At 42.1% G+C, this 201,879-nt stretch overlaps 2 protein-coding genes and 1 pseudogene across 8 annotated transcripts; 2 read left to right on the top strand and 1 right to left on the bottom strand.

Moving 5' to 3' along the window:
* Positions 1 to 3,459: 3,459 nt before the first annotated feature.
* RAVER2 (ribonucleoprotein, PTB binding 2) lies at positions 3,460 to 63,695 on the top strand. 5 transcript variants are annotated; one of them, XM_077825219.1, is made up of 15 exons: positions 3,460 to 3,663; positions 25,443 to 25,509; positions 29,899 to 30,368; positions 36,933 to 37,124; positions 39,021 to 39,147; positions 43,179 to 43,264; positions 47,354 to 47,458; positions 47,660 to 47,771; positions 52,409 to 52,582; positions 54,109 to 54,374; positions 58,009 to 58,120; positions 58,651 to 58,796; positions 59,444 to 59,533; positions 60,214 to 60,339; positions 61,347 to 63,695. In XM_077825219.1, exons 1-15 carry the CDS (start codon positions 3,460 to 3,462, stop codon positions 61,476 to 61,478), a joined length of 2,409 nt encoding a protein of 802 aa, XP_077681345.1. In that variant the 3' UTR covers positions 61,479 to 63,695. The 5 variants fall into 5 exon arrangements, with proteins under 5 accessions (XP_077681345.1, XP_077681348.1, XP_077681347.1 ...); XM_077825220.1 differs by having other exon boundaries at positions 3,469 to 3,663; positions 43,182 to 43,264; XM_077825223.1 differs by lacking the exon at positions 3,460 to 3,663 and adding an exon at positions 12,100 to 12,229.
* A 164-nt stretch (positions 63,696 to 63,859) lies between these two features.
* Positions 63,860 to 169,020, bottom strand: JAK1 (Janus kinase 1). Of its 3 annotated transcripts, none has more exons than XM_077825216.1 (25): positions 168,770 to 169,020; positions 110,709 to 110,788; positions 106,197 to 106,395; positions 104,007 to 104,130; positions 96,231 to 96,453; positions 94,148 to 94,311; positions 92,360 to 92,702; positions 89,483 to 89,671; positions 88,384 to 88,541; positions 86,898 to 87,021; positions 83,464 to 83,653; positions 80,652 to 80,758; positions 78,201 to 78,347; positions 77,339 to 77,426; positions 76,622 to 76,749; positions 75,917 to 76,052; positions 75,340 to 75,491; positions 71,360 to 71,510; positions 70,362 to 70,456; positions 69,623 to 69,815; positions 68,820 to 68,944; positions 67,738 to 67,910; positions 66,965 to 67,082; positions 66,340 to 66,450; positions 63,860 to 65,460 (listed from the first exon to the last, which is right to left on the bottom strand). In XM_077825216.1, exons 2-25 carry the CDS (start codon positions 110,712 to 110,714, stop codon positions 65,359 to 65,361), a joined length of 3,546 nt encoding a protein of 1,181 aa, XP_077681342.1. In that variant the 5' UTR covers positions 110,715 to 110,788; positions 168,770 to 169,020; the 3' UTR covers positions 63,860 to 65,358. The 3 variants fall into 3 exon arrangements, with proteins under 3 accessions (XP_077681342.1, XP_077681343.1, XP_077681344.1); XM_077825217.1 differs by having other exon boundaries at positions 110,709 to 110,784; XM_077825218.1 differs by lacking the exons at positions 110,709 to 110,788; positions 168,770 to 169,020 and having other exon boundaries at positions 106,197 to 106,401.
* LOC144268947 (large ribosomal subunit protein eL34 pseudogene) lies at positions 142,272 to 142,680 on the top strand (annotated as a pseudogene).
* Positions 169,021 to 201,879: the final 32,859 nt, after the last annotated feature.

Genomic DNA, 201,879 nt, shown 5'->3' with positions numbered 1-201,879 from the left:
TAATAAATGCCTGGTATAGGGACACCACTGATCCTTTGATAAACGTTTTGGCCTACTGTACTTTATTTACACAGTTCAGCATGTGGCTTTCAGTAAAGTCCTGCTTTTTTTATGTAGTTTTTCATCTGAGATAAGTAAGGCTATGTCTACACTACAGCCTAAGTTGGTATAACTTGTGTCGCTGAGGAGTGTGAATAAACCATCCCCCCCGAGTGCTATAAGTTACACCATTTAAGTGCTCGTGTTCTGCCATTTGCAGAGGTGGGTTTTTTACGCCAACGGGAGAGCTTTCCCGTCGGCATAGAGCGCCTTCACCAGACACGCTGCAGCAGCACAGCGACATTGGTACAACTGCGCTGCTGCAGCGCTGTACATGTGGACATGGCTTAAGAGAGAGAGAGAGGTTAAGTGTTTTAACTGACATCATAGGGGATTTAATAGGGAAATAAAAGCCCCAAGATCCCTCTAGTTTCTATTCCTTTCTTCACACGAGCAGAGCAAGGAGGTTGCTCCTTGAAAGAGAGACCAGTAAATGGGATATGAGATTTCAACTTCGCCAGGCAGATGGACCAAACCATGCAATTATGAGACTTCTTAGGCCTGATAAACAAAGCATTTTGGGGGCATAAATTATTGGGGCTAATCAGTCAGTTGACACACTGATAACTTGTTCATATCTGATCCTTATTCTTACCAGAGTTGTACTGGAATTTGGCTCCTTCTGTCTTTCAAAGAGACTTTTCTTTGCTTCATAATATAAATTCCATAATAAAAGTCATTGTTAGAGACTAGAAGTCATTAGAAGTTTAGAGTGTAGTGTTGCGGAGGATTTGTCAGTTCAGCAAAATGGGCAAGGATAACAGAGAAAGCAATTAAAATGTTTCTATTAGAGTTGGTTAAAAAATTACAGGTTTCAGAGTAACAGCCGTGTTAGTCTGTATTCGCAAAAAGAAAAGGAGGACTTGTGGCACCTTAGAGACTAACCAATTTATTTGAGCATAAGCTTTCGTGAGCTACAGCTCACTTCATCGGATGCATACTGTGGAAAGTGTAGAAGATCTTTTTATACCCATAAAGCATGAAAAAATACCTCCTCCCACCCCACTCTCCTGCTGGTAATAGCTTATCTAAAGTGATAATTACCAGCAGGAGAGTGGGGTGGGAGGAGGTATTTTTTCATGCTTTATGGGTATAAAAAGATCTACACTTTCCACAGTATGCATCCGATGAAGTGAGCTGTAGCTCACAAAAGCTTATGCTCAAATAAATTGGTTAGTCTCTAAGGTGCCACAAGTACTCCTTTTCTTTTTTTAAAAAATTACAAAAATTCTTAACGAAATTTTTATAAAAAATGTGTCCTATTTTTCAACTAGCTCAAGCTTCACTAAGAGTGAGGTGATAAGTAACTTAGAAAATATACAGACTGATGTACCATAAAAACTAGAATGACGTGACACTTCCTGTTGGGGGTGGAATCTATTAAATGAGACATAGCACCAAAAGTTCTGACCATCTGTATTTACCATATTTCCGTAAGACTTCACACAAGAATGGGAATGTTAAGAACAGTGTCTTAGCCAAACGCCCATCTTGGGTAATTATATTTTGCCTACCTAAAATCCTCCCTGCATTTTTAATAAGATACAGTATCCTTGCTAACTTTCTGTCCTAAATTGTTGTATTATTCATGTGCTGTGAAGCAGCTGTCGCCCCACAAGTGATTCTATTTCAGCTGGTCCTGAGGGCATGTACATAGCGAAATGTGTATTATGGGGGAAAGTGGAAGACATGGCAAGGTGGGATCTTGAGCTACAGGATGCAGAATTTGAAAGGATATAGGGTGAAGCAGAATGAAATGGTGTCCCAGAGGAGTGTGGGGATCAAAGGGAGCGTGCATAGGGCGGAACAAGTTTATCTGCTGCTGGATCTTGGTGGAGCCAAGCACAAGGTGTAGATTTTATGGATGTAATAGCACTGGCTATGTTTATGTAAAAAATTCAGCTACAGCTGGCTTTTTACCCTTTCCTGTGGAAGACCTAGGGAGAGAGAACAATTTATAAGAGGAAAGGTCAATGGATTCCTGCTGTGAGGGAGTGTATTGTGTATGGAGGTTTGGAATACAGAAAAGGTGCAGTGATGTGCCAGCTGCATTGAATAGTTGGGGATAAAATTGGGGTGGCAGGCTGTGTGCATAGTGGGAGTCTTAGGAGTGCAGTAGGTACTGGGATGTAGTACACTCCCAGGGAGAAGAGGTTGGGATGTAGTAGGCTCTCAGGGAGAAGGTTGCAAGTGGGAGTCCTGGTAGCAGTGGCATTCAGTGAGACCGGGGTAGCAATGTAGAGATCCTGGGACCATGGGCTGGTGGACAACAGTGGAGCCCCAGGGTCAGTGGGTGTAGGGGGAGGAGGTGCACTGTGCAGGGGGGTACAATACAATCCCAGGCTCAGTAGGTGAATGAAGGAGTGTAGGGGGGGCAGGGTACAGTGAAGTCACAATCACTGTGGGGGGAGAGAGGGTGCACTGAGGGGCAGGGTAGGGTACAGTGGAGTCCCAGGCTCAGTGGGAGGAAGGTGGAAATTGGGGTCCTAGGCTCTGTGGGTGGGTGTGGGGGGTCTACTGCGAGCAGAGAGGGTGCAGGGGCATACTAGGCTTGGCGTTTGGGAGGAGCAGGGTCTACTGGGGTCAGTTGGCTGGGGTGCCACAGTGGGATCCCAGGCTCAGTGGGGGGAAAAGTGAAGGGGGTGGGGGGAGCAGTGGGTTCCCAGGGTGAGGGGATGGGTTTGAGGGGTACACAGGGAGCACTGGGGTCCCAGGCTGGGGGTGGGGAACAGTGGGGAATGGGTGGCCGAGGGATGGGGGTGCACAGGGTACTAGGCTCAGAGGGGCTGGGTGTACAGGTGCAGGGGTGCACGGGGGTGAGGTGGAGGAGGGTGGCCCAGGCGGCGCTGAGCGGGCTGAGGGTGCCTGGGCAGGAGCTCCAGTGTGGGAGGACGGGAGGCGGGCTGAGAGGTGTGCGGGGCAGGGAGTTATGGGGGTCGTAGTGCACGGGGGCGGGGGAATAGTGGTGCCTCAGACGGGGGCGGGGGGTGAGGTCGGGTTCAAGGATGCGGGGGGGGGGGGGGGGCAGAGTTCATGGGCGGCTGGGTGTGGGCGGGCTGAGGGATGCGAGGGCGTTGGAGAGCAGGAGGGCTCGGCGTGCACGGTGGTCGCGGAGCAGTGGGGAGCGAGTGGACGGGGGCGAGAGTGGGGGGGCTCGGAGCAGTGGTGCGCCAGGCTCGGGGGCCACGGGGGCGGGGTGCGAGGGGGGAGAAATCGTGTCCCAGGCTCGGGGAGGCGCATCATGGTGCCTGGCTCTGGTCCCGGCTCTGAGTCCCGCGGACTTTCCTAGCCGCTGCAGCGGGCTGCCCCGCCCCGCCGGCTCGCCCGCCGCCTGCCCGGCTCCCTCCCCCTGCGGGCTCGATGGCTCTCTCTGGCTGTAAGATGGCGGCAGCAGCAGAGCCGGGCACGGAGCTGTCCGGGGCTCCGCGGGAGCCGGGGCGCGGCGGGAAGGCGGCGCCCCTCAGCCCGCCCGCGATCGCCAGGCGGCTGGAGAGCGCCCGCCGGGAGCTGAGCAACAGGCGCAAGGTCTTGCTGAGAAACCTGCCCGAGGAGAGCAGCAACCAGGTACCGCGGCGCCCCCGCTCCGGGAGAGGAGCCAGCCGGGCCGGGGGGACCCCAGAGCCGACACAGGGCAGGCAGGAGGCGGCCGCCATTCTCGTGCCCTCCCAAGGGGAGTCCTGGAGAGCGGATCCTCGACATCGTCCGGCCCTTCGGGGTCCCGCTCCTAGCCCGCACACAGCGCCCTCCGGGTCCCGCTCCGAGCCGCCTTCCCTCCTCCCCCGCACACAGCGCCCCCCGGGTCCCGCACCGAGCCGCCTTCCTCCTCCCCCGCACACAGCGCCCCCCGGGTCCCGCACCGAGCCGCCTTCCCTCCTCCCCCGCACACAGCGCCCCCCGGGTCCCGCACCGAGCCGCCTTCCTCCTCCCCTGCACACAGCGCCCCCCGGGTCCCGCACCGAGCCGCCTTCCTCCTCCCCTGCACACAGCGCCCCCCGGGTCCCGCACCGAGCCGCCTTCCCTCCTCCTCCGCACACAGCGCCCCCTGAGTCCCGTTCAGAGCCCCCTTCCTCCCCCCCCCCGCACACAGCACCACCCCTCCGGGTCCCGTTCCGAGTCCCCTTCCTCCTCCCCCCGCACACAGCACCCCCCCTCCGGGTCCCGTTCCTCCTCCCCTTCCTCCTCCCCCCGCACACAGCACCCCCCCTCCGGGTCCCGTTCCGAGTCCCCTTTCTCCTCCCCCCGCACACAGCGCCCCCCTCCGGGTCCCGTTCCTCCTCCCCTTCCTCCTCCCCCCGCACACAGCACCCCCCCTCCGGGTCCCGTTCCGAGTCCCCTTCCTCCTCCCCCCGCACACAGCACCCCCCCTCCGGGTCCCGTTCCGAGTCCCCTTCCTCCTCCCCCCGCACACAGCACCACCCCTCCGGGTCCCGTTCCGAGTCCCCTTCCTCTCCCTCCCCCACACAGCGCCCCCCCGGGTCCTGCTCCGAGCCCCCTTCCCCCCCGGCACACACACACAGCACCCCCCGGGTCCCGCTCCAAGCCCCCTTCCCTCTGCGCACAGGGTCCCCCGGGGGTCCCGCGCCCGAGCCCCCTCTCCCCCCGCCGCACACGGGCCCCCCCGGGGTCCCGCTCCGAGCTTTCTCCCCCCTCCCCACTCAGCGCCCAGCACCCCATGAGTGCCTAATTATATTTTCTCACTTGACTTGTGAGAATTTACGTTCCTTTCTGTTTTCCTCGGTAGGATTTGACATCCAATTGTTAAAGGATGTCTTTTTTTATCTAACTGCCTCTTTTACACTGTTTAACTATGACGGCACTCTTTGGTCCTCTTATTGTTTTTATTTTATTTGGGGTAAGCAAATAGTTTGAGCCTCGATTATAGTGTTTTTTAAAAGTTTCCATGCATCTTCCAGGCAGTTCACTGTTTGTGACTGTTTCTTTTAATTTTAATTTAAGTACCTTCCTCATTTTTGTGTAGTTCCCTTTTTTGTAGTTAAATCTACTGTGCTGGGTTTCTTGGGTATTTTCCCCCCTGAAAGGATGTTAAATTTAATTACATTGTGGTCATCATCATTACCCAGTGCTTCAGCTAGATTCACCTCTTGGAGCAGATCCTGTGTCCTGCTAAATCAAGGACTAAATCAAGAATTGCCTCTCCCTTTGTGGGTTCCAGGACAAGCTACTCCAAGAAGCAGTCATTTTTGGTGTCTAGAAATTTCATCTCTGCATCCCATCTTGAGGCGACAGGTTCCCAGCGAATATGGGGATAGTTGAAATCCCCCATTATTATTGGGGGTTTTGTTTTTGTAGCCTCTCTAATCTCCCTGAGCATTTTACAGTCACTGTCGTCATCCTGGTCAGATGACTGGTAGTATATTCCTACTGCTATATTCTTATTATTCAAGCATGGAATTTCTATCCATACTAATATTATGCTTCAGTCTGATTCATTAAAGATTTTTATTATATTTGACTTTATGCTTTCTTTCACATATAGTGGCACTCCCCAACCGGCATGGTCTATCGTTTCTGTATATTTTGTACCCTGGTATTACCGTGTCCCATTGCTTATCATCATTCCACCAACTTTCTGTGATGCATACTATATCAATATCCTCATTTAATACCAGGCACTCAAATTCGTGCATCTTAGTATTTAAGGTTCTTGCATTTGTAAATAAGCACTTATAACTTTTGTCAATATGACAGGTTTCAGAGTAACAGCCGTGTTAGTCTGTATTCGCAAAAAGAAAAGGAGTACTTGTGGCACCTTAGAGACTAACGAATTTATTTGAGCATGAGCTTTCGTGAGCTACAGCTCACTTCATCTGATGAAGTGAGCTGTAGCTCACGAAAGCTCATGCTCAAATAAATTCGTTAGTCTCTAAGGTGCCACAAGTACTCCTTTTCTTTTTGTCAATATATAGTTGTCTGCCTCCATGTGATGTCGCTGAATGGGACTCTCTTTCGTTTGACTGTTTCTCTTGAGTTCTTATCTGTACTTTATTAACTTCTGTCCTTTCCTGTTTACTAGGATATAAACTAGCACCTTTAATAAATCATCCCCTAAGGGATGTGTCTGTCTGAACTGCATGCACCTCAACACCTGTCAGCTTTCCCCCAGCCCTTAGTTTAAAAACTCCTCTACAACATTTTCAATTTTATATGCCAACAGTCTGGTTTTGGTTCCTGCTCAGAGCCCCCCTCACTAACCCCTCACACACAACACCCATCGAATCCTGCTTAGCCCCCCTCACTATCTCCAGGGGGATCCTGTTCAGAGCCCCCCCACCCAACCTTTGCACACTGTCCCCCACAGGATCCTGCCCAACCGCCACCCCTTACTGTCCCCATTGGATCCCATTTGGAACCCCCTCCATGGGGTCCTGCCTAGGCCCCCTCACCACGGGATCCTGCTCAGAGCCCCCTATCCCAGCCCCTTGCGCATAGCACTCCTGCAGGATCCTTCTGGGGCCCCTAACCCCCCCCCCACACACACACTGTTCCCCATGGGATCGTGCTCAGTAAATGCCCTCACCTGCACCATTGCACATGGTGAACCCCCTTGATATCCCCGCTTCGTGGCTTTTCTCCCTTGCACCCTTACATGCAGGGCCCCACAGGATCCTGCTCAATCCTGGCCCACCCTCTTGTGCACACCACCCCTGGGGATTCTGCTCTGTGACCCCCTCACTCACCCTCTCTCATGCAGCACTCCAAAGGATCTCACTCGTTAATCCCCTCAAGCACAGCGCCCCTTGGGATGTTGCTCACTTCCAGCACACTGTGCCCTTTTGGATTCAGAATAACAGATCTACCTAGGTTTCAGAGTGGTAGCCGTATTAGTCTGTATCAGCAAAAACAACGAGGAGTCCTTGTGGCACCTTAGAGACTAGCAAATTTATTTGGGCATAAGCTTTTGTGGGCTAGAACCCACTTCATCAGATGTATAGAGTGGAAAATACAGGAGCAGGTATAAATACATGAAAGGATGGGAGTTGCCTTACCAAGTGTGAGGTCAGTCTAACGAGACAATTCACTTAACAGCAGGATACCAAGGGAGGAAAAATAACTTTTGAAGTGGTAATGAGAGTGGCCCATTTCAGACAGTTGACAAGAAGGTGTGAGTAACAGTAGGGGGAAAATTAGTATTGGGGAAATTAGGTTTAGGTTTTGTAATGACCCAACCACTTCCAGTCTTTATTCAGGCCTAATCTGATGGTGTCCAATTTGCAATTAATTCCAGTTCTGCAGTTTCACGTTGGAGTCTGTTTTTGAAGTTTTTTTGTTGAAGAATTGCCACCTTTAGGTCTGTTACTGAGTGACCAGAGAGATTGAACTGTTCTCCTACTGGTTTTTGAATGTTATGATTCCTGTCAGATTTGTGTCCATTTATTCTTTTCCGTAGACTCTGTCCGGTTTGGCCAGTGTACATGGCAGAGGGGCATTGCTGGCACATGATGGCATATATCACATTGGTACCTAGGGATAACTAAATTTGTGGTAGGGTTTGGCAAAGGCTCATCAGTGACATGACATTGTTTTACTCTGGGCATCCCTTTTCAGGAACTGTTTTCCATACAAAAGTATAACGTGGCCCTGAATAGTTCACTCTTCTGGAAAGTTTTAGGAATGCTAGCCATTCGCTGAGACCTCTGCCCCAAAACTCCACTTGTTCTCTCCTTGATCATATATGTGGGCAGTAAGGCAGCCCTAGTCCTGTTCACTTGGCGGGTCAGAGCACTATGTGTCAAAGGAAACACTCCTGCGGTTAATATCATGGTTGGTGAACATGTTTAGGAGAGGAGGGAACTGCATGATTAACTACTTCTGTCACATTCAGTTGAGGGCCCAGCTCTCTTCTTCCATCCTTAGGATGATGGTACCACAGTGGAAGAGACCCCTTCCCGTGCAAAAGGCACATGTTTCCTTATGGTTCTTTTTCTGTCTAAGTAGTAAATCCAGATTTAGAACAGCCCTCTACTCTGCATGCTCCTCCTGCAGTATCTTGCGTTTTGAGCAGTGACAGTCTGGTCAGAGAAATGGTAGAACAAGCAATGGAGACTGTACGTCTGGCCTGAGGTAGAGGAACCCACAATGAGAAGTTTCATTTTGTTTTAAAATAATGTCCTGCCCGTTTATTGACCAAACAGAATAGGTTAGCTGAGTCTCCCAAATAAAATTTAAGACAGAGCTTGTTTCATGCTTTGCTAGAGGAAACCCCCTTGTTCTCCTTTAGTCTGCAGCCCTCTTTCCCCCCCTCCCCCCCCCCAGTACATTTTCAACTCTTCTGTCCTCACCCTTCATAGAATCAGGTACCTGTAGTCAACAGAGGTGATAAGCAGTCTTGCAAGAAGCTCTTGTTAACCTATCCTTGCTTGATAAGTCTGCATAGGTAGTTCATTGTGGAAAGGGATTTTTAAACTCCTCCTTGCCTTAGCCTGTATGCTGTCCCTTCATTCTTACCCCGTTGATCTTTGTAGGAACCAGGGAACAGAAAGTAGAAGAAGATATTACTTCACACAGAATGAGAGAATTGCCTCTGAATGCTAAATTTGGTGGCTACTCTGAACTGTTTCTCACTGTCATTCATTTAAAATGCTGTTAATGTAGTTAAAGTTTATTTTTAAAAGATCCTCAAAATAAGGTTTTTTATTTTTGAGTTTGCAATAGCAAGAAATACTATTTGTGTCTTTGAGCATTTCCTTTGCCCATTTCATTGTGGCTTTATTACTGCTTTTGGGAGTCCAAGGATTTGCATGTTATATTGTAAGCAGTGTACCATTATGTGGATGTTTAACAGTACAGTATCATGGATACAATTTGGCTATACGATATATAAGAAGTTTCTGACTATACCAGAGAGCCTTTTTTTTTTATCAAGGTTGCCATATTTGTTTCTGAAGACTGAGAAATTTAGTCCACTCACAAGTTAACAATTAAGCCGTGAAACCCGAAGGAAAACTACAGAAGTCATTGGAAGTTAATCATGCTGTACACTTCTGCTTCCTGAGGCAAAACTTGAAAATTAGCATAGTCAGTATGCCCGCAATTGAATTATATGATACTGTGAACACTGACTGTTGAAAACCAATGTATTTGAAAATACGGGCTTCAAAACAAACATCACTTACAGCATCGGATGAGGGCCTTTGGAGATAATGCAAATGCACCTAACTGAAAATGTATTTTAAAAGCAAAGCATCCATATTTTTTAAACCAATTATCAGTATGAGGTACCACTGACTAGGATCAATACCTGGTGGCTTCTGCTCATTTAGGATATTCAAACAACCCTCAATAATTAAGATTTTTCAGAATGAAAACTTCCTTTAAAAATTATTCTAACCCTTATGGTAGTGAAGAAAACCTTTCAAATGTGAGCAGAGCATAATCTATGAGGAATTGATTTCATGAGTCTGCAGAGGGCCTGAAATGAGTTCTGAGATTAAATTACTCCACTTCATGTAAATAGTGCATTGACTCTCGAACCTAATAATGATAATGCAATAAACATATATTTAAATAATTTAGTTGCAAAATTGTGCACCTAATTTACACAGTTACCACAGTTGCTTGCAGTACATAAATCAGACCCCTGCATGTATGAATAGACAAAAGGCAGAAATAGTAATTGTTCTATGTTCTCTGTATTTTCTCTCACATTGAATGTAGAAATAACATTACTAACTACAAGTACGTTCACTGTATAAGGATCGATATTGTCTGTTTTTGCAGAACCTTCCATTTTTATTAGTAAAGATCTGCTGTAGATCAAAGCTAGTATGTTTCTGACTTATTACACCACAAACAGTTACGCAGTGTAAATAGGGGAGAACTTTACTGGTTTGTTACCAGTTCCTTGCTTCAGTCAGCCACAACATGCATTGTATTGCTAACCTCCATTTCTGTGTGGTTATCTCAAAAAAATGAGTGCTGTATGAACGGGTGTGTCATCCAATAAAATATAGCCTGTGGGTGTACGGAAGGTTGTGGTTAAATTAGCTCAATCTGATATTGTTTGATTAGGCAACCAGTGCCACAAGGAGATAATGATATTGAAGGTTTTATTGACAAATATAACACACTGGGAACTTTTTGTAACATTTTTATGGTGCCTACGTGTGCCTCAGTTTCCCTCTGTATTTTGCATTGCAACGCAGTGGAGGCAAAACACTGTTCCAACAGTGCAGGAGACAAGGTGGGTGTGTCGCCTCACTGTCTGGGTGGAATGACTGGGTTGTTAAAGAACTGGTTGAAACCGACCTAAATCAACAGAGGATCCAGAAAGACAATGAGAACCCTCAACGACTGAACAGTCAACATCGAACAGCAGGAAATCCTGGCAGGCAGAACATGTGCACTGAGCTGGAGGACAAAGGAGAAAAAGTTATCTGGTGGTGGGAATAAGAGCCGCCCTTTGGAGGGATTCAGCAGCTCTCACTTGAGTCTAAGGGCAAAGGGAAGAGATCCAAAAATGCAACCCGTCATTGCATGGCTTGGCCAGGATGGACTGTGGGTTAACCTTTGTCTCTCTTTGCTATCCCAAAGTCTTTCAGATTCTGTATGGCAGGTGGCTAGTAAATTGTTACCTTGTTTTGAAAAGGCTGCCTGGAATAGTTGCACTACTCACTGAGAGCATTGTTATCTGAAGTGGTACCGTGCATGCCTCCCACAGGAGTCTGGTTCAGCTAGATTTGCTGTAGGAGCCACAAAGAGAAACAGGGATTGCTGGTGCCTGAAGGCCGAGTCTTGGAGGCCCTGGACCTGCCCCTGTGTAACTGTGTATACCCTTGGGATTTGGCGCACTAAAGCAGTCACTCCAAAGGGACTGATTGCAGGCTGGGGCATAGACCAGACCCTGTGCATTTATGACACAACCAAGGGACAATAACTTGTAATATGAAAGTCTGTCCATTTTATTATGATTATCTGGTATGAGTAATGGCATAAAGACATATGTCTGCCCCCTCCCTCCGTCCTCAAGGACCTTGTACTTTTCACCTATTCCACCAGCAAGCCTGGCAGTAATGACCAAGGTGTCCAAGCAAGTTGGTGATCCTGGAGAATAATTGGAAAATGTATTGTTTTAACCTTTTAATATGATTGAGCTAGCAGCATTAGTATGTAAAGCGAGAGTTGGAGTTTTGTGGAGGAGGAACTTCTTGTCCTGATATGGTTTTGAAGTGGGCATTGAATGTTCATGATAGCTCATGTAAGTACAACTATATAACAGATTGGCATGTTCTTTTAAAAGTTACTGTGAAATTCACTGATTATCAAATTATTTCCCTTGGTAAACTCTGTGTGGGTGTCTTCTTTACTGTTGTTCTGTTGAAAACATCTGCTGGAGCCATCACTGTCCCTACCACTAAATTGTAGGGAAAGGAAAAGGTAAAAACAGCTGAAAATGCAGCAGAGTATTATGCTTCCAACCACTGTTTCTGAACCTAATTATCCCCTTGTATTAGTTATTTGGTGTCATTGTCTATTGTTGTTGCAGCTAGAACTGGTTAAAAATGTTCATTTTTTTATGAAATATGGCTTTTTTATCAGAACAAAAATTTCTCCTAGAAATGGCCAACTTTGAATATTTTTATACAAATATTTGTACAAAATACAAAATATTTTTACATTCATCAAAACAAGAAGGCCACATTTTTTTTTTAATTTTGGGGTGTTTATTAAAAAAATTTTGAAGAAAAATTTCAATGAAAATTTTTTTGTTGAAATTTTTCACAGAAGCAAAAATCATTTCATCTCTAGTAATGCCATGAATAACCGTAATTTAGGATAGACATTTACTAACATGTAATTGCTGCGTTCCCTTTGGTTGGAAACTCCCCAACCTTATTCCAGACTCCACTAAGTTTCATATTCAGCATTAATAAAGTGAATAAACTTATTCCAGTATATATATAAAGGTAGTGGCTCAGTCAGTATTAATCAATGTAATCCATATGTTAGTAAACCCATCAATGTTGACAAGCTGGTAGTGTTCAGATATTTAAAAGAGATATGACTTTCTGTAATTTGTAGGTTCTTCAGTCCGGTGCTCTTGTGTCTGCATCAAGTTAAAGGGAGGGTCTCTCTTTCCTGTGGTCCTGTGGCAATTAACCACCGTACAGAAGTAAGCAGCAGTGATAAGCAGTATAAAAAGCTCCAGAGTGAACATACTGCTCAATGTTGTAAGGTGCTGAAAGACCTAAACTTCCACTGACCCCAATGAATCAATATATCAGTTTGAATTTCTTAACCTCATTTTGAGAAACTCATTCCATCCAAGCCCCTCAGGTGGAGCTGCAACTGGAAATCAGAGGCATGGTAAATAGCCAGTATTTTTATACCAGTGTTTCCAGTGGTTTATTTGTTGAGTTGCAGTGAGGGCTTTGTCACAGAATACTTACTACAGGCAAACCAATGGAACCCTGTAAACAGGGGAAAGCGGGCATTGATGGTGTATAGCACTTTGCAGAATCAGGTCCTTATTGAGGTGGAATCAGGCTTGACCATACATACATACATTATTGGTTACAAAGATGAATATGTGTAAGGGAGACATTTGCAAGTGGATGTTTTCCCCTGTTAATGAGGCTATATATTGACTGTGTACTATGCTCCTAATCTCCAGTTGCACCTTGAAGTTCTGTCTGAAGTTCTTTGGTGGAATGACTCTCAAATTGAGGTTAAGAAACTTTACGTGCTTCCCAAGGCCATAGAGCAAAATGTATCTTGGTCATGAAGTTTTTGAAACTTTAATCACAGCTGTGTAGACTATTACAGATTGCGATTAAATATAACTTGTTTGTTTGGGTTTGTTTTTTTTTGCTACCTCCTGGCCACAGATGTGGAGATGTCCAGATAGTGTGGTGATGAGTATCGTATATGAACCTCAATAGATGTTAGAAAGTTTCCCTGTCCATGCATCATCTAGTAACATCTGTTTTTCTAAGAAAATATAGAGCCTTTGCCTCTACAGGAAGAAGATTCTGAAGAAGCCGTCCAGTGCAGTCTGCAGCACCTGATGAAAAAGACTAATGAGACAATGCCGGCCTACTTGGGGCATAAAGTAAAAGTGTGGAAAGAGAACAGGAAAAAATCAAAAATGTGTACTAAAGAGTCTGCCTGCTCAGGGGCATGTTGCTTAACCTGCATACCTTTTCTTGCACAACTAATTCTTATTTCTACAAGCAATTCCACTTGCTATTGATGTGAATAAGGGATTTTTAGATTGGGCCCTTGATGAACGCTTAACCACTACCTTCATTGTCATCCTTGAAAGTCTCCACTTCCACCACTCCTCAGTTCACAGCTTCAGCTGCCGTGCTCTCCAATCCTTTGCCCACTTAAATCCAGTATGTCCCAGTTAAATACATTTTTTGTTCTGCTCTTGTTACCAAGTTCCCAGTATGCACCTTCATTTGATTCCTTCAGCACATTATTTTATCTCATTGTTCTTGATATGACAGACCCTGGTACACACTGTTCTAAATTTTCCATTTCAGCACAGTGTTCCTGTTTACTAATAGACAAATGCATGTTGTAAAAAATTTGGTTCATTAAACTCACATGTACTACGGCTGTCACCTGTCTGAAACTCTGGTCCAAAGAGTGTACGTGCTTTAACTTTTGGTTAGTTTTCTATTGTCAAAATTGTAAAATCGGTTGGAAATTATTTGATACCAGGCCTGGTGTTACGTTTGTTTGTCAGCAGGAGTAAGACTGTTAATCAGTTCCGCTGTTGCTTACAACAATGTACTTTTTTTCAAAATCCTTTTCTACCATATCACCTGTATGAAAGCTGTATTAAAAAATAGCTGTTCAGGTGTTCCTCTAACAGATGGTCAAGGTTCCCCAGTTTCACTCAGACTGTCCTTTCTACTCACACGCTAGGCGGGAGAGGTATTCTGGTGACAACAGGCCTCGTTCTCGAGAACGTAAGATGCCCAGATATGACTCCGATGATACTTCAGACTTCCAAGTTATAATATATCAGTGACTTTTGCTAAATCAGGAGCTCAGTCTGTAGACTATTTCTTTACCATTATCCTCGCTATTGGGAAAATATAGTCAGAGTGCACCAGAGTCCCAATCACTTCCCTAGTTTTCCATGGAGCTTAGCTGGCCATGTCGAGAATGTTGAGCCACTTGTGAGCAGCAGCATCCTTTTACAAAGCTTGGTCTCTAAAGAAATGCTCCTTCAGTCTTTGTAAAGCACACTCCTCCGCATTTAGTTGTCCTTACAAAATTGGAGTGGTGTCATCTGTTCTTATTAGTCAGTTTATTGCTTCATTACTACCCAAGGTAAAAAGGCAGGAGACAAGATGCCAAAGAATCACAGGAGGACAAGGATGTAATTATATTCTCCAGGGTGAGGCAAGAAATATATCTGTCCCCCTCCTCCAATATTCAATATTTTTACCAAACTATCATATGGTGCATCTTTCCTGGCCAGAAAAACGTATATCAGAGTGTCACTATCATAGATAGATTGCCACTGTAATGTCAAGCCTTATCACATAGAGACTTACAGGCAACCTTGATCATTTAATGGTTGCTTATTTATTGTGTGTTGGTGTTTGGTGATCTAGCAGCTACCTCATTGCAAGCAGTCTCCTGCTATTAATCTGTCTTCTGGGGTGTCTCTGTGCTGTCAGTTGTGAGGAATTAATATATTTGCATTGTTGGAGAATACAGCTGCATGAACTGCTATGCTAGCCACCATGTTGGGAATGTCCATGATGCCCTCAAACATACATCATTAATTGAATGATTTTGGAACTTGTATAAAACCTCCAAGAGTGTTCTTAGACACAGGCAGGCACACTGGAAAGTGCCCATAATTCTCTGCCCTGAGAACTGTGGAATAGCTGTGCAGAACTTCCATTATACAAATAGAGTTGTAAACTGCTATATAGACAAGATTTGATTTTACTAGGCTGCGTTCTTGATAAATGGTAAATTAGGCTTCTGTTTTAGTTTTGTGCTTATCCTTTGTGGATTATGAGATTTGTTTCTGATTTAGTTGTCTCAGGGTTCTTAATTATCTCATTAGTTAGTCCTCATCAGTACCTCATTAATTTCAGTATAAGTAGTTGTATATGAATTTGGTATAAATGAGCAGTTCAAAGACATTGATGTCATGCCAGTTAGAATCCTTTATAGTTAATATCAGAATTGAGGGCTTGGTTTTCCTTGTTGCTGAAATTTGCAGCAAGATCTCATGACTTTAGTTTAGGATTAGGAGTCTGAGTAGAGCTGTTTGGTTTTAATGCCCCCTGTCTGCTTTTCTAAGCTAAAGTATCAAATGATTCACTTGCTCTGAAAGAGAAAGGTGTTTTGCACTAAATGGATTATTTTTAAAAGCTGTTACATTGTTCTATCGTCATGCATATTTCTGCTTTTATCCTGTGGTAATTTCTGCAACTAAAGGCAATATCTATAATCTTATGGAAGGGGATTCTCTCCTATAGCAAAAGACACACGGGGGAGAGGAGTTGCAGGAGGACTGAAATCAATTTTTCATTTCAGTTCAGTGATTTAAAATTTTTTTTGACAACCTTCCTATAGCTTGTCAAGCCAAAAAAGAGACAGCTCATTTAGGAATCTGTCAGAGGCAGGCGCAGTCCATCTGGGATGGGGATTTACACTGTGTTTGCGGCTTGATGCCATGTGTCCACTTATTGTTAGTGTCCATCTTTGATCCAATGGCAGGTTGCTACTTAGTGCTATGCCATTTTCATCATTTTTCTCCTTTCTCTCAGGGTTATGCACAATGTTTCCTCATTGCTTTTTGACTGGAAATTTTTAATGAACCCAAATAATTTGAAGGAATATCGTTCTTCCACTCCTTTGTGTCCTTGTGAAGTAGCAAGTCCCTTTGTTTCTCGGTCTCTCCGCGGTCATATTGCTTGTATGTGAAAGGTTTACTGTACTGGATAACTAGTACCTTTCTTGCCCTAGGCTGTCTATGCTCTTTTGTTTGCTGCTTTTCTTTGGTGTATTGTTTTTCTCTTTTTTACTCCCTCCAGTGCGCTCCCCTATTTTTTATCTTCTATTTAGTTTACATGCTCCCCTGTACACCTACTATGGTGATCTAAAACTATAATTCCCTACAACTGTGCTTATCAATACTCTAATCTGGCTCGGCAGATAAGGAAGTGTTTGTTTTTCATTCCTTATGCAGGACAGTCCTTGGGAAGCTAGTGTTGTCATATCTTAATCAATATGCTAGCTCTGTTTTGATAGTTCTGTGTGTTATGGCAAAAATAAGTGGGTGTGAGAGAGTCCATAGGATGGTTGCTTCTTAGGTTTGTAATTGGTGTTGCAAACATGACTTTGAATATCCAGAGAAGGACCAGTCAGTGTTCATTAAATTTTTGCACTTCCAAAGAATAGGTTGTGGCCCAGAATTGCAGACTTGCCTTTCTTTCTAGCTGCATAGATTATCCTGCGAGTGAGGGGGGAATGGTGTGGGTAAAATCTTTAGAGCCCTCCTCAGAGTGGCCACTGCCCATATACCGTAAGCAGGTGAAGGGGATCTCCCTGATCTTGCAGCCCTTACTTATGTGAGTAGTTCAACTGAAGCATGGAGTGAAAAATTGCAAATTCCTTAAAGTGGGGAATATGTCTTTGTATGTGCTAGTACAGGGCATAGCACAATGAAGCCCAATCTTGATTAGGGCTTTTGGGGTGTTAAAGCCCTTCCTGTTGTTTAATATTTATGACTGTGTCTGGCAACTGATGTGTGGTTAGAGGAACTGAGCATCCTTAACCTAGCCAGTCATTAGTTTACAGGAAATAAAAAAATAGTACAATTCATTTTGTTTTTTTATCTATACCTCTATTAATACAATCTAGTGCTGCATGTTGCATTTTTTATACTGTAGCAGATGGTCTCTGATTTTTCCACAATAACTAGCATATATTTTTCCTGTTTAGCAAATTTTCATATTCTCTTGCTTGGTTCCTTTTCCAAAATTGGTTTATTTTATACCTACACTGAATTGCACTTATCTGTTGACCCGTTCATTTAAATTATCCAAAACCTTTTGAATCTTGATGCCTAACTCATTATTTTCTGTGTACTGTCTTGAAACTTGAATGTCTTTTTTCAGGCAATTTTCCACCTTTCTGCTTTGACTGCCTGCACCAATGAAAACAAAGCCTTTTCTAGTTAGGAAAAGATTTAAAAAAAAATTGACTAGCCAAAATATGTTGTTTTGCCCAACTAATTTAAAAACAAAATTTGTTCCCATGTCAAGAATATGTATGTGAAGTTTCACCATGCAGCCATTTATTAAGGACCAAGTTATGAACCATTAAAGTAAGGTTTATATGGGCACCTTCACTAGACTCATTACTATAGGAACCCTGACAGGCACCATTATAATTGTTTTTAATTTTTGTTGCTAAAATAACATCCTGTGCAATGTTTAAACATAGCAACAGAACTTATGTTTAGCATGCCCTGAGGTTCACAACAGAAAAATTGTCTTTTATAAATGGTGGTTGGATATTATTGCATACATTTGTTTGGATTAGTAGTTCCTTGGCGTGAAATAAGCTGTTTATTTTTAAAATAATAGTATGAATTGTGCTGGGACAATAGTAAGTTGGGTGTGTCTATTCTTGGTATGTTTACCATTATACTTTTTTTAAAAATTCAGACAATAGGGCATACAGACACTTCTCTGGAGCAGACATCATTCCCTTTAAGAGATCCAGATCTCAGAATGACAATATACGATGAAAAATAAAATCATAAAGAGAAAGTTAATATTTCATCCAAGATCAGGCAGGACAATTAGTCGTGTGTGCAGGAGTTGAAGTATTTTAAGCGCCGTAGAGAAAATAACAAATTTTCCACCACATAAAGTTTATCTAACTGTTTATAGTGTTTTTAATCTTTTTTTTTTTTCATAGCCCACGTCATAGAATTTGTTTTGGCTTTTAAAGGCTATTTTATTTTATTTTATTTTATTTATTTATTCTAAAGGTTATTTTCTTATTTGAGCTTTAATTATACTAATGCTGTGTAGATTAACTAGTGAATGTTTGTTCAGGGCTCTGAAGATTTAAGGAACTGTGTAAACTGGGAGGAGTGGTAGACACGCTGGAGGGGAGGGATAGGATACAGAAGGACCTAGACAAATTGGAGGATTGGGCCAAAAGAAATCTGATGAGGTTCAATAAGGATAAGTGCAGGGTCCTACACTTAGGATGGAAGAACCCAATGCACAGCTACAGACTAGGGACCGAATGGCTAGGCAGCAGTTCTGCGGAAAAGGACCTAGGGGTGACAGTGGACGAGAAGCTGGATATGAGTCAGCAGTGTGCCCTTGTTGCCAAGAAGGCCAATGGCATTTTGGGATGTGTAAGTAGGGGCATAGCGAGCAGATCGAGGGACGTGATCGTTCCCCTCTATTCGACATTGGTGAGGCCTCATCTGGAGTACTGTGTCCAGTTTTGGGCCCCACGCTACAAGAAGGATGTGGATAAATTGGAGAGAGTCCAGCGAAGGGCAACAAAGATGATTAGGGGTCTAGAACACATGACTTATGAGGAGAGGCTGAGGGAGCTGGGATTGTTTAGCCTGCAGAAGAGAAGAATGAGGGGGGATTTGATAGCTGCTTTCAACTACCTGAAAGGGGGTTCCAAAGAGGATGGCTCTAGACTGTTCTCAATGGTAGCAGATGACAGAACGAGGAGTAATGGTCTCAAGTTGCAGTGGGGGAGGTTTAGATTGGATATTAGGAAAAACTTTTTCACTAAGAGGGTGGTGAAACACTGGAATGCGTTACCTAGGGAGGTGGTAGAATCTCCTTCCTTAGAGGTTTTTAAGGTCAGGCTTGACAAAGCCCTGGCTGGGATGATTTAACTGGGAATTGGTCCTGCTTCGAGCAGGGGGTTGGACTAGATGACCTTCAGGGGTCCCTTCCAACCCTGATATTCTATGATTCTATGATTCTAAGAGCTAAATATTATTAGTTTCCCGATTTTTGCTTCTGTCCCAAGATGTTTAGCTCACAGTTCCTGACATAATCCACATGTTTATGTGTATATCCATCATACTAAAGGAGGCAAAGCCCCACTCTGAACAAGAACAGAATGCACAAGGGAGTTGTGTCAGCCTGGTCTTGTCCAGGATACAAGCACACATTAACACTGCTTTCGCAACAATAGAGATTGGAGGAACACCTGTGTCTGTTTCTAAGTGCCAGCTATAAGTTACTCACAGGAGTATAATTATGCCATGCCTGCTCTGCCTCCTGTACAGAAGTGCATATTGCCATTAATTACAGCTTTGTCTTAGGTTGTTGATATGATACACTAAAATACTATGGTAGTTGTCAGCTATGTCTAGAGGAGTCTTTTCATTTGTAAATAAGAGAAAATTCCTTTAGTAGAGGCAGTTTTAATTTTATTGTTCTGATTGCCATTAACCTGGTTAGATAAACACCATTCATTTGGGTTAAATGAGGGAGCAGTTAAGGACTTTGTATATCATGATAGCTGGAAACAATAGAATCCATAGCCCAAGGCTCTGGGCCATAAGGCCAGGCCTGAGCAAGAACTAACCCAGGAAAAATAAGAGTATTCTCTGGGAGTGGTTGAAAATGCAGGGCTTAAGGGGTAGTTGTTGTTTAACATGCTTAATGCAATAGTGCCTGTGAGCCAACCAAGAGTGGGGACCCCATTGTGGCGAGGCACTGTACAAACATTCAGTGTTTTCCACCGAGTGCATCCGATGAAGTGAGCTGTAGCTCACAAAAGCTTATGCTCAAATAAATTGGTTAGTCTTTAAGGTGCCACAAGTCCTCCTTTTCTTTTTGCGAATACAGACTAACACGGCTGCTACTCTGAAACCTGTACAAACAGAGTAATAGATGTTCCCTGCCTCAAAGAGCAGGTTGTTGGTGCGTCTGTTTGAGAGAGAGAACACCCAGACAGCAGCAGTAGCAGTGGTGAGCATGGCCCTGAGTGGGAGCAGAGACGGAGCCCTGTGGGCATAGAACTGACTGGAGGAAATTGCGAGCACGCAAACTACCTGCTTTGTTTTCACTGTGTCCAGAGAAACAGGACTTCGTATACATTCTTTGTACATAAACAGGATTGCACCAAAACATATAGTGTGACGGGGTCAGGACAGACAGCTATAGGAAAGTGCTCATACTGGGTGCTGGGAAATGGGCCCCAGGATAAGCAGGTCCCTTTTCCCCTGGTAATTGAACAGGGGTTACTCCAGGTTAATTAGGACACCTGGGGCCAATCAAGGGCCTGCCAGAACCTTTTAAAAGCTTCCCCTCCAGTCAGGTAGGCACGCACAATGGCAGCTGTGGGGAGCAGGCATGCTACTGGAGGACCAGACAGCCTGCCCAACAGGGCATATAGCCCTTCTGGGCACCAGAGGTTTGGGGGAAGAGACCCCGCCAGAGGGGAGAGACTGAACTAGGTGTCTGGCCTGTCGCCGTCAGGCACAGAGGAGCTACCAGAGACTAAGAGGCTCCTCTCCCCCTCCCCTGTCAGGGAGGCTGGGAGGAACCCCTGCTCAGATAAGGTGGGGACAATAAACCCAGGGGCGTGGGGAAAATTCCCAGGGAGAGAGGAATCCCCCAGCCTGCCGCTAAGAGGAAGCACAGAACCCACCGAGGCGGAGAAGGAGCTCTGCCACAATAGTTAGGTGTGGAAGGATTTGATTTTAATTGACAGATGTCGGTAAACATTAATTTCATCTGATGCACTGACAATGACAAAAACAAAAATTTATTGGTAAGAGAGAGTGCCACTTCCCCTCTCGTTCCTGCCAGGATCATGTGTCACCAGCCCTGTGGCAACAGAGAAAGCCCTCTGCAGCCTCATTCTGTCACAGTGCAAGGTGCGGGGAAGGCTGCTGTTTTGGCACCTTGCGCCTGCCTGGACTTGGTGTCACCAGCCCTGCAGGTGTGCAGGGAACCCACTGCAGCCCCTGTAGTTTTAATTCAAGCAGAAAGACAGGGTACATTTTTGAAAATGTTACATGCTCCCAAATCACGTAAGTGTGTTTAAAAATTTTACCCAGACTTAAAATAGTTTTATATATAGACAGATATTTACATAAACACTTAAACTAAAGACGTAATCCAGACTTTTAAATGTATTTATTTAAAAAGTCAGTGTGATGTGTTTAATTTTATTTGTTAAAAAGTTTGTTTATGTAAATGATGCTGCCACTGAAATACTACATGCAATCAAATGCACAGATAAAAACCTCAATCCTGCAACTGGCTCCATGTGGACCTCTGAAGCCAAAGGGAGTTTCTATAGGCTCAGGGATCTGCCTGCACAGAACCCATTAGCTCAGTGGATTGCTTTTCTTCTGAACAACTGTTTCTATTGTTAGTTTTCCATCTGTTACATATTACTGTGCTAACTTTTCAAAGAGGTGCTTTCAAGGTTGAAAGGCTACACCTTTCCTTTTTTTTTCTTGCTTTTGATTGTAAAGTCCAAGTAATATTTGGTGCCTTTCCCCCAAAGAAATACTTCAGTTCTTACGTTTTGTCACTAAAATAAATCCATGCTATTAGCCCCTCGCTTGTGAGCAGCTGTACAATAATGTACCTGTGTCTGAGTGACATAGAACACATCATTTTGGTGAGATTTTAGCCTCAAGCTTTCATAGGATTGTTGCAAATGATTTTTTTTAAATTATGAACAAAATCTTGTGATTGTTCTTTAAAATTGCTTTACTTTTTAAAAAATACTTTTTTTGCTTTTAAAATCCATTCATGTGCTCATCTCAATTTAATCATCACCAAGATGATGCTTTTATCACATTCTGTTTTCACGCTCAATTAAATTTCCAGCAAGATTACAGATTATTATTGCTGAATGAAGATTTGGTTCAGAAATGGTTTTCAGGAAACGCCATCATTATGCATTTGGACTAATATTTTGCTGTTACTACATCACATAGTAAACTGTTCATAAATCTGATTACATTATTTTTGTTAAAGATGAAACAGATAAGAACAGTAGACCTTGCCCACCTTGTGTAAGTGGAACAGCTAACAACTTCCTTGGATTCTGCAACATTACTCTCTAGCTAGTCCCTAGGAAGAACAAAAGTGCAAAGAAAACTGCATCCTCCACCAATCTGCTTCTCATAGATGAGAGTCTAGCATCACAACTCTCTTGAAGAGAGTGTACTCTTCTGAGCTACATACAAATAACCTACAAGTTCTAAATCTTTGGACTACTCCTTGTGTATTTTGTTATTTAGAAGCCACATTCACATCACATCTGAGTATGGGATGGCTGAACATCAGAGGAACAGGTTTCAGAGTAACAGCCGTGTTAGTCTGTATTCGCAAAAAGAAAAGGAGTACTTGTGGCACCTTAGAGATTAACCAATTTATTTGAGCATGAGCTTTCGTGAGCTACAGCTCACTTCATCGGATGCATACCGTGGAAACTGCAGCAGACTTTATATATACACAGAGAATATGAAACAATACCTCCTCCCACCCCACTGTCCTGCTGGTAATAGCTTATCTAAAGTGATCATCAGGTTAGGCCATTTCCAGCACAAATCCAGGTTTTCTCACCCTCCACCCCCCCACACAAATTCACTCTCCTGCTGGTGATAGCCCATCCAAAGTGACAACTCTTTACACAATGTGCATGATAATCAAGTTAGGCCATTTCCTGCACAAATCCAGGTTCTCTCACTCCCTCACCCCCCTCCAAAAACCCACCCCCATACACACACAAACTCACTCTCCTGCTGGTAATAGCTCATCCAAACTGACCACTCTCCAAGTTTAAATCCAAGTTAAACCAGAACATCTGGGGGGGGGGTAGGAAAAAACAAGAGGAAATAGGCTACCTTGCATAAAGTCATTATGCAAGGTAGCCTATTTCCTCTTGTTTTTTCCTACCCCCCCCCCCAGATGTTCTGGTTTAACTTGGATTTAAACTTGGAGAGTGGTCAGTTTGGATGAGCTATTACCAGCAGGAGAGTGAGTTTGTGTGTGTATGGGGGTGGGTTTTTGGAGGGGGGTGAGGGAGTGAGAGAACCTGGATTTGTGCAGGAAATGGCCTAACTTGATTATCATGCACATTGTGTAAAGAGTTGTCACTTTGGATGGGCTATCACCAGCAGGAGAGTGAATTTGTGTGGGGGGGTGGAGGGTGAGAAAACCTGGATTTGTGCTGGAAATGGCCTAACCTGATGATCACTTTAGATAAGCTATTACCAGCAGGACAGTGGGGTGGGAGGAGGTATTGTTTCATATTCTCTGTGTATATATAAAGTCTGCTGCAGTTTCCACGTTATGCATCCGATGAAGTGAGCTGTAGCTCACGAAAGCTCATGCTCAAATAAATTGGTTAGTCTCTAAGGTGCCACAAGTACTCCTTTTCTATCAGAGGAACAGTGTCATATTTTATTAATACAGCATTTGACAGCTGTTAACCAGTGAAATGCGAGCCTGGTATTCAGTTTGACAAAAAGGATACACTTGATCCTTTTGAGATGAAACCCATTAACCTGTAAGCGATGTATATTGAATTAGCAGACTGGCAAAATGAGAGTATGCTGTGTTACTGGAAGTCATGTAGAGTGGAACCCTCTTATAATCATGTGTGTTGATTATTTTGCTCAGTTCATTATAACACTAGAGCATTTACCTGACAAAAAGATTCAGTATGTTCATGTCACTTCTTTCACCTTCAGACTGGTAGACTAGTCCTTTCTTTGCCCACTGCAGTGGAAGGGACACTGGTTAGTGTTTTGTGTGGCGCACACATTTGTGGAATACCACATCTTAACTTATAGTGGGGAACAGATGTTCAAGTTTGGGAATCAGGGATTCACTCTTACTACTGCTTCCTCCCCCATGGGAGGATAATGGCTACTTCCTTCCCCATCTCCTCTACTTGGGCAGAGTACAGGAGGAAAGGGACATGATAATCCGCTTGGAATGTAGCATCGAACACCTGTGTAGCAGTCGATACTGGCTGTATTCCAAGGAGGATTTTCAGAGTAGAAGTCAATTATGGTGGAGTGAATATTCACCACAAGAGGAGTAAAAGTCCACTGAATTCCACTCGAGCAATTTGGGGCTTCCACTGCATTTTATAATGACTTTGTCTAGACTGAGAAATTACACTGTGTTAGAACAGGAAATTGAGGAGCTGTAGGAAATAATGTGATGCAAAAAACTCAGCATAGTCAGTGACTCTCATAATTAATCCTACAGTTCACCACAGCTTGCTGATGTGGTGTTATCTTTACTGTGTCTCTGTGTATATCTTTTATATCAGGTTACTTATGATTCCTAGAGGTGGTGCTCTAATATAATGTAATTTTCTAATGTAAACAAGACCAGTAAGGAGGGTTTCAGAGTAAGAGAGTTCACTGAGAGAGTGAATGGGTTCTTCCATTATGTATTCCTAATTCTATAAGAAAAGATTTTCATGTTAGTTTTCTTCAACTGTTATCAGAGGGTTAGCCGTGTTAGTCTGTATCAGCAAAAACAACGAGGCATAAGCTATCATGGGTTATAACCCACTTCATCAGATGCATGGAGTGGAAAATACAGTAGGCAGGTATAAATACACAGCACATGAAAAGATGGGAGTTGCCTTACCAAGTAGGGGGGTCAGTGCTAACGAGGCCATTTCAGTCGTGATAGATGTGGCCCATTCTCAACAGTTGACAAGAAGGTGTGAGTATTAACAGAGGGAAAATTATTTTTTGTAGTGACCCAGCCACTCCCAGTCTTTATTCAGGCCTAATTTGATGGTGTCAAGTTTGCAAATTATTCCAGTTCTGTAGTTCCCTCTGTTGATATTCACCCCTTCTTGTCAACTGTTGGAAATGGGCCACATCCACCCTAACTGAATTGGCCTTGTTATCACTGACCCCCACTGGGTAAGGCAACTCCCATCTTTTCATGTGCTGTGTATTTATACCTGCCTACTGTATTTTCTACTCCATGTATCTGATGAAGTGGGTTGTAGTCCACAAAAGCTTATGCCCAAATAAATTTGTTAGTCTCTAAGATGCCACAAGGACTCCTCATTGTTTTAACTGTTATGTCCTTTTTCTCTATAAAAATAGTCCTCATGTCACACCTTTGCTGTGCCGACTCTCACATACTGAAACGTGGAGAATTGCTTTATTGAACTTGATTCTCTCATATGGGAGAAGATATTGTGACTCTTAACTCCTTTATGAACAAATCTTTGATATGTCTCAGGTGTAGCTACTTATTTGTTGGGAATGTTTCAATATAACAACTGGAAAATTGAGCCTAATTTCATTTTTGTTTTGTTTTTTTGATGTTTGTATTTTCTAGGAAATCCATGAACTATTCAAAGATTATGAATTAAAGTACTGTTATGTGGACAAAAATAAAAGAACAGGTAAGAATTTAGAATATTCCAGTATTTAAGACTATGTTTAATCGTAACATTAACATTTGCATTCTCTGATAGGACTAGTAGTCAACTTCTTCTGCCACATATGAAATCATCAGATTGTCTGCCCATTACTTTAACTGTTCCTAGACTTGTTCTTTAGCTGCAAAAATTGTGCCCGTTTCCAGCTCCCATTAATGTCAGTTAATGGGAAATGGAAAGCCTCATATTGACTTTAGTGGGAGGTAGTTTGAGCCCATTATCTGTGAATCTATATTTATGACCCCTTAAGTAATGCACCCTTTGGATCGGGTCTAGCCAAACTGCTTAATCCACTTGTGAAAGACTGATCCATTAGACTCTGCTAGGACAAGCCCCTCACACCAGGATAACTCTGTAACAGAAGGGCTATTCCAGGTCTAGATTTAGGGATTCCAGGTAATATACGACGGAGAGCAGATATACTCTATTTACTTTATCAGTTCTGAAGGCTGTGGATGTTTTTGCCTTATTTTGGAACTGAAGGGAATTATCAAGCTTTTAAGGATGATCTTCATCTTGAAAACTCTGTCAGTTTTCGCCTTGCTATATGTCTCCCAGGCATCTTTGCCAAGGTAATGGTGTTTCTGGCTGCTGCTTTTAGCAAGTATGGTGTGTTTGTGCAGCAGTCTCCTAATGATCTGCTTATTTGCAAAACCTCAAAATTTCCAAGTTTGGGAACAAGTGCTGCAAGCTTCTATGTATCAGTAGTCCTGTCTATTTCAGTGTTTTATTTTCTAGGTATTGTTTTGAAATTTTACTTGTTGAAGCTGCCATCGGAGGAGGGCATTACTCTTAACGTTTACTCTGGTTCCTCCAGAATTACCAATCAGAAGAATATTTTTCCTCTGGACTTCTGCAGTTGGGCATTCTCGTTCAGAGGTTCTCACAATAAATTTTTTGGTGGCCTCAGAGTGCGGCCACCAACTCTTGCTGGTGGCTGCGATGACAATTTTTCTTAAAATACTTAATTAACTTTAGGAAAAACAAATAAATATGCACATATCCATGTTAAAATCATTAATTTATTTATGTAGGGTTTTTTTTGCAGACCCAATAATAAAAATCATATACAGTTCTCTATTCTTTACTGGACCTAAACAGAATAGAAGCACACATAGGGCGCTTTGTACATTCTTGACTTTTGTTGTTGTTGTTTCTTTTGTTTATGATTGCCTTTTTTTAAAAAGACTTGCTAGCTAGTAAGTCTGCTGTGGCGAAAAGTAATATTTGTATGTTTGTTAATATTACTTTTCATAGCAGACTTCATAGCTAGCTGGGAGGCTGTGAAAAGTGATATTAACTACCGTACAAATATCAACTTTCACATCAGACTTACTCAGCTCTGGCAAGCCAGGGGACAAATTAATCCCTGGATGGGGAGGTGGTTAGGGAGACAGTGGGGGCCAGGGGCAATGGGGGAGAGTGGTGAGCCCAGGGGTCAGGGCTGGAGCCTGGGGCTGCAGGAGACTGCAGGGGCCAGGGACAATGGTGGGGTTGAGGCCAGAGCTGGCACCTGCTGCTGTGTGGCTGGGGTCCAGGACCAGAGCCTAAAGTCCCATGACTGGAGCCTGCCACCTGCCGCCCCAGGCTGAAGCCCAAAGCCCGAGCCTCGCCACTCCCGGGAAGGTGGGAAGCTCATTGGCTGCATGCTCATCTGGCGTTTGTGGCTCCAGATGGGGGGAGGGCCTGTCAAGGTTCCTCCCCCACTCTGAACTCTAGGGTACAGATGTGGGGACCTGCATGAAAAACCTCCTAAGCTTATCTTTACCAGCTTAGGTCAAAACTTCCCCAAGGTACAAAATATTCCACCCGTTGTCCTTGGACTGGCCGCTACCACCACCAAACTAATACTGGTTACTGGGGAAGAGCTGTTTGGACGCGTCCTTCCCCCCAAAATACTTCCCAAAACCTTGCACCCCACTTCCTGGATAAGGTTTGGTAAAAAGCCTCACCAATTTGCCCAGGTGACTACAGACCCAGACCCTTGGATCTTAAGAACAATGAACAATCCTCCCAATACTTGCACCCCCCCTTTCCTGGGAAATGTTGGATAAAAAGCCTCACCAATTTGCATAGGTGACCAGAGACCCAAACCCTTGGATCTGAGAACAATGAAAAAACATTCAGTTTTTTACAAGAAGACTTTTAATAAAAAATAGAAGTAAATAGAAATAAAGAAATCCCCCCTGTAAAATCAGGATGGTAGATATCTTACAGGGTAATTAGATTCAAAAACATAGAGAACCCCTCTAGGCAAAACCTTAAGTTACAAAAAAGATACACAGACAGAAATAGTTATTCTATTCAGCACAATTCTTTTCTCAGCCATTTAAAGAAATCATAATCTAACACATACCTAGCTAGATTACTTACTAAAAGTTCTAAGACTCCATTCCTGGTCTATCCCCGGCAAAGACCCAGCATACAGACAGACACAGACCCTTTGTTTCTCTCCCTCCTCCCAGCTTTTGAAAGTATCTTGTCTCCTCATTGGTCATTTTGGTCAGGTGCCAGCGAGGTTACCTTTAGCTTCTTAACCCTTTACAGGTGAGAGGAGCTTTCCCCTGGCCAGGAGGGATTTCAAAGGGGTTTACCCTTCCCTTTATATTTATGACAGCCCAACTCCTTCTGGTGGCTCTGGGGGGAGAGGTACTGCTCTGCGCCTCTGTCCTAGTCACTGCCCAGGAGGCTGTGGCCACAACAAAAGCCCCTGGTGGCTGCATGCAGCCATGGTGGTTGCATTTGAGAAACGCTGTTCTAGTTAGTTTTAGTTGCTGATTTTCTTTTTTCTTTGATTGCAATTCTTACTAAAGTTTAAGTGGAGGAGTGGCAGCCAGCTCCTTATTGGGGGCTGGCGTCACAACTCTTGTTCCTTTCTCTGTCTACTGGAAGGGAAGACCTTACCCACTTGTGTGTGCAGGGAAACGAGCACTCATATTGTTTCGTACCATTTAATTGTTTTTCTTTCTTGCACAAAGAAAAGAGACGAACTCTTGTTTTCAGCGCGGGCATATGCACAATATGTATATTCACCTTTGACACTTCTGTAATGAGGAGCATCCTACTGAAGTTGAGACTGGATGGGGACTGGGTGACATTGATTTCTCCCCTTTCATTGAGGGGAGATCCTGGCCTCCATCTCTTCTAGAGATAGCTATTACATCTTCTCTTATAGTCTCACCACAGACCACTCGAAGATAAAGCATTTCACTCCACATCTACCTAGATAATATCTGAGAGGTGAATATACATGTTATCCAAAATGCCCATTACATCTGAAATCAAGATCTGATCATGCTTTTGAGTGATCAGTCTGACTGTGTCCATGAATATATTCTGTTCTCCATAAACAATAGCTTTGTGGGCCTGGAAAGCATCTACGCTTGAGCAATTCAGCTGTATCTGCAGCAGGACTTCGATGTGCCTTGCTGTGTGGGTTTGTTTTGATTAAGATCATTATGGAAAATTCACATTCTGCAGTGCTACAGGCCATAAAAACAGTATTTACACCAAGAACAATATATGCCAAAAGATTGGTGGCTAAAAGTTTGGATAAACAGGCATGTGTAGTGTCATATGTTGTGCACTGAAGAGTAATTTTCGAGACAACACTGATATATGGCACTCTCCTTTTCCTACTAACTCAAAAAGTGGCCTAGAACAGTGGCTCTCAACTTTTCCAGACTACTGTACCCCTTTCAGGAGTTTGATTTGTGTTGCGTACCCCCAAGTTACACCTCACTTAAAAACTACTTGCTTACAAAATCAGACAAAAAAATACAGAAGTGTCACAACACGCTATTACTGAAAAATTGCTTGCTTTCTCATTTTTTTCATAGAATTATAAAATAAATCAATTGGAATGTAAATATTGTACTTACATTTCAGTGTATAGTAGAGAGAGCAGTATAAACAAGTCATTGTCTGTATGAAATTTTACTTTGTACTGACTTCCCTAGTGCTTTTTAAATAGCCTGTTATAAAACTAGGCAAATATCTAGCTGAGTTGATGTTCCCCACAGAAGACCTCTGTGTGCCCCTGGTTGAAAACCACTGGCCTAGAAATATGGTGCTTTATACACTGTCATAGTGGACCAAGTCATTTTAATAACTGCCACTTTGAATTCACTTGTCAGTATTAATAATGGTAGTTACTGTAGTCTAGTGAATCTAGCATCTGTATTTTAAATGGCAATTTAACATGCAGATCTGAATTGTCTGTACCTGTGCCTCTGTCTCTAAAGACTCAGAAATGTGCAGCTTCAAGTCTGTCATCCCTGTCAGACCTGAAGAAGAGTGTTGTGTAAGCACGAGAACTTGTTTCCTCCACCAACTTTCTTTGTTCTCTTACAGCGTTTGTTACTCTGCAGAATGGAGAGCAGGCTCAAAATGCAATTCGGATGTTTCACCAGTATTCTCTTCGTGGAAAAGAAATATCCGTGCAGCTCCAACCAACAGATGCTTTGCTATGCGTTACCAATTTGCCCACTTCATTTTCATTACAAGGGTTTGAGGAACTAGTGTGTGCATATGGCAGTATTGAGAGATGTTTTCTGGTCTATAATGAAGTTACTGGCCATTCCAAGGGCTACGGATTTGTGGAATACATGAAGAAGGACTCTGCTGCAAAGGCTAGAATGGAACTCCTGGGGAAGCAATTAGGTGAAAACACCCTCTTTGCACAGTGGATGGATATTAATCAGTTGACTACCGATCTTGTTCATTCTAAGTGCCTTTGTGTAGATAAACTCCCCAATGACGACACTGATTCAGAGGAACTGATGCAAATGTTCTCATTTAAATATAAACCTGTGTTTTGCCAGGTAGGTCTCCTATGAATTTGTGTCTTTTGGAAGCTGAATATAGAGATGTATATAGCTTTGTGTTTACATATTTTATTGCTTGCCTACCCATTGCTTTGCTTTTTATGTAACTAGAGAGTGGCTTAATTTGTGAAACTGAGTGAGTGATTATGTGTATACTGTGGCGGGCTGAACCCCCTGGGGTGCCACTTGGGGTGCCGGGACGCCATTGAGTCAGACTGTTCTGCCAGCCTGGGTCCCCTTTACCTGGCCTTGCTGCGTTAGGCTCTCCAGCCTTTTCCAGGCAAGCACGCAGGCAGGGCCACACCCAGCTGCACAGAGAGACAGAGATCCATTCTGGGAAGACTCAGCTTTAAGGAGCTTGCCACAGCACCCAGATGTCCACCCCTCCCTTCGAGTACAAACCCAAAATTATATGAAATTCACCTCTTCCCTCAATGTGGAGGAGGGTATACACAACTTCTCCCCCCCCCAGTTAGAAATCAGATAAACTGGGTTATACTGTAAACCATAAATAAATATGTTAACTATAACAGGTGTATTTTAAGTAGTTAAGAAGGTAGCAAACAGAACAAGGCAGATTACTAAGAAAATAAAACAGAGCACGCAAACTAATCTTAATACACTAAAGAAACTGGTTACATGCAAGTTGTCACCCTACATGTGGTTCTAATAATCTTCCTCACAGGCCAGACACCCTTCCAGCCTGGGTCCAGTTCTTTCCCCCAGTTCAGTCTTAATTGTTTCCAGCAGTTATCTTGGTTGGGGTAGCAGGGGAGAACTGATGACCTGGATTATCTCACTTCCCACCCTTAAATAGGATTTGTGTAAGGCGGGAGTCCTTTGTTTCCTAGCTTGACCCCCCACCCCCAACCCCAAACTTCTTGTGGAAAAGTACAGAATTCAAGATGGGTTCCAGTATCAGGTGACATGGTCAAATGCATCTGTAGGACCCCTGTAGCCATTCTTCACAGGCTGACCCACAGGTTCACAGGAAGACCAAGCTCTTTTACAGTCCACTGTCCTTGTTGATGGACCATCCGACCTGTTGGGCTTTTACATTGTTGTTTCTTAAGTGTTAGTAGGGGATGTCACCCAAAGTAACATAGTTGAAATATAGATATAAATTTAGTAATCCTAAATTCTGATACAGAAATGATACATGCATACAAATAGGATAATCATATTCAGTAAATCATAACCTTTCCAGTGATATCTCACATGAGCCATCTTGCATAAAGTATATCTCAGTTATGTCATATTACTATCATAAGCGTATTTTCATAAATAATGTGGAATGACATGTCACATATACATCATAATATATGATGTGGTATAAATGCTTTATTGCCATGAGTTTGGAATGACCAGGATAAGTCCCTGGTGAGTTATGCAGGAGGTCATCCCAGATGAGTGCCAATAAAACATTCATTATACATTCATTCTCCATGTATTTTATGGAAGCATTATTTCAGAAATGTTTTAGAGAACTTTGTAAATAACTATTATTGGTAATATTTTTTGTATTCTTCAGTGATAAATCCAGTTTGTATTAATATCTTGAGTCTAACAGTAGAGCACTTAGAGAGATAAAAATACATTAACTACATCTTAGAAACCTCTAAAAATATCTAAAATAGTTTTTCCGTAAGTCATAAAGTTACATCTTCAGGACCTAATAATTTCTGATGTGCCAGCACAGGAAATAAGTGATATATCTGTTGGAAAAATGAGTTTTACAGCTCTCCAGTTGTATAAAGGCTTTCTTCCTACCAGTGATGATTGCCAAGATATTGGACCCTAAACTGGTCACTGGTCCAGGACCTAACATTGTTTATTAAGCACCTCAGACCAGTGGTAACTAGGAGGGGAAACAGAATGAAACCTTCTATTGAAGTCATGGGTGATTGTGGGTGTTTGTTTATTTTTAACTATCTTTTGGAAAGCTGTTCAAATATTTGGATTGTTAGTATTCTTGGTGGTGACGGATTAGTGGGCAGAATGATTCCTAGAGTATAAAGCCAGAAGGGACCATTAGAGCATCTAGTCTCACCGCCTATATATCAAAGGCCATTAAATTTCACCCAGTTCCTCTGTTTTGAGCCCAGTAACTTGTGTTTGGCTAAAGGCATCCAGTCTTGATTTGAAGACATCAAGAGATGGAGAATCCACCGCTTTCTTTGGTAGTTTGTTTCAGTGGTTCATCACTATCATTGTTTTAAAAAATTGTGCCTAACTTCTAATTTGAATTTGTTTGGTTTCAGTTTCCAGCAATTGGTTCTTGTTTTGCTTTTCTCTTGTAGATTAAAGAGCCCTTTAGTACCTGCTGTTTTTCTCCATGTGAAGGTTCTGGTATGCTGTAATCAATTCACTTCTCACTCTTCTTTTTGATAAGCTAAAAAGATTGAGTTATGAAGTCTCCCGCTCCAGGGCATTTTCTCCAGCCCTCAGATAATTTTTGTGGTTCTTTTTTGCACCCTCTCCAGTTTTTCAACATCTGTTTTAAAATGGGGACCAAACTATATGCAGTGTTCCAGTACTGGTCTCACCAATGCCATATACAGAGGTAAAATCACCTCCCTACTCGTACTCACTGCTCCCCTGTTTATACCTTCAAGGATCACATTAGCTCTTTTTGCCATGTCATCACAATGGGAGCTCATGGTCAATTACTTGTCCACTACTATACCTGAATCCTTCTCGGAGTCACTGCTTTCCAGGATATGGTCCTTCATTCTATAGATATGGCCTGCATTCCTTGTTCCTAGTTCTGTAACTTTACATTTGGTTGTATTTTGTTTGAATGACATCTGGTTGCTGAGCAATCCAGATAGCTCTGCATGACTGCCTTATCTTCATTTACCATTCCACCAGTCTTTGTGTCATCTGCAACGTTTCTCATCAGTGATTATCTATTTACTTCCTGGTCATTGTTGGAAGTGATCAACACCATTGAACCTAGGACCAATCCCTGCAGAAAGCCAATAGAAACATCCGATGAAGTGAGCTGTAGCTCACAAAAGCTTATGCTCAAATAAATTGGTTAGTCTCTAAGGTGCCACAAGTACTCCTTTTCTTTTTGCGAATACAGATTAACACGGCTGCTTCTCTGAAACCTGTCAGTAGAAACATCACCAATCAATGATGATTCCCCATGGACACCTACTTTTTTGAGATCTGTTAGTTAACCAGTTCTTAATCCATTTAATTTGTGCTCTGTTTATATTATGTAATGCTAATTTTTTAATCAGAATGTCATGCAGTACTAAGTCAAACGTCTTACAAAAGTGAAGTAAGTTACATCTGCGCAGTTGCCTTTATCAATCGAACTTGTAATCTCATGAAAGAATGAAATCGGGTTTGTTTGACAAGACCTATTTTCCATAAAACCATGTTGACTATGCAGTTTGAGGTAGTTAAAAAGTGCATTTTTCTTGCACCTTTAATCACAATGATAAATGGATTTCACCACAGCATCTGGTGTGTGTTTGTTGTGTGTGTTGGTGATTCCATGAGCCTAATGGCAGAACCATGTGATATTTTTCTGTAAATTGTGACCTAAACAAAACATTATGGTAAAGCATGTAATGCAGCCATTCCAAACTCATGCCAGGAGAATCTTTATAACACATTTTATAACAAATATTTGCGATGACTATTTATATTACCATACTGCCTAGTCATGGACCCGGATCCCATTGTACTAGGCACTGTACAAACACAGAACCAAAAGACAATCCGTACATCAAGAGTCTTAGAGTTAAATTTTAAAGATATTTAGGTATCTAACTCTCATGTAAATCAGGAGAAGTTACATGTTGACATACTTTTAAAAATCTGGCCTTTGCAATCTAAGTATGAGATAATAGACAACAAATGGACACAGGCAGAAAGACGAGTACAAGGAAACATTGAGACAGTATTGGTCAGTATGATCATCAGTGGTCTCAGCACACCAGCAGCCTAGCTGTTGTCAAGTTTTTTGTACGCATCACTAAAAAGGAGAGTTTTTAAGGAGAAAAATGTGCTAGTTTTGCAGATGTTTACTAGGAGCACCTCCCAAGTGTGGAGAGAAAGCACGTTTGAAAGTTTAACAAGTGGGTGATGGAGCCTGGCATCATGGGCTGATTAGAGGAGGGAATCTACATCTCGATAGTGAAAAAGAGGCTGATTCTACACTGCACAGACTTTAGAGTGTGAACTGCTGTACCCATCAAAGTATGACGCTCTAACTGCCCTGTGTGGACACTGCTGGCATGAACTAAAAGGTCATAGCTTGAATTAATGTAGTCTTCTTTCAAACAGGACTATGTTAATGCAAACCACATACCTTCTAGTTCACTCCAGCCTCATCCGCACAGGGCAGATAGAGGAAATGCTTTGATGCCCTCTACAGTTCACACTCCCATAGTCCATAGACAAGCCCAGAGATGATAGCCAGGGTGGGGATAGGCCATGAAGGGCCTTGAAAGTGAAGACAGGTAGCTTATGTTTGATACAATAGAGAAGGAGGACCCCAAAGGAAAAAAGCAAAAAGAGAACACAGTGAAAGTGACGAGCTAGGAAAATGAGCTTTGCAGTAGCATTTGGAATAGATATTAGAGGGGTAAGGTTGCAAATGTCAAGGTCAGAGAGAAGGATGTTGCAGTAACAGATACGATGAGAACCTGGATAAGAATTTTAGTGGTGTGGATGGACAGGTCAGGCCATAGCTTAGAGATTTGATGTGGAAAGAAATGGCAAGTTTTAGACAGCCTGGATGTGAGGTCCTAGAGAAAGGTCCATGTGGCAGATGATGCCCAGATTGCAGTCGGGAGTGACAGGCAAGATGGCGGTGTTGTCCGCAGTGATTAAGAAAGGAGGTAACAGGAATTGGGGGAGAAGGTTATAAGCTCTGTTCTAGCCATGTTGAGCTTGAGCTGATGACTCGCTGACATCTACTTGTGGATGTCTAGAGAGTAAGATATTAGTTTGAACAGAAGGAGACGGGTCTGGAATAAAGAGGTAGATCTGTGAGTTGTCAGCATAGAGATGGTAATTGAATTTGTGTTTGCAGATGAGATTACCCATATATAAGGGGTGTGGGTGGGGGGGAACTAAGCATGGAGCCCTGTGAAACCCTCACAGAAAGTTAGATGGGGGTTGAGGAAGATCATCTCAAAGGATGAGCTGAAGGAGCAATTAAAGAGGTGCTCAGAGAACCAGGAGAGGACGAAATCAGCAAAGCCAAACGAGGAGAAAATTTCAAGAGGAGCATGGTTGATAGTGTAAAAGGCAGTTGACAGGCAAAAGAGAATAAGGGTGGAGTACTAGTTCTGAATTTTGGCTAAGAGGTCATCTGAGGAAAAATCATGATTCTTTTTACTATGGCTTCTTTTGCATAGCTGTGTGTTAACCCTCTTCAGGAATATATTAGTTAGTTCTGCTACTAACTGACAGATTTCATCATGTAAATCTAACGTATCTTGAAGTCAGTGGAGAATTCTGCTTGGGAACTCTTTTCTTTTTCTGTATTTCTTTCCTTTTATCCTTATCTTTACTCTTCTTTAAGCCTTTCTTTCTCCATTGGCTCCTTATGTGTTGGAAATACAGATTGTTCTTTCAGTAAGAGTTGAATCCGGATTTTTAGACACAGTTCCTAAAAATACCTACGTTCCCTCTGTGTGTGTGTGTGACCTATGAAAAGGTTATTGTCTAACCGCCTTTTTGCTTGCTTTAGAGAGAACAAGGCAACTGCCCTATCTTTTTCTACTTCACCTTTCAGTTTCCCCTAGAAAGTATTCACTGGTGTTTAGTTTTGAGGGATTTTTTTCCTAGCACATTCTTCTTTGGGAAGTTTAATTTCCTTATATATTTACACAGATACTGGCCGCTGCATCTTTGCAGGTTGAAGCAGTTTTCTTTGCCCAGGTTTGAAGCCAAAGTAAGCTGCATTGCTGCAAGCCACTTTCCACATATCTACACTAATGATTTTTACCAGTGCAGCTATGTTGGTGTAAAATCGAACCCATCATAGAGGAGTCCTTGAATTTTCCCAGCTCTCTTTTCTTATAAGAGTTCTTGAAGGTTAATTCTAAGCTGTTGAATAGATGCTGTTTGTACTAACCTATCTTCCTCTACTTCAGAATCATTAAGAGGCTGTAAACAAATTCCTGTTATAGGCCTGATTACTTCCAGGACTAAATAGCTGAGAATTAGATGATGTTTTTCTAATCAGATTTAAAAGTGCGGGGGGGGGGGGGGGGTCCCTTTGCCACATCAGGACTCTAAGTAACTTTATATCAATTTCATTGTTGTACAGAGTGTAGTTGTAGCCGTGTCAGTCCCAGGATATTAGAGAGAAAAGGTGAGTGAGATAATACCTTTTATTGGACCAACTTCTGGACACTGGATTTATGGCTTATTACAACTATTTGTAACCCACCTCTTTTTGTCTTATGACTGCAGATGTGTTAATGATTTTGCACAGGTAATTCATGCTCAATGCAGGGGGAGGAGAAAATACTTTAAAATACTTGCTGAATGTTTGTAATGTGTTCATTGTATTGTGAAATGCCATTTCAGTTTGCTGAGGACGAAGGCAGTTATATTGGTGGCTTTGCAGTGATTGAGTATGAGACTGCAGAGCAGGCTGAGGAAGTGCAAGAAGTCACAGATGGTATGACTATCAGAGGAAAGAGAGTCCAGGTATCGTACTGTGCTCCTGGAGCACCAGGACGAAGCACGCTAGCTGCATTTATAGCAGCACAACGTATGGTAAGAGACCTTCCCTTTTCAAAGAGAAAACACTTTAAATGTTTATATTATATGTTGTACATATATAAGAATTTATAAAATCCATTGGAAGAGAAGTCCATAAGTGCTTTTATAATCAGCTTAGTATTTTAATAAGATTATTACTCAGCCAAGTGAAAATTCTTTTTGAACCGGAGAAAGCTATTTGGCTCAGTGAAATATTAATACTTAAATTGTAGTTCTGTTCTGACAAGTGACTCTGTAAAGTGACATTGTGGAGTTCCATGTTTATTTTCTCACAGTGACTACAATTGATCTGTTTACAAATGAAAAGGTGGTTTCTCTAACCTTCCTCTCACCAAGATCTTAGGTTATAACTCAGTCTGTTCAAAGTGTTACTCTGTATCTACACTAGAAAAGTGGTTGAGTTTAGGTTGGAGTTGGCTAGCTCGTGTTAGCTAGCTGGCAAACTCAACTTCTTCCTAGTTAAAACAAGGACATGAACCGCAGGGATTAGGGGTAAGAGATGGTTTCAGTTCAAAACTAAACTAAGAGAGAGTGCTTTTTAACAACTATAGGTTGGCTTAAAATGAGACAAGTAAATGTAATTTAAAAATAAATGTCAGGGTAGTGGGAATGACTTAATTTCATGCTTGGTGTAGAATGAAGCTTTTATGCCCTGCATGTCATATCAAATTATTTCTTAGAAAATTGGATGGGAAGGTAAGTGGTACATGAAGCTGTCTTGAAGGTTGTAGCAGAATATTCTCATTACTTTGGATAGCTCTGAGTAAACTCAGCTGCTTTTCTATAGAGTTATTCACCTCAACTCTGTAGAAGAGGAGCTGAGTTTAGTGTTATTAAAGATGGCATATTTTATTGGTCGTAACGGGAGACTACATTTCCTTCTTTACTTTCCAGAGTTGTGGGGAAAATGTGTTTTTTCCAGGAAAAAACCTGCCCTGTGGGTTTTATGTGTGTGTATGTTTTGTGTTGTGAGGGGGTAGGGTGACAGGTTGGGGGCGGGATTGCTGTGGGGAACATTTTTTGAGCTTCTTTTCATACTGGAATATTTACATAAAGAGAACGTGTATTTGAAATCTTTTTGATCCTACAAACATTACATTATAATTTCAGTCCATGAATGAATGGTTTAAAACAGCGGTTCTCAAACTGTGAGTCAGGACCCCAAAGTGGGTCACAAACCCATTTTAATAGGGTCACCAGGTCTGACTCAGATTTGTTGGCCAAAGTCCCAGTCCCACCACCTAGGACTGAAGCCAAAGCCCGAGGGCTTCAGTCCTGGGTGGCGGGGCTCAGGTTACAGATCCCCTTCCTGGGGCTGAAGCCCTTGGGTTTTGGTTCCCCGGCCTGGGACAGTGGGACTCGGGCTTTGGCCCTGCCACCTGAGCAGCTGGGGTCAGGCTTCGGTCCCCCCCTCCTTGGGTCATGTAATAATTTTTGTTGTCAGAAGGGAGTTGCGGTGCAATGAAGTTTAAGAACCACTGGTTTGAAAGGTTGAGAGAGAAGTAATGAGAATACTGAGGTGCTGTTATGCCTGTTAGTTTTATACTTTTCTTATTGTTTCCTATCTAGAAACCTAAAGGGGAAGGAGAAAAATGCAGCAACCATGCTAATTTCAGTGTAAAGGAAATCCTGGAATATGTTACTAACGAGCTTTACAGTGAAACGGTTAATTACATATATTTGGTGAATGGAAATTGCAGGAACACTGATCTTTGAACTCTGGTGTGTGACACATAGAGATCAAGGAAATAATATCCAAATATAGATCTAAACCTGTTTGTTTTATAAATAAAGGGTTTGCTTCAGCAAATTTGTTTGAGGTAGTCATGGCAACAGAATATGCTTAGTTTACCCTTGAGTCTAATGTTTCCGTATTTCTGTTAATTCCAGATGAGAAACAATAGAAAGGGATTGCTTCCAGAGCCAAATCCAGTGCAGATTATGAAGAGTTTAAATAACCCAGCCATGTTACAAATGTTACTGCAGCCCCAGTTGTGTAGACGTGCTCGTAAACGTGGTAAGCCTTTTAAAACATAGATAAATAAGAAAATAATTCCGTGTGCTTAGTGATATAACAAACTTTAGCTAAAAAAAAAAAAAAACAGGAGCAACCTTTTAGAATACATATGTTTATAATTGCCTCGAGAGAGTCCTCTTCACAAAAGTGACAGAAAACATATGTACAACAAACTCTCATGACAGTTAATTTAAGTGAGAGACAAGATGGGTGAGATAATATCTTTTATTAGACCAACTTCTGTTGGTCAAAGAGACAAGTTTTCAAGCTACACGGGGCTCTTCTTCAGGAAAAGGTAATCAGAGTGTCACAGCTAAATACAAGGTAGAAAAGATTGTGAAGCATTAGGATTTAACACATGTTGCAAGAGACCATTCCTGATGAAGTGGGCAATTAATACCTCTGCAGAGGTGTAGCTCGAAAGCTTCTCTTTCTCAGCAACAGAAGTTGCTCCAATAAAAGATATTACCTCACCTGTCTTGTGTCTCTCATACCTTGGGACCAATATGGCTATAACACTGCAAACAGTGAATTTAAGTATCATTGCTCCTTGTAAACACCCTCGTGCTAACTCTGCAGTCTATTGATATTTATATTAGAAATTGGTCTAAAACAAAACCTCTGATCCAAACACACTCAAACTTTGGGGATCTGGTTCCAGATCTGAACTTGCAACTCAAGTCCCTCTCCAGTTCATACCGTTTTAAAATTATTTCTTTCTTGTATGTTTCCATATATATGTGTGTTTCCATAAAATATATATAACATTTTACAAGCATGCTGTTAGACACTGTCCTACTTCCAAAGGAACTTTCTTTCTAATTTGAATGGACAATACATTAAAAGTAATGTATCATGTTTCAAAGAATTGAATTGTGAGGCATAAGAATGGGAGCGGTCAGTCTGAAGAGATCAGTGAGGCAAGTCTACACTACAGCGCTGCATCGGCACAGCTGCAGCACATCTTCACCAGCGAGAGAGTGCTCTCCCGTCGGCATAATCATTCCACCTGGGCGAGAAGCGGACGCGTGTCTCCCGCCGACATAGCGCTGATGTGGACAGTGTAAAACTTGTGTCACTTTGTGGAGGGGAGGGGGGGTTCGCATCCCTGAGCAACGTAAGTTATATCAGCTTAGGCTGTAGCATAGACCTGCCTTAAGAATGAATGGCTGTGCTATAAATATTATGGGTGTGGGTGAGAATCTATACAGTGCCTCTAAGACCATTTGGAGGGATGAGGTGGCTTTAAGCCACTTTAGCACCCTTCCAATCCTGGGTTGCTTTGGGGGATGGAGAGGCCCCTAGTTTAACTCAGAGAGGTCCTGAGGGCTGTCTGGGGATGTCTATATTGCGCCCCCCCTCCAAAAAAAATAAGAGTGCTCTTAACTGAGGTTAGCTAACCTGTGTTCACTAACTTGGGTTAAAATGCACCTTTTCTTGCAGTGTAAATGTACCTCAAGTTACAGCAGCTTCCCTGGGCTGCTCTGTGGGCCACACTCCTGTGTGCTGTGGGCCTGCCCCCAGCATAACTCTCCTGCTCCCAGGACAGCTCCATAGTGCATACCTCCTATGTCCGGACTTATGAGTGGGTCTTTGGGAGGCAGCCTGTGGCTTTCTTCATCAGTGCCAGCTTGGGGACAGTCCTCTTGCTGCTGGATAAAGGACTTTTAGGGTCCCTTTACATTGCTTCAGCCCTTATACCTGTCAGAACATGGCCAGAATGGAGATGAATATCTTGCCCTATGTACAGGTGAACCCGAATTTTTCAATGGTACCTGGAAATTCAGAAAACAGATTTTTGGGAAAAAACAAAATTCCACTCTTCGGGCATTTCTGAATTTTGCATAATTGAGTTTGGAGAATCAGAATTTTACCTGTATTTCAAGGAACAGGTGTGTGGGATTCTGTAGTTGTGAATAAGTGTATATGTGGCTTTTTATGAGAGAGCAGTAATGCATTAAGAGGTATCTGTGAAGGTGGGGAAGGTGCAAGACAGCTTTGAGTGTGGTTGTTTTCAGAAGGTTAGCTGTACAAATGTCACTGTATGGTTTTATATTTGCCTCACACTGGCTTCTGTATTAAATTTGCTCAAGATACATTTAAAAGGATGGCTTTTCAAATTGTGACAGCCTTGCAGACTCACTATGGGAAGCTGGATTCTGTCTGATGTGTACATCATGACCCATACTAAAGATTTTAGAGTAACAGCCGTGTTAGTCTGTATTCGCAAAAAGAAAAGGAGTACTTGTGGCACCTTAGAGACTAACCAATTTATTTGAGCATGAGCTTTCGTGAGCTACAGCTCACTTCATCAGCAAAAAAGAAAGCTCATGCTCAAATAAATTGGTTAGTCTCTAAGGTGCCACAAGTACTCCTTTTCTTTTTACTAAAGATTTTGTAATCAGAATTTTCTTAATAATTCTTTTGGTAGGGCTAAAAAGAATCCTGCTCGCTCTTTCTTAGCTGCATTGTCTTTGCAGTCCTAAAAGGGGTGATAAAGTATTTTGCTTAGTAAAGGAAGCATATGTGACCCTGAATACACAGAGGAACAAATCTATATAGTCAGGAGACGCCCTTTTTTGTGAAGTCACTTTTATTTCCATAGCTTCACCTGAAAGAAGTCTGTACAGAGGGGATGTGTAAGAACAACTGAGTGTGTGGAAGTGCACTGTGGGTCTCTGCAGAAAGGGCATGATCTCATTCGGGGGGACCACTCCAGGGAGAACAGCAGCAAAGTGAGACTCTTTAAGGGAGCACAGAAGCACAATTTAAAGGGAAGGAACGGCATAGGTTGATGGTATAAGCTGCTATTTATGTAATACTTTGATAATAATTCTTTGCACTTCATAACTTTACCAAAGCACTCTCAGGACATGCCTATGGCTATTACTGTATTACTCATTGTAAAAATGGGCAGACTGAGTCATGGGAAGGTAAGCAACTCACCCAGAGTCCAACAGGGAGTCAGTTGCAGAGCCAGGAATAGAGCCTACATGTAATATTCTTATGCTCTCCACATCTAAGTGCCGCTTAACGGCTTGTTTCTCCCATGCTGCTTCCAGAGTGAATAGAGTTTACTTGTGTGTAACTTTCCTAATGCTGTTTCCCTTCCTTTAACGTGTCTCTCTGCTTGTCTGTCTGTCTTCAGATTGTGAGATCCTTGGAGCAGGGATTGTCTCTTCTTGAATATTTGGAAAGCTCCTAGCAGGTTATGGGTGCTACCATAAATATATGAAATAAGAACAATAACCCAGTCCCTTCACTAACCATGAAACTACAAGCTTCACCGTATTTTTAACACTGTCTCCTGAATTCTTTTAAAAAGCTCACAGTTTTGTGTGTAACTTTGAATATTTCATCTTTTAATTTCCAAAAATTCCCCATGTTTTTATTGCTTATACTCGTTTGTTCCCTCAGACTGCTGATGCTCTCCCTGTTAGTGCTAGCACTCTGTAGTATTGTAAAATGGTGAACAGCATGGCTGGGGAATCTGTATTTAGTCTTTATTTTAACTCAGTTTCTGTCTAGTGTGACTGTCTCTAATAGAAAGCCTGATCATGCACCCACTGAAATCAAGGGGACTTTTGCCATTAACTTCTAAGGACCCATTGATGACATGTTAAGTTATTACCTATTTACAGTTGACTACACAGAAATTGTATATCCAATGACTATGTATCTACCAAAGCACTTGAACTAAGGCCCCAGTCCTGGAGTTTAAAGTGAATGAGAAGACCTGAGCACCTTTGAGGAACCCTGTTGACGTCAGTGGGGCTCCAGGCAGACATAGCAGTTCTCCTATGTGCTATTAATTGCAGGATAAGAGTCTCTGCATAATAAGCTTCAGCCACATGTGTATTAAAAGGGTTCACTGTCCTGATTTTTAGTCAGTTAATTAAATGTTAAATCCTATAGAAATACTTAGAAAAAGGCAAATATATAAAGTGTATATAACTGTTAAAAATCATTCTTTGCCTAACTTTTAAAAATTCTATAAATTTGTCAAGGATGGTATCTTGTGTTTTCTCAAGCAGTTCTTGGAGTATCTGCTGGTTTACCTCATCTTATAAATACAGCAGTCAGTCCAGGATTTTTGCATTTGAATAAAGTACACCAGGTATGTTTATCAGTGTGAAAAAATTTATATCAAATTATGTATTTGTGCAGTATTTTGCATTAAAACATGTAACAGATCTCAAGAATTTACAACTAAAATCAAATGTTCTTGTTAAAATGACTTTGTATTTAACATATACTATATAAAGTGATTTCAAGAGGCTTTTTAAATAAGATATAATCAGATCTGACTAATTAAAATTGAGGAGTGCTCACTGTCTGTATGCAAATTGCCATTTTATTTTTTCTGAATTTTTGATTCACTGTTACCTGGTTGTGTTGTGGTAGAGAGAACTTATAGTTTCTAGAAAGAATATCCGTTTCCAAGTAACAGGTTGAGTGACAAGGACCATGGATTCATTTTGTAAGCAGCTCATTCAAGAACAAAGACTTTTTGGAAAATAAGTCTGATTCAAGGCTGGAAGTGTGTTATCATTGTCTTTATTTGTAAAGTGTACTACATAAATATTAACAACAGCAACAATAATTTTGAGATTTTCGTTTTTAGCTAAAAATAAACCAAAACTGTGTATTACTGAAGTATTCTCAGAGTTCTTGTGGTGTATTATAAGGCTCCTATGACTTCCAAACCACTTTGAGCCCAACAGTAGTAAAAGGAGATATTCTGGAAGCTCATATAAAGAATCCAAAGTTCATAGGGGTATCTTGTAAGGAGATTTGGGATGAATCTACCCCCTAACTCAGGGACAAGGGCTTGGCTGGAGTAGCAGCTTTTGTCCACAGTCAGTACTCCCTTTGCACCAATCTATTGGGTCACCAAGCCACCCAGTTTCCACTTCGGCTTACCACATCAGGACTACTGTGGGGGCGTCCACGGTGTGGACTCTGCCAAGAAGTGAATTTTACCCTTAGGAAATATGGGTGGGGTTTTCAAAAGTACCTAGAGAAGTTAGGAAGCTCTAATACCATTGATTTTTAAATGAGACTTTTGCTCCTTACTCTATTCAGTACTTTAGAAATTCCTACTCGAAATTAAAAAAAAAGTATTTATTCGTTACTATTTCTACTATACTTTTAAGATCATAGAATATCAGCGTTGGAAGGGATCTCAGGAGGTCATCTAGTATAACCCCCTGCTTAAAGCAGGACCAATCCCCAATTTTTGCCCCAGATCCCTAAATGGCCCCCTCAAGGATTGAACTCAGAACCCTGGGTTTAGCAGGCCAAAGCTCAAACCACTGAGCTATCCTTTCACACTTTCCCTGCCCCCCAAGATCTATAGCTCCATGTCTGTTAAGAGAGATCGAACTAAAATAGGACAGATTTTCTTCACAGTAAAGGCACCTTGCTTTCTCTCATTTTTCTATTATGAGTTATCTAGAGGCGTGTATTCCTTTCAGATGTTAGGTATGTTGTTTAGATCTGCAGTGCACCATAGAATGAAACACATTAGCTGCATGTTGTAAAGTTTATTGAACACAAAGAGTGTTATTTGCTTACATTTTTAAAATATATATATGACATTTTCCTCGGATATATTTAGTTACTGCAGCTCTTTCTATGGTCTTGTAGATTTTGGGCTTCTTTGGAAGGCAACATGAATGCTTTTTAATCACAATTGGAAGGAAGCATATTGTACACAGTTGCAGTGTGACTGATGATGATCCACTGCTTTTTGGCTTAAGTATACTACAGCTAAACAAGTGAGTGCTATCGCATTGGATAGACTCATGCATTTAATATTCTTTTATGGAAGCTCCTGCTTTTAATTAGTCACTAAACCTGACCCAGTAAGCTGAATTTACTGACAGTAATTTAATTATCTAGGTTCCTTTCATTGGCACTTGTGTACCCTTATTCTGTAATGTATCTTTTTGGGGTACTCTTCAATGCCAGAGAATCTGGTCACTATTTCTTTCTTGGAATTCAGTGTTATCATGTACAGGAAAAGAAGCTGTGTTACTTTCTAGTTTTTTGTTAGTTTGACAAAAGAACAGTGGTTCAGCTTATTTCTATATTCCTTCCTGCATATGTTGTTTTTGCTGCATGGAATTGACAGTTTAAGATTTTGTTAAATGATACATTGAGAGGAATTGCTTTTTAAAAATATGATGCCAAAACATTGCTCTTAGAATAATTAAATTATAGATAATTGGGAGGACATGACAGATGAGAATTTGAACAGTTGTTTGGATGAATCACTGAATAATTTTTTTTAACTTAGCTACTCTTGGTATTTCTTAATGATAGACATTCTGTGCCACCATAACACATTTTGAACATTTAGAGTTATGTGTTAACTGAATGGTCTGACGGATCTCCCTGTGATTAATCCAGAGAGTCTGTTTTGAAGATTCAGCCAAACAATTTTTTCTACTTTGAATTCCTAAAAGTTTGTCGTTTAATCAATACTTTTTCTTTCTTGATGTAACTCAGAAAACACAATAAAACTATAAAAAATAAAGATGTACTGGCAACATCAGACACAGGTCATTTCTACTTGAGATGCTTAGGGCAGCTGTGTGGACTCAATACACAAACGTATTGATGCAGTTAATCCAGATTTGGCCCCATATTTGGTGGAACTCTGTTTTGGAATCTAAAATCTAATTTGCAGGTTTTAAGAGATCCCTTGTTTTGTGTGTTGATATTATAGAAAATAATTTCCAAAACACAAAGGACTGTTCTGTAACATGAATGTCTGTGTCCTACGTGTTTAGTTCCTAAGGAATCTGCAACCCTGCCACACTGGGACACAAACTGTGCTGGCTACAAATGTCTGGAAACATTTGTGAGGCAGAGTTCTGGCAGAGCCATAAAGCATGCAAATCCTTACTTGCTGTGCTCAGCTGCTTCTTCAGTTTTCAGTCATTAATGGTGATCTGTCCGGCGTAGGGAATTTCAAAAAGTGAGCAAGACTGTACTCACACAGTGAAGAATTTTGATTCCATATTTCTAGTCTTGCCTTATAGAATGTGTTCTTTAAGTACCAGAGTGCTACAGAAAAAGATTTATTGAGACCTGGAGCAAACATATGTTTTGGCTGGCAAATCATGTTCAAGAACCTCTGCCAGTGCAATCTTGCTCTACAAGAATGATGTTTGACTAAATGTTTTCAAGCATTCATGTAGTTAGTACAAATTATAGCAGGGGTTCTCAAACTTTTGTACTGGTGACCCCTTTCACATAGCAAGCCTCTGAGTGTGACCTCCCCCCCTTATAAATTAAAAACACTTTTTTATATATTTAACACCATTATAAATGCTGGAAGCAAAGTGGGGTTTGGGGTGGAGACTGACAGTTCACGACCTCCCTGTGACCTCACAACTCCCTGAGGGGTCCCGACTCCCAGTTTGAGAACCCCTGAATTATAGCATGGTTTGATGCTCCAGTGTGGACAGACATTTCTTTTAAACCATCATAGGATCCAAAAACCATACTGTAGAATATCTCCAAGGCAAAGTTCTAGTATGGCATCTCAACATGGTTTAAGTGTCTTGATTGTGGGTGCAAACCGTGTTACAGCAATGTTTTAGTGTAACTGTGCATGAAAACCATTTAAAAAAACATTACGAGCCACAGTGTGAACATAGCCTGAATAACTAGCCACGTTATGAATGTTCTGGGAATAGTGCTCTCTGTAGGATACTTACCAATGAGTAAGGGAAGAATCGTATGTGTGTAGGTATCCTTTCCTGAAGGTAGCATTAATGTTTAGAGACTGTAAAGCAGTATATAATAGCCCCTAACTATCCCAACATAACCTAATAAAGCAGTGAGATGTTTGGAGCAGACATTATGTAAGAAATAAAAACATTGTAAAGCACAATACAATAAACTACACTTATCCTCTAAAAAGCACCCAGAAAATCAAACTGGAGGAAAGGAAAGATAAAAGGAATTCAGAATCTTCTGGAAGCTTTGATTGCAAATGAAGCAAGGATTTGGTTTTGTGGAGGAGAAGTCACTGACTTCGGATAAACATAGATATGGAAAGTCATTCCCCTTTGTCATGTTTATTCATAAGCTAGTTGTAAAGTATCTGGCCTATAGCACATCAATTGGAAATCTTGCAACAAGTGTTGTAATTTTTTGTATTTTTTAACTAATTCTTGTGTCAATTTGGCAGAATTCTGTTCTGGGGAATACATCTAATTTACTGCTGCAGAACCTCTCACACCTACAACTGGCACAGAAGCAACTAATTAAAATTGAGAATATTCAAACTAACAGTGTAAGTTCATCATTTTAACTTCAGTTATCAACCTGTATACCTTTTATTCACTATTTTCTAAAACAAATAGGACTTTTTTAGAGTCTTAAAACTTTAAGCATCTAGCATATGTGGAAGAGATTAACTGTATGTGAAAGCCTGTGGAATAGCTAAGGAAAGATAACTGTAGTCATTTACAATACTACTTGTTCTTCTTTATAGAAACCTGGTTTACTTGGAGCGCCTCCACCAATGTTACTTCAGACAGTATTGGGAACAGGGCCAATACCATCAGTGAGTGCAGACCTGGGAAACCATGGAGAAGCGCATACATGTAAATGACATTTTGCTTCATACTGTACCAGCAGAAATGTCCAGTTTGAAAATATGCAGCTGACTCACTCCTACTTTTTTAACAAAAGTGATAATCAATAGCTTTAACCTTATCGCCACAGAATAAGGAAGCCACCAAGCCTAACGACAATGTGAAATACAGGAGCATTTAACAAAAGAATTATGTTGATTATTGCTGTGTTGATTGGTTTGCACTGGCTGATTTCGCTACCTGGCACAAATTCAGAGGCTTCCCAGTTGCACAAACTTAAATATTTTATGAAAAAAGCAGCAATGCAAACAATGGGCATATGTTCATTTAGCTTCTAAAGCATACATAGATGAGGATTCTGGCACAGACATCTTGGTTTCATTGCCTTCTCTTCCAGAAGATTCCCATATTTTTGTTTTCTGTGGTCTGTATTTGCCAGGCATGTACTTGAGTATCTAAATCTCCAGCAGACCACTGTCTGCTCATGTTAGTTTTTCAGACTTAAACATCAAAATCCAAACAAATTCAGAATAGTTATCATGGTATCATATATCCCACACACACTTGCTTACATCTTGGTGTCTGTTCAGGCTGACCATGAAGTTTATCACTTAAGTCAAACAGGTATATAACTGAAAGAAGCCAAGAGTAAGCAGAATAGAAAAATGTAAACAGAAATGGGCCACATATTCCAAGGAGAGGCTAAACATGAACAGACTTGCTGATTGACCCCTTTGTGCTAGGAATGAGCTTTTCCTGATGTGAGCCAAATTTTTAACAGCAGCCTCTAAAATCATGGACACATTTTCTCATGACCACATTATTTTAATTATCCCAAATAGAGTAGTTAGGTGTCTACTCTATTCGTGTGAAATGACTCTAAGAGCTAATGCTAGGTGCTTTAACATTTAATATAAGACAGTCTCATCTTCCTGTGTTGAGTGAAATTAGCACACTATCAACACTCTCCTATTGCAACTCTTAAGTATTAGATAAACCCACAGCAATATATTTGGCTAGGGTTCTGAATTTGCTTTAATTGCTTAAGGTTATTTGATATGCTGTTTCTTTCCTGAAGTTCTCAGTTTCTGAAAGGAGCCCTGTTTTCATTTTAGTGTTTTATTTTCTTACTGGTGTTCTTGGATATGTGAATGGGATTAGATTTTATCCGCTTTTCTTTGCTTATGCCCATATACCCTATCTGATGCAATGTACTAGATGTGTTAAAAAGGGCATTTGCTTTACTTTATATTACTTTGGTTTTCAATACTTGTAACCTCTCTTAGTCCGTGCCTTTTAGTCCTATAGTTAACTTTATTCCATTTTAAGGGTGTCTACTTTTAATACGCTTGTAGACCTGGACATTTTGATTTTGGAGAAATCAAATAACTTGATTTTACTGATATTCCTTGTTTTTAATTAATTTTCCTAATGTCTTGTCTCTTCACATGAGGACAGAAGTAGGTTTTTAGTATTCATTCCTGTAGGTTCCCACCTGATACGTCTCAACATCACAAAGCTTCTCTTACAAGTAGCTGTTCTGCTGAAATCAGCTGTGAATCCAGCCCAACAGAATCCTATTAGGTTTTAACTGGAGTTGAGTAAAAGTCTATCACATGGAATTTTATAAACTTCTAAAGAGTCTAAAGTTGTGGACATTACATCTTGATGCAAAAGGAGTTAGCGCTTAAATTGGGAGAGGTAGTTCAATGGCATCAAGGAGTTTAAAGGCTTTGTGAAGACTAATGCTGTTCATTACATATAAATCTATGTATTAGGATAAGTCTAGAGTTACTACTTGGCATTCTGGAGATGTGCATTTGATTTCACTTCCCAGACTGTGAATACTGTAAAGCGAGGGTACTCTGTCCCTTGTCAGGAAGGAGGGTGGGGAGTGTGCTTTGATAAATCATTAGAGATTCCTGCAGCCAGCAAAGTGCTAGTGGATGTGGGAAGGTTGTTCCATGTAGTTCTCAGCCTCAAGGAGGATGGTTCTGATGTGGAGCCTTGAAATGTAAACTGAGGAAAAATGGAATGGGATGATATAGGTGTTAAGATTCTATAAATCCCCAGTCCCCTGCTGCCCTAGTAGAGTGAAAGAAGAGAAGGAAAACTTGTAACCTACACACCTCATTTGGAACTGGAAATACACAATCAGGCAAAAGCAGAGACAAAAAAAAATTTTAAAAAAAGGCAAATACATTACAGTACTGTGCTAAATGGAAACTACTAAAAAATTAAAGGGAAAGCTTAAGAAAAGATTTGAGAAGGCAAGGAAACTGTTTCTGTGCTGGTTTCATTTAAATTAAGATGGTTAAAAGCAGCATTTTTCTTCTGCATGTTAACATTTGAAATCTGCATAAGTCTGTGTTCAGTTGTAAACTTTAGAAAAAACAACCATATTGTTTTGTTCAGAGTTACGAACAACTTACGTTCCCGAGGTGTTCGTAACGCTGAGGTTCTACTGTATATACAGGTTAATTATGACTATAAACATAATTAGCAGCTTTGCCTTTTAATGGAATTTTATTTCTCTACCTTTTTTAAGGAAGGCATCAAGAAGATGAGTTGTTAGCATTAGTGATTCTTTTCTTCATAGTGGTATAATAAATTTTTCTTGCTTCTGAAATTTTTTTGTAACCAGAAAACTGTCAAAATAATTCTCTTGAGACAGATAATTTCAAAAACTACACATCTGCATTTTATGGGTCTATTATAGATAGATCCTGCTCTTGCAGAATATAGTGGGGTTAGTGGAGGATAGCCCAGCCCCTGATCTAGTACAGCTTGGCTTTAGAGATTATTGTCTCTTGGACACTTTCTGTTCCATTCCCAGTTGCACAGACCACCTCTGTTCCCATTTGTAATTGCATATAATGTGGATACAATCAAAATGAATGACAACTTACATTGCACAAACATTTTAACAACTCGGTTGCCATATGTTGCATGTTAATATTTGAAAGTATACTGCACTGCACTCGGTGACCTGATTCTATCTCCCATGTCATTACCAACCACAATGCAGAATTATTTTCTGCCCTTTATGTTCCGGGATGAGCCATCTTCAGAGGAGTCTTAGTTGCATTTTTATCTCTAGTGAGGTGCAGCCAATGGCCATTCCATACAAAATATTGGTAAAGACTATTGTTGTTATACTTGATTGATGCTGTCCTCTGCAACTCTGATTTGTTGCTCAGCTGATCAGCAAGTTGGAAGTTTCAGTAGCAGAACTGGTGTTTTGTGTTTTTACTTAAATGCTAGGAAGGAAGAATGAAGTCAAAGCTATATCTGTAATACTCACATTGTCTAACACACAGAGCCCTTTACAGGCTGATTTACAGGCTTTGAAGGGACGCTGTCAATTTGAAATCCACTGAATTAATTTAAAAGAATGAATTAAAAATAGTATCATGTACTATGCCTGCCCCTGAGACCCTCTGCCAATTTTTGTGTATTTTTTACTTTGTTTTCCTGTGTTTTACACATTACTGTGTGAAAGACCAACCAAATAACTGGGGACAGTGACTGACTATATAGGAGAGACTGTACAAAAATGGATGTTGTGAATGCACAAACTAAACAAAATAGAAATACTTTCTTCTCTAATTTCTGTTATCTGGGGTATTGTAACTCAGAGGTAAATTGTTCTGAGAAAAGTAAAGGAGTACTTGTGGCACCTTAGAGACTAACCAATTTATTTGAGCATAAGCTTTTGTGAGCTACAGCTCACTTCATCGGATGCACTAAGCAATTCATTTGAGCATAAGCTTTCGTGAGCTACAGCTCACTTCATCGGATGCATAAATTCATTATGCATCCGATGAAGTGAGCTGTAGCTCACGAAAGCTTATGCTCAAATAAATTGGTTAGTCTCTAAGGTGCCACAAGTACTCCTTTTCTTTTTGCGAATACAGCCTGACACGGCTGCTACTCTGAAATCTGAGAAAAGTGTTGTTGTTTGTTAAATTCACTGTATCCCTTTAGCAACAGAGATACAAATTTGACATAGAGGTCACTTTATTTAGTCTGAAGTATGACCACCTCAGGGTGGAACTTGATACACGTTTTACAACACTATGCAACAGTTTATAACAGGAAATGAAAACGAATGCTCAATCCAAGTGGAACTGTAGGGGAAAATTAGATATGCAGAACGTAAGTATTTGAGTTTGAATTTGGCCAGGACAATGGGGTTCACACCCTTGTCTCCTGTGAGAAGTGCCAGCTGTTGCTCACTTTATTTTTTGTAAGAGGGTGCTTCCAGCAATCCAGTGCTTTGTGATACTATGTTGCAGTTTGCTTCAGTCCTAGCTCAGAAGGCAAAGTGCCAGCTACTAAATTACTAACTCCACTTCCTGAGGCATGTATGTGTTTATTGGCAGAATCTCTCACACAGATATGTATGGACCTGGCCTACCTCTGCTTCACTTGAGAACTCATGGGATTGCAGTGCAAAGTTGGTATATCAGTAGGTTTTTTCAAAAAAGGTTTCAGATGGAGCATATGCTGAGGAATCCTGCAGGACTGGCTATTGGATTTGTTCTGTATTGCTTGTGCATAATGTTTCTTATGTGTAACTGCACCTTCAGGCCTTGGTAGCAGTCTGATTTTGTAATCCTTGTGCACAATGTGCTGTACAACAGGTGTTCCCCCTGAAGTGTTCAGTGTGCACACCATGGCTTCTCAGCAGCTAGCCAATAGAAGCAGAAGGTTAACCAAACATCTTCCCTATTCCTGGATGATGAAAAAATTGAGCGGGGATTATCCATTGGGATCAGATGGGCAAGGTCTACACAATCAGTTTCATAGAATTGTAGGTGAGTGGCCATTGGGGAATCTTGGTCCTGCCTGTCTTCTTCATTGTTTCTGTCCTGAATGTGATAAAACATGGCTTGTGTTTACCTGCCTGAGATGCCCCTTTCATAATACTTGAGCAAATAGCACAGGCCTCTTAAGGAAACCCTTGTAAATTGCTGTTTGCCGCTACGATCAGCCTTGTGGTAGCATTTTACCACTTTTGCTCCCTCTTGATTCCAACATTTGACCACTGAATTACATGCAGTGCCTTGAGAATCCAGATAGCAGCTCTTAAATGTTTGAGCTCTGAGTGGACTATTTGGTAGGACTTCTTTCATGGATTATTTCTATATATTTAAAATAAACTGTCTGTGGCCCCCTAGAGCCTTAATCTGGTGCATTCAGGGTTCTGACTCTTGTGCATCTGTCCTCCATCTTTCTTTGGGTTTTGGCACAAAGGGTTTCTCATTTCATAGATTTACATGTGCCAGGTGAGTGGGTGCTATCCTCTTGGTATTTCATCATATTGATGATTTGCAAAAGTTTCTGTAGAATTTCCTGCTTAAACTAGTGTCTTCTTTCCTCTGTCTCATGGCTCACTTCTCTTCTGCTGTTCACATGGAGCAGAATACATTGTGGCATTTTTTTGAATATTTTCAGAATGCTAATACTTGCACAGATATTACCAGTTTTTAGGAAGATTGGAACCACTTTTTTTATTCAGGATCTGGCTTTTTAGATTTGTTATTCCAAGGTGTATAGACTCCTCTAGTTGAGGAGCTCTGCAAACAGTTTGTTTGTGCTCACTTCATTAAGCATTAGAGGTTTACTGTCCAAGCGTTGATGGATGTGACTTTTGGTTGCAAATTCCTTGGCACAGTGATGCCTTAAGACGTCTGTGGAAAGATTAGAGATGACTCTGGTTAGTACAACTTTTTATGTTCCACCCAGTTTGATTTTGGGACTACTAACAGCCCCATGCTCTGCATTGATGGCACCCGAGTCTTCTTAAATAAGTGATTTCAGACACTTTACCTCATTTTACAGTATTCCTAGACAAGGCTTGAATAATGCACTCATCAGTGGTAAGTAGAAGAGTTTTCCTGGGGAGCAGTGACACCTAGGCCACCAATTTCTGCAGCATTTAAGCCTTCATTTAATAAAAAAAGAGTTTCTAGCCCTTCAGGTTGTGAAGAAAACCTTCCTAGTGTGAACTGATGCTGTGCTGTTTTCCTGAGCCCCCAGACAGGTCACTCAGGGGCCACTGCTGCTGCTGTTCATAGCTTTCTTGAATAGCAGAAAACAAATGAACCAGACCTTGGTCAGTTTCACTTATTAGCCTAGCAGATATTTAGAATAAAAATAGCATTAAATACAGTTTCAGTTTTCTGTTCTAGCTTTGGTTTTAAATTAAGCTCTAGGTTTTTATTACTGCAGCATTCCTGATTTCTCAATGTTTTTGTCGCCACTTAATAAAAATCACAAGCAAAATGTTCAGATAAATTTTGTCTAACAGAAAGGTTTCTCCATTTATGGTTGACTGCAGCATCTAATGTGACTCCAAATCAAACAACGGCAGCAACAGGAATGGGCATCTTGCCATTCTTTCCAAATCAGCCTGTTGTTGGACAAGCTGTGCCAGGGCAAAATAATACTCAGGATAAACAATCAACTACAGTGGGACTGTCAGAAGGAGCTGGCTCAGGGTCACAGGCTTATCTTCAGAGCTTAACAAATTTTACTGCTGGAGGCTTGCGCACAGAACATCCCCAACAGCAAAGCCAGCCAAAAAGCACTGATACAAGTTCAGGGGTAAGAAAAACTGGACATAGATTTTGCATTCCCGTACTTATGCCCCCTTTTTTGTTGTTGTTCTTCCAATTACAAGTTATTTCAAAAAGCAAATGCAGTTATTTCCATTATAATATTTACTGAATCATAGAATGATTTATAAAGCACTTTAAGGTCATTTGGATTTTGAATTAGAGGAAGGAAGAATTAATGTCTTTTGATTGTCAAAATGAATTAACAAAGAGGAATCTTTTATCCTATTGTACTATTCTCATGTATATGCCTCTTTATATGTAATGATGAAATTATTTTAGCTGCAGGAAATGCCCTTTTTGGACTGTAAAAATTGAACTCATGTTGGAATTCAGTGACTGTAAACTAGAACAGCACCTCTGGGTCAGGATGCCAAAGTGTGTGTGTGTGTGTGTGTTTCTAATCTGCATCCTCTTAAAACACGATTGGCATTTCCTTAACATCAGGTCAGGTTTAGTATTTATTCTTTCAAAGCGTGTGGATGCAGAAGAAAAAATTAAAGCTGAATTGAAATGCTTTATTAAAAACTGTTTGAGATTCCCAGCCATTAACTGGATTCTATACATGTATTTACTTAAAAACATTTGGCATTTTTTTCAGAAAACTTGAAATCTCTTAGATTATTATGTTTTGATTTAAATTTTCTTGGTTTCCTGAAGCAGTTGAGATTATTAGCACCTAAGCAGTGTCTGCGGCTGCATTCTGTTTTCAGCATTTATTTAATATGTAATTATTTTAATTTTTAAATCTATGTTAGTGTAATGATTTGGGATTTTAAACAGATTTTTTTTTATATTTTAATCAGCATTTCCATTCACCTTTTCATACAGATAACAAAGGAAAATAAACTTTTAAAACTCCAGAGAATCTAGTATTCTAAAAATGAATCTGCAGGTTATCTTTGGAGGTTTTGAATCCCATACTTTTGGACAGCCTTTCTGGCAGAGATCTTAATAAAGTTACTTCCTTTTCTGCATCAGTTGATACAGGGGCAAGTTTTCTAAGGCAAATGCATTAGTAGCACATTCCAGATCTGTACATTTTTAACAGAATGGATTTAGAATAAAATTATATATAAAACTCACACTGGGCTACATATTTCAAGCAATTTGTGTGTTCTCCCGTTTGAAATCAGTGCGTCCATACTCTGGAATGGCTGCTCAGTGGTCTCTGTGAAATTGAGATAGTGTTGTATTCAGTCCAGTTCCCAGTGGACAGGTATCACAAAACTCCTAATAGTATGGTACTAACTCAGGGGTGGGCAAACTTTTTGGCCTGAGGGCCACATCAGGTTTCCAAAATTGTATGGAGGGCCAGTTAGGGGAAGCCAGGTGTGGACTGGCCCCTGACCCTCATCCAACCCCCCCGTTCCCTAATAGGCCCCCTGCCCCATCCACCACTCCCTGTGCCCTGACTGCCCCCTGCCGCCCCATCCAACCCTTGCTCTCATTCCTGGCTGCCCCCGCAGGACCCCTGCCCCCATTCAACCCCACTGTTCCCAGCCGTTTGACTGACCTGACCCCTATCCACACCCCTGACCACCCCCACCGAACTCCCCTGCCCTCTATCCAACCGCCCCCGCCCCCTTACCGCGCTGCCTGGAGCACCGGTGGCTGGCAATGCTAGTCGAGCCGCCCAGCTGGAGCCAACCATGCTGCCGGGCTCTGCAGCTGCGCTGCTCCAGGAGCTCGCAGCCCCACTGCCCAGAGCATTGTACCAGTAGCGCAGTGAGCTGAGGCTGCTGGGGAGGGGGAACAGCAGGGGAGGGGCCTGGGACTAGCCTCCCGGGCCAGGAGCTCAGGGGCAGGAGGGTCCCGCGGGTCACAGTTCGCCCACCTCTGCACTAACTGGTTCCCCTCGTAGTCAGTGTCAACTGAACCCAAGGTTTGAATGGGCCTGGAGACTGAACCACCTCCTGATTCACGGAGGTAGAAACCCTTCTCGGAATAGGGCTCAGCTACAGTGGTAGTGTGAGGTGGGACTCATGCCTTACCGTGTTTTGACTAAAGAGAGAATTTCAGTTTCCCAGGCTGACATTCTGGCACGTCTCATGAGCATTACATTCCTTTTCAGAAATATGCAAATCCATTTGCATTTTTAATTATGATTTTAAATATCAAGGGCAACAAGTTGCCCTTATTTGAATAAACTCACTCCTTGGTATTAGTACTAGAAAAAGCCAACTTCCAACCCAAATGGCTGTACCAACTGTGATTACTAGGGGAATTAGGAACCTGAATTGTACATTAACAGTGAAGAGATTACACCCAGTGCTGAAAAGAAGGTAAAAATCCTCTGAAATTTATGGCCCAAATGATCTGTTGGTGTGATGCCATTGAGATCTTATGCGCACAGAAAATTTGATTTGCCCTCTACGTCGGATACTTGGTACATCTCTGTGGAATCTCACTCAGCATTCTGATGGGCCTGTAAAAGAGATGATTTTCAGTTCCTCTCTGTTACAGTTTGAGGGGTGACATATGTCTCAGCATAGACCAGTTCCTATGTGTTTAATAATATTAATAGTAAGTGCTTTTGCATCACTGTTATGACTTACAAGGAGACCCATCTCTCAAAAGTAGGGAGAAAAATGTTTTTTGGCAGATGTTGGGGGTGGTGTATTTTGACATGCGTTTTAAATGTTGCTAGAATCTATGTGGGATTAGCTAACTAACTTGCCACCTGCACACATCACTCTATTTTGGGTATATTTTTATGCTGTAAATCAACAAATTAAATGAGGGTTGGGCTAGTGGAGTGTTCACTAGCGTGCTAAGAATAGCTGTGTAGATGTTGTCCTCCCTCCCTAACCTCCCACCAGACTTGAGCCGCAGTGTCTACACAGCACACTAGTGAGAGCCCTGCTAGCCCGAGTCTGCGGAGCCAGGCTAGGAGCTCACTCCGGAATGCAGCGTGGACATACCCTTAGGGGTGGCCCTTGGGCAGGCAGGCTGCCTCTGGAGCTCCTGCTCTCCTCCATAAACAACTTGTCCCAGTTACAGACTTAGCACCACAGAGAGGCAAAAACTATTAGAATAGACTCAGTCCATCACAGTTCCAGGAGCCCACGCACCTCTGCTGGTTTGGGGGAGTGAGTGAGTCCTGGGGTCTCAGACCCACTCCCAATTATTTTCCGCTTTAACGTAAGTACGGCTAGTGCTGATAAGCAGCTTGCTCAAAAGGCATTTTACATTAGTACATCACAGAAAATTCTACCTCCCTAAGCCAGAGTTCATCAGTCCTTGGTTTGCCAGAGGCTTGAGTTGAAGCTAATCTTCCGTCGCATACTTACTGTGAGCTTTATTAATCTGATGGCTTTTAGTGAGGTTTTAAATATACTCAGGAAAACTAAGTTTGCAATTCCTCCCCCCACCCCCTTCCCTGCTGGTCTAAAGAGACACTTGGCTGACAAACTCCTTGGCAAGAAAAAATATCTGTAATCTGAGCTGTCTGTTCAGATGATTCGGTTCAGGATTGATTTGGAGATACTCTGCTGTAAAACCTATGAAATCTGCAAGTTTTTAAAGTCATGTAGAGACAAGCACCTGTCATTGCTTTGGTTTTACTTATGACTTGAGTGATAGCTGAAAAGTGGAATGAATGATATCTAACATTTTTACAGATTCCCTCAAAAAAACAGACCTCACTCCTGGGAGAACCACCCAAAGAAATCCGTCTTAGTACCAATCCCTACTTGAATTTGGCAAGCGTGTTGCGGGGTGTGTGTCTTTCAGGTAAGCAGCCATTCAGCACATGCTTGTCTAACAGCTTGTGATTTGATTTAAAGCTTTCTAGAGCAAAGTGTGGTAAGTTGTTTCTCTGCTTACTAAATGATCTCAACAACGACAGCATTTGTCATTAATAAAACCTAGGATTCTCTCTTTCAAAGAACTTGCACTGAGAAGAAAAGTAAATTGATATAAGCGATCCTCATCACTAATTTTCTAGTTGAAAAAAATACAGTTTATATGAGTACTTATCTGTAAAGAGATATTATATCCTGCAGTATTTCTAATGCAAATGTACAGAGTTAGCATATTTGTTCAGAGTTCATGTACATTCTAGAAACTATTTTCTATCAAACATAAGACCTTTTATATTTTGGGCTAGATTTTGATTGCAGTTAAATGTGTAAATCTGGAGTAATAAATTTCAGGTCTGTGACAATGTTCTGGGTTTACACAAGTGTATCCAAGATCAAAGTGTGCCCCTTAATGGTTGGACAGCTTGTATAAACTGAATGTATTCATTTTGTTTTGAGCAGCAGTTGCCAGCAAAGCAACTAGTACACAGCAGCAGACTGGACTTTCAAGCAACATAGTGGATGCTGCAGTCTCTCAGGGAACTACATCACAACATGCAATGGAAAACTACTTTAATTACTCTCAACAGTATGGGGATTATACACAGGTATGTTAGCTGACAATACTTTCCTTCCTGTAATGGGGTGCTTGTTATATTTGTATTGACTTTATTACTTCTAGGTAGCTGAAGTTACGCCATAGTTGCATGTGGTTGTTTTGTGTTCTACTTGGAGTAAGGCCTGTTGTAAAGACATCCCATAGCTCTGGTGGAGTTACTTGGCTCAATGGTACTGTAAATTATAGAGCATTTTGATCACTTTTTATGTCGTTAATAAACAGGATATTCTCACTCGGGTCCTGGTGTCAATTTAGAGGACAAGTGCAGAATGAAGTCTTTTTCACGAACTATAAGATAAACAAATTCCAAACCAATGAATCAAGTTATTTAATGTGTAATTGGGCATCACAAACATATACCATACTAGATGAGGTTCAGTCATATAATTGTTCTATATCTTCTGGGTGAGTGGAAGACTTTGGTGTGGTCAATCGGACACCTATCACATAATCACTTAAAACATATATTTAACTGTTTTGTTGGATTTTTATGATTGGTTTTAAATCTGTTTTTGTGTCTTGGAGAGCTTTTGTCTTTAATTAAATCTAGTGCCCTGTGAAGGTCATGAGAAGTTGCTATAAAGTAAAATCACCATAGCAGGCAGATGAAGTGAAGAAGTTTTTTCTCATTTATAGGAGGCTGTCCAGCAGTGGTATCAGCATTATGCTCAGGCATACAACACTACTCAAGCAAGAGTAGGTGAATTTGAAAATGAAGCTTCGGAGGTAAAAGTAAAATGATTTTCCTTCACATCTCCGTTGACTTCTTCTCTCCTTTAGCATGAGGATGCTACTATGTGCTTCAGCACTACTGTAAACAGAAAGGACCAGATCATGTGGGCAAAATAGTGCTGCAGAGTCACCGTGTGGATCCCAAACACACAATCGTTGGTATTCCCTAAGTTTTCCTGTAGCTAGGCTCCTACAGCCTAAAGTTTTCACCATGTGCTATAAAATAGACCAGGAGTGCATTAAAAACTACCCTACATTGTAGCTTTCAAACAGTATAAATGAACAAGAGATTATCATGTTTTTTCCCGCTAAGGTATTATCCGAGAGCGATTTAGCGCTCAGATTGTTATAGATCCCCAGTGGGTGCTGCAATGCAAATGGGAGGCAAAACCTAAAAAATACAAAACCAAATTTCCCCTTTTTTTTTTTTTAAAGGATTATGTGCCTCAAGATTTTTTTAATGTTCATACATCAGACTCAATGAGAGAGGAAAATTGCTATAGGCCTGAGCTGTTTCTGAATTGAAAATTCTTTCCTTTAGAAACTTGGCTTGACTCCGGTATTTCCGTATCTGTCCACTGATCGTCACTGTAGTCAAATAAGAGTAATTACTTAAAAATAAAGAGTTTTTTGTTTTGACCTTTGGTTTATCATGGATCCTCTTCTCCATTTAGGAACCTGCTAGATCTTATGGAGACTACAATACATATTTGCAGGTTATGCCTTCATATTACACTGGAGCCCAGGGATCATACCAGCCAGGCAGCTTTCAGCTTACTCCACAGAATCCATTAAATAAGGTGAGAGGAGAAGCTAAGAGTGATTTCAGACACGGCCAAATCTAGATGCAGGTGGTAGCATGCCTTGTTGGTCTCTTGCTGCCACCAAGTGGCTAAAAGATCATTAGGACTTTTGAAGGTATAAATGAGTATTGTGCCAACTGCAAAATTGTTTGGTAAACTAGGGCAAACATGAACCTTGTGGCATCTACCAAGCCAATTTTCTATTTATAGCTTGATTAGGAAAGTCCCGGGGTAGCCCTGGCTTTGTGCAGAATCAAATCAAGATGCTGGTGGTAGCACTTGTTTGGCAAGAACTGGCTGAGATGTACCTTGTAACAAAGATGGCCAAGGGCTACGCATGTTGCTGTGTGTTGTGCACATAATAACGAATTTCACTTTCAAGTTCCCAGACACAGGGCTGGAAACTCTCTCATTAGGTTCCATCCAGATAGAGTTATCAGAGCCCAGAGAGGAAAGAAATCGTTCAGGTGTTTGAGATAACAGCTGCTTTTCAATCTCCTTTTTTCTAGTTATAGGAGAAAAACTCCTAGGTGCAGCTGATGTTAGACAGCTTGCTCCAAAGCTTGTATTAATGGCACATTCCACAGAAGGCAGTCAGAGACCATTCCTTGGGCATGGACTAAAGAAATACAGTGTACCTGAGCACCCAGAGACCTGTCTGAAACCTGGCATCAGATGATTGAGTAACCTGTTGCCCGAAATATTATTTCCACACCCAAGCCCTGCACTGCATTTTTTTCAGCATCTGTAAAGCACATTTCAGAGCTGAATTTCAAAGAGACCACATCCTGAGAGAGGTGCATACAAATAAAATAATGAAAGAAATCAGGATAGACTGGGATATTAGCACTTAGTAACAATGATTAGAACTTCTAGACTAAATAGCTAATGTCGTTCGTGCGTACTATAAAACACCTCAACTTGGAACACTTTATAAACATAAATGATACTGTTTTCTCTGATCGCTCAGTTTGGATTGTCACTCACTTTCTTCTTTTGCACAGGTGGCACCAGTAAGAAGTGAAAAGCGAAGTTCTTCACGCCTCATTTCTTCCCCAGAAGCTGGCCCAGTTGAATATAATGGCCAGCACACTCAGGGTGCAGAATGCTATCTTAAAAAAAAACGTGTTTACTGAGATCCAATCAACCAATCCTGCCTTAAAGCCAACAGATGACCTTTTTGTACCTCTGTATTTATTACTGCCTTAACTTCATACCAATCCATCTTTATATAGGGTGATAAATTCCTAAAAGGAACAATTCAGGCAAAATTTCCAAATAAATTATATGTAGCAATAAAGACAACTAGTTGGACATTTTTCACTCATTATTTGCCTTGTTAAATAATACAATGGTGTCTCCCTTAATACATGATCTTACAGTAAATTGTCAGAATTGACAATGATTGTCTTAAACCTACAAAGAAGTTTCCTTTGGTGATTGTCGATCATGTGTCAGTCAAAAGCAATGAAAATAGTGGCAAGGGAGACTTTTCCCTTAGATGAGGAAGGTGAGATTGTCTTAATCATAATTTTTTTATAAACTCTTAAAAGTGTGCTTTTCAGTTTTATGTTTTCCAGAGTTGAGCCTTCTGCACTTACAGCCTTTACATTTTAAAAAACTTACTCTAAAACATTGGAGAGACACCAGATATATTAACATAGAGCCCCTGAGCTTTACAGTAAATGTTTTGTTAAAAATAAAGTTACTTATATTGTGAGCCTACCAGCATCAATCTAGAGTACAGAGGCACCAGTTAGAACAAAGGTATCCTTAGCTATTAATATTCTTTCCCAAGAGGTGGTTATCATTTTTATGTGCAATTTTACTCTTTGTGAATGAATTTGTTTCTGCTCTACTCTGCTTCTGAAATCTGTAAAATACTAGATCTTGCTAAGTATTGGATTTGAACTGGTGTGAGAGTGTCTCCCAAAAACTAAAATGCAAAAGCCACCCTCCACTAGGTGATGAAAATTCAATGTGCAGGAACAGTAAAACCAACTAAAATAATTTCAACCACTTTTAAGCAGATCAGTATAAAAGTTGCTCAAAAAGAAGCTAAAAATTTAACTGCCAATTTTGTTTTCACTAATTTCTGGGTTGTTCAGACAGTAGAGGAGGAAATGCTGTCCAACCCCACTACACCTGTCCTAGTTTAGTTTTGTTAATCCCACTTTCCTATTTTTAACCTTCACTCTACTCTGGCTCCAGGTGTCAAACTTACTTTTACAGTTTGCTTCAGCTATCCCAACTGGTCATTTGGGGCCCAAAGGTCTGAATGCCCTTGATTCCCATTGACTGCAGGAGTAGGCCTTTATTATGTATTCTTTTGCATCAAATAGTCCTCTTTAGACCGGACTAATCTCTACTCACTCAGCTCTCATTGGCATTTATGAGTATGGTGTATATGATATAACACAGAGGCACCTGGGTTTATTATTTACACCTAGTGTGTGTGTGTGTGTGTGTGTATATATAGATACACACACACACACATCCCTTTTGAACCCCTCCTTTCAAAAGTTTTTCATTGTAGACTCCTTCTGTCACCATGAACATTTCCCACTTTCTCGTTCCTGCTACCCCGCCCTTTCTTTTTTTTATAGAGGGTCATTTTCTCCAAGGAATTACCTCTCTTGCAGTACAGTAACTAATCTTTTGCCTTTGCCTAGTGCTTTTCTTTCTCCCTGACTTGTGCACTGGGCTGAGAGGTCCATTCAGAAACTTCCAAAGCTTTTTTTTCTCTGACTGTTCCTTTATCTTAAATTTGATTTACCAGCTCCAAGTCCTATCACCAAATCGCCTTAACATTTTTGTATCTGCAGTGGTAAAAATCCATGTTTTCATTACTAATATTTATATAAGTTAAATTATGAATAAGACACTTGCAACTGACCATGTGAATTAACTTTCTTGTAATCCCTTTGCAACTCAATGTTTCCATCTTTGACTAAACTGCAATAATCGTGTAATTGATGTATGTAGTGCTCCAGCCATGTAATGGCTGTAAATTTAATTTAGTCTCTTTATAGAATTCTCAGGTTATCTTTTAAGCCATGTTTAAAGTTTACTGATTTTTTTTTAAACGTCTTGAATAAACTCAAAGTTTTTCACAGTAGGTCAGTCAGGACTGTTTTAGAAAACACAGTTGCTTTGTTACGTAGATGCTCTGCACGTCCGCCTTAAGACAGCAGAATAGCAATGTATTTGATATGTATAATCTAACAAAACCAATCGTTCTCATATGTATTGATTGGTGTCAAATTCACCTGTAGTATTTTGTTTAAACTATTGTATCTGCAACTTTTCAAAACTGTTACCCTTTTCAACAAAATAAATTACTGCTCCATTTACAGTGGAATTTGTGTGAAAGGACAAAATCTCCAGCCTACTCTCACTCAGTGGAAGCCATTGTAATGTATCATTTTACACAAGTGTGCGATAGCAAAGTTTCAAATTTATCTTCCCTAAAAAAGTAAAGCTTTACACAGTGTAATTTATAATTAACACACACAAGTGAAGAAAAAAAATCTTTATTAATTTGTATAAAGAGTAACAAAGTGCATATAGATTCTACTCAGGTTCATAAGTAAAGTACAGAAATAAAAGATAATACTGTAAAAATGAATCCTACCTGTTTGGGGTTCAGTAATACTTTAATGTGTAAAGACATTTTTCAGTTATTGCTGACACTAAATAAATGTGCCCTCTAAGCATTTTAATAATCCAGGTTTGGGGGAGACAATATTGCCTAAATTCCAGGGAGAGGATCAGCAAAAGGATGCTAGTTTGAATAATCTACCATCAATAAAAGCTTGCCCAATTCACATGTTATGACTTCAGTACCCTTGATTCAACTTCAAAATCTGTTTATGGTCATAGAACTCAAGCAGACCCAGTCTGGTTAATTGTATATATGATAATTGCATAATTTGGCAGTCTGCATACCAAATTGGGATCCAAAATCTGTTTCTAATGCAATAAGAATACTCATTTAATTTTTGTTCCTCATGTTTTTTTAAACAGGTGTTAATAAATGCAATGGAGTGCAGGACAGAAAAATATCTGGCCCAAAAAAAATAGCTTCCAGGAAAATCCTCATTGTGATGGCACAATCAATCCGCAAAAATATTACTCTAACTTTAAACTTTACAGTCCTTCATTCTTGTACGTCAAAGATAACCTACACATCAATGGAGAATGCAGTTGAGAGAGTGCTTCCCGTGGCTCATTACAGTAATGGCCTGACCTACACATTTTGGGGTGTTTGTTAAGAAAATAAGATTTTTAATTTCCCTTCCTTGTGTCCCCATGCTGCAGCTCTCCTACATATCATAGAATAACTGTAATTGTAACTATAAAAATGGTGTAAAGTACTTAGCTTAGGGGTTTTTTTGTTTTGTTTTAATAAAAGTAAAAAAAGCTGTAGTAAGAAACTGGGTTTCTGCAATGAAATGCAAAATCATAAAAGTTGGTAAATGGTCTTTTTGGAATATTTACATGTGTATATATGCAGCTAAAGATGGCCTTTTTTGCCCAGTCCACTTTTTTTAAAAATCTCCTTACCACTTTCCTAAAAATTAATTTCCTATTTGAAAAGCAGTTTAAATTGCCATGGAAAGTTCTGCTCAATCTTCTGAGTTAGTTATTCAGGAAAATCATGCTAGTTGCAGAACACTTGTTTAATGTGCTTCATCTGTTGACGTGCACTGGGGGCCATCATAAATTCCCTTTCTTGACACAGTTCTTTCCAATTTGGGTTAGTTCAGTATAATCTAAGTGATGGATGGGTTGATCAATGAACCTTTTCTAATCAGTAATACTCTAACAAGAGCAAAGTGCTTAAAGATTTTCTGCTAGGGAATTTAAATATTTTGATCCCCAAAAAAGGAAACCACTGGAAAAGCAAACCCTTAAACACGTATTAGCATAGCCAGACTACAGTAGTTAAAGTAAAAGGACCTGGGTATTTATATCTGACATACATTTAAAGCACTGACCATACAAAAATGCTAATTATAATTTATTTATAAGTGCTTCAAATCCTTGAATAAGATTTTGAAAGGTCGTCCGGTCAGCTGGATTGTATATCCAACATTTCCTCATCAGCTGGTCCACCTAGCAACGAGAAAAAAAAATTTTAAAGGGTGAATTACTGGTAGACTGTTCATTTTCTCAATAAAGGGCCAGCTCCTCAGCTGCTGTGAACCGGAATAGCTCCACTAAAGGCAACAGAGCCATGTGGATTTACACTACCTGATGATCTGAGCCAAAGTGAGCTTCCATTACATTTTTAAATCAAAGGTATTGGTCCATCTGGGGTAAGAGAGAGTGTCAGGCCCATTAGTTATGAGAATAGGGAGAAACAACACCACCACCTTTACTTACAGCATTACAGGCTCTTTGCTGTACATAACGAGTGAGCCGTAAAGTATTAGAGTGTAACATCAGCTTAGTGAATGGGATCACAGGTGCCTCGGGCCAAGTGACTAAAAGCCTGATCCACCTCCCACTAAAATCAATAGGAAGCATCCAAACGACTTCCGTGGGAGTTGGCTCAGGAACTAATCACCAGCGCCTTAAAAGGAAAAGGAGCTGTCCCTTAGCACAAGTGGTAGAGTCCTCTGGTGAATGGGGTGTCTACCCAGGGTTGTGAGTTCAATCCTTGAAGAGGCCATCTAGGGATCTGGGCCAAAAATTGGGGATTGGTCCTGCTTCAAGCAGGGGGTTGGACTAGATGACCTTCTGAGGTCCCTTCTAACCCCAACCTTCTATGAACACAGCCTCAGTGTGGTACACATGCACCGGCTCTATACTTCAGAAATCAAAGGACTATATAACGAATTAGACGGGACTCAGACCTTAAAGAGATTTTTGTTTCTGTGGAGGTGTCAGACTTGGGAATCTCATTAGGAAAATTTTTTTAAACATAATGCTTCAGAAAATTTGAGAAGAAAAGTTTGCTTGTATACATTTGGCTATCAATCTAGTTTATACCTCTTCTGGGGAGTTTGGTGGCCGAGGCAAGCGTTTTCCTTCTCCTAATACACGTACAAGCCGCGTTACTGTCATCTGGCCTTGAGTTGGGCCAATCATTTTCAAAAACTCCTGTAACAAGGAAAAGCCACGTGGATCTTTATTTATAATTCTTGCCAAATGAAATCATAACAGTTGAACTTGACATGAGAAATACTTAATCTCAAAATGAAGACTAATTATAAACCCGTATTCATACCATAGCATGCAGTATTCTCATTTCTTTCCCATCCCATCATGAGAGTACAAGCAGCACAATTTTTTAAACATGGCTTCCTTAATGAGACACCGAACACCCGCGTGTAGATACTCAAATTTGTTCTTAAGCAAAAATGATGGTTTGAGCATCCAGATGCAAGAGTCCATGTTTGAAAAGAGCACTCCGGACCTTTTGTTTCCATAAGCTAGAGAAATTCATTCTACCTCTTCACTGATTTTGAGTAAGCTGTAAGGTAATGATTCAGATGTGTCTTTTTCAACAAAGCTCACATTGCTGTTTTTCAAAAGATATTTATGGGCAGAATTAGTGCTGAATTACAATTCAGTCGCTGATGTTGAAGTAACATTTCCTTTCACAACCACTCACCGCCATTGGACTAGACTCTGCATCACAGTACGTCAGTAGTTCGTACAGCGTCACGCCAAATGACCAGACATCTGAAGCAATGTAAAACTTGCTCTGAAGCAGACATTCTGGAGCATACCTACGGACGTAACATGGCACTGTTAAATTTCAGTAAGTGCTGCCCAAATCACTCAATACATACACTCCTGTTGTAAAAGGTGAAATTGATGGCTTAACCCGCATGCATTTAAAATAAGTTGTCTACAGTATCATTTGTGTGGAATACAGGAACATGTGAGTATATAAAAGGAATTATACACACACACCCACTGAGCTCCTCTCTCTTGTCACAAGGCTTGAGCTGCTACACAAGCAACCAAAATATACCATCCAGGTCAAAACCCTTATGCAGCACATCAGAATAAGAACGGCCATACTGGGTCAGACCAAAGGTCCTTCTAGCCCAGTATCCTGTCTTCCAGCAGAGGCCAATGCCAGGTGCTTCAGAGGGAATGAACAGAACAGGTAATCATCAAGTGATCCATCCCGTCGCCCATTCCCAGCTTCTGCCATATAAGCCAAATAAGATATTAAAAAGAAATATAAAGGGTAATCATTCAATATAAGAGGGGTAGATGGCAATATGGAATTTGTGTGTGTGGTTTAGTTAACTTTGGAAAACATGACTTATCGAAACAGAAAAACAGTTCCAGAAAGCATTCGTCTCCTGGAGCAGGTTAAATGACTACATTACACAGACTATTTAATGAAGCTGAGTTGTAGTATCCCATTACCAAAACACAGGACTGTCGAGATCGTCTTTGACCGTGTAGTACTCCTTATTGGTTTCAATTACTTTGGTGAGGCCAAAGTCCCCAATCTTCACTCTGTTCTCACTTTCAACAAGGACATTTCTTGCTGCTAAATCCCGGTGAACATACTGACGAGAGCCCAAATAATCCATTCCCTGAAGAGGGAGAAAAAGCTGGTTACACTAACGCCCCAAGTGTTCAGGTCCATGTTGCTTTCCCCACCTCCTTTCACAAATCAGCTCCCCAGCTTCTCTTCTACCTCACTCACTATTCACACCATCATCTCTACTCGTGGCTCTTTTTTCTCCCCTCTCCTCCATTTTGTCAGTCTGTCCTCAGCTGCTGCTCCTTCTAAACTCTGCCCTTGGGTGGCCTGATCTGCTTTTCTGGCCTCTGCTCAGTCTCACACCTAGCTGTCTTTCCAGCATCTATTCCACAAAGACCCACTGATTTCAAATTTAGATGCATTTAAAATGGTATCTAATCCCCCAGCCTACTCCACCGTTCTCCCACGCTCACAGCCTGGCTGTCACCTCCCCTCCTCACGTTCCTAACACACTCTTCCACTCCTGCTGTTGTGACATCATTCCACTTGCTCCCTCATTTTCTGTATCAAGTGCACACTCCTTGTCCTAGCTTCCGAGATCCAGCACAGCTCTCCTCTTGCCTACTGCTTGGTTCTTGTTTCCAGCTCTTCTGAGCTCTGCCCATGGTCCCCCTCCTGAATGCTCCCTTTAGTCCTGCCACGTGTACGTTTAGCAACTTTTCACTCCCATCCTCTTTGCTGGAGCTGCCGCCAGCTTTTCTGCGTGCCGACCACCCTTTCCTCCCTCCTTCAAAACCACTGGTTTTCCATGAGCTCACGCTGCAGCGGCTCTCCATACTGGTAACTACGCTATCCCCATTAGGTTTCAGCTGCTGGACACAGGGTAAGAGACGTAAGTAATGCAAACCCCCTAGGAGCAGGGACCTTGTCCATGTACACCACTCCCCCTCCCCCCTTTTCAAGTACTTACAAATTAAACAGACATTGTGCTGCTGAAAGACTCCATTTCCAGGCTTACCTTGCAGATCTGAACTGCATATCTTAGCTGATGTTTCAGAGTGATTTTGCTCTTATTTCGTGGGAGATATTCCTTTAGGCTCCCAGAAGGAAGAAACTCCATTATGAGTTTAATCCCACTTCCTCCTGCAAACACAGTAAGAATGCTCATTTCACCATAGCTTTAACTCCAACATTCATCCTCCCATGCTTGCTCAACAGTTACCACCTTAGTGGCATCTAACATACTGGGGTTTTTTCCTATACTTGGAAGTATTTATATTCATGGCTGTATTGCCCCCAAGGCTCCAATCAGTGTCAGCAACATCCGTGGTGCTGGGTGCTGCATGAATGGGTAAGAAGACAGAGATCCTACTTCACAAGGCAGATAACTGTGGCTCCCAACCAAATACTGACATGTTAAAATAGCGATCATGGTGACAGCTGAAGAATGCAGACATGTTTAATGAGACAGAGCCACACAAAGGATTTAATGTAAATATGACCTTATGGGCACCACAATTGCTTTGATATGAGGAACAGTTATGATTATGTCTGTGCTTCCTTAATAAATGCTCTATTTACCACGGGATTGTAATTGAGCCATAGTTAATTGTCTACACACACATTTTTTGTGAGGGGGCAGCCAGTGTGGCCACTTTAAAGTTCTAAGTGCATAAAAAGGGAAGGGGAGAAACTTCAGAGAGATTTTAACTCCTACACCAAGAAGAAAAAAATCTAAGTTCATATCCAGAGTAAGTTTTTATGCTGAACCTTAGAAGGAAAAATCTTATATTTTTAATCTTCTTCTACTTGAAAATTTACCATCTTCTATGCAAATTCCCTTGTATTTCACAATGTTTTCGTGATAAAGATTCCTCAAGATTTCGATTTCTTTCTTCAGATCAGCGATATGATTCCCACCACTCTCAGGTTTCAGGGACTTTACTGCCACCTGCTCTCCTGTATTATCACCCTCTGGATCGTACCTGCAGAGTTCAACCTTGCCAAAGTGACCCTAATTTTAAAAGAAAAAAGGAAACCATTTTGGACTGTGATCACTAGCCAGATAATGCTTAGTGCAATACTTCAGGCATTTACAATTCAGTTTTTCTCATCATGCTACAGAAAGGGTACATCAAAAAGAGACAGACTGGTGATGCTGCTCCTCTGGGTAACATATTACCAGTGAATTCTGATCACCCTGGGCTAGATTTTGCCCCAAATCCGTGTGTGGAGTGCACCTTCCATGTTTGGCTCTGTCCTTTTTATCCTGAAGGGGTTAGCCTAGATGCCTGTACCCACGCTATCCCTGTCTCTGTGCAGTGGAGGCACCTGTAAATCATCCCCTTCCCCACTCCTCCAGCAGCCCTCCAAGCAATTTGCTTAAAAGTGCACACCACCTCTTCTTCCACAAAGACTCCTCTGCACTGAGAGAATTCCTTGGTTGGCAGGCAGCGGGGGCGCCCAAAGGAGCCATGCTGCCAGGGAGCAGTGTCAGTGAGAGAAGGCTCAGTCATGTCTGCTTCTTCATGTCACAGCCTAAACACGCCACTCTACTTACCTCCCCCAAATCTCGGATTCTTTTCAAAAATCGTTTTTCAAAGAGAGTGGGATCGACCTCTGCGAAAGGCTTCTTCTCAGAGATAATATCAGGATCTAATATGGAAAACAGCATCAACACAGTCCAAGTTCGACAGGGTCCCAGAGTCCCCTTATTCCTTAGGTTTTACTCATATCCAAAGCTCCTGACTCAAGTCTGTCCCTGTTCGCCGTGCACACTTCTTCCCTCCTCCTTGCTGAATGCTAGAAGATTCCTCCCTCCCCTCACTGATTGTTTGCCCACCTCCTGCTCTGCTGCTTGTCTCAATGCCTAGCTCTGCTAAGCTGCTGGGTCCTTGTGAGTTCTTCTCCAAGATTCAGATTTAGACTTAGTTGCCCCATCTACAAAAGGGGATGAGTATTTTGGGTAGCCCCACATCTCCCTTCCAGAGATGAAATAAGGATTAGTTGTTCAGTGTTTGACAGAGCACTTGGAACATGAAAAGTGCTAATTAACAGAATAAGGACTAAGTAAGTGGCTTATTCAGTATTGGGGGCAGAGAAGTCCAAAGTAACGTCAAGTTTCCTTTGAAAACATGATGCCCTTTAGCAACCTGGATCAGATCCACAGTTTTCTGTACTTACAACTGTGCCCTGATTAAGATTCCCAAATGACTATAGCCATAGCCTCTAGACTCTAGCCATAGCCATGGGCCCACATAGCTTGACATACACAATATCAAAACTGGCTGCAATTATTTCAGCTCAGCTTGACTTAACCCACACGCAACATAGAAATTACATAGTCTTTCCACATACCCATAGACATGTTTTATTCCCATTGTTTCAATGATATAAAACTCACACCCTCAACAGTTTTACACATAGAATTTCTGCTACCAGTATGTGTTGTCATGGTAAATCTTTGCTAGTACATGAAGTTACACTAAAGTATCCCAACTTAGCTAAATAAATCAACCTTCCTTTAATAGCAAACTAAGAAGCAAAATAATTTCTTACTTTGTTCTTCCACTTTATTGATGTCTCTCATAATTGCTCTGAAAAATGGTCTCTGATTGGGATCATAGTGCATACACTGCTTCATCAGATCAGCTAGTTCCTTGCAGGATGGTGTTACCAACATGAAGTGCCCTTCGTAGAACCTCTCCTTCTGTACAACAAGACAGAAAACCCAGCATGGATTGTAGACCTTATATTACAGACACATACTTTAACTCCAGAGCTATCGTTAGACACTTTCCATTACAAATCTGACTTTGATCTTTCTCCCACCCCAGCTTCCACAAAACAGTTCCTTTTCACCAGAAACTCTGCACAGGTGTCTCCTTCCAGGGGAGACTAGTTTCTGTATAGTCTGGGATAGCTCAGAGCAGCCATTTCTGAGAAGGGTTTGGTGTATATCTCCTTTTTGCCACTGCATCCCTCACAAAAAGCGTTGTCTAGGAACTTAAGGATTTGCTGCCCCCATGATGTATTGGTTAGAAGGTGCATTTTAGGGAGGGGAAAGGAGGATGGTGGAACACGCTGTTGTCAGGGCAGCAAATTCCTTTCAGTAGCTCAGCTCTTCTGCTGAGCTACCTGTTCCTCTCAGGCAGTGGCTAAGGGACCCAGATACGTTCCTTCAACAGTTTAGTAGTTGTTGTGCAGGCTAGAAACTGAAGAGCCTCTTATTTAGAAGAGCAGAACTTCAAGGGAGAAGAATCCCAAATGGAATCTTAGCTGCAGGGATCCCAGCAGTGGTGAGGGAGAACATGGCTTTGGTTTGATTAAAGAATATTAGTGCAACAGAGAAGGATGTGGGAGTCCCAGGCTTGCAGGAGAGGAAGGGGGCAGGGCAGAGGGTGCGACAGGTCTTAACATCTGACAGGGAGGAATGGGGAAAGGAAGTAGGGAGTGGGTCAGCCAGGCACTGGGGGAGGATGGAAGAAAGAAAGGAGAAATCCCAGCATGAAAGAGAGGATGCGATGAAATAACTAAAAAAGAGCCACTGTGGCTTAACAACCATGTAAAAGAAGCAGTGAAAGATAAAACGGCATCTTTTAAAAAGTGGAAGTCAAATCCTAGTGAGGTAAATAGAGAGGAGCATAAACACTGCCAAATTAAATGTAAAAACGTAATAAGAAAAGCCAAAAAGGAGTTTGAAGAACAGCTAGCCAAAAACTCAAAAGGTAATAACAAAATGTTTTTTAAGTACATCAGAAACAGGAAGCCTGCTAAACAACCAGTGGGGGCCCTGGATGATCGAGATACAAAAGGAGCACTTCAAGACGATGAAGTCATCGCAGAGAAACTAAATGAATTCTTTGCTTCAGTCTTCATGGCTGAGGATGTCAGGGAGATTCCCAACCCTTTTGTAGGTGACAAATCTGAGGCATTGTCACAGATTGAAGTGACACTGGAGGAGGTTTTGGAATTAACTGAGAAACTTAACAAAAAACATGTCACCAGGACCAGATGGCATTCACCAAGAGTTCTGAAAGAACTCAAATGTGAAATTGCGGAACTATTAACTATGGTTTGTAACCTGTCCTTTAAATCAGCTTCTGTACCCAATGACTGGAAGATAGCTAATGTAACGCCAATATTTAAGAAGGGCTCTAGAAGTGATCCTGGCAATTACAGACCGGTAAGGCTAACATCAGTACCAGGCAAATTACTATTGTTTCAACTAAAGAATAAAATTGTCAGACACATAGAAGAACATAAATTGTTGGGCAAAAGTCAACATGGTTTCTGTAAAGGGAGATCATGTCTTACTAATCTATTAGAGTTCTTTGAGGGAGTCAACAAACATGTGGACAAGGGGGATCTAGTGGACATAGTGTACTTAGATTTCCAGAAAGCCTTTGACAAGATCCCTCACCAAAGGCTCTTATGTAAATTAAGTTGTCATGGGATAAGAGGGAAGATCCTTTAATGGATGGAGAACTGGTTAAAAGACAGGGAACAAAGGGTAGGAATAAATGGTAAATTTTCAGAATGGAGAGGGGTAACTAGTGGTGTTCCCCAAGGGTCAGTCCTAGGACCAATCCTATTCAAAAGTGATCGGGAGAAGGGGTAAACAGTGAGGTGGAAAAGTTTGCAGATGATACTAAACTGCTCCAGATAGTTAAGACCAAAGTAGACTGTGAAGAACTTCAAAAAGATCTCACAAAACTAAGTGATTGGGCAACAAAATGGCAAATGAAATTTAATGTGGATAAATGTGAAGTAATGCACATTGGAAAAAATAACCCCAACTATACATACAGTATGATGAGGGCTAATTTAGCTACAACAAATCAGGAGAAAGATCTTGGAATCATCGTGGATAGTTCTCTGAAGATGACCACACAGTGTGCAGCAGCAGTCAAAAAAGCAAACGGGATGTTAGGAATCGTTAAAAAAGGGATAGAGAATAAGACGGAGAATATTTTATTGCCCTTCTATAAATCCATGGTACGCCCACATCTTGAATACTGCATACAGATGTGGTCCCCTCATCTCAAAAAAGATATACTGGCATTAGAAAAGGTTCAGAAAAGGGCAACTAAAATGATTAAGGGTTTGGAATGGGTCCCATATGAGGAGAGATTAAAGAGGCTAGGACTTTTCAGCTTGGAAAAGAGGAGACTAAGGGGGGATATGATAGAGGGCTATAAAATCATGTGTGGTGTGGAGAAAGTGAGTAAGAAAAAGTTATTTACTTGTTCCTATAATATAAGAACTAGGGGCAACCAAATGAAATTAAAGGGCAGCAGGTTTAAAACAAATAAAAGGAAGTTCTTCTGCACTCAGTGCACAGTCAACCTGTGGAACTCCTTGCCTGAGGAGGTTGTGAAGGCTAGGACAACAACAGGGTTTAAAAGAGAACTGTATAAATTCATGGAGGTTAAGTCCATTATTGGCTATTAGCCAAGATGGATAAGGAATGGTGTCCCTAACCTTCGTTTGTCAGAGGGTGGAGATGGACGGCAGGAGAGAGATCACTTGATTATTACCTGTTAGGTTCACTCCGTCTGGGGCATCTGGCATTGGCCACTGTCAGTAGACAGGATACTGGGCTGGATGGACCTTTGGTCTGACCCAGTATGGCCATTCTTATGTTCTTAAGAGAGCCCAGCATGGCATTGTTTTGGGAAGGGAATCCTGTCTACCTATGTCTACCTATGTGAATGTTTCAGACTACAGGAAGCCAGTGTTATTGGAAGCGCTCTGAGACTGCACGGATGAATGGCTAGGAGTAATGAGGGGGGCTGTGTCTTAATTAACATGGGAGAGTCAGTGATTCTAAGAGCTACGAACTGCAGTCATCTAGTCAGAAAATAAGCTGAGTTAGTCCAATAACATCCAGACACAGAGGTGACAGTCTATTGATCATAAGTGGTCTTTTTTTTGGGTGTGTGTGAGTGTCTTGGGAGTGGTTTAAGGGAACAGTTAGCAAATAAATGAAACCTGTGAAAATCAGAATGGAGGGAGGGCTTTCCATCCGGCACTGTCAGTGCAGTACTTTCCTCTGCTGGTGCTGGCTAGATGCCCTTTTCTCCCACTCATTCAGTGTGCTGGCTGGATCTTGCCCTCCAGAGGTAACTAAATTTCACTGAATCTTTGTCAAGTGCTTTGGGATACATAGTGTGATTTAAATGTCATATGTGCAACCCTTTGGTGCAGGTGCCTCAAAAGCTCCTGCATTAGTGCTAATCACTTATTACACTGGGTTAAGAAATCCCACCCTCAAAAAGCTGACACAGGGTCAGTAGTCAAGCATTAGTTATTTATCTTTGTTGTCAGGCAAAGCCCAATTCCTAGTTCAGACCTGCAGTATTCTAAGCAGCAGCATCCTCCTTAGCAAACCCACCTGTACTGAATTTTCACATGGGATTTAAATAGCTGGTTGAACAGAAAATATTAAACTACTATCAAGTCTAGTATGGAAACAATAAGTGCCAAAGATGATGCATTTCACACAGCAAGGTAAGACTTATGAAACAGACTTTTACCTCTGCTAATGTCTTATCTTTCAGGGGTGCTTCTCCATTATAGCAGATTTCCCACAGTGTTGTGCCAAAACTCCACTTGTCTGCTGCAACACTTAAATTTTTTGAATCTTCAACACATTCAGGTGCAATCCAAGGGATTCGTTCGACACATTCTTAGATAAAAGACAGTTTACATGATCTGGAGTTAATATCAACTAAGGGCTAGAAAAACTGCCAAGTTATTCAGCATTCTATTGCACTACAGCAATTTAACAAATAACTAGTTACACGTATCGGATGTGCCCTGAGCCCTTCATAAAACTGGGGTTCCTCTTACATTAGCTCATTAAACCCAATGTTGCTTTTTTACATCTTGTATGTGTGTGTGTGCGCACAGAATGACAAAGGTAACCAAATACACTGAATGTAAGCAACATACCACTTTATTATGTGTATCCACAAAACTATAACTCAAAGCTGTACAGAATGGAAGAGAGAGATACCAGGCTGTCAACCGGAAGGAACTATCTGGTAAAACAACATTTTCTCTCTTCCTTCCCAACCGCAGTAAAATGAATAATCTGATTTTATACGGTACCTTGTCTGGATAGCACCATTATTGGAATTCCTGGGTCACTCAGTTTAATGAAAGGACCATATTCATGGTCAATTCCCTCTCTTGCTAATAAAATGTTTTTCGTGCACACATTTCCATGTACTAACTCTTTATCCTCCTGTATTTAAAAGAGGGTTACAATAAATACAATGATGCAGCCATGCGATGCAAATACCTTTGCTTACATAGCTCAAGAGAGAGATGTAAAGTATCCAGTCTGAGCTCCAACAAGTAGCTTGGGAGAAATGCTCCTGGAGCGGAGGGGCGGGGGGGGGACGGGACTGCACACTTATATGCCACTTTCACCCACAGATCTCAATGCACTATATAAAAATGGGCAAGAATCATCATCCCTCTTTCATAAGGGATGTAAATGAAGGACAGCGGCATTAAGTGACTTGCCTGAAGTCATACAATGGCAGAGATGGGCACTGTATTAGATTTGACATTAAATAGGCACCCATCTGCTACTCTAGGAGCCTTGGACATTATTTGAAATAATATAATAAAATCAACAAGGAGGTCTGACTTCCACCCCACCCCAGACCACAGATGTTCCTGTGTGTTCTATTGAACAATACCCAGAAAAAGGATTTTCACTGGCAGCTATTGCACACTAATTTTGCGATTTAGACCAAAAAAACCCTACAGGCAGTACTTTTCCGCACTAGCATGCTGCCTACTTACCAAGTAGCTTAATGCACTTGCCAGCTGTTTGGCTACTTTGAATTTCCAAGGAGTTGTGAGAACATCACTTTTCCGGTGCATAAAGAGATCCAGTGGCCCAAATTCAACAAACTCTTCAACCATGATATCTACAAAAATAGAGTCATGCCTTCAGTATGTAGCAACAGTATTATGTCTGAAATAATCCAAAGGGCATAACTGGGTCTTTCATGGAGAGCTACATTTTTGGCGCATCTGCACCATACCACTGTGTCTGTACTAATGCTTTAAATCAGAAGTGAATTCACTGCTTATGAAGGATCCAGATTAACAAAGGGTTCCACTGGCCACATAATAGGTACAGTATATGCACTGGCCCCCTCCTCAACCCTGACCTGGGAGGTAACCTCTACTGGAAGGCAAAACTCCAACGAGTGGGAAGTCAATACCTTGCCTGGTCTCCTGACCCAAGGAAACCATTCTTATAAACACTGTCTGAAGATAAGTGGCATTAGGAGGGGAAACTCTGATATGACACACAGCTGAAGGAAAGGCTCCTCATTCCAATTCTACCACCACTTTGATTATTTATTATTTGTACTGCAGTAGCACCTCAGGCTTGCAGTCATGGACTAGGACCTGTTGTGCTAGGCGCTGAACAAAAAGACCTACCCTTCCCTTAACGGCTTATGTCTTCACTTCGTAAGAGCCACATTGACAAATTTTAAATGAACTCACTTTCTACATCGCGAACACAGACCCCGTGAAGGAAGACGATGTGTTTGTGGGAAATTTGCCTCATCATGCTTGCTGTCTCAAAAAACGCCTGTTAGAAAGTGAAATAGTAAAAGTAAATACCAGCATTTCAGTGGCTATCCTAAAGTAAGGCATGTAAGGAAACAACTGAATGTGACATAACAATATTATAAAGTTCAGGAAAGACCAATGTGACTCCTGTTACATGCAGGATCAACAACACATTAAAGTGCTACATAAACACCACTGCAGAGAAGGTGCAATAGAAGTGCTGTTGTTTAAACTTTATATACCATGCCAACTCTTTAGCCAAGGTTTTCAAAGCATCTTATCAACATTAAGCCTCGCCATCCTCCTGTATAGTAGCAGCTCCTCTTCACAAGGAGTAAACTGAGGCACAGAGAGGTTAAGTGACTTACATGCGGCTATATGGTGTATCAGTGTCAGAGGTACTGATAGACTCTAGCATCCTGACTCCAAGCCTACTGCATGCAGGACCAGGGCGTAATCTAGTAGTTACAACAAGTGCTTATCCCTGTGTATAGCCCACTGAACTCAGGGACTGCTGACTTCAGAAGTTACTTGCATGTGGGATCAGGGCCTGGATTTGTGACTCATCTGAAAAAACTGACTCCTGACTAAGTTAGATTGATCTTGTCAGGTGCATGAGTATTGCCAGGGAATGTTAGGTAGCATCTTGCATGCAAAATGCTAGCCTTAACTTTTCAACTTCCTCAGTTTTGTATGAAAACTAATGTTATTTAAATAATGAACATCTGAACATGAATAAGGTGGCATTGGCTACTTGTTTGTATACTATGAACTGAAAAGAGAAAGAACTTGCCAAAGAAATGTCTCTATGACTGGGGTCCAAGACTTTGAGGAGGACTTTCTTCTCTTTTTCATCCTGGTACCCTTCAGTCTCATCTTCCTTATAATTAAGAATCCCAGAGTAAATCTGTGTTCTTGTTCCTCTTCCAAGGTGTTCATCCTAAAACATAATGTATAACCGGCATTTTCAAAACAAGGCATCAAAGAAACCGGTGTAGAGCTACAAAAATACTTAATACAAGTCCTTGCAACCACTCAAAATTCCCTATTCCACTTGCTTTAGTAATTTTCATATTTCACCATCAGCAGTCTATCACCAAAGAGAAACTAGTAACATTTTACAGTAAGTGCCAGCTCATTATTTCTCCTTTTGGTATTCTCTGAAAATGGTATTTTTTATCATGCTGAACTCATTTAGTATTAATAGGATGTCAGATAGTAGAGTTACATTAATACCAAACAAGTCCAGCATGATTTAATGTTATTAGAATGAATGTCAAATGAATTAATGATGACTGGCCTCTTATTTACAACAGGATGACATTGATGTGTTACTTTAAAGTGTTACCAAAAAAATTACAGCAAGTAGTATTTCAATGGAACTCACTGTCAGGGATATTAGAAAAAACAAATGACATTTCCCCTCAAATTAACAGAGGATTCTCCTTGGTTCTTTTGCAGGGAGTATGTATGTATGTGCTGATTATTAACCTATATATATAAAGAAGTGAGTCTCAGAGCCCAGGTCAACAGAGCGCAAACACCGTGAGCCCAAATATATGGCTACAAACAGCACTGCAGATGTTCCTTCTCCAGCGGGAGTCCAGGCAGGAACAACTACACTGCTACAGTAACTCCTCACTTAACGTTGTCCTGGTTAATGTTGTTACATTGCTGATCAATTAGGGAACATGCTCATTTAAAGTTGCGCAATGCTCCCTTATAACGTTGTTTGGCAGCCATTTGCTTTGTCCACTGCTTGCAGAAAGAGCAGCCCGTTGGAGCTAGTTGGTGGGGCTTGGAACCAGGGTGGACCGGCAGCACCCTATCAGCTCCCCTAAGTTCCCTGTGCGGCAGCTGCCCTGCAGGCTATCAATTGCCAGGCAGTTCAGCTGTCCCTCCCCACACTGCCATGTGCTGCTCCTGCCCTCTGCCTTGGAGCTACTCCCAGGAGCCTCCTGCTTGCTGTGCGTGGGGGGGAGGGGGAGAAAGAAAAAGAGAAGAGTGGTGCTAATGTCAGCATGTCCCCCGCTCCTGCCCCCCATCTCACAGAGCAGTCGGGGAGGGGGGGACGACACACAGGGCTCAGGACGGAGGGAGCTTGCTGGCAGGAGCTGCTGTCTCTACTTGCTGATCTACTTAAAAGGGCAATGTACTTAGAGAGGCGTCAGCGTACTTAAAGGGGCAATGCACCTCTATCTCTTTCACACACAGGGTGTGTGTCTCAGTCTCTCTCTGCCATGCTGTCTCCCCTCCCTCCATTTGTGCTGCCTTGTAGAGTGTCAGGCTACATTAACAATGTGTAAATTCTTGAGGGCTCAGCTGAGTGCTAGTTCATCGTTTAGCAGTAAGGCATTTCCTGGGAAATATCCCACCCTCTTCCACCCTCTGACTTCATCACCTCAACCAAGCTTCACAATCATCATTGCTGTGTACAGTATTAAATTATTTGTTTAAAAACTTATACTGTATGTGTGTGTGCGTGCGCGTGTATATATATAAAATATAGTCTTTTGTCTGGCGAAAAAACTTTCCCTGAAACCTAACTCCTGCTATTTACATTAATTCTTATGGGAAATTTGGATTCGCTTAACATCGTTTCACTTAAAGTAGAATTTTTCAGGACCGTAACTACAACATTAAGTGAGGAGTTACTGTATTTGTTGACCCAAGCTCTGACACTTGCTGCTGCAGGGTTTTTTTGGTAGTATAGACATAGCTTTATAGTCACTTAAATCCCATTGACTTTCAGACAGACATATGCTCCTAAATCCCTCAGTCACTTCTGAAAAGGGGGACTTAAGCTCCTAAATCACTTAGGTTCCTCATTTCCTACTGGGCAAGATCTCAGTCTTCAGTAAAGTTTTTCTCTACTGAATCAAGCCTTTAAAAATATAAGACCTTTACAAAACAAAGTGGGTTAGGGTGTATGGGTGATAAAATTAAGATTCCCAAAACCAGCCTAGGAAATGTGTTTTTCCTTCCTGATGGAAAAACATGTACATGGGGTACTTCCTTCCTGCTATGCAAGTGCATATAACCCATCATTGCTAAAACACTTGAGTTCACATTGGGTGGCTTAATAGCTCTTTTAAAGTAATAATGATTTTTTTAAAGCCTCTTTTGGGGGAGGGGAGACTATCATTGTTGAGATTTCATGTTATGAAGGCTGTTCGTTCTCGTTTGGTTATACTAGGCAATTGAAAAGATCAGCAAAGCAAATTGATATTCAGCAGCTACTTACCTGCTTAACTTCTTCTTTAAGAATTCGATGAAAACTCAATTGACCTAGAGGGCAAACCGGATGCCATTCCTGGCCTTTCTTTGTTGCCACTAACAAGTTAGAGATTTCTGGAAAGAGAGAAAACACACTTTGCTGTAGTTGATTTTTTAATCATAAATTAGCAACTCCTTACTTCTAATAGTTCATCCAATAATGGAGTTTTATCTTCCATACGCTAACTGCAAGCTAATATTCCAAGATAGTTTAAGGGAAAAACCATAAAATGTGATTATCTGGTCAGATAACTTCTCCTAGCATCTAACTATCATTTGGAAGAAAATCCAATAAAACACCCATTTTTTAATCTCCCCATTGTAACATTAGCGAGTGGTGCTCTGTACAGCACCACAAAAATTGCCAGTACTTACCGCACTGAAAAATATACAGGACACAAACGCACCTCTTAAGCACTGGCCTGCTTTGGGGTTACTGCAACTCCACAATGCCTCAAGCAGAGTGCTGGAAAGCAATGTACACAGGGTTTCCTGGTGCTCCCTGCATGCCCTCTGGGCCACCCATCAAGTGGGTATAACCTGCACACCATTCTGAGGGCAGCCAGATCAGCTGGCCTGTGTGGAGATGGTAAGAAAGCCCTTCTCCTTTCCAATCAGAATTGCTTGCACTTCAGGGGGTGCTAGCAGTCCCAGTGCCCAGAGTGCAAAAACTATCACTTCACCTTGGAAGTGGGTGGAGGGGCTCAGAATAAAGGCTCAGTGCATCCTCACCCTCCCTTGTGTATCTGTACAGAGAAAATCTACAATCCGATCCATAAATTGCACATACATATTTGGTTGTCTTGCGTGCTACAGCAGCAGTTAGTTAAAGGTATGCAAGTACAAAACACTGTTTGGGCTTCAGATGCATGTGTGTCCTTTCTCTTTGCCATTACAGGGAGTAGAACATGTCTCTCAAGATTATGACTCTTCATACTTATAATACCTTAGGAAGGTTATACAGAGCTAAGACTGAAAAATTCTTTTCATTTCACACCAAAATTTCTTTACAAACCTCAGATTTTTTTTTTTATTTTTAAAAAGGCAAACTGGAAGGGTAGAAACAGAACAGTGAACCTTCAGGACCTTGCAACAAGAGTCCCCATCAAGGTCCAAAGACAAATTTACACCCACTTAAACAGATGCAATTCTGATGAAGTCAGTGGGGGTCTTGGGTGAGCAGGAGATACAAGTTTACCCTCCTATAATATTATAATTACTACAACTGCAGAAAGTATCTCAAGAATTTAGGCTGTTTAAAGTGTAATTGCATTAATCCCTCAGTGCTCCAGACAATTAATATTGTTACTTTAGTTCAGGGGTGGCCAGGCTGTGGCTCCGGAGCCACCTGCGGCTCTTCAGAAGTGACTATGCGGCTCCTTGCACAGGCACCGACTCTGGGGCTGTAGCTACAGGCGCCAACTTTCCAATGTGCCGGGGGGTGCTCACTGCTCAACCCCTGGCTCTGCACAGGCCCTGCCCCCACGCCACCCCTTCCCGCCCCCTCCCCATAGCCTTCATGCCCTTGCTCCACCCCCCAGCCTCCGGCATGTCACAAAACAGCTGATCAGGAAGTGTGGGGATGGAGGGGGAGGTGCTGATCAGCAGGACCGCTGGTGGGTGGGAGGCGCTGTGAGCGGGGCAGGGAAGGGAGCTGCTGACGTATTACTGTAGCTCTTCGGCAAAGCACATTGGTAAATTCTGACTCCTTCTCAGGCTCAGGTTGGCCACCCCTGGCTTTAGTTTCTGAAGCACTGTCAATGTTGTTACATAAGCATGGCAACATGCCTCTCATATGTACAAATTATATTTGTCTAAACTTTTCACAAACTAAAAAGGTAACTACTTTATCTCAGTTATTCCCCTTATTCTAACAGGAAACCTTTATCTGAGCAACAGGACCACACCACATCCTTCCTCTTTCAAAAAGTTCAGCTACAAGTAATTTGTACACTTTTTATAAAGTGACTTTAATGAAATTCACAACACACTGCGCAAAGTTCCGTTCTACTCCCATAACCAATTTTAAAGCAAAGTCTGAAGTCCTTGCTCAGACAAAATTCCCAATGACTTCAAAGTGTGTTCTATCTGAGTAATGGCTTCAGGATCAACCCCTTTGTTTCTCTCTTTTAATTATTATTATTATTATTATTTATTATTAAACACTTGACCTCAAGAGCAAGTGATATTTTAAAAAAAAGTTGTAAACATGACATTCCGCCCTGCATGCTTTCTTTGGTAGAACAAAGAACACAGTGGATGGCAGCACCCCTGCTTGGTGCATGTGTCTTTTGTTGGGGGTGGGGGAAGCCAGTAAATGATTACTGCTTACATTTTACAATATTAAGAGGTATTTAAACACATGACTCATTATGAGTCATGTGTGAGATTTTTTCTAAAAACCTCTAAGAGCTATATTAAAATTAGTATTCTACTGTTGATACTACAGGGCTGGTTATTTACGTGCTGAAGGCAATGTGCTACTTACTTTTAAAACTGTGCACAAATTATGCTAGCAATTAGCAACAGCCCTTGAGCATCCTGTGCTGAGATCACACAGTTCTCAAAAAATAATTTGTTCATCGTACTTGCAGTACTATGAAGTACTTAGTCTTTTTTATTAAAAACGGCTTTTCCCCCCTGAAACAAGTAGGATATTTTTAAATTTATTTTTAAATCTGTCAAAAATTAATTTAAAAACAGAACAAAATGCAAAGTCCCTCTGTGATCAGAAATGCCTTCAGCTTCTCTAGAACAAAGTCTGAAGAGAGAGTCGCTACCTTTTGGTTTTGGCTGGCAGCATCTCTTCAGTGTAAAGCTTATGTTGTCCGTTCTAAGCGTCTGTCCCTTTAAGTGATCCATTAGTTCTTTTAAAGATGGGAAAAACTTATTTGAGCCATGAAGGAAGCAACCGTCTTTTGTCACCTCGATCTGGAAGTTCTTGTACTGGATCGACTCATTTAACCTTTGCTATTTTAGGGGAAAAAAAGGCAAAATGTTAATCAGAAAAATGAAACAATAGGTCACAGGAGCTGACAAGCACATCTGGGGCCAAATTCATCCCTGATGAGAGCCCAAAGAAGCCAGTGAAATTAAACCAGGGACCAATTTAGCACCATAAATCTACCCATGCCAACTTAAAGCCTCTGCTTTTAAAGTGGCATATACTAAAAATATAATGGGTCCAATTTCCCCAGTCCTTAATGGAGTAAAATTCCTAATAGTGTCAATTAAGGGCAGCAGAATTTGGACTTATGTCTCAAAATATAAATCTTTCCTAAAATAACTTTAAATGCACAAATGATGGTTCGACTTGCTATAATGCAGGATAGACTGTTCCAGATGCTGAGGGGAAAAGCCCTTTTAAACCTCAAACCTGAATTAGTTCTCCAGTTGCAGTCCATATCCTGGGAGTACATTTTCAATTGTAGGTACCTATGACCTGTGGCTTTGTAATTTTACCCCCCCCCCACCATCTTTTAGCCTGAACTGCTACATACTAAATCTCTGGGTGTGATTCTTCTTCAAGTCTCTACAGTATTTGTACATTTGCAATAAGGTTCTCCTAGTTTTCCAAGACAAACTTCACACAGTGCCTCAACTTCCTCATCTGTACAAGGGAAATAATGATCACCCACTTCTGTAAAATGTGCTGCTATACAAAAGCTGTATGCAGTGTTGTAGCCATGTTGGTCCCAGAGAGACCAGGTGGGCGAGGTAATATATTTATCTTTTTCTGTTGGTGAGAGAGACAAGCTTTCACGCTTACACAGAGTTCTTCTTCAGGGCCAGGGAAGCGGGGGGCGGGGGGGGGGAATGGTACGGGATTACAGACTGTTGTAATAAGCATAAAAAGCATAAATCCAGCATTTCTATTCAGTCCATGATCTTTAGTGTCTAGCAAAGTTATGAATTTAAGCTCCGAGGCTCATCTTTTGCAGGTGTTGCACAGGTTGCATTTAAGGATGAGGACTGAGAGGTCAGCTATAGAGTGACTGCTTTGTAAAATGTGTTTGCCCACAGGTGATAGGGTGTTTTTGTCTTTTATCATTTTTCTATATGAGTTCGTTTGAGAGCATAGTTATTGTCTGGTTTCATCCACATGGTTGTTATTGGGGCATTTAATGCACTGGATGAGGTACACCACATGTTGTGATTGGCACATGTAGGACTCATGCATCTTGAAAGGTGTGCTGTGGGGAGTGTTCATCATTGCAGCACTAGACATACGTCTACAGGTTTTGCATCTGTTGTTCTGGCGAAGTCTAGTGCTGCTTTGAGTTGGTGTGTCCTCGTCTGTGGGGACCCTGCTTCTGATGATGAGCTTGGAGATGTTGAGGGAGTTGTTTGAAGGCTAGAAGAGAGGGGTCAGGAAAGATTTCTTTCAGGATGCGATCCCCACTGAGTATGGGTTGTAATTGTTTGATGATACCTTGTATGGGTTTCAGTGAGGGATGGTAGATGATGACTAGGGGTGTGCGGTTGAAGAGGGTTTTATTTTTGTACTGAAGAAGGTTCTCTCAGTGTATTTGGGGTATCCATGATGCGATCTATTTCTCTGGTGTCCCTGTTTGGTGAAAGCAGTTTTAAGTGTGTTAAAGTGTATATCCCACACTTTCTCCTCAGAGCACATTCTGAGGTATCTGAATGCCTGGCTGAAGATAACATATTTCTTGGTATGTTTTGGGGTGGTTACTGGACCTGTGAAAGTAGGTGTGCTGATCCGTGGGTTTTTTGTATATAGCTGTCTATAGGTTTCTATTCTTGAAGCTGATCATGGTCTTCAGGAAGGAGCTGCTAGCGTAGGAGTGTTCTAGAGAGTTTAATGGATGGGTGGTGATTGTTGAAGTTATGGTGGAAATCTAAGGGAGTTTAGCTTGTCTGTCCAGAGGATGAAAATATCCTCAATGTATCTCAGGTTTACAATTGGTTTCATGGTGCATGTGTCCAGAAATTCTTCTTCAAGGTAGCCCATGGGGTTGGTATATTGGGGAGCCATCCTTATATCCATGGCTGTTACTATGGTTTGGACAAAGTGTTTATTGTGGAATGTAAAACTTTTGTGGGAATTTTACATAATTTTACCTTCCTTGCATCTATTATATCTTGCAGTCCTACTTTCAAGCGTTACTCACTGATGCCCTTACCTCTCCTACAGCCCATTAGTTTTTGCTATTTCTGTTACCTATGGGTGTGCCCTCTGCTGCAGCTTTCCTTACTCCCATCTGAAGATAAACCCTGCAGAAGAGGGTACTGTATGTATATTTGCTTGTCCCATTCAATCCCCCATATGTACCCCACTTTGTTATTTTATATTGTGGAATTCCATTTGCCATTTTCCTCCCAATTCCCTACATAGCTCAAATTCTTGAGTAGTTTTGGAAAGTATCTCCTAATTTGGTTCTTTTAAGTGGTCCATCCAGCCACTTACTCACATGGTCCTAATCACTGCAGCATCTGAGCACCATCATCTCCTACATATACTACCATTCCTTTCTGTAGTTAATTTTAACAACTCTGGACCAATTCTGCTTTCAGATCCATCGACGCAATTGCCACTGAAGTCAGTGGGAGTTGTACATGCATAGCTTGGGGCCACATTCTAACCTTAAAGAAATGAGCCCAGCAATGACCTTTGAAGGACCCACTTAATAAGTGACTGCCTGACTTCCCAACATTTGTCTACAACCAATTTTCTATCCAGTTTATCATTCTGTCACTTCTTCCAAAATACTGTACATTGTTAACTTCCTGTATGATGCCTTGTCCAATGCCTCTTATATAGATCCAGGCAAACAACCCTCATCTAACGTCTCTATCACTTGTCCAGAAAACCACCTAAAGAAACATTTTGGATAGAGTGAGGAACTCTGACAGTCACTCTTCCTTCTGCAGATCTTTGAGCATATATTTCATCCACCAAAAGCATCATTTTGGATCTGTCACTCACATGCCCTCCTGCGTGGAGTCCCAGTGGGAATTCTGCATAAACTGTGGTATCCCTGTCAGACTGGTTCAGGTACTCATGGAGATTTACCCTGTGAGTAAGCAGGCTGTTGTGGCTATTGGGGCCAGTTGTTAGAGTCAGACAGGATCACACGCACTGAGCTACCGAATTACATGTATATGGATCATGAGGAGTTTATAGCCTTTACCCGACTCCAACACCGTGTGTGATGCTGGTAACTTCATTTAGTGATATGTCCCAACATACCTGTGAGATTTCAGAACACGTCACTGTCATGAGGATGTGATTAAAGTCTGTACAGCTCCACCTCAGCACATACATCCCCTCCTCATTCCCTTCTTGTCTCAATTTGTTGATGGCATACTCTGTGCTGAAACAGTTAACACAAGAATGAGTACAATGGTCAAATGAGCAGTTACATTCCAAAGCTATTTTAATCAAATGTCCTCTTGAAATCTACACTTTAGAACAAGAATGAGCAACTGCATTATACAAGCACTTACACTATTAAAACATACTTTATACTGTGTGCAGGTATACACACCTTAATTTGTTAACAAGCTTCCAGAACTGTATGCATGTAGCTTTGTTTTCTGTTTGTTGCACCTTCAAATTCTGAAGAACTATGCCTGTCTGCAGGAACAGTTACCATTATGTTTTCATATGTAGTTGCAGCCTACTACAAGTGACATGCACACGCTACAGTCTCTTATGGACGTTATTTTTAATCTAAAATAAAAATATGCTTTATGACTGGGAACACAAGAGGAAAAAACAATGGGATGGCAAAAACAAAGGAAGAAATGAGATAATTCCTTCAGCTGCAATCAAAATGAGAATACCACCACTTTGTATTTGCATACAAAGATTTCTTGGCTGGGGTTGACACACTTCACCATTTGGGGATGTATGTGCAGTTCAATTAGCAATAGTTCAACTCTAGTGCAGACCCTGCCAAAGTGCTCTATGGACATTAATGAATTAAACCTTCACCTGCTCCTATGAGATAAGTAAACATTTTCATTTTACAGATGAGTAAAATGAGGTCCAGAGAATCAGTACCCAGTTACTCCATGTAGTCAGTGGCAAAGCTAAAAGTAGAACCCAGGAAGAAGTGGTTAGTTTGGAGAGGAAGTCAGGATTCCTGGGTTTATAGTTTAAAAAACAGCACAAAAAATGAAAGTACAGACTACATAAGAAAACATTGTGTGCATGTCACCTGTAATGGCCTGTAGAACTATGAAAACAAAATGTCTGCCATCTCTGCAGACAAGCAGGGCTCTTGGAAATGTAGAATAGCACAATGCAGAAGATAAAGACATTGTGAGTGTGATTTTTACAGGCGCTCAGCAGTGGCCTTACTCTGCTGGGAGTATTGCCATTTTATTGTTCACTTCAATAACAGAAGAGTTAGGCCAGCAGTAAGTGCTTCTGAAAATCCTACCCTACAGTTTCAAACGACTTACACCAGATGTTGTTCTCCTTCTCTCCCGTCTTAGCAACATTTTAACAAATTGTCTCAAACTGAACACGCAAATATCTGAGAAACAGTTTGGCACTGTAAAAATAAATGCTGGTTTCCAGCAGTCTTGTTCATCATCAATTAAGTCACCCTACAATCCTTTGCTAGCAAATCCCTGCTAGTCAAGAACCCTCCTGAATTTCTCAATTTCCTCAGTCGGGTCAGGGTAGTGCTATGGCTCTAGGAGGGGATAAACGCATTTAAACTAACCAAATGGGTCCATGGCAGCCGTTTTTTATGTTGTGCTCTATCAGAGGTGGAGCTACATCAGTGCAGAGATAGAGGTGGGCATCTGCAGTAAGTCTGAAGTATCCATCTACTAAAGATGCAAATGACAAGGCCTCTTCGTGTGAAGAAAGTTTTAATTCCTAGAATAAAGAAGGTATTTTAGTCAAGAATTATTGTAGCTCAGTTAAAAAATTAATAAAGGAGAGAAGGAGAGGGTTAGAATCTGGGAATTTATGCATGCTACTGTTTTCCCCAGGATTTTTCAAAGGGCAAGGCAAAATGTCATCCAAGTACGTCCAGCACAAGGAAATATTTAGAAGGGCAACAATGACCATCATACATCCCCAGATATCTTTTTGACTGGTTAGCACGGGTGAGCAGATGGTTTCACTGAATGGTGAGCTACACCCCCCCCCCAACTCTCCAGTGAGATCCACAAGTGCAGAGTCTGGCACCCATGTGGGTCCCTCTGATTCAAAAAGACTTCTCAGGAGCATGTGGGAGGGCCACACTGGATTCGGAGGCACACACGTTTTGATAGTTCCTTTCTAAATTCTGGCATCCAAAACAATGCTCAGCAGGAGGAAAAGGTCAGGGTACTCTCATTGAGGAGTCCCATTATTCCTATGTTTGCTGGTGTTCTCTTGCCTCTTCCCCACCAGATCTTTCTCTTGGTCTCCTCTCCCTCCATACTCATTGCTGTTTCTCTTCTTCCTCCACGCTGCTTTTCTCTTGCCAAGATGCATCCAGGGAGGTCACAGAGAACTAACTATGAAGTGTGGTGGGGTTGTTTACCACATACTGGGGGGGCTTGGATGGGGATAAAAACAAGTGTTGTGGTATGGATAGTGACACGTGCACAGCTGCATAGCTTTGGGGAAGAAAGATGTTGTTTATCAATTTGTTCTTCAAACCAGAGCACTTTTTTTTTTTAAACACAAATTGTTGACATTACGATGTTTGGTACCCATTAGATAAATAACAGGACTGATGGTATTAATGGCACCACTTTTGTCCAGCAATACTGTCTCATTAGCTCATCCGTCTGCTAGAAAAGAGCTTACCGCACCTACGCCCTTACCATCTTTTCGTGGTTCTGCTTCTTAATATTGACTGTGGACTCCTTTATGACAAGGAGTGTGATTTCAGGAAAATATGAAAAATTGTTCCATTCCTCTCGGATTTTGTTTTTTTCTTCATCCTTCTTGTTTTTGCTGTCTGATTTTTTCCTCTTTAGTTTATTATGTTTCTCTCTCTCAGGCTGTACAACCTGCAAACATTTTGGAATGAAAGTACCAGATAAATATTTTTTAAGTGTTGAAGATACATTTTCATGCTAAAATTACTCTTGGATGGATATTTCAAACCATTGCCCTCAGAATTAACAGGCCAGTCATGTCTTTAATGTGTATTTTATGAGGACATTCATTCTCAGAAAGACTATTCAGTGAAAAAGGATTGAGAGCAAATAATTCATACATTCTGTGACTGAGGAACCTCTTGATTCGAACTAGAAGAGGGTGTATGGAGCACATAAGGGTACAGGAATCCCAAGTCTGGTATTCACATCAGAGTTCCCCAAAGAGTATCATACAAGGTCTCTAATAAAAGCTTGTGACACTCTGGGCATCAGCATTACTGTGAAATGTATGTAAAGATGCTATGCAAGGAGTTACCGGTATGTATTTATGCTGGAAATTATGTTCTTAAAGTCTGCCTCAAGGGACTGGCCACCAGCAAAGGTGAAAAATAGATTTTCTGTCACACAAGAAATGTTTATCTAGCTGGCTGTTTACATGTAAATTCAGTATTGTATAGTTCACAATGGTCTCCTCCCACACATCTGAACTGAATGCTAATATAGGCCTGTATAAGCTTCAGAGAGAAAAGTAACAGGAGGAAGTAAGTAGCTTGATTGAAAATGCTGCAGAGAACTTTGGGTGAGATATGCTTCTTTAGACAAGAGGTTAAACCTGGTAGTTTAGCCTCTAGAAAACATGTTATGATTTTGTTTTATATGTAATCATTTGTTCCCATCTCTTACACTGGTTTTTATTTGAATCTCTATTCTTTCTTAAATAAACCTCCTTCTGTTTGATAATTGTACTCATGTGCTGTGTATAACACAGGGGCAGTGGTCTAAGATAAAACTGATAAACAGAGGTACACTGTTCCTTTGAGAATGGGAGATCTGGGATTTCTGTGGGTATCCAGTGACTAGGGGCTGGATACTACAAGGGGACACTTTGAAAGGACTCAGGCGCTGGGGTCCGTGTGTTGTCAACCTGCAAGGTAAAGACAGCGCTATGTAGCTCTGAGGAGCGTGCTTCAATGGCTGAGAAGCTGGTTGTGTTAGGGACTTAAATATCCAGCTGGTACAGACAAGACTCCCTTGCTCCGGAGGCATGTGGTAACAGGGTGATTCACAGCTCTGGGCACCAGGAGGAGTGTCACAAATTCTAAGCCTAGTTTTGCCAACAATTCATTGTGCAACCTTTGACATGTCAGTTAACCTTTCTCTTTCTCCATCAGTAAAACCGGGATAAAGCTATCTACATAGTACTTAAGGGTAACAAAGGTTAGTTAATGTCTGCAAAATAATTAACAAGTATTACAAAAACTCAGTTCAAAACTCAAGATATGCATGAACTCTCCATTGATATCTACTGGAATTCTGTCTGTGGCATACACACAGATAACTATAAAACAGATATACAGATAACACTATAAAACAATCTTTTGAGAGATCATAACTAATCCACCATATTTATTATGCCACAAGGAGGATCTTTAACTAGTAATTAGATAAAGGTTTTTCATGGTTAACTTGCCAAGACGAATGAGCATATTCCCTGTCCTCTGCACTCCTGCATATGCATCTTCCCACTTAGTTATATTATATATACATTTTCATTTCAACCACAATTGAGATTGCAGTTCCTAGAATGTGCCAAGCACTTTCCAAACCCACAGGACAGGGTCCAAAATGCAGACCTACAACGCAGTTTGACATAGTCCTTTGTCCTCCATTGGCCCCCTTTTTGGCATAACTGTAAATCTGTGTGCGGGCACAGTATACATGTAGTTACGAAAGGTGGCCTTATTTATGAACGTTGATATTGAGAGCAGCATTTTAAATACAGCTGACTTCAGAAACACAATTTACTGTTTGATTCATTTGCGCACACGTGCACACACACACACACACACCTTTCATCACTTGGATGGGTACAGAATATTTGCATAAATCCCGCTTTTGAAATCCTACAGAGCAATATCTGGTTTGGCTGATTTGGTACAGGTATTAATTTTCATGCTGACTTCTCAAAAACAAAAGGAGGACTTGTGGCACCTTACAGACTAACAGATTTATTTGAGCATAAACTTTCGTGAGCAACAGCTCACTTCATCGGATGCATTCATCTGTGTCCATCTGCATTCATCTTTTCTTTTTGCGAATACAGACTAACACGGTTGCTACTCTGAAACCTGTCATTCTGACTTCTAGCACTGACAAAAGCAAAGAACCAGTGCTGATCAAAGGCAGGCTTTCTGCCAGTTTTCTAATGCAATTCTGCCACTGACCTACCACGCCCTTCCTTTCCAAATTAGTAATCTCATTTTGTGCAAAAACTACGAATTGATCAAACCACAAGGAGGTTTTACAATACAGAAAAATGTTTTGGTGACCGCTGCACTTATTTCAATTATGATCTAAACAAGGTTACAACAAAGTTTTTCTAGAGGCAAAAGCTAGTACGTTTCCCACTTGCAAAGGACTATTGAGTTCTGCTAACCATTTAAAAGGCATGACAAGAACGCGACTAAACAAACCAAAGAGTCTGAAGGTGAAACTTCTCAATTAACTAATTTTCCAAAATAGATTCAAGTTTTTTGCAGCCTGGTTTTCCCCCACCCCAAATAACCTCAATCTTTTTGTCTGTGAATGGACACTCACACTTGGTTTGCGCCTCCACTGTATTCCATTGTTTCCCGTTACCATCACTTCATACTGTGGGATGATCCCATTGTCTCCAAAATTAAATCCATGTTTTTCATTCTCTGTTAAAATCTGCAATGATGAAGTCTCAAAAATTTCTGCTCCGTAATGCTTAGTTAAAGTCTCCATTGTTGATAAGTATTTAACCTTCAGATCATGTGGAGAGACACTGCTGTCGCAAATGGTTTTATTGTTAAACTCCTTAAGGAAATCCTTGAAAACATTGTTTATCCGAATTCTGGTTAAGATATTCCTTTGTCTGATGGTCTTGTTCAAAGTTTCAGGAATATAACGTTTATAACTAGAAAAAAACGATGGAATATTAATATTGCTACCTCAATTTTCCGTTATAAAACTGCAGTTGGTTTACTGTAAAAGTAACTTACAGAAAACACATGCAAAGTTTCATAGTACATTTAATACTAATACCACAGAAACTGTTTCATAACACGTGATATAATTGCCCAGTTTTTTGCCTGACACAGATACAGACAATAAGTAAACATCTGAAAACCTCAGAAAAATGTAGGGAGCTGTCTCAAATCAGTATTATCTCATTAAGATACATAGTAACAAAGCATTTAAGGGACAGTTAACAATTAAAATACACAGTAACAAAGTATTTAAACTGCAGTTATTTTTTTCACTACTTTAGGGAAAAAAAATTCTGAGTTTGGTGCCCAAAGTTACCAAATGAAATCAAGAGAAATGGTGGGTACTCCACCGCCTCTGCCACTTGAGCCACATTTTTAGGTGCCTAAATATGGACGTAAACTTTTGAGAATTTTGACCTTAACCTTTGATATAGCCTTTGAGAAACTGACATTTGCTTGGGCAAGAAACTAACATTATAACTACCTACTTAAACAGAGTTGTAATTATAATCAAGTAAATATATTTAATTATATTGCAAACTGAAATTAAAATCACAATATACCATTAACTAACACGAAGTGGTAAGAAAAGCAAATTTGACTACACTACATGAAACTAAAACATTACTAAAATAGATTTAAAGGTTATGATGTTCAATTTACCATTGGCAGCCTACTAGTTAATAAAAGTACTACTTCTGAATCATCTATTGCTATAACAACTGACACGTTGAAGTTATATGGATTCCATCAATACTCAGGACTTTTATGGTTTTCACTTATGCTGTGGCTTCATAAAATTCACTGTAGCCAGCAGGTAACAGAACTCAAGGGCATCTTCTAATTACATATCCTTACCACAAGGGCTAAAAAAGAATTGCTTTTAGCTGTAGTAACATCAGGGCTTATATCAGTGGTGGGCAACCTGCGGCCCATGGGTTGCATGTGGCCCATCAGGGTAATCCGGTAGCAGGCTGCCAGACTGTTTACATTTGCACGGCCGCCCACAGCTCCCAGTGGCCGCAGTTCGCCGTTCCCGGCCAACGGGAGTTGCGGGAAGCAGAATCCAGCACGTCCCTGCGGCCTGCGCCGCTTCCCACAGCTCCCATTGGCCGGGAACGGTGAACCGTGGCTATGGGAGCTGCGGGCGGCCATGCAAATGTAAACCAACTGTCTGGCGGCCAGCCAGCGGATTATCCTGACGGGCCGCATGCAGCCCATGGGCAGAAGGTTGCCCATCACTGGCTTATATCCTCTGTCGGATCAGCCACTGGAGGGCAAGGTGTCCATACACATTTCAGCAGGTCTAATATTTTATCCAGAAGAGGGCAGTAGCATACACTGTGCGGAGTGTAGAGTTATACTGACTAACCTGATATCCTTGGGAAGTTCTGGCAGCTTCATGTTTTTTTTGATGGCATAGTGAGAGATTGCAAGGACAGCCATTCCCAGACATTCATTTTCAATTTCATGAACCTCCTGATCATTTTTAGGGTCTCGAACTGGTGCCAGGCACTTCACCAAATCATACTGTCCCTTAATGGGAAGCAAAGAGAACAAGTTGCTTTAAAAATGTTTGCAATAGTCTATCTTCTGTATACTAACAGGGTCAACAAAATCATAGCCCTACACAAGCAGCAGCAGAGCCTTCCAAAACAGGAAGGGCTGCCTTCTCCTGGATATAGACATATAAAATGGAACAAATAAAGATGCATCCAGGCCACCCTCACGCTACAAATCTTGTCTTTTAAAATCTTCTTGAGACTAAGCAGCAACAACGGTGCCAAACAAAAAAGGTTTGTTTTTTTCCAGTGGCAGTTTCTGTAGCACAGAAAGAGATCATACTTAGATGGTCACTAAAGCCCCAGTCCTCCACTGTGACACGTGCAGGTACACTTGTGTACCTGCAGAGCTCCAGTGACTTCAATGAGACTCACTGTGGTCACAGGGGATCACTTGTGCATCTCATTGCAAGACTGGGACCTACACTGGTGTACACATCCCACTCAAATCATTCCAAAGACCCCCACTCCTCAGTGTTGCCTAAAAAAATAACTGTAGAAAATAAACCTTTGTAGCACCATGTAGATATTTACCATCTAGTACAGAATAGCCATGATCTTATTTCATTAACTTTGTCCTTCCTCGCCTCATCACTCTGTTACTCCTTGAATCAAATCTTAAAGATCAGATTGTAAATTCTTCAGGGCAGTGATATTTTTTCTCACTTATACTGGAGTTGGGATTTTTATACTCCACTTTTTAAAAAAATGGTAGTCCCCCAAAATACCATTTTGTTAACACTGTAACACTGTCTGCTAATGTTTTCCAGGACGATGACCCATCCAAAAGTGTAATGCACATCCTTTTTTCCACAGTAACCAAATAAAGAGCTATTTAAATAAACCTGATTATAAAGGTTTTCAAGCAATAGTTACACAGACGATGCTACACTGTGACATATGTCTGATCATTTAATGAATAAAACATTGTGGGGTGATGCCCCTTAAAAAAATCTCTGCTCCATATATTTTATGCAGTTCTCTTGTTTCCTTCAAAAGTGATTTCTCAGATGTTCATTCAGCTGTAGTTTATGTTATATTTTCTTTATTATGGTTTCACAGCTAAGCAACACACTATCACCCTAACAGTTCTCTTCAGACTTATCTTGCTTCTAAAAACAGACAGTCAGCTTTGAAAGTCACACTTCTGTCTGAAAATTTTGTAGCCACTATAGTTACAATTAACACCTAAGAGTACCATAAAGATGTTAAAAATAAAATGTTCCTTATTTTTTTTTCCAGTTTGTTTACTTTGTGCATTTCACAGCACTCCACCAATTCAGTCTCTATGAATGGTCTATTTCCCCGTTTCCTCTGTATAGTCAATTTCTCCTACCAACATTATATTTTGTTTTCTGGCAGCAATGTATTAGGTACTGTAAGAAGACAGGATCCCTGCCTCAAAGTGCTTACACTCTTTAAAAATAAATACAAAAAAAAAACCAGAGACAGCAGATAGGGAAAAGTGAACTACAAATAAACAAATCCAGCTTGTGATTGAGTAATTTTGTTATCAGGACTCTGCCAAAGGTTTTAACTCCATACAATTTTTTTTAGAAGTAAGATATGCAAGCTGTTCCAAATTACCCTGATGTTGTTATCTGTTGACTAGCAGAGGTTGCACTTTTAGACTGAGGAATAGCTTTACAAGAGAAAAGGTGGAAGCTCCATGGTTTTGGACATTTTAAAACCAGACTGGACAAAGCATCAGAAAATATACCATAAGATATAATCATACACGGATAAATGAGGTGGATCTCTCCCTTTAATTTCTATGGGAAGATTGTTCCTTAAAACATGAGAAAGGGACAGTTTTATGCAAGCACATATAAAGCATATAACCATTCCAACCACAGGAGAAATGGCTTAAGGGTTTTTTATACAATGTCTTACCTGTGCAAAGAGGTATTCTAGCGAATTTGCATCAAGGATAGGGGTTCCGTCTGGCACTAGTTTCTTCTCATAGGAATTCTTTTGTTTCTTTGGAGATGTGTCAAGGATAGGAGTTCCATCTGGCAGTAATTTCTTCTCATAGAAATTCTTTGGTTTTTTCGGAGAATGCCTCCAGACTGAGGGCTCATTTTCACTTGTCCCATGCCAGTTCATAAAATAATACCTTGAGAAAAAGAGTGATGAACTTTAAAAACTGAGGGGAGCCTCAGTGTATTTTGGATACCTATTTTTAAACTGTTTAAAATAAAAGTCTAGCAATAAGTCAACATCTTTCATCTTTCTACTCTCAAGTAAAATATTACATTGGCCCAAAATCCTGGACCTGTGCCAAAACAGCATTCCAGGCTAAGGGACCAGTTGAAAAGTGATATTATTAAACTCTGATAGTTTCAACGTTCAAACAGCATATAGCATTCATGTTATGCTTTGGTAGGTAATACTGGCCATTAAAATCACAATAGCCTGAGTCACCATTCTCTCTCTTCCCTGTGCAGCCCACCATATAAACACACACCAATTTTAAAATGATTTTAGTTGCCACTATCTGAAGATTTGCTTGAACTAGGACCATTGTTGTATATCACATGATATCTTGGAATTTCTCATTTTTGGTGGTTCCAACCATTAAAGCTCCAACTCTTGGCATTCATGAAAATATGCTACTAAAAATCAGGCCAGAATTGAAGGGGTGAGACTAATCTGAATAATCCAGTTTTAAAGTGATGCAATCAATTTACAAAACATATCTGAAACAAACTTCTTAGCCTGCTGGAATGTTACTAATGTTACCTTCAGGCTGGGATTTTCAAAGAAGCCAAAGAGAGTGAGATATTCAAATCCCACTGAAACTGAACGAGAGCTGGGTGCCTTAATGCTTCCCTCCATACTCTATCCCAACCTTAAGCTCCTTTAAAACCATCTCAGTTTAAATGATGCAAGGTGAAATCATTTTAAAAATCCATATTTACTTTTTCAGTTAAGTAAAACTTAGTTAAACCAGGTCTGGATCAACACATCCTTTGCCATAATTCTTACTTTGCTCATTAAATACTTACCACTTAAAAGAATATAACAAATTTAACCAAGTGCAAAGTTTTCAGAGTGCTCTGTAAGAATGTTAAATATTGAACATGTACAGATCCAGTCCTTATTCAACTGTTACTTCAACACTGTTTACTAATGACTCCCATTAATAGAGATCTGAAACGACAATTTCTAATGGGGTGAAAGTCAGTACTTACGCTGAATGCCATCTTGTTTGTTACACGGACTTCTGCAAACCCTTGACAACCTTTAGAATTTTAAACAGCATTTGTCTGTCTAAACCTGCATGACAAGTAACCTTAGAACACTATTTTGTGGTTGAAATGAGGTAAGATTAGATATCTTAATGTACTTAAAGGTCAAGTGAACATGGAAAACTACAATAGCTACTGCACGTACCGAAGAGAACGTCACATGCATAAAGCTACATTAAAATAAAGTTAAGGGTTTCGTCTGGTGGAAAAAGCCAGTGACATTCTCAGTAAATCAGGCAGTTGAACAAAACTAAAAACTTTTCACAAAAATACTCAAAAGGGAATTACTGTACCCTATTATGGATTATTAATTTACAATGTTCAAAATGTGCAAAGTGCCTTTGAGTGCAAAAAAAAAACAGAATGTGGCCCAATTAGTCTAATTTCAGACATAACACAACAAAGGAGCCAACAACAAAAATGAGAAAAGGGAAGGAAGGGCAGCAATAAGTTTACACAATTACTCAGCAAAGGCTTGTTAGCAGCAGGGTGGAGCAAAACAACTTACTTTTCATCACATACGTTAAAAATAATCTTCTGTGAATCATTTCTCATAGGCATCACAAATCAAGTGGGCACTGGGGGAAATTAGGTCCCAATTCTGCAATGAGCTCTGCTCAGATGTCTGTGTGTGTGAAGCTCAAAGCAGGATCAGGCCCTTAGTGATTAATGAAATTAATGACCTTTGACATTTCAGTGGGTGTTTCTATTAAAGATGGTTTTAATTATCTGCATCATACTCCAATAACTAAAAAGGAAGCAAATAAAGTATTGGTCAAATTTAAGGACAACTTGATACAGAGCTGAGACATTCTATACTGTGTTTTCGACTCTTCTTCCCCCTGGACCATCTAATGAACTCCTGAAAAAAGCCTGGTATGGTGTGAGGGAAATGGTAACGCGTGCACATACAGCCATAGTAGGAACTTCTACAATGAAGAATATAAAAAACTCAGTTTGGAACTTTTACATTCCAAACACGAGGCCCATGAGAGAGTTTTCTTATCCCTTAGTATCAGGCAATTACTTTTTCTATACTTTTATTAAAAAAACACTGTTAATCATTGTTAATAACCCCATTATTTTTCTGGTGATTCCTGAAAATAACTGTGGATGAGGAGGGCTGTATTGGTATTCTAACGGAGGTCAGAATTTGGCCCTTTACATATAAAATGACTTTTGTATTTCAGCAGTGTCTAAAAGTTCTAACCAAGATCAGGCCCCATTATGATAGGCACTACAGAGAGAGAGTAAGAGAGAGTTCCAGCCCTGCAGAGTGTGCAATCTAAACAGACAAGGCAGACAAAGGGTAAGAGAAAGCAAAGATTATTATCCCCTTTTTACAGATAGAAACTAAGGCAGAGAGAGATATTGAGTGATTTGCCCAGGGTCACGCAGGAAGCCTGTGGCAGAACTGCAAACTGGACCCAGAAGTCGAGTCCCAATTAAGTGCCTTAACAACAAGACTAACCTGCCTCTCATACAAAAAGCTCCAACCAGCTCTGTTCTTAGAAAAAGAAACAGGCTTATTTTTTAAACATATTGTACCTTTCTTTTAATGGAAAAAAAACACTATAAAAAGTATGATTTTAAAAAACAGCAGGTTCTATTTAATTACTGGAATAATTCAACTCTTTCTGTATCAGCTTGTGTGCCATTTAAACAGGATGCTACAAAATATTGTGACTTCTTATGTTGTAGACTTAGGAAAGGGGTTCTTCAAAAAGTCTGTAGTAAAAAAGTCCTATTAAAATATAACCAGGTATAAATGAGATAGGGCTAAAGTGTAAGCAGCTGGTATGTATGTACGTGCTCTGAAGATTGACAGATTATATATGGGAAAAAAAATCACACCCACCAAAAGCCCAAATTAGCACCTTTCAACAGTGGCACAGAAACCTAAACACCTAAAGCATTTGGAATGACTGAGCCATGTACTTTCATCATATTTTTATATATATTATACACACAAAAATGATATTTAAAAAAAATTAAAGTCGCAAAGTTAAGCACTCAGAAATCAGGAAATGCCAGAATTAAAAGATACCAACCTTAATTCAGACTTCTTGTGTGATTCCGTTATGATACAGTCATTAATGATATCACACACTAGTTTCTTCAAAGGACTGACTTTGCAACCTGTCCTTTTAAATGCATTTGCATATGACTTTTCTAAGCTTTTTAAAAAGCAAATTAAAAACAGAAATTCTATAACATGGCATCATACTGCCCCCTCATATGGGTCATCAGCAGGGTCAGAACCTATAGAGAGCCCTCTGCCATTTAAGCTAACGGAGTAACTGATAGCAGCAGTGAGTTGTCATCCTCTATATGGCCCAGCCCTAGATGGGACAACATACACTCTTTGCCATTGAGTTTCATAGATATTTGCTGACAGCTGACTCAGGAATTCTGGGTTCCATTCCAAGTTCTAAAGGGGAGGGTGTTCTAGTGGGCACAGGCTCTTCTGTCCAATCCCAACAAATTTGACCCATTCTGCCCCATCCCTTCCAACCAGTGCTAGTCCAGTCCTGTCTCTTCACCACCACCACTGGCTCCTTGTCCCAGTCCTATTCTCCTCACTTTGCCAGTCCCAGGTTCCTCTCCTCAGGCTTCTTATCCAAGTCCCAGTCACTCCCTACACCTGACTCCTCATCTGATCTCTCTTCCCCCACTCGAGCCTCTAAATCAACCCTCTCCCCCCTACCCAGGCCACGTTCCCAGTCTCCACTGGCTCTCAGTCCCAAACCTCTCACCAGACTCCTTGTCCAACCTCAGCATTCCCCCAGCTCCTAGTCCGAGTCTCTTTGCCTATCTCCATACCCCAACTCCTCATCAGATTTGTTTCCCCTCACCTCCTTCCCCCTCTCCTACTTGTTCATACACAATCTCTTTGCCCAGACAGTTGCAGTTTCCTCTCATAGTTCCCAGGCTCTTTGTCCCAATCTACTCCTATCCAGTCCAGCTCTTACCCCTCTGCATTCAAGTTCATGCAGCTTCCCCCTCCATACTACCTGCACCCAGCAGGGAGGTCACTGATAGCACAGAACACAGTCTCCATGTTCTTAGTTCCAGTGCCCAGGCTTGGACCCAACATGGCCTACAGCAGCTCAGAGCTGCAACTTTTAGGGAAAATCCTGCTCAGCCCTGGGCTAAAGCATGCCTAGTGTGGATGAAGTCTCTGCTGAGCATATGCAAACTGCAATTTTTTTTCAAAGACTTATAATTTGGGTAGAGTTTCACTGGGAAAATGTTGCCAGAATTTTTTAACATGGTCAAAATATATTTTCGTCTAGTTTTGTTCTCAGAAATGGCTGAACAATTTTGGCTGAAATTAAAAATCAGCCTGAGGCAGACACCTTGCATGGAAAATTTCAGCACAAATGGTTAAAGTCTGGCAAAGTTACAAGCAACTGAAAACGAGGTCTTACAATGGGAACTACCAGGCAACTTTAATAATATATAACAGAAATAAGAAGTAATTCTGGGAATTGTCACCATTGACTCACCAAAGCAGAAACATACAAATATAATCTGATTATATGGGGAATTATTTTTTATGAATTAGTAATATAGTCATGCAATGTGGTTAGTTAAAAACAATATTATGCTTTGAGTCAGTGGTTAAAATTCCTAGAATTGCAATTTTCTTATGTTATATAGAATATGATACAAATAAATATAAAATTAAGCTCTTCCTTTAAAAAGAAGAAACTACACATCAGAAATATTACAGAACACTATCAGGGGAAATTGCTCTGAGTTCCTATTGTACCGAGAAAACAACAAGGTTTTTCTGGTATGTGGTTGACCTGATTGACCTCTTGAAGCAAATAAGAGCAACTAATATTCTGTGAGACAATTAGATTCCCAAGAGCTTCTCGCAGCAATTCAAGTCACTCAATTCCATTATCACCTGGTGTTAATCTACTGCATTTAATAACAACAGTTTAAACCTCAGATTAGTTTACATTAAGATATTAGCACTGCTTATAGAAAAGACCTGTCAACAGAACAGACCAGATTATAGTAATCTTGTGTTTTTCTAACATACATACATATCACTAAAGTTATTCTCTGAAAAGCCAAGACCTATTTGCTCATTACAATCATTTCCCTGAATAACATACATTCCCTTTCCCTCAAACTTCTCCAATCAGAAAAGCAACTGTGACATGGTACAGATTTATTCAGGATCAGAATTCCTTAAACTTCAAAAAAAACCAAGGAGTCCTTGTGGCACCGCAGAGACTAACAAATTTATTTGGGAATAAGCGTTTGTGGGCTAGAACCCACTTCTTCATCAGATGCATGGAGTGGAAAATACAGTAAGCAGATATAAATACACAGCACATGTTAGTCTCTAAGGTGCCACAAGGACACCTGGTTGTTTTTACTGATACAGACTAACACAGCTACCCCACTTAAACTTCAAAGAGTCATACTGTCAAAGGGGCCTTATCCTGGCCTGCATTTACATTACCAGTGTATGCACTTTTCTCCATGCAGGTGAAGTGGCCTGTGTGTGTAGATTTTTCTTGGAACAATGGAGGTTTGCACATGTAAGTTCTATCACCACTATGTGCATGTGACAATTCATGAAGCATAGGTGCAAATATTCAGATAAGTACTTAAATATGCAACATTGCACACAAACAAATTACAGCCAATTTTTTCCCCAGTCTCAAGATGAATCCAAAAGATTGTGGTTTTGATTTTAGTAAAATGACAAGTTAAACAGGAAATGTTGGTATATAAATGTATGTTCTTAAGAGATGTGCCTAGTGGAGCTAACAGGGACCCAACTAGTTGTGCTCTTGCCCTTGGAAAATGCCAGAATGACCAAACAGTCTGGAAAAATTTATTCCTCAAGATAAAACTTGTTCTCTAGATTGTAATGAAGGTTCTTCATTTTCAGTTTTTATTTTAAGATTTCCCAGGAATTTATCAGGGTTTATTACAAATATTTAAAAACAGATAAAACTCAGTACAAAAATTAACTGCGCAGTTTTCTGGGGAAATATCACTCTTGTTTCCTGTTTTTTTTTTATGCAACTTTCCAAAAAACCCTTATGTTCTGTTGATACAGTTTTGTTTTGTTTTTTTCAACTCATTTTAACAGGAAAAGGCATTAACTAACTTTAATTTGCTTTGAATGATAATAACTATTGTGCTATCATGTAAAGCCGGTAATGTGTATGTAGTAGGTATGAGATTGCCAACAACATGTACACCAGCGCTTGCGTCATTCCAGTACTTCTGACCCAGCTCCCCGCACCGGAAGGAGACACGGAGGCTCAGTACCCTGGTTTCCAAGCTGCCCTCTCTTCTTCTGGAGGGAGGAGCCAGGTCTGAGGAGTTCCAGCACTTACAAAATTCAAATTATATGTAAAAACAAAATAATGACTTTCGTAACACCTAGGAACTTTTCTGCAAAAGCAGGTAAAAACTGAAATTGAAGGGCCTCACTTTCAGTGTACAGGATGTTGAATAGTAACTGTATTGGTACAAGAGGGGAAACAATTAACATGAAAACAACAGGGAAGAAAAATGAATGGGATCTGTACTAGAATTTCTACCAAATCCAAAGGGGAAGAAATCCTTCCCTAGGCTGCAAAGTGATGGTGAAACTGCTCCCCAGTAGCTCCTACAACTTCATGCACTCTCCTCTAAGAGGAATGGTTGGGGTATCCATGGAGTCACACGTCCACCAGCCCCCATGTGCTGTGGCTCAGGAATTGCCAATAAAGTACAACCTGATGATGTGCAGATCCCTTGCACAGAGTTGTGTATTTTCCTTGTGCTCTCTCCCATCCCACCATGGAATTGCACCAATTCCCCTGGGAGCTAAGAGTGGGTGTTCAAAAGCACTGGCATGACTTTGCTCCCATTTAAGTTGATGGGAATCCAATGGGAGCCAAGCTAAGCCAATGCTGAACGATTTTGAAACCCCTACCCTGTGTAGGGGGAGACACAGAATTTGGCCCTTAACTTTTCAGTGCCTCAGTTTCTCAGTGTATACAACAGGAATAACAACAGTATTTTCCTACCTCACAGGGATATTTTGTGAAGCAAAATTCATTAATAGTTGCACTTGGAACACCTCAGATGGAAAGTGCTACAGAAATACAGAATATTGCGATATGACCATGGTTCTCAGCCATTTGCACGGTGAATTTTCAGTTAATCCAGTCACTTACAGCTTTGTGGTTTGGGGTTGTTTTAAGGTTATCTAGCAAATGCACACATTCTGGAGACCTTTTCAGCCTTTCCTGTTGTTAATCTCTCAACTTTGCTGTGAAGGGTTTTTTGTTTTAAACTGAGTTCAGCTCTAAGTGTTACACTAGCCACACAATTCTTCGAAAAAAATGCACACTGGAATCTTGAAATAATCCATCGTTCATTTGTCCCAACATACCTCATGCGATAATGGAGCCGGAGTGCTGTCTTGTCATCTATTTTGAAGACATGGTTTGGTGCATACCAGAGTTTTTTACTCTCCTCAAATAGAGCAAAGAGATTGTGGCACAATGGAGATACAGCTATTAAAAAGAAAAAAATAAATTAATGAATTCACAAACTGAAATCTGAACTGCACTTTCGACAGCTCGCAGGAGAGGGGGCATACTACTAAAACTGTTCAAAATTCTGTGATTTGGTTCTTAGGTTTGTTTTGCTAAAACCAAAACATGCCCTTTCCTTCAGTTGAAGGGCAGGAAAGCAAGTGATGTCACTGTCCCATCTGAGTTTACTAATCCACCACAGGGTTTTCCAACAAAACACTACAGTTGACTTGCCGTTTCTATGTTGTTTGTTTTTAATGAAACAAAATACAACAAAAACAGGTTACAGTGTCTTCATAGGGATGAAGCCATCTAATTTCTCTGTTTTGGGTTTCCTTGTCAATAAAAGAAGAGAGCACTATCTGGCAGCATATACATCACAGGGGCCCTGTACACCAGGAAGGCATCTCTACTTAGGACAGCACCAAAGCTTGTGCTTAAGTGTTTCCTGAATCAGGGCCAAATCCTGAGCTTCTCGCTCAGTTTTTACTGAATCCATTCTCAAATAAATGCTTTCTTAATTCCAAAAATATTGAGGAAAATAAATGCTGACTACGCCAACTGTACAATTATATACTGTGGGGCAGGATACTCGCTGCTCTCTCATGTAATCCAGCAGCACTGAAGGCATATTGATGATATATCACCATATCACTCATTTACAACAGAGACTAGCTTCAGAGCCTTACTGAAAGGAATTAAAACAAATAGGACTTTTTGACCTATAAATCAGGTATCTCCTATGGGCCTAGCTAGCATAAAAGAAGGTGGAAGGAGGTTCCCTAAGGAAAACCTTACTCCCTCAAACACACTTTGACGATTTTGCAACTCTAACTAGATGCAGTTAGAAATTAGACATCAGAAGTTACTGGCAATGGACAGTGTGCGTGTTAGAATAAATACACAGAGAGGCATTTGACAGCTTTTAACCTATTAACATAAATAATAAATGGATTTAAGTATCTGCAGTAATTTATCATAAATGATTTTCATTAGCAGCCAACTTGAATATATATTTGATGAAGTTTGACCCTGAGATTTCCCTTACCCGCATCCTTAAGAAAGGGTAGAGTAACTGAGTGAAACAGAGGAGGAGGGCACTAGATGTCTCAACCCCAAAAATGGGGGGGTGGAACCTAACCTTTTTTTATTTTGAAGCTTCAGGGAAGTTGTATACAGACTTAGTCATAAATAAGAGCCTGATTAAAGGGCCTGAATCTCCCCTCATATCAAAGTATGTCAGAAATAACTCAGCTGAAGACAGTGGAGTGTAAAACTGGTGTAAGCAAAAAGATAATCGGGCCCTAGTTACATAGGTCGCATTTCATATAAGCACTTTAACATGGGCTTAAATTTCTTTGACTTCAACGGCTTACTCATCTGTTTCAGTATTTTGATGAGCTGAGACCATAGTGGAAGACACTGATACACTTTTTGTTGCAAATGTCTATATAACTTGAATTGTGCTTAATTCTAATCTCACTTTACAGTACACTAGTATTGTACACTCTAATGACCATACACATGATGAGAGTGGGAAAAACAAGTAACACGATGAGATAAGTATCAGGGAGAGTAGGGAATGGTTATTTTGTCAGTTAGCCCAACTGCCATCTTCTGAATCTATGTGCTTTGGTACTACAGAAAGTGTTTCTCAACAGGTTTTCCAACTGGTATGTTACACTGAAAATAGCCTTGTTTAACTGTGTAATAGGATACCTCTTGAAAGACAGCCTAATCCTGTTCAGGTTAAAGTCAATGATAAATGAAGTGTCAGTACTGGAGTGGAGGGTCATGGCTTTTTGCCATTCCTCTAGGATCCTTGGATTCTAGGTAGAGAACCAAGAGCTCTTCTGCAGAGGAAAGTCTCATTCTCCCTTCTCCCCATGAAATAATCAAAAAAGAATTCCACAAGAGGACCCTTAAAGTTTTCTAGCCCTGACCCTACCCCATGAGTATTTTTGCATGACCAGAGAGGGATGAATTTATTTATGATACATTTTGTCTTAGTAATTCAGAACATAGCTGAATACTGCAACACTCACAGCACTTCTGGGCAGCTTCAATGCACAGGTTTTCTGCTGTATATTCACCACCGGTGTACCGAATGGGAGGCTTCTCTTGCAAATAGAATAATATTTCCAATCCTTGCTCTTGAGCTTCTGTGGTCACTTCACTCTTTTTTGAGTTTCTCAGTTTTGCGCAGAAAGCCATGGCTTTGCAATCTTCTTTTACGTTTAGATACTGCATTCAGAGAGGAAACAAATTCACAGAAAAAACGTGATGACAAGTTTTCTATTTCACTCAAAGCTGAAGCCACATTCAGGTCTCAGGCTGGGGTGCTAAGATTGAAGTTTTTGTTCAGGCCCAACAAGTGAAAATTATTTCAGTAACCCTTCACTTAAGTAGGCTTCTGAATATAATTATGGTTTCTCAACCTTTTCAGTTTGGTGATCCCTTATTAAAATATAAGTAATAGTAAAGTAATGTATCAATGGCAACAATGCTCCTACCCCACATGTCCACCTACATTGAAGTTTTGTCCACCACAAAGTTATTCTGGAAATTTTATTTTCTTTGCTTTAGAATTGTAATAAAATTCCCAATGTCTTGCAACACCCCCATTCCCAATTACTTTTAGTAACACCAACCTGGGATCACAACCTACCAGCTAAAAAATAATATAGATTAATTTTTAGTCAATTTCTTTAAGGCATCTACCTTGCTTTTTCAGCTGAATATGTTAAAAGCAGCTAGAGCAACTAAATGTTTGTAACACACTTTTCTTAGACTCGATGTGCCATACTAAAATAAACACTTGCTTTTTCCGCCCCTCAAAATGTAACATTAGCACTAAACAGTTTTAATGCAATGTCCTTAAAATTGGAATGTGCTACATATGCATATGACAAAATCAGAAATAGCACCTTGCATTACGAACACTGTTTGGAAGGAAACCACAATAGTAGAGTTAGACTAGAGGAGGTTTTGGAATTAATTGAGAAACTTAACAGTAACAAGTCACCGGGACCAGATAGCATTCACCCAAGAGTTCTGAAAGAACTCAAATGTGAAATTGCGGAACTATTAACTATGGTTTGTAACCTGTCCTTTAAATCAGCTTCTGTACCCAATGACTGGAAGATAGCTAATGTAACGCCAATATTTGAAAAGGGCTCTAAAGGTGATCCCAGCAATTACAGACCGGTAAGGCTAACATCAGTACCAGGCAAATTAGTTGAAAAAATAGTAAAGAATAAAATTGTCAGACACATAGAAGAACATAAATTGTTGGGCAAAAGTCAACATGGTTTCTGTAAAGGGAGATCATGTCTTACTAATCTATTAGAGTTCTTTGAGGGGATCAATAAACATGTGGACAAGGGGGATCCAGTGGACATAGTGTACTTAGATTTCCAGAAAGCCTTTGACAAGGTCCCTCACCAAAGGCTCTTATGTAAATTAAGTTGTCATGGGATAAGAGGGAAGATCCTTTCATGGATGGAGAACTGGTTAAAAGACAGGGAACAAAGGGTAGGAATAAATGGTAAATTTTCAGAATGGAGAAGGGTAACTAGTGGTGTTCCCCAAGGGTCAGTCCTAGGACCAATCCTATTCAAAAATGATCTGGAGAAGGGGTAAACAGTGAGGTGGAAAAGTTTGCAGATGATACTAAACTGCTCCAGATAGTTAAGATCAAAGCAGATTGTGAAGAACTTCAAGAAGATCTCACAAAACTAAGTGATTGGGCAACAAAATGGCAAATGAAATTTAATGTGGATAAATGTGAAGTAATGCACATTGGAAAAAATAACCCCAACTATACATACAATATGATGGGGGCTAATTTAGCTACAACAAATCAGGAGAAAGATCTTGGAATCATCGTGGATAGTTCTCTGAAGACGTCCACGCAGTGTGCAGCGGCACTCAAAAAAGCAAACGGGATGTTAGGAATCGTTAAAAAAGGGATAGAGAATAAGCCGGAGAATATTTTATTGCCCTTCTATAAATCCATGGTACGCCCACATCTTGAATATTGCATACAGATGTGGTCCCCTCATCTCAAAAAAGATATACTGGCATTAGAAAAGGTTCAGAAAAGGGCAACTAAAATGATTAAGGGTTTGGAATGGGTCCCATATGAGGAGAGATTAAAGAGGCTAGGACTTTTCAGCTTGGAAAAGAGGAGACTAAGGGGGGATATGATAGAGGGTTATAAAATCATGTGTGGTGTGGAGAAAGTGAGTAAGAAAAAGTTATTTACTTGTTCCCATAATATAAGAACTAGGGGCCACCAAATGAAATTAATGGGCAGCAGGTTTAAAACAAATAAAAGGAAGTTCTTCACACAGTCAACCTGTGGAACTTCTTGCCTCAGGAGGTCGTGAAGGCTAGGATGACAACAGGGTTTAAAAGAGAACTGGATAAATTCATGGAGGTTAAAAGTCCATTAATGGCTATCAGCCAGGATGGGTAAGGAATAGTGTCCCTAGCCTCTGTTTGTCAGAGGGTGGAGAGGAACGACAGGAGAGAGATCACTGATCATTTACCTGTTAGGTTAGAATATCAGGATTGGAAGGTACCTCAGGAGGTCATCTAGTCCAACCCCCTGCTCAAAGCAGGACCAATCCCCAACTAAATCATCCCAGCCAGGGCTCAGTCAAGCCTGTCCTTAAAAATATCTAAGGAAGGAGATTCCACCACCTCCCTAGGTAACGCATTCCAGTGTTTCACTACCCTCCTAGTGAAAAAGTTTTTCCTAATATCCAACCTAAACCTCCCCCACTGCAACTTGAGACCATTACTCCTTGTTCTGTCACCAGCTACAACTGAGAACAGTCTAGATCCATCCTCTTTGGAACCCCCTTTCAGGTACTTGAAAGCAGCTAACAAATCCCCCCTCATTCTTCTCTTCTTCAGACTAAACAATCCCAGTTCCCTCAGCCTCTCCTCATAAGTCATGTGTTCCAGTCCCCTAATCATTTTTGTTGCCCTCTGCTGGACGCTTTCCAATTTTTCCACATCCTTCTTGTAGTGTGGGGCCCAAAACTGGACACAGTACTCCAGATGAAGCCTCACCAATGCCGAATAGAGGGGAACGATCAGGTCCCTCGATCTGCTGGCAATGCCCCTACGTATACAGCCCAAAATGCCATTGGCCTTCTTGGCAACAAGGGCACACTGTTGACTCATATCCAGCTTCTCATCCACTGTAACCCTTAGGTCCTTTTCTGCAGAACTACTGCCGAGCCATTCGGTCCCTAGTCTGTAGCGGTGCATGGGGTTCTTCCGTCCTAAGTGCAGGACTCTGCACTTGTCCTTGTTGAACCTCATCAGATTGGTTTTGGCCCAATCCTCTAATTTGTCTAGGGCCCTCTGTATCCTATCCCTACCCTCCAGCGTATCTACCTCTCCTCCCAGTTTAATGTCATCTGCAAACTTGCTGAGGGTGCAATCCACACCATCCTCCAGATCATTTATGAAGATATTGAACAAAATCGGACCCAGGACCAACCCTTGGGGCACTCCACTTGATACCGGCTGCCAACTAGACATGGAGCCATTGATCACTACCAGTTGAGCCTGACAATCTGGCCAGCTTTCTATCCACCTTATAGTCAATTCATCCAGCCCATACTTCTTTAACTTGCTGGCAAGAATACTGTGGGAGACCGTGTCAAAAGCTTTGCCAAAGTCAAGGAACAACATGTCCACTGCTTTCCCCTCATTCACAGAGCCAGTTATCTCGTCATAGAAGGCAATTAGATTAATCAGGCATGACTTGCCCTTGGTGAATCCATGCTGACTGTTCCTGATCACTTTCCTCTCCTCTAAGTGCTTCAGAATTGATTCCTTGAGGACCTGTTCCATGATTTTTCCAGGGACTGAGGTGAGGCTGACTGGCCTGTAGTTCCCTGGATCCTCCTTCTTCCCTTTTTTAAAGATGGGCACTACATTAGCCTTTTTCCAGTCATCCGGGACTTCCCCAGATCACCATGAGTTTTCAAAGGTAATGGCCAACGGCTCTGCAATCACATCTGCCAACTCCTTTAGCACTCTCGGATGCAGTGCATCCGGCCCCATGGACTTGTGCTCGTCCAGCTTTTCTAAATAGTCCCGAACCACTTCTTTCTCTACAGAGGGCTGGTCACCTCCTCCCCATGCTGTGCTGCCCAGTGCAGTAGTCTGGGAGCTGACCTTGTTCGTGAAGACAGAGGCAAGAAAAGCACTGAGTACATTAGCTTTTTCCACATCCTCTGTCACTAGGTTGCCTCCGTCATTCAGTAAGGGGCCCACACTTTCCTTGACTTTTTTCTTGTTGCTAACATACCTAACATACTCCGTCTGGGGCACCTGGCATTGGCCACTGTCGGTAAACAGGATACTGGGCTGGATGGACCTTTGGTCTGACCCAGTATGGCCATTCTTATGTTCTTATAACTGACAAAGAACCCAGGTTTTATTGTGGGGGGAGTTCTAAATGAAGTCTAATTCCATTACAAATGAAAGCCAAAAAATATAGCCTCCATAAGTATTTCATAAAAAAAACACACCTGCATTTATCTGAATGTCTGGTCTTCCAAAACAGTAGAATGGATTTTCTTCAAACTTTCCAGAAGCAATTCAACCCTGTCTGGGAACAAGGAGAAGAAATGTCAACTCAAAAGGGAGCTGTTTTGAGAAGTTTTATAAGCCACATAATATATGGACATTCAATCAACTGCATTAAGTGGGAATCTTTCCACTGACTTCAATGTGCTTTGCATCAGGCCTTTAGAATGAAAGTCCCATCTCAAATGTAACTACTGAAAAACAGCTAGGAGCATATCCAAGACATTTTGTGGACCTGGCGCTCCCATTCGAGCCCATGGGAGCTCTCGTTGCACTGACTAACCATTTACAAAACCAAAAACCAGGGGACACTGCCTCATCTCTTATTTATTATTTGTATTTTGGTAGCACCCAAAATGTTCTTGATGCTGTCCATTCTTCCTTTCTCTGAAGAGTCTAATATTCAAGCAGGATTTTCTCTTATGCTCCACCCTCCTTAGTGTATTTTTTAAGCCAGTCTCTTCTCTTTTTGATCTCTCCACAACAGATTTCAACTTTATACTTATCTCTCTTCTTCTGTCTCTATTATCACTTTTCCTTCTTTAGGGTGTTCGGATTTCACTTCTTCTTGCTTTTTTTTAACCTTTCCCTCCAATCATAACCCTTCTCTCTTCTTCTTTCAACCTAGTACTGACATGAAAAAAATTGCAAAGGTTTCCCCACCCATTTTTCTCCCATTCCTCAAAATCTGCCTTTTTTCTCTCCCCCTTACACTTTCAGTTCTTATCCTCTTCCCCAGTTTTCCCCATCTCCAGTCCCTACAGTTTTCCTCCCGCAGTTCTCCTTTCCTTTTCCTTCTTACCAAGTTATTCTCTTCAAGAAAAAAATCCTTCCCCAGTTCTCACTGGATTCCTATCACCCTTTCTTCCAGTTGGAATCTGTGATCCTCTCCCTCATTGTGAAGAGGTCTATAGATCATGGAGCTGTTCTTCAGAACACAATTCAGCTGTGCAGCACTTAAAACAGCAGAGAGGTGACTAATGTGTACTGAGAGAGAAGGGAAACCTGAATCATAGCAACCCCAGTGGGACAGGTGACTAAAGCCGGGATTCACAAGAGGGACACTGCTATGCTCAGCACTGCAGCACCTAACCTGTAGGCATCCTTGCTGCCTAGTAGAGTTCACAACCCCGAGTTAGGCATCCAGACTGCCTGTACAATGCATGGGAGAGTTAGGTGCCTGAGAAGGGGATTCACAAAAGCCAACATGCTGAGCAGGGAGCTGCCTAAAATAGCCAATAGAAAATGCAGAGGAGAAGGACTTTTAGATGCCTAGCTCCACCCGAGATTCACAATGATGAACCATCTCCTGGAGTTAGGTACTTAAAGCAGGTCAACACTTTTTCAAGAAACACCAAGGAAGCAGAGGTTCCCCCCTGTCCCATAACCTTTAGCCCAGTAGTTAGAAAACTTACCCAGGAGGTGGGAGACCCAGATTCAAACCTCCTCCCTGCTGGCTGGGGACCAGGGATTTGAACTTGGGTCTCCCACCTCTTGGGTGAGTACTCTCTAACCACTAGAGTATAAGGGGGGTCACCACCACACCACACCTCCTGCTCCCCCTCACTTGTGCAAGCTTTGATGGAAGGGGACATTAGACATGTTCTGAGACTATGTACTGGATCAGGCCCAGCAGTGAAGACAGGTGTTCCCCCACCTAATCTGCCACTCCCATGATTAAGATGTCAAGCTCCTGGACAGTAACAGGACTTAGGCAGATGCATAAATGTACAGTTGCTGAAATTTAGGCATCTTGGGGACTTTAACAGCAGAAACTTAGATGCCTAGTGAATTTATGGACTTACAGGGTTAGGTGGCAACTGAGCAGGGGCTTTGTGAATGCCAGTGGTGCCTAAATGCTGGATCTAGACACCTAAATTCCCCTTGTGAATCCCACCCTAAACGCCTCAGACTTTGCCAGCCAGAACTCCTGGGACTGTCCCTGTAAACTGGGATGTCCAGTCAATCTTGGCACAAGGCATGTAGGACTGGAACACTAAGGTAGATACAATTTCTGGCAAGCAAAAATAAAAATGGCAAATCCTCAAGTGGACTGTGCAAAATACAGGAAATTACTCAAGTGAGTGAACATCAAATGCAGGGATTATATTTATTTCTGAGGAATTTCATTCAGCAAGGAACTGAGCCAATGATTTATGTGGCCTGAATCAGTAGGGTTGCTCTGAATTGAAGGAGAACTTGTTTCATTTATAAGAATTATATAAGCAACAGTGTGGTCGCATGTATTTCCCCGGCTATTCTTCCCTGTGGCAATCTCCAAAGGCAACATCAGCGTTTTGGGGATGGCCTACAGAATAACTCCCATCCTCAAGGTAACAGACTTCTGTTCACCATATCACACCACTATCCATGGTGCGGGCCATGAGCAGATCCTTCCACTTGTGTCCGGCATTTCCTCTAAACACACACTTGAGCTAAAAGATCATTCTTTTTGCTGCAGCAGTATTAGAGCTCAAACCTATACCTATACCAATCCACAGACTTTAATGTAGCTTGGTATCCCTTACAGCTTAGTTCTGACACACACCTGAGCATGTCGGACATTCTATCTAGTAAAAAGTAAAGGAGTACTTGTGGCACCTTAGAGACTAACCAATTTATTTGAGCATGAGCTTTCGTGAGCCACAGCTCACTTCATCAGATGCATACCGTGGAAACTGCAGCAGACTTTATATATACACAGAGAATATGAAACAATACCTCCTCCCACCCCACTGTCCTGCTGGTAATAGCTTATCTAAAGTAATCGTCAGGTTACGCCATTTCCAGCACAAATCCAGGTTTTCTCACCCTCCACCCCCCCACACAAATTCACTCTCCTGCTGGTGATAGCCCATCCAAAGTGACAACTCTTTACACAATGTGCATGATAATGAAGTTAGGCCATTTCCTGCACAAATCCAGGTTCTCTCACTCCCTCACCCCCCTCCAAAAACCACCCCCATACACACACAAACTCACTCTCCTGCTGGTAATAGCTCATCCAAACTGACCACTCTCCAAGTTTAAATCCAAGTTAAACCAGAACATCTGGGGGGGGGGGTAGGAAAAAACAAGAGGAAATAGGCTACCTTGCATAATGACTTAGCCACTCCCAGTCTCTATTTAAGCCTAAATTAATAGTATCCAATTTGCAAATGAATTCCAATTCAGCAGTTTCTCGCTGGAGTCTGGATTTGAAGTTTTTTTGTTTTAAGATAGCGACCTTCATGTCTGTGATTGCGTGACCAGAGAGATTGAAGTGTTCTCCGACTGGTTTATGAATGTTATAATTCTTGACATCTGATTTGTGTCCATTTATTCTTTTACGTAGAGACTGTCCAGTTTGACCAATGTACATGGCAGAGGGGCATTGCTGGCACATGATGGCATAAATCACATCGGTGGATGTGCAGGTCCACCACCAGATCTTCCCTTTGTGTTTGGAAGTGGCTAGCAAATTTTGAATACTACCAAACATAAATATACAAAATGGCAATGTAGCAGACGTTAGCAAGTAAATCACACGCACTTTCCATTCACAAACCTTGTTAATTCCTAATTAGAGTTTCCAGACACATCCCTGACTAATAACAAGGTTTTGAGAAGGGAAAATAAAGGAGAAGATTACTAGGATATGCAAAGAAGCCAATAATTATTTCTGCACAGAAAGATAGAATTTAAATGCAAGGATTTTAATATGGCAACTTACCCAATGATAAAGACACCCTTTATGATAAGAGTCCTTCATAACCAGAACATACTCTATTTTAATATGTTTGTGAAGCCATAAAATTAAAAATTCTGACAAGCACATATATAATCAAGCATAAAAATTATACCGCAGCTTTAAAATGTGAAAGGAAAATAAAAAGCCTACCCTGGCTTCTTGTAAATCTCATAATAAGTCAGAGCTATTGCTTTTCAACACACTGCTCTTTTGCTACACTTAACTCATAACTCGTTTCCAATTATAGTAACAATTCCAGGAATACCAAAGAACAGTAAGTGCTCTTTCATTTACAATAAATTTCTGGGGACAATCCATGTCTGCTCAATAACTTAGCATTTATTACATAGTCTTCTTGATATTATTGCATTCAGTACCAAAATTCAATGTCTTGAAAGAAAAATGGAATAAAATCACTTAAAATCCACACTCTACATTTCAAGCTTCTTTCGTACGCCTTCATTAAGAATATTGATGGTCATTGCTATAACAATTGTGTTATGTACACCAATACAATGAAAGAATTAAAACACTTTTGGGGTACATTTCAGATTAACTAAATGCCTCCCCACCACATGAAAGATAAAGATGCCAGCCCTAACAGACAGTGCTGGATCACCGGGGGTAGGGCTGGAGGTCCAATGCTTTCTCCAGCCAACAGCACACATGTTTTGTTAAGAGTAGCTGCTACTGGCAATCATAGTCCTAGGACTGGCTAGTAGCCAGCCCAGTAATGATGACTCTATATGCTGGTAGTGGCAGCCCTTTTCTACTCCACCTCCTGCTACCTTACAGCTGTGTACATGTGACTGTTCCAGTACACCACAATTGGTAGAGTTCTGATTCGGTGAAGACCAAGGTTTAGCTGCCGCTACTCCATCTCACTTTCACTATAGGATGCTACAGTCTTGACGGAGGAAGAACTTTCACTATAACCCTTTGACTGGAGGAGGGGATTCTGTGCCAAAAATTAAAAATTCTGCACCAAAAAAATAAAAATTCTGTGCACAATATTTTAAAATTCTGCAAAATTATGCAAATTTTATCTGTCAAATAAATATGGAAGCTCCAGGCTGGCAGGCCACTGGCTGCACAGAGGTAGGAGATCACTGTGTAGCTCCTCCCAGGACATGGACTCAGCAGTGAGGCTGCACCCAACCCTGACACAGTGCAAGGACAGGCCTGCCCCAGAAACACCCCAGGGCCCAGCCCCTCTGTGCCAGGTGCACCAGGTGTGGACAGGCAGGCTCAGCACAGCAGGATCTGAGTGTGGAGGGGCTTAGTGTGGGTGGATCCACGTGTGGGTTGAGAGGGTTAGGTGTGGGGGGGATCTGGATGCACGGGGGCTTGTTGGGGGGTTCTGGGTGCAACAGTAATGGGATTCTGCACCAGAGTCCAGGTGAAGGTGGTTGGGGCTCAGTGGGGGGTGGTCTGGGTGTGGGGGGAGTTAGAGCTCGGCAGGGGATTGGAGTGAGGATCTGGGTGTGGATGGCTCGTCGGGATGGTCCAGGTGCCGAGGGAGTGGGGCTCATCAAGGGAAGGAGGGTTCTGAGTGCAGGGAGGCGAGGTGAGGTGAAAGGGTCTGGGTATGAGGGGGTCTGAACGCATGGGGGTTGAGAGGATGGGTGAAGCAATGGATGTAAGAAGTGGGGGTGGGGGAGGAGTTTGCAGAGCTTCTTCCAGCTGGGGGAGAAAACTGGGGATGGGTCTGACCTGGCCGCAGATGCCATGCAAGGAAAGAGGAAGTCCTGTCCTCCCCAGTCCAGCTAGGACTAGTAGCTGAGCCTGGTGCAAGGTAGGAGCCACCAGCTGGATCTTCCCCAGCCCTGCCTCCTTCCCCACAGTGATTTACCTCTCTGCTGGCTGTCCTGGGCACCTGAAACATACTGCTGAAAGGGTTCACATGACCACTCTTGTGGCTTCTCTTTGCTTCCCCGTCAGACAGCCATTCTTCTGCGGGGAAGCAAAGAAATCTGGGGAGGACATAAACTCTGTGCATGCCCAGTGGTGCAGAATTCCCCCAGGAGTATAGAACTATCATAGACCAGGACCCCATTGTGCTAGGTGCTGTACAAACAAAACAAAAAGACAGCTCCTGCCCCAAAGAGCTTACAGTTTAAGTTTCTGTACAATAATAATTGTGTACAGAAATGTGCATATATACTATGTACCTGCAACTTTCAGATTCTAGATCTAATGGCATAAACAGATCTGGGACCCACAGCAAGTGTATTATGATGCACTTGTCATCTCTAGACTGGATTACTGCTGAGGTGGCCCCTGAAAGGTTCCTCTGAAGCTGCAGCTAGTGCAGCATGCAGAGGCCCACCGTCTAAACAGTGTACACTAAGAAGAAATCACACACATAGTGTCAGTCTTACTCTAGGTCTACTCTAAAGTCCTCCTCTCAAACTTTAAAACTATGGCCCAGCTATCTTAAAGATTGCCTCACTCTGCTCCCCACAACATCTGCTATGCTTAGTGACTATAATGCTACCGGACATTTATGATGTTCAGTGATAGGGTATTTCCAATGACAAGTCGGCAGTTAACAGAACAATCATGTTTATGGAGACAGGCTGACAAACCGGCAGCTGCTAAAGAGTCTCAAAGATTAAATGGGGCATAGCCACCACAAATAGTGGTTTTGCCAAGGTGTGCTTGTAATGAACCGAGGACCCCCTACTGGTGTGTTTTTTTTAAATTATACCCATTGTTTGGAGCCATTACTCAATCCATGAGTTCTACTTGCTTCACTTTTCATAGCCTGTCTGAACTAGAACTGGGCTTAAGCAACCAAAATTCAGCCCAAGGTCCAACCTTTTAGGCAGTTTTGATCTAATGGGTAGATTAATCTCATTATAAATAACAGAAGACAGCCACAATGTGTAGATGTAAATTTCCCAAACATTTTGAGAGTTTTGTGTTTTTTAAATATTACCCTCTTGAAGGCTTCACAATTTTATATTAAGATTTCTTCTATGGTATTCCTACAATCTGTTAAAATATTTATCAAAGTCTGAAATAAAACCTACCATATTAAAAACCTAAAGCTAAGAAACCACCCAAAAGTAAGATTTGACCAACAACAACAAAAGTCATAATCCTTGCTACCAGCAGCACATGCAGAAGGAGTGTGTATGGGCATGGTGGTAAGCCTTGGGATTTTTTCAAAATGGGACCCTAACCGTTAAAAAAGCATAGACTTTCAAACAGACCCACTAATGCTCGCTGGAAAACTCCAACAAACATTCCATTTAGAATCAAACTGGCTATGTCAATTTTGTCTGTACTTCTGATTTCTAACTTTTTATTACTACAAATACTTGTATGAAAATTTTCAGAGTAGCAGCTGTGTTAGTCTGTATCCGCAAAAAGAAAAGGAGGACTTTTGGCAACTGAGAGACTAACAAATTTAAGGTGCCACAAATCCTCCTTTTCTTTTTGTATGAAAATTGTTTCTCAAGAGTTCATTGGCTCGTGCTGGCTATTTTGTCCCTATCTGAAAAATCTTACTTCTTTCTGTGGCTTAATAATCATTTTCAACCACCAGCCCTTTGTCAAGTCAAAATAGTAGATAATGGGCTATCTTCTACTCTGCTACAGTTACATATGTGTAAACCATATGTGAATGGATTCCACAGGAGTAACAGAGGAGAATCTGACCACTTGGCTACAGGTGTGGAATAAGAATGAGAAGCAAAAGTATTCTGAAAAACAGAAGTCATGTCTTTGTGCAGCAATACAGTACGAGGAAAAGAGATACAGAAAACATAACTATTTATGTAATATTTTTGAGCAGAATGTTGTTTGAGAACTTTTCATGAAAGGTGACAAAGTAGAACTAGTCAGAAAATGGGTTTTCCTGCCAAAAGTTTAACCTTTTTGTTAAAAAACAATTTTTATTTTTATTTTTTTTTACAAGAAGTCAAATTTTTCCATGGAAAGACAATACTTGTGGAAAACTATTTAATCAAAAACTGAAGTTTCCTTCGAAAAGCACTTTTGATGGAAAATTTTCAACAAGTCCTACAATCTGATCACTCAGTTCTAGCCTAATGTGTAGCCACACATTACATTTTGGGTTATCTTGAAGAATTTTAATGACAATATTCTTATTACCACATGAATTCTATGAAATTTAAATATGTTCAAAATTCTTACGGAATTTACTATTTTCTGCAACTGTGCTGCTTGCTCCTTAATTAGAAATAGCAAGCAGCATAGAATTACTCCAAAAAAGGTTAATCTAAATATTTACCCATTACTCTGTTTAAAAAAACAAACAAACTTAAGTTGGTCTACATGAGCAGGTTGCACCAGTTTAACCACATCTGTTTAGTTCACTGATGCAACTTTTCTCATACAGACAAGGCCCTAGTGAAATTAGTACATCCAAGAAGTAGAGGAACAAAAGAAAGGGATTCTAAATGCCAGACTTTTAAAAACGTCTTTGTTCGTGGTTTTTGAACTTTATTGGATTTTTGCTCTAGTAAGGTTCTGAGGGTCTTTATTTAAACTCTAATGCTTAATGAACATGATCTATTGGTTAAAGATTTAACCCTTCCACATCTTCAATTGAGTTGTGAGATCTCCCACCAAGACGTCCATCAGCAAAACCAGGGAAGATCAGACTTGACATTCCTTATATTTCTAAGGCAAAAAACAAAAACACCCACGCCTTACCTGCTGGTTTATGTTTTTATTTTTTAAAAAGCTTTTCAAGCCTTCTATATACAAAAAGGGCATAACACCAATGTTTTTAAAATTCTTTGCAGATCTCTCCTTGAACCAGAAACAAGAAGCCAGTGGATTTATTAAAAGAAATGGAGTTGGAAATTAATGGAAAGCTTAGGCCTTGTCTACACTACAGACTTCTGTTGGCATAGATATGTTGATCAGGAGTGTGAGGTGATGTGATCCCTGACCAATACAGCTGTCTCAGCAGAAGCCCCTAGTGTAGGTTCAGTTAATACCAGCAAAATTGCACTTTACCGGTATGGCTGGTTTTGCTTGGGAGATGATGGAATATGCTATACTTACAAAAGCACAGTTCTGTCAACATAAATTGCATCCACACTAGGAGTTCTGCCAGTATAATATACTGGTATTCCAAGTCCAATAAAGAGCTAGCCTACCCAAAGAGGGGTGCCACCCACTGCCCATATGCCCACTGATCACCTCCTCACACCCCCCTCCGCTCGCCTCCTGTGTCCCTCCTCACTCCCCCACTCGCCTCCTCACTCCCCCATTCACAGCCATACCCCTCTGCCTGCCTTGTCACCCTGCTGCTGGCTCACTGCTCCCCTCCTTACTCCTCCGCTAGGGCCCTCCCTGACACTAGCCTCATCATCCTCCCCAGCCCCCCATCTGCCCACCTCCTCACTCCCCCTATTACAACACAGAATACAAAGTATACAGTATTCACTTTATATTCTTTTTTATTACAAATATTTGCACTATAAAAATGATAAACAAAAGAAATAGTATTTTTCAATTCACCTCATACAAGTACTGTAGTGCAATCTCTTTATTGTGAAAGTGTAACTTACAAATGTAGATTTTTTGTATGTTACATAACCGCACTCAAAAACAAAACAATGTAAAACTTTAGTGCCTACAAGTCCATTCAGTCCTACTTCTTGTTCAGCTAATCGCTAAGACAAACAAGTTTGTTTACATTTATGGGAGACTCTGCTGCCTGATTCTTATTTACTGTGTCACCTGGAAGTGAGAACAAGCATTTACATGGCACTTTTGTAGCCAGCATTGCAAGGTATTTACGTGCCAGATATGCTAAACATTCGTACACCCCTTCATGCTTCAGACACCATTCCAGAGGACTTGCTTCCATGCTGATGATGCTCGTTAAAAAAAAATACATTAATTAAATTTGTGATTGAACTCCGTGGGGGAGAATTGTATGTTTCCTGTTCTGTTTTACCTGCATTCTGCCATATATTTCATGTTATAGCAGTCTCAGATGATGACCCAGTACATGTTCGTTTTAAGAACACTTTCACAGCAGATTTGATAAAATACAAAGAAGGCACCAATGAGATTTCTAAAGATAGCTATATCACTCAACCCAAGGTTTAAGAATCTGAAGTGCTGTTCAAAATCTGAGAGGGACGAGGTGTGGAGCATGCTTTCAGAAGTCTTAAAAGCGCAACACTCTGATGTGGAAACTACAGAACCCGAACCACCAAAAAAGAAAATCAACCTTCTGCTGGTGGCATCTGATGGTTCACTCTGCTTTGGATCGTTATCAAGCAGAACCCGTCTTCAGCATGGACGTACGCATTCTGGAATGGTGGCTGAAGTATAAAGGGACATATGAATCTTTAGCGCATCTGGCACGTAAATATCTTGTGGCGCTGGCTAAAACAGTGCCATGAGAATGCCTGTTCTCACTTTCAGGTGACACTGTAAATAAGAAGTGGGCAAAATTATCTCCTGCAAATTGTAACCAAACTTGTTTGTCTGCGTGATTGGCTGAAGTAGGACTGAGTGGACATGTAGGCGCTAAAGTTTTAAATTGTTTTATTTTTGAATGCAGTTATTTTTTATACATAATTCTACATTTTTAAGTTCAATTTTCATGATAAAAAGATTGCACAATTTATTTTGTTTTTTTACAGTGCAAATATTTGTAATCAAAAATAAAATATAAAGTGAGCACTTTTCAGAGTAACAGCCGTGTTAGTCTGTATTCGCAAAAAGAAAAGGAGTACTTGTGGCACCTTAGAGACTAACCAATTTATTTGAGCATGAGCTTTCGTGAGCTACAGCTCACTTCATCGGATGCACGTGAGCACTGTACACTTTGTATTCTCTGTTGTAATTGAAATCAACATATTTGAAAATGCAGAAAACATCCAAAAATATTTAAATAAATGGTATTCTATTATTGTTTAATCGTGCGATTAATTTGTTGAAATCACTTGACAGCCCTACTTCTATTGGTCCAACTTTTGTTGTATAAAAGACAAGCTTTCAAGCTACACAGAGCTGTTCTTCAGGTCAGGGATATTTGATTGTCATAGAAAATATACATTGGATTCAGAGTTTGTGAACCATGCCATGAATTTGTAGACTAACTTATAACAAGGGAGGCAAAGAAGCTAACTTTTAGCACAACTTCCCCTAAGTAATTACAGTGTTAGGCACTGTACATTCAAAGCAGGTCAAGGAGTCCTACTTATTACACTCTACCTTTTTCTCAGTTTTTTAAAAATAATCTAATAGAGAACTCATTACAATCAACTGCTATAGGGAAGCTCACTAAAGTCCCAAACTAATACAATGCAACTCAATGGACTTTCACAACACTAAATGAATTCCACTGTACTAATCCTATGGGCTATATATGAATATACCCAAAACAGCCTAAGATCACAAAGACCTTAACTAAACAAGGGACATTCTTTTCAAAAACAAAAACCCATGGTATTCAGATCATATCCACATCTAAGAGTCCATAGATTTGCTCTTGAGGTTATAGAAAAGAGAAAAGCATTGGTTCAGGGTCTCTCTCCTCCAGACTGTCCAACTCCTTTTCTGACCCTTAGCAGGGCACTGTGTCACGGTCCAAGCTTCCATGTCTCAAGCTCATTATTAGCTTTGCTGGCCTGCCAGATACAGTAATTGAATAATTTGAAATCTCCTGCTGTTTGACTCAGCCATGGGACAATTCATATTTGTACATGGGGGGTGGGAGGGATATTTCTTTCCAACAACATTCGCAAAACAGCATTATAAGTATATTAATGTTGCAAAGTCACACACCCAAAGGTTAGGAAATGGCAGCAGTAAGGCTGCCTGTGTCTGTGTAACTCAGCCCTCTTGTGTGTATGCCTTATGATACAGTCTTTAATTATATAATCATATTGTATTTTCCCCCAGGACTCCTGCCTCATTTAGTGCCAGGATGGACTGTGCTCTTTGAATGAGCATAGGGTGCCCAGATTAAACAGACAAAATATCAGGACACATGGGGGAACCAAAAAAAAACCAACAACAACAACAACAAAAACATGCCAGAGCGGCCAAAGCCGCAATATCGGGACAAATGGCGTCCTGACCATGCATCGGTCGGGACGCTGGACAAAGAACTAAATATCGTGACAGTTCCGATTTTATCAGGATGTCTGGTCACCCTAAATGAGCAGCTATTCAATAGTATGTTTTATATTCATTGTGCAATATGCCCTCATGCCTTATTTCCTGCATACTATTCAAACCCTGCTCTGCATACATAATCATAATTTCCTCTGGGCCTTTCTATGGCACTTAATTGGAGAAACAGCTGACCCATGTTTGCTGAAATTTTCTAAAACAAATCAGCCTAAGGCAGACACCCTGGAAAATTTCAGCCCAAACTGTTAAAGTCTGGCAAAGTTCTAAGCAACTGAAAACAGGATTTTACAATGGGATATGTCTGGCAGCCTTAACTACAGGCAATGCTACCTGCACTGCATATGAGCAAACAGACACATTTCCAGTTTTAACAACCTAATCCTGCAAGAAGGATTTGCTCATATGGAGTCTGAGTTCAGTGGGACCCCATGCAGGCATGATGACCTGCACTGATTGACTGGGGCCATATTCAATATTATATGGGCTCAGTTTCCTTGAGTGAACTGAGTGATGTCCACTTCCTATCCCTTTTCAGATGATTTCAACAGCTTCTTTGAACCTAGTTAGATGTCATCTTTTTATGAAGATCTTTTCCTAGCTTACTTGGACATCCAAGTAAAGGTCGCTTTCTTTTGTTTAACTGTCCTATCTGTATCTAGCATTCTCCTCACAGACACACCCCTCTACCTCACACTAGGCATATTTTCTGTCTTTCCTAGCTGAAATTCTTTAGATGCTAACGAGGCTTCCATTGCCTTAAAGAGACCATATCTGAATCTGTCTTCCTTACCCACACTTTCCAATCTATCGGTAATTTCAAATGACATCATACAATTCCTGGGCAGATACTATCCAATTCATCATATTCTCATAAAGTGTTCAGTCAATATTGAGCACTTTCCCATGTTGAGGCAGTTTAAGAGAACCACTATGACATAACTGAAATCTGCACTTTAGTACTAGTCTCCTTAGATGCAAATAGGCATAAATATTTAAATACCAAGATGATAGACACCTTAGAAATACCAGAGACATTTGTACACTTGTATACTCATCATGAAGCCAATGCACCAAACACTAGCCTATAGCCTTAAAGGCAAGGAGACCAGGGGCCAGCCTGTTTAAATGATCAGACCTAGCTGGAGACAAAACAGGTGTGATCCCTGTTAAGGGCGGAGCCAGCTCAGTGGGAGATTTGCAGGAGGGAGGGTGGCTCTTGTGACTAGTCCTGGAGCAGAGAGAGGTACAGAGTGAAGGGCCTCTGGGCCCCTGCCTTTGTGTAGATCAGGGGACTAGTTTTGTTTTGTGTTACTTTGTATGGGGTTTTCGTCTGAACTGTGCCCCGAGGGAATAAACTGTGCCCCAAGGGAAGGGCTTGGGAGAGACCTGGGCATAGCATCATGTCAGTGAAAAGAATTAAACCCAGCCTTTCACAAGTCAAACATTTTAAACAGAGTTTACTTTGACGAGGCTTTCTTGCGGCAACTAATGGAAGTTACTAGATCGCAGGCCCTGGTTCTCATGGGAGACTTCAATCACCCTGATATCTGCTGGGAGAGCAATACAGCGGCGCACAGACAATCGAAAGAAGTTTTTGGAAAGTGTAGGGGACAATTTCCTGGTGCAAGTGTGGAGGAACCAACTAGGGGCAGAGCTCTTCTTGACCTGCTGCTCACAAACTGGGAAGAATTAGTAGGGGAAGCAAAAGTGGATGGGTATCTGGGAGGCAGTGACCATGAGAGTTCAGGATCCTGACACAAGGAAGAAAGGAGAGCAGCAGAATATAGACCCTGGACTTCAGAAAAGCAGACTTTGACTCCCTCAGGGAACTGATGGGCAGGATCCCCTGGGAGAACAACATGAGGCGGAAAGGCATCCAGGAGAGCTGGCTGTATTTTAAAGAATTCTTATTGAGGTTACAGGAACAAACCATCCCAATGTGTAGAAAGAACAGTAAATATGGCAGGCGATCAGCTTGGCTTAACAGTGAAATCCTTGCTGATCTTAAACACAAAAAAGAAGCTTACAAGAAGGGGAAGATTGGACAAATGACCAGGGAGGAGTATAAAAATATTGCTCAGGCATGCAGGAGTGAAAGCAGGAACGCCAAATCACACTTGGAGTTGCAGCTAGCAAGAGATGTTAAGAGTAACAAGAAGGGTTTCTTCAGGTATGTTAAAAACAAGAAGAAAGTCAAGGAAAGTGTGGGCCCCTTACTGAATGAGGGAGGCAATATAGTGACAGAGGATGTGGACAGTGCTTTTTTTGCCTCTGTCTTCACGAACAAGGTCAGCTCCCAGACTACTGGACTGGGCAGCACAGCATGGGGAGGAGGTGACCAGCCCTCTGTAGAGAAAGAAGTGGTTCGGGACTATTTAGAAAAGCTGGACGAGCACAGGTCCATGGAGCACAAGTCCAGCCTCACCTCAGTCCCTGGAAAAATCATGGAACAGGTCCTCAAGGAATCAATTCTGAAGCACTTAGAGGAGAGGAAAGTGATCAGGAACAGTCAGCATGGATTCACCAAGGGCAAGTCATGCCTGATTAATCTAATTGCCTTCTATGACGAGATAACTGGCTCTGTGAATGAGGGGAAAGCAGTGGACATGTTGTTCCTTGACTTTAGCAAAGCTTTTGACACGGTCTCCCACAGTATTCTTGCCAGCAAGTTAAAGAAGTATGGGCTGGATGAATGGACTATAAGGTGGATAGAAAGCTGGCTAAATTGTCGGGCTCAACTGGTAGTGACCAATGGCTCCAAGTCTAGTTGGCAGCCAGTATCAAGCGGAGTGCCTCAAGGGTCGGTCCTGGGGCTGGTTTTGTTCAATATCTTCATTAATGATCTGGAGGATGGCGTGGACTGCACCCTCAGCAAGTTTGCAGATTACACTAAACTTGGAGGACTGGTAGATACGCTGGAGAGTAGGATAGGATACAGAGGGACCTAGATAAGTTAGAGGATTGGGCCAAAAGCAATCTGATGAGGTTCAACAAGGACAAGTGCAGAGTCCTGCACTTAGGAAGGAAGAATCCCATGCACCGTTACAGACTAGGGACCGAATGGCTCGGCAGCAGTTCTGCAGAAGAGGACCTAAGGGTTACAGTGGATGAGAAGCTGGATATGAGTCAACAGTGTGCCCTTGTTGCCAAGACGGCTAACGGCATTTTGGGCTGTATAAGTAGGGACATTGCCAGCAGATCAAGGGACGTGATCATTCCCCTCTATTCGGCATTGGTGAGGCCTCATCTGGAGTACTGTGTCCAGTTTTGGGCCCCACACTACAAGAAGGATGTGGAAAAATTGGAAAGCGTCCAGCGGAGGGCAACAAAAATGATTAGGGGACTGGAACACATGACTTATGAGGAGAGGCTGAGGGAACTGGGATTGTTTAGTCTGAAGAAGAGAAGAATGAGGGGGGATTTGATAGCTGCTTTCAACTACCTGAAAGGGGGTTCCAAAGTGGATGGATCTAGACTGTTCTCAGTGGTACCAGATGACAGAACAAGGAGTAATGGTCTCAAGTTACAGTGGGGGAGGTTTAGATTGGATATTAGGAAAAACTTTTTCACTGGGAGGGTAGTGAAGCACTGGTATGCGTTACCTAGGGAGGTGGTGGAATCTCCTTCCTTTGAGGTTTTTAAGGTCAGGCTTGACAGAGCCCTGGCTGGGATGATTTAGTTGGGGATTGGTCCTGCTTTGAGCAGGGGGTTGGACTAGATGACCTCCTGAGGTCCCTTCCAACCCTGATATTCTATGATTCTATAATTATACTGTACAGGCTGGATGCTAATAAGACTGAAGGGGGATTCCAGGCTAAAAAGATTTGCAAGAAGTTTTTAGCTTGCATGGGATGGAGTGTATGGTTAATTTGCCCTTAACTTTTAATCTCTTTCTTCTTTTATTTTCTCTGCCCTTCCCTTCAGCCTATGTCACCTTTCTCTTCCTACTCTTCTCCTTTCTCACTGTGTTTTTTCACCTTACACATGAGTTATGGAACGACAGTGGCAATGAGCCATATCACTTTCCCAGCAATGAAGCAGCTCTTTAGGAAACCCAGCCTCTTCCTGGTGGCGGACTGCTGATTTAAGGGGCTTCCTCGAGTTTGGTTCAGAAGCAGAGAAGGTGACAGCAGTATAAGTGTTCATCTCAACAATAGAGGTCATCAAGAAGTAGGGAAATTATTCATTGTGGCACACATATCAAAATCCATGCTGTATTGGACAGTTATCTGAGAAAGGCCCCTGTGGGAGCATTGGCTAAAGTATGGTATAGTATCTGTAAAAGAAGCAGAGAACTGGAGGGGGGCAGGTGGGAATTAGAGATTGCTATGAAAACAGATCTATTAAAATCTATTCTCAAACCCCAGAAAAGAAACACTACAGGACATGACTGGTTTCTTTTTCATGTGTTTGGAATATTAAAAGGTTGACTTTGGGACTAATCCAACTACCATTAAACTTAAGAAAAAAGACTTCCACTGACTTCTATGGGAGTCGTAGTAGCCCCTTAATATCTAAAGTCTGAAGTGTCTAGACTCTCTGAAACTGCAAGCTGAAATACCAGCAGCATTGGCTCGCACTTTTTCCCCTTCTGAAGTAGATAAGATTGCATGAAATTCATTGTATGGTGCACATACTTGCCATCTCTCCCAATTTGGTGCCCCAGCAATGAGCTATGGTAGAGCTATGGTAAAGTTTCAGAGTCTTCTTCTCCCCTCCTCCAGGAAACAACTAGTATTCAAGCTACTTTGCTTCCTACAAAGTAGCCAGAGCTCTGGGGATTGTGTTGCATCAGTGAGACTTGGTGGGCTGGAGGTCTCAAAAAGCAAGAATAATCAGTGCTTATATCCCTATCCCTCCTGGGCACCTGAATGCCTAGCGTGAACACCCTCTCTTCCTCCAAGCTCTTCCTCAAAACACAACTGTTCAGGGATGACAGTTAGCCTTAGCCCACCCACCTCTACCCTGCATTGGGCTGTCAACTAATTTCATTTACTGAGTAGAAAGTGTGTGTACGAGGGGGAATATTATAATTCCAAGTTTTGTCTGTAACCTTTAAATTGCACTGCTTTTTATTGCTCCCTCTCCTCTTCCTTTGTATGTTTATTTACGTTGCAAACTTTCCAGGGCAGGGATCTGTTTGTATTCTCTCTCTGTAAAGCACCTCCAATGCCCTTAGCACTGTACTGTACAAATAGTAGCCCTCTTCCCACTCACTGTTATGGTACTGGGTACATATCAGCCAAAGTACTGTGAGAAACAAAGCTCTCCTCAACTCGGATACCTCTAACAAGGGGAATCCCAAGTGTTAGTCTTTTAAAAAAATAGATATTGGTATTTTAGGAAAAGTTGGATTTACTATTTGAAATGTGGTAATAGCATGAGACCCCAACCAAGAACAGGACTCCATAACAGTGACAGAGCCTGCCCCAAAGAACTTAGCATTTAAAAAGACAAGATAGTAGTTCAAAAAGGCAGAAAAATAGTATCGGCGTCCTCATTTTATTAATGGGTAACTGAGGCACAGAGATTAAGTGATTTATCCAAGGTCACAGGAAAACTGACAGAACTGAGAACTGAAATCAGGTCTCCTAAATGCCAGTCCAGTGCTCACAAGACCATGGCTTTCTACTTGGTGATTTAAATAAATCCACCCTGCTCTGCATTATAACCCCCACCATTGAACGCAACCTTCTCTCAGATTACTAGATCAGTCTACAACCTTGGAGTCTTCATCAACTCTGCAATGCAGTTAGACACCCAAATAGCCATGGTGGTAAAAGATACCCATTTCCATCTGTGGCTGGCTAAAAAGATTATGCCTGATACTATCAGACACTGATCTGGACACAGTGATCCACCCCTTTGTAACTTCCAGGCTTGACCTCTAGTTTCTAGTTTATACAAAGGAATGAAGCATGATGTCCTAAGGAAGCTAGAGCTAGTCCAGAATACAGCAGCTCATCTACATACCAGCTCAGAGTATTAGAAATGATACCTCTTTTCACTTCTCCCATATTGGCTATCCACTGTACAGAGTTCAAGGTCACTGTACTGATTTTTCAAAGCTCTGTGTGGTATTGGCGCTAGCTACCTGAGAGATCATCTTTCCTTCTATGGTGATAACCTCATCCAGCAGCTTCACTCCACTGGAAAGGAGGAAGACCTACATCTGCAGAAGACTGAATTTTTAGAGACCCCAAACCAAGACCACGGAACTTGCTGCCAGTAAGAATGGCCACCACCTTCAGCACATTCAGAACTTAATGCAAACCCCTTCGCTTCTACTTGGTTTTCCTGCAATAACGCTCTCAAGAACAACAGCACTCTCATCCTGTTGTTGTTTTTTTTTAATTCTCAACAATAACTTTGAGCTTTTTCCTGCCAGCAGGGCAAGAAAAGAGAGATTTTTACAGTTCCTTCTCATGGGAGGTGCCTAGCTACCAAGGTGATGGTAAATCTTATTAAAAAAAAACAACAACAACTACTAGGTAGGTAAATTAGACTTTCTAAAACAGAAGGGTGGAGGGATATTCAGGTAACTACCTCATCAGCTGGACACCAGTTTTCATAAAGATGTTTTATGTTCCCCATGAGAAAGAGTTGTACACACAGCATCCACACGAGGAGTATAGCGTACTGGTATAGGTAGACCTTCAAAATGCTCGTAGTGCAGGCCTGGCCTGAGTTCCATAGTCAAGGCCCAGCTCCTGTGACAGTTCTGTCTCTTGCACTGTCAGACTTCCCCTTGTTGATTGGTGGTTTCACCGTCCCAGTGGAATGTAGCTGCTGTAGTAGATTGTGGCCATGAAGGGAGAACTGATGTCAAGTAGATAGGCTCAATCCCAGGCTAGAGGGGTGATTTTTGCATTTGTGTCCATGTCCAGCAGCTAATCCAGGTGATGGCCAGCTATGTGTTTGGGTCTCGAGATTACCTGTGAGCAGCCTGAAGTGAAAAGTTCAGACTGAAGGTCTGAGGCTATACAATCAAAAGCTTTGTGCACCTGGATGTCGAGTTTCCCAAGACAATGAGTCCTGTGAACATCGTCATAATCAGTTTCCTTGGGAAACTTTTATTGTTATTTGTAGCGCAGTAACATCTTGAATTGAACAACATGAGACTGAGTTCCTGCCATTTGTCTGGTCTGGGCTCTTGTAAAGCAGCAGTTTTCCCTGGACTGAACGTACGGTCCAGTGAGCTTTCCGAGCACTGGCTGCTGTTTCCATTGTTTTTACTTTTCCCTGTTATGACTTACTTGAGTCCTTCCCTGGTGCAAGTGAACCACCTGATTGGCAGCAGTAGTGATCTATTGGTGTGTCAGATACCTGTGGAGGGACAAAGCTGGTGAAACTCCACCTAGGAGTAGTGGAAAGTGGAGTTGCAAATAGGAGACATTTTTTAAAAGGCACAGGTGATAGGTTGTTTGGTGGCCAGATAAAAGAAGAGTAGCAAACGTTCTGATGCAGTACGTATATCTGGCATTGGGGGAGGGGTTCTGCTCTGCCTCGGTGGTTGGGGGGAGAATGAGGTGCTACTTCCTGGGTCAGTGCTTCTATTCTCCCAAACTATCTAGTTTTTGAGCTGGTTCCTGGCAGTAGGGGAAGGAGCCAGTGGAATCTTGTGTTGGGTCCTTCTCAGTGTAGGGAAGTTACATGTAAGAGTTGTAGTAGTTGTGAAGTCACTTGTTTGTCATGGTCACACCCTTACCTTAGTGCTAGAAGGAAGGAAGCTAGAAATGCAACAGAGTTGGCACTCAGCCCTTTAAACTCTTTCTTTGGCTCTGCAAACAGCTGTACAGTTAGTTCAGAGACAGTCAGGGAGGTTCTCCCAGGTAAGGACTAAGTAGGTTCAATTTAAGGGGTGTCCACAATAGGAACATTTAAGAATTTCTCTACTGATAATACATGTTGAGCTCTCTGGGTGCTCGCCGCATTAGTATGGATCCTCTTTAGCATATTTAGGCTCATTTAACTTGAAACAAGGGTGCATTACTCCCAGAGTGGGGGGAAGAGAAAGAAACAAAAACAAAGGAGTTTTGTTGCCCAGGAACCAGGATAGGAAACTCTGTCAGATGCGTCAAAGGCAATGAACAATTAGCAAGATGTTACCCAGATGTTACCTCCCCTTTTGTCCCGTCTCAGCATCTGGCAGTCAGAAGCTTAGGGACACGGAGAGCATGGGGTTACATCGCTGACCATCTTGACTAACAGCCATTGATGGACCTATCCTCATGCTCTTGGGCTGCTTGCCCTACTACTCTTTTGTGGTCAGAGGCTGGGGTAGCTTCTCAGCAGAGAAGTATCCTGCACTATCTATTGCAGTCTTCCACAGAAAGCTGAGGGCCCTGTCAAAATTTGAGGGGTTTTGGCTGTGGGTTTCATAGGTCTCAAAGGCCAGCCTTAGGTGATTGTGGGTGAGGGAGGTAGGAGTAGGCGGGAAATCATGTATCATCTGTGACCTTTAGGGACATCAGTGATAAAACAAAACCTAACGTTCAGCTTATTTTTACTTTGCAAAGAGAGCTTGAAAGCAACAGAAAGTTATCCTTCTTCAATAAAATAAAAGTGCAGTTACCCATCATATTTATTTGTTCTCCAAAACCAGAGGCTGCCACAGGCAGCCGGTACACCAGGGTGGGCAACCTATGGCTCTCCAGCCATTTTAATGTTGTCCTTTAGCTCCTGCGGGGGTCTGGGGCTTGCCCCACTCTGGCACTCCAGCTGGGGAGCAGGGTCGGGGGCTGCTCCGTGCAGCTCCTGGGAGCAGCAGCATGTCCCCCCTCCAGTTCCTAAGCATAGGGGCAGCCAGGGGGCTCCGCTCCGCATGCTACACCGCTGCACTGCCCCTGCAGGTCCTATTGGCCGGGAACTGCAGCCAATGGGAACTGCAGGGGCAGCACCTGCGGATGGGGCAGTGCGCTGCAGAGCCACCTGGCCACGCCTCCACATAGGAGGTAAGCACTACCCGGAGCCTGTACCCCTGAGCCACCACCCCCGGTGCCCAGGTCCCCTGCCCCAGCCCTGATCCCCCTCCCGCACTCCAAACCCCTTGGTCCCAGCCCGGAGCACCCTCCTACACCCCAAACCCCTCATCCCCAGCCCCACCCCAGAGCCCACACCCCCAGCTGGAGCCCTCACTCCCCCACCTGCACACCACCTTCCCTACCCCAGGGCGGAGCCCCCTCCTGCACCATGAACACCTCATTTCTGGCCCCACCCCAGAGCCCACACCCGCAGCCAGAGCCCTCACCCCAACCCCAATTTCGTGAGCATTCATGGCCCACTATACAATTTCCATACCCAGATGTGGTCCTCGGGCCAAAAAGTTTGCCCACCCCTGAGCTACACAGTACGGGCCTGCACTACTCTGGAGCAGGGTGGATAAAATTCAATGATTTTTTTTTAAATAAAAAAAATCAGATTTTTTTATTTAAATCAGATGTTTTTGATAAAATGCTTTTTGAGGAAAAAACCTATCTAAAGATAAAGATACATTATAGCTCAAAGATATCTCATCGTAGAATACAGATTATAAATTCTAATTCTGTAGTATGAGACAGTATATTCATGTAATGTTTAAGAAAAGTTTTGTAAATGAGTTCCAATAGCTCATGAATTAGGGACCCACTCTGATGGGGTCCCAGGAGCTTCTGTACAGATTATTTAGGTTTCTCTTTCTATCTACCCAATGGGACTCAGTGCTCAGTCTAGAATATACCATCAGAGATGCTTAGATTTGCAGTTCTCAAACTGTGGATTTGTCTCTCCAGAGATAACAAGCATGTTAACAACAAAAATGTTTTAAAATAAATAAATAATATATAGAGTCAAGAAACAACAGACCTCAACCCTATTGCAAATTTGTGTACACAGAGTCAACCCCCTACCTCTCTCTAGAAGTGCAAAGTTTCAAAAAGTTCAATGAATAGAAGTTTGTTGGGGGCAGAACAGATCTGGACAAGGGGGCACAGTGCTCCCACAGTCCCAGGCTGCACCCTGGGGATCCCGTCACATTCTCAAGCAGCTGGAGGAAGGAATCCTGACTCCTCATCACCAGCAGATTATGCTGTGCAGCCAACCCTCCAGCCCATAGCATGTATGTCCTTTGTAGGATAAATATAAAATTGGAAGATTAAAGCTAATTTAAGTTTGGTTAAAGATATGTGTTGTAAAGAAAGGCCCTAAAAGTAATTAGTTATAAGGCCAGAAGGAATGAAGTAGGCAGGATGTCTGGTTCAAAGAATAACTAACGAAATAACATGAAATTTCTAAAAAAAAAAAAAATTAAAAAAGCTTCTGACTGACAGAGGTGACTGCAGATGTTTTTCAATAAGACAATCTGTTTTAGAAAGAGCCAACATGGACCTTCCCACCCCACATACCAGCAAGAAGGAGAGGAAGAAAAGGCCTTGGGGAGAAAGGAGGCTGTAAATCTTAACTGGATTGAGACTGGAAATAGCAGTGAACTGTCTCAAATCGGTGTTTAGATGAAATCAGTAAGTGGCAATGACATCACTTGTTGTTAAAGGGTATAAAAAGGTAACTCTTAAAGGGTTCATTGCTAATATGTGCCTGACTAAGGGCATGGCAACACTTGCAGATGTAGAGCCCTGTGAGTTAAACCAGCCCTCGGAGAGTGCAGTAAGGAAAGTGCTGCAGGGTGTCCACACTGTCAGCTGCAAGCGCACTGGCGTGGCCACATTTGCGGCACTTGCAGCGGCATTGGGAGCGGTACATTATGGGCAGCTATCCCACAGGGCACCTCTTCCCATTCTTGCGCTGTGGCTTGTGGGAAGGGGGCAGCAGGTGCGGGACATTCTGGGTCCTGTCCCAACGCCCCGTGATGCATCGCTTCGCATCCCAGCAATCCCTGTGCTTCCGTCCACATTTGGCACCATCTTTCAACGTTTTTTTTAATGCGCGCTCTGTCTTCCCTTTTGGTTTGCGGGAATAGATCCCGAAATGCTGAGGAATATGCTGATGGGTCTCGCCAGCACGTCATGTTTGGCAGTCGAGTTACTCCTTAAGCTACAACCTAACAGTGAGGAGTCCGACGATGATGTCGACTCGCATAACGCGTATGACACGAGATTGCTTGTGGCATTCACGGATATGCTCACCACCGTGGAATGCCACTTTTGGGCTCGGGAAACAAGCACTGAGTGGTGGGATCACAACGTCATGCAAGTCTGGGATGATGAGCACCGGCTGGCTTTGCACAAATGGGTTTCCCTAACTGCGGAGGGGTGATAGATGGGATGCATATTCCAATTCTGGCACCAGCCCACCTAGCCTCCGAGTACGTTAATCGGAAGGGGTATTTCTCTATGGTTCTCCAGGCACTTGTGGATCACCGTGGGTGTTTCATTGACATTAACGCAGGCTGGCCCGGAAAGATGCATGACGCACACATCTTTCGGAACACTAGCCTGTTCAGGAAGCTGCAAGCCAGGACTTTTATGGGGCAGAAGGTTACTGTAGGGGAAGTCAAAATGCCCACTGTGATCCTTGGAGACACCGCTTACCCTTTAACGCCGTGGCTCATGAAACTCTACATAGGGAGCCTTGACAGCAGCAGGGAGCGGTTCAACAACAGGCTGAGTCGGTGCAGAATGACTGTGGAGTGTGCTTTTGGCTGTTTAAAGGGCCACTGGCGCTGTCTGTATAGGAAGCTGTACCTGGCCGATGACAACTTCCCCACGGTTATATCCGCGTGCTGTACCCTCCATAACATTTGTGAAGGGAAGGGTAAAAGATTCACTCAGGCATGGAACTTGGAGGTTCAACACCTGAAGGCTGAATTTGAACAGCCAGAGAGCAAGGCTATTAGAGGGGCCCAGCGCAGGGCTGCAAGGATTAGGGATGCCTCGAGGGAACAATTTGAGGCTGAAAGCCAACAGTAATGTTTGGTGCCCTGCACGGGAGTGAAGTACAGTGGTTCCAATGTTAGTAGGAATCTGTGCTTGCTACACTGACTTGCAGTGCCTGTTGCTTTCCCGGGCTAAGGTATCTTTTACTTAATGCAATAATAAAGAATGTTTTCAAAGCCAAAAAGTCCATTTATTGAAAAGAAAATTCATTTATTGAAAAGAAACACAACTGCTTGGGAAACAGAAAGGGCAAAAAGTTGGGGAGGGGTGAAGAACGGTTCAATCACAGATTTGCGTATGTCCTGTTATCATACTCAGCCTTCCTGTCTGGAGCGCTGTGCAATGAGTGCTGCACTTCAGGCTGGCTAAAATGCATGGTGATGGGGGTTGAGTGCAGCGGGTAAGGGTCGTAGTTTGCAGGGCTGGATGGTGAAGCTACAGGTGTTGGAGGCAGCTGGTGGCGATAAGAACCCGGATGCTGGGGAGAGTGGGTTGGAGGTGACATGGGGGCACAAGGGAAAGAGTTTTGGGACAAGGGCTGCGGGGGGGGGGCTCCGCCTGCATTGCTGCGAGCGCCTGTATCGAGTCCACTTGACGCTCCATGATGCTTAGCAGCAGGTCCGTGCTTTGGCGCTGGCGATCCACAGTCTGCTGGCGGACCCTCCTTTCACTCTCCCGCCACTCCTGCGCTGTTTGATTTTCATTAAGGGACTGCTACATTATTTCATGCATCATGTCCTCTTTGCTTCTACGTGGCCTCTTCTGAATTCTTTGGAGTCTTTCGGCCGGTGATAACGAGGACGGCTGAGATCTCAAGGTCACATCTGTAAAGGCCAAAATGCAACACTTAACAGGGGCAGCATTGTTCACACCAGACAGAGCAATGATTCGCCCGTACTTAAAGACAAGCACAGTCTACACAATAGCAGAATTTGCCCATCCCAAAGCGAGCGCACATAACTCACAGGAGCCCCAAAATGGTGAGTAAGCACAGGGGCAAGGGGGACTGATTGTTTCACAGCCGTACTGTCCTCTGGGGTTCTGTGCCTTGGGGAGAGCTAGCAGCTGCAAGGGGCCCCTATACTGAACACTGTCCCCACATTTTCCACAGGAGTTTGTCCTGGAAGATATCTCGCTGCTGAGAGTGACCTAGGAAGCAAGGGGAGGGTCTTTTACTACAATACGGCTTCCACCCTGGCCCACATGCAGCTTGCCTGTGTGCAGCAATGATCCCCCCACCCCTCACAGCATAGTGGCGTGGACATGTTAGCCTGACTGGGACAAGAAGCACAGTAGCGCTGCCAAGGAACCTGCCCAGCTTCTGCATGAGACCTCTGAAGAGATCACTGAGGCCGATTACCGTGATCAACGCCCTATTCCACATCTAGGCATGCATGCAGCTCTAACCCTCCACGGCCCAAAAGCCTGCACCAAACAACTTCATTCCCAAAATAAAAGCCGCTTACCGGGCACCTCCTCTGGTGTTGACTCCACCTCCTCTGGTGTTGACTCGTCCTTCTGAAAGCACTAGCCGCTGCGACTGGCTACCTTCCTTCTGGCTTGAGAACAGATCCTGGTTGCATACATCTAGGAATGCAGGGGTGTCTCCCTCCTCCTCAGCACCCTCGTTCCAGCTTTTCTCCTCCTTCTCCTGCCTTGTTGAACTGGGCTCTGACGTGTCCATGGTGGTCCTCGGAGTGGAGATGGGGTCACCCCCAAGTATTGCATCCACCTCTTTGTAGAAACAGCAGGTCGCGGGGGCAGCACCAGAGCAGCGGCTTGCCTCACGGGCTTTGCAGTAGGCATTCCACAGCTCCTTCACTTTAACCCTGCACTTCAGTGCGTCCCGGCCATGGCCCCTTTCCATCATGTCCCTTGATATCTGCCCAAAGGTATCATAATTCCTATGGCTGGAGCGCAGCTGGGACTGGACAGCTTCCTCCCTCCAAACATTGATGAGGCCCAGCACCTCGTCATTGCTCCATACTGGGGATCGCCTGGTGCGTGGAGGCATAGTCACTCGGAAAGATGCACTGAGAGCACTCCATGCCTTGCTGAGCAAAGAAGGGGATTTTCAAAATTCCCAGAGAATTTAAAGGGCGAGTCTGACGGTTGGTCACCTGAGGGAGGGCAGTAGAGTTCAAAGTGATGACCAGAGTGGCTTGAACAGGCATTGAGGGACACTTCTGGAGGCCAATCAGAGCACAATAATAGACCATGGTGTCCACACTGGCGCTGTGGCGCTCCAGCCGGGGAGCAGCAAGCATTATGCTTCTCGTCGAGGTGGAGCCCCAGGAATGTTCCAGCCATGGAGTCCGGGGGCTCTACGTGTCTTGCCAGTGTAGACGCGTCGTGAGTTAGGGCACCCGGGGCTGTTTTAATGCGCTCTAACTCGCAAGTGTAGCCATGCCTTAAGTTGGAGTCAACCAATGTGGGTCTAAGCACCCCTGGGTTTTGCCCATTTGTAATCACCTTGATCAAATGCTTAGAAATGTTTTGTTACTGTTTGAAGGTAGGCTTTTTAGGCATGTTTAGAGCAATTGTATAAATACTAGGTGGCCTTTGGATTTAATAAAGGAATTTATGCTTAAATTGCTATCAAGGTAATATCTTGCATAAATAATAATAATTCCAACATTCTGGGGATGGGGCAGTACAAATGACACTAAATTTCAGTAGTTCTAAACTCCCAGGGTGAAGGGGTAGTGACCTAATCTCTGGGCCTATGTAGAATTCTCTCCTAAAGAGAAATTGAGTAACATAAGGGGAATAGAGGTAGGTACTTTGGATACCACTGTAAAAGAAAGCTTGGCAGAGAATGGCATTGGTCCACTGAATGCCATGAATAAATTCCTGGTAGAGGACAAAGGTCTGTTGAATGCCTTAAATGGATAAATTATTGGCAGAGCACAGCAGAGGTCAGTTTAATGCCACTGAAATTTTAAAGAATAAGACCCTTGTGCGACCATGGAGAGAACAGTAATTATAGCTAAAGAATGAGCGCAAAAAACTATAAAGCGAAGAGACACCAGCTGATAAATGAGTCACTTCAGGAGATAAGTGATTTAAGGAAAGAAAGTTAGAAGTTAAAAGGAGGTTTTGCACAAATTAACACTGCAGTATTCAAAGAGAATTAAACTGTCAGAGGTTGTGGAAACATTAAAGAGTGAAAGTGTTGAAGATAATGTTTGGTTTGATAATAAAATCTAATTATGGCAATACAACTCGGTATAGTCACATCCAATGAAACCCCAAGTATTAAAAAACGTCATGAAAAAGGGAGATTAGATTGTCACAAAATTATTATCAACCTAAAACAGAAGGCTTAATTTTAGGTTGAAATAGTGAGTATTCAAACTGGTCTGGGCTCTGACAATCTTCCAACCTCATTTACACTTTCTGTATTCTATTGCATACACAAAACAACTGGAACATATGGTACCACTCCTAAAATTTCAGAGGCCACCAAGCATCTCTCTTCAGAAAGCATCTTCTTGCCCCCTTTCCCCAGATGCTAAATAGGGATGTAAATACTGGTTAAAAAAGTTAACCGGTTAAACAATTAAAATTATTTTTAAACGCTTAACCGAGGTAGCAGGTTAACCTTTTACATCCCTACTGGTAACATGGTGCAGTTGGTCCTCCCTTTAGTAATATCATCTTCCTAGAATTCTTGCATATGTTTTGTAATATTTAGGCTTTCTAGATGTAAAAACTCTATAGTTGTTCTCTTAAGTCATACTGCTAAACGTGTGATTCAGTAAAGTAAAGGAAATCCCTTCTTGTGCAATAACTTTGGTTCACTTCAGTTTACAGGAAGTAGCAGTCACATTCAGGGAATTTCTATACAGTCAAGTTTATAAAAATACATCTGAACTTAAAAAGTCATTACTAAATTTATTAAATTCCTGATGAAACCCACATAAGGTATATAATATAATCAAGACATTATCTTGTCTTTTTCATGACCAATTCAAAATAATCTAAAATCAGTTACACACTGTTAGGTCACATAAAAGCTCTTATGTAAATGGAAATAAAACTACTGTTCAAATTACAGGCTGTGATAAATGAAGGTGGGGGTGGGGGTTAGCTCCCTTTTATGGACACCCAACCAGCCAGTTAACTATAAAATTCCTCTTAGTAGCTGTTCTCTACTTGCTTTACCTGTAAAGGGTTAACAAGCCCACAGGTAAAAGAAAAGGAGTGGGCACCTGACCAAAAGAGCCAATAAGGAGGGCTAGAACTTTATAGCACTGGGGGAAGAAAACTTCCCTTTGTCTGTTTTTTGTTCTCCGGAGAGCAGAAATACAGAGCAGCAATGCTGTAAGCAACTTCAAGCCAGGTATGATCATAAATCATCAGACCATACCTAGAACTACTTATCTGGAACCCCCAAATGCATAAGTAGATCCAGGAGTTTAAAAAGACATGATTAGGTTTATTTCTGTTTATTTCTTATGGCTAATGGACTCCTCTGTGTTAACCCTGGATGCTTTTGTTTGCTTGTAACCTTTAAGCTGAACCCCCAAGAAAGCTATTTTGGGCACTTAATTTTTGGAACTGCTCTTTTAAAATTTAGCAAAAACCTAAGTTCCAGATGTATTTTCTTTCTTTTTTGTTTTTAATAAAATTTACCTTTTTTAAGAACAGGATTGAATTTTTGGTGTCCTAAGAGGTTTGTGCATGTTGTTTGATTAGCTGGTAGCAACAGCTAATTTCCTTTGCTTTCTTTCTCAGCTCTTCCCCAGAGGGGGTGAAAGGGCTTGAGGGTACCCCACAGTGAGGAATTCCCAAGTGCTCCTTCCCTCAGTCCAAGGGGCTTTTTCGCATTTGGGCGGTGGCAGTATTTACCAAGCCAAGGTCAGAGAAAAGCTGTAACCTTGGGACTTTAATACAAACCTGGAGTGGCAAGTATTAATTTTTAAAATCCTTGTGGGCCCCCATCTTCTGCACTTGAAGTGCCTCAGTGGGGATTCAGCCTTGTTACAGGCAATGAAGAAACTCCATCTGAAAAAGCCTTCTTGAACGATGTTTGTTAGAAGCACTATGTTACGTATAAATTTGCTGTTAAATCTCATTGCAGAAAAAAGGTGTGCATTCAACAAAACGAACATGAGTGGTTGCATGAAATACACAAGTTAAAGGCCATATTATTAGCAGTACTATGTTATCTGATAGAACCCAAAAGCATGTTAGGTATTTCAAAGAAACAGCCTTGATCATGCAGAGATGTGGGTAAACTTCACAAACATGGGTAGTCCCACTGAATACAATGGAACTACTCACATGTATAAAGTTATGCATGCTTAAATCCCCTGCCCCAAACAGATTATTGTCCACATTCAGGCATAACAAGTGAGTCATAAACCTAAAAAGGGAAGGAGAGAGGTAGAACAATAATAACAAAAGTAAGACCATGCAATTACTCAGCATGTACATTCTTGACAGTTACGTCAAGTTTCTTTTGGTTTGATTACAACCTTATTTCTTGTACATGAAAACAACAGAAGTAAATTTTAGGGAACACCTAGGTAAAATAAAACATATTAAAAAGGCCACTGAAGTGGAACTTCATTGCACTCACTATTTCACAGGGCTGTTGGAAATATTAATTAGCTGATATCTGCAATGAAGTGTTTTGGTGTAGAGTGCAATGTAAGATCCTAACCCTGCAAGCCAGTCCATGCAGGACCGACTGCTTAATAATAATTTTCCTGCAAGTTATGTGGAACCCACGTTAGAAATATTACTCACTGCGCTCTCCCTTCCTCAGGCAAGTAAAATATCACTAGTTTTTTCAATTGCCATCATCACAATAAATAGTAGATAAGTTTTGTGCCTAGAATAGTACATTTCCATGACTGTGAAAAAGCATTTGTTTGCTTTTCATGACAAACGAAAGTGAACAGAAATTTTAAAAATAGATATATACAGACAACTATTTAAGATCCACTATTATTACACAGAAGAGACATTTGTTTTAAAATGTAATTCTTTTTCATTCTAAATAGTGTAAAATCAGCTCCTGTGTCACTGACCTGACAAGGCGAGGGTAGGATTTAGAGTTTTTGTATTTCCCCTTTAAGATTTAACGCCATCATCACTAACATCAAAGTTAAATGAGCCATACTGGAACATGAGATCCAAACTCCCCTGAACTTTAGGGTGTTTGAATTCTGGATGAAACTTAGCAGTAATGACCCATCTCTACTTAAAATCATTACCAGGAATGCAGCTTCACATACTGATTAAGTGTCAGCAGTACCATCAGTCTGCAGGAGAAACAACACTGAACTCAGGTCTTGACACATTTTAAAACAAAAAACCCACATAATTTTCAGTTCACCTTTTAAAATATATTTTTGTAATGACTCTTGCTTTCTTCTTCTTCCCCTTCTCCCACCCTTCCCCCTGCCTTGGGCTGGTAATGGCAGGGTTTTGGAGCCATAGTACTGTTGCAGAATTCCAACAGGAGTAAATGGTCCAGTAGTGAGGTCTCTGTTGCTTGCCCCACTATACTCAGTTATTCCCTGGCAGAGCAGTGTCAAAGGACAAGCTCAGGTGTGGGAACCACAGCTGAGGCCTCGCTGTGCAACACTATCACCAATTAGCTAAGAGAGGGAGCAGAGGAAGAAAGCTTGAAGGAATTTAGCACACACACCTCATACACACCACAATCAGTGGTGCAAGTAGAAATCATTTCTTGCTGGTACTGCACTCTTGGGAGGGACACAAAGGGAGGGGCATGTGACCTCCCCACATGACCCTCCATCTGACTCCTCACCCCGCCCCCATGCATCACAAACTTTGCAACCAAGTCTGTGGCTGTGTGATGGAACTATATAGCGGAACTATTCTGAGGAATGGACACTGAATAAAATTATACTTAAGTGGGTTTTTATTAAAATAAACACTGGTAGAGTGCTGCAGGGTCAGGAAGCATGTTTGTCAGCCGGTATCCATGCATTTCTACAGTGACACATAACAAGCTGTATAGCTGCAGAACATGTTCCCTGGCTGGTTACATGCTCACTTATATAAATATAGTGCTTTAAAATGGCTAAATTGGTCCTAGCCCCAAATAAAAGTTAACCATAAAATGGGTTCCATGTGCTCTTAAAACAACCCAGAAATGTATCAATAAAGTAGGTTAGTTACAGCTATTGCACATTAATTTACAAACAAAATGGGTTTCAGATTTGAATTTTATTCTTTGCTTTTTTTTTTAAAACCATACAGACATCTTCAGCCTAAAACTGTTCAGGGCTGATATACAGAGCACCACTCGTGTTACATAAGGAGTTAAGAATTTCTCAAGCATTCACAGAAACATGATGGGGCAAGAGTAGGCTTTATGGTTCCTTGAACACAACATACTCCTGACAGAATTCTCCACCACTGTGGGGATGCAGAATTCATATGGCCCGCATATTTCTGTGCCCCCTGTGCAGAAAAACGCAAAAGAAATCTGCAGGGGGAACACACGTCTCTTCCCCAGCAGTCCTGGCAGTGTGTCTGTTCCAGCATGCCTGGATCAGCTTCAGAGACGCAAATCACTGCGGGGGACTCGGCGTGCGTGCAGGGTAGATGCTTATCACTGTCAGAGGGCAGGGCTGGCCAACAAGCGAGAGAGACTCTGTTCCTCTCTCTTGATACTGCAACTTGAAGGGCGTGAAGGAGGGTAGGGTATTTTGTTATGCAGGAGGAAGGCTCTGTCCCCTGGCAGAAGTGTAGCAGCCTGCCTGCCTAGTAAAACGATAAAAAATGGTTCAGCCTCTGACATACCGTCATAGGTTGTCCTACAACACAGCCTCTAACAAGACCAGGCTGTCCCGGACACCAGGTAACAGGACTGCTTACCTTTACACTAAGAAAGTTGGCAAGGCACCAACGTCTGCATGTGGTGTGTATCCAGGAAGACTTCGCAGTGTTCGTGCTGTGCGCCCTAAAGTCCTTATGAGGTTGTCAAAAACAAAGAAGCATGTTAGCAGAGCCTATGGCAGTTCCATGTGTGCTAAATGTGTCTGTGATAGAATCAGACGAGCTTTCCTTATTGAGGAGCAGAAGACTGTTGTGAAAGTGTTGAAGGCACAAGCACAGAGTCAGAAATCTAAGTGAATCTCTTTGTATTGTCTGCCTAATAAATAAAAATTCAACTTTAAAAAAAAATAACTTCTTGAGAACTGAAAAAACACTTAATTAAATATTAGTATCATGTTACTGAAAATTGTTTGTTTTTAAGTTAAAGAAAATATCTTTTGTAAAAAAAAACCCCACATTTTGTTAATGTTGCTGTTGATGGTTAATTGATCTCATTCTCTAAGGCAGAAATGTAGCAACCTGTTTGCTTAATAACATTGTTCCCATTCTCAGTCAATTCCCCCAGGAGCATAAAAACCTGTAGAAGTTTTAAGGCACCTACATTGCCAGAGTGATGTAAAGCCTTATAAATGACAGTAAGGGAATCAGCTAGAAAGATCTATGCGCTTTCTCACTTTTTTCCTGAGGTTAGATTTTTACTTACCCATTAAAAAAATTAAAAAAAAAAAAAAAAAAGCAGCAAGCCTTTTGAGGGCAAATAAAATATTTTCCAAGCAGTCAATAAAATGTCAGGACAACCAGAACCAAACACTTCCCAAAGTACCCAGCTAGGTCCAGGACGATGATTAGCAAAACTGAATGACTTTCACGTGTGACAGTCTGAGCAATTTAAAATGACATTCTACGTACATACGTGTGTGTGCGTGCTCTCTAATGTAGTTTAAATGAAAATCCAGGATTATAACGGGAATGCAGGGTATTCGTTACCAAGCACTTGTAACTTAACTTTCATGTGTTTACAAAATGCCGAATAGTTATTGCGACTTTTTTCTGTATGGTAGTTTACCAAAACAATTGAAACTGGTGTGATTATATTGCATTATTTTGACAAATAAAATTTGCAGAATTTTTAATTTTTTGGCGCAGAATCCTTCCAGGAGTAACACACAGCTATCTCATTAGCCACTACCAACCATCAATAACTTTTTTTATTATTATTTGTTTAAGTTTGAGGGTATTTATCTCCCTTCCCTCCTCCCAGAAGCTGCACTCAACTGGAAAAAAAGTAATTCTCAGGTATGATTGAATGTGTGGTCATTTCCCCCTCTGTTGAATGTGACCCTAAAGAAAACAGGAAGAAGACAGAAGGGGAAACAGATGTACAGGGTAAGAAACAGAAGGGCAGGAGGAGGGAAAAGGGAGAGGAAGATTGAGAAGAAAAAATAGGATGAAAAGATGGAGATGCAGAAATTAAGTGGGAAAAGGCTGAGCGGTAAAGAGCCGAGAAGAGAAAACAGAGAGGCGTAAGGTATTTTCTTATTGTAATTCCATTAACCTGGAAATTCTTCATAGATACCAGAAAGGAACCCTTCATATTTCAGTAATGGTCTCTCTTTGATAATCCTAGCACAGTACTAGTTTTAGTTGCTCCCTAGTAAACCTTAGGTTTTAGGGTAGTAGCTGTAAACAGTGCTTTTTAAGATAAACAGGAATGTTTATTTTATGCAAATATGTTAATTTATTTGATTAAATTCCTAAAAGGCTGATAATCACAAGAACAATCAAGTCAACTTGAAAATGCATAAACATTCAAAAGAACTGTAATTTCCTTCTCTTGGTCTTGAAGTAAGAGATGGTCAATCTAATATGCCCCCAATTAATCAGATTTTGGATTTTTAATCCAGTTGACTGTAATTATCTAACTCTAAAAACAAATCCATGTTAAAGAAAAACTTGCCATAAAACACATTAATGACCAACTGCAAGGTAAAAATTAGTAACAGTAAACAGATTTGTGTGTGGAATATTATATTAACTAGATAGGTCTGGGCACACAGTATTCAACACAGGAACAAGTTTTACTCATTTTTGCAATTTTTTTTCAAATTCTTTGTAAACTTCAATTTAGTTATTTCACTGAGGGGGGTCCCAGGATGCTTCATTCTTTCAGAAACAGCTTCAATAAGCAAGGTATTATCACAAGATTTCATTGAGGGGGGAGGGCAGACATAACTTTCTGAGCCATTCAAAAATATTTCTGTGTCAAACGTGCTCTACAATCTAGCTATCTGTGCTTATCTCTTCTCATTTTCCTGCTTTGGAGTTCACATTTAAGTTGAAGAGTAAGAGTTTAATTTTAAAAAACGATTAGCTGCACAATCACTGAAGTTTCAGAACAGTAAGAACATTTTTTTTCAGCATGTGGTCTGCGTGCACATGCAATGGTTAAATCTAGTCTGCAAGTTCGCACGCTCAAGCAGAAAAAAAATAGAACTGTGTTTCTCTATACAATACTCTTTTGACTACATGTAAAACAGATTTCTTCCCTTTTTTAAAAAGGGAAATTAACAAAGTTTACACCCAGCACTCTAGTGCACTAGGGACATGTATGCACTAATGCAGTAGTCAGCAGTCCTCTACCTATCAGCCCTGACTCCTCACACTGCAATGATTGTTCATAGCACCTTCTCTTAGTGGGCATCAAAGCTGTAATGAAATTCTAAAGAAAGGCAGAAGTCACAACCTAGTGGCAGGCTTGGCGGTCCAGTGTCATTTTAAGCTACTTTGCATCCTGATCTGGGCTGGGACTGGAGAAACCCCACATGCAACTTAACGAGCACCGAGGGCCTCTCTAAATTAAGACCGCTTTCCAGGTGGTCCTATGGGCTGCAGCAATTCCCAGAATCCAGGCACTGCTGAGGCCCACCCCAACAAACCGCTCCTCTCCTAGCCCACCCCATCACAGAACATTCCTTGTACGTGGAGTTAGGAGGGGTCCTCTGTGGGCAAAATTACTGCTATCTTTCACAGCTTCTGTGGCAATGGAATCCTCACCCAGCTGGAATCAGAATATTTAGGGCCTCTTATACACCTCCAACCCTTCTACTCAGCATAAAGTATCCAAAGCAGGATTCCAGACTTTATTTCAAAAGAGCTCTGGGCCAGATTTTCAAGTGCCCAACACCTGAGATTGTTGTCAGATTTTCAAAAGAGTCCAGAATGCAATGTAATGATCTATTTTGAAGATAAGTATCAGAGCGGTAGCCGTGTTAGTCTGTATCCACAAAAAGAACGAGGAGTCCGTTGGCACCTTAAAGACTAATAGATTTATTTGGGCATAAGCTTCCGTGGGTAAAAAACCCACTTCTTCAGATGCATAGAGTGAAAATTACAGATGCATCTGTAATTTTCACTCCATGCATCTGAAGAAGTGGGTTTTTTACCCACGAAAGCTTATGTCCAAATAAATGTTAGTCTTTAAAGTGCCGACGGATTCCTCATTATTTTGAAGATCTAGCCCAAAGAGCTTAGAGGAGAAAGCTAGGGATCAGATCTGACAAAATAAAAAGGCATTCAAAAAATCATTTGAATGGATAACAAAAATACCCAGATTTGAGAAAAATGCAAAACCTTTCCCACAATACCACACACACACAAAGTCCAGTCCCTGAAGACTGAAGGAACAAGAGAAAAATATATCTTTATGCATACACTTTATTTTGTGACATGCTTAAATACCACTGTGATTAATGCTGTACAAGAACTTAAATAGATACCTTCAAAGATTTAAGATGACCTTCAAAGGAAAAAATACTCCGCACTCTTTTGCTTCTCTATAATGTATTTAAATGCCTACCTTATTCTGTTTTAAACACATGAAAAATGTAGGCTTTTTTTTTTTCAGCTGAAGATCTCAAACTAATGGATTGTGACATCAAGACACTGAAACCTTGGCAAATGAGATAGGAATGGAGTTTAGTCAGAGACTGTTTAAAACTTTGTTTTTTTATTAGCTTTTGTTAACATCTAATTAACTCAGACACACACAGGAGAAAATTTATCTTTGTGAAAGACTCAACCCCTGCCTGTCCACCTAAGGACTAAGAAACTCCCACTGAATTTCCCTAGTTCTTCCAGGAGCACTTCAACAACAACAACAAAGCAGGAAAAAACAAAACAAAACACAACTCCTTCCAAGCCTTCTTTATCCAGACTGAAGAAGGGAAAAAGTGACAAATATCCTCTCTCCCCTGTTTATGGATATCCAGAAAACATGATATTCCTTGGCTACTAGTTTCCCCTTTGGCCTAGATGTTGAAGGAATCAAACATAAAATTCTTTGTTTTTCTTAAAAGGGCCCATCCAGGTATCCAGTTACAGGATTAAAGGCTCAATTATCTTGCACTAAATACAATACCATCTTGAAAAGTGAATACAAATAGTATCTTGAGGTCCCACTTTAGTTGTGCTTTAATTACTTCTATATCAAATTTGCTTGGTGTACAAAGTTAAAATTTTATTTCTAGTTATCCTATGATCTGAGAGTCGAGCTAGATTCTCTCCTCCTTTCACATCATCACCAATAAAAAAAAGTTCTGGGGGCCAAATTAGGTTTCATTTATAACTGTGTACTGCTATTGGCTTTTAAAGGGATAGTGTTTCTATAACAGAACATAATTTGAAGATACTAGGGCAGCCCAGGTGTAACTGAGAACTTAATCTGGCTTTGCCACCTTTTTCCTTTATTACTAACAACTATGCATGAAGAGAAAAGGATAATTTATTTTTCAGATCACAGGCTGTGGGGTTGAATTGGGTTATTTGCAGATCTAGCAGTTAGAAAAAGACCTCCTTTTACCTGTAAACTAAGAAAGCTTGATATGAAAATCAGTGAACCACAATTAACACAGAGTTTCATGATACCATTTTTAGAGAATCACCTTTTAGATTTTAAAGAATGCAGTTTAAATGCTAATGTTCCTATCAGTACTTCCAATCAGGTCAAATTCTTAATAAAAATATATCACCATATAAAAGCCCTTAAAACTCTTCTTACAACTCCTCCCCAATTATGGGGCAGAAGGGGCGGTGATTAAGGGAGCTTTAAGAGTGGAAACAATCCTGTAGGCTGCCTGATCCCTAAATAGCTTTTACAAAAGGGTATTTATCCTCTCCAACAGAGGTACAAATTAACAGTTACAAACTCTTATAATTAGAAGGTTTCCCTGTACTTTGTTCCACAGATGTGTGCTACAACATAAACCATCTTTGTAAGGTAAGTCTATGCAACTAAGTTCTACCAGTGCTTAGCTTTTTCTTAAACTTATCTCACTGAGCCTATGTTTGGCTCATTTAGTCCTGCAATCTTATGTGATTATGTACTCAATGAGTAGTTCCACTGAAATCAACATAAGCAAAATTATTCATATGTGTGTTTATAGAACTGGGGCCATAGTTTGATCTTTCTCATATATTTTAATTAAACAAACCCTTGCTTTTTCAGTATGAGTAAGGATTTGTATAACTTTGGCAAGCCCTAAATCAGCTAGTTAGGACAAAATTAAAGTTAAAAAAAATGCCAAAACCCTCAGTCTTTCAAATTTACAAGAGTACAAATGTGTATATTTTCAGTCTGCTCAAGGGCCAGTTAAGGATCATTCACAGGTAATGTTGGGCTTGTGCCCTAAACTTGCAAAGTTACGCCAAAATCCTATCTGATCCCAGCAGACAAATTGCAGTGTATTTTCTGGTCCTGAACAGCTCAATTATATATTCTGAAAAGCAACTAATGCATATAGTTGTGGCTTCTTGTTAATTTTTTAAGTCTTATCAAAAAGAGGGCCAAATCCTGGAGGTGTCTAACCTACATCTAGTTTACCAACCAATTCAGTAAAATCAGTAATGATCTTCTGCCCATGCTTCAAACTGTATGGGCAATTAAGAGTTTTAAATGGAGGGAGGAGCTTGCTAGTTAGTTCTGGTAACATGATGGGCTATACTTTAGCACCTAGGGTTTTCTAAAAATAAGATCATAGTGGTCCAAACTGCTAATGTTAGTAACAAATTACAGGCGGACTGTGAAGTAAATATAAGGTAACAGTCCTATTTGCAAATGTAAATTAGGCAGTTAGGCTCCTATGTCTTATTGAAGCATAGCACATAAGCCCCTAAATGCTTGTATCATTTGAAAATGGGACTTAGACTGCTAAGTCACTTATGCCTTGCAATGCTGAGCTAAGCAACACCTAAATACCTTTAAAAATCTGGTTCCAAGTGCCTAGCAAACCTATTTCCTCTTAATTCTTTTCCTTTTTCAAACACTCTAGTCTACTTCAATTAAACTTCAGAAAAAAGACTCAACCCTTTGACAGATATTTCTACCTCAGACACATTTTACAAAAGCCTAAGCTGCCTGACAAGGGTTTAATGGAAAGGCCAATTAAACATAACCTAAAATCTAATGACAGGTTTCAGAGTAGCAGCCGTGTTAGTCTGTATTCGCAAAAAGAAAAGGAGTACTTGTGGCACCTTAGAGACTAACAAATTTGCCAAAAAGTACTTCCTTTTCTTTTTGCTAAAATCTAATGTCATGAAGAAATATTAGTCAACTTCTATAACTGATTTCATTATTCATATTTGTCTGATGCACTGTTCACTAAACTTAGCTGGTGACTTAATATCAAAATACGAGTTAAACTCTGTCTACCTGCATATAGGTGCAAGTATCACAGCATAGGTTAACTGCTAAATAGTATACGTATATCGTACAAATCAGTTACATGTTGTAGCAGAAGTTGACAATGTTATGTATAAGTTGGGCCCTACCAATTTCATGGCTATGAAAAATGTGTCACAGACCATGAAATAAGCCCTTCCCCATGAAACCTGATCTCCCCCTTGCTGATGGGAACACCCCAGTGAGGGGGCTCCTAGCTGCAAGTCCTATCTGGGCTGGGGAGGGAGAGGACTTGTCCTTTCCCTGCACGGCCACTCTCAGGGAGATCAAACCCACCTTGGAGTACCTTCCCCCTGCCCAGCCTCAGAGGTTCATGCAGCTGGAGGAGACTTGTGGAGGTGGGTCAGATATCCCCCTGCTCCTGGGAGGGCCACAGCTAGCGGGGCTCCTGGGTGCGAATCCCTGCTGGGCTGGGAGGGGACAGCTCTTGTCCTTCCCTTGCATGGCAGCTGTGGGGGGGGAGATGAAACCCACTTCCGGGTACCTTTTGGGTTGGGACCCCCCATGCATACCACATCCCGAAATTTCAGATATAAACCACTGAAAACATGAAATTAACCGATTTTAAAACCCCTCTGGTTGTGAAATTGATCAAAATGAACTATAAATTTGGTAGGGCCCTGTGTATAAGGGATGAAGAAGTCCTAACAACAGCCTGACTACACATAAATATAAAATATTTACCAGAGAAAATTCTATTTCATGCTATCACTAGGAAGGGAGATCCTGTAAACAGGTTGGCAGGGAAGGGATTAACACACCATTTTGTGAGAGGGAAGACCAAAAGTACTGGACCTGTGTGAAGAGCTTTACAAGTTAGTAGGGCTAGGTTAGCTTTGTGGAACCAGTTCTGCCTAAGCACACAGAGTTAAAGGATTGCAGTCTTGTCTAGACACAGAAACATCAGATTAATTTAAGTCATGGTTTTGCAGCTATTTAGCTAAACTCAATGCAACTCTGTGTGGACATGTACATCTGTTTAAACCTAGCACACATCAGTTCAACTTGCCCTTGTTATGAAAACTAGACTTACATGATCTAAAGGTCCACATACAAAGTTTGCATAGAGTTAGCTAAAGCTGTACAAAACAACACCTTTAACTAAACCAGTGCAACTTCTGTATTTAGCCCAGGGCCAAGTGTAGTAATGAGGAAGGATCTTTAGGAAGAGGACTGGAGCTGAAGAAAACTATAGGATTCCTCCACTTCTTTAGAACTTAGCTAAAGCAAGCCACACTTTACCGGTACTTTAGCTGAGGGAAGCCCTGTTGTAGCTGCGTTTGATCACTAAAGAGACAGGACAGACTCAATATTTACCTTTCTGTTTCACAGTGAAGTTCACTGCAAAGGTGTATAAACTTCACCCTCCCTTCTTGCTCTAACCACCCTGTCATACATTAAGTGTATTTATTGTCAAATAGCTGTGGAACAATTTTAATTGCACAAATAATGCCAGATGTCTTACAGACAAGCATGAAGGCAAAACAAAGATAACTGAATGAGAGAGCTTACAGTGTAAACCATGGTGTTGTATATTACTCCTGGGAGCATTCTGCGTACAATATTTTAAATTTCTGCATAATTCTGCAAATTTTGTCAAAACAACACTACATAATCACACCAGTTTCAATTATTTTGGTAAATAATTGAAACCAGTTTCAATTATTTCAAAATACCTGTCAACAAGTATGTCTGTAACAATACAGACACACAAAATTTTCCCCAGGAGTAGAGAGGAACTAGGTTGTCCTAGGGGTTTCTTTAACTGTTTCTCTGTCCCCTTCCTCCCCAGAGCCCAGCCGAGGGAGGGGTGGGGGGGGCAGACATCGACAACCTCGCCCCCCAGCCCACCCATGATGCCCCCCCAGCCAATACCCCCCCCCAAAAAAACACAGCCCAGATACCCGCACCCCCACACTAGAGCCCAGCTGTGGGGGCCTCCCCTTTTGCCCAGACACTGTCCTCCCCCTCCCCTGAGCCCATGGATCCAGAGGAAGAAACAGCCTGATGCTCAGTCCCAGGCTTGCAAGGAGTTTCCTGAGCACCGCCCACTCCTTCCCTCAGGGCGTGCTGGGAACTGCAGCTGCCAGAAACCCTCTAGGTCCTTCCCCCTCCCCAACAGCGTCTTCTATGTGCAAGAGTTCTGCTGAGTCCAGTGGCCCCTAGCTGCACTGCAGCCCATTTCTGTGGGGGGAAAATAAATTCTGAGCACATGTTAATTTCTGCAAAATTCTGCATTGCACAGTGGCGCAGAATTCCCCCAGGAGTAGTATATTTATTCCTCTCAAAGGACATCCAGTTCAAATTTCCTTTGTCAAGAGACTTTTTTCAAATTGCCAAATCGAAAGAAGTCAAGCTGTGTGCTGCTGACTCTTGGCATATAACCACAAGCAGATTCACTAACTGGAATATAGAAGAGCATTTTATTGATCTATGAACCAAAACAGAATTTTCCTTCTTCTAAGTGTATTGGCTCAGCAGTGCTAGCAGGAGCAAAAATTCCTTTTTGTCAATAAACAGATATGACCCTAAGGCAAACAGGGATCAGAGAGATGCTGAATAGGAATATGTTGGTTTTTAGAGTTATTTTTCTGACCATAGCTGCACTTTCTGGAAGACACGTGAACTTTGAGTATCCTCTAACGTCAAGATTTTTTAGATATTAAGAGACTTTCTAAAAAAATCAATAGCTAATTTTTAAAAGTTAAATAAAAGGCAATTAAGCCATCCTTTGTCTGGGGGAGTCAGAGATTTTTGTCAGAGAGAGATTTAGTTATGAAGGCCATGAAGTCATAAGATTACATCAGAAGAATCTGAGTCCATTAGGAATGTAAACCACTCAAATAGAACTCATCACAGGGAGGGAGGGGAAGTAGTGTTATGTATAGTTCTAGAACCATAGGTATATTTTTAACAATAAAGTCGAATGCTTATACCTATGTTACTCCATCTACAATCCTCAGGCCACCATATCAGGACAAAAAATGCCACAGAGAAAATGGAGAAGTTGGGAAGGATTCTATGTTGAGTGAGAGTTGGAGGACAACAACTTGTTTTCCAGCTCTCACTCAATGGGAATGATCATGGAACGAGTGTGTTTCTAGTGGGGTTCTGCAGAGATCAGTACTAGCTCCGATGCTATTCAACACTTTCATCAGTGATTGGGAAATAAATATACAAACTGCCGATAAAACTTTGCAGATGACAGACTGCTGGAATGGTAAATGAGGACAGGGTAATAATACCTTGATAAAAAGAAAAGGAGTACTTGTTGCACAAGTACTCCTTTTCTCTTTGCGAATACAGACTAACACGGCTGCTACTCTAATACCTTGATAAGTAAGGCTCATGCAAAAAAAAATGCATTTTAATCCAACCAAATGCAAAGTTGTACACCTAGGTAAGAACAAGGAATGCAGGCCATACCTACAAAATGCTGAAATAGCCTCTCATTCCCAACATGATTCAGTATTTCTACCACTTCCTGGCTAAACGTGAAAGACAAGGAGCATGTACAAAATTTATAACTTGGATTGAACAAATGCCTTCCTATAATCATAGCTGATTCATATATATTTAAAGGTTGAGTTTTCCTTTTTCTTATTGTGTAAGAGGCAATCCGCTTGAGTAAAGGCATATACCAGAGAAATGATTACTGTGTAAGTGGCTCCATGACATTTATGTGGCTTGGCAACACTGCGCAAACAGCAAACAATGCAAACGAACAGACCTCAATATGAAGCAATCCAGTAGCGCATAAAAGGGGACACATCTAGCTTAAGCACCTGACTAATGCCTTGTAAACAAATATGGCTTAGTCCAAACAACCATTTTCAGTATGAACTTAAACTCTGCTGAAAAGGGGAAACTGGTCGTAAGTGACTTACGGATGCCAAGCAACAGCAAGTTGTTAGAATCATGCAGCTGCCCAAGTTCTTGACCTGCTATTTTAATTTTATTGTGGTTCTACGTGCTGCATAATGTCTGTAAAAATGTGAGACTAAACTAGTCCTGTGAGTTTCACCTCCTGACAAACTCTGCACAGAGTCTAGGTCTGAATGTCAAGACAAGCTAACTCAAAGGAAACAAAAGTTAAATCTGGAAGTGTCAAATTTGTTTCAAATGACTTTTCCAATCACAAATCCATTTGTTCCACATTGACAAAACTGGATACGGATTTCCAAAAGTTGCATCTGGGAGGATGTACCAATACAATATCACCATTTCCTTGAAGGATAATTAAAATCAGAATAACTAGCAGTGAAGAAACAGAAGCAGCAAACAAAATGTCAATAATGAAACAATTTTGTGTACAGAGTCTTAATTCTCACCTATGGCCCCATATAGGTCTTTATGGAAAGTGAGTAACAATACGTAAACATGGCATGTTATGCAACAAGTTGTAGAACTAATGATTTTTCAATCACTTTTTAAGATGAGTTAAGGGAAAGGTTAGGCTCTTAACTCCTCTGGTTAATAAACAACCAAATTTTATAAACAGATCATTACTATAACATAATTGGCTGAAAAGCCATGAATAACCATTTAAAGGTAACAAGCAAAAGGAGATAATTAAGCTTTTTTATTTTTTAAAGCAAGCCCTGACACACTGTCTCTAGCAACACTACATTATTTTCCTACAGTTGTCCCAAAATTGCTATGATGTCACAGTTCAGGGCAACTGTCACACTACGGCATCCATCTTGTCTATGCTAGCATCACCGTGGTGTTACCATGCACAGGAGGTAGCAACAGTGGAAAAATCTTAACGGAGGAGGAAAAAAGCCTTTGGTGACTAAAGAACTAGTGAAACTGACCAAGAGGCAAGAAAGTACAAATTGAGTGAGTGGAAAGGTTTTGTTTTTTTTAATCAAGACTGTTTAAAACTTTGATACCTACTGAACACTTGGTCAATCTTAAAATTTAACATCCTTGCTTCTTTACTTAAGAGGATGGGGGGGTTGGCTCACCTTAAGTCCTCTAGCAAAACTAGCTGCCAGGGAGGACCAGACTTTGCAGGCCATTTCTGTTATTTCCAAGATAAAAGACAATGGAGGAGAGTGGGGAGAATTTTAAGGCTTTCATACTGTTCATACAATAAAGCAAAAAAAAAAAAAAAAAGCCAACCCCGATTTAAAAAATCCTTTGCGGGTCACCTTTAAACTGAGTGTCTAGCCTACCCCATCATCTTCTCATCATTAATTCTCTAGTGAGATCACAAATAAGATAGCCAATTGCTTTTTGTATGTTGTTTGCTTTTGTCTTGTCCTTATCATGTTTGCCTAATAAGAAAATAAATCTTGGCATCAGTAAGGATTCCAACCACCATTCTTGTAACAGCAGTGTTCTTCTTTTGCTTGAGGGGAAAAATAGACTCCTAGCATACTGCTGCTATGCAAACTTTGGTTATTTGTCATAGGTGTTGCAATTGAGGCAGGGCACACAATAGCTCTGCCCAAATATAAGCTGTCTATGATAGATGCTCTTGTTTTAACTAACTTGCTTTTGAGTCAGAGCCCAAAATAAAGTACTGAACAGCCAATATATCAAGGGGGTATATGCTAGAAAATTAGGTTGGCATAATTACAACACTCAGGAGTGTGAAAAATCCACACCCAGAGCGAGGTAGTTAAGCTGACCCAAGTCTCCATGCAGACAGCACTAGGGCAATGGAAGAATTCTTCCATCAACTTAGGTACCGCCTCTCAGGGAGGTGGATTACCTATACCGACAGTAGTGTCTACACTGAAGCACTGCAGCATTGTAGCTGAGCCCCTGTAGCATTTCAAGTGTACACAAGTTCCAAGTCTCAGAGGGCATGTCTACACAGCAAGCCGTATCCCGCAGCAGCGAGACTCAGGCTCACGCTAGAGCACTAAAAACCGATGTGTAGATGTTCGATTTGGGCTTGGCTGCTGAAGCCCATCTGCTCCTTAGGCTTCAGAGCCTCAGCTCCAGCCCAAGCCCAAACGTCTACATAGCTATTTTTAGCGCCATACTGTGAGCCTGAGTCCGAAGACCCAGGTTCTGAGGCTCGCTGCTGCAGGCTCCTGCTTGCTATGGAGACCTATCCTAAGAAGCCCAGCTGTCAGTTCTGAAACGTCAAAGGTTATGTAGATGTACCTAGTTTCAGTCCTTCTATCCTACTCTGCTGTCTCCAACTCAAAACTCAAATAAAATAAGGTTAGCCACAGAACTTTACTGCAAGATAAAATCAGCACAACCAACCCAAAGGCTCATGCCAACTCTTGGTTGGGACTCTTGGGAAGTATACTGCTGTTACAGACATCCTTATATCACCTGTTCAGGTTAGGGTTCAGGATGACAAGGCATAGACGCTGACACGGTGGGTGCTCTGGGGCTGGACCACCCACAGAAAAAAAAAAATAGCGGGTGCTCAGCACCCACCAGCCACCCGTCAATCAGTTGTTCGGCAGGCCCCACCGATCAGCTCCTCCCTCCCTCTCCCCTCCCCCCTGTGCCTCCTGCTCACCACAGATCAGCTGTTTGGCAGGAGGGGAGGTGCTGGAGGGAAGAGGGGCAGAGCGAGGGGGGAGCGTACTTGGAGGAGGGGGTGGAGCAGAGGCGGGAAAAGGCTGGGTGGAGGCGGAGCAGGGGCAGAGGCAGAGCAGGGGAGGAGCACCCCGGACGAAAGCTGAAAGTCAGCACCTGTGTCACAAGGAACCTCAAGTATATTCACTTTTGAAGGATTACCACATGGTAGTAAGGGCACATCTTTTATTTCAAATTAAAATTATAAATCAACGTTCTATTCCCTTTTTGCAACAGGATGAGTCTGATTCATCCTTTGTGGATTAGTCAACAAAAAATACAATTACAGTGGGACAGATATTGTTTTCCTGTTTGCTACAGTGGAAATGGGTATGGATTCATTATAAGAATTTCCAGCTAATAAAAGTGAAGCAGTTTGAAAAATATCATTTCACTTGGAACATTAGCAGGCTAGTTTTCATCAATTTAAGTTTAATATAGGAGTTAGAGCATGGATGGGCAAATATGGCCCGTGGGCTGTATCAGGTACCATCAGGGCTTTGGATCTGGCCCACGGGATTGCCACACACACGCCCCACGCCACTCCCAGAAGCGGCCAGCACCACATCCCAGCGGTCCCTGGGGGAATGGAGGGCCAGAGGGCTCCGTGCGCTGCTCTCACCTGCAGGCACTGCCTGCTGCAGCTCCCATTGGCCGGGAACGGAGAACCACGGCCAAAGGGAGCTTCAGGGGAGGTACCCATGCGGAGCCCTCTGCTTCCCCCTTCTCCAGGGGCCGCAGGGATGTGGTGCCGGCTGCTTCCGGGAGCGGCGTGGGGCCAGGGCAGGCAGGGAGCCCGCGTTAGCCCCACTGCATGCTGCTGCCACCCCGCAGCCGCTCAATGTAAGTGGTGCCAGGCAGAAGCCTGCACCCCAAACCCCTCCTGCACCCTGAATCCCCTGCCGCACCCTGCACCCCTCCTGCACTGAGCCCCCTGCCGCACCCCACACCCCTCCTGAACCCCAACAGCCTGTCCTGATCCACCTTGTACAACCCGCACCCCTCCTGTGCCCCAACCCCTTGCCCTGAGCCCCTTCCTGCACACCACACTCCCTCCCACACCCCAACCCTCTGCCCCAGCCCTACATTCATGGCCCTGCATGCAATTTCCCCACCCAGATGTGGCCCTCAGGCCAAAAAGTTTGCCCACCCCTGAGTTAGAGGATGATGATTAATAACTACCACTAATCACTTATTTTAATAAAAGATCTCAATTCCCTGTAAATTCCTACTATGCAGTTGTCACAATGGGTGAACAATTGGTACTACCCTCTACAATTCCTTCTCAGAATATTTCTCAGAATAGTTCTGCTAAAGTGATCAACAATGAAATGGCAGTGATACTTGAGTTGCCATTAGGGTTCAGAGTCACTAATCATTTGAACAACAGTAGCTGTTAGAGGCCACAACAGTTCAGGGCTCTACTGTAGTAGACACAGTACACACATATATAGGGCCCTACCAAACTAGCGGCCATGAAAAACGCATCACAGACCACGGAATCTGGTCACCCCCCCCCCCCCCCATGACATCTGTGAAATCAGATTTCATGAGGAGACCAGCATTTCTCAAACTGTGGGGTCCCGACGCAAAATGGTGTTGAAGGGGGGGGTTGGTTGTAAGGTTATTTTAGGGGCATCATGGTATTGCCACCTTTACTTTGCTGCCTTCAGAGCTGGGCAGCGGAGAGCAGCAGCTGTTGGCCAGGCGCTCAGGTCTGAAGACAGCACCACCGGAAGCAGCAGCACAGAAGTAAAGGTAGCAGTACCGCAACCCTCCCTACAATAACCTTGCAAACACCCCCTGCCCATTTCTTCTTGGGTCAGGACCCCTACAGTTACAACACTGTGAAATCTCAGATTTAAATAGCTGAAATCATGAAATTTACTATTTTTATGTATTTTTACTATTCCTATGACCGTGAAATTGGTAGGGCCCAAAACATACAGTATAAGACAGTCCCTGCCCCTCAGAGCTTCTGGGTGTTAAAGCTCCCAGTGGGAGCTTTTCAACATCAATTACAGTCAAGCACCTAGCTCCCACTGGAAACAAAAACAGGAGAAAGGTGCCTAAGCCTGTCAGACAGTCAGAGTGTAAGGAGAAAAAGGCAGAGAGGAGAAGTGACTTGCTCAAGGTTAGACAGCAGACACGTTGCAGGGCTAAGATCAGAACACAGGTCTTTCGACTCCCCCTCCAAGAATTAACACTTCATTGGTAAGCGGCGGATTCAGTACACACCTATTTCAGGTGTTTCAATCAGTATGCAGACTCAGGGAGACCAGAGCTACATCTGTTCATAATCTTAAGCTTAGTTAGAAATTTAACTTTTTAAAACTTAAATAGGTCAGAAGCCAGAAACATATCAGTACGACATACCACTGAGTACTGGACAAGCCAAGTCCAACAGCTGACACCTCCCTCCCCTTCAAGTAAATCACCACATTCAAATGAGTAAGATTCCAAACACTTAAAGCACAAAGCTATCAACTGTCAGTACCTGTTGTGGTTTTGTTAGCCTGCTACAGCATATTACTTGTTTAACACCTAGTTAACATTAGACTGTTCTTGCTATTTTTGGAGCTCAGCAGCAGCAGAGCTGGATTAGAACTGTGACCGGTTATTCTGGGTCACTGGGGTTTCTCTGCTATAAGCATTTTTAGCAAAAGTGAGTATCTCTTATATCAACATGGAAAAACTAATATCCATTTAGGTGAAAGAAAATATAATGTTCTTATCCTTCAACGGGCATTAGAGTCACTGGATCCTGTGTAAATATTCCCTTTGAATCTTTAAGGGCCAGTTTCAAATATGTTCCTATCAAATAAAAAACTGCAGTCAGTACCCCCACTCATCTGTTTTCACTGGCTTCTCAGCCACTTCCTCCCTTAGTTCAGCATAATTTGAATTTTGTCTGCTAACTTAATCCTATAACTTCCCACCCTTTCCTTTCCCTCATTTTATCTGCAGAAAAATGAACAGTCCAGCAAAAGACACCTATTAAAAAGATCAACAAGTGTTAACAGATTACTTATGATACAACTCATCTGAATAAAGAGATTTATATTCATGTCAATGTTGGCATCAGAAATATCCAGACAAGTACAAACTGTGACAAAAACAAGCTATTATAATGAGGATGACAAAAGCAAGATATGAAAAGTGACTCATTTTGTATTGCGCTAAATGGAATTTGTTCTTCCAATTATTTCTTCCAACTTAACATTTCTTTTCTATTAGTTATTTATTAGATAGCTTACGACCCTACTTAGCCAATCAGAGACAGCAGGGCTTTGGAGCGGAGCCCGGAGCTGGAGCACGGAGCAGTGGAACTGCAGGTTTTTGCCTCCCAGAGCTGGAGCAGAGCCGGAGCACAGAAAGTCTTGACTGCTCCAGTTTTTGGGTTTTTTTTCATTTTCAATCCAAAATGAATGAAATTTAGCAAGAAAGTCCTAAAGGTGACAAAGTTTCAGATTATATAAAAATTGATATTAACAGCTACTTTACCACTTTACGTAAAGTGTCACAGTTATTCTCACTTCAGCCAAAATCAAGATTTAATGTATAGATACAAAATTACAAAGTTTTTTGGAGATATGTTTTATTAAAGAATCAGATAATTATCAGACTTCCGGCAACACTGCAGACTGCTCCCACCCTTGTGCCAAGGTTAGGCGAGTACGTACTCACATAGATTAGTTAGATTAGTATGTGTTGATACTTCTTTTGTAAGGGTTGATCAATGAGACGCGCTGAGTGCTGTGATTACGGAAAAGTGTGACGCAAGACGCAACATTTAAGATATCACAAACAGGTATATTACAAAAAAATGTTTTGTTTATTGATATATTAAGATATCGCAAGAGATATTAACCACGTAAGCTCATTTCTCACACGGGCTCCCGTTACTGGTACATGTGTTCATTTGTACATGGTCCTTTATCACTCTGGCGGACTTATTTTATGAGTCATCTGTTCAACGGTCTTTTGGTAGCATTGTTTGTAATTTTAAATTTGCTGAAAAAGTCGCATGCAGCAGGCATATAAATATACAGTAAACATTTTTGTATAAATTAGGAGTGATTTCTGTGATATATCCAGAGGGACTGGAAAATGTCCAGTGCAACTTTGGGGGTGAATCCTTAGGCCATTTTAAGAAAAAACGTTTCTGTAAAATTCTTCCTAAGGCAGCTACAGTCCCTTCAAGGAGGTGATGAAAAGTTAATTTCTGATTAATATCTCAAAAACGCTTTAATATAAAGTAATGTAATATAAAGTAATGAAATTATGTCTGTGTCTTAGCGTTAGTACGTGCTACCATATTACATTATCCAAAATTATTTAAACCATAGGCATCCCAAACTGGCGGTTGGTCATTTTTATTTCATATTTCAAGGAAGGCTTTTGTCGACTGCCCCTGGCTACGAGCAGTAATATTATGTTCCATAATAAGTTAATAATTTTTGGTTATTATTTATTACGTTTAAAATTTATGGTTCCAATATTGAAAAATAAGTAAAATTGTTTGTATCATTCTAAGCATCTAAGCAGATTAAAATTTTTAAACAGTTTTCTCAGAAATGGTTAATTATACAAAATAAATTAAGAGTACCATTTTAATGCATGTTTTAGCATTAAATCATATTCCAAGGTTGTATCTGTTAAATAGTCGAAGATTTAAAAAATATTAAATAAAATTGGCCAAGTCCCCCCCAGTTCACGATGCCTGTAGTTTAAATAATTTTATTTGAATGATTTTGTATGACAGAACGTTGGAAATAAACTTTAAAGGGAAAGCAGATTCAAATTGCAAGCACAGTCCTTTTAGTAAAGAGCAAATTTTCAGAAATATGTTTTTCCTTCATTAGACTGGAAACATTATACAAGTTAGAATCTGTTATTTGCTCTATCGTGTATAATGTTTCCAGCCTGATGAAGGAAAAACATATTTCTGAAAATTTGCTCTCTTTACTAGAAGACTGTGCTTGCAATTTGAATCCGCTTTCCCGTTAACGTTTATTTTCAACTTTGTAACGTGTAGCCTCATTACTTCCCAACAATTAATGTTGTAGAACAGCGATAGCACGTACTAACGCTATGGCACATACCAAATTTCATTGATATATCTATATTAAAGTGTTTTTGAGATATTAATTAAAAAGTTGGAAAATATTTCAAATATTTTTACAGCAAAATTTCATAAGTACTAACTTGCAATTTATAAATAAAAATTTATATTAAAAATACTTCTTACTTCATTAAAACTGCAAGAAACATGTTAAAATATTAAAATATACTTTAATCATAATTTTGTGTAAAAAGAAAATGCCATCGTTTTTGTCCAGAAAATCCAAAACAAATTTGAAGTACCTTAAGTGGTTAAGATATCACAAGCAGGTACATTATAAAAAAATGTAATGCTTTTGTCCATTGCTTTTCGAAGATCATAACAAGAAATATTTGGATGTGGTAGCAGCACAAGAAGATTTGGCCATGGCTTCAACCAAAAAAAAAAAATCAAATCTGCCTCCCCAGTGATTGATAGCTGATTTACAGAAAAGGATCTCAACGACGTCTTTACTTTTGAATTTGAAAAGCAAAGAAGAAATCAGCAACATGCAAGGTGGAAGAGGAAGTGAATGGTGAGCTCAAACCATGTAGCTTCAGGACAAGTGAAGCGAGTGCCGTGAAAAGTTTCAACCTTTGGCGGTATGTAAAACGTAACCATCCTGAAAACTTTGTGGCTCTGGTTACAAAAAAGGACCAGGAAGATGAGGCAAAACAGAAAGCTGACACAGCTAAACGACATTCATCTGGCTCTTTGAAAACTCCTGGAGAAAAGATTTTTTGTGGAGCTTCATCTGAAAAGAAACCCAAAATTCAGCAAACAAAACTTGACTTATATTTGAAGTCCTCAAAGGTTACAGACACCACGGATGCCAATACTTTCTGTGAAGGGCTGATGGAAATGGTTTGCTTGAGCTTAACACCGCTCACTACCTTCAGGCTAAAGAACAAAGGATTCCAAAAAATTGCAGGTGAAATGGATCAGCAGCTTGGCGTTTCGAAGGGGCACGATGCGGTTCGTCATTTAGTTGTCAGCACAGCTGAGTCTGGTCGCGAAGAGCTCAAGAAAGCTTTGGATCAAAAATTGTGCTACCTGAAAACGGATGCCGCAACCCATGGAAACAGAAATTTCCTTGCAATCAATGCTCAGTACTACGAAGAAGGAAAAGAAAGTTGGTAAAAACACTGGACTTAATTGACACTGAAGAGCGTCACAATTCTTCGTACGTGAAAAATCAAGTAAAAGCTATTTTAGAAAAATTTGGGATCAGTGAAGTGCAAGTGCTGAGCATCTGCATTGACAATGCAGCAAACATGACATATGCTCTCAAAAATTTCAGCAAGGACAATGAAACTATTTCTACCTCTGAGAACAGGGATGTGGACAGAACTATTTTGCCTGATGAAGGAACTAACGGAATGGATGAAATCAAACTCAACATGGATGCTGCTGCGCAATGCGACCCTAGCCTCATACTTCCAACATGGCTTCATGAGGACGACTCAAAAGTCCAACTGATGAGGTGTGGTATTCACACTCTTCAGTTGGCAATCTGGGATGGACTAAACAAAGAACATGCAAAAAAATTTCTGGCAAAAATCTGACAAGTCATTGTCAAATTACGAACATCAAGTATTCGAAGTGTTCTGCTTGACCTACATGGGGTAACTCAATCATTGGATACTGTGACTTGTTGGGGTTCAACATTTGTGATGATTGATCGGCTTCTCATTTTTCAAGCTTACTGTGAACAACTGGCTACTGCTGGAACAAGAGAACTCAAGTTAACAAAAGCTGAATGGGACAAAGTGAAGAACCTGCGAGACCTCTTGGCAAAACAAAACCAAGCACCCGTGAATCTTCAAGCTGTTGATGTAACCCCGGGAGTTTTAATGAAGGAATGGTGAAAACTGTCAAAATTCCTGCAAGAAAATGGTGGACAAATTGCAGAAGGAATTCTATCCTCCATGCAGAAATGCAAAGAGAAGCTTTCTGACAATATTCATTTCCTTGCTGATGTTTATGTTGACCCATGGTATCGGATTCTTCTTACCTCAAGTGAAATACCAAAGGCAAAGGAAGGACTCCTTGATATTGCTGACTGGAAAAACAAAATCTATTGCTACATTTGAACTCGGCGAAAGAGGTTGAAGAAAACTGAACACAACGAAAGGAGTCATCCACAATCAAATTTGCGGTTTCGGAAAGTTCACATCCTTCAGAAATAGCAGGCTGTTCTCAAACTTCCGTCTCCACTCTGAACTTGTTTGACCATCCATCCCTGAAACGTCTTCAGCCATCACAGGGAAATGGAAATAATTCAAGCACCAATTCTTCAGAAGATGACGCCTTCGAAAAGAAATTGGATAAAGAAAGACGCCGGCGAGTTTCTGCAATTCATAATTGTAATGAAGATTGTGAGGCGATGGAGTCTATTGGCAGGCTAAAAGTTAAGTCTGTTTTTGAGGCAATTCACAGCTACCCACACCGCATTCAGGCTGCCTGTAGAATTGCTTAGAGCATACCAACAACTCAAGCTAGTGTAGAGCTATTGTTTTCGGCTTTAAAGTTAATTTTAAATTATTTGCGGCAGGCTATGAAAGATGACTTGATTGCTGCAATAATTTTTTACAGAATGAATTATGAATTATTCTAGTTTGTAGCATTGTCGATATTTAAATTATTTTTTAAGTCTGAATAAAAATGTTTTTTCAAAATTACAGTATGCACTTTTTTATTTAGTTAAAAATTAATTTGATTCGGAGCGCAGAGTCTGAGCGGAGCTAGAGCAGTCACTATTGGCGCTGGAGCGGAGCAATTCAAAAAACCGGAATAAGAGACACCTTGTCAATCTGATTTTTTTTTGTCAGTTTCCTAATTATTCTAAAAAAGTCTCCTAGTCTGTGAAAGACTCATATAACTAGACAAACAGAAGGAAATGTTGACAGTGACCATATATAAACTACTGTCAAAACCACAAAGCAATTTAATAGAATAATTTTTCCTATAATTTTTCATTTTTAATAACTGTAGGTATTGTAACAGCAAGTTTAAAAAGAAAAGTCTGTGAATTTTAAAAAAATCTTTTGTCCCTTTGACTATTTTACTCCTGAGTTCTCAAAATCCTACCTCTTGAGGTTCAGGTACCTCTTCTTTTGTTTGTTCTATTCTCCTAGTAAGATGGATTTTGGTATCCTTCAAGCCCTTTAAAAATCTTTATTGTTGAACAGGGCAAGCAGAAAGCATTATAACTATCTGAATCATATGTCAAAACAGTAATCATATGTCAAAAAGCAATTTATCATTCAAAGGATTATCTTCTCCTCCACATGCACACAGCTCCTTAATACTGAAGGGCAAATATACTTCCTACTGTTCATTAACTACTAATAGATGAGGTATGGGGCCAGAACCAAGACCATGGATCCAAACTCCTTTGAGATCAGCATCTAAACTTTGCAGCTCAGGCTCCTCTCTATAAATTAACTCTTTTAGTTTGTAAACCTGCTTTTTAGCTCATTGGTATTCTTCATGAAGCCTAAAACCTATTTTGTCATGTTTTCAGTGTAAAATATGTATATCTCCTCCAGCTCAGGCTGGATGTATGATCAAACTTACAAATTGTGTGTGTGTATTTTTAATTTTTTTTTTTAAAACTGTACTTACCAAAATAATCCAAACACTTTGCTGTTTAGAAAAATTCAGAATAAGCTCTGAGGTAGAATGTCTGAGGACTCTCTTATGGAGTTTCTCCACGATTCTGTGGAAGGGGTGGGGAGGTAGTACTATCCCCAATAAGCTGGAGAGCCCACCTTCAAACTGGCAGAATCCCAAAGACCTGCATGGATTCTACTGGATTTGGTTCAACACTGGATCTGACCCATGGCACCCTTCATGCATCCCCACTAAACTGTGGCAGCATGGTGATCCAGGAATCCCTTTGGAGTGCGCTTCAGAAAAAAGAATGCAGCTTAAAGTCTTTGAAGCTGGGGGGAGGAGGAGGTAGGGAGATATGTGCATCCCTCCTACTCTTCCCTCCGTGTAGACCTCAGATTCCAGAATCTCCCTATAAGGCCTTGAAGACAGTATTGTGGTGGTGGCTTATACTTCCACATAGGAAGGGGGAAGCCTGTGCATGGATTTGAGAGAGATCCAGGCACTAGTTTGCAACACTATAAAATGCACTAACATTTCTATAGCTTTTACAAATTTCATTTGATCACGGCACAAACAGTCTTTGTGAAAGCACCTTTCTCAGTAAGCGTCTTCCACTCACCCAATAAAGAACCCTATGTAACTGTAACTTTCATTCAGCCTAGATGTGTGAAAAATACTTCCAATGGAAGTATGCAAGAGTATTAGAAACGTTATTGTGGATTTCACCTTTCTGAAGTAAACAAAAGGAGACTAATAAAACAAGGATTGGTTTGATGTCAAAAGTTGTCACCTCTTTTCTTAATATGTCAAGAAAAATTCCCAATAAAAAGCTTTGTTTTTCATTTTGTAATTTAGACACCAGTTTGTTTTCCTATTATGTAGTTACGTGGGGGTTTTTACTTCCTGCATTTTAGCACTATTTTAATAAAGACCATAAATAAATTAATAGGGAAATACTCAACTGTTCCCAAAATCTGTTAATACACCTCTACCCCAATATAATGCAATCCGACATAACACGAATTCGGATATAATGCGGTAAAGCAGCACTCTGGGGGCGGGGGGCTGCGCGCTCTGGTGAATCAAAGCAAGTTCGATATAATGCGGTTTCACCTACAACACAGTAAGATTTTTTGGCTCCCGAGGACAGGGTAGAGGTGTACTTCTAATTTCAGAATCAGATTCTCTTTTAGAACCATATTTTAATATTAGTTACTTTTAAAGAGGATTCATATCTTATTCTTTGAATACTAAGATTTCTTGAATTTAATGAAATTAGAGATTCTTTCCAGTTTTAAACATGTTTATATTCTTCAGTAAGTTATTTAAACTGTTTAACACTTTGATTGTTTAAGCACAGTATAGTAAGCTTTTTCTAACCCCTCCCAAGAAAAACTCCACGGTTTGTGGACTTGCTCTGTACAAGATTAACAAATTCTTCTTATAGGAATCTGATGAAATGCCTTGCAAATATTGTGAATCCCAACTGGAAAGTAGATGGCATTCGCAAAATAGAAAGGGAACTGTGGGAATATGTGTGCAAATGATATTTTAATATTCCACATTTGATAGCAGTCTAATCTTATTTATGACACAAGAACCATAAATTCTTTTTCTGACCTTCCAAAGTTATTTCAATGCATTTACTGCTCCAGTATAGGTAATCTGCTTTGTATTTATAGCAGCACGTGCCATGTAATGCCATCTAGTACAAACTAAGCTCAAGGTGCAATTTCCTGCACACTTAAAAAGTGCCTGGAGGAAGTGCCTACCACTCCCCATATATGGTCACAATAGAACTTTAGTGCACACTGTCCACTAGTGATTAAGCGGCATCTAAGATATGTAATGGTACTTAACTTACTTAACTCCAGAGTCAGGGAACTTGCACTTTGATTTTGCCCCAAAGAGCCTGTATGAAGTCTCTTGTACAGAAAATGTAATTTGTCAAAGCAAGCCTCTGGAGTTAAAATTAAAAAAAGTTGAAAAACCTCAATCAAAATACCTTGTCAAATGTAATGCTTAGCTCAGTTCAAACCCAAACACTCTGAATGCCGGCTTAGTTGTGGGTTGGTTGTATCCTCTACTTTTTCAGGGCCTGAAGCACTATTTCCATGGCATCTGTAAGCTATGCAGGACTGAATCTCCTTATTACCCAAACACCCAATTTTTCAAACAAAGGATTCTAATGTACTCTGAAACGTTCATAAGACTGGTACTATTTGTAACCAGACTGAGTTTAATCATGTTTCATATTGAAAGACTGCTGTGTAGTCTCTGTTCTAGTCCCCCTTATTCTTAAGCATCGGGATTGACCTATTTTAGTAAATATTTTACAACTAATCATTTTCTATGTCTGTAGTCAATTACTAGACTCTTGAGAACATATTTTTTTTTTAAATAGTCTCCTCCTGACTTGACTGTAGTGTTTATACTGCTAACACTGACAGTTAATTCTGTTAGATGTTTGGGGTGCAGGTACTTGGATGGGGCTGAAGATCAGATGTGATGTGCCAGTTAGGCAGTTCACCCATTCTATCTCAATGCTTGCCCAACAAGAGCTAGTTCGGACACTTTATAGTTACTGTCTTTAAAATGCACAATAAACTAGAGATTATGAAGGGTGCCAGGAGAGAGCATCTTCTCTTTAACCAAAAAAAGAGGTACAACACTGGCAGTGACAATGCTAACTTGGGCCCAATCCTGCAAACATTTTGTAAATAGCATTTGCCAGACCTGGTCCTTAGTCTGCACAAGTAAAACCAAAACTAAAAATAATCATGTTTCAAAGTATTTGGCTTCATTTACCTAAAGTAAACTATGCCCAAAAAAAAAAAAAAAAAAAACACACCACCAGCTGATGTTGTGGAAGACCTGTGATCTTGAAATTAGTTAATGTGGGTCCTTTCTGGCTCGTGCATCTCCACCAAGAAATTCTTGCATTTATAAAATTTTACTCCAGCTCGCATCAACAAGCATTTTTGTCTTCTTTTCCATAGCTTTGGTTCATCTAACAGATTTTTAAAAAAATTCTTTAAAAAATATTTAGCTATTGCACTTTAAATTCACCCTACCTTAATCTGAATTAACTTTCAAGTGTAGACAAAGCCCTGAGTATCACAAGGAACATACTTTGTGAGAAAAAAGGTGCCATTTTTACACATCTTTCCTGACCATAACACTACTTTTAGTACTGATGAGCACTTATCAGGATTGCACTATTTTGTATCTTCCAATGACAATAAACCGTACTAATACTTTTGCAGAATATAATTTTGCACTCCAGCGTTGTAATGATTTGATTATTCCTGTGGACAGAGAATATAAACTGTTTTCTTAAATGGAATTTCAACACTTTAAACTATCACAACCTGTGACATGAAGTAGCAAATTTAACAGGTTTTTCCAACGTCACTATACATGGCATCAAAAAGAAAATTAACCAAGTGTGATGGGTGTCAACATCTCAGAGATGGGAAAATTTATGTATTGCCAACATTACCAAGATTCCTGCCCACAAGAGTTTAGAGATATAGACTTTAACAGGTTGCATTTTCTTATCGAAATGTCTAAACTCAATGTAAAAATGTCACTTTTTAGGGTGCATTTATAATCAGTCAAGCGTTGAGTCCTTTGTGAGCTTCCACCTGGACCACCTATTCCTTTCTGCAAAGAAGAGTTCCTTTTTCCTACTTCATGCCTAACATTTCAACTTGTATACTTCCTTGTTCCGATACACCTAGTCCTTATTATGGTGGCTTGTCTTCTAAGTCAATATTTTCCAAGAGTTACAGCTTGCTTCCCTGTCCACCCACCCCAAATATTCCCTAAAGTACACATCTGCAAGGTATAAACATCGAGTCCAGATCAACTGTTTTAAGAACAACTGCAATAAGTACCAAACACCCAGGACGAATTATTCCTGTATGTTTATGCATATCCTACAGAACTGGGGCAGGGGCGAAGTTTGATCCTTCTCACTGCATTCTGGTTACTGGGATGTGTGAAAACTAGCCCGACTCATCAGATTGGGGGGGCGGGGGGTGCCTTGCCTCAAATACAACCGCCTGGAGAACACAGGATGTTCTTGCACGATATAAACAGGATGTCAGCCATAGCGCTTCTGGCTGGGCTGTGAAAATCCAAATTGCAAAGGCAGCTTTTTTGAGGGGGATGTTTAACTCTTGATCTCCCGTCTTAAACTCAAGGCCACACCAAAGCCCCTTGCCGCCCAGCGCAGCCCCGCTCCTGCGCCGCCCCCCCACCCCCAGCTCTGCGGCCCCCTAGCTGGCGGTTCGCTCTGTCCTGGGCTCCCCGCTACGCCGCCCTGCCCGGGCTTCCAGGGGCAGCCCGCGCGACGGGGCAGCCCGGGGGGCGCCCAGCTCATCGCACCCGGCCTCAGCCGCGCTCCGCTTCCCGGGCTCACTCACCGCTTCCGCGTGCGGCTTCCAGGCGGCGACGGGAGAGTGGCTGGCTGGGGGGGGGAGGGGGAGCCCGGCCGCCCCGCTTCGCTCACTCGCTGCCCGGCATGGCCCCGGGCCGGAGGGGCTCCCTGTGCGCGCGCGGGGCGCCCCGGGTCCGTGGGCGCTCGAGGCGACGGGAAGAGCGAGCAGCGCTGGCTCCGCGGCAGCCTCGTCTCCTCCTGGCTCAGCGCAGACAGCTCGCTCCAGTCTCAGGCTGTCCCGCGGGGCCTGCGCATGCGCACGGCGTCTGTTCCCCCCCCCCTCCACTGCCTTAAGGTGGACTGGTCCTTTCTTCCTGCCCCCCCCCACCTCCTCCGCCCCTTGTCGCCTTCCGCCGGAGGACAGACCCTCGGCCCCCGCCCTCAGCCCGTGGGGATGGGGGGACACCAGCCGCCGCCTGGATCGCCCGCTGCGGGGGCGCAGACCCTGGAGCCTCAGCCGGGACACTCCCGCAGATGGCGGCCCCCGGCTGTCCGCCTCTAGGGGCAAGGGGCCGCCGAAGCGGCTATAAGGAGCCCCCAGGCGTTACGTGGCGTTTGCTGAGGGCTGGCAGGGTGCTCGGCGCTGAGCACAGCACGGGAAGCGGTATGGGAGCTGCCCTGGTGGGCTTTGCAATGGAAGGCTGGCCCCCCAGAGACCAAAGAGCCTTGCGTAGCAGCGCACACGAGGAGCAGGGAGATTTCTGAGCTCTAGGGTTGCGTATTTCCGGCACAGGAGGTTGGTTTATCAGGTGCACCAATTGAGTCACTAATGCCCAAGAAGTCACTCCATACAATTCAGCCTGAAATGCTCTGATAGGGGAGCCTTCCAGCGACATCCTACTTCAAGAAGGAAAGGTGGGAGATGGGGGAAATGGGGGTTGGTAAAGGTCGGAAGGTAACAGGACAGAAAGATCTGACAAAGAGAGGTTGCTAAAGATAGCTTATTACAAAATAGCCTTAACTAATAACAATTATGGAAGCAGGGCTAGAAGGAACCTGGAGGGGTCATCTAGTCCAGCCACCTGCAGTTAGGCAGGACCAAATAAACCAGACCATCCCTGGCAGTTGTTTGTCCAACCTGTTCCTAAAAACCTTTAGCGATGGGGATTCCACACCCTCTCTTAGAAGCCTATTCCAGTGCTTAACTATCCTTTTAGTTAGATAGTTTTCCCCTAATATTTAACCTAAATCTCCCTTGCTGGCGCTGCAGAGTCAACTCCATTGCTTTCCCTTCAGTGGACATGGAGAGCCAGTGACCACAATCCTCTTTATAACAGCCCTAAACTTATTTTTATCATTTTTTTTTTTTTTGCTTTCCTCTGGCCTCTTTCCAATTTATCCACATCTTTCCTAAAGTGTGGTGCCCAAAACTGGACACAATAATCCATCTGAGGCCTCACCAGTGCCAAGTAGAACACAGGAATATTACCTTCCAAATACAATACTCCTGTTAATACACCCCAAAGTACAATGAAAAGGTGCTCAATTGAATCGGTTTATAAGTTGCTCAGATTCCAGAGAGGTGGGTTTGATGTAAAGACCTAGATTGATAAGCTAAGATCCTACAAATCATTCCATGCGGACAGATCCCCACCAAAGTAATCAGGGCTCTCTGCAGACAAATGGGTCCACCCACCTGGAGCACCTTGCATGATCTGGGCCATAGCAAGAATTTGTTCAAGACAAAGTGTCATTTTTAAAATGGAAAATACAGCCAAAGTGGTGTTAATAAACTCAAACTCTGGCAAGTAAGATGGAAGATAAAGTGACATTTAAAAAATCAATATGCAAAGATACAAAGCAAAAAAGTAAATAAAAAAACAAGAAGCTCATAAGCAAGTCTGTGCATTTGCTAGACCACCAGGTGACACAGAGGACAACTGAGTATAAAGAGATTTTTCAGACAGTTGCATAAATCTTTACTACAGCCAATGATGAGGAAATGTTGCTGTTTTCACAATTACAGAAGTGTAGATACTAGTAGAGATAGATTTATCAAGGAGATCAAAGAGCATATTGAGAAATTAAATGGCCTAAAGCACCCAGGTTAGATGGAGTGATCCAAAAATTCTTGAAGGAACTGAAGAATGTAATATCTGAGTTCTGAAAAAAGCTCTTGAAGGAACTGAAGAATACAACCTCTGAGCTTTTGAAAAAAACACACCCTATCATTAGAACCAGGACTGGGAAGGACCAACACACTGTACTCCTAACAATCCCCAAATCCTGAAAACTAAGCTGTTAAAGAAAATCAGAACAAATTAAACAAGCACAGAATTGTGTGTGACTTATTTTACAGTAGGGATTTGAACCAGCAGCAGAGAATTCTGTAGACCCAGCTCACTTTTGGAGCCCCATTTAAGTTAGTGGATACCCCCACAAGACTTTGCTACTGTGTGTGGCGGGGGGCTTATAGGAGAGATGGGCTGATCTTAAAAGACCACCCTCTTGCTTTTCATCTTGAAGGGAGAGGCTGAGACTAGGTGAGGTTCACACACCCCTTTTACTCTCACTTCACAGAAACTGGGGTAATTACTATACCCTCCATCTTCATTGAGGTAGGGACTGGGATCCCAAAGATCAGCTAGTGAGAAGTCCCTAGTTAGATTAGGGAGAGAGGATGAGACTAGGCTACAAGAAAACACACGTTTTGCTCCCTCCTTTGGAGATGGGGCAAAAGATGCCTCTCAGAACCATGGAGGGAGTAGGGCAGATGGCAACTCTTAGGAAGAATGCATAGGATTGGGAACTATACTGAGGGGCGAAGTGAACATCTCAGAAATGGGCACAGCAAACTTTTGCATGGAGAGGGTAGTTTTGGATGAGGAGAAGGTGTCTATATTTTGGGGGAAAGCTCATGGAGGTGGAATACTAGGATTTCTAAATAGAAGATAGGGCCACCATTATCTTCTGCTCTCCAGAGAGGAATATAGGAAATGGCCATTAGTAGTCCTCTCTTATGTATCCCCCCAAAGTAGAGCTGGATGGTCCATGCTTCTTTTGATGTACCTTATAAATAAGTAGCTGTAAGCAGTTCTTCAGTTGTCACCTTACTGACAGTGAGAGAGTCACTCAATTAATATAATCTTTACAACTCCAAATTTAACATATTTTTAGCACACACAGAATGATAGTTTTGCATCCTCTTTTAGGAGTATTATTTCATCTCTCATTACACAAGAGTTAGGCAAGTAGGTTTCATTAACATTAGTGGGAGTTGTGTGTTCATTTGTGTCCCAAAGAGAGAATTTAGTATACCTCTTAATCTTAATTTAGTTAATCTCTTCATTGGAGGTTCAAACTATCTCATACCCAGGTGAAACGGCATGAATGGAAGTAATACATTTAAATTAGGAAAAACTTGAAGCCCCAGTTTAATCAAATGGGGTTTTTGTTGGTTTTTGTTTTTTGCTTTTGCTAGTCTTGCATAAAGCCACAAATTGCTGTTTATTTTTGTGTTGGTTTCTTTGGTTCATACACCTGACATTTTGAAATATCTGCCCAAAGCAGATGCCATGATAAAACTGATTTCTTTGAAATGTGATGGATCTCCACAGCAGGAGACTAAAACTCCCAGCACTCCACTGTACATCCCCTTTCTCTTGGCTAAACAGGAACTACATTTCCCCTTAGCCATGTCCCTTGCCAGGAAAGGGGAAAGGTCCTGATTCTGAACCAAGAAGTAGCTGGGCTCTATTTGGAAGTGGGAGCAGTATGCAGCAGGGAGCTGGAGAGAAGCCCCGGGAACTGTGGACAGAGCTGCATGTGGAATGGGCTGTGACTGCTGGACATCACAGCTGGGTGCAGATCTGTGTGAGATTTATGGGGGAACAACAGTGTATGGACAGGAAACCAGTACTCCGGGGTCCCAATGAGAACCACTAACTGAGCCTGGATTGGAAACCTGCAAATGCTTATTTGCTGGAATAGAGACTGTACTGAAGAGGAAATCCCGGGCACTAGGACTGAAGAGCCTTGGCTCTCAGTTGGACTGCCCCAAAGACCCAAACAGAACCACTATTGCTCTCTTGAACTGTAACTGTTTAAGCCTCTCTACCTAGGGCATTAGCAACTTTTCCTCTTTCCTACCAGCCCTAGTAAAAACCTTTTCCTTAGCCATGTATCTGAGTGGGTATTGAGACCCACCAATGTCCTGCTGAAACATCTATTGGGCACGCTACTGGCACCTAGGGGTTTGGGCTACAGTAACAATTTATTTTAGTTTAACCAGACTAGTTGTAAAATATCTTTGTCGAGGTCTTCTCATGTTAAAGAGAGCAGTTTTATGTACTAGTATTTCAACAGAGCATGCTTTAGTGGCAAAGATTCACTACTCTAAACTGGATGCCAAATGTATCTGACTGATAATAAATGTAACTTATCTTTCTCATGCCTCAGCTTTCTCTCCTTGATTCTGATCTGTTACTTTTGTAAATGACCCAAAGTCCTTAATCTACCAAAGGGTATACTCTGTAGAATAGTCTTCTTTTATATAACTGTATTGCAGAAGAATTACTGGAAGATTACTCAGTATAAGGGAAACATCACTGCACTGTCATTGGAGCAGTCATATTTTATATTCCAGTAATTAATTTTTTTTCCATTGGAACCATACTATTCATGAACTAAGAAGCACTTAATTCTGACATTCCTATTTGTCTTTTATTGCAATCTTAAAAAAAACCCAGACAAACTAATTGTGACTGCATGTTTTAAATGCCCAAATTAGGGGGAAATTTGTATTCGTATCTGTATCAGGGGTCTAATTCTGTTTGTCCTCTCTTTTTAATCAGTTATGCTAAATAAATTTAATATCAAGTCTTCTCATAACATCCTTGTTTATTTCGCAACAAAAGGAGGAAAAGGTTTTAACATCTGACTGACATCAGCTTAAGGTGGATTCAAAATCTACCCTGCCTATTGTTTTTTTCTGATCTCAGACATTACCGATTGACTTGCATGTATTTTTTCTTCTCCACAAAGATTCTGAATCTCGGGTGCATTGAGGCATGGCGATAACTTTGAAAATGTAAGTCTACATTTCCACATATTGTAGATCACACCTTAACTTCTGTAAAGAAAATTGTGATGTGTAATAAGTTTGGCCTTTGCTGTACAAGACAAACACTTCTATCTTTCAGTAAACCAAGTCACCCTTTCAGATATCCCTAATTCTGATGGATGTTTCTACACAAATTTGGTGAAATAAACAATTATGAAGGTGACTTTCCAGAAGAGTTGTTCACAGGACAATACATTCTCCAGCAGTTGAAGTTCCCTGCAGGAATTTTATTTCATTTTTATTTTTATTTTTATTTTTTTTTTTGCCCTAGCACGGTGAGAGGAAGCAACCTCCAGCGCCCACCGCCCGACTTCTGTTGTGTTGGATCCAGAATTGTAGACGTGCCCCCTCTCTTGGCTAACCAGCCAATACTATTCTGGTGGTATAAAAATCCCAGCTCCAGGAGTGAACCCTTTGAACAATAGGACCCAGCGGCTGCAGCAGTCCCATCACCAGGCGGTTCCCGGCTGTCGTGAGCAGTAGTCTGTGTTAAAAGGCTACGTAACTGCCAGAAAGTGTGCGCGGGGGCAGCTGCAGGGAAGGACGGGGCTTTACCGAAAGTGGAATCCTGCTCGCTGCGTTCTGACCTAAGAGCTTGGAGTTCCCATCAAGTATCGATTTGGTTCAGACGAATAGATCAGGTTTCATACGTGCCGCGGACTTCGTTCTTTGCTCGGCGCTCTGCGGGGTGACAGAAGTTCAAACAAGAACTAAAAAGAACAGGAGGGCTTGTGGCACCGCAGAGACGAGCGCGTTTATTTGAGCATGAGCTTTCGTGAGCTACAGCTCACTTCATCGGATGCTGTAGCTCACGAAAGCTCATGCTCAAATAAACGCGCTCGTCTCTAAGGTGCCGCAAGCCCTCCTGTTCTTTCTGCGAATACAGACTGACACGGCTGCTACTCTGACCCCTAGAACTAAATGTCACACGGAGAAGTGAACGCCTGAGCCCCCTTCCCCCCGAAGTCCCAGCAACATTTACCCGTCTCTGCCATCGCTCGGGGGCTTAAAGACGAACGCCTCAAAACTAACTGTGAAGAAGTCTGTAGGTGAAGCTGTTCCCCATTCTGTTTACCTCCCCTAACGTGCTAATTCATTCCCCCTGTACTCTGTGCTCCCTGGCCTCACCAGCTGTGTAGCGCCCTGTTATCCCACGTCCGAGCTGAGTGACCGGTGGTGCGTTGCATGCCCACTGTTTGCAGAGCCGCGGTTCCAGGGACTAACCCTGTGAATAGTAGTCTCAGCAGCAGTAGTAGGTTCTTTGCCTGGTAGTAAGGGTTTGCAGCACAGGAATGGATCTTCAATTAGTAATCACGGTGTGATTCTTCATGGGAAATGGCACCGGGGGATGTAAGAATAATTTAAATTAACTCTTTATATTGTGGGTTATCCGGTGGCACCTTAAAGCCTAACAGATTTATTTGGGCAGAAGCTTCTGCCCAAATATACCTGTTAGGCTTTAAGGTGCCACCGGACTCCTCGTTGTTTTTGTGCGTACAGACTAACATGGCTACCCCTCTGATTCTTTATATTGTGCCTACTTTGGCCTCAGATGGCTTATCTCATTTTTACGATTGCTAATTTTCTACATGATGATTAATTTGACCTGGATGGGGGGAAAAATAGTAGTTTTGCGGGAGAGAATCTGGAAATTTCAACAAATCTGAAAGTGCTTTTCATCCTGTTGTGTTTTGCAGTGGCCTGGTTTTAATTTTCTGCATTTCTGAACATGGAATTTCGTTCAACTAAAAATATTTATTTTAAATGAATGAACCATTTAAAAAAAAATAAATAAACCTACCGTGTGGCTAAGCTGACCAGTCAGGTGTTTTATGGGGGCAATATAGTGAAGCGGAAATGGAAGACAACATTTCTTAGAAATACCAATGGGTTACTTTTTTTCTTTTTTCATTAAACAAATTTCTAATGGAAAAATTTAGCAACTGAAAAATTTGAAAGATTTTTCCAAAAAATTTGCTTTTGAAAAAAGGCCAAATTTTGATTTGAAAAAATGTATTTAAAAAATTCTGACCAGGTCTGGGAATAATAATGAATCCAATTATAGAAAATGTATATTTTAAAATAAATTATTCCCACTCTGACTTCCTGGATCTTTGTTCCATACTTGATCCACTAAGAACTTCATGTATTTGCCACTGTAAAATACCAAATAGAAACTGAATCTAATACTCCAATTACGCACATCACTTCTCTATTGGCTTTACTACTTGTATGTCTCCTGCTGCAAACAATGGCAGTCACCTCTCCATATCTATCACAAAGTAAGGTTTCAATTCAGTGTTCCTTTTTCAGTCAAAATGCCAATTGGTTTCAATATAAGCTTGCATGTGCAAGACCAGGCATGGAAGAATTGGCCCAAAAACTCACTTCCATAGTAAAAAAACAGAAATATGTATGCTCTTATCCAGTGCTCATTTATTCTTATGAAAATAATGAATACTTATTAAAAACTACCCTTCCTCTCACCTCTGAGAATGAGCCAGAAAATGTCACTTTGTGCCTTTTAAAAGTATTATTGATATTTTTCTTAGCTATACAGCAATATTGTAGTTTGATCACTTTTCTTTATTGCTGTGTTGGAACTGTACAATTGATAAATTTAAAGGGCCAGAGTCTCCACCCATTTAAATGGGCATGACAGTATTGACTTCAATCACTGATGTGTTTGAGGGGACTCCTGATCCTCCAGTTCAAGAGGAGATTGAATAATGTCACTGCCCTGATGGAGTTTATCCCTTCTTTGATACTGATTGCTCGTTACTGCCAGAAATGAATTATGAAAACATTTTTGATAACTTGTTTTTAACCTTCAGAATAATCTAGATTGCACAAAGCAGGCATTTTCAAAAAGTTCCCCCTCTCTCCTGGGATCTTCTCCAGCCTCCATCTTCAGGTTATACCAGCTGAACGACATTCTGTGCTATGCTATTAATATGTTGTTGATGGAATAATTTTCAGGTACAAAGTATAAATACTGCTAGCGTCATCGGAGCACGTTTCCTCATTTCCTGATTTATGGCCATTAGAAATACGTTTTGTTTTCAACAAGAGATGCCCCACATTAATCCCTTGTGTGTGGAGTTTAATCACTGGCAAAGAGGGAAATCTTTTGCTTGGTACACATGTTAAATATCAGCCTGACATCACTGGGGCTGAAACTTTTAAATCAGTGATACTCAGCCTGTGCTCTTAAAAAAATGTGTGATTCCTCAAGGCCTTGCTTGTAGCTCTTATGGTGACCTTTGATCCAACTAGGGTTTCTATATCTTTGTTACATGTGAGAGGAAAATTGTTGAGCTCCTGGGATTAATCCCCATCTCTCCCAGAAGCTAGGAAGGGATAGGGAAAAGGGGGGAGTGGAACATTTTCAACACAGGCACACCTTACTAAACACAATCTTACAAGGTTTGCAGCCCAAGGATTGCTACCTCATGAAAAAGGCCCAGATAGTAAAACTGACTAGTCTACCTCCATTTTCTAAGATGAGTAAAATACAAAGTATAGAAAATAGTATAAATAATAATAGTATTTGTATAGTGCTTTTCATGTCGAAAGCACTTTCCAAATATTATGTAATTAATGCTCACAGCACCACTGTGGAGCAGGTCAGAAATATTATTCCAATTTTATTAGTAGGGAAACTGAGGTAGAGATGTTATGACACACAAATCCACAGATGTTCTGTAAGGTTTAGGATTAGAACTCAGTTCCTGTGTCCAGTTAAGGCCATGACACCACATCTCTTTAGCTCTCTTCCTGTATTCAGACTCACCCTTGCATCATCTGACTGCACTGCTTTCACTTCTCATCCTTTTGTTCCTGCCAATCTTACCCACTACTTTTCATGTTGGTGATGAGACCAGTCTTCCAAGGTTGCCTTCTGTGCTCACTAACATTTGGACTTCTTATTCACGCTTTGCAATCAGTGGTTGTTTCCAGTACACAACAAATGAAGCTGGAAATATTTCTATCTGCCCGTGAACTCTGAAGGTACAAAGAAAGGAGCTTTGAATGCCAAATGGAAGGTGAACAGCTGACAAAAACAGAATATTATTCCAGGGGAAAGAATGCATAATGGGCTTCGGCTAGAATTTATTTGTATAGCTAGAGCCCGAGAGACCAGGTGTAACAATACCTAGAGGTCTAGGGTAAAATTATCAAAAGCATCTAAGAGATGTAGGATCCTAAATCTATTTTAAAAAGTGACTTAGGAGCCCAAGTCTTTCAATGAAACTTAGGCCCAGATCCTCAAAGCCCTTTAAGAGTGATTTCAATGGGAGTTAGGCCCAGATTACAAGGGCCTAAGTGCCTAAATCATCTTTGAAAATAGGACTTGTGCTTCTAAATTACTGAGGTGCTTTTGAAAACATTATCCATAGGCTCTCTCTTTGGCCTTGTATGTGGTGAGAAATTCTTTTGTTCAGGTCTTTGGTGCCTTCTGGATTTGTATCTTACTCTATGGAATACAATTGGATTGAAACCAATTGGATTTTATAGAAGTTATTCTAAAAACCTACAGAATTTAATAGAAAATGTTATTCTTTCTATATGTTTATAATCATGTATAGAATTCAGGGATATTACAATCTTACAGGATTTTCTGTAAGAGTATCACAACATATAATTGCAGCTAAGCATACTTTTGTGTTTATAGTGTAGAATGGCCTATAAACAGCTGGAAGAAAAGCTCCTTTGTTTAGAACACATTCTCCTTCCCCAATCCTCCAGGAAGACCTCTGACAAAATAGGGAAAACCAGATTTGACATTCCTGATATTTCTAAGTTAAAAATCAAGCAGGAATTTTAAAGGAGGCAAATTATTTCTCCCAGGCTTCCTTAAAGGAGGAAAAGCAATACAAAATCCATCCTCCCTGCCTCCTTTGCAAGTCATCTTTAAGGTTGTCAGAAGCCAAATTGTACCACCTTCATCACTGTTCATCTCAAAATAAGGCTGTCTTCAGGCTGTTCAGAGCAATATAAATGTTTAGAATGTTTCCTTTTATAGCACTGCAAATTAGGGTAGGATGAGTGGTCCTGTATGCCGTAAGTGCTTTAAATCACTGATACCATCCGTTTAGAATTGGTTGGGCTTTTACATAAATATAATTGAAGACTAGTTAAGTGGTTGACATTTGTAATTGATTTGTAACTAACTAGATTTCTGGACCCTGATTCTGATCTCTGGTGTAAATCAGGAGTGTCTCTGAAAGTCAGTGGAGTTGCATCCGAATAAAAATTAAAATAAATCTCTGTGCTCTTATTACCTTTTCATCTCATGAAGAAGTAGATAAGTGGAAGGTTATTAGAGCGCTGTCAGCATGTGTTCAGTGCTGATCAAATCAGAGATGGTAGAAAATTTTCGTACAATTTTGTGAACATTTTTATTCTGCTCAAAAACCCATTTTTCATTCAAAAAACATTTTTGGTCAACTTGTTTAGTTTTAATAAGAAAAACCCTTTTCTCCCTAACTTTCCCCCTTTTGTTCCCCTGCAATAAGAGGATGGGAGTTAAAAAGTGAGAGAAAATGTGTGTACGAGGGGTGGTGGCTCTCACTGGAATTTCTTGAAAAATTTATTTTGAATGTTTTTTGCCAGAAAGTGAAATATTTAACACCCCATCCCCATTGTAGTTAGTTTAATTAATTAAATACATTTTATTTTGCAAAATACACTGTTTTTGACCATGCCTGTTTGCCTATGTTCAGAGCTTTCCAGCTCATAGGCAAACAGGTGTATAATGGGCCAAACCCATCTGTGATGTAATACCATTAATTTCAGTGGTGTTACACCAGAGATGAATTTGGGCCAGTGAGTTTTTAACCATGTCCCTGTTCATCCAGCCCTGTCTCTCCTCCTAAAAAAAATTATAATGCAAAAAGCAAGAGGGAGGTATCCTGGGGTAATCTGCCCCTTGAGGGTGGTGGTGCCTAGGGTCAGCCCACCTCCATCACGTGGCATAGCCCTTTAAGATTTTGGGAGGTTTAATGTATGCAAAGACCTAGAAAATAAGATATATGGGAGGGTAAAAGCAGTCCTGGCAATATGCACTGTTTGGGAGAAAGTCAGTTACTATTTCTTTAAGAGTCTGGGACCAGGAGTGTTGCAGAGTGGGTGGGACAAGGATCCCCTCTCGCCCAGCCAATTGGTGATGAGCTGGGAGAAGGGGAACTAGCATATATGCTGCCTCCTCCCCCATATCAGGGAAACCTCTGGCAGGAGAAGATTTACTTGCTAAATTTGAGAGTGATTGTGGAAAAGGGACCACCTGAGGAAGAATCTGGTTAAACCCCTGCAGCTGGTTTAAGTTACATTCCAGTTCAGGGAGGAGAGCTGGGGACTGCTGACTTAAGAGATACAAAGTTATGCCTTGCAGTATTGAGGAGAACTGGGAACTCCAGGAACACTTAAAAAAGAGCAGCTGTATAAAATATAACCCTAGCTCTAGAAATGGGGCTCTGAGGGCCTCCTGAATAGGGTAAAGGAAGCTGTCCAGGACTCTCATATGGACCCAGAGTGGGGTGAACTGGGGTAACTAATGAAGTTAGTTGCATTCCATAGAAAGTATTTAAATTAGACTCTAGGAAAGGTTTGTGTGTGTTTTTAAACCAGTCTAGTTGGGGTAATTGATTGAAACAACCCAACGGGGATGCTAAGGGTAGGGCCCCTGCTGGGCTACCAAGAAGGGCCCCAAGTGGGTATGCTGGAAGGCAGTGCCCCATTAAGGGATGGAAGATAGGATCACCAGTAAACTTACTGGGACAAATTAATCTCTGGTGTAACTCCACTGAAGGAGAGGAAAGACCATACAATGGTTAGGGCGCTAGCATAGGAAGGAGACTTAGTTTCAAGTCCTTGCTCTGCCATGGGTTTCCTGGATGACTTTGGGCAAGTCACCTAGCCTCTCTGTGCTTCAGTTCCCCATCTGTGGAATTGGGATGTGAGGGTAAAGACACTAAAAATAGCCAGGTGCTCAAGTATTATGGAGCCATGTGAGTAGCATATGTAGAAAAGTCAGTGTGTAACTGCTTCAATAACGTGTTGATACATTTATTTTAAGGCTCCTGTGTATGTTTATGTGGGAATATGAGAGATTATAGTTACAAATATATTATCTTAGCCGCATTTGGGTCTTACTGACGATAAAGAAACTCAAAAGTCCTGTGTCTGGAAGATCCATTGAGAACTTTGAGAAGTTGTAGAATAACTTTATATATATATATATATATATTAGAACTTCGAAACTTCTGGAATTTACAAATCTCTTCAGAGCTGAAAGATTCTAAGTATTGCTTTTTAGAATCTGTTTCTAGATAACAAAGTTTCTCCAAATCCAGGTTCAACAGGGAGAAAGAAAACTGACTCTGCACTTTATTATTATTTAAACAAGACTAAACTTTTTTTTTTGTTTAAAGGCTGTTTCACAGTGCCATATGGGGCTATTGCTTTGTTATGAAAATTGTTGAAGATAAAGGCCAAGATGGTGGATTAGCTCCCTGATCCAGAGAGGTGTGTTATAGAACTGCATGTGAGGGAAGTAAGTCAAGGGGTTACATTTCTTTCCCCTAAATTCCTTTGTGTCCTGAGCATGAAAGTTCACCTATTTCACTCAGGTTTAGGAGCCCAGAGATGCTGTTGCATTGTATCAGATCTGATCTGAAAGCATTACTCTGCGTTGCTGCTTCAGTGCCACGATTGATTTACACAAGTCAGGGTTCCCACCGGGGGAGAAAGCAATGCATATTTTTCAGTTGAGAAAGTCAGAAATTGCTCATTCTCCTTTCTGGGTGTGCAAAGAGGACAGTAAAAAGGCAGACAGCAACAAAGCAATTTGGCACCACTGAAATGACCAGTTTGCATGGGCTGAGGATCTGACTCCCATATCTTTGTATTTACAATAAGGCTACATATGTCCCATTTCTCTTCTCCAGCATCTGCTATTCTGAATATTCTTTTAGGGTTTTAGCTTAGTAGTATGGTATTTTCAGTAACTATCTTTATGTCCCACTCAAAGGATATCCACAGACTATTTCTGTCATTGTTGTTTTCTTGGGTGTCTGCATCAAATGGCCTAACAAAATATGCTGCAGTATGTCACATTCTCCCATACTTTCAGAGGTGTTCTTCCAACAGACCTGCCTTTCAGCTGCTAGCATACCCCAGGTGATGTGTTAGAAATTAGGGGGACTGTTTCTGCCTTATAGCTATTCTGCAGACCATCTGTATCTGTAGAATTCAACAGTATGTTGAAGATCAACTTTCTCTGCTGAGTGGGGGAAAACATATTGGTGTCTGTGTCAACTGGTGTATACCATAAGCTCAGCCAGCTAGTAAGTACAGAGCAAACAGGTGAAGTTGGTATTTCCTATTCAGTACAGTTTCACTTACCATTGGGTACTTTCCAGTCTTAGCAGCTCCGTCGTGATGTAGTGAAAACTTTTTCCTACCTCTGCACAGATCTGTTTGCAGAGTGAGCACAGGGCTCTCTTTCTGAATGCATCCTAGAGGGGTATGTACTGATGCTCCCTGGTGCACTGTCTAGTGTGGTGCAAGGGTGATGAGGAATTTAATGCTTGTGTGGTCTTGGGGTGTGTGTGTGTGTGTTACTTCTCAGATCCGTCACCCCCAAAACACTGAAACAGCAGCTCAACCCCTAGTAAGTAGAGATAGTAAGCACTGAACAATTGTTCACTGATTTAAAAATAAAACCAAGAAGATCACATGGGAGTAAATCCTGCTTGCCTCCAGTTAGGCAATGGAACCAAGAAAGAGAGGATGTGGCTAATTTGCATTCTGAGCCACAGACCACTATGGGGATGAATTGTAAATGAGGATGCCCTCGGCTTAAAATCAGGCCAGTTGAATCATCTCGTTCCTTTTTTTTTTTTTTCTTCCCTCATTTCCTCTGCAGTCCGACTTTTATTTGCTGGTATCATCACGAAGCCCCAGCATTATAGTACTGCTTTAGATTAATAGTTGAAAATTCAGATGAGTGCTCTGAGATGGTGCAGAATGTTGGTTCTAGCTCTAACAGCACTTCCAATCAAGTGGGAACTGAAGGGTGCGTTGTGTGGAAAGGCAGAACAATGATCCAAATAATAAGCCATCAGGACTAGGAATATCTGAGGTAATTGCTAATGCTAACCCTTGTTTTGGACAAATTCCAAAGCAGGTAGGTTCTGCTTACTGATGTTATGCCTGCAGTTTAAACTACAAGATGTTTTCTATCCTTAGACACAAATTATAACGTAACATTAACAGTTTAATCATGCACAGCACCAGGGCTGGATTTACACCTTGCGTGCCCCTAGACACCCCCGGTGGCTGGACAGCTGCGGGGACCCTGGCTCCAAGCTTGCCCCCCCATGCCCACAGGGGTTCTGTGCTCCAGGATCCCCTGCCACCTGTGGCGGCTTGGAGCCCCAGGGGGCCCTGCTGCCCAGGAGCTGCAGGGTCTGCCTGCGGTGGCTCAGAGCCCCCGAGATGGCCGTAACCTGTGGGGTACCCCCAATACCTGTGGCAGCTCAGATCTCCAAACCACAGTGGGCAGCAGGGGTAACCCACCACTTTTTTTTTTTTTTTTTTTAACTTTTAGGTGCCCCGCCACACAGTCCCAGCACCACAACTGCCCCCTGCCCTGTCTGGACCTTCCCCATTACCCAGAGCCCCCACCACCACCTCCTCAGAGACCCCCTCTCCCACACCCTGTCCCCCGGCTGCACTCACTGGCCCCACTGGGGATGTGACTGTGTCTGCCAAGCAGCACATGGGATCTTTATAGGGGAGAAGGCTGCACGCTGCATTTATTGAGAATACAACAGTTAGCAAATGCTTTTCAATCTCTCTCTCACTCACACACACACACCCTGCCAGTCAATGTTTATAGTTACCAGTTCAGAGTCTGGATCAATGTAGTGGCCAGCCAGATTGGCTGCAGAGGGGAGCAGGGCTCCATCAGTCGCGATTCGATGCTCCTGGAGTGTGGCAAGACGAAAGTCCCATGGCCAAGCACCCTGTTCTTATAGTCTTTTTTTTTTTCCTCTGTTAAGTTCTATGGATTTGGCTGTATCAGTTTGTGACTGGTTACTTCTTAATTTGTGCATCTTTTGATGTAAACATTCCAATACACCTCCGAGAGGGTCATCCTGTCCTGGTTCTGATGTAATCAATTGTCCTGTCTTTAGGGGTGCCAGCCTTCACCTCAGGTTGTCAATCTGCCCTTCCTTCGTTATGGATGCACGTTGATGGTTCTTTGATGATGTTTAGTCTCTTCACTTCTTCCTTGGCCACGTGGCTATAACAATTGCCTTCACACCTTATCTTTTCCTGATGCATACATTCCTCATTCACACAAACAGTCTTTTACAGAGACCTTTGAGAATACAAATAGTGTCAGTTTATTTTGAATCTCCTTACATAGACACAAGACAAGATCCTGTCTCTTACTTACTAAACTTAAAACAAAGAAATTTATATTTAACTAGAGTGCCTAATTTGTGAAACATATAGAAAACTATAGTAGATATTATAACTTATCCTAAAACAAAAGGGTGACCATAATCAATCATAAGGATTGTTCTGGTCTGTCCCTGCCTTAACATCAGTACAGACACTGGCAGTCTGTCAGGATGAAATCAAATAATCCATTAATTCTCATAGTACAGTTATAAAATCCTGCTCCTACACCTGTTGGAGATTGCTCTGGCCCCTTGGGAGTAGCATGATCAGCCAGGCTGGAGCAGGAGTGGGGCTTGCCTAGGCCAGGCTCCCTCACGACCCACTTGCCTGGCAGAGCCCCCTGCATTGGACTGCTGAGCTCTTTCCCTGCCACAGAGGGCTGCCTCACCTTCCCTGGTGGTAGGAGTGCTCCAGCAGGGCTGCATGGCACTGTCCTCTGCTGGGAGCTGCAAACTTTGAATTTTTAGGTGCCCCTAGTGTAGGATTCATATAAGGTTCATGCGCTTGGCAACATTCAGGGCACACCCGGAGTGTTGTGCTGGACCTGTGCACACACAGCTCCTTTCAAGGGCATCAACCTTGGAATCTCGCCCAGATGACATGAACCGTGGGAAGCCTCCCAGGACTGGGCTCAAGGCCCGAGAGCAAGGAATGCGGTAGATAGAAACTGGTAAATAAGAGTGTTAAACAAAGCCAGTGTATTCCTTTTATCTGTTGGAGAATGTAATGCGCGGGGGGAGAGAAAGAATAAAGGGGAAGGTGGAAAGCTGACAGGCAGAAGCCCGTTGGAAGACCAGCCGCTTGCTTGCTAAAAGCTCTGTGCTGTCTTGTCATTGAACCGCCACAACTGGCGCCCAAACGTGGGGCCCTCAGCACTCACCTCGCCCGGCAAGGGTTTCAGACGCGTCACTCATCCGCTTCGTGGATCCCGGTGAGTATTTTTCATTGTGGTAAGTATGGGAAGCTCCCTCTCTGCTTTGCAAGTGCAACACCGCAATGAGCTGCAGTATTTGCTGTGTAAGGCTCAGCATGACTGCCCCACTCGAGAGCTCACTCTCCTGCTACAGGAGGTGAGTGCCCAATGCCCGTGGTACCCTGAAGCTGGAAGCCTTAAGCTAGCGGACTGGGAGCGGTTGGGCCAGACATTGCACGAAGAGCCTCGGGCGCCCGTGCAGGCTTTACATGCCTGGCACCTCTGCCGCGACGCGATACAGCGTGTCGCCTCGGACAGGCCCTCCCTCGCGAGGCTGGTGAGCTCGCCACGCCCGTCCGCTCCTGCAGCCATCCCTCCCCCTGCTTTGCCCCCAGTGCCTCTATTACCACCGCCTCCCTGGCCTTCCCCACCTTAGCCGGTGTGTGATCACCCTCCCACCGTGGTGCCCCATGTTCCGGGGCTCCCCGGAGGGTCGTCCGCGTCTGCTCAGCGGCTTTCGCTGGTGCAACAAATGGTTCACGCAGCGAAGACTCGCTCAGATCTTACAGCAGAGGAGCTTGCTGATCTGGTCTCAGTTTGTCCGGTGACCTGGCAGGATAATGGCCAGGGCAACCAGGTTGCAAACTGGGTCAGTTTGCCTTACTCGGTGATCAGAGACGTAAAGAAAGCGATTCGCGAGTTCGGCCTCACTAGCACGTATGTAAGTGGTCTCATTGAAGGGCTAGGTACTGGGTACACCCTGATCCCTGAAGATTGGAAGGCGCTGTTGCGCATGATGCTGACACCCAGTCAGTATGTTATTTGGCTTAGTGAGTATCGGCAGATGGCGGAACGTCAAGCCCAGGTATATAGAGAGCAAGGTGTCGTTTATGAGCATTTGGCAGGGGAGGGCCTGTTTGCTACTGTTCAGATGCAGTAACAACTCCCTCAGGCCGTCTTCCCCATTATTTCCACCTGTGCCCAGCATGCTTTCTGGAAGGTCCCGGATTCAGGCAAGCCTACCAAAAGCTTTGCCAGTATCCGTCAGGGTGCATCAGAGTCCTTTATGGATTTTACCAACAGATTGCAGGAGGCTATCCTCCGACAGGTGGATAACCCTGCGGCAGCTCAGGAGATCCTGTTAAAAATGGCGGTTGAAAATGCGAACGAGGATTGCCGCCGTGCTCTCCAGGCTGCACAAGCCTCTGGAATTCTAAAGCTGTCAGACATGCTGCGGGCATGCCAAAACATCGGAACTCAAGCACATAAAGCTGGGGTTCTGGCTGCCGCCCTGAGAAAAAGCGGGAAGGAGGGGAAGCGTTGTTACCGCTGTGGAAAGGAGGGTCACTTTCAGCGGGAGAGCCGCTCATCGACGGCGCCTGCCCGCCCCTCAAAGAAGTGCCCCAAGTGTCGGAAGGGCTATCACTGGGCTAATCAGTGTCGTAGCGGGTCGGGAAACCGCACGACGGGTTCCCCCCCTAACCCAGGGCCAAACAGGGGTGTTTCCCACTCAGACAACTGTTCCTCTGCTTTAAAACCCATAGACTCCATGAAGGCGGCGACTGCCGGAAGTGCAGGGCTTGATTTGATTATGCAGGAGGACGCTGATTTTCAGTTGCCGGGGGAGGTTTGCGCCATACCTACCCAGGTGACGGGACCTCTCCCTGCCGGATTTGTGGGTCTGGTTCTCCCTTGCTCACATGCTGGGAAACAGGGCTTTTTTGTCATCCCAGGGGTCATTGACGCCGATTACAACGGCGTTATTAAGGTTCAGGTGTGGACCCATCTTCCGCAGTCGCTCCCGCGTGGACGGTCAATTGCACAATTGATTTTAGTCCCCTATCAGCTGCCAGCTGCAGAGGATCAAGCCCGGGGCGGAGGCGCCTTTGGATCGACTCTGGCTCAGTCACCATCTCACAACACGTCCTTTCCACTTGTTGCTCTAACAATGTCGGTCCGCCCCTCGAAACCTCAGTTAACACTTCTCTTAAATAATGTTCCTTTTACAGGGCTGGTGGACACTGGAGCTGATGTTACGGTGATTCGTGATTCGGAGTGGCGGGTCGGTTGGCCAACAGTTCCTTCTAAAGAGTTGTGGGGGATCGGTGGTAGCAAACCCGGGCGCCAAAGTTTGTCTTGGGTCACGGTCTCCAAACCAGGAGGCCGTGCCCTTGCTACAATCCGCCTTTTTGTACTCCCTGTCCACCTCAATATTTGGGGCCGTGACTTACTTACAAAGCTGGACACCACCCTCGATATTAATATATAATGGCCCGAAATCCTCCCTCACCCACCTTGCCATCCGCATTACCATTAGTATGGCAATCCTTAGAGCCCGTATGGATTGACCAGTGGCCCCTCCCCCTAGAAAAACTGAAAGCGCTTCATTCACTTGTACAATAATATTTGCATGCACAGCGCTTGGAGAGCTTCACTAGTCCTTGGAACTAGCTGCTGTTATTTTGGCCTTTTAACCTTTTGCTGATTGTCCCTTTAATTTGATCGTGGACACGCATTATGTTTATCAGGTAATTGATCATTTACCCCTTGCCCTTATTACCCCTCAGGTCGATGCGGACCTCCTCCGCCTGTTTTTGTCCTTACAGTATCTCCTCACCACTCGTAATTTCCCTTATTTTGTTGCTCATATTCGCAGTCATACCCCTCTGCCTGGGCTACTTACTGAAGGCAATGCGCGCGCCGATCGCGCGTTACGTGGTCAGGTAAATTCCCTTTTTTCTGACCCCATTGAAAGCCATTCCTTTTTTCATCAGTCTGCCTCTGTTTTGGCCCGACAGTTTCATATTCCTGCTGATCATGCACGTTCTATTGTTCGTTCTTGCCCCCACTGTGCCGCTGCTGCCCCTACCTTTTTTTATGCCGTTAACCCCAGAGGTACCGCAGCGAATCAGCTGTGGCAAATGGATGTCACCCACGTGCCACAATTCTGCCCCTATTTGTTTTTACATGTTTCCATTGATACCTATTCAGGATTCCTCTGGGCAACCCCACAGCGTGGGGAAGCCACTCCCAAAGTTGTTCACCATTTGCTAGCCTGTTTTGCTGTTATGGGTCGCCCGAGCCAGATAAAAATAGATAATGCCCCAGCCTACTGCTCCACAGCCCTTTCCACCTTTTGTGTCCAATGGGACGTCCGTTTCACACACAGGATCCCTTATAATTCCATGGGCCAAGCCATTGTTGAACGTGCAAATCGCACGCTAAAAACCTTGCTCGACAAACAATTAAAACAAGGGGAGCTGCGTCTCCGAACCTTAGACATTCAGCAACAATTGCGTGTCCTTTTGTTCACTTTAAATAATTTAACGCTGAGCGCAGATCAGCAGACCCCCACGGATCGGCATTTTCACAAATCCGAGGTACTGGAAAGACTGCGTGTCTATTACCATCAGCTGCCCGATCCGCAGTGGTTGGGCCCAGTGCCTCTAATTACTTGGGGGCGGGGATATGCTGCTGTGTCTCTCCCTGCAGGACCGTTGTGGGTTCCGGCCCGGTGTGTGCGACCGGCACTGAAACAGCATGGCGTGGCACCAGGGGCTGTCAAACCCCATACCGGAGTTTCAGCTGACCTTGGAGGAGACCGCGTTGCCCCCCCGGGTCGACAACGGCAGGACGGAGACGGAGGAGGCATAACGTCCCAAGCCAGCCCGTGACATGGGGAGCAGTAAAAGCATTGGTCGCCGCGGCTCAACGAAGACTGGCAGCAAACCAACAGCCAGAGACTTCTGAGACTTTGTGGCAATTCTTGCCCAAATTACTGCTAATTCTGTATTGATTGTGTGCCTTTTGTGCCTGCTATTTCCTGTAGGGGTTGGCTCAGGAGCGCTTTCTCCGTTACGAGCCCGAATGACATATAACCTATGGGAAAGATTGGCTTCAATAGCAAATGTTACCCACTTTTGTTTATTTGATTTTGTAACAGCTGAAGAATTGTTAGGTACGTGCCTTATTCCAGTATGTCATCACCCTGAGGAAATCGGAAATGAGATGATGCTCGCTGCTTACGCGAACCTCTCTTCCCAGTACTCTAGCATGGCTAATTGGGGCCTGGCCAATTACACTTTACCTTCTTGAGCTTATTTTTTGCTGTTGCTGTGTGCAATGTATTTCCTTTTTGTTAAGGCTTTGTCAAGAACCGCCCTGGCAGGCTCCACGAGTTATGACCTTGTCTGTCCGGGAGTTAATTGGCTTGCAAAAGCAAATTGGTGGCTACCATGAGATGGCCGAGCACAAATAAACAAAAAAGGAGGGGATGTAGGATTCATACAAGGTTTATGCGCTTGGCAACATTCAGGGCACACCCAGAGTGTTGTGCTGGACCTGTGCACACACAGCTCCTTTCAAGGGCATCAACCTTGGAATCTCGCCCAGATGACATGAACCATGGGAAGCCTCCCAGGACTAGGCTCAAGGCCCGAGAGCAAGGAATGTGGTAGATAGAAACTGGTAAATAAGAATGTTAAACAAAGCCAGTGTATTTCTTTTATCTGTTGGAGAATGTAATGCGCGGGGGGAGAGAAAGGATAAAGGGGAAGGTGGAAAGCTGACAGGCAGAAGCCTGTTAGCAGACCAGCCACTTGCTTGCTAAAAGCTCTGTGCTGTCTTGTCATTGAACCGCCACACCCTAGAATGCCGATGCCCCTAGGCACATGCCTACTGTGCCCAATTAGAAAGCCGAACCTGCACAGCACTATATTCCACCCCAGTGCAGTATGGAAGTGGGAAGAGACCAGGTTTCAGGAAGGCTTTGTGGATAATGCAGAGTGCAAGTTGGGCCCAGGTTGCCAGTACATGAGACTTTAGCATGTACTGGTCACCCAGCATACCCAATAAAGATCTCTTGCCTGCGACTCTACCTGCCTGCTGAATCCCTTATTGCTCATGAAACATCCTGAAGCTGTGGGATGGTAGTAGTAGACAAAGGGATCTCTGTTTATTTTAGTTTAAGGGGTTGATCCAGCATGGTTCTGAAGCACTGTCTATTTCTCCAAGCCCGCTGAAGTAAGTTGGAAGTCCTATTTGGGTCTTCCCATTGATTTCAGAGTGGGAGCTGTGTTAGTCTGTATCACCAAAAAGAGTGAGGAGTACTTGTGGCACCTTAGAGTAACATTTATTTGAGCATAAGCTTTTGTGGGCTAAAGCCCACTTCATCAGATGCATGCAGTGGAAAATACAGTGGGAAGAGAGAGATATAACAGTAGGGGGAAAATTAGCATGAGGAAATAATTTTTAGTTTGTGTAATGACTCACCCACTCCCAGTCTTTATTCAAGCCTAATTTAATGGTGTCCAGTTTGCAAATTAATTCCAGTTCTACAGTTTCTCGTTGGAGTCAGTTTTTGAAGTTTTTGGTTTTTGAAGGTTTTTTTTTTTTTTTTTTTTTTTTTTTTTTGAAGAATTGCCACTTTTAGGTCTGTAATTGAGTGTCCAGGGAGATTGAAGTGTTCTCTGACTGGTTTTTGAAAGTCCATACCAAACAGTCTCTACGCGAAAGAATAAATGGACACAAATCAGACATCAAGAATTATAACATTCAGAAACCAGTCCTCATGCTAATTTTTCCCTACTGTTCCTCACACCTTCTTGTCAGCTGTTTGAAATGGGCCATCCTGATTATTACTACAAAAGTTTTTTTTCTCCTGCTGATAAGAGCCCACCTTAATCAATTAGTCTTGTTAGAGTTGGTACGGCAACACCCATTTTTTTCATGTTCTCTGTATGTATATAATCTTCCTACTGTATTTTCCACTATATGCATCTAATGAAGTGGGCTTTAGCCCACAAAAGCTTATGCTCAAATAAATTTTAGTCTCTAAGGTACCACAAGTACTCCTCTTTCTTTTTTCCATTGATTTCAGTGAGCCTTGTATTACTACTTATGGGAGTAGAAGAAACTCCCAAACTTTATGGGTTTAGACACTGAGGCCCGGATCCTGCAAGTACTTACAGGCTTGCTTAACTTTACTGATGTGAGTAGTTGTAATGAAATCAATAGGAGTACTCACTTGTTAAAACTAAGTAGGTGCATGTATATTTCCACGATCAGGGTGGTAAGACTAGAGGATACTCTGGGGTATAAGGTGCTGTGTAAATGTAAGATCACTTCTTATGCTATGACTTATTAAGTATTAATTAGTATTACTAGCACTTGCAAGAGAATCAAATTTTTAACCTTCCAAAGCATTTTGTGAAGGCCTTCTAGAGATCTGATTATAGTATGAGATACTGTAGTTGAGGATTATTTACTAATGAAGGAGCTGGGCAGTCTGTACACAAAGGAAAAACAAAAAAAACCAAAACCCCAAACCTGTCTCCAAGTTTGCATTGAGAGTGAGGATTAAAATTAAACTTGACAAAGTTCATAGAGAACTCAGTCAAAGTTCAGAGCATCTGCACCCGTATTTCCCTTTAGTGATTGAGTGAAGACGCTAGCTTTCAGGCTTCTAGCTCCCTAGTCTTTGTCTTTCTTGGGTGGAGACCTATGTCGCGCACTCTCCTGACTGGAATATTCCCAAGATGAACAGTTCCCTGTCTTCATTGCAGTGTTCTCACCAAAAGACAGTCTGCCTAAGCAGACCTGCTTGCTTTGTCTCTTCAGAGACTGATAACTGCAACAACCACAGCTATCCGTTAGCACACAGCACTTTCTATGCAAGCCTTTTTATTCTTAGGGTATGAGCATTACAGAGAAAACATTTTAAAAACAACAAAAGAACCTACACATATGCTAACGATCTTACCAGAGATTGCCCCCTTTCCCTAACTGTTTCCAACATGGGTTCTGGCAGGGGGTCCTTCAGACCGCCCCCCGCCCCAGGGCATCTCTCTTATCACAAGTTCATAAAAGCCTCAGCTCAGAACTAGCATCCTCATGAACCATTTAGCCCAGCCTTTGTACGGTGGGAGTCTTCGATCTGAAGTTTTCAGGAGCTGGTAATTAGGAGACAGTGGGTCTCTTCCCAGGGCGTAGCTTCAAAAGGTTGGCTTTGGAGGAGAGAATTACTAGGAAATCCATTTCAGACATGTTGTCCGCAAAAGTTCTTTGATGTTCTTAATGTTCTCTTGGAGACTAACTAATGCAGTCTCTGGAGGAAGTTACATACACTTCCACAAAAAACACATACACAACTGCTTTCAGAGTAACAGCCGTGTTAGTCTGTATTCGCAAAAAGAAAAGGAGTACTTGTGGCACCTTAGAGACTAACCAATTTATTTGAGCATAAGCTTTCGTGAGTTACAGCTCACTTCATCGGATACATGTCTTCTGCAGTTTCCACAGTATGCATCCGATGAAGTGAGCTGTAGCTCACGAAAGCTCATGCTCAAATAAATTGGTTAGTCTCTAAGGTGCCACAAGTACTCCTTTTCTTTTTGCAAATACAGACTAACACGGCTGTTACTCTGAAACCTGATTAGACAGAGTTGCTACACCCTTTCCCAGCCACACACTAGCAACAAGCAAAATACAAGCACCAGAATTGTCTGGGATTTTACATGGTCGCCTCCAGTTAGTGTCTTAGTTACAGGGCCATTCTCCCTAGCAGACACAAACTTAGGACCATTCCCTTCCTGGGCTTTAGCTGAATCCAGAACCAACTCTGAGACAACTGCACTATTCTCAACCATCACAGGCTCAAAGGCCCCTTCTGTCTGCTCCACAGACAAAGACGAGCTGGAGACACTTTCTCCTTTCCCAGACACACAGCTTGGGATCTCATTCCCCTGGTCCCAGCACACAGGGCTGTTCACAGACAACAGCTTGGAGACCGAGGTAGCTCCCTCCATAGGCAAGTTAATACCCCTGACAGACACAGGCACATTTCCTTCACTGTCACAATTCTCCACCCAGCTAACAGGTAAGGTATAGGGACACTCATCTTCCACTATCCTTGCCTTCCCACACTGCTGAGTAGACAAAGCCATCAGCTCACAAGGCTGCCTAGGCTCATCCAGAGGAGACTTCCCCAGAGTCCTGCCTGGCTTCATAGGGAGCAGTTCCAGAGCATCGCCCAGGGACTCCGTGACAACTGGTGGCAGTGGTGGGATGTACTGCATCCTGCGGATGGCGCTTCCTGCAGTAAGTGACTGTGGAGCTGTAAAACGAAGGGGGATTGACGAGGACCAGGCATGCTGAAGGCTCAGAGAGGAGTGGTTTCAGGGGACGGTTAACCCCTGGGAGTGTGCGACCAGCGAGAAGGACTGTGCAGTAATGAGGTCCCCCTGGGGACTGCGGTGAGCAGTCTCAGGGGCGGAGGAGCCTGCGGCTTGACCCTGGCAAAGAGGTGGTGACCTCGAGAAGGGCTGGCACACTAGGGATTCTCCCTGGAAACCGTAGGGAGCTGAGAGCACACAGGCCTGTGAGTCCACAACAACTTGGGAACAGTGGAGTGATGGCCTGTCACCATCTCCTTAAGAAGGACACTGTAACCCTGTGCAAGAAGAGAGGGTTGCACATTGGAAAGTTCACCAAAGCACAGTTAATCGTGCAGCTGGAGAAGGATGACTGCCCTAAGGAACAGATTCCTGACCCAAATGGGGCTATAGCAGAATCTGGGAGCAGCTGGAGTGGTAGCCAGGCATCCCCAAGACTACTGTCCCCGACCAGACGGGGGTCTTCACGATCGGGTTCCCCATCGGGGGATCGGAAACGGACTGGATTGGAGCTGAGTCCGAGAGAGCAAGAGGACTGTGAGAGACAGCGAGAGTCCAAGAAAGAGCTGCAGAAACAGCAGCAGCATGAACTGGCGATGGTGGAGCAGAGAGGCATAGGGGACCTCCCAGGGGTGAGTGGGGATAGACCCGGGGTGCCAGTTCCTCAGGGAACCTGGAGAGTAAATTGCTGCCCCTTGTTAAGGAGGGGTGGGATGTGGATGCCCACCTCACTGCCTTTGAGCAGGCTGGCGATTTGAACCAGGGGGACCCTGCGGAAAAGCCCCGGTGTCTAGCTCCCTTGCTGGGTCCCAAGGCCATAGACTCCATCAGCCAGATGGTTGGGGAGGTGGACAGGCTCCCACTCCTGACCCCAACCTATATGTCTGTGTGGAGTTTCCTGGGGCCAGGACCCTTGGACCTCCAGTGGGAGCGGAAGGTGATGATCAGTGGGCAGACATTCCTGGGGTGGCGAGATCCTGGGACAGAGAGAACTGTTGTCAGGCCCTGGGTGGTGCAGCCTCAGATGCTGAGGGGCTGTGTGAGGTTCCCAAAGATGAAGCCCCTCACCCTCCCTATGGCCCAGATCCCTGTGCAGACCCAGGAGGGGTGGGGCTGGCTGGTCATTGGGGTTCTCCAGGATACCAGCTGCAAGACCCTGTTGTGGGGTGACTGTGTTTCTTTGGGACAGGATCCAGGCCCTGCTCCTATAACTGCCGAGGGTTTGAATTTGAATCCAGGGGACCAATCGGTGGAGAGGGAAATGGTCAGTGAAAATGCATATGACCTGGCTGGCAGCAGGGAGGAGCTACTAGGCTCAGGATACCTGCCTGCCTGTAACCAGACCCCTTGGGCTGGGTGGGACAGAGAGATGTCCCCCGCCCCCTTGCACACCCGAGGGGGGCTCATGCTGGCTCTGATGCAGTGAAGAAAGCAGCGAGCTTGCTGACTACCCCCACGGGGACAGCAAGGGCAGCGCTGAGCACAGTGGGAGCTGAGACCCCAGCTGAGGGGGGGGAGACACAGGCAAAGCAGGGGATCTGTTGGGAGTGGCAAGGTGCTTGGTAAGGAAAGTCTGGATGAGCCTAGGCAGCTTGTAAGCTGATGGCTTTGTCTAGTCAGGAGTGTGGGAAGGCGAGGAGAGTGGATGAGTGTCCCTATACCTTACCTGTTAGCTGGGTGGAGAATTGTGACAGTGAAGGAAACGTGCCTGTGTCTGTCAGGGGTATTGACTTGCCTATGGAGGGAGCTACCCCGGTCTTCAAGCAGTTGTCTGTGAACAGCCCTATGTGCTGGGACCAGGGGAGTGAGATCCCAAGCTGTGTGTCTGGGAAAGGAGAAAGTGTCTCCAGCTCGTCTTTGTCTGTGGAGCAGACAGAAGGGGCCTTTGAGCCTGTGATGGTTGAGGGTCGTGCCGTTGTCTCAGAGTTGGTTCTGGATTCAGCTAAAGCCCAGGAAGGGAATGGTCCTAAGTTTGTGTCTGCTAGGGAGAATGGCCCTGTAACTAAGACACTTACTGGAGGCGACCATGTAAAATCCCAGTGCCCAGACAATTCTGGTGCTTGTATTTTGCCTGTTGCTAGTGTGTGGCTGGGAAAGGGTGTAGCAACTCTGTCTAATCAGGGTGAGATCCTAGCCAGGGCACAAGGAGAGCATGAAGGTGATTTGATTGTGTTACCGACTGAGGGTGTGGAAACCTGTAGCAAGAAGGAAAAGATTCCTGAACTTGTGTGTGGCAAAGGGAAGAAGAATGCTTCTAACCTTTTATCTAGGTGAGAGGATTTTTTTCCTCTGGCCAGGAGGGATTTTAAAGGGGTTTACCTTTCCCTTTATATTTGCATCCGATGAAGTGAGCTGTAGCTCACGAAAGCTCATGCTCAAATAAATTGGTTAGTCTCTAAGGTGCCACAAGTACTCCTTTTCTTTTTGCGAATACAGACTAACACGGCTGTTACTCTGAAACCACCCTTTATATTTATTACAGGCTTAAATTGGGTTAATGACACTCGGGTAATAGTCTAAATTCCTATGGAAATAGGTAACCTTGCTGGTTTTGTTCCACAGAATTTATAAAAAGCAAAACAAACTATTGGGTTCTTCAGTTAATGAAAACTACAAAAAAATCTCTGTTTGCAGAGGGGAGGTGGAATGAGGAGCCAATTGTATTCTACATGCTTATTTTAAAAGACAGCGGCACATCGCACTTGCTTTCACCCAGATCAAGGAGTGAAAGAGATCCTGAAAGTTCCCTTATACTAAGGAAGAAACCATGTAGAAAATGTGCTCCTGTAATCTTTATCTTGAGTAGAATGTCAGTTGTGGACTGTAATTAAGCTGGGATTTCATCCTCTTAATAAAGGATGTAAATGGCTCAGCAGCAGTATGTCAATTTTCCATCAAAAAGTGAATTTGGTAAAATGAGATTTCCTTAACAATTGGCCTGTGGATAGTTTTAATTTCTAAATCAAGTTCCCCAGAGCATTGTACTTCCTAATAGAACTCAGCAAGTTGGCAAGGATTGGAGTGCAGGAAAAGTATGGTATCTCCAGAGTAAATCTTGCACATCATGTAAATTCTGCCAACAAATGTGTTCTGCGTTACTTTCGGGAAAGCGAAGTCATTAAGGCTAAGGGAAGTCGCTACATAAAGAAATAATTATACTTAATATCTGAAGGCACTGGGGTGTGGCCAGGGACCTGAGTGGATAACAAATAGTAATATGGAGCCTTTCACATCTTGCTTACTAGTCCATATCCAGTCTAGATCAGTACAGCCTCTACTCTGCGGTACATGTGAAGTACCCTCCCAGTGGTAGTCGGCAAGGCCACTAACCTCTTTGTTCAAATCTCTCCTTACGGACCACTTCTGTTGTCATTTTTTGTAAGCATCAACCCAAAATGGTACTTGCATTTATCTTATTGATATTTAATTTTAATTTTAAAAATGTTCACCATTATCCCTTGCTAAGTAGCTGCATAGGGCCAGATTCTCAAATGATGATATGACTTCAACTGAGCTTTGCTGACTTATGCGCCGTGATTTTCCAGCCCCTTACTTGATTGATCTTGTCCCATTATTCCTCCACCAACCCTCCTCCCATTTGTTGTGTGAAATTGAATAGTAAATTCCTTAGGACAAGGGGCACTGTTGTATCCTCTATGATAAAGTGACTAACGTGGTTGGGTGCAGAAAGCTAAATGATGATGATAAAATAGAGAGGAATGTTGTTGGCATCTGACAGCTGTTTGATGGCTTAAATGAAACAAGTTGGTGACTCAGTCCAGTTCCTACTGAACATGTGTTGTCACTGTCCTATTAAAAACCACCTCAGTTGTTACTTGGCCAAGAACTAAATACGTAGTACATGTGGGCCTTGGCTTGTTTCTCTAAAACTTCCCCGTTGTTGCCACCAGCTCAGCCCTGCTGTTGGTAGTAGCGATGGGAATGCTAGTGTAGATAAGATCTGAGCCTGATCATCTCAGCACTGTCATGCTGGCATACAGGGTTAGACATGGTGCTTATAATGATAAGGAAGGGGGTCAGCAGGCACCTTGTCCATAGGAGCATACCCCCACCAGTGGTAGTGACAGCAGGGAAACCTTTGGGATAAAAAGTCTAACGTAGACACCAAGGCTGAACTCCTCCCAGAGGTGGTGCCTTCTGGGTCAGGGCTGAAGTCAGTGGTGGATTTAGAGTTAGTGGGGCCCTGTGCACAGCTTCATTTTTATGCCCCCCGTTCCCCTTGGGACCCAGCCAAGAAAAAGAACATGCTTTCATTTCTTCCCTGCTCCCCTCCCGTTTTTCACTCTTTTTTTCTTCCTCCTCCTCCTATATTATAAGTAATAGGAAGTAAATGAAAATAAAGTGAAGTACCTTGATTGGGGCAGGGGGTTGGGGTGGGGGGGGTGCAGAGGTTGGGCTCTGGGAGGGAGTTTCGGTGCGGGCTCTGGGCTGGGGCAGTGGGGTGGGGTATGGGAGGGATCAGGGGGACGATGCTTACCTTGGGTGGTGCGGCTCCCAATGCAAACAGCACACCCCTCTGGCACCGGCTCCTAGGCACGGGAGGGGAGAAGGGGGGGGTCTCTGCATGCTGCTGCCCACAGGCTCTGCCCTGCAGCTCCCATTGGCTGCAGTTCCTAGCCAATGGGAGCTGCAGAGTCGGCGCTTGGGGTGGGGGGCAACGTGCAGAGACACTCCCCCCACCCTGCCCCAGGGGCCACAGGGACATGCTGGCTGCTTCTGGAAGTGGCTTGGAGGGAGGGAGGCAACGTTGGCAGGGAGCCGCCTTAGCTCTGCTGTGCTGCTGCTGGTATGTCTCTGCGCGCCCCTTGGGGGGCAGCAGGTCTCTGTGCACTGCCTAGGGTGGGGGCAGTGCATGGAGCTACCTCCCCCACACTAGGGGCACGCAGAGATGTGCCAGCCGCTGGCCGCTTCTGGGAGCGGCGTGGGGCCACCAGCCATGGCAAGCAGGCAACCTGCCTGCCTGAGCCCTGCTGCACCACTGGCCAGGACTTGGGGGCAGGTTATCTGAGATTTGTCCTGCATTTTGCGGGGTGGGGGGGCTGTCATTGGTTTGTTTCGTGGTAAATCTGCCTCTGGGTGAAGCACATGCAAGGGATGAGCTAGTGGTCCCTGCCAGTGCTGTACCTCTTATGGATAAACTGGGGACTTGAGTTTCTCTTGCTGCTGTTGTGGCATTCTTCTTAAGCACTAGACTCACTTTAAGCAGGAGGTCTGAATGAATACAAATTCTTCAAGCTCCCCCTGTTTCTGAAGGCCATGATATATGCAAGGTAAGCTGCCGTGAATCATTTACTTTTGTGCTGACTTGTTTTAAATAGGAGGATCTGAAGCTTGTGTAAATGTTTGAACATACATTCTTTTTGAATTATTCAGTATATTCTGCCTGCTTCTATAGTTAGTTAAAACAGAGGGCATGAGCTTTCATCCTAGGGAAGGGATGAGTTCTAGCAAGGGAGACAACTGAAAACCACCTGACCGTTTTTGTCCTTCTAGAAATGCTGTAAGTTTGATGGATTGTAATTGATGGGCTCCCTTAGAGGTGCTGACAAGCAGCTACAAAACAGAGGGATCATAACAAGCTTGTCTTAATGCAAGGAGACTGCTGTGTGTACACGGTGAAGAACTGACACATCCCAAGCTAATTTTCCTCAAGAGGGTACATTTTGTAGACTAAAAGATGCAGCCAGTCATCACAAATACAAAATGTATTTCCCTGCTAAGAATATCAGCAGGCGGGGTAGCTACCTAATAAAGAAGTCCACAATCTTTGGAGACTGGGTGTTGAAAAAGTATGGGGACTCTACAAACCAAACTGAGCACTAAAGTGTGGCCTTGTGGAATAAGCCTGGGCCTAGAAGCACAGCACTTCTGAGTGCTAACCTTACTCTGACCCTCTGTCATAAATATAAAGGGAAGGGTAGACACCTTTTAAATCCCTCCTGGCCAGAGGAAAAAGCCTTTCACCTGTAAAGGGTTAAGAAGCTAGGATAACCTTGCTGTCACCTGACCAAAATGACCAATGAGGAGACAAGATACTTTAAAAAGCTGGAGGGGGTGAGAAACAAAGCCCCCCTCTCTCTCTCTGCGTGATGCTTTTGCTGGGGACAGAACAGGAATGGAGTCTTAGAACTTAGTAAGTAATCTAGCTAGAGATGCATTAGATTCTGTTTTCTTTAAATGGCTGAGAAAATAAGCTGTGCTGAATGGAATGTAGATTTTTGTTTTTGTGTCTTTTGTAACTTAAGGTTTTGCCTAGAGGGATTCTCTATGTTTTGAATCTGATTACCCTGTAAGGTATTTACCATCCTGATTTTACAGAGGTGATTCTTTTACTTCTGTTAAAATTCTTCTTTTAAGAATCTGATTGCTTTTTCATTGTTCTTAAGATCCAAGGGTTTGGGTCTGTGTTCACCCATGCAAATTGGTGAGGATTTTTATCAAACTTTCCCCAGGAAAGGGGGTGTAAGGTTTGGGAGGATTTTGGAGGGAAAGATGCTTCCAAACGGACTCTTTCCCAGTTATATATCTGTTAGACATTTGGTGGTGGCAGCGATAAAGTCTAAGGGCAAAAGGTAAAATAGTTTGTACCTTGTGGAAGTTTTAACCTAAGCTGGTAAAAGTAAGCTTAGGAGGTTTGCATGCAGGTCCCCACATCTGTACCCTAAAGTTCAGAGTGGGGAAGGAACCTTGACACCCTCACTCTAGGTATCCTCTTCAGCAAGTCACTTAGGATTCTGTGCTTACATATATCTTACTTTTTACAATCTGTTGGGTGGGGGGGAGCAGGAGAGCTGGATTCTAGTCCCAGCTCTGTCTGTGACTCTGTCTGTGGGTCAAGCTGCTTAACATTTCTGTCTCCATTTTCCCATCTGTCAAATGGGGATAGTGATACCTTAATTAACTTGTAAGTACTTCAATATCTGTGGATGAAATGTGCTATGTAAGTGCATGTTAACGTTTCGAACAGAATTTAAAAATTGGGGAGACACAATGAAAGGGTGAGACGTGGCACATGCAGAGCGCGGTAGACCTATTGTGGCGTGACTTCTAATAGCATTGACAGTGCTCCCCGTTTTGCCAAGGATACCACATAAAGTTCATTCTTCTGTCAATAGAGTGTTTCCTCATTCTTTTTTATAGTTGCAGGAAGGGAGTGGCTTAGCTTTTTACAAACACAAGCTTGGCAGTGTTTATAATATGCTGCTTTAGAGCTTTGAGTCTAAAAACCAAAACACAATTCAAAGAGATTTAAAAATAGATCTTTGAACAAAATCCTGAGTGGTGCATATAGCTTGGGTAAGTGCAAAATGCAGGGATCAATGCTGGGTAGCTGAGCTTGGGTGCGGCAGGAGTTTAGGGGAAAAATCCTACCTCTTAGGCTGTGGCATGCTCCATGGATGCTTTGCTAGCTCAAAGGCTGAAATAGGACTCTGCACCCCTAATGTACCTTCCCCACATGTGGAGGAGGGCCAGGGCATTGAGGCAATGGCACATCCTCTAGCCCAGTGGTCTCCAACCATTTTATGCACAAGATCACTTTGAATTTAAGATCAACCCAGGATCTACCCTGCCTCTTCCCTGAGGACTCCCCCACTCACTCCATTCTCCCCTCCCTCTGTCGTTCACTCTTCCCAACCCGCGCTCACTCTCTCCAGGCTGGGGCAGGCGGTTGGGATGTGGGGTGGTGGTGTAGAGTCTGGGGTGGGGCTGAGGGGTTTGGAGTGTGAGAGGGGGCTCCGGGCTGAGCCTGGGGCAGGGGGTTGGGGTGCAGGAGTGTGGGGTGCAGGCTCTGAGATGGAGTTTGGTGCAGGAGGGGGCTCCAGGCTGGGGCAGGGGGTTGAGAGCTGCGGGGATGGGGTGGGGGCAGCATGCAGAGCTGCCTCCGCAGGGGCCACAGAGACTTGCCAGCCACTTCTGGGAGTAGCATGGGGCAGTAGTAGGCAACCTGTCTGAGTCCCGCTGCGCTGCTGGACTTGTAGCAGCCCAGAGATTGCGATTAACTGGCAGAGGCTCCAGGATCAACCAGTCAATCATGATTGATGGGTTGGTGACCACTGTTCTATCCCTTTCTACCCCCTATGCACTGTCCTAATGACAGCCACATTCAGCAATAATACCATTAACTCCTCCCAGCTTTCCTTAGTTCCTTGTATACTGGAACTGGACCTTTATCAATACCAAAAGGACCCTGGACCAACTTTATGCATCTGAAAATATTAGGTGAAATCCTGGTCCCATTGAAGTCAATGGGAGTTTTGCCACTGAATTAAATGGACTAGAATTCTACCCCGCTCATAGTATGAAAAGGAGAGTAAGAGTCTGATCCAAAGCCCATTCAAGTCAATAAGAGTCTTTTTATTGGCTTCAATGGTGTTTGGAGCAGGCCTAGTATCAATAATTCCTCTTCTATCATGTATTGAGCATAATGTTATTGATTTGTAAATTTAACAATC

This window comes from Eretmochelys imbricata, chromosome 8, assembly GCF_965152235.1.
Source record: "Eretmochelys imbricata isolate rEreImb1 chromosome 8, rEreImb1.hap1, whole genome shotgun sequence".
In the NCBI taxonomy this organism is placed as follows: Eukaryota; Metazoa; Chordata; order Testudines; family Cheloniidae; genus Eretmochelys; species Eretmochelys imbricata.
The sequence above is the reverse complement of the archived record's forward strand: the minus strand, read 5'-3'. Positions and strand labels throughout refer to the sequence as shown.

Bases quoted from the DNA above. Each gene is read 5' to 3' on its own strand.
- RAVER2 (XM_077825219.1), top strand. From the start codon at position 3,460: ATGGCTCTCTCTGGCTGTAAGATGGCGGCAGCAGCAGAGCCGGGCACG. The intron at 47,772-52,408 runs GTAAATGACATT...GCTGTACAACAG, and splicing joins CCATGGAGAAGCGCATACAT to GTGTTCCCCCTGAAGTGTTC. The intron at 60,340-61,346 runs GTGAGAGGAGAA...TCTTTTGCACAG, and splicing joins CACAGAATCCATTAAATAAG to GTGGCACCAGTAAGAAGTGA.
- JAK1 (XM_077825216.1), bottom strand. The intron at 78,348-80,651 runs GTAAGTAGCTGC...ATTATGTTTTAG, and splicing joins TTAAAGAAGAAGTTAAGCAG to GATGAACACCTTGGAAGAGG. The intron at 69,816-70,361 runs GTAAGTAGAGTG...TTTTAAAATTAG, and splicing joins GAATCCGAGATTTGGGGGAG to GGTCACTTTGGCAAGGTTGA.